Here is a 245,736-nt window from a genome sequence, read left to right as displayed (position 1 = left end):
TATCTGCGACATCGCAGCCCTGCAATGCCAGTTATGTTTCCCAAAGGTCCACAGAAGTAAGTGCAAAACCATAGAAAACAAAACGTTTTTCTGTGCACCGCCTGAAATGGTCTGTGATGCCCCCAGATCTGTGACTCACACCATGGGAGATGCCCTTCCCCATGCTGAGCTCTGTCCAGCTCCCCAACTGGGCTGTTGGTGTTCCGACGGGTCACAGAGAGAGGTCACCATCTGTGTGGCCAGCATCCTCTCACCCTTCCCAGGCCTGCACTGCAGAGCAAGCCTGAGAGCCTCCCAAAGGCAGAGCCAGCGGCAGAAGCTGGTCACCCTGCCTGGCAGCAGCCCTGAGCTCTGGGCCTGTCCTCTCTGTCCCCATGGTCACCACCCGACTCAGGCTCCACTGTCCCTTAGCAGCCTGGGATACCGACTGCCTACCACCTGCGTGACCTTGGCCAAGACACTTTTCCCCACTGGACCTTGGGTTCATCTTGTTCACCATTGGGGCCCTGATGCCCTATTGCATAGAGCGGGCTGTGAGTGACACTTGGACATGGAAGCGCTCGCTCAACGGCAGCTGCTGAAGAATTTTGAAATCACCGAATGAGGTTTGTGTAACGTGGTTGAATGGGAAGATACCACCACGTTTGCTGTGTCTGCGCACTGACCAGCAGCCGGTCAGTATGACTATTTCTTGCAAGAGGGGTTTGCTGAGCGCAAACATCCATTCTGCTGTCATTGAGCCCTGGTGACCTTGACCCTCCTCAGAGACCAGAAACATGAGGGGCAGTGGGCAAGAGAGGCCCGGAAAGGGGCGGGTTAACAAGCCTCGCTCGATCCTATTTGACCATCGCACAGTTGGAAGGGAGGGGACGGGGTCCCGCTTTCATGTGGTTCTATATTTACCACCCACTGGCCGGCGCGTGGGGCCGGGTGTGCGCTGATCCCTGCCCAGCGCCGCCCTGGCTCCCAGGGGCGCCGCTATCACTGGACACAGACACCTTATCTCCTGAGAGGCTCAGGCGGCAATTTCGCTTTCAGGGTGAAACCTCCACAAATCAATGTTCAAATGCTATGTGACAGGCGGTGGCTGCAGCCACTTCCCTGGTCCACTCCTGGACCTTGGTCTCTGTCCCTTCACCATGGTTCACAGGCAGCTTTCTGAAACCTTTTTTCCCTCACTATTCATTCATTCATGCACGCACACACGCACGTACCACGTACGTACGCACGTACGCACCTACGCACGTACGCACACACGCATACACTCAGCCAATGTTTGAGACGTTTGCTGGAGGCTGGGGATGTGAGCCTACCTCCCTTGGAGCTTATAATGGATGAAGTCATGACACGTGGAAGCGGGAGCTACCGAATGAAGAGACAGAAGAACAATAAGAGGGAGGAGCCCTTTTAGCTGGGGCAGTAAATTCACGGTGCAGTTGAAGTACCAGGGGCGGCGGGGCTGGGGGGAGAAAAGTGGGTGTAACCTGGAGCGAATCTCCCCCAGCCGTGGCTCTCACCCTCCTCCTGCTGGCTCAGAGGTCTGGAGCATCCTGGGAGCAGGTCCTTATCTCAGGGGTGGACTTCTGTGGTCCACCTTGTCATGGGTTTAATGGATTGCTTTGTGTCCCCCACAAAGATACGTGAAGTCCCAATCCCCAGGACCGCAGAATGTGACCTTCTTTGAAAATAGGGTCATTGCTGATGTAACTAGTTAAGATGAGGTCAGTAAGGTGAGCCCTCATCCAATGTGACCGGTGTCCTTACAAAAATGGTCAACTTGGACACGGACACAGGCATGCACCGAGGAAACACTGTGAAGACGCAGAGGGAGAGGACGGCCACGTGATTGTGCAATCAAAGACTGGAGTGACGCAGCTACAAGCCGAGAATGGCCATGGATTGCCTGCAGCCCCCAGAAGCTAGAAGAAGCAGGGAAGGACCTCCCCGAGAGCCATCAGCGGAACCTTGACTATAGCATTCTAGCCTCCAGAACTGTGCAACAATGTCCTGTTGTTTCAAACCACCTACTCATGCACCAAAATACTAACTGAGCAACTACTATGTGCAGACCCTGTGCTGGGCCCTGGGGACACATCTGAAAGCCTGAAGGCCAGAAGTGGCAGGACCAGGGCACCACCATTGTGGGGGACCTAGAGGCAAGGAGGGGAGGACCCATTGCGCCCCGATGGATGGAGCTGGAGGCCCCATGAGGCCTCTGGGGTATCCCTTCCCCATCCTCCTGCCAGACAGCGATCACCAGGTTGCTTCTCTAGATGAGGACCACACAGTGGATGTTGTCCCCCCCAAGATTGCCCCAGATGATGTTGGATGAAGTTTGGGGTGTCCCTAAACCAGGGGTCCCCAAACTTTTTACACAGGGGGCCAGTTCACTGTCCCTCAGACCGTTGGAGGGCCACACTATAAAAGAAACTATGAACAAATCCCTATGCACACTGCACATATCTTATTTTAAAGTAAAAAAACAAAACGGGAACAAATATAATATTTAAAATAAAGAACAAGTAAATTTAAATCAACAAACTGACCAGTATTTCAATGGGAACTATGCTCCTCTCACTGACCACCAATGAAACAGGTGCCCCTTTCGGAAGTGCGGCGGGGGCTGGATAAATGGCCTCAGGGGGCTGCGTGCGGCCCGTGGGCCGTAGTTTGGGGACCCCTGCCCTAAACTTCTTCATTCACATAAACACCAAAGGCTCACCCCAGGGCCATCGTGTGGGCATTCCATTCGCAAGGCCCAGTGGGTTTGCCGAGGCCCCCCCACCAGGGGCCCCTCCAGGCTCACTCTCACACTTTTACTGCACGTTTTCTCTCGTGAAAGCAGCTTAGTCAAGACCTCCAGCTTACTCAGATCATTGAAAATGTTCTGCTACCTACTGCCGTGTTACAGAGCACCCCAAATTGAATGGCATAAAGCAAACATTTAACACTTCTGTGGGTCAGGAATTCAGAGAAGGCATGGTGTGGGTGATATGTCTCAACTCCATGATGCCTGGGCCCCAGCGGGGAGACTGGAGTGGCTGGGGACTGGAGTCCTCTGGGGCTTTCTCCACTCACTTCTCAGGTGTGGGCTGGGATGACTCAAAGAGCAGCCTCAGCTGGAACTGACAGCCCAGAATTGACAACGCAAGGATCCACATTGGCTTCTCTGTGTGGCTTGGGCTTCCTCACAGCATGGTGGCCTCAGAGTAGTTGACCTTCTTACATAGTGGCTCTGGTCTCTATGTAAGGGCAGGGGCTGCAGAATCCCTATGGTCTCCTATCGGCTAACCTTTGAAGTCATACAGAATCTCCTCCCCTGCATGTGCTCGGTCAAAGCAGTGCCATGCCCTCTGACTTCCAGGAGGAAGGACGGACATGGAGCCTCTAGATGTAGATACGTATAGACTCCTCCTCCGGGGGACAAGTAAATGTCAAAGATTCTGTGGCCATGTTTCCATACCAGCACAGCCAGTTACATCCACTAGGTAGGTTTGGGGGCGCACCTCACCTGACCGACAATGCCTGGCCCTCCCCTAAAGCACAAGGTAAGGTCCAAACCCATCGTCATGAACATCAAAGTCTTTCCCAGCCTGTCCCCGCCTGAATTCCTGCTTTCTCTGGCCACCTGAGCTTTCCCTGACTGGAAAAATACTCTCACATAGGGTGCCACCCACGGGCTAGCTGTGGGCCTGAGGACCCAGGACAACCAGAGCGCCACTCTTTTCTACCTCCTGAAAGGTACCATCGAGGTGGGTGGCCTCCCAGAATCATTCTTCCAAAGGCTCGGAGCTCCCCAGGGACACGCAGAAGCCCACCTGGCACTACGGACTCTCGCCGGAGGATGCTGTCCCCTAGTCCTCTGCTAACGACTCAGCCATCTGTCTCTGCCCCCCACCCCGGAGCGCTGCTCACTGGAGGCTGCACAGACACCCCAGCTGGGCCAGCTTCAAAGCCGGGTGGATTGAGTGGCCCTAAGCACGGCAATCAGAGCAGCTTGCATTTTTCTCGAGTTCCCGCCCAAATCTATAACTGTTCTCGGGCACAGACAGCTGAGCCCCGTCTGCTCCCGTGAAAGGGCCGCCTTTGAAGCCAGCAGTGAGGCACTGAGCAGGGGGGAGACAGGGCCACACCTGGAGGGGCCGCTCTGTCGAAAGGACCCATGAACACTGCCAGGAGGGCGAGAGGAGAGACAGGAAGGATGCACTTCCGCCGTCAGTGACCTCTGGTCCCCCCGACGGAATGGATGACCAAGGGACCAGAGGGGACTCAGAATCCGGAAACAAAGCTACTTGTCATTTTGGTTGATGAGCTGCAGCCAGACCTTTTCCTGGTAGACAGCAATGACAAGAAGGAAAAAGACCCTCACACTTTGGAAGGCGGGAGCTCTTTCCTTCCTCCCTCCCTCCTTCATTCATTCCCTGCTGGGCTCAGCACTGGAGGTTACCAGGTGACCAGGACACCTCCCCACCCCCCCACCCCAAGATCATCAGACCAGCCGGAGTTCGTGTTCCAAGCTGTATAAGGCAATTTCACCCAAATGGCGATGTTTCCGTAAACAGAGGGCTTTTAGGCATGTCCCCATGGGGCTTCGTGAGAAAATCCACCACCCCTCCGTGTTATATGCCTCTGATGAAAAACTAGATAAATAAATCACAGAGAGTAAGAAACGTATCTAACGAGAAATTTAAATGAAATCTTTTCAGAAGTCTGAACGAAAGTTTGTTTCCATGACTGTAACCTTGGTGACAGGTTTTAGGCTCATGGTCACCTGTGATCCTTGTTTTAATGATGAAGGCTTTGAATTCTTAACAGTCATTGTTGCCGGGAAATTTTGCTTTCATGGCACAAGTAAGTGGTTAAAAACAAAGATTTTAAAAATTTTGCTCTGCCACCTCAAAAAATCTACAATGGTTAAAATTACATTTTAAGAATCTCTTCTCTATTTTTTTTTATTTTTTTATTTTTGGCAATTATAATGTAGGAACTTAGGATTTTGAATTTGGTCATGTTTCTTCCTATCAAGTATTTCAAAATGAAGATCAAGCTGTAATTCAGAGAACACTCACACATGGCTGGGGGGGGGCGGCACCTGCAGATGACAGAGTTGTCACACCAGGGACAAATCGGCCACACCAGCAGCCGTGTCTGTATGAAGACAGAGACTCAAGCCAGCAGCCCGGAGTAGAACCAGCAGTGGCACCGGTCCCTGTCCCTCCCTTCCCCTGCACTTCTGAGCACCCGGGACACAAGCCCCTGCAGCCCCAGGGCCTTTGCTCAGCTTAGGTGGTGGGGCACTCTGTGGCCGGCTGCTGTCACTGACGTCCAGGTGGCAGGGCATGCCACTGAGGCTCCCAGTGCTCCTGAGGCCTTTGGGCTTCCCTAAAGTTGGCTCACAGCCCAGGTGCTCCAGTTGTCCAGGTGGGCCAGGCTTCCTGAGGTTGGGGGGTGTCAGTGTCTCAGGCACACCTGAGTGTGGAGAGAAGCACACCTGTAGTCTAGGGACAGCGTGGGGACTCTGGCACACAGAACAGCGCAGGGCACCTCTGAGCACCCACCACCGAGCTTAGGAAGCAAACTATAGCAAAGCCCACTGAAGCCCCCATGATAGTGACTATAATATGAAGAATGTATTTGGCCTCTGGCCCCCAGATTGCACTCTTGTGACATACGCATCAGTAAGCCAATCACGCTGGTCCTGACAGTCTAGGTCACATCTCCAACCCTGGCATTGGGGGGTGGGTCAGCTGCACCCTAAACCATGTGTGGACTGAGTGGGGAAGGGTGGCTCCCCAAAGGAAAACCGGGGGACTTTTCCCAGATGAAGGAGAATGGATATGAGGCAGGCAGACACAGCAGATGTCTATCCCCAGACATTCGCCTCTCAACCCTGACGCCCGGGGACGAGAGACATTGCTTCCCTGCTCAGTGGAGGGGAGTGCAGGTCCCAGACCGTCCGGAACACAGCCTAATAACCTCGCCTGTCCTAGCTAGACCCGTTTCTCCCATCCCTAAAGAAAGGAGGGAAGGACTTCTGGTTAGGCAGGGAGGTACCCTTAAACTCTGTGCACCCTGTTTCTATCAGTCACTTCCCTGCTAAAACACTAGAGAGAGAAAGAAAGCATTCTGGGGTGTGTTGAAATGCACAAGGAAAACTATTCGCTTAGTGAGTGGAGTCTTTCAAGCCAGAAATAACTGGATGTATTTTGGTTGGGTGATGGGGGGGTGTGTGTGTGTGTGATAAACTTCCACAGTGCGAATGCTATATACTGCACCAGAATAGTTCTGCTAGCCACTTTCCAGGGTTTTGGTTTAGAAAATGGTTAATAATTTGGTCAGTGGCTGCCGCATTCCTTGAAGGCCCCGGGATTACACACCCACATTTGCTCCTGACGGGGGGCTGGCGGCAAGGCCTAGGCTTCTGGACAGACGCGTTTGAAGTCAGGGTGACGCTCAGTAACATGAGCAGCGCCACTGAAAGACGGGGGTAAATATCACCCCTGGAGGCGCACCTCCCGTGTCAATCCCCACTCCAGAAGGGAGACACCTGTGAGCTCCTTTCTGACGGGCTGGGTCCCCGCTATGAACGTGCGTGTACAAACATCCAGCTGAGTCCCCGCTATGAACATTGTGTACAAACACCTGGCTGAGTCCCCGCTATGAACATCATGTACAAACATCCGGCTGAGTCCCCGCTATGAACGTCATGTACAAACATCCGGCTGAGTCCCCGCCATGAACATGCGCGTACAAACATCCGGCTGGGTCCCCGCTATGAACGTGCGTGTACAAACATCCGGCTGGGTCCCCGCTATGAACGTCGTGTACAAACATCCGGCTGGGTCCCCGCTATGAACGTCGTGTACAAACATCCAGCTGGGTCCCCGCTATGAACGTGCGTGTACATACATCTGGCTGGGTCCCCGCTATGAACGTCGTGTACAAACATCCAGCTGGGTCCCCGCTATGAACGTGCGTGTACAAACATCCGGCTGGGTCCCCGCTATGAACGTCGTGTACAAACATCCGGCTGGGTCCCCGCTATGAACGTGCGTGTACATACATCTGGCTGGGTCCCCGCTATGAACGTCGTGTACAAACATCCAGCTGGGTCCCCGCTATGAACGCGTACATACATCCGGCTGGGTCCCCACTATGAACGTGTACAAACATCCGGCTGGGTCCCCGCTATGAACGTGCGCGTACAAACATCCGGCTGGGTCCCCGCTATGAACGTCGTGTACAAACATCCGGCTGGGTCCCCGCTATGAACGTGTACAAACATCCGGCTGGGTCCCCGCTATGAACGTGCGCGTACAAACATCCGGCTGGGTCCCCGCTATGAACGTCGTGTACAAACATCCAGCTGGGTCCCCACTATGAACGTGTACAAACATCCGGCTGGGTCCCCGCTATGAACGTGCGCGTACAAACATCCGGCTGGGTCCCCGCTATGAACGTCGTGTACAAACATCCGGCTGGGTCCCCGCTATGAACGTGTACAAACATCCGGCTGGGTCCCCGCTATGAACGTGCGCGTACAAACATCCGGCTGGGTCCCCGCTATGAACGTCGTGTACAAACATCCGGCTGGGTCCCCGCTATGAACGTGTACATACATCCAGCTGGGTCCCCGCTATGAACGCGTACATACATCCGGCTGGGTCCCCACTATGAACGTGTACAAACATCCGGCTGGGTCCCCGCTATGAACGTGCGCGTACAAACATCCGGCTGGGTCCCCGCTATGAACGTGCGCGTACAAACATCCGGCTGGGTCCCCGCTATGAACGTGCGCGTACAAACATCCGGCTGGGTCCCCGCTATGAACGTCGTGTACAAACATCCGGCTGGGTCCCCGCTATGAACGTGTACAAACATCCGGCTGGGTCCCCGCTATGAACGTGCGCGTACAAACATCCGGCTGGGTCCCCGCTATGAACGTCGTGTACAAACATCCGGCTGGGTCCCCGCTATGAACGTCGTGTACAAACATCCGGCTGGGTCCCCACTATGAACGTGTACAAACATCCGGCTGGGTCCCCGCTATGAACGTGCGCGTACAAACATCCGGCTGGGTCCCCGCTATGAACGTCGTGTACAAACATCCAGCTGGGTCCCCGCTATGAACGTCGTGTACAAACATCCGGCTGGGTCCCCGCTATGAACGTGCGCGTACAAACATCCGGCTGGCTCCCCGCTATGAACGTGCGCGTACAAACATCCGGCTGGGTCCCCGCTATGAACGTGCGCGTACAAACATCCGGCTGGCTCCCCGCTATGAACGTGCGTGTACAAACATCCGGCTGGCTCCCCGCTATGAACGTCGTGTACATCCAGCTGAGTCCCCGCTTTCAGCCGCTGTGGGTGAAATTGCTGGGTCATACGTCATTCTATGTTTAATTTTTTGAGGAACTACCATGCTGTCTTCCCCAGTAAATCACTTTAAAAATTTTTTTTTTACTTGATATTTAGCAAGAGAGGAAGGGGGAGAGAAAGAGAGAGAGAGAGAGAGAGAGAGAGAGAAACATGAATCTGTTCCTGTATGTACCCCGACTGGGGATTGAACTGGCAACCTCTGTGCGTTTGGATGATGCTGTAACCAACTGAGCCATCCGGCCAGGGCAGTCAATCCTGTCTAACTGCTTTGCAGATTTTAAGTCTCCTTTCTTGGCAGCGGCCTTTCTAACAGTCTCCCTCCTGCCTGTCTCGGCCAAACCTCTGGACGGAATGGTCCACATTCATTGCCTGCCCTTGCAAGCTGCCGCCGGCTGTCCTGCACCCTGGAGCCACTCTGAGTGGGTCAACGGGGCGCCCCGAGTCTCTCCGTAGGCACTGGCCTCCTGGGCCTCCCTGGCACTGGGTCCCTTCCCACCCTCTCCCCGCTTGCCTCCAGGGCCCCCTGGCTCCCAGCCTCCTCACCAGTGCCCCTCTCCCCAGCCCCACAGTCCCTTTCTCCTGGTTCCTTCCCACCCACTGCCTGCTGGCATTGCCGCTGCCAGAGTCAACACGGAGCTGGCTCCTCCCACACTCTCTGCAAGAGACCTCGTCTACCCAGGGGGCTCGTACGGACAGCGTGCCCGTGCCGTCTCCCAGGTCTGTCCTTTCCGACCCCCACCCCCATGCCACCTGATTCTGAGCTTGTGCCACCCACGGTGGCCTTCCACGTGGACCTGGCGTAAGTGGCCAGCACAGACTAAGGGCCTCCCGCTGCCGGGAGCGGAGCCGGGAGCACACACAGCCTCTCCATCTGCCCCATACCCTGTCCATTTCAGTTTGTGTTAAAATGGTTGCTTATTAATGAATTAATTTAACGGAACATGAACATGTTTCCACTGTAAAATGTCGAATAACGCAGAGGTATATTGAGTCATAAAGAAGGTCCCCGTGTCCCACTCCCTACCAGCCTCTGTCTCCTTAGAAATAGCTCCACCAGGCCCTGGCTGGTTAGCTCAGTCGGTTAGAGTGTCATCCAGAAACACCAAGGTCGTGGGTTTGATCCCCAGTCAGGGGATCCCCCGACAGGAAGCGACCAATGAATGCACAACCAAGGGGAACAACAAGTGAATGCTTCCCTCTCTTCTCTCTAAAACCAATCAATAAGAAAAGAAAAAGAAACAGCTCCACCAATATCAAGTGTCTTGTACAAGCCTCTAGTCCAGGGGTCCCCAAACTACGGCCCGCGGGCCACATGCGGCCCCCTGAGGCCATTTATCCGGCCCCCACCGCACTTCCAGAAGGGGCACCTGTTTCATTGGTGGTCAGTGAGAGGAGCATAGTTCCCATTGAAATACTGGTCAGTTTGTTGATTTAAATTTACTTGTTCTTTATTTTAAATGTTATATTTGTTCCCGTTTTGTTTTTTTACTTTAAAATAAGATATGTGCAAGTGTGCATAGGGATTTGTTCATAGTTTTTTTTATAGTCCGGCCCTCCAATGGTCTGAGGGACAGTGAACTGGCCCCCTGTGTAAAAAGTTTGGGGACCCCTGCAGTCCGTTCTTACACCTTCACACACATGCGTGTGTGCACACGCGTGCACACGCAGCCACCCAGATAAAAACACACGGCTTTGTTTTAAATGTGGATAACTTTGCATAAAGGCCTCCCCTCTGAGTTTGGTCCTGCAGTGTTCTCGTTCACCTAACACGTGTCCAGGAGGGCTGCCTCCACCATACAGACCCCTCCCCCCACTTCCTCGCTCTGCCCCACATCCCACAGTGTGGGTGTCGCCAAAGGTACCGAAGGACCCTCAGTGTCCCCGTGATGGACATGTGCAGATATTCCTTTGGACTGGCCCCTAGAAGGGACTTCCTGGGTGAAAAGAAGGCACGTTTAAGTAGCTCAAGGTACCGCAAACTGCTGTTCTCGGAAGCTAGATCAGCCGCCCCCCCCCCCCCCCCGCCTGGAAGAGAATGGGGTGGCCGCTGTCGCTCTCTCCCTGCTGATGCGCTGTGGTGGCTTGTAAGATGTTCACCCCAAGTTCACGAGTTGAACCTGGCAAATTGGCTCGGATGAGCCCGCGGGCGCACCAAGGGCATCCAGCTGGGCAGAGGCCTCGGGAAGAGGGGGCAGAGCAGGCACAGCCCTGCCTCAGCTCTTCGGGGTCACCGTGGCCCTTCCCTGGCGTTTAAACCTGCCGGTCATTAGCACAGCAAACACCTGTCAGAGTGCCAATGTCTTCTTCAAAAGTATAGCAGCTGGGATTTAAAACAAAAAAAGTGGAACAGCTTCTGAAGGAAAGTATATCTCCTATAAGGAAAATGTCCTCTGTGGTTAATGCTGTACGACATTATTCTGTGTTGGAGGCAGACGTACTCACTTTCTGTCCGTTTACTTGCTTATTGTTTCAATGCTTGATATCACGCAGGAACGCGTGCAGGGTGCTGTACCCAGTGTGTACGACGGCACATCTGTGGAGCCACCTGGGGTGTGGGGTGGGATTCCTGGAGGACGGGAAGTAAATGGCATCTTTCCCAGTTGAGTCACAGGTCACAGAGCGCACCGTTCTCTGGAATTCGCGACCCAGCCCATTTCAGGACCAGGATGGTGGGTTCCTGTGCCCATTCACCTGCGCCTTCACCAACACTGAGTGGAGAGGCATCTTCCTCATCGTGGCTGCATCACGGGCGAGACACGGCCTCCTGTTCTAGCTTTGTATTGTGGGTTTTGAGTTGAGGTGAAGTCATTTTATCCTTTATTGGTTCTTGGCATTTCCTGAACTCCCAAACTCTGCCCTGGCACCTCTGGGGCTTCTCAGTCCACAGACCACCCCGCCTGGTTCAGGGAAACTCATCCCTGGTCCATGCCCCCCGATCCCAGCAATGCACTGCCCACCAGGCTAACCTTCCAGGGGTTCCCAGGGACCCCGGCAGGCTCTCCAACAAGCAGTTTCCAGAACTGGCCCACAGGGCAGAGGCTTCCGTTCTGAGAAGCGGGGCTGTCTGAGCCTCCTGGTGACGAAGCCTGGCCCGGCACCCAGAGCCCCTTCTCTGGGCCTCCACTGCCCCCTCCCAGCAGCCAAGCCCGTTCCCTGGCGGGCCTGTTCGAGGAAGTGCCCTGTGAAACCCCAGCTGGCACGACCACACTGAGGGGGCGCAGCACGGCTGTGGGCACATGCCGCTCACCGGGGCCTTTGGAAGGGCTTTTCACAGTATGGATGCCACTTGTCACTTGGAAACCCTGGAAGGAGATGAGAGCCAATCTCAGCTAGCACGGACTGACTGTTTCAGATGCCATAAGACCGCGACTTTCACAGTCCACGGCACCGCCAACTGGCAGTCATAGCCAGGATTTGTCAACTCAGGGGCCCCAGGAGGTTGGCTCTCTGAGCAGCGGGCAGGGAGGGGAACCTTGAGTTCCGAGCGGTGCTGGTTTTCTGCTTTGCTATTTGTCTTTACGAGGAACAGGTCAGCAAAGGTAATGACACCTCAGTGTCTCCTGCTTGAGTTTTTGGGATGATAGCAACTCACCTAAATCACAGGACCAAAATCACATACACTGGTCCTGGCCGGTTGGCTCAGTGGTAGAGCATCGGCCTGGCATGCGGGAGTCCCAGGTTCCATTCCCGGCCAGGGCACACAGAAGAAGTGCCCATCTGCTTCTCCACCCCTCCCCCTTTCCTTCCTCTCTGCCTCTCTCTTCCCCTCCCGCAGCCAAGGCTCCATTGGAGCAAAGATGGCCCAGGCGCTGAGGATGGCCCCATGGCCTCTGCCTCAGGCACTAGAGTGGCTCTGGTCGCAACAGAGCGACACCCCGGATGGGCAGAGCATCGCCCCTGGTGGGTGTGCCGGGTGGATCCCGGTTGGGCGCATGCGGGAGTCTGTCTGACTGCCTCCCCGTTTCCAGCTTCAGAAAAATACAAGAAACAAACAAACAAAAACCAAAATCACATACACTTATGATTGAGCAAAAATTAAGAAAAAATAAAAAGAATAAAAAACAATTTGCCCTTAGATTTACAAAACCACTTCTAATTTGCAAAGTGCCCTCATATTCATTTTTTCATTTCATCCTCCCCAAACCCTGAGTTTTAGTCTCTTTTCATGGATGAGAGGACCTGGGGCTCAGAGAAGTTCAGAAACTTGTTCAGTAGCATACGGCTCAGCAACGGCAAAGCCCAGGAAGGCAAAAGGGTGCAGCCATTATGGAAAACAGTCTGGCTGTCGCCCAAAGCATTAAGTCTAGAGTTACCATGTGACCAGCAATTCCGCTCCTTGGCGTATAGCCAAGAAAAGTAAAAACGTGTGTCTTCACAAAAACTTCTACACAAGTGTTTGTAACACATTCCTAACAGCCAAATGGTAGAAACGACCCAAAATGTCCATCAATAGACAAAAGGATCAACAAAATGTGTTCTAACCATACTTCAGACTATTTATTCAGCCATAGAAAGGAATGATGTTCTGATATTTGCTACCTGGATGAACCTTGAAAATATTACACCAAGTGAAAGAAGCCAGATGCAAGAGACCACAGACCATAATCCTATGAAAGTCTAGAACAGGGAAAAGTAGAGAGACAGAGAATAGATTAGTGGGTGATTAGGGCTGGCTCTCAGGCTCCGGGGACCTCAGCTGCGTCAGCTGTAAGAACACTACTGATTGGTAGAATTCCTGAAGCGAGTGAACCAATGCGCAGCGCTCGGTATAATGAGCACCCAGGAAGCTCATTAACGTCATCATCACCTATTAGGCCCTTTCTAGGACACCTGCCACCCTCTGGGGTAACCATTGGGCTCCAGGTCTGTCTCTGATGCACAAGGCAGGTGGACTCGTCCCCTTCTGTCCCTGGAGCCCAGCACAGAGTGTAGACAGAGCACACCCTGGTAACACGCTGGAATGCGCTGAGAGCTGGTGGCGGAGGGGTTGGGGGAGCTATCGAGGTCTTTGGGCCAGGCAGTCATGAACTGCAGAGTCCAGCACTGAACGTCCCCTTGGTCCCCTAATCCATTGGTCCTCACACCTGTTCAGGTGGCAAAGGGGAACGCCACAGAAGAGCCAGCTGTTCAAACCAGGGACACCTTTCTTAGAAACTGACAGTTTGTCAGACACTCACCTGTCCAACGCTCGGGCTAAGACGGACTGGCCGTTTCCTCATTTTCATCCACGTTCACTGACCCCTTCCGGGAGTCCTTTGATACAGGGGCACTCACAACGCTCTGGGGGAGGAGGAGAGCCAAGGTGGAGGAATAATAATAGAAAACATTCTATGTCGGCTGTTTTCAGTGGATTGGGGGAGATAGCCAGTTTGCTCAGCCTGCTCGGGGCCTCCCTCAGCCCTCTGCCTGAGGAACTTGACTCCATCTTTGGGTCTGATTCCTTGCCAACTAGGCACCCTCCTCTTTGCCTACACACCCACCGTTTCCCCAAAATAAAGGCCCACAGAGAAAGGGGAATGTGGCACTGCGCTTCTGTTTGGGAATGAATGCAGGGGGAGGGGGTCATGGTGGCAGAGGCCCCGTGCGTGGTGGGAGCTCCTGGTGCGAATTCTGACCTTTGATCCTCCGAGCACCCCTAAGAGGTCAATGCCATTGGCTGTCCCTGTTTCAGATGAGGAAACAACAGAGGCATATGGCCAGGAAGGGTATAATTCAAACCCAGGTCTCTCTGCTACCAAAGGCCACATTTTGACCACTGGGCACTGAGGCCCATACCAGTTCCCCGGGGCTTGGCTGCTGGGGACTGAGGGAGGGGGCTGATAACACCCTCTCCCCTCACCCAGCCCTTCATTCCTGACATCGTGGCTGAGACTCCTAGTTGGTATCTCTTAGATTAGCCCCCAGCTATTTTTATTCTGCCCTTGCTCAGGGAAGACACAGCTTGGGCAAAGCCGCAGGCAGGCCCAAGGAGAGGAGGGCCCCAGGGAGACCATCATTAGCCTAGGATGAAAACAGAACTTACTTTACCATCTTTTTTCCTTAGAAGTGTCCCGAAATGGAATTACCTGCCAACTTGCCCTGAGCAGGGCCCTGCTGGCTCCCTGTTCACCAGCACAGAGTGGGGACACCTCCTTCCCTGAACAGTGTTGACCAGTATCTGCTGAAGTCTCAGCTTCCGGGACAGTGGGAGGAGGTGTCAAGAAGAGGGGCTTCGTGAAGGGAAAGGGACTCAGGAAAGAAAGATGGGAGGCACGTGGGGACAAGAGGGAAGCCCGGAGAAGAGCCCAGCTGTGTGTGGCTGGGGGGCCCAGGGATATGTGAGGTAGGAGAGCCCCAGAGACACCCGAACAGAGAGGAAGGGGGCCTGGGGCCCACCTGAGACATCTGAATGGAGAGGAGGGGCCTGAGCCCACCTGAGACGTCTGAACGGAGAGGAGGGCCCGGAGCCCACCTGAGACGTCTGAACGGAGAGGAGGGGTCCGGAGCCCACCTGAGACGTCTGAACCGAAAGGAGGGGCCCGGAGCCCACCTGAGACGTCTGAACGGAGAGGAGGGGCCTGAGCCCACCTGAGACGTCTGAATGGAGAGGGGGGGCCCGGAGCCCACCTGAGACGTCTGAACGGAGAGGAGGGCCAGGAAGCCCACCTGAGACGTCTGAACGGAGAGGAGGGGCCCGGAGCCCACCTGAGACGTCTGAACGGAGAGGAGGGCCCGGAGCCCACCTGAGACGTCTGAACGGAGAGGAGGGCCCGGAGCCCACCTGAGACGTCTGAACGGAGAGGAGGGGTCCGGAGCCCACCTGAGACGTCTGAACCGAAAGGAGGGGCCCGGAGCCCACCTGAGACGTCTGAACGGAGAGGAGGGGCCTGAGCCCACCTGAGACGTCTGAACGGAGAGGGGGGGCCCGGAGCCCACCTGAGACGTCTGAACGGAGAGGAGGGCCAGGAAGCCCACCTGAGACGTCTGAACGGAGAGGAGGGGCCCGGAGCCCACCTGAGACGTCTGAACGGAGAGGAGGGCCCGGAGCCCACCTGAGACGTCTGAACGGAGAGGAGGGCCCGGAGCCCACCTGAGACGTCTGAACGGAGAGGAGGGGCCGGAGCCCACCTGAGACGTCTGAACGGAGAGGAGGGCCCGGAGCCCACCTGAGACGTCTGAACGGAGAGGAGGGCCCGGAGCCCACCTGAGACGTCTGAACGGAGAGGAGGGGCCGGAGCCCACCTGAGACGTCTGAACGGAGAGGAGGGGTCCGGAGCCCCCTGAGACTTCTGAACGGAGAGGAGGGCCCGGAGCCCACCTGAGACGTCTGAACGGAGAGGAGGGGCCCGGAGCCCCCTGAGACTTCTGAACGGAGAGGAGGGCCCGGAGCCCACCTGAGACGTCTGAACGGAGAGGAGGGGCCGGAGCCCACCTGAGACGTCTGAACGGAGAGGAGGGGCCCGGAGCCCCCTGAGACTTCTGAACCGAGAGGAGGGGCCTGAGCCCACCTGAGACGTCTGAACCGAGAGGAGGGGCCTGAGCAGTGGAGATATAACTTCGAAACTATTGCAGATAATCCCCTAGATGTTAACGCTGTGGGGACATGGATGACCTCGCCTTTGAGAGAATATATCGGGGAGAAGAGGGAAGATCCATGCCAACATTTAGGGTTGAAGAGAAGGTGAGGAGAGTGAGCAGGACCTGTCAGAGGAGCAGGAGGCAAACAGGGGTGTTGTCCCAGAGCAGAGGTCTCTGGGAAGAACACGTGACCACCATGCTCAACAGCTGCTGAGAGACGAGGAAGGTGGGGCATCCTCCAGATGGGCAGGCTGGAGGACTGCAGAAATCAGATAAGAACTGATGACCTCAACAAGGCTTGTCTTGGGGACAGTGATGGTAACAGAAGGCAGGCTGAGGGGGACGGACGGGGAGTGGGATGTGAGGGAATGGAGCCCTACAGGAGACTACAGTGGCTCAAGGGAAGCGAACCGCACCTCGTCCTGCCCCAGAGGGACCTCTCTCCCTCCAGGTCCTCCATGGCACCACTGTCATCTGGATTGTCCTTAAGGGCAGGGGCCTCAAATTTATGTGTTGTCCCCAGGTGTCTAACACACAGTGGGCACTCAACAAATATTAGATGCTTCTTGTCATGAGCAAGGGAGCGTCCCCGAAAGGAGTCACTCACACACACGTTTGTGTCTCTGCACGATGCCAGGTTTTTTTGTTTTGTTTTGTTTTGTTTTTACGATGCCAGATTTATGAGGGGTGACCTCCCCAGTCAGCTGATCAAATCACACACAGGTTACGCACAGAGGGAGGGAGCTCACGTGATAGAAGTGAGCAGCACGAACGGCTGGAGGGGAGTCGGGGTCACTGGCGGCGTCTGCAGGTGGAGAGGCAGGCGGCACGTGTCTGGCGGAGTGGAAGTCCGTGGGCTCTGAGTGTGACCCATGGTACAGCCAAGCTTGAGTGCTGGGAGGTCAGAGCTCTGAGTTCTTACACCCACAGTGGGCAGAGAGGTCCCTCTCAGATAGAGTCCTTCTCCAAGTGTTTAGACTTGAAGTTTGGGGCATGCAGGGCCCCTCCTAAGGGTGTGTCCCTTACACCCATTAGCTCAGTCTTGACATAGCACTTGACAATACTATCATGGCGGACAGGGACTCCATATTGGCTTGTCAAAGGTGTCCAAAAAGTCCTCTCTGCTCATGCTCTGTACACTTTTGATGATAGCAGGGATGATGACAACGAAGACAATAAAAAATATTGTTGAAGATAAGAGAGCCTCTTGTTTTAGGATTAGAAGAACAGTTAAGACTCCCCAAGAAGTTTAATAAGGACGCCGCCTCTGTCTCTGCTCACTCCCTCTCAGTCTTGTTTGGTGGTTCCTCTTTTCTTTCTTCTTATTTCTTCTATTATAGCTATACTCAAGTCTCTGGTGATCCCATCCAACCTCAGGGCTTTATATTCTACATGGCGGAGAGACGGACAGCTCTCACCCTGGCTGGTCACCCAGACTCCAGGCTCACATAGCCACCTGCCTACCTCAAAGTCATCTCGAAGTGGGTGTCCAATAGAAATCTCAAACCCAACGTGTACAAAACCTAAGGCCGGCTTCTCTTTCTCTTTTGGTTACTTAGGCCAAAAATCTTGTTTTTTGCTCTCATTCCTTTGGGAAATCCCATCCAGTTGGTTTTATCTTCAAAATATATCCAGAATATGACCACTTCTCTCCGTATCTACAGCTATCAGTCAGGTACAAGTCACTATCATTGGCCACCTAGACAGCTGCAACTGTCTGTCCTAACTGGCTTCTCTGCTCTGCCCAGTCCTTTCTGCTTTATTAACCCCTAAGTCATATCAATCACTCCTCTGCTCAAAGTCTCTAGTGGCTCCCCGTGTCTCTGAGTACAAGGCCAGTCCTTACAATCATGATTTTGTCCCCTACTCTGTCTCTGACCTCCGGTGCCACTGCTCTCCTCCTCACGCTATGATCTGCACACACTGGCTTCCTGCTGTTCCCCCAGTAAACCAGTCACACCTAGGTTCTGCACCCAGTTGTAATGTGTGGGTGTTTCCCACATCACTGAGCAAGTCTCCGACACCAGCTGGGGGCCCCACAACTCGACTCCATTCTGACACTAGCTACCTGGAGGCAGCATCAGACCCCACGGGTCAGGTTCAGTCTCTCCAGAGAGCCCCTGCCTTCCGCTGCAGATGCCACCTGGAAGTCCAGGTTGTTACCGGGTGCGTCTGACCTAAATAGGCTACAGATTGGAGGCTCCCACAACCCCTCCCTGAATTCATTTGCTAGAGTGGTTTGCAGAAATCAGAGATATTACCTGATAGCTTACTGGTTTATTAGAAAACAATAGAACTCAGGAAGAGCCAGATGGAAGAGACCCTTAGTGCAAGGTACGTGGGAAGGGGTGTGGGGGTGTGAGGCTTCCATGCCCTCTCTGAGCCCACTCTTTTGACACTCTCCCAAAGGTGCAGGTGGTCCCCAACCCAGAAGCAATCTGAACATGTCCTTTAGGGGTTCAGTGGAGGCCTCCTGACAAAGGCATGATTGCTTAAATCACTAGCCATTGGTGACTGAGCTCCGTCTTCTATTCCCCCTGCCCCCCCCCCCCCCAGGTCAGACATGGGACTGGAAGGTCCAACCCTCTAACCACAGGTTTGCTTTTCCGGCAAAACCCCCCCCCCCATCCCCTCGGCCAGTCCAAAAGTCTCCTCGTTAACAAAGCAGAAGACATTTATCACTCTCCTCGCAGGAAATTCCAAGGGTTTGATTTTTTAGGAGCTTTGTGCCGGGAACAGGACTAAGGCCAAACACATATTTCTCCTCCCTATAAACCACCCTGTCATAGACACTCCCACCGTAGGCCTTTGCGCCAGCCACTCCCTGTGGAGGCTTCTTCCCTCGGCCGCCCGTTTGACTGGGTGTGTGGTGTGTGTGTGTCTGCGTGTGTGTCCCAAGTCTTTGCTCAAATCTGACCTCCTCCGTGAGGCCAACTCTGACCACCCTACTTCATGGCCATGCTACCTCCCAGATCCTGATTAGCCTGCTCCACTTCTCGTCAAAACACTTTCTAATACAATGAATGGCTTACCTGGTATGCTGTTTATTCTCTGCCCAGTCTTCCCCACACACTCTGAGTTTCAGGCCGGCAGGGGCCCTTCGCCTTGTTCACTGGGCATGCCTAGCCCAGAGCCCCGCACCAGGTAGGTGCCAGCCAGTGAACACCTGGATGAGAGGTCTCTTGATGACTCTACTTTTAATTCCTCGACGGTCAGCTGATTAAAATGTAGGCGACAAGCTTGCCTTGCAGTTGAACAGTGAAAATGAAAGTGATTTATGAAATGACTTCCAAAAACAAGATATATAAGTTCTATACATTTATTTAGAAACCTGGTACCTGTTAAAAAAAAAAAGTCCATTAAGAGCATTTCATCTGGACTGGCGGGGTGAGTCTCACACACACACACACACACACACACACACACACACACGTGCCAAGCCCAGAGCGAAAGTGAACAGTGCCCCCTCATGGCTGAATGTGGAGACGGCCACTTCCTGCACAGCCAGATGGCTAGCCTGGACCTTTAACCTCTGGAGGCTGGTTGGGGTTGTAAGATAAATGTTATTGATGACGTTTCAAAATGGGTCAAATCCAACACTATTTCCAGCAGGCAAGCAGAAGAGGAATGGAGTGTCAAAGGGAGAGTTTTTAGGAGCACAGAGCCCACACATTTCCATGTTGTGCGGAGGATGTTGACAATTAGCGTGAAGCAGGAAAGAAATGTTAAGAAAATCCGAACTTGATAACATCCATCTGCTGCTCTTACAGCTGGAATCTGAGCGGGAATCTCCCATCTGTGCCTTATTCTCAGCTTTAATTTGACTATAAATAAGACATGCGTGCTTAATTTGCACCCGGTATCACCTGGGGCCAGAAGCGGTTTAAGGATGACACATAGACAGTGTAAGCACGCACACACTTTAATCAGACCCTAGCCATCAGTCTGCAGCGCGAAGCCCATCTCGTAACTGGGTCCCACGACGGTCTGGCACTGCAGAACCGAGCCCTTAACTGTGGTCCCCGCTGATCGAACAGATCTAAACAGAACTTTGGATGCCCGGGCCAGCTTACCCAGAAGCCCTGGCTGTTTGCCGCAGGGACTTTGGGGCCCAGAGTCCGGCATTTGGGGATGCCATTGCGGTCACATGGGAGCTGTGCTTGCCACTTTACACCCTCGTTTGATTCTCAACTTGACTGCGAGTGTCTATATGGGGGGCCCCACAGTACAGGTGGGATGTTGAGGCTCAGTGACATCAGGTCACTTGAACGTGGCCACGTGGTCCGTGAGTAGTAGAGCCAAGTCTTTGAGCCAAGCTCCCAAGCCCACGCTCTTCCCCTCCTCTTGTCCCCCTCCCCATCTGCCTCCACCCCGCCCCTTCCCAGGGCCTCTGGGCTATAAATAGTGGGCGAGGCTGGGATTCCTGCGCGAGGTTAGCCAGGCCCATGGCAGACACGCTAACGTCTCCAGGCTGGCCAAGCCAGCGCCCTGTCCCTTTGGCCTCAGCAGGACTCAGGCCCAGGCCGGCCTCAGCTTATCACTAGCTTCACTCTCCTTGGTTATATTTAGCTCTGGACCTCAAAGAGAAAGGTGTGGGCCAGACTCTGCGACAGTGCACCCAAGCCGGGCCGGGCCGTGGTGCGCAGGAAGAGAAGGTTGTCTGCGTTGGCCTCATCTGATGCTGGCTGCACTGCCTCCGGGGGGGGGGGCTGCTGCCCGCCCACCGTGCCAGCGGGGTCTCACTCCTCCAGGGAGAGGCCATGAGTGCTGTATCAGTGTTTGTAACGGTCGGCAGTGTCTGTGATACACCACGTGTGGCTGTCGCTTCATACCGCTTTGCTGCATGAACAAATAAATGATCAGAGTTCATATCCTAGAAATCTGGACATCAACAACAGAGGCACACAAACTCCTGGAGGGATACCTTGTAAAACCAAATGCACTTCAGTCTAGTGAATACAGTCAAGTTTATTTAAGGGAAAGATGCGCGCTTTCAGCACCCTTTCCCCGGTTCTCTCTTCCCTCCACCGGATCCGCATGGAGGCCACAGCGGGAGGGGGGGGCAACATCAAGTCCCTGAGGGTGGTGTCTGAGTGCCCCAGGTCGCAGCCTCCGCAGTGTGCAATGGCTCCCGGAGCCCGTCCCTGCTGGTTCCCTGACGACAGGCTTCCCCTTGCTCTGCCCGCCCTCGGCAAGGTGGCCGCCTGCAAGCACCTGGGGGCGGGGAGGTTGTCACCTCCGACCTGCCGGGCAGTCGGAACCAATGGGGCAGCTGGATCGGTTGGCAGCCTGGAACAGAGCTCAGGAGCGTGGCTGGGTCCTGACACCGGAGCTTAAAGGGCAAACGCTGGCAGCCCTCAGGTGTTACAGAAATGGAAACAGCCGCTTTTTTATAATGTAGAGAACTGTAGCAAGAAAAAGGGCCAGGGCCAGGAAGATCAGAAGCTTATCCGTCAGCTCCCGGCGGTTGTACTTCGTGATGAGCTTCCGTCCCAGCTGGATGGTCCCCGACATGGACTTGAATTCCTCATTGGCGTCCAGGATGGTCCGGGAAGAGGTGACTGAAACATAAGAGGGCGGGCCTGACTCAGGGACTGCGGGAAGGAGACGGTGACACTGGCACTGCCGGCGGGGCTCCCAGTCAGCCTGCTCTCTGAGCCTGGTCCCCCAGCAGAAGCAGAGCCGGTGAACAGAGGCGACCAGAGGGGTGGGGAACAAGGGCCAAACAAGGACGAAACCAGGAAGGCAGCTCCCTGTGGCCCGTCGGCTTGGAGAGCGACAAGGTTACAGAACAGACCCCAGGCCCTCCCCTAGCTGCGGGCACCCACACCGTGGACCCCTCACTTCTCACGTGAGGCCCTGGGAGTGCTTCTACTGGGAACCTTTCAGTGGGGATTACAGCTAGAAAAACCAAGAGAAACACGGGCAGCCCATCTCACTGTGAGTGAAAGCACACCATCGTGGAAATGAGAAGCCACACAAGCGGGGAGGGGAGGGGGCTCGGGTGGGAGGGGGAGGTGGCGGTGGAGGAGCCTGAGGCGGGGCCAGGCCGGGCTCCAGGCCCAGGATGTGTCCGGGGGGAGCCTCCTCCCTCAGGCCCGGCTCTACCTAGCGTCTGCATGGCTTCCTCGCTCTGCTGCACCTGCTGGGACATCATCCTGCTGATCCCCATGAGGCTCTCTGTGATGGTGCTGGACGTCTGGGCCAGGCTCTCTTTGGTGCTTTTCCTAGAAGTCCAGAGGAGGAGGAATGTCAACAGAAGCCTGGCTGCAAGAAAGCCCCAAGTGCAGATGAGACCCCATGTTCCAATTTATCAAATTCATACACATCTTCTAAACATTCACGGTCCATGGCGACAGGGTGTGTGCTGAGCCTGCCCTCGGGGACGGCAGGTGGGGACGTACCTGGAGCTGCCTTCACGAACAGAGAGAGAGATACCTGTGCCGTAAAAGGTCTCCTCCCTGGAGAAGTTCTGCTTTCTCCAGGTTGTCGATTGCGATTTTGCAGGTGAGATTTGCTTTCCTCCATGACGTCTGATTGCTGGAATCAGAGGAAAGCACGCGTGAGTCTCTGTGGGCTCCATCAGGCTGACAATCCATGTCACAGCAGTTCTTCCTTCTGGCGTGGAGTGATGGCCACGGCACCTTGGGTGGTCCACGAAGTCCAACCCCACCTCCCGCTGCTTCACCCTGGTTGCCCTGGCAACTGCTGCAGCTCAGGACCCAGCACCTCTCATCTCAACCCTGGCTGCCTCGGGGATGCTCTCCTACTGCCCGCAACTGGCCCTCTCTCCCGGGCAGCCCGAGGGGGCTGTCTGGTCACGGCATGGCACGGGGTGGGGGGATGCCCTGGAGAGCCGGCCTTGCCCGTGTTTGCATCAGCAGGACCTGCAACAGCAGTTTCTGGCCCATTAACTGCTCAGCCAGTACATGTTGGAAGAAGTAGAAAAATCACAAAAAGGCTATTTCCCCCAACATTTCTTCAAAGTCTGCTGTGCTTCACGTACCACAGACAGATCGCAGATGACACAGGCACCCCGAACAGGCAGGGCCTGGTGCGACATGACGTTTCCCGTGCGCTGCCCACCCTTCCTGGGAGGGACAGCACCGATCTGGGGAGCACGGCCTGCAGGCAGCAGGCAGCCCTTGTCAAGGGACCAGGGAGAGTGACGCAGGTCCCTCAGAGGCCCAAGTCCATGCTCTAGAACTGGGATGCCGCGGGCTTGCACCAACCGTGCTGGCCCTGAAATACGTATTTCAGTCCAGCAGAGAACGAGAATGAATGGGGTTTCCGCCAGCAGCCCTGGGCTGGGCCTCCAGGTGAGCCTCCAATGCCTCAGCAGTGGCGGCTCTGCCGTGTCACACCTAATGTTTAAAAAGAACCAGTGGCCCTGGCCGGTTGGCTTAGTGGTGGAGCGTCGGCCTGGCGTGCGGAGGTCTCGGGTTCGATTCCCGGCCAGGGCACACAGGAGAAGCACCCATCTGCTTCTCCACCCCTCCCCCTCTCCTTCCTCTGTCTCTCTCTTCCCCTCCCACAGCCAAGGCTCCATTGGAGCAAAGATGGCCCGGGCGCTGGGGATGGCTCCTTGGCCTCTGCCCCAGGCGCTAGAGTGGCTCTGGTCGTGGCAGAGCGACGCCCCGGAGGGGCAGAGCATCGCCCCCTGGTGGGCAGAGCGTCGCCCCCTAGTGGGCGTGCCAGGTGGATCCCGGTCGGGCACATGCGGGAGTCTGTCTAACTGCCTCCCTGTTTCCAGTGTCAGAAAAATACAAAAAAAGAACCAGTGGCATTTTCACACGGTCAGCAAGGCTGCTCTGCTGGGCCCTGCGACGCAGAGATGGACGAGCCACAGTGCCGGCCCTCGGGGGCTCACACTGACTGGGGAAGACCAGCAAGCGCATATTGACTGTTCGGTGTGACACGCACGGCGACCCAGAGAGGCGTGGCCACGGTCTCCGCACACATGGCCGAAGCCCTGGTCTCCTGCTGCTCTCCCCTGCCCTCTACCTCCACAGCACACTGGCCGTTCTCACGCGGTTCTGTCCGGCATAACATGCTACACTTTCTATGACGGGTCCTCTCTACTCAGTGTTTACAGTCTGAGTGCCCTCGGAGGCCCTAGGAAAAACCAAGTCACTAAGACACCCCTGAGCCAAGCACTTCAACACTAGTCACCACACCCCCCCTACCGAGATAGCCTCTGGCACGGCCGGTATGTCAGCCGTCCCCTCCTGAGTGCCGGGCGTCACACAGCTCCTGCCGGCTGGGAAGATGCCCAGCCTGCGCTCGTCAGAAGTGAAGCTGCAGAGACACAAAGGTGGCACAGTCCGACCAACAAACAAAGATGAAAGGCCGCCCAGGAGGAGGGTGGCCTGCAGGGGCTGTGAGAAAGTGGTCTGGCGACCAGAGGACCGGGGACGATGATGGAGCCCACAAATATTTTTGCACTAAAAACCCTCTTATGAGGCCCTGGCCGGTTGGCTCAGCGGTTGAGCGTCAGCCTAGCGTGCGGAGGACCCGGGTTCGATTCCCGGCCAGGGCACACAGGAGAAGCGCACATTTGCTTCTCCACCCCTCCGCCGCGCCTTCCTCTCTGTCTCTCTCTTCCCCTCCCGCAGCCAAGGCTCCATTGGAGCAAAGATGGCCCGGGCGCTGGGGATGGCTCAGTGGCCTCTGCCCCAGGCGCTAGAGTGGCTCTGGTTGCAACATGGCGACGCCCAGGATGGGCAGAGCATCGCCCCCTGGTGGGCGTGCCGGGTGAATCCCGGTCGGGCGCATGCGGGAGTCTGTCTGACTGTCTCTCCCTGTTTCCAGCTTCAGAAAAATGAAAAAAAAAAACAAACAAAAAAAAACACCCTCTTATGATTATGGTGCAAAAGTGAAATGTGAAGGGACGGGTACTGTTTCATGCCGTCAGTCAGTGTTGTTGGAAAAGTCCCCCAATTCAATACCAAAAAATAATCAAGTATTAGTGCACAGCCGCAATAACCTCAATTTTATATAACGTAAACTTGTTTACATTTTCTTGTTTCACTTTTTTTTTTTTTTTTTTTTGGTATTTTTCTGAAGCTGGAAACGGGGAGAGACAGACTCCCGCATGCGCCCGACCGGGATCCATCCCGCACACCCACCAGGAGGCGATGCTCTGCCCACCAGGGGGTGATGCTCTACCCACCAGGGGGCGATGCTCTGCCCCTCTGGGGCGTCGCTCTGCTGCGACCAGAGCCACTCTAGCACCTGGGGCAGAGGCCAAGGAGCCATCCCCAGCGCCCGGGCCATCTTTGCTCCAATGGAGCCTTGGCTGCGGGAGGGGAAGAGAGAGACAGAGAGGAAGGAGGGGGGGTGTGGAGAAGCAAATGGGCGCTTCTCCTGTGTGCCCTGGCCGGGAATCGAACCCAGGTCCCCCGCACGCCAGACCGACGCTCTACCGCTGAGCCAACCAGCCAGGCCTCTTGTTTCACTTTTTAAGATAAAGTCCTATTCAAAATTTTCTAAATTTGGTCCATCGTAAATAGGTTCACTTTCAGTGAACTTTTTCTAGAACCACTTCTCTATACGTACTTGATAAAAAGGACCTGTATTACAATAGCGACCCTTCCTGTGGTTTTGTTCTAAGAAGATAAAGTACAGCATAACATTAAATACGCTTTTATAAACTATGCCCAGTTCTCCCCAGCGGCCCCTGTGTGCCCTCCTCTTTGAGAATTACTGATCCAGAGAGAACACTTGGTCCGTGCATAGACGACAGTGAGGTCAGTAAACCCGGGTTTCTTAGGCAAACCCGGCGCGCGTCTCCTGGGGGGCCCGGGGCTGGCAGAGGCCGTGGCGGGAGGCCAGGCCGCCTACCTGAGTGTCTGCTTCTTGTGGTTCTCCACCTCCTGGAGCAGAGCCTGCTTCTCCGACTCTCTGTCTTGCTCTCTAGCCGCCTGCTCAAGCTCCTACGGGGGAAAGAGCTCTGTATGAGAATGACCCTGCGGCCAATACTTCCGTTTCTAGCTAGATCATAAACTGCACTTGAAACCCCTCCTGGAGCAGGGCACCTAGGAATGCCAGGTAACACCTATGTAGCTGAGTTGGCAAGAGAGTAAGGGGAATGCCACAGCCCGAGGACAGGAGGACACTCGGAGCCAGTGCGGTTGGCTGCGAGCGGCGCATGGCTGCCCCGGGCGGAGGACGCGCCCCTGGAACACAGCGCACGCCAGAAATGAAAAGGAACACAAACACTAAACAGGAGACTGGCCCCCTCTTAGCATGGGGATATCAAAAACTGCGTGTTTTCGGGAGCGGCAAGATGGCAATGGAGTAGGCGGACGCACCAACTTCCACCTCCCAGAACCAATGTGGATTACAACTTAATTTTAAGAATCATCATCTGGAAAAACCAACTCTTTGGAAGGCAACACACAGGACACAGATATACTGTTCCTGATGGTCCAAATGGCCAGTTTCTCGACCAGCTTTGGACCAGACTGTCTTCTTCGGCTAAGCAACAACACTGTTGGCTGGCATCTGGGCCACGCGACACGAAAAGCACAAGTCTTTACAGCCCAGCACCACATGCGGGGAGACTGGGGGCCCAACACCCACCCAGAGGTGGGCAGGCCCTGTGCCCACGGTCCTCTCCCTGGAGGCCCGGCAGCAGAAACACCTGCGCTATCCAAACGGGTACTTCGGTTCCGCTGCTTTTGAGATGGCACATATAACAATGGTCCCCAACCTGTTTTGGGCCACGGACCGGTTTAATGTCAGAAAATATTTTCATGGACCGGCCTTTAGGGTGGGACGGATAAGTGTATCACATGACCGAGACAAGCGTCAAGAGTGAGTCTTAGATGGATGTAACAGAGGGAATCTGGTCGTTTTTTAAAAATAAAACATCGTTCAGACTTAAATATAAATAAAACAAAAATAATGTAAGTTACTTATTCTTTCTCTGCGGACCGGTACCAAATGGCCCATGGACCAGTATCGGTCCGTGGCCCAGGGGTTGGGGACCACTGCCATATAACACCGTCAAACTCGGGAGCGTTATTATGTGCACAAGATGTGACTGGTGACCACGAAACAGAGAGGAAGAGGCTGGACAAAGCGACAGCCTGAAGAGAAAGCCCCAGGAGACACTGGTGATGGACTGCAGCAAGTGGGCTGGAGCGAGTGGCAGAGAGAAGAAAGTAGTTCAAGTGACCTCAGAAGTTGAAGTTGACAAATTCCAAGGACCCCGGTGTCCCTGCCATCCACTTAACACAGCTGGCAGAGCTCTGCATGCCAGAGTCCCTCGTTTCAACCTGGGTAGCGGGTCAGTACATTTGCCCTCACTGTTTACACATTCACTGGGGACACTGGACAGCTTGCAGGCAGCAGTCAGTGCTGGGCCTGAGCCCCCTTCGTGCCCATTCTTGGTCTCTCGGTTCTATTTTTTAAATTTTTTACTTATGTTTTCTTCATTTCCAAGTGAGAGGAGGGGAGATAGAGAGACAGACTACCGCATGTGCCCCAACAGAGATCCACCCAGCAACCCCTGTCTGGGGCCGACGCTCTGCGCATCTGGGGCCATGGTCACAACCCAGCTATTTTTAGCACCCGAGCTAGAGGCTCCAGGGAGCCATCTTCAGTGCCCAGGGCCAATGAGTTTGAACCAACTGCGCTATGGCTGCAGAAGAGGAAGCGAGAGGGGGGGGGGAGCAGATGGGCACTTCTGTGTGCCCTAACCAGGAATCAAACCCAGGACATCCACAAGCCAGGCCAACACTCTACCACTGAGCCAACCGGCCAGGGCCTAGCCTCTCAGCTCTAAAGCCGCTCACCTGTATCCTGTGCCGCAACTCTTGAAACTTCTCTTTCACTTTTGTATTCAGTTCAGTAAGTGCACTTAATGGTCCGGAACAATCTCGAATATCCTAGAAGATATTGAAGAGGTGAGGGGGCCTTTCTCAGGGCAATGAAATAACACCGTCTGTACACTGAGAGCTGGCTTAGACACAAGTAAGGTCGGGCCACTGACTGTAATCCATCCTGATTTCTGTTGTTTACCTCTGCAACACAAACAAACACATTATTATGGACACTTTTCTCATTCTTCTTTAAGTTAATTTTGAGTAGGTAATATAAAAACATAGAGAGAAGCACAACTCTCTCTTGCCTTATTTGTTCCTAAAGTTTCACAAACGCCACCTTGGCAAGTATGATGGCCGTAAAGAAGTTTGTGTGTTCAACTAAAATGAAAATCCAAAAGTGACAGTAATTAACTTCAGATCTTTGAAAACCGAGGTGCAAAATTCCTGGCATCGTATGGCAAGATAAACTTCAATTTGATTTTACAAACCATCTATCATAAATCACAGCGTTTATAGACATATTCAAGGACAGGTTTAGAATTTGTTTCCGGATAGCCACAATTAGAACCAGGTTTTAGAGCAAGATGTAGAGCCAGACTACGGGGATTCAGATTCTCGCTGTATACTTATTAGCTGTGCAACCTTGAAGAAAAGCACTTGAGTTCTCTGTGCCTCATCTTCCTCATCACATTACCTACCTCACAGACCATGTCTGTACATAAGGCATTTAGCTGAGGAGCTGGAACACAGTAATTTAGCTATAGTCAATCTTTTTCATTAGAGTTTAGAACTGGCCTGACATTTTGTAGCTTACACATGGGAGAAGGGAAGTTTGAGGAGGTTTAAATGTTCGCATCAAGTCCAGTCACTTGTTCTCTGCCTACTCATTAAATCACGCTTCCTGCCACCATATGATAGACCACAAATTTGATTTAGTCTGCATCTGCTTCCGTGGGGGGCCCTACTTTCCTTCACTTTTTGCCCCAACTACAGTAATTGCAAACTCTGAATCTACATCTAATGTTTAAGTACCATTCGTTGAAAATAGAAACGCTTTGCCTAAAGCCAAGGTTTAAAACTCTTGGTTTCTTTTTGCTAAACGTTAAGGAACCATTTCTAAATTCCTACCTCTTGCCTATCGCAAATAAGCCAAAGCACCTCAAGGACCTAAGTCCCTTCTCCAAGCTGTCTTTCCCCGTCCGGGTCCCAGTTCCGCCACTATTCTGCCTTTAGATTCAGGCCTTGCCATTTTACTCGATTTCCTCAGTGACAAAAATCACAACTACGGTCCCAGGTGACGTTCGTTTCACCCGGTTCCTCCCGTGCCAGGTGGCCTTGGGTGGCACGGGGCGCCACCCCCAGAGGAGCTGGCCAGCAGCGGGCGGGACTCACGCCTCCAGAACGCTGCCCCACGGCGGGGAGGGCGGCATCAGAAGGCGGGGCTACACAGGGTGACAGGTACTTTGGGAGGTGGTCCAGAGCAGGGCGACAGCCAGGGGTCCGTATGGGAGGGGTCCGCGGGGCCACAAAGGGAAAACCTGGTCAGGGGCGAGGGACATGTGGGTGTCCCGGAAAAGGGCGAGCCAACGGCACCAGGTTGGAAGGTCAAGGCCAATGGTCAAGGGGAAGGGGCCGGAGGGGGCCAGAGAGGAGGTAGCGGGCCACAGAGCGGAGCCAGCGATCTGGGACGATCAGGGAGACCTGACCGAGTAGGGAAAGCTCGGGAGTGGGACCGCGGAGCTCACAGGAGGCCGGCGGAGCGCGGGTCTCGGGCAGCTGGAGCCCAGCAGGGCCCCCAGAATCAGTACCTGGATCAGGGCCTTCACCTCCAGGTCGAATTTGACAATTTCTTGGTTACAGATCCGGACGTGGACATCCTGGGTAGCAGCCATGTTGAAGATGCCGGGTACGGGCAGCGGCGGTGGCCAAGTTCAAACGCGTTTTCGTTCCGCCCGGCCTTGCGACAGCGCCCCCTAGAGACCGGCCTGAGGCCAGCGAGGGTGGCGGCCCCAAGTCCTGGGGAATTTTCCCCGCTGGTGTGGGGAAATCGGCCTCGCCTCTTGGTGTGGTCCTAAAAAAACGGAGAGAAAGAGAAGCGGGATAATGAATGCTTTCCCCGTCTCGATGGCTCAGTGGATAGAGCGTCGTGTTGCGTGCCTAGATCGCAGGTTCGATCCCAGATCAGGGCACGTAGAATGCGTGCACAACTAAATGGAACTAAGTGGAACAATGAGTTGATGCTTCTCTCTCTCCCTCTCCTGTCTTCTTCCCCCCACCCCAAGTCAATGGAGAAAATAAAATGCTTTCATGGTGGTGTTTCCCCATCTTCTGCCCATCAGCCATTCTAATGATTACAGGTTTTTGCATAGAAGGGGGGAAAAGAGACTAGAAGGAAAGTATCAATTGGGATGTCTCTGGAAGGTGGCACTGACAATTTTTTATATCTCTTTAAGCTTTCTTGTATGTTTCATATTTTACAGTGAACCCACATCATGTCTGTGTGCCTCAGTCCCTTCAGAGGCCACCTGGTGGTAAGCGCGGGGCTGGCTGGAGGACTCAGTGACGTAAGACGGAAAAGCAGCCTCTGGGAAGAACGCGGTGCGCACTGGCAGCTCTTAACTCTATTGCTGACATTTTGGGAGCCCTTCCCCTGTGCCAGGCACTTTGTACTTAAGTCGGCATGTCTATCATCTAACAACTGTCACCACAGCCCCACTGGATGGAACTATCCCCGTTTATACACACAATAAACTGTCACAGAGAATGATGGCTTGCCAGGCCCAAAAATACGTGCCTTTAAAAAATCCTGATCCATGCTACCAAACTGCTCTTCACAGAGGTTCTGTGGCCACTTACCCTCCCTACCAGCAGGTGGTACAAATGCCTGCCTCCCACCGCCTCTGCAACATGGTGTTCATCACTGGATTTCTGCCAAGCTGATTAAGTGAAAAATGCCGTTTTTGAAATTTGCATTATCTCTTATCATGAATAAGGTGGAGAGTTATTTGTATTTATTGTCTGCTCATTTCTCTGTTGAATTGTTGGTCTTCTTCCTGTCAATTCCCAGGAGCTCTTTATATATTAGGAAAGTTAGCCCTTAGTCATGAGCATTTTTTTTTTCTTAGTCTACAGAATTTTGAGCTGGCTATAGTGTTTTTTGGCCTGAAAGTTTTTTAAAAATATTTTTTGCTTAATTTTTGTTTCACATAGAATTTATCAGTTTTCATTTACGACTCCTGGACTTGGGATCCAAGTTAGGAAGGCCTTTCCCCACCGAATTAGTTTCTATGGTTTCCTTTTCTTTTAACATTTAGATTTGACCCATTTTGAAAGGTATGATAGCTTCTGGAGTGAGGTATAGAGCCAACTTTCCTTTCTCCAGAGTTAGCCCGTTGTTCCAACACTATTTCCTAAAGAACCCATATTTTTCCTACTGGTTCACAATGTTGCATTTACCCTACTAAATTCTTATGTTCAAATGCATTTCCGACCTGTTGCCCTGTGTAGTCATTCATGCACCAAAATGACACTTTTCAGTTAGTTTTATGTGTCTTAATACCTGTTGAGGATCAAGCACTCTCCTTCCCCCCCCCCTTCAGCATCTCCCAACTATTATTTCTCCCCATGGGAACTAATTTTTGTAAACCCTACTGGTCTGTCCTTATTAGGATGGCATTAAATTTTTATTTAACATCGGAGGACTGACAGCTTCATGTTATTGACTGTTCCTGTTCAAGAACTTGGTCTAGCTTTGCATTTGTTCGTTTTCTGTGTCCTTTACAGTATTTTCAAGATTTCTTCATACCTTGTACATTTCCCGTTCATTCCTGGCAACATTATTTTAGAATTAAAACTTTTTATAGAAACTTATTAAAGAAAAAGAAAACTTAATTTTTTATTCTAAACCCTTTATTTCCCTTCTACAGAGACACCCATCCCACTGTTGCCTATGACTTGGCCTGGTCCCTTAGAGATGGGTATGAACTGTCTCTGAGCACAGCAAACTGACTTATTTGAATTGGAGCTCCAGACCCTATCAGCCTGGTCTGGGTAAGTCCCCTCATCCAGGTCTAGTCTGATGGCTACCTACCTCACTGTGCCATTGAGTAGCTGAGTGTCCTGATGAGACAGAACCTAGCAAAGGCTTAAGGAGTGCCACCCAAGCCTCCTGGGACGTTCCAACTCCTTCTTGCTGTTCCGAACCTTCCAGCGGGACAGTCAAGTATTTCCCAACTAGTGTTTTCCTAAAGAGCTTTCCCAGTTCCAACTCAATGTCGGTGAGCAGCCCGTCTAACTGCATGCCACTCACAGAAGGCTTTGTTTCCTAAGAACTAGACTGACCTGGCTCCCCCGACTGCCTCGAGTTCCTGGACCACGGCACTGGCTCCTGTGAGGGGTGGTCTTGAAAGGTCAAGTCCTGAAGCAGAATGAGTCCATGCGAGGCCACGTCCACGTGCTTCCTGACAGCCTCAGTGTCTGTCACTCAAATAAAGCAAAAGGGACTTCTTCAATGTCCCAGGGATATCAGGAACACAACCTGTCAATTCTCTAACATGCCCCTGGATGTGGCACCTGTGTTCTTGCAAATACTTTAGTGTTAACATGCCAAGAGACCTTTGCATGTGTAACAACTCGTGTTGTTTTGCAAACCTAGCCACAGGCTGCCTCCCTCAGCGGACTGCCCGTTCCTGGAGGTCTCTAATCTCCTCAGAGCCCAGTATCTAGCACAAGTCTTGGCAGGAGGAACAAGTCTGTTTGTTAGCTGAAGGAACACACTGACAGGCTGGTGTTCACTCGGGTCGCCTGACTTAGGCTCTGTGTATCCTTACTTAGAATTATTAAACATATAAATGCTTGAGTGAGAAGAGACTCAGAATATTTTATTTCCCTCAGAGAAATTGCTTGCTCAAAAGAATCAAAGAAGAGAAATAAGTATAACCTAAACTATGCTCTAAGCCAGGGGTCCCCAAACTACGGCCCACGGGCCACATGCGGCCCCCTGAGGCCATTTATCCGGCCCCCGCCGCACTTCCAGAAGGAGCACCTCTTTCATTGGTGGTCAGTGAGAGGAGCACTGAAATACTGGTCAGTTGGTTGATTTAAATTTACTTGTTCTTTATTTTAAATATTGTATTTGTTCCCGTTTTGTTTTTTTTTTTTACTTTAAAATAAGATCTGTGCAGTGTGCATAGGGATTTGTTCATAGTTTTTTTTATAGTCTGGCCCTCCAATGGTCTGAGGGACAGTGAACTGGCCCCCTGTGTAAAAAGTTTGGGGACCCCTGCTCTAAGCTATGAAGAACGCAAAGTGTTCATCAATTAATAATTGTACAAAATAGCTAAATCTCCCTGACGCTCCCTGTCTTCGGTTTGGAATTTCTTTGCAGTGGGTCACCCCGGAAAGTAGGTGGTTACCTTGGTAAGCAACAGAAAAGGCACAGACAGGAAGGGCGAAAACACGAGGCAAAACAATTCAAAACCTTTTCTTTTCATCTTTTTTTTATTTTAAATTACAAAGGATGTTGCATACATGGATGAATCTGTATCTGACTAGAAGTGCTGAGGGACTGAAAGGTGACAGAAAACCTAGGCAATATTTGAATTGCCCTTTCTTCTGAAAAGAAAAACGGCACAACTAATTAACCAACATTGAAGAGAATAATTTTTAAACAGCTCATGCGTCAACAAGATAAAATTCTTTCTAGACAAAAGACAAGACTGAATCCAATAAAACGTTTCATAGCTCCAGTGGTGGTGGTGATGGTGGTGGGGAGATGACAAAACTACAGAGTATGATGGCATTACAAACAGGATCCTACGCAGCTATGCAAGAGAGGTTGCCACATTGTATGAACAAAATGCTTTGAATTCTTGCCCTTCCGCTCTTCCCATGTGACTTCTTATGAACGGTCAGCCCTAGCATCGCTGTTAACCACAAATGCTAAGTTACAGGACAAATCCTAAGGAAAGAGGGTAAAAAAAGGCAGGCAGTGGAATACAATGTCATAAAAATGTGGTGGAAAAGCAGATACAGTACACACATACACATTTCTGTTACTTGGTTCTGAGAAGAAACAAAGGGCGAAGGGCAAGACACAGTAATCAGTCCCGCTCCCGTCCACCCAGAATTTAATTAACTACACCATTGTGTTTACATTGTTATGAAAGAGGCAAACCTAGTTCACCCAAACTTGGCACACTGAAATACCCAACTGATGTTCTGCACTAGTCACCAAGTTCAAGTCTCCAAAATACTACTTGGAAGTAGTTTTAAGGTTTTGGTCCCTCACTACTACCCCCAAAGCTCTCTTTTCTAAACAAAAAATGGCAATTTGGCAGAATTCAATTCCTAGGTGTAATTTCTACAACTTCAGTCAGTTTACTAAGCATGAGGACTATGCTTCAACACATAACCCCACTTGCCTACGGAAGTGTAAAACTTTCAGTAGTACATGTTGTCTTTTCCCAGCGTGCTTATTCCTTAAAACGAAACAACCATCCCTACAGTTGACATTCATTGTGACATCCCAATGTGTTTGAAATATTAAAAAAACATGAAGTCATCTTCTCATAATGCCCTTAGTAAGATTACAAAGATTACAAAAGAATCCACAAATATTACGGCACTGTGTGAGACTGATTTGTCACGATCCCAGGGAAGAACAAGACTGGAGTTCTGTGCAAAGCTGTGGAAGTGGCCTCAGTTCCATGGGAAACGGTATTCCACAACAGACTTCACTAGAAGGAGAGTTGAAACCTTTACTTTAACACTGAAAGCGTAATTCAACGCATTCTCAAAATTCAAGTTTCAAGATTTAGAGAGATGCTAACATTCTGTTATATAGTTAACTAGAAAATACTTAAATAGAATTTCAGGAAGACGATATAAAGAAAGGGAACGTAAGTTTTTGTTAACTCCTGCTGAAGGCAACTTGAATTCGTCTCTTAGAAAGTTCACTAAATCTTAGCAGCTAAAACATTTTTAAATGTATGGAATAAAGAAAAAGCACATCCATTCTTGACATTTTGGTGAATAAACTACCAGCTTTATTAATGAAGGCAAACATCAGGTAATTGTATGAATATTATATATAAAAAAAGAAATCCAAACTAACAGCATTGTATTCCAAAAGTACTGTACTTCTGTTTCTTTTAAGGAGACTTGTCGTCATCTGTTTTATAAAACAAACAAAACAGGTACTTTTCTCCTAAAAAATTCTGGAAAGTTGAGAGAGTCCATTTCAAGCCAATGAACGAAACACACCTTTCTTTAAATGCAGACTATTGCAAAGGAGCAAATCAAGTCAAGCATCAGAAAGAAGATGTACGACAAATTCAGGAGAGTCAGAGAAAAGGGATGTAGTGAAATTACCGCTAATCTTACCCCCTCATGTTCAAAGACCATTCAAAACTGGTCTTTCATACAAATATAAAATAACTATAAAGAGAGGGAATTGGAAACCATACCCATCTGATATCCTTCATGATGTTTTTATAATAGCTGATTCTCTTACCAAAAAGGTCAAAGTGAAAGATTTAGGAAGTGAAAGGGAATGAAGACATTTTGTTTTAATGTACAAGTAAGGCACAATATAAAGCCACATCATAATCTGTCATGAAGAATATAGGAAGGGACAAGAATCATACATGGTACAGTAGAACAAGCAATCATATTGACTGGAAAAGTGTGGCACCCAATTCAAAATTCAGACAAGATCTTAACAAGAACAACTGGACAGGCATGCTTTCATACGGAGACAAAGAATCCAGTGTATCTGAAACGAGGAAGAACGGTTTTCATTTTTTTGTTTGTTTTGTTTTTAAATCATAGTAGTACTAGAGTCAAAGTTTCTATAATTGCTTTTGGAAAATGGGTTCATTTGAGGTGAATTCACAATGCCTTCACTTAACGTAAGATTCTGGACTTCATTATGAACTAGCTGTATACCATGTATGAACACAGAAAACCTTTAGAGAGCTCATCTCTAAGGATCTTCACCCAAAAATACATGCCACAATTTCAAAAACAGAACATGTACAATTGTTGGGGTTTTTACATTACCCTTATAAGATTTGTTTGTGTGATACACTAAACGTATATATTTAATGACAATAGAGGAAGCAGATTATTACTGGCATTAAAGTACAACCATTTCTAGACGGTTTAAATGCCACAGAGTCCCCTGGTTAAAATGTAAAGCTGCACAGCTTGCCTATGTCATCTTTACGACAAAGTTAAACAGCAAGAGGATTTAACTTTCACTCTACATTTTACCGCCAGGTTTCTATGGATCAAGTATCGCTGCAGCATTCTGACCAGCCCAGATTTAGCAGCAAATGGCAGGAATCATATAAAATGCAAATTTTTTTTTAACAAAGTGCTTTTCTAAGATATACATACATATATAAATAGGTACAAAATAAAGTGTCAACATTAAAAAGCTCAACTATTTAAAAGCTTTTAACTATTGTATTTAACTTAAGTAGTACATATAAAACACTGAAATGCAAGGGTGTGGAATCTACTAAACAGATTCAGAGTCTTTTTTGAAATGCAAGACCAAACAATCAAATTCTGGTTTGCAGAGAGGAAAAAAGTATCAAAAACCAGAATTTCTAACAGAGCAGCTAGAAAGGGGCAATTTTATAAACCTTATCAGCTGAATCTCGACCATGAAGTGCTTTTCACCTGAATGCAAAACTGCCATCTTTTGGAATACATTTTAATCTGCCAGACACTCTCCATCTGAACTTCATACACTGCCAAGTTACAAAGCTGTGCTTTACCTTCTCCCACCTAAAACGGAAGAACTTTGAACAATGACTCCCATTCTATTCAACCACCAGATCTGAGCTTATCGTCTGGCAAGCGTGAACGCACTAACCAGGTACATTCCCACCAAGCACGCCGGAGAACCCCGGCCTCATTGCTCACATGTCAAAGAGCATGTCAGGCGCTGCTCGGTTGCTACAGTGTTTAAGAACCAAACCTTTGCAAGCTACAGCTTTCTGGGCCATCCCTTCATACAGGCGAGGTGGGGGTGGGGGGAATTCACTAGACGGACAAAATATAATTACAGGATCAAGTCTCCAACGGGTAATGGAGAAACAGACACTTTCCCAGCAGCTAGGTCTGAAATTTTTGGTATTATTTTTTTCTGGCTAGGTAAGAACTTTTTTATTTTTAAGTATAGTTTTTAACCTACCAGTTTTCAGGGTTCAAACCACAAGATTTAAGAATAAAACGGAGAGACAGGATGGAAAGATCCAGATATAGGTTTATAATGCTGCCTTGACACAGAGATTTCTCATCAAGAGGTAAAGCTTTAACGTAGTTAAAACACTAATGAAGCTGTTTTATGTGAGCAAAACAGAGCACCTAAAAACTAAATGGGCTAATACCTCTCGGTTCTAGAAACTAGAGAAGTCACGTGTAAGTCTGAAGAAGCCAGTTCGAAAATACCTGTACAAAAATATAAAAATCTATAAACTTTTTTTGTTTTCGTTTTAAGCTTGTGTTGATCTCTGAAAATATTACATGCACAATAATACATCAATTGGAAAAGTGGCAACTAAAGAATTAGATATTTTTAGCTTTTCTCTTTCTTTACATATATATATATACATAATACAATAAAAATAATCTGTATTTTGGTTGTTTGGTGGAAGTATATACTACAGTCAGCTAAATAAACTTTAAATTCTCAAAGTCAAAAACTATTTTATCAATAGCTTACTAAACTGAAATATATTAAAATTTTCTACAGTAAGTGCAGAAATAAAAAGACAGACACCTACATGGCCACCAACGTATCTACCATGGAAGCGGACTAGAGGAACAGCAAAATAATATCTGTATGTGTGGGTGCTCCTTCTGTAGGCAATTGGACCCAGACAGAAATAAGATTCACAGTTCAGTAAGATCCCTAACCCTGACCTTTTCATTTTCTTTTTTCTCCTTTTATTCATACATTCATACAGTATCATGTAAGCTGTGCAAAACTTTACTTAGACTGGCAGTTTGCCATATCAGTTGCATTTGTCTTTGGTACAAAAAATAAAACAATCGCAGTAATGTGCAAGTATTTGTCTTCTTCCGGTCAAGTACCGAAATATGAGTTTTCTAGAGCCATCTTTTTTTTGTTTGTTTTTTGTTTTGTTTTTTTATACAATACACAGACTCTGTGGCATATATCTACATTTCAACATAGTCCTATATACATTCAAAAAATTTGAAAAAGAGTTGGAACAAAAAAACATTTAAACCCCATAATTTTTCCATCTATGTATCTTGTGTTTTCCTCATTAGGGTTTTCATCATACAAAATATTACCAGTTTTAATAGTTTTCCCAAAATACAAGGCACAAAGAATATGCTTTTTTTCTTACTTGCACAGACATTATATATATATTTATATGTATTTATATATACCACATCGGGCTCGAAAAATGAACATTTAATATGGCACACAGGCGCGAGAGCTGGGTTGTGCCACAGACAGTGAGACTGATGGTTGTGGAAAATTAGAACAAAAAGCAATAATTCTAAAAATAATCTAAACTGTTTTAAAAAAATGCTTCCTCGATTTTTTTTGTGTGTGTGGTTCAGAGCATAAACCTGCCATAGTATTTGGCATTTACTAAAATATCTTCACCCCTCCAAAATGCTTTGCTTTCACAGAGATTTTACAATCTGGATCTAAACATTCAGTTAAATGGATGACTCTCAATTCTGAAGCCAGTAGCAGTTGTAACCAGGGTTTATGCTCTGAAAATGCAATAATCAAGTATTTTGGATCATGCTTCACTTATGCTACTTAGTTCTTAAAACAATGTAACCTAATTGCAAATGTTTACATAATGCTAAACTGACATGCAAAACAGAATGAAAATTTACAGTGAACAACATGACAAACTCAGACATTTCTGACCAGTGGTCCAATGAGGCTGATTACACTTTAGACGTCGGTATCCTCAGGCCCACCAGGCCTCCGGTGGGATTGCCTTCTGCTGTCTTCTCTAACACCTGGTTAACGAATTCTGAGGTTTGCCCAGCGACTGGGAGACCTGGGGAAAGGAATAAAAGGCACGCTTAGACCCAGAAAGGCAGGCGGCATGACTGGGAGCAGGGTGGCCCTCTGCTTGATGCTGGTCCCAGGCGAGTGCTCTGCCCTGGCTACTGCAGCCCAGAAAATAATTCTACCCACCAGATTAGAGCCTACAATTTTAAGATTAGAAGGGTCAAGTCAAGAACCACCATGAAGAATGGCTAATCAACATTTTACTATTTTTTTCTGAAGTTAGAAGCCAAGAGGCAGAAAGACTCCAGCATGTGCCCAACCGGGATCCACCCAGCATGCCCACCAGGGGGCGATGCTCTGCCTATCTGGGGCGTTGCTCTGTTGTGGCTGGAGCCATTCTAGCGCCTGAGGCGGAGGCCATGGAGCCGTTCTCAGAACCTGGGCCAACTTTGCTCTGATGAAGCCTTGGCTACAGGAGGGGAAGAGAGAGACAGAGAGAAAGGAGAGGGGGAAGGGTGGAGAAGCAGATGGGCGCTTCTCCTGTGTGCCCGGACCAGGAATTGAAGCTGGGACTTCCACAAGCCAGGTCGATGTTCTACAACTGAGCCAACTGGCCAGGACTCAACACTTTAAAGTGAAGTAAATGACAAGTAGTTGCATTGCAAATTGTTACATGACACATACAAAAATAAAATGATAAAAATGGATCATACAGTGAATGACATGAAAAGACAAAAAAAAAGGAACAAATCCTAATAGATCTTTTGAGGACAGACCTAAAACCAAACATATATCAAGAATAAAAATGACCTCAGCTCATTTATTGAAGACAAACTACCAGACTAACAGAAAATTCAACTAAAAATCTATAAGTCAATTTTATAGTATATGGATCACAAATTAAATTAAAAACGCTTTTGTAAAGAGACGTATCTAACAAGTAATTCAGAAGACTGCAAATAAAAGGGCGGGCAAAGGGACGCCAAGCACACGCAGACAGTAAGGAGCTGCGTCATGGGTGGAGCGCAGACAAGACTGAACACATGACGATCGAGACCTGACTCCACTAAGAACCGGGAGTCACGAACCCTATTCACACATCCCAGCATTCAAATGCAAAAACACAGAAAATATGAGAACACACTAAAACACATTAGAGGGGCCTTTCTTGGTGCCACATAAGGCAAATAGACACCCTACAAAAAGAAAAAGAATAAGCCTGACCAGGCAGTGGCGCAGTGGATAGAGCGTTGGACTGGGATGCGGAGGACCCAGGTTCAAGACCCCGAGGTCATCAGCTTGAGCACGGGCTCATCTGGTTTGAGCAAAACTCACCAGCTTGAGCCCAAGGTTGCTGGCTCGAGCAAGGGGTCACTCGGTCTGCTGATGGCCTGCGGTCAAGGCACATATGAGAAAGCAATCAATGAACAACTAAGGTGTCGCAACGAAAAACTGATGATCAATGCTTCTCATCTCTCTCTGTTCCTGTCTGCCTGTCCCTCTCTCTCTCTGTCTCTCTAAAAAAATAAATAAAAAATAAAAAGGAAAAGACAAGACCTAATTAAGAACAACTAACTGACATATATTAAAGTCTTAATATAAAACAGAAAATGGCCCTGGCCGGTTGGCTCAGCGGTAGAGCGTCGGCCTAGCGTGCGGAGGACCCAGGTTCGATTCCCGGCCAGGGCACACAGGAGAAGCGCCCATTTGCTTCTCCACCCCTCCGCCGCACTTTCCTCTCTGTCTCTCTCTTCCCCTCCCGCAGCCAAGGCTCCATTGGAGCAAAGATGGCCCGGGCGCTGGGGATGGCTCTGTGGCCTCTGCCTCAGGCGCTAGAGTGGCTCTGGTCGCCAACATGGCGACGCCCAGGATGGACAGAGCATCGCTCCCTGGTGGGCAGAGCGTCGCCCCATGGTGGGCGTGCCGGGTGGATCCCGGTCGGGCGCATGCGGGAGTCTGTCTGACTGTCTCTCCCTGTTTCCAGCTTCAGAAAAATGAAAAAAAAAAAACAAAAAAAACCAGAAAATGTATCTTTTCAAAAGCCCACAAAACATTTAAAATTATAATCATATATTAGTTTTAAAAAATTCAATAGATCACAAAAAAATAGAAGTTAATAATAAAACTAGAAAATAATAATCCCTACCTTCTGAAAATGTTTAAATCTCTCTCAAGCCATTCTTAGCTCAAAGAGTAAATCAAGCCTAAAATTTCAAAGTATTAAGAAAACAAAATATCACATATCTGAATTTATGAAATGCAACTAAAGTAGAGCTTGGAAGAAATTTCAAAGGCTTTTAATTGTAATTAATGAGTAAGAAAATAAAAAATAAATTCAGCATTTAACTGAAGAAATGAGAAGATCAGGAGCCAGTCCCTCAGGGGGTTAAATAAGATAAACTATAAAGAAATAACTGACTAAAGAAATAAAGAACACAATAGATATAAAATAAAAAATGGAAATGCAACACTAGCCACTAGTACAGAGGATATTCAAAACCAAAGACAACTTTCATAAATTTGAAAGCCTTGGTGGACAGGGATAATTTTCTAGGAATATATAAATAAGCAAAACTGAGTCCAGAAGATGGAATCTAACAGACAAGTTACTGTATTTCCCCATGTATAAGACGATCCTATGTCTAAGACGCATCTTAATTTGGGGGCCCAAAATTTGAAAAAAAAAATTATATATAAAGTTATTGAACTCGAGTTGTATTCATCATAAAATTCAATGAGCTCAAAAGCAAGCGTGAAAAAGCTGGAAATGCAAGCAAAAAAAGAAAAAAATCTATATCCACTGTATAAGACACACCCAGTATTTAGAACCCAAATTTTTTGAAAAAGAGTGTCTTATACATGGGGAAATACAGTATTATAGAGAACACAGAGGACATCTTCAAAGAGTTAATCACAAACAACACACCGGGCCAGCCAGTAAGTTCAAAGAGTATTCTACCAACATTTAAGAAAAAGACACTCCAATATATATATTTTTTAAACTGCTTCAGAGGGTAATTCTGGGAGGATGGTTATATGACAGCATTGATCTTTAATCATCTCAACTCCCCAGAGCATTTAAATAGTAAAACGATAAACCCATTGAAAACCTGAACAAGTGACAAGATATCTCCACGAATCTAAAATCCAAAAGGGCAGGAAGAAATTATGAAAAGCGGTAAAACCTGGATGGTATTAACAATACCAATATGTGTGCAGGATGATCAAAAGGAAGTATGGGCCTGAGAAGCAAAGATGCCTGAAACAGCCGGCAGGTCGGTCACTGGAAGGCACAGGAGGCGGACATGAGAACAGCCAACGCTGTGAGAGACCGTCCCGCTGACAGCATGTCTAGGGTGAGGGCAAGGAGCGCACAGGAAGTGTGAACTCAGAAAGCTGGCCTTACAGGACAGGACCAGGATTTATAAGAGTCAAAATTGAGCAAGACAAGAACAATGGACAGCAAAGAAAGAAACGTCCAGGTAAAATGGGGGAAGGGTGCAGACCAGAAAGCTCCAAGGTGCACTAGTGACAAGGCTGGCCCTGCCTTAACCTCTTCTTCTTGCCCTCACCTGACTGTGGCCTAGTGACATTCAAATGCACCAAGGAAATCCCCTCACACCTTTTGCTTCTGAATGCCACCTTAACACCCAAAGGCATTTGCCTGGTTTGTTTCTCTCTCTCTGTCTCCTCCCTGCCTGTTTGGTCGGCCTGCACCCTTAGACTCCCTCCATGTGGCCTCATTTGGCAAGCAGTGACTTTGTCTCTCCCTAGGATAAACCTTCTTATACTGCTCTGCTCCTGTCCTCTCTTGTGATTGAATATGACCGACCATCTCACAAACAAATACAAAACACTTTTTTTACATTAACTAAAAATGGGATTCTGCAAAGTCTGAAGTTAGAAAGCTATCATGAACCAAACTGTCTTTTTTTTTTGTATTTTTCTGAAGCTGGAAATGGGGAGGCAGTCAGACAGACTCCCGCATGTGCCCGACTGGGATCCACCTGGCACGCCCACCAGGGGGTGATGCTCTGCCCATCTGGGGCGTTGCTCTGTCGCGACCAGAGCCACTCTAGCGCCTGGGGCAGAGGCCAAGGAGCCATCCCTAGCGCCCGGGCCATCTTTTGCTCCAATGGAGCCTCGGCTGCGTGGGAGGGGAAGAAAGAGACAGAGAGGAAGGAGAGGGGGAGGGGTGGAGAAGCAGATGGGTGCCTCTCCTGTGTGCCCTGGCTGGGAATCGAACCCAGCACTTCCGCACGCCAGGCCAATGCTCTACCACTGAGCCAACCGGCCAGGGCCTCCAAGCTTTCTTTTGAAAGTTCAAAAACACTAATTTCACTTACAAATAATAAAAGTATCAAGGTCAAAATCCTACAAAAAGTTTTTTTTTTGTTTTTTTTTCCTAAGTTAGAAGTGGGGAAGCAGTCAGATAGATTCCCACATGCACCCAACCAGGATCCACCTGGCAAGCCCACTATGGGGCGATGCTCTGCCCATCTGGGGTGTTGCTCCTTTGCAGCCAGAACCATTCTAGCACCTGAGGTGAAGGCCATGAAGCCATCCTCAGCGCCCAGGCCAACTTTGCTCCAATGGAGCCTTGGCTGTGGGAGGGAAATAGAGAAATAGAGAGAAAGGAGAGGGGGAAGAGTGGAGAAGCAGATGGGTGCTTCTCCTGTGTGTCCTGACTGCGAATAGAACCTGGGACTTCCACACGCCAGGCCAACGCTCCACCGCTGAGCCAAATGGCCAGGGCCCAAAAAAGTTATTTTAAGAGAAAAGAAAATAAGAAGATTCCTACAAACAATCAAAGTGTGCCTAGAAGACATGAATAACCACAAGATGGATGAAAACTATTATCCATTGTTATTTCAAAATAAACTAGAAGACATTAAAGAAAACAATATAAGGTAGAAAAGAACAATACGGTGAGAAATACAAAAACTCAGAAATAAGGTGACAGAAGTCTGGACACAGTGTAGTAAAATTACTAGGATTTAAAGAAAAAAAAATCCTGTTTACATCTAGGCAAAAACAGCAAATGACTTACAAGGAAAAAATTAGGCAATTATTAGCTTTTCAACAGTAACACTTAGTGCAAGAGAAAAAAGGAGAAACATATATAAAATAGTCAGGGAAAGAAAATAGGAGCCAAGGGTTTTGTAGCTGGTGAAACTAACTTCTAAATGTAAAGGGAATACACAAACTTGTCAACACAGAAGGCTTTTACATTAAAAAGAAGGCAAAAAGGCTTTTTTTCTTATACTATTCAATTCTCCCCTCTACCTAACAAAGAAAAAGTATTTTACAGAACACGAAGCCAGTGCTGTTTAACAGAGAACATGTAATACAGCTGAAGCAGCTGCACTCTGTGTGAGGCCTCAGGGAGGCCCTGACCTGTCGGGGATGCGCTCCTGCGGCAGGGCAGCAAGACTCCCAGCAGCTGGGTTCCCAGGCCCATCCTCTGTGAGCTACCCCTGCTCTCCCCGCCAGGCAGTGCTGGGCCTGCCGTCACTATGCCTGCCTCTCTGTTCTTCCCACGCTGTATAATCTGTCCCGGAATGGAAAACCACACGGTCAGGTCTGTTAGAATCCCGTGAAGTAGATTAGGGGTAAGATGAATAGGTAAGCACCTCAAGTAAAGCGTAAACTGCAGGCTTGACAGCTCAGGGACCTTTATTTTCCTTTTCCCCAGAGAAAGTTAAAGTTGCTAGAAGTTTATCTTTCCTGAGAGTTAAAATAATTTAGTGATGACTAACTACAACATGTCATAACCTGCAGTGTATGTTTATGAATGCTAACTCTCAAAAGACAAAACTACTTGTAATAAGAGAAACGAGTTTTTCTTTATCCTCTTGAACCACATATATTACACTACATGTTATTATTTATTATTAATTCTCCGACAGTCTTCTTACCAAGGGTATCTTTAATGAGGATTTCAAGCTTCTGCCCCATGCTGGGTTCTCTCTCCTCTCTGGGACTCTGTACTCGGTTTACAATCTCTTGCTTGATGGAGTTGATTACAAACAATAAATTATCTGTAAGACAGAATGAGACACTTGGAGTGCGTCACTAACACGGAAGAGTTCACTTTTAATTATGTAATAACAGGTACTCAGTTAAAAATGGAGAATGTGGAAGAAAATATTAAGCGGGGACAGTTATAAACTTTCTTATCCAAACAGTAATTTTAAATGAAGTGCCACTTCTGGTAACACTGCAGACATGTGTCAGTATCCACTCTCCCGTAAGCAACTTGCCCTATCTGTCCCTGATAGTTTTAAGACCTATGACAATGACTAGTATATTGATTCATAAGATCAATAAACATTATTTAAATAAATCAAATAAAGTCCTTCAAAGACAAAAGCTTTAAGAATAAATTTCTCGACCTTAAGCTTAAAATGAAAGAGCAGAGTTAACCGAAAGTAAAATAGGAGAAAAATAAAGAGAACAGCAGAAATCAATGGAACTGAACAAAAATACACAATAGAGAAAGCTGACAAAGTCAGAAGCTGGTTCCATGAAAACATCAACAAAATTGATACCCCTCCTACCCCCATCCCCATCCCCAGCTGGACTGAGCAGTCATCTATATCTAGAATTAAAAGGAGCAATTAAAAGGGTAATAAGAAAATGCTATGCTAACAAATTCAACAACTTGGATAAAATAGACAAACTTCTTGAAAATGCAACTTAAAATCAACACAAGAAGAAATGAAAAACCTGAACACCCTATTTTTGAAAGGAATTGAATTTCAAAAATATTTCCTGATGGTTTAATGGCAAATTCTATCAAATATACAACAAAGAAGTAAAATCAATTGTTTTTAAAAAGATAAAGATTATAGCTGAATTCATTCCATAAAGGCAAGTACAGCCCAAATACCAAAATCTGACAAAGACACTATAAAAAAGAAAAATTACAGACTACCGTCCCTCTTGAATATAGACACATAAATCTATTAATATTTGCAATAGATTCTAATATAAAAAGAAAAACACATCATAACCAAGTAGAGTTTAAGAGTGCAAGATTGGTTTAACATTCAAAACTCAGTTGATACAATTCACCATATTAACAGATGAATATATTGTGAGGTGAATATGTAATATATACCAGATATAAAAGAAAAATAACATAATTATTCCCATAAAATGCAAAAAAAAAACACCCTATATGAGTATACTAAATACCCATTCATGATAAACGAAACTAGGAAAAGAAGAAAACTTACTCAAAATGATAGAGGGCATCCCATCTACAAAGAAAGCCCACAGCCAACATCGAAAGGAAAGGTGAAAGGTTCCCCACCACCCGCCAACCCCCAAGACTGCAAACAAGGCAATCACCACTTGTATTCAAAGACCTAGACACTTCAGTAAGGCAATAAAGAAATAAAAGGCATAAAGATCAGAAAAGAAGAAATAAAACCTTATTTGAAGATAATAATTGCTTAAATAGAAGATCCCAGGGCATCTACATACTACTAGAACTGATAAATTTAGCAAGATATAAAAGTAAAACAAAAAAATCCACTTTATGTGCATTTCTAAAAAGCAAAGAGTTTGAAAGTAAAATTTCAAAAACAATTCCATTTACAGAAGTACTAAAAAAATATAAAATACCCACGAATAAATCTTACAAAAGATGTTCAAGCACTCTATTCTAAAAACTACAAAACAAGGTAGAGAGAAATTAAGACTTAATTAGAAGGAATGAGGTACCAAGTTCACAGACTGGAAGACTCCATGTTACTAGGATAGCAATTCTCTCCAATTGATCTACAAATTCAGAGCAATCCCAATCAAACTTCAGTAAGCTCTTTTTATTATTTTTATTTATTTATTTATATTTTTCTGAAGTTGGAAACAGGGAGGCAGACAGACTCCAGCATGTGCCCAGCCGGGATCCACCCGGCATGCCCACTAGGGGGCGATGCTCTGCCCATCTGGGGCATCGCTCTGTTGCAACCAGAGCCATTCTAGCACCTGAGGCAGAGGCCACAGAGCCATCCTCAGCACCCAGGCCAACTTTGCTCCAATGGAGCCTTGGCTGCGGGAGGGGAAGAGAGACAGAGAGGAAGGAGAGGGTAGGGGTAGAGAAGCAGATGGGCGCTTCTCCTGTGTGCCCTGGCCGGGAATCGAACCTGGGACTCCTGCATGCCAGGCTGATGCTCTACCACTGAGCCAACCGGCCAGGGCAATAAACTCTTTTTAAAAGGTGATAAACTAATTCTAAAATTTATATGATTATGCAAAGGACCTTAATGATCAAAACAACTTTGAAAAGCAAGAACATAATTGGAGGACTAGCAAAGACTAACACTACCTGACCTTAAGGTTTTCTATAGAATATAGTAATCAAGACAGTTTATATAAAAGTAGACAAATAGATCAATGGAACAGAATCAAGTCCAGAAGTAGTTCCATACACATGTAGTCAACCAATTTAACCAAAGGTATATATATACAAATACAAAAATATACAGCTACAAAGATGTACATAATTATGGATAAATACAATAACTGAACAACACAGAAATAGATTTCAACATATGTCCAAAGAAATAGACCCAAAAGGCTCCCAGTGGCCCAATACATCCCCCTGCAATATGAGTTAGCTGGGTTCTAAAAGAAATACAAATGCCCGTGACATTGCAATTATTATATCTATATACAGTCACAGAGCTCAAGATCAAAATGCTGCAACAGCAAGAAATAATAACAGGAAAATGGGGTAATTTCCATTCCAAGAAGCCAACCATTATTTTACCTAATTCATTTACCTGGATTAGAGTTCCTGAGTGGCCATTCATAAATAAAAACATCATTTCATTTGACAAGTTGTAAACTTCACAGTGAGAAACCCTGTCTATGCTCTCACAAATGGAAACAGGACAATCAAGACCAAGGAGTAAGAAAAATGACATAAGCTTATGAGCACATATGTGCCAGACAGCACACTGGATTTAAGAAGATCTCTAGAAATGTAAAACAGTTGATCATTTTGCCACTGTTTCACTTTCTGATATAACTTATCCCAAGGACTACAAGTGAGGTGGACAATTCTAGAGCAAAGGAACATGCAAGCTGGTACATACCAAGCTTGAGGAACAGTACAGAGCAAGGCAGAGAGGAGGGACACAGCTCAAAGCAGAGCCTTCCAGCCCCCTTGTGGGATGGAAAGGGTTCCAGGTATATGAGAATGGTCCAGAATGATCCTCTCAGCCCACAGGGGTCTCCTCCCGTGAGCAGCCTATTCTGTTATATCCCTGGATGCCTTAGATATAATTTTCTACACATGCCATGATGTGAAATATTGAGAAGTACTGATCTAAACCAACATCTCAAAATATGTTGCTTTAGGTAACCGAGGTGGTATGAAATAGGTAAGTTTCTGGGTTCTACTTGCACAGATTCTAATTCAGAGGATCTAGGGAGAAGCCTGGGAATCTGTGTTCAGCATGTACACAGGTGATCCCAATGAACAATCAAATTTGTAAACCAGAGCCTAAACTATCGGCTCAAAGGTTAAAATAAACATTAGTTCATAAATCTGGCTAACCCAGTGACACCACTGAAGTAAGAAGGAAGGAATGACGAGGCTCACAGCAGAAGCGCTCCTGAGGGCAGAGACAAGAGCTGGCAGGGGAGCCACAGATAGAGGCACGTACACACGAGGACAGGAATGAGCAAGAACGTGCAGCTTTGAATGGGTTAACAAAAGAGGCTGGCTTAACGTGGGCAGAATACACAAATAACAAAACCAAAGGAAAACAGAGGGGTCAGCAGAGTAACAGGAAGTTAATCGAAACCTTAAAAGCTTAGCTTTACCATATTCTGTGTTGAGGCCCCACAATTTCACTTTATTAGCTTCATACTGGGCTTTTTTCTTTAACCGACAAGCCCTGTGAAAGGAAAGCACAATTAGCGTCCTTTTTAAAGTGAACACTCAGAATATACTTCTCTTTGCTGCATCAGACATCTTCTAAGAGCAACCAAAAACCACTGCTGACTGACGTTTGCATGAAGTAACTCAGACACAAAAAAATCCCACAATATAATAATTTATCCAAACTGATTTTTAAAAATGTTAAGCATATTCTGAAGTAAAGAAAAGCTATGATCACTACACTGAAATAAACAAGCACTGGCAATGCCTAGCTGATGAGTAAGTGGACACTTGTGTTACTGGTGGGGTAGACAGTACATGCGGCTACTTCGTAAAACAGTTTTTACAAATTTGCTTTATTACTTTGGAAACAGCTACTTTGGCAGTTTCTTATAAATTTAAACATATACTCCTGGGTATTTACCCTAGGGAAATGAAAACGTATGTTCACACAAACACCTTTAAGTGAATGTTTATGGTGGTTTTACTCATAATTGCCAAAAAAAGAAACAATCTAAATGTCCTTCGCCTGACCAGTGGTGGCGCAGTGGACAGAGCATTGGCCCGGGATGCCGATGTCCCAGGTTCTAAACCCTGAAGTCGCTACTTGAATGCAGGCTCACCAGCTTGAATGTGGGGTCACCAGCTGGAATGTGGGGTCACTGACATGATCCCAAGGTTGCTAGCTTGAGCCCAAGATCGTCAGCTTGAGCAAGGGGTCACTGGCTCAGCTGGAGTCCCCCTGACCCCTGGTTAAGGCACATATGAGAAGCAACCAGTGAACAATTAAAGTGCCACAACTAGGAGCTGATTCTTCTCATCCCTCTCTTCCTCCCTCTCAATAAATGAATGAATGAATGACCTTTAACTGATGAATGGATAAACTGCAGTATATCCCCACCACAAAGGAATACTACTCAACAATAAAAAGGAACAAACTATTACTCCTTACAACTTGGAAGAATCTCAAATACATCATGTTAAATCAAAGCTCTCAGTCCAAAGGCTATATACAGCACAACTCCATCTACATGACATTCTAGAAAATGCAAACCCTTAGGACAGAAAACAGATCAGTGGTGGCGAGGGTTAGGAATGGGAGAAGGGGTTTACTTTGACAAAGGGGCATGAGGAAATTTTTTAAGGTGATGAAAACATTCAGTATCTTGATTGTGGGGGGTTATATATCAGATATATTTGTCAAAACTCACAGAAGTATGCAATTAAAAGAGATGAATTTTAAATACTACAAATTACAAGAAACATAGCTATGATAAAAAATTTCACTATTATACCGAGACCTCTCTCCTTAAAAACTTTTTCCATCAAGCATACAAACCATCTTTTACTTCTTTTTTTTTTTTTTTTTCATTTTTCTGAAGCTGGAAACAGGGAGAGACAGTCAGACAGACTCCCGCATGCGCCCGACCGGGATCCACCCGGCACACCCACCAGGGGCGACGCTCTGCCCACCAGGGGGCGATGCTCTGCCCATCCTGGGCGTCGCCATATTGCGACCAGAGCCACTCTAGCGCCTGGGGCAGAGGCCACAGAGCCATCCCCAGCGCCCGGGCCATCTTTGCTCCAATGGAGCCTTGGCTGCGGGAGGGGAAGAGAGAGACAGAGAGGGAAAGCGCGGCGGAGGGGTGGAGAAGCAAATGGGCGCTTCTCCTGTGTGCCCTGGCCGGGAATCGAACCCGGGTCCTCCGCACGCTAGGCCGACGCTCTACCGCTGAGCCAATCGGCCAGGGCCCCATCTTTTACTTCTAAAGGAAAAAAGTATAATACTCTCATTATAGTATTCATAAAAGTATACTTCTGAATAAATGGGTAAGGGTCAGAAGAGCTTCTATAAAAGCCTACTGCAAGTCTAACCTTCACCTACTAGACTTGATTCACATGAGCAAACATGATTAGCATTTACCTGGAAGCCAGTTTATTCTTTTCCTTCCTTGACCTTGGCCGGGCAGTTAATGGCAGCTCGCTGACTGGAGTCAGGTCACTGATCACCTTATTCAGCTTCCGCAGCTCATTGCCTATCTGCAGTAGTTTTTTAGGATTTGGAGTCAGATCTTCTACGTCAGTTCTCCGTGACTTCTTTACTGCATATTTTCCTATAGATGATTTAAAAGAAGTTTAAATTACAACATTTTATTTAACAAGAGATATGTTTTCTACAGCCACATTTTAAAATGACACTTCTCCCCCCACCCCCTTTCTGGTTCAGAAGTCTTCGCATGTTTCAAAAGTCTCAGAACTTTAACAACCTATGTGAGCCTTCTCTCCTTCCCACCTTGTAATGGCAAGAAACGGGGTGATGTGGTGCGAGTTCCAGCCGTTCAAGTCCTTCTCACCTTAGGGTTCCTAGTCCCGGTACAAGGCTCTTACTATCTGCATGACAGGAATCAGGACCTCAAAGTTTAGGACTGGAGTGCAAGTTCATCTGCACACGAAGATTGGGGCTAGTGTACAATACACACTCAGAAAAAGACTTGGAGATTTTATCCAAATCAAGATGTTTTGATACTCTGACTGAAAATCTGTCGTGTGTGTGTGTGTGTGTGTGTGTGTGTGTATATATATATATATATATTTTTTTTTCCTTCTTGTGTTGGACTCAAAAGTCCACCAAGTAAAGGTTGCCTTTATTGAAAGCTCTTCTTCGGTTAGTCTGATACATAACATCATAGAAGACTCCAGGGGTCTTGCCCTGTCACCGCAGGCAGGAGGATGGCTCCATCCTCAGGGCTACAACACACAGCTCAATTTCTCTGGTACTCTCCAACACGCTATCTGGACCTATTTGTTGGTCCTGTCTTTTCACTCTGGGTAGAAAAAATGATCTGAAGGCAAAAACTAGGTTTTTATACTCACTGAGTGACAGGAAAGTATAGACCGCGGCACCAGCGGAAAGGGAAAATGCATCACAAACACATTTCTGGTACAATTCCAGTGTCAAAAATGCTCAGCAACTTAAACGCATACCACGAGTGATTGTTAAAACTGTGCAGTGAGCACCGAATTTACTAGTTCCCTCCACTTTGGATTAATGTCAAAATAATATTTAAGCAGAAGGCATTCTGCTTAATTAACATTGGCCTGGGTTCACAATTCAAAATTTGACCTACCTAAGATTTTTAGCTTCTCTCGACCCCTACTTTCCACTATTCTCTCTTCATTCCTTTTCTTATAACCCCTCCTCCTTGCCTCCCACCACCGTTTAATCCCAATCTCCTATTTATATTAGCCCTGGAGATGAGATAAGAATGGAGTGGAATGCCTGACCGGGAAGTGGCGCAGTGGATAGAGTATTGGACTGGGATGCGGAGAACCCAGGTTCAAGACCCCAAGGTCGCCAGCTTGAGCGCCGGCTCATCTGGCTTGAGCAAAAAAGCTCACCAGCTTGGACCCAAGGTCGTTGGCTGGAGCAAGGCGTTACTCGGTCTGCTGAAGGCCCATAGTCAAGGCACATATGAGAAAGCAATCAATGAACTAAGGTGTCGCAACGAAAAACTGACGATTGATGCTTCTCATATCTCTCTGTTCCTGTCTGTCTGTCCCTATCTATCCCTCTCTCTGACTCTCTCTCTCTGTCCCTGTAAAACATAAAAAAAAAAAAAAAAAAAGATTAAAAATTTTAAAAAAAGAATGGAGGGGGGGCTGGAGCCCATCTTTCTCCCCAACCCTCTGGTCTACAGCAGCTGTGATGGGTCAGGAATCAACTGCCCCCTGATGGTTTCCCGGAAGCAAGAGAAATGGAACCATTTTCACACAGGCCTTCTCTCCATTTCGGTAGTGGATCTCTTCCCTGCTAAAGGCTGTTTGGAGTGAGCAGCGGCCACAGCGAACCTGGCAGCTCGACTGTTCCCCTCTCCAGTTTGCTAGGAAGGGCTGAATGTCTATACACAGTGATTAAATATTATGATTTAGTATCTCTTTCTAAAGTGACACAGAATATTTGACTGCAAGCCCCTTACCGTGATGTAAGCCATTTTTCTGATACATGTTACTTGGCAAGGTATCTCGGTTCCACTCAGATGGCCTTAGCATCCTCTCTTGCTGTGATGGTGTGAGTTGTTCACTGTACTCCCAGAAGTACCTTCTTTTACCTCTCTTCCGAGAGGATACTGAAGTCATCTCCTTCAAGTCTTCCACGGAATCATTTTCATAGCCTTAAAAAGAAGAAAGCCCCCACCCCAATTTTTAAGTTTCATATATTTCAACAAACCAATCAGGACAAACAAAAAGATCCTTCTATTTGTCAATTGATAGATTTCCTTTCATCTGAAACCATCACTGTTTATCACTGGCATGTCAAAGATAATAAACCAGGTCCATAAAGTAACTTCTAATATAGAATATAGAAATCTCTGACTCATAATATTCAGATATCAAAACCACAGGCTACCACACTATCTTCCTGGGGCTTCTCTTTGGTTGTTATAAGTTAGTAAATGACACTGGGTTTGTACCTTCACATAGGATTGAGAGAGTAATGAAATACAGTGAGAGGAGTGTCAAAAGCACCATTAGATAACGGCACTCAGGCACTATCCTGTGATCTTACAAGCCTTCTTTTTCATACTTATGCCTCTGAAAGCTCCCCAGACAGAGAGCCGAGTGCATTTCGGGGACGGGACCCTACCAGGCACAGTTTCGTCAGGCAGCAGTGGGTTCCTTCCAGCCTCCCACCCTATCCCTTCTGTACAAGTGCAAACATGACAGTTCTCACCCAGGCCACTACAGAAATACTTAAATGCCTGTTTTAATATTTTGCTGGAAACAATTTTCATCTACTCCACTTTAAAAGTTATTATTAGGTTATTTTCCTTCCTAATGTGAAGTTTCAGAAAATACTTAATTCTGAGCTGCTAGAACGATTGGTCAGTCCCAATACAGGATGAGCTACCAATCTCAGACCCCCTCAGAGAATGCCCACCTTGCACGCACTCCAAGTATTCAGGGCTAGGTGGGGCTGGGCCACGCACAGGATGTACACAGACTGAACCCTAAGGAGGCTAGGAGAAACTGGACAGCACTGGCCGAACAAGATGACCACTTTCCTCCTAAAATGGTGACTCCTCTAGAACTGACACTAAGAAAGTGATGACACCTGAGCATTAGGGGGAAAGGACAGAATTTTACCAGGTATTTTTCAGATTAAGAATTAGGAACAATCCATTTATATGACATTCTAGAAAAGGTAAAATTATAGGAACAAAGTGGTTGCCAGGAGTTGCAGGTGGAGGGAGGGGCTGACTATAAAGAAACACGAGAGAAATTGGGGGAGGGGGTCAAATTCTTCTATATCTTGATTGGGGTGGTTACATGACTACATACACTTGTCAAAACTCACAAGTATGCACTTAGAGTGTATTTTACTGTGTGAAAATTATACCTCAATCAACATGACCTTTAAAAAGAGAATCAATTCAGAGAGCAGAATGATTTCAAGGCAAGTTAGAACAAGCTAACACCATTAGAGAACACGTGTGGGTCTTTAAAACAATACGGCAAGCAGTGACGGTGTAGGTTCCACCATAAGAAAGGATGCAGAAGTTTAGTGACACAATAATTTCTAAAAGTCTGATTTTAAAAAAAATCATATTAGATAGCTTTGCCCTATTTACTTGTGTGAATGCTTTACTTCAAATTGAAGGATTTTGTCTTGTTCCAGTCTTCCACCTAACTTTGGAAAAGGTGCAAGGACACAATGTGCCACCCAAAGTGGCCTTTTAAAAAAGGCCCTTGTGGCCCTGGCCGGTTGGCTCAGCGGTAGAGCGTCGGCCTGGCATGCGGGGGACCCGGGTTCGATTCCCGGCCAGGGCACATAGGAGAAGTGCCCATTTGCTTCTCCACCCCCCCCTCCTTCCTCTCTGTCTTTCTCTTCCCCTCCCGCAGCCAAGGCTCCATTGGAGCAAAGATGGCCCGGGCGCTGGGGATGGCTCCTTGGCCTCTGCCCCAGGCGGCAGAGCAACGCCTTGGAGGGGCAGAGCATCGCCCCCTGGTGGGCAGAGCGTCGCCCCTGGTGGGCGTGCCGGGTGGATCCCGGTCAGGCGCATGCGGGAGTCTGTCTGACTGTCTCTCCCCATTTCCAGCTTCAGAAAAATAAAAAAACAAAACAAAACAAAAAAACCTTAAAAAAGGCCCTTGCTGCCTGACCAGGTGGTGGCATAGTGGATACAGCGTCGGACTGGGATGCAGAGGACCCAGGTTTGAGACCCCGAGGTCGCTAGCTTGAGCGCGGGCTCATCTGGTTTGAGCAAGGCTCACCAGCTTGGACCCAAAGTTTCTGGCTCGAGCAAGGGGTCACTCGGTCTGCTGTAGGCCCTGTGGTCACTTGGTCTGCTGAAGGCCCGCAGTCAAGGCACATATGAGAAAGCAATCAATGAACTAAGGATGAACCGCAATGAAGAATTGATGTTTCTCATCTCCCTCCCTTCCTGTCTATCTGTCCCTATCTGTCCCTCTCTCTGACACACACACACAAAAAATAAAAAAACAAAAAACAACAACACAGTGATAAAAAAAATAAAAATAAAAAAGGTCCTTGCTCCACCCACCTGAGCAAAAATTACTGGCTTGCAGAAATTACTGATTCACAGCAATTATCCCTATCAACACAGGGACATCTCAACACAGGCAGGCAGATGGACCAATCCAAACACTCCCATCTTCCTACCAATGTCAAGAACTGGTATTTCACATTTAAGTCTATTCCAGCACAAAGCATAATGGAGACTTTTTATATACAACCTCCCCAGGAGGTGGTGGTTACATGACTACATGAACTTGTCAGAACTCACAGAACCGTAGACTTAAAGGGGTGAACCCATACCCCTGACACTGTGATATACTCCCTCAGCTAGCAACTTGTATTGACATATTTCACTGACAGATACTTCATTTCAGACTTATAAGAACCTGGTAGGAAGAAATTATTAACCCCCTTTTCACAAAGAAATATACTCATGGAGAGGTTAAGTGACTGGGCAGAGCCTGGGACTACTTAGGTCCCATGACTCCAGGAGTTTAGCTACAACTGGGACCCCCACTTTTCCTATCCTATCCAGTTAAACGGTCTAAATGGATTTTTTTTCACATACTGGTACATTCCACATTAAATTCAAAGAGTCAAGAAGATTTTGAGTCTTCTGTCTCACCCAAAGTAGTTACCAGTTTCAGTATTGATTATACATGTTGTCTTTTTAAAAAAATTATTTAAATGGCCATCAGTTTTCTTTGACCTAATATTTTACCGTTTTCTAATAGCACACACCATAAATTCACCATCTCTCTCTCTCACACACACACATACAACTTGTTAGCTAAAGTCATCCACCCATGATACAGTAAAATGGAGAAAAATTGTATTCCAGATCAGTGGTCTAGCATTTAAGATCATTAAATGTTTCTCAAATGATGTTCTGAGAAACACTATTGTATAAGATCTGCCTTCATCCCCAAGTGAATTCTATGGTCAAGTAAGTTTTAAGAAACTCATACTGCATTTCTCTCTCACCAAGTCCCAGTGCACATAAGCATATCAGAAGACAGAAATCACATGAGTAAACAAACCCATTTCACTCTAAGTTCCACGAAGACAAGGACCGGATTGTGTCTATTCTGCTCATCTCTGTATAGCCAATACCTGATAGACACTGTGTCGGACACAAGAGGCACTCCAAAAAATTTTTTTAACAAATCAACGATTTGTTTAATGCAGCTTTTCCACTGAGCCTTTCCCTTTATTTTTTTCATTTGATGGATGGCCATACTGATCTAACTCATTCCTTCCTGACGTGATTATCAAAAGGAAGAAAAGAAACGCTTCTTTATGGATTAAAATTCCAATGACAAATCTTTCATCAGTGAGGACTACTGCCATTAAGCTGATAAAGTCAATCGTAAAAATGTTCAGTAGGGATTATGAAATAAACTCTCATTCTGGGGGCCCAATTCTTAGTCTTACAACCATGTAATTCCATGACCCTAAACAGTTGCAGCCTGTCCACAGAATAGTCTCTATTAAAACCTGGGAGCCAGCCCAGAAGAAGGACTGAAACTCCATTTTACACCTTTCCTGGAGCTTTGTAGGCTCGGGCACTGTTGTAGCAAACTGCCAAGAACCAGCATCAAGGGAGCAAGCCATCACAAAAGGGCCTTTGTACACTGTCTGCTGCAAACGAAACCAATCAACCCACTCCACAACTAGCACTCTGAAGAAGCAGTAACTATTCCTCCCGTTTCTGAGCTTCAAAGACTTTCCTCTTGCTTCTAACCAATAATTCACTTTCGCATTCCTAAATAGGCCTGTTTAGCTCTTTCTTTTAAGAAAAAGAAAAATTTTCATTAGCAAATGTGAATAAAACCGAAATCACAGCCACAAAATTGTTCTGATTTTGTGGTTAAAGAATGTTATTCATTAACATTTATGAGAATTGTCCAAGTGATACTAACCAAGGAGGTTTTACTTGAAGTCAGCTGGAAGTGAGTTAAATGCCATCCAAACATTTAGCATTGTTAAACAGAACCAGGAGAGCGCTACCCTGCAGAGTGCCAACTAGCCCATCTCATTCTCAAGCAGTGTTGGTTGCTAACCACAACCAAGGGAATGTAGCATAACAGGGCAATGACAATACCAACTCCAACACTGGCTCCCCCTCCTATCAGAGTCAAGGGTTAAAGAATGGAAGTGAGGGTCAACCTACCAAGTCATGAACCCACTCATCTCTCAACAAGAAATCAAGACAAAAGATCAAAAATGAATTTAAAGTGGAGTTAAAAGTCAAAGAAAGGCCAAACTAAAACCAGAAGTGGAGCAGACTGCATAGTCCTTCCCTGGTTGGTAGTGTTGAGATTTATTTACTGATTTATCTATTCCTTTAAGTGCCAGCAGGCAAGGGCACTGACTTCCCCACACCTTCCACTTCCCTCAGTAATTACCTGTATCCTCTCTGTCTCACTCTTCCCTTATCCTCGTGTCCTAATTCTAAATATGGACTCGAAGTGCCGTAGCCAGATAGCTCCATAGGTTAGAGCATCATCCCAAAGCACAGATTGCCAGTTTGATCCCCAGTCAGGGCACATACAGGAACAAACTGATGTTCCTGTCTCTCTCCCTCTAAAATCAATAAAATAAACAAATAAATAAATAAGGACTCAGAGCAATAGGGCTGACCTGCCAGACTTTAACTACTCTGGTCTTTCTACAAGAGGGAGCTAAGTAACTTACCCACCAGCTAGCTACAAAGATAACATCCCTTGAAATATCTCAAAGCAGATTTCATTAGTTTGTTGAAAAATTTTCCTGCTTAGGAGGAAAGACAATTGTTCTAGCTAGACTATACAGAGTTCTAAAGTAAACCAAAGAAAAGGCACAACCCCTTTCCTCCACATTAAACTTAAAGTACCTTTTCCTTACTTGCAACCTTACCCAAGTCAAACAACATGGGTGTATCAAACACATCAACCCAAGCACCTGTGTAACAAGGAGATAGCACTAAGAGGAGTCTTTCAGCAATGACAGTGCTTCAGTGCCTACAATACAGCTACTACGCCTTAAAAACCTTCCAAAGATTAAATACCCGTGTTGTTACTGCCGGAAATTCCAGCAATCCTCATAACAAATGGGGACGGTGTTTTCTTTGACAATTTATAAGGTTTTTAAAATAACTTAGTTTTTTTATGTAGGCGTTATGGTATCAACATGATCTCTGAAGAAAAGAATTTTTGCTTAAACTTGAAGTCTTCACTGTTTTGTGAACAAACCATGTTCCACTTGGCGATACCATTTTCATAAGTAAACTGCACGAGCTGACAGCGGCAACAGCCCAAGCACGTAAGAGCTGGGGTGGACCAGCGCTCACAGGTTTCACCTTCCTTTTCCCTTTTATTTGTAAGCACTGTCTTGAATAAAACAGCGTCTCCTTCATGCCCACTAAATTATAGCATGTATTTTTCTTAAATGGAAAAACACTGAGCAAATGAAAGATGCAGCAGGCACAAAGAAAAAGTTCTCATTTACATTATTCATTAAGTCAGCTTTGTTGGTCATGGGCATGAGTAACATAACCCATCAGCCCTTGGTTCACCGTTCTAGGGATCCCTGACTTATCTCAACTATGACAGAGGGCTTGTGCATAAATAAGAATAATTTTTAAGCCAATTGATTCTTGGCATCTTTGCAAAGCTGCTCAAGAGAGTGATAAATCAGGTCACTTAGCATAAAATAAATTAAAAAGTAGCCCTCGAGGAATCAGCTTATGAACCACTGTTTAAGCAAAAGTGATTATTTTAGAGCTGTCTGAATAGAAAAAAGCAATTACATATCCACGCCAAGATATTAGGTCACTTGATCCCTCAAACTAAGACAAAGAAAGCATCCATAGCAAGACTCTATTTCTAGACTGTAGGAGGAAGGTCAGTCTGGAAAGGCTCTAAGTCTTATAATACCTGGTTCAGACAAAGTGTCACTAATATCATCATCCCTGTCATCTTCATAATCCTCTTCTTCTTCCTCCTCCTCCTCGTTTTCAGAGAGTTCATGTTCGCTGCCAAATCCCTCGTCATGGTCCTCATCATCGACATCCTCCTCGTCCTCCTCCTCGTCGTCAGGGCTGCATTTGGTTGGCTGCTCACCCACGTTGTCGGAGACAAAAAGGGAGTAATTGTGCTCTTCTTTTTTCTGGGATGAGTCTGAGACTGATGTGCTGGCAGAAAGGCTGCTACTCTCCCCCGTGGCAACTGCCCCAGACCCCTGGGGCAGGGCACCGAGTAGTAGTTCCTGGGTTTCTTTGAAAGGCAAAGTTGGAGTGGCATGACCCTGAAGAGGCTCCAACCCTTTCTTCTCTGGTCTCTTTGCTACCGCCCCACAGTAGCAGGTGTTCTCCTTCGCGTCTGCGTGGACCTGGTTCAATGAGGGCCGGCCCTGCTGCGCCGGGTTGATCTTTACTTTTGCCTTTTTGACATAGTCTTTACATTCCACGTGAAAGTTCACCTTTTCAGTATGATACATGTTGGTCTTCACCATGATTTGTGTGCTTGAAGTGGGTTTGCTTGCTTTTTGGACACAGTCTGACAAAGGGACCTCAGCCTGAAGAGTCTTAGAAGAACACACAGGGGCCGCGGCTCTGCTTGCGATCTTTTTACCAGGGAATGAAGAGGGCAAAGGGTTTTGTTTGACACTGAAAAGAGAATCCGGGTAATACAGGGAATCGGAAACAGACTGGGAGTCTTCACTATTAAGCTGGGCCAACGTTGGAGTTTTACTTATGACTTCTTCATCTTGGTAAGGGCTAGAAAAGTCATCAAGACCCAAGTAATCCACTTCTTTTGTTCCCCAGATGTCACAGCTGGTGAGTTTGGTGTACTTCGTTAGGTCTTCACAGTACGTGTCCCATTGTTCCCAGTTTGAGGTTAAAGCGCCCTCATTGTCCAGGACATCTGTGAAAGACTCCAGATTTTCAATGTCTTTGCAGTCCTCCAGAGAGAGGAAGTTGTCTCTAGGATTCTGTTGGTAGTTCATCTCTCTATCCTGAGAAATAATTACACACCACATTTTAGGAAAGAAAAACTCATCTCCCTCCACTTCCATATATAAAATTGATAAATCAGTACTTGACCTCTGGTCTGTTTTATTTTAAGATAAAGGCTACTTACATGTAACTTTACCATTCCATATAACATCATTTCCTTGGGCAAGAAAAAAAAGAGAAAATATGTCCCTTGAGAGGTTTAAGTGTGGTCCAAATATCAAGGCCTCTTGAACTTTACTATAAACACTCTCCCTGAAAAAAAAATTTACATTTCCTGATCTTTGACCTAGAAGGATTTTGGCATCTCCTTAGAAACAAGCATTAATTACAAAGCAAATAGTGAAGACCTTACCTTCATCACAGAAGACTCTGTCCTCTTAAAATGAGAACTTAAGAGGCAATGAACAACTCAAAGAAAGTTGGAATTCAGCCACAAAAGAATAAGCTCTTTGGTAAGACCTTGTGATAACTCTTGGGCATGGCCAATAAAATCCTCCTTACGAGTCGAGATGTGAGTAGGACTATGCAGCCTTTACAAAGAATGCAGCTTAATAGACTAACACGAGAGGCTGCTCACCAAATATGCTCATGTTAAAAAGGTTATAGGATACTTATAAATATGCCATTCAATTGAAAATATTGATATAATTAGATAGGAATGGATATAATTAGATAGGACTGCTACCTCTGTCAGTAGCGGTCATCCCTGGGAAGAAGGTTTGGAGAGTAAAAGCTCGGCAAGGAAATGAGGAAGTTTTCAGTTTCCCAGTTTTCTGTTCTGTTTTGACTTTTGCATTTGTTTGGGATTTTAGTTTCATTTTTACTTGTGCTTGTGCGTGTCTGCCTGCCTCTGTGTCTTAACATCTTTATTGAAGTATAATTTATATACCATAAAATTCACCTCTATTAAGTATACAATTCAGTGATTTTTAGTAAATTAACCATTTTGTGTCCTTAGTTACCCAGTTTTTATATACTTTCTCTATGTTGCTTACATTGTATGTAATTATAATTTTTAAATGTTTCTCTTAGGAATCTTAAGTGTCTACTTTAAAAATAAATGATAAGTGCCTGACCTGTGGAGGCACAGTGGATAAAGCGTCGACCTGGAAATGCTGAGGTCACTGGTTCGAAACCCTGGGCTTGCCCGGTCAAGGCACATATGGGAGTTGATGCTTTTAGCTCCTCCCCCCTTCTTTCTCTCTGTCTCTCCTCTCTCTCTGACTCTCCCTCTCCTCTCTAAAATGAATAAATAAAAAATAAAGAAAAATAAATGATAAGTATATGCAGCTATTGCTTGGGATTGCTATTTTTGTCTCACTTTCTGTGTCCTATGCCTTGTTCCACGTTAGCATTTCTAAATTTGCCAGTTAAAAAGTCCTTTAGCATTTAAGCATATTAAAAAGACAGCTTCCCGTCCTCCTCATCAAAAACCAGATTCAAGATATTTAGAAAACCTTTCCTCTTATTATTTTCAGGGCTTCACACATCCTTCTAAAATGACTAGACTGATGTGACATGAATCAAATTTGGCCTAATCACATTTTTTTTCTTTTGAGCATTTATAAATAAAAAACTCTACCACAACAGCTTTACTGTAAATCAAAGAATCCAAAAAGAGTTACTTACCAGTTCATACATGAAATCTGGATCTGAACTGTTTGCTAAGAGATCTGTGCTCATCAGAGTCTGTTCTGAAAAGGTGTGGCTTCGAAAGGCATCCCCGAAAGGCGGATCCATTCCGCTTACACTAGGCTACAACAGCAAGGGTCTAATTTCAGAGTGTGAAGGACTACTTCAAGACCACTTTATTATATATACGCCCCACCCCTACTCCTACTAAGTATTTTCAGAAAACAATTCTGTATTTTTCTGTTTAGTACATTTAGGAGATATAAACTAGCATGAAACTGTGGGCTGATATTAGAGAAGTAACTAAGATGCATGAACCAGAAAAAGAAATGGAGTGGCAATTGTTCACAGTACCTAACCTCTAAAGACTAAAGCTTACTTAGTCACTGGAGTCAGCATACGGTACCTAACGAGTACTTTTATTAGGCTATAAATATTCTTCAACTATATCTCTAATTATACTCTGTACTAACTCCCCGAAGAAGAGAACCCCTGCCTTCGATCCTGTCAGAGCACATACAGAAACAGATCGATGTTCCTGTATCTCCATGTCCCCCTCTCCCCCTTTCCTAAGGTCTATGGAGGTAGCAGGCCAGTCCAACTCTGTATTCCCAAGTGAGCTTAATGTCTTATTTCCCAAAACAGGCTGGAAGAGATTTGGGCATCTCTAGTCAGCAAATGCCTCAGGAATGTGATGGAGATATGATTAACTAAATATCCAAAAATCTCCTGGGCAAGACCAGTAACTTGACGAGCTCAATAGCTTTGATTCTGATTCCTGAAAAGGGTATAATTCATCCTATAATAAATAAGAAAATGAAAAAAGAGTAGGTACTCAGAGTTAATCTCTCCCCCTTCTTCATTTCAGTATTTCTACAGATCACTCCAGAATGAAGGCAGGGCTCATACTTCTAAAGTGGCCCAAACGAGTGAAAGACCTCCCTTTGAAATTGAACTTGCATGAAGGAAGAAGATGGGTAAAAATACAAATTCCTTCTATGTCTTTTTTTTCTTCTTCTGCAAGTTTCTGCTGAAACTTTAAAAAATTGTTATTCTACTTGCTTACATATTTGTACTCACACATCCTCTGCCTACCACAGACTCACACGCACTCTCTCGTGTTTTCCTTCATGGCACGGCCCATCCCACTCTTTTCTTTCTGATTTTCCCCAACCCTATCAGACTACAAGCTCAAAATAAGTATTTTTTAATATATTTTTTTTATTTTAGAGAGAAAGGAAGGGAGAGGGAGAAAGGGAGAAAGAAGGAGAAGGGGAAAAAGAGGGAAAGAGAGGGAGGAAGGAGGAGGGAAAGGGGAGAAGAAGAGAGGGGGAGAGGGGGACATGGAGATACAGGAACATCGATCTGTTTCTGTATGTGCTCTGACAGGATCGAACCAGCAACCTCTGTGCTTCAGGATGATGCTCTAAACAACTGATCTACCTGGTCAGGGCTCCAAATAAGTATTTTATAGTCCTAAATTCAATTATTCAATAAATAGTAAATTAAGCCTTGAGTGGGAAAGAAATCTATATGAGTTTGTGCAGTCCACTTGGCAGGAGGTTGGGGTGGAGGTGGGCCACTAGTTTTTGTAACATCAGCAAGCAAATCCACTTTCTTTGCCTCTGCTGCTTGCCTCTGAGTCACTGCACAGTTCTAGCAAGTTTCTGATTTCCCGAGCTCAGGGCATAGTTCTTCCTGGCCTCACAGAAAGCCACCTAAGAATCCCTGTCCTCTCACTGTTTCTAGATGTCTCTGCAACACTGAACACAAAGAGGGGAGAGGGGAAAGCTGATGACCAAGGGGAAAGGAAGAAGTGTGGATGTGCTGAGTGGGGACTAACAGGGCTTCATGTACCGTTTCAGTGACTACCTGAAACCAGAACTGATCAAGCCAAAGGAGATCATGATATAAATGGCTATATTCAAGCTCAGACATGTCGGTGGGAGGTGTGTGTGTGAGGGGTACATGTGGATGTGTATGAAAAACATACACCATTTCCTCTTAATTGCTTTTCAATTCAACAGGCGTGAATGGAAAGGTACAGCTGGGAAACTGGAAGAAGACAGAGAAGACGAAAATAGGCCTCTGTGGCAGATAAATTTTCAGGGGAGTTGGTTAAGCCTCCATAAAGCCAGATCTGTCCACCTTCTAACTTTTCATTCAACATGGCCCCTGTGTCAAGCTCACTGAACATCAAAGCTGTATTGCAAAGCAGGAAATAGGCCCTGGCCGGATAGCTGGGTTGGTTAGAGCATTGTCCCGAAGCACAGAGGTTGCCGGTTCGATCCCCGGGCACATTGCAGGACAGACTAATGTTCCTGTCTCTCCCTCTCTCCCTTGCTCTTTCTAATATCAATAAAATAAACATTAAAAAAAAAGGAAGGAAATAGAAGCAATGAAAGGAAGAGCATATATTCAAAACCAGCTGCGATCAGGAGGAAAATGTCTTTCAAAAGTAGTGTATCACGTTGTGTTGAGAACCGGAGCACTCACCTGACTTTCTGAACCAATGACCCTGACTTTCTGCCACGGGAAGACAGAAACCCTGTACCTGTTCCGTATGATTTACCTGAGGCATTTCCAAGCCCAGATCCTGCGAGTCTGATCCCAAACTTCTTTTTTTTCTTGTTTGTAAATTCCTTTCCAGCTTTACTTTTAGTTTCAGGATAAAGGTGATTTTCACAACAAACGGCCGGGTCCCCGGAGCGCCTTCACTTCAACTGCTCGGGTCAGTGCTTTCCTTTCCTGTGCGGATCTGTCAAACAACACCACACAGCAACCTCTGAGCACCACTAAAGACAAGCTGACCTTTCAAAATGACCTTAACAAAGAACACTTTAAAGGAGTCAGTCTTGTGGTTGCATTATCAAGAATTTGGTCTTTCTTAATACCAACTATTCTGAAATTCACCGTTCCTTTCTTTATTTGTTTCTAATTGGCCAATCAGCAACTAGCCACATTAAAAAAATTAACACAGGACAAATTTCCCCATGATCTGAAAGATGTCTTATACTTAATGTTAAAGTAAAGCTCCCATTCACTTTATGTTCCGTATGAAAAAGTGTCACAACATTTCATTCTATCTATTGCATCATCATTACCACTAAATTCATCTATATTTTATATTGCTCATAAAGCCACAAGAAGAGCAATAAATAAATAATGAACAGTGTCATTTAACATATCCTCTACATTAAATAAAATTACATATGTAATGTTATGTGCAACATTATTCTTTCAGTTACAAGTGAAAGCTGTCCTTGAAGTAAGAATTATTCAAGTTTTTATGGCCCTGGCCAGTTGGCTCAGTGGTAGAGCATCGGCCTGGCGTGCAAGAGTCTCGGGTTCGATTCCCAGCCAGGGCACACAGGAGAAGCGCCGCCCATCTGCTTCTCCACCTCTCCCCCTTTCCTTCCTCTCTGTCTCTCTCTTCCCCTCCCACAGCCAAGGCTCCACTGGAGCAAAAAGTTGGCCCGGGCGCTGAGGATGGCTCCATGGCCTCTGCCTCAGGTGCTAAATGGCTCTGGTCTTAACAGAGCAATGCCCCAGATGGGCAGAGCATCGCCCCCTAGTGGGCATGCCGGGTGGATCCCGGTCAGGCGCATGCAGGAGTCTGTCTGACTGCCTCCCCGTTTCCAACTTCAGAAAAATACAAAAAAAAAAAAAAAAAAGAATTATTCAAGTTTTTAAACATGTGTATGCTGAGGGGGAAAACAGGGATATGGACTACTTTGCAGAGCAGTTTTCAGGGTTAAACAATGATTGCAAATCACTTGGCACTGGCAGAGACTTAGTGTTAGTTCCCCTTCCCCCCTTCTGTGAAGGCCTTAATCAATAGGAACTGAACAACTATTCCCATTTTGGCATCCTTTCCTAGATTAGTGGTCCTCAAGTGTGACCTATTCCCATTTTGGCATCCTTTCCTAGATTAGTGGTCCTCAAGTGTGACCTCAGGACCAGTACCATCAACATCAGTCTGGAAATCTGTTACAAGTGCTAAAGCCTGGGCCCCAGCCCAGAACTACTAGAGCAGAAACTGGAAGTGGGGCCCAGGGATATGTTTTAACAAGCCCTCTAGGTGACTCTCACCTTCCCTAAAAGCTGAGAACCACTGTCTACACCAAACTCCTTGCTTTCATTCAGTCTAGATGTAGCATCATTTCTCAGATTGATGTAAGAGCCAATTTAAGCTGAGTTGCCCTCTATAGTTAACACATTGTCTGGGCTAAAAGGTTAGAGTGGTACATTATTTCAGAGATCTCTTGCTGAACAAATAAGAGATAGGCAACAAGGGACTCAATCATGGTTCCACTTAATTAGATGAATAAATTGGCTACAATTTGCATTTCCTGGCTCTCCACTGGGCTCTCCCCTCTGGTGGGCTGTCATTCTGAGCTCTTTGGTCTAGCCTAGGAGACACCATCAAGTACCCAGCCTGGGCCTAGAAATAGAATTAGTAGTTATGCCTCTCAGTCCAGTGTTACAGTCTACGTGGATTGCTCTCTGCTCCTGCCAAAGGCCAGTTCTGGCCCAGCTTCTCCCTGAGTGGCTTCATGGTTGGTTCTACTGCTGATATGTAGCTTTAGTCCTAATTCTTCCCCTGATTCCTGTGAAAAACAGGTCAGCTGCATTTTCTAAAACTATTATTCAGACCCCAAAAAGGCATATGATTCAAGTAATGCATTCAACAAAGTGTACCAGCGTAAGCCTGGTTTGGAACCTGGATCTAGGAGAAAGGTTTGATATTCTGTAAAACCTGAAACCTCCCCTTCCTAGCAAGAGTGGAAAACTCAAGAAGAGACTGAGTTGTATTCAATACTTACTTACTGGCACACACTAAAGACACCATCTACTAACAGCTTTGTTCATCAGGGAAACACGGGATCAAAAAAAGGCTAAATTCTAGTTGCAGCTTTCACTTGCAAACCACACAACACTGAGGGGTCAATCTTTCTAAGTTTAATTTTCCTCATCTCTCTAGCTACCAAATTTTCTGTGCCATAATACTTCCATAAAAATGCAAGTATTTATTTAAAATTGTATTTAAACACTTGGCCCCAAAGCCAACTTCCATCAATGCAGTTAACAAAAAGACCACTTGTTTGGGAGACCAGAGACCTGGATGGCAGTTTTGATCCCATTATCAAAACTAAACAGATATGGGAATTAGAGCTTAAATTTTTGCCTTAGCTCCCAGACTGAGCAGTTACAATTATTCTCCTTGAACTATGTAATAGGGATGTTATGAAAATTAAGTGAAATATTAAATTAGGATATAGTAATAAATCTAAAAGGGAATTTTTATCAGTAGGTATATTTTGCCAATGCTTTCTTTTGTCCCACACCTAGTCCAGCTCAGAAACTCAACATCTGTGACAGCTATTGTAAGCAAGGCTGAATGTTTTAAAGACACACATTCCCAACAGAGGGTATCCGTTATCTAAAGGGTTGAGCTTGTTCACCTGGGATAGTTCAAGGTCCTTAGTTGCCTCTCCTAGTTTCTCAAGTAGCAGGGAACAGGAGGGGGGAAAGGGTCAAACCTACCCCAAGAAGTAGGACTTCGTTTCAGCGATCAACTCTTCTAGTTTCTAAAACTAGTAACCCGCCTGACTAGGCGGTGGTACAGTGGATAGAGCGTCGGACTGGGATGCGGAAGGACCCAGGTTCGACACCCCGAGGTCGCCAGCTTGAGTGCAGGCTCATCTGGTTTGAGCAAGGCTCACCAGCTTGGACCCAAGGTTGCTGGCTCCAGCAAGGGGTTGCTCGGTCTGCTGAAGGCTCGCGGTCAAGGCACATGTGAGAAAGCAATCAATGAACAACTAAGGTGTTGCAACGCGCAATGAAAAACTGATGATTGATGCTTCTCATCTCTCTCCGTTCCTGTCTGTCTGTCCCTGTCTATCCCTCTCTCTGACTCACTCTCTGTCTCTGTAAAAAATAAATAAAATTTAAAACTAATGACCCAAGTTCACAACAAACCATCCTCATTCCCAACATTTTGCACCCATTTCCCAGAACTGGTTGATACTGTTCTCAACATATACTGAGAAACAACCATGAAGAACAACATTCCCCACTCAAAAGTGTAAGAAAAAGAAAGCTTCTACAGCAATTGCCATTGCACAGAATCTTCCATAATGACACACTGCTCCAAACTATCTCCTATATGTGGGAGCCATATAGGAAAGGATATATTAATGCTTAGATGGCCAGGTAACACTGAGGAGAAAGGTGTAACATCTGGCTTTTCAGGGTGCCCTCTTAGTTCTTTGGGCTCAAGAAAATCCTTACTTTACTCAACATTTTAATACAAAATCCATCAAAAGCAACAGTTTGATTTCTTCATGTGTGACCTGAGGAATATTTGTTCTGAGGAATGTTACGTGGCTACTCAACAGAAAGGCTGTGAGGTTAAAATAAACTGTTATACTGCCTTTACACAGGACTTCTTGGAAACTTTACGCACGTTACAAACCACCAACAGGTGAATAAAAACAGATAATATTTCAGATAATATTTTCCAAACTTACTTGATCACAAAATCCTGTTCTATCCTCAAACTGAACTCAACACTAATGTTTCTTAAAAAAGGGAGGGATGTAAATTAATTCCCTTTACTTCCTTTTATTCACAGCTCCAGATCACCGTTTTCCAGTACAGTTATGTTTCTCAAGGGAGAAGACTGTGGACCATCAAAAAGAATATTTACCGCCTGACCAGGTGGTGGCGCAGTGGATAGAGCATTGGACTGGGATACGGAAGGACCCAGGTTCGAGACCCCAAGGTCGCCAGCTTGAGTGCGGGTTCATCTGGTTTGAGCAAAAGCTCACCAGCTTGGACCCAAGGTTGCTGGCTCGAGCAAGGGGTTACTGGGTCTGCTGAAGGCCCACGGTCAAGGCACATATGAGAAGGCAATCAATGAACAACTAAGATGTTGCATCAAAAAACTAATGATTGATGCTTCTCATCTCTCTCTGTTCCTGTCTGTCTGTCTGTCCCTGTCTATCCTTCTCTCTGATACTCTGTCTCTGTAAAATAAATTTAAAAAATATATATTTACCAACAGATTTTCTATACCAGGGTTTACTCAAAGCTCTTCTCCAGCTCCTTGGTGCAGGAAGATACCCTGGTAACCAAGACCCAGCTCTCTGAAGCAATGAGAGGGGGCAAATGATTGATTTATGAGCAGCAGTGGGACCTCTTTGCACCAGGCGCTACCCTAGGATCTTCCGGCTCTCCATTTGAGAACATGTTGAGGCCAACTATGCATATTAGGCAAGGCAAATGGTAAAGTAAAATTAAAAGTAAGGTCAAGGCCCTGGCCGGTTGGCTCAGCGGTAGAGCGTCGGCCTGGCGTGGGGGGGACCCGGGTTCAATTCCCGGCCAGGGCACATAAGAGAAGCACCCATTTGCTTCTCCACCTCTCCCCCTCTCCTTCCTCTCTGTCTCTCTCTTCCCCTCCTGCAGCGAGGCTCCATTGGAGCAAAGATGGCCCGGGCACTGGGGATGGCTCCTTGACCTCTGCCCCAGGCGCTAGAGTGGCTCAGGTCGTGGCAGAGCAACCCCCTGGAGGGGCAGAGCATCGCCCCCTGGTGGGCAGAGCATCGCCCCTGGTGGGCGTGCTGGGTGGATCCCGGTCGGGCGCATGCGGGAGTCTGTCTGACTGTCTCTCCCCGTTTCCAGCTTCAGAAAAATACAAAAAAAAAAAAAAAAAAGTAAGGTCAAAGGTCTTACAAAAGCTCCTCCCTCAGACTGTTCAAACCACTAATCCAATCTTTGAAAGCCAAACCCAAGGGTTGACTGTTTGCCTCAGGCAGGTCCCACATATCCAAGCGCTCCTAGATTATGCCCCTCTGAATCTGAGGGTTTCGGCTGATCCCTGAGAGTCTACAGAGAGGGAAAAGGTTGACATCAAGAAAAACATAAACCTCTTTGTAAATGAAAATGTCACCGTCTATCATGGCCAGCATCCCTGAAGCTCCCCTCTCCCAGAGCACTGGCTTCAGCCACTGCTCCCTTTCAGTAACTGGAGAGAACTGGTTCCTCACAATGGTAAGCAGCACTTCTGAGTCATCCAACAGTTATCAAAGTAGATGGTCAAAAATTTTTGACACACCCATTAGGATGGCTATTATTCAAACAAAACAAAACAAAACAAAACAAAAATGGAAAATAACAAGTGTTGGCAAGGATATGGAAAAACCAGTACCTTTGTGCATTTCTGGTTGGATAATATAAAATGGTGCAGCTGTGACGAAACAGTTCAATGGTTCCTCATAGTTATGCACAGAATTACCATATGATCCAGCAACTCCACATCTGGATATGCACCCAAAAGAATCAGGGACTCAAACAGATACAGATGCACCCATGTCCACAGCAGCACTATTGACAAGAGTCAAAAGGTAGAAACAACCCTTGTGGCTATCAACAGATGAACGGATAAACAAAATGTGGTCCATGCATACAACAAAACATTATTCAGCCATAAAAAGGAATGAAATGCTGATGATACATACTACATCATGGATGAACCTTGAAAACATTATGTCAGGTAAAATAACCAGACACAAGGATACAAATATCATATAATTCCATTTATATGAGGTACCAGAATAGGCAAATTCAGAGACAGAAAGAACAGAGGTTACCAGAAGCTGGGAGAGTTAGTGTTTAATGGGTACAGTTTCCACTTGGGATGATAAAATGTTCTGGATATTCACAGTGGTGAGTTATATAAGATTGCCAATGTACATAATGCCACTGAATTATATACTTAAAAATAGTTTAAATGGTAAAATTTATGTTTACCAAAATGAAAAATATTTAAAATTTTTTTGAGGTAGAAAAAACTAACACATTTACACTGTTATATAATTCGTATACCATTGTTTATTTTGATCTTTCCTAATCTTTGCTGGTTCGTGATTATCATTTGTTTCATGTGGGCAGAGTTCTTTGGTTCTCTCTCTGTCTTTACACTGTGCAAGATTCACAATTCTAAGAGGTAACTATCCTGACTCCCAATTTAAATAAATCATTTGAGGCCTAACTCCCAAGTAAAGTTTAAAGAAGGGGAAGACAGGGGGAAGAGGGTTGTGATAGGGAGAGAAAGCAAGGACCACTGACTTGGTAACTTAAAGGTTTATACTTGTTTGGCAAGAAAGTTTATTTGTTTATCCAAGCTCTTTAGCACACCAGGACCCATCCACCACACACATGCTGTCCATTCTGCTACCCTCCACATGTCCCATTCAGTAGTTCCTCTCCTTTTGAAAACGACTAGGCAAAAGTCATTTCTGTTGCTTATTAAATCAAGTCACTACCTGTTTTATGGTGCAGCAGCAATCAGAGGTCCCCAAATCTCCAAACCATCAAGGAAACAGAGGCTGCCTATGCAAGAAACACACTGGAGTAAAGGTGGGGCCACGTTCTCCCTTGGTTATGTAATACAAATCATGTGACTACAACTACAGGTGAAGAGCAACTCTCTACCCCCCTAACAGCAGCTCTCTGAACTCCAAAATTTAGAATACAGGCAAGTACTTCAAGCTAGATGGCTATAGTTTATGTCAGGAACTATCAGCAAAAGACTCACATTATTTATTTTCTAAATCCTGCTGCTGCTGGTCTTTGAAGAGGGAAACTAGTGGAAAGAGGGCAGTAAGGAGAGAGAAGACATCTCTTTACCCACAGACTGGGTGAGAAAAGGGCATTTTCCTAGCCATGAAGTACCTTGGACCTTTTAAGCAAATGTGATTCTTCCGCCACGCCACCTAGTGGACTCTGTCCCTGGGTCAATTCAATAGTTTCCTTTTATTCTCATACTCTATGAATTTAAAACTATGGGGCTTGAATTAGTTTTGCCACAAAAACAGAATAATTTTACTAAGAATCCTAAGGTGCAAAGACACTAAATCTCAAGAATGATCTCTCTTTGGAATGCTGTCTTGGAGGAATACACAAGACCTCTTCAAATTTTATTCGATTCCTTTACAAAGGCTTTGCCTAACTTTTATCTTTGGGTTACAGAAACAACATATGGAAGCTTGGTTAAAACACTTTGGGAATCAATAAGAAAAACCATTCAACGTGCATTGAACTGGAAAAGCTACTTTTTATTCCTGAAAACTATCAACTATAAGATATTAGGGGCTTTCAGAAGCTTTGATACCTGAAAGTAAAGTTGTTCAGAGCACAAGAGCATGGGACAATTGGACAATTTTAGTCAGAACCAGGTAATGCATTTCTAGCCCCACCCACACTTGGTTACCACTGGCAACAAAATATTCACAAATTTGTATTTGTGTAGCTGTTCACAGATCACCAAAGCACACTGCTATACCCTGTCATGTCATGAAACAAATTGGCAAAGTAGTTAGGGTATTCACATCATTACCATCCCCACTCTCTGTCCAACCATTTTTATATTAACAAAAAAAGTTCAACAAGGATGGATTTGTCCAAGGTCTCATCAGTAAATGGATGCCTCTGTACAAACCTATCATCACAGACACCATCTCTACTCTCAAAGATCATAGAGGATGCCCAAATCTACATCTTCACCTTAAACACCCAGGTGCACAAACCATACCACCCTAGACCCAGGTATTTCCATGTTTATTGACATCTTGTAACCTCAGACACAACATGCCACCCCCCATCCAAACAGCCTAGTCTGTCAATAGTACCATCAATCTCAACTGTCCAGGCATGGAACACTACTGATCTCAGCCTTGACTTTTTCTTCCTCCTCCCCACTGGCTTTTAAATCATGCCAGTTCTCGTCAACAAAGATATACTGACAACTTCCCTTGTAGCAAGCACATATGTATGTTTGACTTGGACCTTTCCACTTTCTCAACCCTTACTTATGTTATATCTACCAATCCAATATCTGACATACAGATCTCCCTGCCTCCAGCCTCTCCCTCTCCAGTTATGTCCCATTATAAAATGATTCTCCATAAACTAACATAACATATTAGCACTGTGCTCATGACTTCAGCAACTCCCAAACATCTCTTGGATAATGTTCAAGTACTCAGACCAATGAAACTCTTTCCAACCCCATCTTCCACTACTATTCTATAAATATAACTATTATTTGCTTGACCTTACAATTTTCCCCAAATCCTTGAGGGACTTAACAATGCCTCTTCATTCCACTAAGAACCTCCAACAGTGAGACGATGCTTTTTCATGCTTTGCTCATGTTTTTCCCCTTCTCCTCCCCAACCCCTTTCCTCCACAGCCAGATTGTAAAATCTTTGATAACCATTATATTTCATGTCTATTTCACTACAATGCCAAAAGCAATGCCTTGTCCTTGTCCAGTACAGACATCCAGACAAAAGCTGACTGACAATGAATAGGAAATCTCTTAAGACCATAGGTCCTTCTGGATGAGGAGGTTCGATGTTCTTCATATATAGAGAATACAAATAAGTCAATCATTCGATATATATTTATTGAGCATCTTTTATGTGCTCTGAAGTGTCTTATAGTAGGCTTGTTAATTTTAGGGTGGAACCCTTTTAGTATCATATAATAAAAATATTTAAAATTGTACACCTTAATTTTATTTTAAATTTCCAGGAAGACTGATGTTTGAATTTCAGTCTATTTTAAAGACCTGAGATAATTCTTGTCTAGGGAGGAGAGCTTTGTAAAGGAAGAGAACTAAAACTCATTTAAACCAATGTAATCCACGTTACACTGCTCGCACTTGCTCTCTCTCTCTCTCACACACACAACTTTTAATTAAAACAAAATATTCAATGCAGGTTAAGATCGGAGCTTTAAAGAATCATTTTGTTTTATGAATTGTCTTCAGAAATATATAAAATGTAAAAAGGGAACAGTACAATGAAAGCTGGCAGCATAAAAGGCCAGTGGTACAGGTGAGAACACAGCTGAGCCACACTGCAGGATTCCATGGGAATACCCACCACAGGGCACTCTGGACACACCTAACGACCTCAGTTCTGCCATCAAAGGTATGCACTCTTCTCAAGATGTATTGTCTCCTTTCTCAGATCTGAACTTTTCAAAAGTACCATAAATATAGACTAGAGATAACTCTGAAATTCCTTTCAAATTCCTCTGTACTCTGTGAAATGGGCTATACCACTGGCCAACACTATATAGCACAGCTGGTAGAGGTTACAGGCACAGGGCTACAAAGAAATTGCTAATATAGTTTTAAAGTCATTTCTTTCAATGCTGAGAAAGACTGGCTGCCTCGTTGACTCTAATACGCCTAAAAAGGCTTACTCCATAAGAAGCAAACTAAAAGATAAAAAAAGGTTCTCCTTTAGCCTGACCAGGCAGTGGCGCAGTAGATAGAGCATCAGACTGGGATGCAGAGGACCTAGGTTCGAGACCCCGAGGTCTCCAGCTTGAGTGCGGGCTCGTCTGGTTTGAGCAAAGCTCACTAGCTTGAACCCAAGGTCACTGGCTTGAGCAGGGGGTTAGTTGGCCTGCTGAAGGCCCACAAGCAAGGCACATATGAGAAAGTAATCAAAGAACAACTAAGGCGTTGCAACGAAAAACTGATGATTGATGCTTCTCATCTCTCTCCATTCCTGTCTGCCTGTCCCTATCTATCCCTCTCTCTGTTAAAAAAAAAAAAAAAAAAAAAAAAAAAGGTTCTCCTTTGTAGCTGAATATTTGCAACTTCATTCCAGATTCTCACTTGCCTTCTTTTATTTGTAAATACAAAAATTCCCCCTCCTCCTTTGCAGGGATATTGTGATTCACAATATCATGTCAAGTACCTAGCACTGGCACAATATATGGTGGTTGTTTTTATTCTCAGATTCCTTTCTTGGTATAAGATGTTCCTGGGATGTTGCTGCTACTGAAGGTATAAACCCAAACTCAATTCAAAATCCTACATTATCTAAATTCCACCCTTAATTATCACAAAAACCCAACTATCTGGAACAAGGGTGAATAAGAGACACACAGCAACACAGGTCATTCAATACCCCTGCTTCAGCTTTATGAGGGCGAATGTCAATTATGCTGGTTTAATCAGCAAAAAGATCTTTGGGTTCACAGATTAATTCATAAAGCTGCAAACTAGTCATCTCTATACATAATAAAGAATTGGCAGATATATTACAAGGTGAAAGGGCTTCTTAAAAGAGACTGTCGCTCTTACTGTTCAAACAATGACATACAATTTATCTTTCTTTAACAGTTAGTTATATTGACTTCACCACAGATTCCGGGTAACTCTTGGGGAATGGACTTATACAAAATTTATCTTTATATCCATAACACCTTACATGTATCTTTACATCCATAACACCTTATGTTTCTAATAAACACACAGAGTTTAATCTATGCCATACTTGTCTCAATGGGGTTTGGAATAAGTCAAAGGAGGCTGACTATCCCAACTGCTGGGAAAACATAACTTTGAATAGAATCAGCAGCTATCACAGAAGGACAGTGTAACAAGAACCTGGTCCCACCCTCCCATCAGACACTCAGAATTCTTATATCCCTCTAATCTAAGGAAAGAATAAAATTCATTTATAGTAATTCATTAGTTTTTAACTTGGAAGTTCGGACAACTAGCAAATTATTATGCTATAATAAACGTAACACAATCCTAACAAGTTCAAGTTCACTCTATTAGAAGTACGTACATTTTAAAACAAAAGACAAAATTAGCTGAAGATTCAAAGCAAACATCTCAAATTGTTCTGCAACCACAAGTTAATGCCTACATATGGGTTTTGTTCAAGCCACACATTAATGCTTCTAAAAATTTAAATTTTAACTGCCAGCACTTAAGTTGGAAATATCATATAAAATTTCTAAATCCTATTATCAAATGCCACTGTTCACAGGGGGAAAAATTAGGCCTGGTAACACTGGGTACATATTCCTAGCGAGACCGTGTGAACTGAATCACTTGCACTGAAGGTAGAGTTATCCCTTTAACTGGTCTGTGCTCTCCACCTGCTCTACTCTTGACCCAGCCCCATTTTATAGATGGGGAACTGAAGCTCAGAGAGCTTGCAAAACATCCCTTTGTGAATACAGCTGACTCCAGGACTTGCACTCTTAACCTTTCTGCAACTTGACCTCCAAATAAAAAGTAGCTCATGTTAAAAGAGGTATTTAAAAGACTGTACATAAATATTTACCACAACTTTATTCATAATAGCCTAAAATCTGAAAGCAACTCAAATACCCACAGATGGGTCAACGGATGGACCAGTTGCAGCACATCCATACAATAACGAGTACTCGAGGCACACTCAAAACAATATTAAAGTCTCAAAAACATAACATTAAGTAAAAGCAGTCAAACTCAAAAGACAACACATCCCATCACTACATGTATAAATTCCAGAAAAGACAAAACTATAGGGATAGATAGTAAATCAGTACGTGGGGTCAGGGTGAAGGGGGCGAGAGGGAGCTTTCTGTGGTGATGGAAATGTTCCATCTCATGACTACAGAGGTGGTTAGATGACTGCATATATCTGTCAAACTAAAAAGTGGGCAAACTTTATTTTATGTAAATTATACTTCTATAAAGCTGATTTTTTTTAAATATGTTTAGAAAATACTATAACACTACAGAGAAGAGTACCACCATCTTTATCTGGGAAAGTATGGGAAAGCATCAGGTAAAAGGTGAGATTCGAATTGGACCTCAACATAGAACAGTTTTAAGGTTCAACAGAAGTAGAAAACACACCATGTAAGTAGTCATATTCTGCACAGCAGCCTATGAGAAGGGGCAGTTCTGAATACAAAAAAGAAATGCTTCATAATAGGAAATTCATAGAGATGGATAATTAATACTTGGGTAAGTATCAAAGACAAGTCGATTTTATAAGACTTCCCAAGAGGGAATCAACTCATATATTGCTGTTCATATGCAAAATAAGCAGGCAGTATGAAATAATTTTTGTTTTGTTTTTAAATAAAGCAAGATGAAAAGTCAAAGAAAGGGAAAAGAGACCCAAAGGGAATAAAGGTAGGATGGAGGCAAGGAGGTGAAATAAAGAAAAGGGACACACACTGGTCAAAATCAAAGGTACCGCCTGACCAGGCGGTGGCACAGTGGATAAAGCGTCAGACTGGGATGCAGAGGACCCAGGTTCGAGACCCCGAGGTCGCCAGCTTGAGCGCGGGCTCATCTGGTTTGAGCAAAAGCTCACCAGCTCCAGCAAGGAGTTACTCGGTCTGCTGAAGGCCCACAGTCAAGGCACATATGAGAAAGCAATCAATGAACAACTAAGGTGTTGCAACGCACAACAAAAAACTAATGATTGATGCTTCTCATCTCTCTCCGTTCCTGTCTGTCCCTGTCTATCCCTCTCTCTGACTCACTCTCTGTCTCTGTAAAAAAAAAAAAAAAAAAAAAAAAAAAAAAATCAAAGGTACCTTGACTCTGACAGATTAGAAGACAGAAGGGAGGTGTGTCAGACCTTGATGAGAGACTAAAAGTAAAACTAGAAACTAGAGAAGAAGAGACCAACCAACCAAAGAGCTACAGAAAAGAAACCAAAGATTTGACAGCAGTCCTAGGAGATGAGAGGACAAGTGGAAAGCGAGGAAGCGGTCTTCTCCTAAAGCTCACCAGTGGTCCCCTCCCCTTCCATCTCCTCCCCTTCCATCTCCGCCCCTGCACCCGCTGCCTTGGCTGCAGCCTGCTCACACCCGGCCCCACCCACACATCTTGTACTCTGTTCATACCTCCTTGACCGGACTCGAGTGCTTCCTTCACTGCTCTGCAAAACCCAGTCCAAGTGCCGCCTCTCTTGTGAAGCTTCTCCAGCTTTCCGTGCAGTTAACTGCCCCTCTTCCTTATTTTCAGAACATGTTGTTCTAAATATTATCATAATATTGAATCGCAGTGTCTACCTCCTCTACTAGTCTACAGACAACTCCAATAGAGGATTCAACAGAAAGAACAAAAACCCTTACTAAAAAGCAGTTCAAAAACCTGTGAAGTCCTTCATCTCATCTCATACAACACAAGCAGGATGCTAGAAGCCTTGCTGTTTGAAGGCATTCTATGAATCATTTGAACAAAAGCACATCCGCCCTACCTTTCTTAAAGTTTGATTTTTGTAATGCTTTAAACTTCTTGGTGAATGGCAAACAGAGAAGAAAGCAAACTGCATCAAAAATGGCATGCAGTAGCCAAAGAAGGAAATCCCTCTATAAAATAAAGGCACTCTGTAAACTCTTACAGACGAGCTTACTGAGGAAAGGGAGTGTACAACCAGGACCTGAGGAGAACTGGGCAAGACAAGTCAGCAAGCTCATAAAGCCTTCCTGGGAAACTTTGAGTCAACGATACCCACAGATAAATAAGTTACATGACTTTGTAACAAAAGACCTAAAAGCGGTTTTGGTGTTAAAAAGGACAGAATGCTGAGATGATCTGAGCTGCTGTGAATTAGCAGGGAGATGACTAGCTTAGAAAGCTGTTTAGGAAGGACAGTTCCAACACAGAGTTTGGAAGAAAGGTCATGAACTGGGGAAAAGGCAAACAAGGCTTGGATGGAGATGGAATGGGCACTTGAGTCACAAAGTACCCTTGAAGTCACCTGCATCAAACTCTAAGTCTAGCCCTCCCCACCAGGGGAAACCGGAATTATTAGCAAGAATGGTTTTACAATGCTTTCCCCACAAAAGGGTCCCTGATCTATAGATGAACCATTATCCCAAACCTCTCAGAAACGAGACTCCACTAACATGTGCCACGCACCAGAGCCCTAGTGGGCCGAAGCTGAAGACAAATGCAGAGGGCTCGGGCATTTTGTGCCTGAAGGAGTATTCAACAAGTCTAATGGAATCAATCTGGAAAACAAGTTAACAAAAGAATTCAAGGAAGATTTTAGACATTATCAAAATAACTTCTAAATATATTTTCTTAAAAGAAAGGGCCAATTTTAAAATGAAGGCTTTTATTTGAGTAGATGGTGATTAATTCCTCCCAAACAAGAAAAGCCCAACATCTCTACTAACAGCAGACAGACTTTATTACCTCTCAGATAAATAGTTTTTAGCATCATTTACTTAAACAGTTCAGAAGCACTAAAAAGTGTCAGACACTTGGGTTATAGAAATAAGAGGCCAACTGGGACCTTAAGCTCACTGTGAAATGAGTAAAGAAATACTGGAGTAGTGTCGAGTGGGGCAAGTGCTAAAAAGATTAGTACTGAGAGGCAGTAACTAAGAGAAAATCAAATCCAGACTTGAGAGGTGGTTCCAATCAGCCTGAAGTATAAGCAGCCCCAAGTATTAGCGTATTCAAAGTACAAGAGCTGGAGGACACAATAACAATTGCCCAATATCTGTGAGAGAAAGAGTATCATTAATCTCGACCATCACAATTAACTGAGTTACTCATAGTCACTCAGCCAAACAGTAGGTTAACTAGAACTAGAAAAAGGTTACAGGCCACACGATCATGATGAAACAGTTTTAGGACGTCAATATTTTCTCCTTTCTAAACTTTCTGGCTTGCACTTGAAATCCAGTTCACGTCAACAAAACTGGCAAAATAATGCATTAAAACAAAGCGGAAAGCTACCCGGGAAAACAAGTATTGCCTCCGTAATATTTTAAGGTTATGGCATCACAGCTTCATTTTCCAAGGTAGGGGAGGGGCAGCAACCTGTATCTTTCTGGTCTTGCTTGAAAAAGTATCCTAACCCTATTTCGGTAATTCTACAAACATCTCAGGCGCTGGCATAATCAACGTGACTTCCAAATTAACTGTATGACACATATATATATATATATATATATATATATATATATGGACTAAGTGTGTTGACTAGTTACTTGACTAACTTCTTTTAAAACAGCTATACATGATTTTGTATAGAATGATAGGCTAAATGCACTTTTAAATCTCACAGGAGCATACCTCTGAATGTATTAAGGTTCTATGGTATCATATCTTATAGCAAAAGTTTTTTTCAGTCAGAATGTATTTCTTAAACAGAACTTGATATTCCAACATTTGCTTTAAATGTTGTTTCAGGAAAACATCTATGTGCAAATGAAATAAAAATGTAAAACACCATGTTCCCATGTATGCTAATTCTAAAAAATCTTCAGGCAGGAGATATGTATATTCTGCAAGCACTCAAATATCAGCACAATACATGTTTATATATTCTGCAATATCTTAACATCTAGGTTCTCAGAGCCCAGTGACTGATGTGTCTTGGAACAGGGGTTGACAAATTACAGCCTTCAGACAGAGGCTGTTCTTTATAAATAAAGTTTTATTGGAATATAGCCCCAAGCATATTGCCCATGGCTCTTTCTATGCTAGTTTGTAGAGTTAAGTCCTTGTAGGGAAACTACATGGCCCATAAAGCCTAAATATTTACTACTTGTGCAGAAAAAGTCTGTTGCCACCTTATTACAATAGAATCATCAGAATCAATGATCTGACAAATGTATGCCTAGCTAGCCTAAAGAGTTTATCTACCCTGGAAGATGAACTACTAAATACAGTGAAAAAGATTTCTTCTCCAAAATATCCAAGTAGAAACCCACATGGAACAACCCCTGCTGATACATTCAAAGTCATACAACTGTCGATCTTAACTAAAAACTAAACTTTAAAAGCAAACAGTGAATTTAGTTCTCTTAATCTTTTACAACTGTGCTGCATTAACAGAATCAACATACAAGTTCAATGTACTTTTATCGTTAGGTGTCTTTAGTTAAGCACCACCAAGAATCCTAAAAGTTATTCCTTTACTCCTTATGCTGGCATCCAAGAACCCACACACCACGAACTAGGTAAACCAAGTAGGACATAGTCTGTAAAAGTTTGTTTTCACTTGCTACAACAGAGACTGGGATGGAAAGTGAAGCATCCAAAATCTCTTCTAGATGTAGTCAGTCTCTTTCATGCTTACTATACTAGCCTAAGAATCCCAAAGCTGCTATATCAGTCATATAAGAGAATTACATCCAAATAAGTCCTGTTGGATATACTTGCCATTCTTAGAATAAGAGAAAAAAAGCAAGCTAATATATTTATTTGCTATTAGTTATACTTAAGAAATATATTAAATAATCAGATCATATTTTTACATGTCAGTCTTAACAGAACTGTGAGTCAATCATGTCAAATTAATACAGAAATCACAGTCATTTATTTACCTATTATTTTTCTCCAGTCTGGAAAAAATAGGAGATAATGCAAATGCCTAAATAAATACAGTCGACTCCTGAATAAGCCCTGTATGATATACCTAAGGCGTGTTCCTAAGTGCTTAACCAAGGACGTATCAACAGCCTGGTCCCTTTGGTAATACCAATGCAGTCACAGGTTGTAAGCTAATAAACATAAAACTAAATTAAGCATTTCATAAGGCCGATATGATGCCAAAACAATCACGAAACGGTGTAAAATCAGTGATTTTTCAATTACACATACCACATCCCCTTCATCTTTGGTGTTTCTCCTAGCTACTTTGGATTAAAAGACAACGGGAAAATATTTACAAGTACAATCAAGTGACAACCAGTTTACCCCAGAGCACAAGATTTACACAGAGGTCTTAATTTCTGCTTAAAAAAAAAAAAAAAAAAGTCAGATCTTGATCCTATTTCTCACCTGCAGGGTATTCGCAAGACAAAATCCTAAAGGACCTTCAAATCTAAATGCTTTTCTCAAGGCTCAGTTTACTCATGAAGTTCATTTAACCGTGAGCTATACCAGTGTGAGGAGCCATTAAGGGAGGGACTGATCTTTACAAGAGTATCCTGATGAAAAAAATGGAAACCCCACTGGGTTAACTTTCTTTGCTTTTTTAGTCCTGGTCTTCTCTGTGCAAAATCCAGAAAAGCAGAACTTCCTTCTCCCTGCCTGCCTCTACCTGAGGCCTGGTGCAGAAATTCTGACCACTAGTTCTCCAAGTATCTCCTGAAGGTAATCTTAAGTCTCAAGCTCGCTCAGAAACAGCGCAAGGTTTGCTTTCTTGGGCTAGAGGAGGGGCAACTGCAAGGTTTGGCTGCCGGGTTTGTCAGGGAGCGTAGGGCCGAGAAAGAGGGAGAATCCAGAGGCTGAGCTCCATGTAGTCCCAGGAACCACCCCGGGGACGTCTGGACTGCCCTCGGTACTTCCCTGCCTCCTCTGCTCGGGTGGGGAGAGCGGCGGGTCGGGGTCACGCTCCCCTGAGCTACTTCCCGGTCCGACCGGACTCGCCGCCAGACACCCGAAACGCCCCCAGCCCGGCTCCCTCGCCCTTTGCCCTGTCTCCTCCCCTTTCAGTGACCCACCACCACCCGTCCCCTCCCATCTAACATGGCCGCACCGCCCGGCCCACCCCCCGGCACAGCCTAACCAATTGGGGGGTCCGCGGCAACGCCTCCCCCACGCCCATTGGCGAGGCTGCCTCCGTCCGCCTGCTCCATTGGACGGCCCGGCCTGCCACTCCGCGCCGAGTGCTCCGCCTCCGAGTTGCTTCAAGCTGCTTTGAGAAGACATATAAACAAATCCCCGGAGGGAGGCCCCTCTTGCCTGTCGCCCGGGCGGGAACGGCAAGGGGGAGCGGCTACCGCCGAGACACCCCCGGCCCGAACCCCCCACCGCTAGCCCGAGCCTCCTCGTCTCCTGCCAGCCCGATTACAACCTCCCCGGCCCTCCCTCACACGCCCCTCTCTCCCCTCCTCCCCCGCCAGCCTCGCCTCCCCACCCTTCCCGGCCCCTCCCACCCGCTCGCTTCTCTGACAGGCCGGTTGCCGGCAGCCACGGCCCCGGGCTCGGAGGCAGCGCTGAAGGGCCGGGCGGCCCGGCAGGGCGGACGCCCGGCGCTGCCCACCCCTGGCCTAGCCTGCCTCCCGCCCGTGGGTCCCTCCTGCTGCCGCCCCGCGCTTTTATATAACCGTCCCGGGCCGGGGGTGGGGGAGGGGGCCGGAGCTCCCGCGACCGGCAGGAGGCAGCCTGCGGCCCGCGCGGCCCCAGACTCGGTCCTGGCCCCGGCCCCCGCCCCGCGCCGGCCCGGCCCAGAGCCCCGGCGCTGCTGCCCCCTAGGCCAGCGGCCCTCCTCCGCCCCCCTCCCGGCTCGTCCTCCGGCCCCGACCCCTGCGGGTTCCGGGCGGCGGGCAGCGGCACTCACCTGTGGGTGTGCGTTGGCTCAGGGGCTGGGTCCCGTTCCGCTGGAGGGGCCGCGGCCCCTCTCCATGCTGCCTCGGGTTTGTTTTGTTTATGTCCTTCCTGACGGGTTCCCGGAAATCGCGTGACTCGCCCCCCTCACGTGGGCCGCGGCGAGGAGGAGGAGGGAGGCGGGGGCCCGCCGGCCTGTGGCCAATCACGAGGCATGCTGCAGCCCCGCCAATCAGAAGCTTGGCCTGCAGGGCACCCCTGTCACATGACGCCGGAGGGGCGGGTTCCCGGGAAAAAACCAGGAAGAGGGGGCGGAGCGGGGGCTCGGCGCCCGCCGCTGCGATGTGGGCGGAGGCCGTCTCTGACACCCGGCCAAATTCACGTTGTGAAGGATGTTCGTTTACCGAGGCTTTCTCGTCCAGTGTTTTCTCTAATCTCACAACTACGCAGCTGGGCCTGAAGAATGCCCGCTTTACAAGTTACGACTACTAGAACTTGAAGCATCTGGGGAACAGAGAGCGTTAATTTAAAAGGGGTATTGAATCGGCTGGCTTATGAATGTCTTATCCATTTGAACTTCATTCACTGAGCGACTGACTTTGCCTTCAGTCGTTCATTCATTCAACTAATATTTGTGGCATACGTACGCCCCAGACGCAGGGATCAATCAGATGGTGTGCACCTTTGAGAAAAGAACTAAACACAACTTCAAACCTTCATCCATACCACGGGCTTGAGGTTTTCTTGTGCTCCCTAATCCTATTAATACAACAGCGGTCCTTTATTATTGAACGCGTACAATGGGGTGGGCTTACCACCTCATTCAGTTCTCCCTAACGAGCACATGCAATGGTAATGCACCAACTTGCAGATCTGGGGATTAAAGCTCAGAGGGGTTGTAACTTGCTTAAGATCAGGGAGCTATTAAATGACCCAGCTATCACTCACTGCCTTTGCTTCCAGACTGTTCTTCATACTTTTTAAGGTCTCAGAATTTATCTTTGGAGCCCAGCACATAAATCTGATTTTAGTTAAGTATAGCGGATGTAGGATTAGGGAGCGGAAATGCTTGGCCAGATGCCTTCAGGATGCCAGTTTTCTCATTGGAGCAATTGTCTTTGAAAATGTGGCTCTGCTTTGCACAGATCTAGGGAAGTAGTATGTTATCAATGTCAAAACCATGGACTATGGAATGAGAAAGACTTCTATAGAGCGCAAGCCTCAGGAAGTCAGGGACTAGCCGCCTTGTTTATCCTCTACCTTTCACGCCTGACTGGTAAGCGTGAAATTAATACTGGTTGAGTAAGAACCTGGAAATGAATCCTTGCCCTACCATGTGAACCACGTGATCTCTGTGAGGCTCCTATGCGTTTCTCATGAGGTTGATGTGAAAATTGAGTGAAAAAATTCATATAAGGCACTTACCATAGTGCTTTGCATATAGTAAGCAATTCATGAATGGTAGTATTAGATTGTTTTAAGGACATCATTTAGATCTACTGTGGCAAGTAAGGATAACTCTTGACTTTAGCAGTTTAACAGCCACTAAAATAATACTTTTGTACACAAAATTAATAAGGAGGTATATGTAGCACACTAAGAGGAAAATTAATCTCACCTCTCTATCCTTCAAAATACCATGGGGTCTCAAACCCAATGAAGGAAAAGTACTTCCCCCACTGCACAGGAAGTAGACTTATTTTAAGTCTTATATATATATATATTTTCTAACTTTCTTTGTCAATTAGTGTTTCAGTTGAAACCCCAATTGAAAAACTAGCTTGGGAAGTATGAGCCACATTCTCTCACTCATTCAATGAGATTCATGCATTAAATCCCCTTGAAATACATGCACACTGTCCTCTCTCGTAATACTAGTTTTTGAGGAAACTCCAGCAGACAGTTAGCTCTTCCATTGTTACACTGCCCTCTGGACACAGGCATTGTCACCTCCACTGGACAACAGTTCCTCGGGGTCAAGAAGCAGCTCAATTTCTTCTAGCACAAGGCTCTGCCCATTGAAGGTGCTTACTAGTGAGTTACATTGGATTCCAGCCTTTGCATCCTCTGTTGTCTTGAAAAGGACAGAGCTTTGGCTAATGGAAACCTTTCCATCAAGGTTTATTAATGACTATATACTGCCCTGAAGTGAATGAACTCACTGCTAATTGATTTGTATTTCTCTGGGTTTTATCCTGCCAGATTGTGCCACAAAGTTGGCAGGAAGTTAGGGCTCTGGAATAGCATTGGCTTGAGGTTCAGGAGGCTCTTCTTATTCTAGCCACAAAGTAGTAAATAACCACCATCGCCACTTCCGGAGTGCTTAACCTTGCTCCTGCAGAATCATTTACATACCGGGATGGTTTGAGTCAGGAAAATGATTTGCATAAACACGAGCCAACCCGGGAAACCAGTAATACTTAGGACTCCATTAGATTCTTAAAAAAAATTTTTCTTTCATTAGGTAACATATACATGCCGCAAAATTCAAAAGGTACAAAAAGGTATTCAGTGAATATTAAATCTCCCTCCCACCCATATTCCCCTTCTCAGAGACAGACAACCTTTGTATATGCAGACATTTCACCCACTTTAAACCTCAATGAATTTGGAACACTGTTCTTGGACCTAAGAGCCCAACTTGAGCTTGACCAATTATGAGATTCAGGGTGAGGGGCTGGCCCTCTCTGCGTTCCAGTTTCTTCACCAGCAGGAATCTGGATTAGAACAGCATGTTCTCTACGATCCTCCTATCTTGAATGGGGAGCTCCCCTGAAAAAAAAATTACAGCAGTTGCCAAGGGTCCTAACTTTTTTATGACCTCAAGTTTGCACTGAACGTGGGTCATTCTTCATTAGAGCACAGACTGAGCCCTGCCTGCTGTTCACGTACACGGCTTCTAAACAGGCGTAGTTATCTCTTTGAATCTAAGTGTTTTCTTTCCAGACCCTACTGGACCTGTGTGATATGTTAAGATTTCACAGCTTCAGCCTGACCAGGTGGCGGTGCAGTGGATGGAGCGTCGGACTGGGATGCAGAAGGACCCAGGTTCAAGACCCCGAGGTCGTCAGCTTGAGCGCAGACTCATCTGGTTTGAGCAAAAAGCTCTCCGCTTGGACCCAAGGTCGCTGGCATGAGCAAGGGGTCACTCGGTCTGCTGAAGGCCCACGGTCAAGGCACATATGAGAAAGCCATCAATGAACGACTAAGGTGTTGCAATGAAAAACTGATGATTGATGCTTCTCATCTCTCTCTGTTCCTGTCTGTCTGTCCTTATCTATCCCTCTCTCTGACTCTGTCTCTATGAAAAAAAAAAAATTACGGAAAAAAAAAAAAAAAAAGATTTCACAGCTTCAAAACTGAGATTAATTAACTCAAAACTGGAAGATCTCCAGGAAAAGCTGTGTCCTCTGACACAGGAGACTGGCGCTTTGCTGAGAGTGCATCTAAAAGACACACTAATTGTTGGCACGCATCCCTCACTCATCTCTCGGAGAAGACATTTGTTAGAGAAGGAGAAAGGTCACTTCTCAATGACATAACATCTCATGAGAATATAGCGTTCTTTCTGTGACAGCTTTGAGCTTTTGTTTCTTACTTTTCCCAGAAAGCGCCAAGTTCAGGCCCATATACCCTTCTGTAGTCTACCATGTACTTATTTAACTTGATTCCTCATTCTCCAGACCCAGAACCAGGCCCGCCATGGGGACAGGAGCTTAATAACCGCTTGTGGTCTAAATGTACAGATTAACATCTAAATCCCATTCACGCTCCATGAGTTGGGATCCCACATCCTTTACGGAATCTATTGCTGCCACATCCATTTCTGCTCCCATTAATCAATCTCCTTTTCTCTACCACCCAACTGAGCCCTTACTGTACTCACCACTTTGTATTAATCACATCATGTGTGTTGATATCATTTCCTCAATTAAATCAAGTTACCTAAGCACTAATACAACTTTGAAATACAGAGACTGCAAACTACATCATTAGACCGTATATCCAAGCCTGTGTTTAGTGATGAGCAGGGGAAGGGAAGAGAGAGAAATAAAGAGACCGACATTTCTCGAGAGTCTCATGTACACATGAAGACAGACACGTGCATACGTGCCCTGGAGTAACCTGGAACCTGGTGAAGCAGGCTGACATGACGTGGAAAGCCGACAACCCCAGAGAGCTTTTGTAAGGGGGGTGGCCCCGGGGTTTGTCAAGAACACAATAGGTGCATTTCTGGGCCACTTTCTTCCCAACTTCCTCGGGTAAGTTACTAAGCTGGCCTTTCATTGATTTCTGTCATAACCTGCCTCACAGGTTGATGTTGAAGATTAAATGCAGGAGCTGATTTACAACAGGCGCTCAGCAGCGTGGCTCCCCCTGACTCCTCCATCTCCAGGAGGGGAGGGTGACGGGAAGCTTCTGAGAAGAGCCCCCGCAGAAAAGGGAGAGCCCGATGGCAAGAGAAGGCAGAGAGCCACTCAGGCCGTTTTAACAATTCCATTATCTTCTAGCTGCGTTCCTGTCAAAACTGTTTTGTCTGTTTCACTAAGACTGAAAACTTCTAGGACAACTAATGGTTCCTGTGGGTTTTTGTTTTTTGGTTTGCATTGCTACTTTGTCAGCCGCTGAGCGAATGTACACTGTTAGTATCAGCAACTCTAACTGATAGCAAACCAGGAAGCCAAGGGAGTGAGAACAATCTAGCGCTTGTTGTCGGAGACTCCCAAAGAACAGGTACAATAGGACATTCTTGTTGGTATGGCCAGAAGTAGAAGGATAAAAACAGAAAGTGGAGGAACAGACTGATAAGAAGCAGGAACCGAGACCTGTAGCCATGATAATAGTTTGTTGAACTACAAATGGACACACACTCCAAAGGTCCCGATCAGGAGGGAAACTGTGAAGTTAGCTTTCCAAATCCAGAGAGTAAACAGTTTAGAAAGATTGGTAAAGTATAATAATAATAATAATAATAATAATAATAATAATAAAAAATTTCAGAGAACTGAAGGGAAGTTGGAGGGTCCATTGTATCTAAGGTCCCTCCCCCATCCACCAGAAATTCACTAGGTCATCAATTTCCCTCCTGCTACAGCAAAACCAGGGATGGTGCCCACCAGTTTTGAGGTGTACTCCTGTTGTCACAAGGTCCAGCCCAAGAGTAAGATGTGTAAATGGGAGTGATATTCTGCACCTGCATTCACACTCCAGTCACAGTGAGACATAAAGCACATTAACAAACCTGAATGCCGCCTGACCAGGTGGTGGCGCAGTGGATAGAGCGTTGGACTGGGATGCAGAGGACCCAGGTTTGAGGACCCAGGTTTGAGACCCCGAGGTTGCCAGCTTGAGCACGGGCTCATCTGGTTTGAGCAAAAAGCCCACCAGCTTGAACCCAAGGTCACTGGCTCCAGCAAAGGGTTACTCAGTCTGCTGAAGGCCCGCAGTCAAGGCACATATGAGAAAGCAATCAATGAACAACTAAGGTGTTGCAACACGCAACGAAAAACTAATGATTGATGCTTCTCATCTCTCCCCGTTCCTGTCTGTCTGTCCCTGTCTATCCCTCTCTCTGACTCACTGTCTCTGTAAAAACAAAACAAAACAAAACAAAAAAAAAACCTGAATGCCAACTGTGGATTTCATCCCGCTAGGAGGGGCAGTACCAGGGGGGAGGCCCTGGACAGTCTTCAGCCCCTATCACTAGGGCGCCTCTACACACACACACACACACACACACACACACCCAGGGCACCTGCTCCCTGCGGGAGGGTGGGCAGTGTCTGTCAGGCTCCAGCCAGTAGGGTTCTGGCTGTAGGAGCCCCGTGAGCAGGCTCCTTCCTGCTGCCCCTACAGCCAGCTCAGAGTGAAGGCTGGCCTCCCCCAGGATCCTCCACAAATTAACACATACTGAGCACCTACTCTGTGCAAGGCTGCCGGAACCCAACGTTTGAATAAACTAGAGATTGTGCCCAGCGAAGGTGTTTACAGCCTCAGGCAAGATCCCCTGTAAATTATACAGCAGCCATGACAGAAATAAACAAAGGGTGCTTTGGGAATGCTGAGGGGTCACAACTTGCCAAGGGAGGTGGGGAAGGAGGGAGGGAAGGAGGGAGAGAAGGAGGGAGTTGGTGGGCCAGCGCCTTCAGGGCCTGACTCTGGGGTCAGCCAGCTGAGTTGAAAAGGGTTTGGGGTGTTGCAGGTAGAGACAGTGTTAGTGGTGGAGCATCCTCAGACACTAACATACTCCTGTTCTGAGTCAGCCTGGGGTGCAGGGAGTAGGAGTTGGGGGAAAAAAGGTCACAAAGAGGGGGTTTTAACTGAAGCAGCGACACAGCCCGAATGAAAGACTTGTTTGGAGAAGTGGGGAGTGGAAAAACAGTGGGGCTCTTTCTAAGCCATGCGGCACCCCAGAACATGAACACCCCAGGCTTCCACTTTTCAAGGTGGGTAGAATCCAAATCAATGCTCCCTTTTCACTGAACGGAGGCGCTGTCGCTGTGAGCACCTATACAAAAGGAGGCTAGTTTTATAGAGCGCTCTGCCCTGCACAATGGAAACAGTTCATCCGAACTGCTGTGTGAACACGCTGCGTTCTTGTCCATTGATTCAGAATAGCTTCAGTGTTCTAATAAATCTGGCTGACTTCACTTCCCCTGACCCTGAATTACTCTTTTAAAAAAGGGTGTGTATATGTTACACAGTGTTTGAAGAAAGTACAAACTTTTCTGACAATGGTCCCTACCCCCACCTCCACTCCCCAAAAAACACTTTTTCTTTTCCTCTTGATTTTAAGAGTAGTACAAACTCTTCGTGGAAAGTTTGGAAAACACACATAAACTTGGAAAAGAAATAATCATTATCAACATTTTGGTCTATTTCCTACCGGAATTTCTACTATGTACATAAGTTTAAAATCCCACCCCACCTCTTTAACCTAATATTCTATTACCTTTCATTAGTAAAGTAACTTTTATTGTTTCTTTTTACGGAAGTGTTATATTTTTACTGGAGAAAATGCTAAAAATAATATATTAAAATCATTCTTAATTATCGTCCAGAGGCAATGTTAATAGTTTTGACTTTTCAATCCTTTTTCTAGAAATATATTTAGGGGGAAAAAATTATTAACTGCACCCTGATACTTCATCTGCACGCAGCATGGCTTAGTTCAACATCTCCTCACGTTGGGCATTAGTTTCTTTCCATCAGCTGCGCTATGATAAATGTCCTTTACAGTGGTATTTTCACTGTGCTTTTCTCCATTTCAAAATTATGGATTCAGCCCTGGCTGGTTGGCTCAGCGGTAGAGCGTCGGCCTGGTGTGCGGGGGACCCGGGTTCGATTCCCAGCCAGGGCACACAGGAGAAGCGCCCATTTGCTTCTCCACCCCCCCCTCTTTCCTCTCTCTCTCTCTCTCTCTTCCCCTCCTGCAGCCAAGGCTCCATTGGAGCAAAGATGGCCCGGGCGCTGGGGATGGCTCCTTGGCCTCTGCCCCAGGCGCTAGAGTGGCTCTGGTCACGGCAGAGCAACGCCCGGGAGGGGCAGAGCATCGTCCCCTGGTGGGCAGAGCGTCGCCCCTGGTGGGCGTGCCGGGTGGATCCCGGTCGGGTGCATGTGGGAGTCTGACTGTCTCTCCCCGTTTCCAGCTTCAGAAAAATACAAAAAAAAAAAAAAAAAATTATGGATTCTTCTACAATTAATTGTGTCCACTCAACTCTTGAGAGAAAGCTGAAATAAAGGAGCAGGGGCAAAAGTAACATAACTTTTAAGCATCTGTCTCCATCTGAAATACATCTGTTCTTCAAACAGAGGAAAGCTCTTGCACAGATGGGGTGATGAAACCGTTCTAAAATGGCTCGAAAGGTATTTATAAATATAATTTAAATGAAGTAAGTAAAGGAGCAATTGACTTTTCCAATTTTTGGAAGATGAAATTCAGAGCCACATCTGAGCCACAATTTAGAATTCCTCAATTCTAAATCTGCCTCAGCAGGGCAGGATATTTCCCACGGCTAGAAAAAAAAAAAAGATGGCTAGAAGAAATGAAGAAAAAAGGTGCTCCTTCCGAAACAACACCAAAGAAAAATGGAATGATAGGTTAGTGATAAGGGTATCGACATCACTAGACAGCAGTGTGGGAAAACAATGAGCCTACAAACTACACCTTCAGAAGCACCCCGGAAATCCTCCCATTAGAGCACACGAGCTGGTGGAGCCTGGAGGGACGTGGTCCAGACACTTAACCTGTGATTGTTCTGAGCTCAGGCCTGGGAGCTGGTACAGGCCTTTACTTTTTCTGTAACCCAAGTACAAACGGCTAATCAAAAGGGAAATCAGATGTGGAGGAAAAAAAAAAAACAGTTGGCTGTCTGTCTGAGGCATATCTTTATAGAAAAGTACAGACAAAAATAAATTTTTTTATAAAAGAGAAAAGTACTGCCAGTGGGTCCCAGGGATGTGGAAAATACCCTTTATGTCTGATAGTTTACAGATCATCTTCACCATCATCAATATTACCTCATTTGGTAACAGCCTCGTATAGCAGGAAGGGCAGAGGTACTATCCCCATTTTATAGACGAAAAAACTAAGGCTCAACAGTGAAATGATTTGCCCCAAATTACTTAGCTAGCAAGGGATGGAATAAGATTGCAAAGCTTGGGCTTCTAGTCTCACGGTCATCCCACAGGGCCACACCATGTGCGCCTGGGCAGGCTCTGAAGAGGGACCCTTTGGAAGCCTTTCAAAGCGAAGGCCTGGATGAAGCTCCTTCCAAACTGAGCCCTGGCCTGAAGCAAAACTGTCCGAGGAACTGATTCACAAGCATCCATCTCAGATGCTGGGTCACATGGTCACAGAATGGTTCAATTACTAGGGATGAGGTAAAGGGAACCACCATTTTCTGAGTTTACCTATTAATTGCTTTGAATATTCTTAAGAATTTCCTAAATGAGGAAAACAGGCTCAAGGGTTAAGTGACCCTGGACGAGGGGACCTTACTCAAAAGTTCTGACAAAATCTGAGTCGATTTCATCATTCCCTCATATCAATGATAGTAATGGAGCTTGGGTGGTGACAGTCACAGTATCTGGCCTTGAGGAGCTCGCAACCGAACTTTCTGGAAGGTCTTTGATCTCTAATTTGACTCGAAAATGAACTCTTCTTCATAGGCTTTCTGCTAGGGCCATGAGGGCATCCTCAGGATGAGTCTCAGGAGGGTTCAGGCCAGAGCGGCTGCCTACTTTATTCGGACCTTTTCCCTCCTAGAGGGCTTACTGAGCCAGATGTGCCCTTCTGGGGAACGACGGAACCTCTCGGGCTCAGCACCAGGCCCAGTGCTGCCATCCCAGTGTTCCCACTGTGATCCATGCAGTCAACACACTCACAGGAACCAGATCGGGCCAGGCGGCAAGCAGGCTTGAGTGTTTCAAAAAGCACACTAATCCGCCTGACCAGGCGGTGGCGCAGTGGATAGAGCATCAGACTGGGATGCAGAGGACCCAGGTTCGAGACCCTGAGGTCGCCAGCTTGAACGCGGGCTCATCTGGTTTGAGCAAAAGCTCACCAGCTTGGACCCAAGGTCGCTGGCTCGAGCAAGGGGTTACTTGGTCTGCTGAAGACCCGCGGTCAAGGCACATATGAGAAAGCAATCAATGAACAACTAAGGTGTTGCAACGCGCAATGAAAAACTGATTGATGCTTCTCATCTCTGTCTGTCCCTGTCTATCCCTCTCTCTGACTCACTCTCCGTCTCTATAAAAAATAAATAAATTAAAAAAAAAACAAACAACCAAAAAACAGCCTGATCAGACTGTGGCACAGTGGATAGAGCATCAGACTGGGATGCGGGACTGGGATGAGGAAGGACCCAGGTTCGAGACCCCAATATTGCCAGCTTGAGCGCGGGCTCATCTGGCTTGAGCAAAAAGCTCACCAGCCTAGACCCAAGGTCACTGGCTTGAGCAAGGAGTTACTCAGTCTGCTGAAGGCCCACGGTCACAGCACATATGAGAAAGCAATCAAAAAACAACTAAGGTGTCACAACGAAAAATTGATGATTGATGCTTCTCATCTCTCTCCGTTCCTGTCTGTCCCTATCTATCCCTCTCTGTCCTGTAAAAAATAAATTAAAAAAAGCACCCTAGCCCTGGCCAGTTGGCTCAGCGGTAGAGCGTCGGCCTGGCGTGCGGGGGACCCGGGTTCGATTCCCGGCCAGGGCACATAGGAGAAGCGCCCATTTGCTTCTCCAATCCCCCCCCCCCCTCCTTCCTCTCTGTCTCTCTCTTCCCCTACCGCAGCCAAGGCTCCATTGGAGCAAAGATGGCCCGGGCGCTGGGGATGACTCCTTGGCCTCTGCCCCAGGCGCTAGAGTGGCTCTGGTCGTGAAAGAGCGACGCCCCGGAGGGGCAGAGCATCGCCCCCTGGTGGGCCAAACGTCCCCTCTGGTGGGTGTGCTGGGTAGATCCCGGCCGGGCGCATGCGGGAGTCTGTCTGACTGTCTCTCCCTGTTTCCAGCTTCAGAAAAAAAAAAAAAAATTAAAAAAAAAAAAAAAAAAGGGCACCCTAATCCCACTTACTCCCCGGTGTCTAATGCAGAGCACATGAGAGGGAGAAAAATGGACCAGTCCAAAGGGACAGAATGAGGCAGGACTTGAGTTCAGATCAGCCATCAACTATAATGCCATTAAACTGTGAATGTGCCTAATCGTGATCACGAAGGAGAAGAGCCCCTAGGCAGTCCCCCAAGCTGCTGAAAGCCGGCCACACCCATGGTGTGCCCAGCCAAACCTGGGGGTTCCTAGCAGCTACCGCCACAGGCTGAACTCCAGACAGACAACAGCAACACTCCCGGGAAGTGCCACACCAGGAGGCTCAGCTCCAAACCACGACTAGAAAGGTGTCAGACTGATCCCCAGCCACAGTGGACCGCAGGGCCGGGCTTGAGAATCCAGGTACCTGGTGATTCTGCAGTCACACTGCCCCCCGCCGTCAGGGCTCAAACACTCCGGCATCCTATGGAACCACAGTGTCCACCAGCCCTGCTTTCTTAGATGACAGATACTGATGGGAGACAGCTTGGTCATCCACGAGGCAGAATTCTCCCCTCCTACCCAAGAACCAGAGTTGGCTCCTGCCAACGCAATCCTGAGCAAAGCAGGGTGGCAAGTGAAAAGTGCTTCATGGGAGAAGAGGGTTAGAAATGGGCCTGCTCCCCATCTGCGGCCAACCCGCTGCCCTAAACTGGGCGAGTGCGTCTCCCCGGCTGGGCTCAGACCCGTCTGCGGCCGACCCGCTGCCCTTAACTGGGCGACTGAGTCTCCCCGACTGGGCTCGGACAAGTCTGCGGCCAAGCCAACCCGCTGCCCTAAACTGGGCGAGTGCGTCTCCCCGGCTGGGCTCAGACCCGTCTGCGGCCGACCTGCTGCCCTTAACTGGGTGACTGAGTCTCCCCGACTGGGCTCGGACCCTCATCTCTAAAACAACAGGGTTAGCATGACTCCCTCTGCCCCTCGAGCGTCAAATCTCACTGGTTTATGGATGCCATGAAATGAGCTAAAATAAAAGGGCTCCTTGGTTGGGAATGTCAAGTATGGGATTGCCTAATGCTCATGAAAACCTCATGTTCAAAATGAAAGTAAAGAATGGAAAGAAAGAAATGAAAGCAGGAGAGTCACTTCAACCTGAAACTCTTGGTCACAATAGCAAAGCCATGAGTTCAGACAGCTGGGGAGGAACAGCAAAGTACGAACTGCAAAACAGGAAATCCGTTCTTGGCTGGCTGTCAGAAAGCCATGAGCTGGTGAAAATTTAGATCCATTTCAACTCTTAATTTCTTTAAACGAATAAAGCCTCCCAAATGTGAATTACTAAGATGCTGCTCTCAAGAATTAACCGCCACTGCCCCAGACTTTTTAATCAGTCTGGTACAATGAACCACTGCCTCCAACCTGTTCACCACCGGAACCACTTTTTATGGACAAAAGTCAAACATGGCCTTATGTTACAGTTCTATGTAGACTGTCCTTCCTCTCCAAATAGCGTAAGAGCTCTTGAACTTGCAAAGACCCCAATTTCCACATCTTCGATTCCTCTAGCACCTTGGCTGGAGTAGGCACTTAAATGTTTACTGAATGATTAAGAAGAAGAAAAGTACTTACCAGTTTCTTCAGGAACCTCAAACTCCATGGCCAGTTTTATACATCCAACCTGAGTTTGAATTGCAACGAGAGATAGGAAAGCTTATAAAAATGAGCTGAACAAACACAAACACCAGATTTCCATAGAAAGCAGGAAATTAATTTATTCCAAAAGATGGCAGAAGAAAGAAATTCATCCTGAATAGACTTTGGTGTCATTCCACTGGGTCGGATCTCTCCTCGAACATGCTGTCCTACGGCTGCTGCACTGGAGTCTTATTGTCTTGTGACAGCTTTTAATCACTTCACTGATTCCATGTCACGGCAGGCAGGAGCCCTCTTCACATCCACAGGTCCCAGGAGAGAGAGCCGCGTGTCTCAGAACAGCTCCTCCGTCTCAGAAGAGTGCGGCAGCATTCTAGGGCACCAGCCGAGTTTACATTAAGGAGGCACATAATTCAAAGTGTAAAAAAGGCAACAAGAAAAAATACTGCATTGTAGAATAAGACATTCAAATGTGGTGTGAATGTTTAAGGCAGCTGATGGTCAAAACAGGCGAGTCAGGGAAGGCGGTCTGGATTTGGAGACGATTTTGCATCTAGAGGAATTGTCTTCATGACCTGCAAAACAAAGCCAGCGGTTCCAGTAACTGGTCCTCACACCATCCTCAGGGGGCCAAAGGATTAATTAACAGCAAGGTGGTCAACCAGGCCAATCACTTAAAATATGTAGGTGTTCAATAAACTCTAGTGAAAAAGGGGCTCAATGAACGTGCAAACTTGGGTAGGTTTTGCAGGGCCGTGACAGAGGTCCTGTTACCAAGGGCATTGCTAACCTGAGGCTCACAAGCAGTCTGTGTCAGAGAAAGAGGAAGAGCGAAGTGACCGAGATCGATCGTACTGGAGTCTAGTGAGTTTGCTTCAGTTTCAGGAACCTGTGTTTGCCGGCCCCTCTCACGAGGCAGCAGCATCCCCACGGGCCCCGCAAGCTTTCCTGTCACGTTCCCAAAAGGCACGTTCCTTGTCCTCGGTACTCGAAGTTGTTCCTAGTTTGCTCCCCATTCTTGCCACCGTAAGTGTAGATGACAAATGTGAGTTTTCCTTTTCTAGAAATTTCAAGCCACACCACTTCTGCAAAGCTAGTAAACATTTACAACAGGCATCCTCACACATCAGACTGCTAAAAGTGGTCGCATAAACTCCTTTATGTAAAACTCGTTCTGTAACATCTGTGTAAATAAAGCCACAGATGCTGCTCCTTAAATAAAAAACAATACAGAGAAAATGTCTTTCAGAGGCAATTTCCGGACAAGGCTTGAGTTGGCGGGTAAGAGAACATGTTATTAGGACACACAGTGTGCCAGAATGTTGAGGGTTAATGCAGGTGGAAGGGGCTTGTTAAATTCAGCTGAGACATGGTTTGTGGCAGGCAGGTCTGATGAGACCGAAAGTCAAACATCACTGAGGGAGATCTGATGGGCCTTAGTGGTTTTCCAAGTCAGTGGGCAGAACCAGGGAAATCCGCAGTGTGGTAAAAGCTTCCCCAGGCCTGGGCTCCAGGGGCCCTGAAGTGGCCCAGAGACTGGTGCCAGCTGGGGCAGTCCAGCCGCCCCAGTGGTGGAAGCACCACTCTGCCAGGGGCCCTCTAAGGCAGCACCATGCAAACAAGGTCCATTCACCTCCAGCTCTAATCAGAGGACCACGCTTCCAATGCACTGGGACACACCACAGCAGGCGCAGAGGGCAGTCAGGCACCAGGGCCAGTGGTTTCCTGCAGCCCCTGCTCCACAGACCCCTTCCTCTAATCTACTGATCGCGTCTCTCTTCCTCCTTTGGCCAGAGGACAGCTCCTCGCACAGACCTCAGTTCCAGGCCGACTAGGAATTTTTCTTGAATAATGAATAGTGAATACAGATGTTTGTGTGGTAATTTCCTATAAAGAACATAGTTGTTAGTCTTCCTGATCATTTAGGCCTTTCTGGACAAGTAAATAATCATGAAATAAAAAAAGCAGGTCTTCATTTTTGAAAGACCACATAGAAACCAGGGATCATTTTCACTCCAGCTCAGGGATACCGGTTTAAGATAAACATGAGCGAGCGTTATGTTAAATGGCAGAGACTTGCAGTTTGATTTTGGAGTGAATTAAAGCAGTACATATTCTAATCATCCTTCTATTTAGATGGGGTGGGGGAGGGGAACTCAGCAATGAATCCATGTTCTCTGTTTGTAAAATTAGGGCTCACAAAGGCTATTTTCAGATAAAACTGAGAACAAAGACAACATAAAAACAGGAAGGCCAGAACCAGGAAACCTGTTCAGGGAGGGATGCATAAATATATTTTTTGTTCAAAAATAGATGCCATTTTTATCTTGATTTTTTTCATTTCAAATAAACTCACGAAACAATTCCTTGTCTATTGTTATGTGTAAGGCATGTACTTTAGGATATGAACTATAAGAGATATTTTTAAGCAAACCAAGGGTGTATGTATCTAACAAGTAAAGGCCAGACACTAAATGAGTGGCTGGAACTGAGGGGCTCAGTGCGCTGAGGGAGGGAAGAAATCACTGGGACACCAAGTGGCCTGGCAGCGCAGGGCCCTGCAGGTGGGCACCCCAGAGGACCGGCAGGAGGATCAGGCAGGGGAGACGGGAGAGGCTCAGTGGGCTGCGGGAGGGAAGAAATCACTGGGACACCAAGCGGCCTGGCAGCGCAGGGCCCTGCAGGTGGGCACCCCAGAGGACCGGCAGGAGGATCAGGCAGGGAGACTGGGGAGGCTCAGAGTGAAATAAGAGCAGAGAATGTTTGCAAAATAGTGTTTACGACTCGCTTTCTAAATTCATGAATGTGGTAGGCAGTGAGAGGCAGGAGAAGCTAAGGAAAGCTAATTAGGCCAAGAACATGGAAACAGTGGGGCTGGAACCAATGGCCACGAGGCAAGCAGGAAAAGGCCACAAGGAGGTTGGAGGGCGGTCCGGGAAGACCTCGGCTGCCAAGTTAACATCACCCACAGATTAGTCATTCTTATCTTTTGTGGCTTAGGGACCTTTAGTGACCCTGATAAGAAGCTGTGCTTACAAAAGGTTGCATAGCATTTCAAGGGGGCTGGACCGGCTGAACTCAGAGACCTTAGGTAAAAAACGTCTGCTGTCGCCCTGGAGACCGACGCAGGATTCTGGGGCAAGCAGTGGGCTGTTTTGGAAAGTGGTCCATCCAGCAGGTAGCAGGGTGCTGTTTCATAGCTGCACTGACTGTAGAGACGGGGAGGCCTGGAGAGGAGCCACCGCAGGAACTCTGAGCTCTGGTCACTGTGGTCAGAAATTAGGGTGTCAGAAGGAGGAACAGAGACACTACCGAGATCAACTGGAGATGAGGAAGAGGAGAAAGAAGTGACTGACAGGTTCTGACCCGAAGTGACAGGGAGAACTATGACATCGGGAACTGGAATGGAGACACGACTCGGTCTGAAGCGGCAGCAGACTCTCCAGGCAGAGATCAGGGTAAGAGCCACGCACTGAAACCACAGCTTACACTATTGAGCTTGTCACTAGTGGGCTCCACTCCCACCTCCACCAGGTCAGAACCCCTTCTGAGCCTCACGTGAAATCCGCACTCAGTGCTATGCACCTCATAAACACGCAGTTAGTTTTAGAATGAATAGAAAAACAGCTCCCCTAGGGCGGAGGCCTAATTCCCCGTACCCTCTATCCCTCTCCTGTCCAGACTTTGTAACACAACAGAATGTCTGCCCTTTAGGGCTGTGGCAACCAGGTAAGCTCATCTAACGTTACAATGACAAGGCAAAGCAACCAACTTACAGGACACTGGGTCTAAAGCCAAATCCACTCCAAGGAATCTAAATACTGGTGTGACACGCCCAAGGCTATAGAAAAATGGGACAAAAACAGCAACCTTGATGTGACACTTCCATAGCAAGAGGAACTCGCCTGGCAGAGCAAAGTCGGAGTGAGCACTGTTCTGAGAAGCACCGGGCTAGTCTTCCAGCCGATGAACACAGAGTGCTAGTACTCAGCCTACCATCAGTACAGGGAAGAAAATCATGGCAAGGAAAGTGACTAAAGTGGCCAAAGACTGACTTAGGTGTTTACGCTGTTCAGATCAAGTCAATTTCATATGTGCACAATTTTTCTAAAGCTTTCAAGACCATTCCTCATTTTCCTCTTGCTGAGTGCCATGTCCAGGTTACGTCTCCTCTTTTTCAAACCTAGGCTCTTAAATCACATACAAGAGGCCTGACCTGTGATGGCGCAGTGGATAGAGCGTCAACCTGGAACACTGAGGTTGCCGGTTCAAATCCCTGGGCTTGCCTAGGTCAAGGCACAAAGGGGAGTTGATGTTTCCTGCTCCTCCCCCCTTCTCTCTCTCTCTCCTCTCTTTCTAGAAATGAATAAATAAAATATAAAAAAAAAAAAATCACATACAAGATCAAACACTTTTCTCTACCAGATGAAAACAGGCCTAAATCTGGGTTTTGCACTCCTTTGTCATTCCACAACTGTATAAAAATTCAAAGTTCAAAAGGGAATTTAGCCTGACCAGGTGGTGGTACAGTGGATAGAGTGTTGACCTGGGACTCCGAGGACTCAGGTTCAAAACCCTGAGGTTACTGGAGGAGAGTGGGCTCATCCAGCTTGATCAAAGACATGACTCCATGATCGCTGACTTGAGCCCAAATATCGCTGGCTTGAGCAAAGGGTCACTGGCTCAGCTGGAGCCCCCCAGTCAAGGCACATATGAGAAAGCAATCAATGAACAACTAAGGTGTCACAACTATGAGTTGATGCTTCTCATCTCTCTCCCTTCCTGTCTGTCTGTCTGTCTCTCTCTATCGCTTAAAAAAAGGGGGGGGGGGAGAATTTAGCCTAATCTTTTGAGTTTACCAGCAAGCAAAGTGAAGTTCTGTCTTAAAGAGCTCTGCTTGCTCCAACGCTGCGCAGGCGTTAGCTCTCCTGATGTGGTAACTCCAAAGGCCTAGAGTGGTACTGCCGTAACCACTACCTCAAATGCAGCATAAACGTGACATGGGGTTCATAATTAGGGTTCGCCCGGCTGTGCCCTCCTACTTCCTGGAAGTTTGCTTTTATTAAAGGAGCAATCTTTAAGACAAGGGTTTCGAGCAGCAGCCCAGGTGGTGCTGTGGACGCGAGTGCACATGTTAGGAATTCGCCAGTGAGGTTAGATAAATAGCTATGAGGCAACGGGCATCCTGCTGTACTGGTGGTGGGAATGCAAAAACAAACCCTGCAGAGGGGAAGGTGGCAACAGCGAGAAAAAGTGCTTTACCTTTAACCCAGAGACTTCATTTTCAGGGAATCTAACCCAAAGAGCACTAGCAAAAACATAAACTATTACATGCACAGGATGGCATGGTGGCTTTATTAGTAATAGCAAAGGACTAGAAACAATCTGAAAGGACACCCAGCGGTGCTCTTTGGGTGTAATCTCGACTTCAGATAGCTATACACTGACGAGAAGCGCTGGGCAGTGTCCAGTGCAAACACAAGGTATAGGACAGTACATATAATATATCTTTTCTATGACAGCTGTGTGTGCGCGGGGAGGATACAGACACACACACACACGTTATCCTAGGCAAAATCGAACACCAGGAGGATAGACTTCTCTGAATATATCTTGTTTATAATTTTGACTTTGGAAATATGTTTTACATTTTAAAAATAGGCCCTGGCCGTTGGCTCAGTGGTAGAGCGTTGGCCTGGCATGCAGGAGTCCCAGGTTCAATCACCGGCCAGGGCACACAGGAGAAGTGCCCATCTGCTTCTCCACCCCTCCCCCTCTCCTTCTTCTCTGTCTCTCTCTTCCCCTCCCGCAGCCAAGGCTCCACTGGAGCAAAGTTGGCCCAGGCGCTGGGGATGGCTCTGTGGCCTCTGCCTCAGGTGCTAGAATGGCTCTGGTTGCAACAGAGCACCCAGATGGGCAGAGCATCGCCCCCTGGTGGGCGTGCCAGGTGGATCCAGGTCTGGCACATGCAGGAGTCTGATTGCCTCCCCATTTCCAACTTCAGAAAAATACTAAAAAAAAAAAAAAAAAAAAAGCAGCAAATAAAAAGATTACTATGAATTAAACAAAAATAAAACTTAAGTTATATGTGCCATGGGATAACAAAAGTAAATAAATAAGTTACCATCTTTAGGAACCAAGATTTTCAGCATATGTGAATGATATTCAAGTATATAACCAAAGAAGAAAAACACCTATGATTTTAAATTTGAATTAGAAATACTAGTATGAACTCATGATTCTTTTTCATCTTAAAAGCACACACTTCCTGGCCCAGTCCGCTGTAAACACTTAGAAGTTACAACACCAAGCAGAAATGGCGTGCCTAGCAATCAGACGGTGGTTTTAAATTAAATACCCTATTCCCACTGAAAGGACAGGGCCAGCGGGGCCTGAGGACTGACGAGTGAACCAGGATCCCTTCAGTGGGAAATTCAGAGAGCCATTGGAGGACCAGCTGATTCCAAGCCTGGGCCAGGAAACTGAAGGGTCAGGGACATCTTGATATTGCCAGAAAGTAAAGAAACTATCAAAGACTGATACCAAAAGGACATAGAAGCCAGTCTATACAGGCTCCTATTAGCCAAAGAAAGAACAATTAAACATAAAAAGGATAATAGATGTAATTGATTATAATTAAAAAGAAAAGAAAGCCTCATTAGATACTGCAGAAGAAACCTGAGCACCAACAACTTACTCTGAAAATTAAATAAAAAAAAAAAGATTTAAATATGTATTCTGCTTTTCCTATATAATCTATATTTCAAGGTTATTAAACAACCCTAGTCGATGAGGGAAAGGTCATATTCATAGAAAGAGTTCAAATGAAGTGGTCATGCTAGAACTCAGAAAAATCACTATTTTGCAACTTCTACAGAAACACTTAATTCAGGCGAATATCATCAATGGACAAAACCACTGGATAAAAGGCTGATGGAGAGCTTTGCAACTGGAGGACCAGGCATCGTTACCTGAGCCCACTGATCACCGCATCACTGAAGGCAGGCGAGCCAGGCGCCGTGGGTCTCCTGCCGGGCAACAGAGGTTCACAGAGAGGCGCCCCGCCCTGAGGCTGCACCAGAATTCAGCCCAGCATTTAGCACTGTCTTCCTTTTGTCAAAATGATGGGGACAGAGGAACAGACTAAACCACTGGTTGTCTGACTCTCTGCCAACGACTAAATCTTTCCACTCTGATCCTCAGAACCAAATAAAAGCTGCAATTTTAAGACCGGTTTTCAGAAAGCACCTGTCTCTATCTAGAGCATTCAGACATGCTCTTAATTTCTAATCTGCCAGCCACTTCTTGAAGCTGCTGAGTCTTGTAATACAACCATCACCGTCACTTTCCTGAGCTATGTCCAAAAGACTGAATGCAGAATTAACCCCGTACATCAAACTGGATTTGAAATGGCAAGGTAATAGAATTTACAAGACTCTTATGGATAAATCCTTCGCTTAAAGCAAATGATCTAAGTCCCATATTTACTCCTGCTCTTCAGATCATGCTGCGCGCAGCAGCCTGCCCTTGCCAAGTGTTAAAGTGGTCACCAAATTCTCAGAAAAAGTCACGGCAAACTCTAGCTGAGTGGCGGACAACACCGATGGGAAAGGTCAAGGGCACAGTCACCTTGATGGCTGAGCTCTGAACAGCGGGTCTTCTTCCTCAAGGCCAGTGATGCTTGAGATACCAGATGGTTTCATTTTTCAGCTGGGGTCCAAAGAGAGGGTTGAGCTGGGCCAGAATTGCAATCAGCCAACTGAAAGAACGGGGAGGGATGACAACAAAAGTGGTGAAATCATGTGGGAACAGGACCATTTTCAATTAAGATTAAAAAAAGAGCTTCAGTAAAAAAAACTTAAGCCTATTCTGTCCAGAACAACCTTCAACACAAGTTCGTAACACACTGTGCTAACAGGAGCCCGGCTTATAGCTTATCACAAACGACTCACAGGACACACCTTGCCTTCGGTTCGACACATACTACAAAGCAGTGAAGCTTCACAATACACTCTCCTCATCTTTCTTCATTTTCTTAATTATAATATCTCAGATTTTCTGAATTCATATCTCTTTACCTCTGAGTGTTTTTACCTAATCTCAATGCATCATCATCACAGCTCCCAAGCTTAGGAATATGAGTGTTACTCCATCCACTCTCCAAATGCTAACACCCACAACCCATGACACACCCACTCTTACTGGGATAGCGAGGTTACATTTCAGCCCACCACCTCCCAACCAGACTCTAATACCTGAGCACCCCTTCCCTAACCACCATCACCACTAAAATAGGGGCCTTGGGAAAGCGAACCACACGGGCATTAAACTCCCCCTGTGCACCCCCAAATCCAAGTGACAAGATAGTCCTCTGTATTATGGACTAATTATGCAGGAAGTACAATAGTGTTACATATAACCTTTGGGTGAGAAATGAAAAATAGCACTGAAATTGTCTTTAACATTTTCTTATACTGCTCACAAATGGTTTTATATCTGACATAGCAATTAATATACCCAAGGAAGTCTGAGAACCACTGAACTAGAACCAAAGCTAGAACAATTTTAGGGCTCTGAATTCCCTTATAAGAGGGGAAGTAGCCAGACTCAACCAGGCCATTATCTGGTTGGATCTCTATTCTTTCGTTTGCTGTCATTTTTAGAACTCTTCCAATCAAAGAAATAAAAAAGCAGATTGCGATCACCGATGAGCAGCACCGCACCAGAAGCCTGCACCTGCAGACGCAGTGCCCCCCCACACACAAAAGGTGGTTTTGTGGCAGGTAACATGACACCTGAGGGAATCAGGCCAAAAAAGATACCTCACGCTGACTCACTTGATAAACCAAAAGTTAATTCAGACGAGATTCTCTGATCTGTCCTTAGAACTAGAGTATTAAACACAAACAAAATACCAAGACATGTAGTTGGCTTGAACATCCATCTGACAGTGTCATAAAAGAAAGGGAGGACGCACAAGCAGGCACTGGAAAGATCTGTGGCTGCAGCGCACACTCACGGTGCAGAGCTGAGAGTCATGGAAAATTCCACACAGACCCAGGACTTCCCCAATCCCAGCAGGCAAGAGAAGCTGACTTCGAAAACAGGCGTCAGAGCTTTCGTAAGAGACTGAAGCAACCAGCTATACTCAGACATCTAAATAAAACCTAGGTTAGAACTTCGACTAGACCGTCTCCTTTCTTCACCAAAAACATAGTACAGAGTGAAACACCAGCTCCCAGCACTTTGTATGGGGCTGCAGGGCAGTGGTTCTCAATGCTGGCACACACTAGGATGACCCAGGGAGCTTTTTAAAAACCCTGATGCTCTACTTCACATGTAATCTTTCTTTTAATTCTTTGGTAATAAAGCTATGGAAACTGAGGCAGGGAGAGGCTAAAGGATCTGCCTGTGGTCACAACAATAATTAAGAGCAGCAGCTCCTGAAGCAGAAACCCAGCCAAGGCATCAGGACAGCGAAATCTAACTCGATCTGGGGGTTAAAGAAATAAAGAATCCATCTGTTGATTATTGATTAAATCCATGACAAGTCTTTGGTACCTGAGGTAAAGAATATTAGAGGCAAGAACAAAGTCCACTTTGTTTGCTCAGATTAGTACTGAGAAACTCTTTTGAATGTAATATTCTATTTTTAATGCTTCGATTCAAGCAAAACATCTACTTAAAAGCACTAAGTAACCACAGTTCAAGAAAGTTCCTTGGGAAACAGCCCAGGCTGTTCATCTGAAATTTCATGGAGGAACTATCCCCCTCTGACCAGCTAAGCTCTGTGCCTGTCCTTCCGACTCCCGCCTGACTTGCAGTTTCCCTTTAAAGCAGAGATACACGGTGGAGAACTGGGAGGGGGAAAATTCCAGCCTGAATTGATGGAAGTGGGTGGATGAAGAGGTCATGTTCCAATGAATCTATTACTTCATGTGTTTAAGGAGAGAGAACAAAACGTACCCTCAAATCTGCCCAAACTGTTCCACATGTCCCTGTACATGAAGTCCAGGCTAATAACCAACCATCTGAGATTACTGAAACGGCTGGGTGGCTATGGGGCAGCGACGTCTATCTGCAGAGCTGAAATCCACGTTCCTCATTCTAAAGACAAAGAAACCAAGTCCAGGGGACACAATACCTCCGAGGGAATCAGTGCCAGGCCCGCTAGATCAGGCTGAAACAAATCTCCTGATACACCCCACAGTTATCACCAACGCCCTGCCCCACGTCAGACTCCGGGGATGTAAAAAGGAATGAGAAGAGCCTGGCCCATGGTGGCGCAGTGGATAAAGCGTCGACCTGGAACACTGAGGTCGCCGGTTCAAAACCCTGGGCTTGCCTCATCAAGGCACGTATGCTTCCTGCTCCTCCCCCCTTCTCTCTCTCTCTCTCTCTCTCTCTCTCTGTCTCGTTTTCCTGTCTCTAAAATGAATAAATAAAATCTTAAAAAAAAAAAGGCAAAAAGGAATCCAAAGAGGAGCCAACCCTCACGAAGCCCCCGAGGTGTAACAGGCAGCCCAGGGCGGCAGGGGACTGAGCCTCGGCAGACACAGAGCTTTCACTCCACACTCACTCCCCAGCCACGTGTCATGAGCTCAGCGTTGGTTATTAGAACCCTCAGCATAAGGTCGGTCCTCCCCCCCAGAAAACACTACACGCAGCTCTCTCACATCGCACTTTGTTCTTTTGTTTCACATTCAGATAGGAGAGCCGGGAATGGGGCGGTTACTGCCCGCTGACGCACGTATCAAGCAGATAAGTGCCCAGCTTCCCTGCTGGAGCAGAGAAGCCTGGCAAGGACTCCTCTTCCGATCCACTGTCCCTCCAGCGAGGGCCATGACCGGAGTGACCTCAATCAGTGGATGCCTTAAGAGACAGCAGAGATGCAGAAGAGCGACTTGCCCTATCTCCACTAAGGTGACCTCTGTCATCGGCCCTCATCCCAACCCAATGACTCCAATTCTTCCAAGGGCAGCATATTATTAGATGCTATTTGAAAATATGGGGTTTAGCACAACTCTAAGCCTCAGTTTCTCTTTTTTTTGTAAAATGAAGATAATAATTTATGCCCCAAAATGTTAATAAAGAGAGAATATAGGAAAGTGCTCTGTGGAGGACATCTAATAAATACTGGTTATTCCTTCTCTTTCTCGTGAGCCAGCTAAAATGTATCCAAGCACAGAATGAAACATCACCTGTGCACTTGACAAAGGAGTCTCTCATGTAGCACTGAGGCATCCTGGTCTCCCCCTCTCTCCTGCCCCCACCCCTACCTGGCAGGTAGAATCTAGGATGTCCCCCAAGATCCCCAACCCCTGGCATACACACTCTGTCTGAACCCAAGACAGTGAATACAATGATGGTCACCCTGTGATCAGTTTACAGCATACAGCTGGCTTTAGGAGGAAGTCCTCCTGAGTGGACCTGACCTAACTCGGTGAGCTCCTAAAAGGGACTGGCTCTCCCTGACAAAAGGCATTTGGAGTGTGTGTGTCACTTATGAGTTTACTGCTGACTAGCTCGAAGCAGGCCCTTTAGTGTGTGCTCTGTGATAAACAAACGAATCCCTTTTTCTGTCCTTAAAGAGCACGGTGCTGCGCTGTCTCAGTAGAGGGAGCTGAAGGGACTCTGCGGGCAGGCCGGGGGTCTGCGGGTAGGGACTCTGCGGGCAGGCCGGGGGGTCTGCGGGTAGGGACTCTGCAGGCAGGCTGGGGGTCTGCGGGTAGGGACTCTGCGGGCAGGCCGGGGGTCTGCGGGTAGGGACTCTGCGGGCAGGCTGGGGGTCTGCGGGTAGGGACTCTGCGGGCAGGCCGGGGGGTCTGCGGGTAGGGACTCTGCGGGCAGGCCGGGGGTCTGCGGGTAGGGACTCTGCGGGCAGGCCGGGGGTCTGTGGGGTAGGGACTCTGCGGGCAGGCTGGGGGTCTGCGGGTAGGGACTCTGCGGGCAGGCCGGGGGGTCTGCGGGTAGGGACTCTGCGGGCAGGCCGGGGGTCTGCGGGTAGGGACTCTGCGGGCAGGCCGGGGGTCTGTGGGGTAGGGACTCTGCGGGCAGGCCGGGGGGTCTGCGGGTAGGGACTCTGCGGGCAGGCCGGGGGGTCTGCGGGTAGGGACTCTGCGGGCAGGCCGGGGGGTCTGCGGGTAGGGACTCTGCGGGCAGGCCGGGGGTCTGCGGGTAGGGACTCTGCGGGCAGGCCGGGGGTCTGCGGGTAGGGACTCTGCGGGCAGGCCGGGGGGTCTGCGGGTAGGGACTCTGCGGGCAGGCCGGGGGTCTGCGGGTAGGGACTCTGCGGGCAGGCCGGGGGTCTGCGGGTAGGGACTCTGCGGGCAGGCCGGGGGGTCTGCGGGTAGGGACTCTGCGGGCAGGCCGGGGGGTCTGCGGGTAGGGACTCTGCGGGCAGGCCGGGGGTCTGCGGGTAGGGACTCTGCGGGCAGGCCGGGGGTCTGTGGGGTAGGGACTCTGCGGGCAGGCCGGGGGGTCTGCGGGTAGGGACTCTGCGGGCAGGCCGGGGGGTCTGCGGGTAGGGACTCTGCGGGCAGGCCGGGGGTCTGCGGGTAGGGACTCTGCGGGCAGGCCGGGGGTCTGTGGGGTAGGGACTCTGCGGGCAGGCCGGGGGGTCTGCGGGTAGGGACTCTGCGGGCAGGCCGGGGGGTCTGCGGGTAGGGACTCTGCGGGCAGGCCGGGGGTCTGCGGGTAGGGACTCTGCGGGCAGGCCGGGGGTCTGCGGGTAGGGACTCTGCGGGCAGGCCGGGGGGTCTGCGGGTAGGGACTCTGCGGGCAGGCCGGGGGGTCTGCGGGTAGGGACTCTGCGGGCAGGCCGGGGGGTCTGCGGGTAGGGACTCTGCGGGCAGGCCGGGGGGTCTGCGGGTAGGGACTCTGCGGGCAGGCCGGGGGGTCTGCGGGTAAGGACTCTGCGGGCAGGCCGGGGGGTCTGCGGGTAGGGACTCTGCGGGCAGGCCGGGGGGTCTGCGGGGTAGGGACTCTGCGGGCAGGCCGGGGGGTCTGCGGGTAGGGACTCTGAGGGCAGGCCGGGGGGTCTGCGGGTAGGGACTCTGCGGGCAGGCCGGGGGGTCTGCGGGTAGGGACTCTGCGGGCAGGCCGGGGGGTCTGCGGGTAGGGACTCTGCGGGCAGGCCGGGGGTCTGCGGGTAGGGACTCTGCAGGCAGGCCAGGGGTCTGCAGGGTGGGTGTGAGGACATTCAGCAAAGGCTGCGCAGGCTCGGGCCCTGAACATGGCTGCCCTTTGATCTCATAGCCTCTGCCTGGAACTAACCTTCCTGCAGCCCTTTCGACACCAAGACTCGAGTCGCTGCGTGGCCCACGTGCTCTGAAGTCTCCTGCACTGGCACAGGGACTCCGCCACACCGCCATGCCACTGGCTACCGGATCTCCTGCCTGTGCCCAGAGGTGGTCTACTGCTTGCCCAGCAACACCCAACCCACAGGCTTCTGTTCTCAGGGGCTGAACCACAGCTTCTCCAGTGGGCTCTGAATCCTTTTCAAGTGTCTTTGCTTGGGCCTCCCTCAACCCCAGAGTATCATACACAGTTACCTTATATCTTACTTTCTTTGACTAAATAAATGATAATAATTGTTATACTCCCCCTGTCTAACCTATTGTGTGGTTTTTATCTCCTTATTAGACTGGGACTGCTATAGGATGAGAAGGACTTTACATAAAGGAAACTCTCTGTTGCTGGCTTTGAAGGTGGCACGGCTGCACAGCAAGAAATGTAGGTGGCATCTAGGAACTGAGAAGGGGCCCCAACCAACAGCAGCAAGGTTATAGGACCTCAGTCCTACAACCACAAGAAACTCAATTCTACCATAGCCATGGAAGCTTGGAAGAGAAAGTCATATATATAAAATTACAGGGAAAATGAACAGCTGGCAGCCAACTGTATCTAAATACACATGGAAACAAGGCACAGCATGAGTGAGAGGCAGCAAAGAGCAGACACAGACATGTAAGGGCTTCAGATACTGGAATTATCGGACCCGGATTATAAATAAACTATATCTTAAGAAAAGAGATTTAGGCCTGGCCTGTGGTGGCGTAGTGGATAAAGCGTCGACCTAGAACGCCTGGTCAAGGCACATGTGGGAGTTGATGCTTCCTGCTCCTCCCCCCCTCTTTCTCTCTCTCTCGTTCTCTCTCTCTCCTCTCTAAAATGAATAAATAGTATCTTTTAAAAAAAGAAAAGATTTTAAAAAAGAAAGATAAGCTTAAAATATGTTTAGGGAGAAGAAATAAGGAAGGAAGACGGGGGGGGGGGGTGAGAGGGAAACAAAGCTGTGAAAGAAGCAAAGGAACTTCTGTAGAAATGAAAAATAAAATACCTGAAAATAGAAACATCAATAGGGAAAGTTCTGGTTCCGATAATAGCAGAGCAGCTTGTATCAGACTCATCTTGTTTTTATTTTTATTTTAAAATTTTTTTAATTTATTTATTCATTTTTAGAGAGGAGAGGGAGAGACAGAGAGAGAGAGAGAGAGAGAGAGAGAGAGAGGAGAGACAGAGAGAGAAGAGGGGGAGGAGCTGGAAGCATCAACTCCCATATGTGCCTTGACCAGGCAAGCCCAGGGTTTCGAACCGGCGACCTCAGCATTTCCAGGTCGACGCTTTATACACTGCGCCACCACAGGTCAGGCCTCATCTTGTTTTTAGACTCATGTTATAGACAGTAGTAATAAACTCTGAACAAAACACGGAAACCAACTTTTTTTTTTTTTTTTTTTTTACAGAGGCAGAGATAGACAGGGACAGATAGACAGGAACGGAGAGAGATGAGAAGAATCAATCATCAGTTTCTCATTGCGCGTTGCGACTTCTTAGTTGTTCATTGATTGCTTTCTCATATGTGCCTTGACCGCGGGCCTTCAGCAGACCAAGTAATCCCCTGTTGGAGCCAGCGACCTTGGGTCCAAGCTGGTGAGCTCTCTGCTCAAGCCAGATGAGCCCACCACGCTCAAGCTGGTGACCTCGGGGTCTCGAACCTGGGTCCTTCCGCATCCCAGTCCAACGCTCTATCCACTGCGCCACCACCTGGTCAGGCTGGAAACCAACTATTTGATGGTAGTAGAGATTGGGAATCTCAGGAAATAAATTAAAACTATAAAAAAAAGAACCCAATGAAAATTTTAGTACTAAAAAGTATAACATACAAAGTGAAAAAAAAATCTTTGGATGGGCTTACTACCATATTGGTGATGACAGAAGAAAGATCAACAGAACCTGAAGAAAGATCAACAGAAACTATCCAATCTGAAGAAATAAGAAAAACAAAAGTCTAACATACATATAATTGGAGTCTCAGGAGAAAAAGAATGTAACAGAAAAAAAAATAGAAGAAATAGAAGCTGTAACCTTCTCAAATTTTGTGGAAAATATTAACTTAAAGATCCAAATAGTTCAGTAAACCCTAACCAGAATAAATTCAAAGAAAACCACATATACATCATAATCAAACTGCTGAAAACCAAAGATAAAAAGAAAATCTTGTAACATCTAGAGAAAAAAGAATGCAAAAAGAAAAAGAATTACTCAAGGAAATTAATAAGAGAAAATAAAATAAATAGAGATATACCATGTTCATGAGCAGAAGACTCAGTATTGTTAAAATGCCAGTTTTCTCCATATGGATGTATATTCAACACCATCCCAGTTGAAACCTCAACAGGATTGCCCTGGCAGGTTGGCTCAGTGGTAGAGCATCGGCCTGGTGTGTGGAAGTCCGGTTCGATTCCCAACCAGGGCACACATGAGAAGCACCCATCTGCTTCTCCACCCTTCCCCCTCTCCTTCCTCTCTATCTCTCTCTTCCCTTCCCGCAGCCCTGCAGCCAAGGCTCCATTGGAGCAAAGTTGGCCCGGGAACTAAGGATGGCTCCATGGCCTTTGCCTCAGGCACTAGACTAGCTCCAATTGCAGTGGAGCATTGCCCCAGATGGGTCAAGCACCACCCCCTGGTGGGCATGCTGGGTGGCTCCTGATCAAGGGCATGTGGGAGTCTGTCTGCCTCCTCCACCTCCCACTTCTTACTGGGGGGGGGGGCCTCAACAGGATCTTTTCATAGAAACTGCTACATTGATTCTAAAATTTATATAGCTATTTTAGAAGTAAAATAACCCTGAAGAAAAAACACAGTGAACTGAGACTTCCTGATTTCAATACAAAGCTACAACCAAGAGAGTATTATCATAAGACAGAACAAATAGATCAACGAACAGAAGAGATACTCAGTCTGGAAACAGACTCATACATATATGATCAAGTCATTTTGAACAATGATGCCAAAACAATGTAACGGAGAAAAGGAAGTCTTTAATCGACGGTGCAGGAATCAATGGTGCAGCAATCAATAGTACAGTGGTACTGGGAAACCAAACAAACAGAGCCTGACCCCACCAGTCTAGTGCCAATGGCCCTGGGAAGCGGCATGCCTAACTGACAAAGCCCCCTATTACCTTGCTGCTATGAAAAGCCTCAGGTCCAAGTTCTGGCCTAATACAGGAACTTTAAGAACTAAGCTTAACAGAGCTCATATTTTCGTTTACCTCAGAAAATAATTTTTCCCAGACTTCCCAGGACCATCTACTATGATCCAGTCCCCCCACACACACATTGCTCTGCTCATCTCACCACTGGACCCAACATCCCGCCCTCTCCTTTCCCCCAACCCTTCCCACTGAGTTCTCTGTAACTGGCTCAAACAGCCACCACTCACTCACACACCTCCTCCATTCTCCCCCTCCTAGTGCCTCCAGCTCCCCTGAACTCTGGCTCCCTGGAAGCTCTCTCAAGCAGAAAGGGCTTACACCAGATAACACACACTTTGGCGATGGGAGTACTAACTTCGCTGCGCCCTGTGCTGCCTCCAGACAGTTCTGTCGCACTCCTCTGGGGGACTGACTTTCCCTTTGGGGTGCTTGCCTGCTGATTTTACTACCCTCTGATTCCTTCATGCGTTCTGGTCACTCTCTTAATTCAAGAGAAGTTTCAAGGGTGGCCTTTCTGGCCCTTCCTCCTTGGCACAGCTATCTGCTGGCATTGCTCAGCTCTGGCCCTGTCCTCTCCTCTTCCGTCCCGCAGCAGGACTGACATCTGGGGCTGAACAGTTTTCTGCTGAGAGGAGAGGGCTGTCCTGTCCTCTGTGGGACCTACCGGATACCAGTAACAGCCCCAGTAGACAACCACTGCCTTAGGAAACTGGAGACGGTCTCATGGCCTCAAACATCTCTCCTTATATTTAGTTTCCCATCTGACACCTTAGAAGTTTCACCGGCAGGTCAGTCTTAGCCTGTCCCTATCTGAATTTTTGTTTTGACATTGACTTTCCCCTGCTGAACTATTAACACAAACTGGTCATACTGGCAGAGATCCTGGCTTATTCAGAGCTCAAACACGTCATGCCCCACAGCATCTAACCTTCAACTAGAACAAACTGGTAAGGGGAAAAACTGCGACAAACAGAAGGCCATTTAATAGTCCGTGAATGTATTTCAAAACAAGACTTCATTTAGGAGATCCAGTTTCTTTGGGTGTGTCTGCCTTCGAAAGAGGTATTTTCAAGAAAATATACTTACTAGCCTCAGACAGTGAAGTTTTCTTTGACTTTCTAATTTATTACAGAATCCCACCCCTTTGTGGAATGAGGCAAGGAAAATACTGAGGATTTGAATTCCACCATACATTTCTAGCAGATAACTTACTAAGTAAAATACATAATCAAGTTTAAAGGAAAAGAAAAATCAATTTCAAAAAGTCTATGCCATCCCGTTCATTCCCCCATAAAATAACCTCCAGAGCATTTCATGTCAGAACTCTGCGCTAATTTCTGAACACACTAATGAGAGCACCAATCCACTGTCAACAGCTGCTGTGGCCACACTGGAACAAGGGAAGAAAGAGAGGTAAGGCTTGCAGAGAGTTCTCAGTCAAGTCAAAGTCTAAAAGTGGTATCATTTCCAACCAAGTCCAGTTATTCATTTTACACCTGAAAATGAAAATAAGAGGTATGAGACTGACTGGAAAATTTTTGGTGGTGTTCTAAGGAGAGTATAATGAAAATTAAATTTCAAAGATGGAGAATGAGAAAGTCAGGAAATGTTTTTGTCCCATCTTGGTTTAACCTGAAGTTATTCCTCTGTGCAATCATTTTTTTTTTTCTTTCTTTTTTAAGACCCTACCACCAACCTTCCTGCTCAAGGGGCAGAGATCTTCAGAGAAATACAAAGGCCTTCTCCACGGCAGAGCCACTCCTTGGCTCCTGGTCTGGTCAAGAGCTCCCTTGTTGGGAGTCCTGTAGGACAGTGGTCCCCAACCTTTTTTGGGCCACGGACTGGTTTAATGTCAGAAAATGTTTTCACGGACTGGCCTTTAGGGTGGGACAAATAAATGTATCACGTGACCAAGACAAGCGTCAAGAGTGAGTTTTAGATGGATGTAACAGGGAATCTCGTCATTTTTTAAAAATAAAACATCATTCAGACTTAAATATAAATAAAATGGAAATAATGTAAGTTATTTATTCTTTTTCTGCGGACCGGTACCAGTCCGCGGCCCGGGGGTTGGGGACCACTGCTGTAGGAGACACAGCAGGACTATGAATCGGTCCACAATCACCCCTACTAAAGTGACGAATTCCCAGTGACGCCCCGACTTCCTCTCCTTTATTCATCCGAGCTGAACGCAGCTGGTATAAGAAGGAACACTCACTCGTTCCCACTTGCTAGCAGGCACACTTCCATTCTGGAGGCTCAGCTATCATCCCCAAAAGCCTCTTTACCTCTCTCACCAAAAAAAAAGGCTAAACCAGCCAACTGTAGAATCTCATCTTCTAAGCTCTGGTGCGGAGGCAGGCAAACACCACCACTGGTTAGCAACACCAGCAGAGCGTGCTGATTCACTTTAAACACTTAAAAGTTGCTCTTGAACAAGTGACTAAACGACTTGTCACAGAATCAAAATCCAAACTAATAACTGTGGGGGGTCGATTCCAATCTATACCAGGAGCTGAAATTGGCTCATCCCCGTGTTTTTTAAAAAAAATCTTGGTGAAGCCCTGGCCAGACACAGCTCGGCTGGTTGGAGCATCATCCTGAAGCGCAGAAGTTGCCTGTTCAATCCCGGTTCAGGGCACATGCAGGAACAGATTGCATTTCCTGTCTGTCTGTCTCTCCCACCCCCGGTTCCTCTCTTGCTAAAATCAATAAATTTAAAAAAATGTTTTTAAATCTTAGTGAAAAGCCTGAAGATAGGAGAAATTCAGATTCCGAGTCACAGACAGCATGACTTTGCACCACCGAGTTAGATCAGCTGCTTCCCGTTCACGTGTGCACTGAACAATGGTTTGGCCAACACCAATCCTCTCTTTATAAGGAAGTTCCGGGAAGCTTGAAAGCTCTCTTAAGAAAAGACAATCTCTGGCTCAAAAGCCTGAACAGAAATCCCTAGAAGGATGCATGTTATGGTATATGAAATAGGTCTTAGTTTAAAAAATAAAAAAAGAAGAATCCAACGGCCTTTGCATACTCTGAAGTGGCTATTTCCTCCACGAGCTGACTAAAGCTGGGTTTTCCCAGGGTGTGACTGGTCCACTACTGTCCATGAAAAGGGAGGAAGCAGACGAGAACTGGAAACATCGTTCAAACACTTCAGCTGCAGCCCCCCCACTTCTGACACTCATGAGGATAAAGAACAGGACTCCAAAAATTCATGTTGAGAACTACCACATAGATCCTAAAATAGCTTGCATTCAACGGTTTATAGAAGCAATATCATCTATTCAAATGGACGCTAATTATTACACTTTTAAACTTTAAAAAAAGTTTAATTTGAAAAATTGTTCTTACTCTACTTGATTACAATTCTAGCTCAACTTCCATTTTCCAGATGAACAGAAGTCATAATAAAGAATGGCTTCATTGGCTTCATAGTGAGACACTTAAGTGAAATAAGGAGGCTTAAATACTTCACAACACTGAAATACAAAGCACCGCAATGACAATTTCTGGCTAATTATAAGCTTTACACTTGGGCCAAATAAACTGTGCTTGTGTTGACAGAGGGAGAGAGCATTTGTACAGTTCTTATGCAAATATACTTATATTTAATTATGTAATTAATTACATAATTGTAAAAATTATGTAAATACTGCACATAGGAAAAGTGTGCTATTTTCACTGTTCAGACTAGACGTTCCACGAGGGACAAGCTTTGATGAAACAAAGCTGTCAAGTTTCACAACAATCACATTCCACTCATTTCATTTTCCACCACACACATTATAAACGCCGAGATTGGTTTAGGACAAAACTACTAACAAGAGAAACGTACTTACAAGAGATAGCAGCAAACTGAACAGGTCACCAACATGGTGATGATAACTCTAAAATAAATAAATAAATAAACATTAGATAACTTGCAAACTATGCTGACGATGCAGGAAGGTTCAAGTCCCCTCCCCAAGTCCTAAACCACCAGGGACCATGTGCCCAGAAAGCATATCGGAACGTGTTCCAGCACCCAGACTGCTGGGCACGTCGGGGTGCGTTTGGCAGAGGTTTAAGTAAATAATTACACACTTATTTGTACTTAAAGGGACAAGTATTTATGCCACAGCTTAGATGTCTAACACAAACCCCATCAGAAACCGAACACACAGGCTGCAGTGACAATTCGTTTTGACATCCAAGTCACTACCCCATTTGGTAGTATTCTCTACCAAAGAAATGACACAGTTTTTCTGGATCCAGGTCCCAGCAAATGTCAACATTTCTAAAACCAGATTTCCGCTCACCTCTTCCCACTTCTCATCCCAAAGGATCCGCCCCCAGTCTCCTGCTCCCCAGGGCAGCTTGGCCACCCCACCTACCATCCCACCCGTGCTCAAATCTCTCATAGGTCGGCTCATGCCACCCCTGCATCCTCAGAGTCACCAAATGCTGTGGGTTAGTCCTTCGAGCATCTCTCCCTGGGTGGATTACTTCCTTTCCGTCTTCACCTTTAGCACCAGAATGTATCAGGTTTGCCTGGCTAACGGCTAGCAGAGTCAAAATGTTCTCTCCCTCTCATTCTATCCACAGTGATCGCCCTGGGTTCATCTTTCTAAAACGTTCCTTTCATCACATCATTGTGCAGCTTAACAAACCTTTCAATGCCCCCACCATGCACAGGAGTAGTGTCCAAAGAGCAGTCTCCAGCCTGACCTGTGGTGGCGCAGTGGATAAAGCGTCGACCTGGAAATGCTGAGGTCGCCGGTTCGAAACCCTGGGCTTGCCTGGTCAAGGCACATATGGGAGTTGATGCTTCCTGCTCCTCCCCCCATCTCTCTCTCTCTCTCTTTCTCTCTCTCCTTTCTAAAATGAATAAATAAAATAAAAGTAAAATAAAAAACAAAGAGCGGTCTCCACACCCCACACAGGAAGTAAGACTGTCTTCTAGGTGGAAAGCAAACATCGGAACTCCTACTTATCTGTTTAACTCATCCTTTAGAAGTTCTGTGCATGTGTGTGTTCTATGGTTAACATACTGGAACATGCATTCATTCATTCAACAGATTTTCATTTAGTGTCTAGTATATATCAGGCTCTGGGGAGACAGGAGTGAAGGAAACAGATGAAAACTCCTGCCCTGATAGTGGGGGACAGACAACAAACAAGAGGAACAATAAACAAACACGATCTATGTATGTATGAATGTATGTATGTATGTACGAACCTACCTACCTACCTACCTACCTACCTATCTACCTATCTGTATGCCAGACAGACAGAAGTGCAGATGGAGAAAAATAAAGCAGGAAAGAAGGATAAGGGTGTGCCAGGGTTACCTGAGATGAAAGTGCTACAAGATGTGTACAGCCACACACATGCACTTCGGCATTCAGAGATAAAGCAAATATAAATATGTAACAAGTACTGGGTCTATGTGATGGCTGGTAGATCGTACTACTTAGTCTTCCTACTTTTTTGTGTCTGAAAATGTTTTGCATGTTTTAAAAAAATGAGATGACAATTCATGGCACTCCAATCCCTGTGATCTCTTCCCAACCCCTCCCCCAACCGACTGCCAAGGGAGCCACTGTGAAAACCCAGAAGTTTTTAGGGACGTGTGGATTCCTAAAGAGCAGGGAGGGGAATCACACAAAACAGGACGGCAGGAAAGCCGACCCCTGCACACAATTGACTTCATCCTACCCCTGATCAGTCCTAGAAAAGAGTGAGAAGCAGCTTTAGGCTATGCATAGGTTCGGAAGTTTTTCCTTTCGCCTTTTTTTCCCTCCCTGTCCCCCCAGGTCCTGAAAACCTCCTCACCCAACTTTCTGCCTTCTGATGTGCAGGGGGTCTCCCAGGGAAAAGGATGTAACATCAAAGCCTTCCTTCCACCTTTAGGAAGGTGCTTTACGATCTCTTTAATGAAGATGTTTTAATCCTTCAAATGAAAAAGGCTCTCCTGCCTTAAAATTCACCACAGTCCTTAAAGCTATTCAGATTCTTTGAGTATTAAAAAAAAAAAATTATTTTGCCATCTATTCAGGAAGTAAAGGGAAACTAGTACTCATTGAGAATTAACATTTCCATTTTACAATGAGGAGAGGGGAATGTGGAAAAGTTAACTCAATTGTTCAAGGTCATAGGGATCATCCAGCTAGGGGCAGTGTTTCTCAAAGTGTAATCCAGTAACTCCTAGGAGGCACTGTGCTTCAGGTCCTGCTCAATCCTGCCAAGAGCAGGAAATACAAGCACTGTGTGGAGGCTGTGACCTAGACCTGGATAACATATCCCTAGCTGGTCCAACCTGAATCATAACAATAGGGCAGGAGACTAAGCAGCCCGGGCAGTACAGGAGACATGTCATTGTCCTGAGGACAGCAGGGGCATCGAGTCCCGGGGCCAGGCAGAGACTAAGCAGCCCGGGCAGTACAGGAGACATGTCATTGTCCTGAGGACAGCAGGGGCATCAAGTCCCGGGGCCAGGCAGAGACTAAGCAGCCCGGGCAGTACAGGAGACATGTCATTGTCCTGAGGACAGCAGGGGCATCGAGTCCCGGGGCCAGGCAGAGACTAAGCAGCCCGGGCAGTACAGGAGACATGTCATTGTCCTGAGGACAGCAGGGGCATCGAGTCCCGGGGCCAGGCAGAGACTAAGCAGCCCGGGCTCTACAGTAGACATGTCATTGTCCTGAGGATAGCAGGGGCATCAAGTCCCGGGGCCAAGCAGCGTGGGCCTGGAATGGGGGACTTTAAGAAAGGAATGGTCAGGTCTGACCTGTGGTGGCGCAGTGGATAAAGCATTGACCTGGAAATGCTGAGGTCGCCGGATCGAAACCCTGTGCTTGCCTGGTCAAGGCACCTATGGGAGTTGATGCTTTCAGCTCCTCCCCCTTCTCTCTCTCCTATCTATCCCTCTCTGTCTCTCTCTCCTCTCTAAAAATGAATAAATAAAAAAAAAAAAAAAAAAAGAAAGGAATGGTCAGTGCCACCGGCACATTGATAAATGCTTTTGAGTATGAGGGTTGGAAAGGCAGATGGTAGTGTAATGGAGTTGAGGACAGAAACACAACAAAGAAGTACTTTGTTGTTCTTGAACTCCAGCAGGAGAAACAAGTCTAAGAAATTACATTTGGTTAATAAGACTTGTTTTAACAACCCTTGAATTCTGCCATTCTATTTTATCTATTACAGTCTGGAAAGATGACCCCATATAACAGGTGTTTTATGGGAGGTAAGGGGGACCTAATATTACCAAATGATAGCACTTCACGTACCATTTTTCCTTCTTAAACAAACTATATTTTACTTTTAAACTAGTTGAAAGTGATAGGTCTAATGAAAGCTGATTTCAGATGGGAAACGGGGTTCAGGTCACAAAATATTAAGTAACAGTATTTTCTTTAATAAAAGCCAACAATTAGCCACTCAACAGATTTTTACTGAACGCCTATTCTGCATGCAAGGCCCATGAAGCCACTAATTAATTTCAGAGAATTAAAAAAAAAAAAATGGTGCATCTGACAAACTGTGACTTCAGTCTGAGATATACCCCACATGATCTTGCATTCCGGTCACTGAGAAAAAATGACTAAATGACAAAAGAGGAACTAGAAGGCAAAAAGAAAGAAAAGAAGGAAAGGAAAGGTGTGCTAAAGCTCCTTCGCAGACAAGGCCGCATTTCATACAACACAAGTTTACTTACAAAACGGATTAAGCGTTATTTAACCGGGGGGGGGGGGGGTGCCTTTTTTAACCAATCATTCTAGGAACTTGTTACATTCACACACCGCGGCGGGAGTGCCCTCCTTTTAAAGCTATGACGCAGGGGTTTCTAAACAACATCCCCTGCTCTTCGGTAATGATCTCGCTTTAGATCGGGCCGCAACTACACACTTCCTGGCGCCCACTAGATGCCAGGCCTGGGCTGGTCGCTGCACAGGCTTGCCCTGTGCAACTGCGACAACCGTGAGCCGCAGAGGGCAGTGCCTTTTCTTTATGTGATCCCTTCCCTACTTTAGGCAAAAGGGCCTGATTTGGGTGGAGAGCAGGGGTAAAGCCGGCTAAAGCCGAACCCCAACTTCTCGTCCGGTGGGTAGGAGCCCGTTTCCGACTTACACCCTCCCCACACACGACGATGAAGGGAGAAATTCCCCTAAAACTCCTTTCTAAGAAGGGTCCTCACGCTCCGGCCAGGAGTCACCGAAGCTGCCGCGACAATGAGATAGATCTGGGGCCGCACGGGGGTCGAGGCCACGCCGGCCAGGTTCCGGCGGTGCGGGGTCGTCCCCTCCCTTCCTCCTCCTCTCCCCTCCCCCTCCCCCTCCCGGCCCGGCCCGCCAGGCGCCGCGCGTCCCTCCCCAGGCGGGCCTGGCGCACTTACCCCCGGTTGGGACCCTTAGGGATGAACCAGGGCACCAGGAAGCCGACGATGCTCCAGAACACGCTCATCACAATCAGAGGCACCGTAAGGCCGTTGTACGCCATGGTGGCCCCGGGAGCTGCCCGCCCCTGGCCCCTCCGCCGCACTTTACTCCCACCCGGAAGTGTCAACACTGGGCCGCGTGACCGGCGCGCGCAGAGACCCGCCTCCCGCGCCCACGTGACCCGCGCGCCGACTCCGCCCCCCTGGGAGCTGAGAGACAGAGTTCCGCCGTCACCTGGCCGGTCTTGGGATTACTGCTCCTTTAAGGGACGTCACTCATCCTAGAGCCCCAGAGCTAAGGGGCCTAGTCATTAGAGGCTCAGCCAAGTTTGGTAGTAAGAACGTGGCCCTTTTTAAGAAGAGTGTAGTTATTTACAGCTTTATTTTCTTTTTATGCAACAACCATGAACGAGAGTAAGTCACCGTTATAACTGTATGTATATATATACTGTATGTATACTATATGGGCTTTAAGTTTGGAAACCTCACCGAGCTCGTTTTGAATATTTCCCTGCAGCCTATGAGTTAGTTTTAACAGTTGTCCCCACTTTGCAGATGAAGAAACTAAAGCCCAAGGAGGAGGTTCAGGACCTTGCCCAAAGCCACAAAGCTAGTAAGTGGCAGAGCCAGGATCCAACCTCTAACGGTGTGCTATTCCAAGCCAGCGCTTTTAACTACTGCACTGTGGTATGTCTTGTGTGCGGTGCCAGGCTCTGGGGTTACAGAAATCAATCAGACCCCCTCCGGGATCCTGCTGGCTGGTGAGGAGATAGACTTGCAGAGGGCCCCTCAATGCCATGTCAAAGGATGGTGGGCCATAGTGCTGGCCTTCCCCCACGCCCCTAAGCCGGTCTGAGCTAAGCCTTGAAAGAGGAGGAGGAATTTGCCAGAACAATGAGAAGAACCTGCAGTTTCTAATGCTTGCCAAGGATTCTCACATTTATTCATTTACAACATGTGACAACCGTGGAACAGAGGAGTAAACCAGTTCTCAGAAAGGTTAAGGAGATTGAAGAAGCAAGATAGGGAACAGATCTATAAAGCAAATGCAGTGTTCCCTGAAATAGTCACACTGTCTCCCCTCACATTACCTCCTGATTTCTTTCTTCAGCAAGTAGAAGGGATTCTTGAGTTAAATGGGAAGTTGGACTGACAACCTCTGCAAACATGATTCCAAGCGTTTACCTGACCAGCAAGGTAAGAAACTAGTGGGTCACCTTTGTGCTCACGCTGCTCCCCAAACACTCGGCCTCGGCGGAATTTCAATTGTCCTCAAGTTCCAGCCCCAGCACCTCCTTCTCCAAGATCACCTCATTCTGTCCCTGCATCTTCTGTGGCATTGTACTTGTTCACATGTGTATCTTAACCAACCGTCTAACAGAGGGCAGACTCCTAACAGGCACTGTTCACTGATCTATGCCCCTTACGGGCACTTATACGTAGACAGGCTCAATAAACACTTGTACAACTGAACGGAATAGTGAAGGGGTGAGATCAGCCAGAACTACTTCACTCCTACTTTCTTCCTTTTTTTTTTTTTTTTTACAGAGACAGATAGTGAGTCAGAGAGAGGGATAGACAGGGACAGACAGACAGGAACGGAGAGAGATAAGAAGCATCAATCATTAGTTTTTCATTGCGCGTTGCAACACCTTAGTTGTTCATTGATTGCTTTCTCATACGTGCCTTGACCGCGGGCCTTCAGCAGACTGAGTAACCCCTTGCTGGAACCAGTGACCTTGGGTTCAAGTTGGTGAGCTTTTGCTCAAACCAGATGAGCCCGCGCTCAAGCTGGCAACCTTGGGGTCTCGAACCTGGGTCCTCTGCATCCCAGTCTGACGCTCTATCCACTGCGCCACCGCCTGGTCAGGCCCCCCCCCCCTTTTTTTACATTTAAATTGTGGTAAAATATACATAACACCAAATTGACCATCTTAACCATTTTTTTTTTTTTAGATTTTATTTATTGATTTTTGGATAGAGGAGGGAAAGAGAGAGAGAAAGAGCGGAGAGTGAGAAAGATGGGGCAGAACCAGGAAGCATCTACAAGTAGTAGTTGCTTCCTGTATGTGCCTTGACCAGGCAAGCCCAGGGATTTGAACCAGCAACCTCAGCATTCCAGGTTGATGCTTTATCCACTGAGCCACCACAGGTCAGCCATCTTAACCATTTTTAAGTGTACAGTTCAGTAGTGTTAAGTATATCTACATGTTGTGCACACAACCTCCAGAACTTTTCATACCCATTAAACAAGTCCCCATTCCCCCACCCCAGCCCTGCCAAACACCATTCTACCTTCTGCTTCTGTAAGCTGGACTATCTGGAAACCTGATGTAAGTTGAATCAGACAAGATTTGTCTTTGTGTCTGGCTTAAGACCCTTAGCATAATGTCCTGAAGTTTCATCCATGTTGTGGCACATGTTATGAGGCTGAATTACAGTCCACCGTATGTATAGACCATTATTTTATTTTTGCCTTCATCTGCAAATATCAATGGGTATTTGTGCTGCTTTCACTTCTTAATTACTGTTTTTCTCTGTTTAAATCAATGCAAATACTTTCTTTTCAGTTGATCTCGTTAAGTCTAATTTTTGTCTTACCTTCTTGGCAGCAGCCTTTTTGAGAAGCAGATGTTGGGGAGCACAGGGAAGTGGCTGTTCAGACCCCCATTCCATCCATTTTACCCTCTGTGAAATGAGCACAATCCTTCATCTTGGTTGTTATCTTTGTGATCTAATATTGGCCAATAGCTCCCTCTATCAGTGAATCTGTCAAAAAACATTTTATTACACTGTCAAAAGGAAAAGGGAAAGCTAGGAACTAGCTAGGATTCAGTGATCCACAGAAGGAAGAAATACCATCTACCTTCAAGGCACTTCAGTCAGCTTCAGGAAATAAATCAGACTCCAGGCAGTGTGGACCAAGGACCGCTGGAGAGTCCCTAAATTATACACTCCTTAACAAGATAGTGACATCTACTGTGTAAGGTGACACCTCTGAAAACGCGTTCTAGAATTAGGACGTGGTTGATTCAGTTATTTCTAATGGACAAAGAATACCTTACTTAATAGTTGTGCATGTTCATATTGTAGTTAGGGTGTTCGGGCAATAAATCAACCTCACATCATTGTCTCAGGCTGGACGACCCACCTTTCTCATGAAGACTTTTTCGTGGATCAGACTTTTCATAAACACCCCATCATATATGCAGACTGTTTCTGGAAGGATAGGAAAGAAACTGGAACCGTGACTGCTTCTGGGAAGAACTGAGCAACTGAGAGTCAGTGTGGTAAGGAAGCTAACCTGTCACTGGATACCTTTGTATCTTTTTATGTTGTACCAGGTATAAGTATTACTTCTTTAAAAAATACTAAAAACAACGAAGATATAAGTATTACTTCTTTAAAAAGTACTAAAAAGGATTCCCGGCCAGGGCACACAGGAGAAGCGCCCATTTGCTTCTCCACCCCTCCGCCGCGCTTTCCTCTCTGTCTCTCTCTTCCCCTCCCGCAGCCAAGGCTCCATTGGAGCAAAGATGACCCGGGCACTGGGGATGGCTCTGTGGCCTCTGCCTCAGGCGCTAGAGTGGCTCTGGTCGCAACATGGCGACGCCTAGGATGGGCAGAGCATCGCCCCCTGGTGGGCAGAGCGTCGCCCCTGGTGGGCGTGCCGGGTGGATCCCGGTCGGGCGCATGCGGGAGTCTGTCTGACTGTCTCTCCCTGTTTCCAGCTTCAAAAAAAAAAAAAAAAAAAGTACTAAAAAGAACAATGAAGATATAAGTATTACTTCTTTAAAAAGTTCTAAAAGAACAAGGAACAAAGACCCAAGCCACCACCAGATGAGAACGGCTTAACAGACGCAGCATCAGCAGAGCGGACTCTGGCGCAGCATCAGCAGAGCGGACTCTGGTTAGTCGAGTTCCGTCTGGTTGTCAGTCTCCTCAGGTCTAAGTGCAGTGTGAAAGCAGACATTCAAAGCAGCTGCCTGAAGTTTCAAGGTTTGGAATCTTCCCAAAATAGCACAAGGGGACTCACTCAAATGAATGGACATCAGTAAATTTGATGAAAAGATCAGTAGGAAACTGCTTACTTCAATCATTCCAGGAAACACACTACTGCCCCAGGGCCTGAGCCCTGAGAGGCAGGCCCACCCAGCTGGCATTCTCCGGGCCATGGCCTGCACTTCCGAAGTCCTTCGGCAGTCCCCTTCAATAGAATACCAGCATTTGTCTGAACTCCCTTGAGAAAAGCGACTCCCTCCAGGCCTGCAAACAAAGCCACTTCCATTCTTCTCTAAAAGACTAGTATAAAATTGGCTCAATGCTCTGTGCTTTACCTGCAGGATCTCAACAAGCTCCCAAAGCTCTTACCTTAGAGTCTATGTCACTTGTACTAAACAAGTTGCTGAAGACAAGCCAAGTCTGACTACTAGGAAATATCATTTTAACAGTAGTGGCTGGAGCCTAGGGCTTAGACCAGACATCAGAACACATCATCCTTGCCTGGCCTCTGGTGGCGCAGTGGATAAAAGTATCGACCTGGAATACTGAGGTCGCCAGTTCAAAACCTTGGCCTTGCCTGGTAGAGGCACATATGGGAGTTGATGCTTCCTGCTCCTCCCCCTTGCCTCTTTCTCTCACCTAAAATGAATAAAATCTTAAAAAAAAAAAAAAAAGACTATGTCGTCCTTAACATAAATATCATCCAGTAGGAAATCTGGCTTTTATGCAACTTTTGGGGTGCTGTTGTTTGAGAACAAAGACAAATCTCAAAGGAGAGCTACAGATCCTCCTGGCTGACTATACTGACTAGACAGAGAGGTGAGCACACTCATGTATCGTATTGGGTGTGCAGGGCATCTACCCTACTACTTCATGTGCGGCATAAAATTTTGTATATGTCCTGACCCATTTTTTCCCAGATTTACCTGATGCATTTTAATCAACAGATTATTGATCACATGGGAAAGGCAGGATTTCAGGAGTGGCCCTGTAGTTAAATCTTGAAGAGTAACTGTAAATTAGATGTGGGCTCTAACACTCAGATGCCAGGGGGTGAGGGCAGGCACACAGCCCGTGGAGTGAGCCGCGAAGGGAGCGGCCGGCCCCTGGCTCCGCACGACTGGTGCTGTACGGGATCAGGGCCCTGTGCAGCCAGGGGAAGCGCAAGATCTGGACTTCTCTGTGCTTCTCCTAAGTACTAAATGTTATGAAATTCATTTTTTAAATGATGAAAAGCAACAGGACAAACGAAACCCGTCTGTGAGCTGATCCTTGCCAATAGACCATCGGTTCTCTGAGTCAGCCCCAGGAGAGAGGAGGGCCATTTCACTCACAAGGAAACAGCACTTGCCAAGTCAAGATCTTGGGCAAGACAGCCCGGTCAGGGAGCTGCACACCACGTGGTTTGGCTGGAGCAGGACAGGAAGCTAGCCAGAGGGCAGCCCATCAGGCCTGAGACGTGGGCGTGCCACGTCTTGCCCAGCCCATCAGCACGAGGGTCCAGGCAGGGACAGGGCCCTCCCACAATCACTGTTCTCTTGCTCCGAAGATTAAACATACAAAAACAATGGCAACTGGGAATTGACAGTAAGATCGATTTTATCTCTAAAGCAATGCAAAGCCCACTTGGCATTAAGAAACATTTCCAGGCCCTGGCTGGTTGGCTCTGCGGTAGAGTGTCGGCCTGGCGTGTGGGGGACCCGGGTTTGATTCCCGGTCAGGGCACATAGGAGAGGCGCCCATTTGCTTCTCCATCCCCCCCCCCCCTTCCTCTCTGTCTCTCTCTTCCCCTCCCGCAGCCAAGGCTCTATTGGAGCAAAGATGGCCCGGGCGCTGGGGATGGCTCCTTGGCCTCTGCCCCAGGCGCTAGTGGCTCTGGTTGAGGCAGAGCGACCCCCTGGAGGGGCAGAGCATCGCCCCTGGTGGGCGTGCCAGGTGGATCCCGGTTGGGCGCATGCGGGAGTCTGTCTGACTGTCTCTCCCCGTTTCCAGCTTCAGAAAAATACACAAAAAAAGAAACATTTCCAATATTTATTCACAAAATTAATCAAAAACAGTACAACAGATTTTCAGAGCCACATACCACTATGAAAGGAGGAAGGAAACAAAATATCCCAGAGACATCTTGAAAAGTTTCAAAGGAATACACAGTGGGCTAAAAATCTACAGCTAAACCATTGTCGCCCAACAGGTTACAGGTATTGATCAACTTACGACCTATGCAACTTACAACCATTCAACTTTACGACCACAATCACTAGCCACAACTGCTCCGCATCTGGCAGCGCAAGCATTGCCCAGCTGGGCTTACACAGTGCACACCAGCTTCCGGCAGCACTACCATCTCTGGGTGCACCGTTTCAACTGTTATCCCAGACTCGGTACAGCAATTTGTGTTTTGTGTCTTGAATATTTTTCATCAAATCCCTCCCAAGATGTCTACCAAGAGGAAATTGTCTTTGACTTAAAGATTTTTATAACATCATTTCACAGAACTGTACATATAGCCTACTCAACTTACGACCAAATCGTGTTACGACCAATCGTGGTCGTAAGTCGAGCACTAGCTGTATACTCATTCCTGCATTTTCTCAATAAGTTCTTCCTTGTATTTGCCTTTCTCTTTTCCAACTTGTTCAGATTTAACTTTGTGTTCGAGAATTTCTTCCTGATCTTTCTCCAGTTTTAGCCTGGTGATAACCACCTATTAGGGTGAGAAAACAAACAGATGTTTATCTTCTTTAAGTGGAAAGAGTTTATAACCAAGATTAGTTTGTACAGCAGAGGTTCCTTCTGCTACCCAACCTCATACCCACCCCAATTCCTGAGAACCTGGGAGACCATTTTGACAGTTTAGTGCAGGGGTCCCCAAACTATGGCTGTGGGCCGCATGCGGCCCCCCTGAGGCCATTTATCCGGCCCCTGTGCACTTCTGGAAGGGGCACCTCTTTCATTGGTGGTCAGTGCGATGCAAAGGCTTGACTGATTCCCTGTCTTAGCAATATCACCAAGGATCCAGATTCTTCTGTCTGTTTTGACATTACCTAGTGGGGAAGTGAGGTCTGGAATACCTGGAACCCCTTTGCTAACCTGCTTCAAGACAGAGCCTTCACCCAGGATAACAAAACAGACAAAAGAATCTGGATCCTTGGTGATATTGCTAAGACGGTGAATCAGTCAAGCCTTCCTGGACTCCCTCAGGAAATCCTGGCCAGGGACGCCTGTATACATAGGACCAGCAGGTCAACAACTCAAACAGCAGCATTACACTGTGCAGCTGCCACCACCGCCCAGCCCCGGGCCACGTACCTTGCTTGGGTGAATGCCCACGTGGAGAGCCGTGCCATAAGCCTTCTCACGCTGCACTCGCTTGATGTAGATGACGTATTTCTTTCTGTACACCGGTACTACCTTGCCGATCTGCTGACCTTTGTAGTGTCCTCGAACCTCCTGAGAGAAAATACAAAAGAGTCCCCCCATTTCTAATGTAGGAACGTCACAGGGAGGACACTATTAGGAACACACAAGCTAACATACAACATTTTGTTCGAAAACCAATTAATCCTGGCAGTCAAAGTCAGCTATTTGTAAATAAAAATCTTCTTACAAGTCAGGTGGAATTTCTCTACTTGAATCCTTTTCTTTTCATATCTAAAGAACAAAAACTCCTTGAACTAGGATGGCCATCATAGAATTAATCCTGAGAGTAATAAGAATAATCACTGTACACCTACAACTAATATGTCGACTCTATTTTTTGGGTTTTTAACAAAAAACACAATTACTCTAAAGTCCTGCATGACTTTAGAGGCAGGAAGCAGGATTGATTACAGATGACTATTTAAAAAATTTAAATTCTTCCATTTTTAAAAGTTCTACAATTAATACAAATACTTTATAGTAAAAAAATTAATGTTAAATTAAAATTTCATGGGCTATTTTCACATATTAAAATCTACTCATGCTCCAACTCTATTCAAAAGTCAACAAGATTAGCCTGACCAGGTGGTGGCGCAGTAGACAGAGGGTTGACCAGGACCAGGTTCAAAACCCTTGAGTTTGTCAGCTCAAGTGTGGGCTCACCAGCTTGAGTGTGGGGGTCACTGACATGATCCCATGGTCTCTGGCCTGAGGCCAAGGTTACTGGTTTGAGCTAAGGAGTCACTGGCCCCGCTGTCAAGGCAGGTATGACAAGCAATTAACAAACAACTAAAGTGCCCCAACAATGAGTTAAAGCTTCTCATCTCTCTCCCTTCCTGTCTCTGTCTCTCTCTGAAAAAAAAAAAAAAAAAATCAACTAAGTTATGGTTTTCCTGAAGGCAAGGACATATTAAACAGCAGCCACAGCCTGGTGTGCAGTGGCACAATGGGTAGAGCATCAACCTGGCACGCTGAGGTCGCCAGTTCAGTACCCTGGGTTTGCCCAGCCTGGGCACATACGACAAGTAATGAATGAACAACTAAAGTGAAGCAACTATGAGTTGATACCTCTTGTTCCTCCCCTGCCTCTCTTCTCTCTGTAAAAATCAATAAATAAAATCTTAAAAAACAAACAAACAAAAAACCCAGCAGCCACAACAGGTGATGTAGGAAATACCTTACATAAAGAACTGAAGAGGCCCTGGCCGGTTTGCTCAGTGGTAGAGCGTCAGCCTGGCGTGCAGAAGTCCCGGGTTCGATTCCTGGCCAGGGCACACAGGAGAAGCGCCCATCTGCTTCTCCACCCCTCCCCCTCTCCTTCCTCTCTGTCTCTCTCTTCCCCTCCCGCAGCTACGGCTCCACTGGAGCAAAGATGGCCCGGGGACTTGGGATGGCTCTGTGGCCTCTGCCTCTGGCGCTAGAGTGGCTCTGGTAGCAACATAGCGACGCCCAGGATGGGCGGAGCGTCGCCCCCTGGTGGGCGTGCCGGGTGGATCCCGGTCTGGCACATGCGGGAGTCTGTCTGACTGTCTCTCCCTGTTTCCAGCTTCAGAAAAAAAAAGAAAAAAAAAGAAGAAAAAAAAAAAAGAACTAAAGAATCTCCATATTCCTAAAATGGCTACTCAAGTTGCTCAGCTGGTTTACCAAGGCAATGTTCCGGCTGGAAAGAGACCAACTAAGCTTCCCTTGAAGTCCACCATATGACCAGACACTCTCAAATGGAAGTCTGTGAAAAAGCTCCTATTAACTATCATCCAGACTGAAGAAAGATGTTAATAAAACGAGCCCAAAGGAACCGCTGATAAAAAGAAATGGACAACGCTCGACCCAGTGAGACGGACAAGACTAAATCGAATGGACCGAGAACATGACGAAGACTTAAGGACGCGATCCCAAGTCTGGTTGGGCACTGGATGGATGGATACGACTTTCCCAGAGTCATGGGACATAGAGGAAGGAACATTTCAGGAGAAAACATGTTGAATGTGAGGTATCTAGAGACATTCTAAGTGAAGAATTCCATAAACAGATACAAGACCAACTGGGTCTGCAACAAAGACCGGGGCGTCGTCTCCTGCAGAGTCGAGTGCAAAGAGCCACCCTGAGCAATGCCTGGCGAAGGAACAGCCCACTGGGCTAAATAACAAAGTAGAATTTTGCTTGGCTGGCATACTATTTTTTTAAAAAAGAAGTTATTATTAGAAAAGTGAATCTGAATGCTCTTATTTAGGCTAGGCAGGTGCTCTCTGGTGTCTCCGGGTCCCATCTCCGGTCTAACAGATCTGCAGGGTCACACTGCTTGCCAGGGGCACGTGATGTGTGACGCCCCCGCCGCCAAGCATAAGCGACGTTGGCAGGCTTAGGTGGAGCCCGCACTTCAGCAGCTGGGTAACCAGAGCCGGGAGGGGGACGTACCTGGACGTCGTCATCCTTGCGGATGGGCACGGAGCGGACGTACTTCAGCCGCAGCTCCTTGGACAGCGGGGAAAACATGATCTTCTGGCGCACATGCGCGGGAGCACTGCAGTGGCGTATGCGGTTTTTGCTGCGGTCCCAGGTCACAAAGAGGTTGAACTTCATGGTGACCGTCTGCAAAGAGCAGCAGGGGGGTGGGGGTGGGGGTCGAAGAGCGTTGGGGGGGGGTACCAGGGCCTGCTCTCCATCAGACCCTCCGCCCCATCGCCACGCACCTGCTCTACTAAAGGCGGCCTCGGAAGAAGGCGACAGATAGGGGGTGAGGGGATGTTGGGTCTAGGTGTTAAATTAAAGGTAAGGGGGAGGGGGCTGTGCACGCCTGACCAGAGGGGTCGGGAGGAGGGCGGCACTGGGGCCTAGAGGCTAAAGCGGGAAGTTTCAAGCTAGAGGACAATGCATGGTTGGGGTCAAGCAGAGACACTTCTGCGGGGACGGTTACCCTGCGGCAGGTGAGGAAGGGTCCTACGCGGCGGAGGGCTGCGCAGTCGAAGGAAACACCAACGTCCGCCCACCAACCTGGCGCCGGAAGTGCTCTGACGATGCGCGCTCAGAGCAGGAAGGGAGGGTTCCTGGCGGCGCAGACACAGAAAGAAAGCGGTTCCCCATTCCCTCCAAACAAAGTGGAATGGCGTCCCCTGCGGCTTGGGGTGGGATCGCAGCACCTCGTTTCCAGGGGACCACTGGGTGGGTAAAACAGCCCTGGATGGTCATGCAGGGAGCCGCGAAGAGATGGCACCTCTGGGAAAAGGGGCCTACTTTCGCAGGACCTGCAATAGAGGCTTATTGATGTTATTTTAATAGGTACACCGTCGATCGTCTCCCACCCTAAACTCTTTCTTTGCCCCTGTTACTCTCTGCAGAAGTCATTTAGGCATAGCATCGGGACGCTTTCAAATGCAGTCTACTGACTTGCTTCTTAAAATCATCGAGAAACTATTCAGTATGCAGATTTGTGTGCTCCACCGAAGTCCTGCAAAACCGGAAAGTGGTAGGTTGGGGTTAGGGAGTCTGAATTTAAAGCAAGCACTCCACCCACCAAAGATTCTGAGACGCCTCAATGTTTGAAGATCATGGCTAACCAACCACCTGGCTTTGCAAAACCTCCCCGCAGTGTGTTAGCCCTGTTCAGAAGAGCCGGGGTTGTAGAGTCATGTTGCTGGCCCTTGTGGAGCCGCCTCCATATTTCTGAGCCTCAGTTTTCTCATCTGTGAAATGAGGGTGAATTTAGTAAGTGCCCCGTGGAGTCGTTATGAGGACTGGGTTACTCTGTGTAGAGAGTTTAGAACAGTGTTTGGCGCACAGCGCTCAATTGCAGGCATCCATTATTCCTAATCTCCCGGAAAGCCCCGAGGCGCGGTCTCACATTCACCTAGTCCTCGCATTCAGACTTTTCCCATTCGTTCCGATGACGCAAACTGGGAGCTTTCCGAGTTTGATGTAAAGACGTGCGATGCATCACGCTGGCTGGACCTCGGTGGTGGTCTCCCTTTGGTTTTTGTTTTGTTTTGTTTTTTAACCTGCGCAATCGCCTTCGTGAAATGCCAGCTTGCGCAACTGAGACACTGGGTCCAGAGCGCACCTGCGGATCTGTGACTGCCGCCCCACCCGGCTCATCTCCGCCCAGCCCACCCTGCCGGGGCCTGCCTCGCCCACCTCTGTCCCCGAAAGACAGCCCAGAGAGCCGGGCGCCACCCAACCGCTCGTTAGGCTTAAAAACCTGTGCGGCCCCTGGAAATGAAAGGTCTTTTGACCTAGGCGCCGCTGTGCGCCAGACTCCGTAGATTGATTTCTTCATTAAATGAATTGACTCATTCTTTCATTCAATTCACATCTATTGAAAGCCTCTTTTAGGCCAGATGACAAACGGAGGAGTTTGTGGTGCTCAGTTAACAGATTGGCACCCTGAAATTCAGAGAGAGAGAGCTGTCTTGCTGGGCATGTCTTGTGCTCTTTCCCTGTTTATGTCCCTGACACGTGGTGGAGAAATTGTTAAACACTAGTATTTACTAATACTCATGGTCAGCCAGGGCATCTGACTTATCCCTGCACTTGTTGGGTCCCATCTTAGGTCTCATTTGAGACCCTCTGCAATGTTGGGAGATCTCTGGCTCTCAGACTCAGGAGGAAAGCCGCACCTGGGCAGTTTGCAGAAGCCCAGACAGCAGAGTAAGCGGAGGGGAAGTTTTTGAGGCAGCCGTGTTGTGTGTCCATTGGGTGCCTAGGCTCTAAGAGTAAGGAAGTAAGGACGTGGGGAAGAGACATAAGGAAGATCTTAAATATTCTCACGGGAAAAAACATTTTTTGCGAGGTGCTGTAGGTGTTAGTTAACAAACACTACTGTGTTCATCATTCCCATATATTTCCCAATATGTAAGTATCAGATCAACACATTGTACACCTTCAACTTACACAATGTCAAATATATCTCAATAAAACTGAGAACAAACAAACAAACAAAAAAGGAAGTCACTTCCCTTGGGCAAGGCAGGGGCAGACTGTCATGGCTGAGTCCACATGGGAGGTCAGAGGGTTCTCAGAGTAGCTGTTACAGTGTTCATCAGACCCCCACCCACCCACCCTTAGTCTGCTCATTCATGTTCATCCACTGACTCACTCATGCCCTGGCTCCTTCTCTGTTCATTCATTTACTCCTCTGTCACACTCATTCATGAACTCACTCACCTAATCATTTACTCGCACACTCATTTCCTTACTCATTTAGTCACCATGTATCTGGTACCTACATGGAACCACAGGTACAGGGCTAGATGAAAGACATCCAGGGAGCAGTGAGGTCAGGTCACTTCTCCCAAAGCGCACAGAGCCTCAACCTGTAGAAAGGCCACCTAGCGCAGATCATGACAACCCAAGACAATCAAGGTGTATTCATGATCAAACAGGGGGGGGGGAGGTATTTCTTTTTATCCCCCCCAGCCACCCCACGGCTCAGTTAAATTACTATGTACAGCAGTGACGTCACCAGATAAGATGCTGAGAGTCTGCATCACTCTAACGAGAACTTGGGAGGGGTTGGCTACTATGTCACCTCATGCCCACCCCTGGGAACATGCACAGGGACTGGTATAGACACGCCAGGGCTGATCACAGTGCCTGGCACAGAGGGAGTTGCCCAGGGGATATTTTTATGTCTCAGAGGCATAGAGTAACGTGGTGGCGAAGTGTGTGAGCCCTGGGTTCTGATTGCCTGGGTTTGGATCTCCACCACTTCCTGGCTCTGTAGCTTTGGTTAAGATACTTAGTCTCTTTCTTGGTCACTCACTTGTCTCCTCTGAGAAATAGGACTAATGATAGTATTTTTACCTTATCGGTTTGATGTCAGGATCAAATGAACCCTTAGCACAATACTTGGCACAAAGCAAGCACTTAATAAAACTGGTAGAAATGACTATTTATTAAATGAATAGTAATGTCTGATTTTATTGGGCTGAGAATTTACTCTCAGACATTGTGCTAACAGCTTTGCACACATGACCTTACTTAATCTGGCAAACAGCTCTCCGATTGGCTCTTTCACAGGTGAGAAAACAGGTGTGAATGAGATGGGAGTTGACGCAGCATTACATACTCATATGGTTATGATCTTGCAGCCAATCAAGATGATGATGAGATCCATGGTTATTAACATAGAAAGGTCCCGTTGAGTGAGAAAAAAAAGTAAACTACAAAATAATAACAACATGATCCCATTTTGTATACATATCATTAAAATGTTAACCATGATGATCTCTGCCTAGTGAGATTAGGGGTGACTTCAGTTTTCCCTTAACTTTTTTGCTCTTTTCTCATTTTCCTCCAATGGGACTATGAAAATATATTACTTGTGCCATTAAACTCATGTTTGTTTGTTTTTTTAATTTTTATTTATTTATTTATTTTTAGAGAGAACAGAGAGAGGGAGAGAGAGAGAGAGACAAGGGGGGATGAGCTGGAAGCATCAACTCCCATATGTGCCTTGACCAGGCAAGCCTAGGGTTTCGAACCGGCGACCTCAGCATTTCCAGGTTGACGTTTTATCCACTGCGCCACCACAGGTCAGGTCTAAACTCATGTTTTAATGGTCTTAAATTTTTGTTTAAGAAAATCCCCAATGTGCACTGGCCTGATAGCTGGGTTGATTAGTGTCATCTCAATATGCAGGTTCAATCCCCAGTCGGCACACACAGTTCCTGCGGTGCCAGCGAAGACCCTGAAGGACGGGGACAGCAGGATGGTGCGCAGCCATGAAGTCCCTTTGTCACAGCTGCCGATGGTCTCCTGTCGCTGAGCTTAAGGGTGAACAAGGAATGCCAGGCCCTTGGAGATCAAGAACGTATGAAACGCCTTCATTTACACAGCCCTTGGCTCAAAGCTGGGGGGGAAATGTCAGCCACCTTCTCAAGGAGATTCTAGTCTCTTTGGGATTACCAATATGGAAAATGAGGGTAAAAGTTTGAAAGGTACCAGGTACCACCTTCCTGCATACATGAGCTCATTCTGATCCAGGACCATTTACTTGCACATACTATAGACTGAATTGCTGCAACAGTCCTGCAAGGTTGTGTTACCACTAGACCCATTTCCACCGGGGCAAAACGAGGCACTGACAGGTGAAGGAGGAGGCACCGCTGGAAAAGGGAAGATGCTGGAACACCCTGTAGGGAGGGATTCCATAAAGCAGTGGTCCCCAACCTTTTTGGGGCCACAGACCGGTTTAATGTCAGAAAATATTTTCACGGACCGGCCTTTAGGGTGGGACGGATAAATGTATCACGTGACTGAGACAAGCGTCAAGAGTGAGTCTTAGACGGATGTAACAGAGGGAATCTGGTCATTTTTAAAAAATAAAACATCGTCAGACTTAAATATAAATAAAACGGAAATAATGTAAGTTATTTATTCTTTCTCTGCGGACCAGTGCTAAATGAACCGGTACCGGTCTGCGGCCCGGGGGTTGGGGACCACTGCCATAAAGGACGCACAGAGTCCAGAGGATGACTTTCTGATTCTCCCCACAGATCTTCGCAGTTCCGGATTGCTCTCCCACAAAATCGAGTTCCCTTCTGGTATCGGGTCCCCGAGCAGCCCAGCCACAACCAAGGAGAAAGAAACGCACAGCAATTATTTCTGAAAATCAGCCGTTTAATCTATTTGAACCCAATGAGTAGAGAAAGAAAGAAAACATTTGTTTCCCTTGAGATTTTGTTTGTAAGAATAGCGGGTCAGACGTGTCTCTTCCATAGGAAACTGACATCCCCTGTGTCCTCAAGAGGTTGTTTTTCTTATGCATAAAAGTGGATCTTCAACTCCAGTGCACCCCACACATGTCCCTGCCCTACCTCGCCCACCCTCTAAAGGGACTCCTTCTGTAACTGGGGAACAGAATGTTAAAAAGAAAAAAAAATCCATCTAAGTGGCCACGGATACCAGAAATAACCAAATGCAGTTACACGCACATCAGTCAACTCGTATGCAAGCAGGGAAGCTCTTCTACTTGGAATCCAGAGGCAAACATTACAAATGGCAGAGACTTAAGCTATCTATATAGATAAGTTAAAATGCCTTCCCCTGGACACTCCCCTCAATTACAAAAGTATGCAAACAATCTTGATATAAATGGAAAATCGGGGGAGGAGGGGAGGCTCTCTCCCTGGGATACCAGGGCATACCTGAAATTCCCTGGGTGGGAGTATGCCTGGACTATCGCCCTCCTTTTCAGGGCTGAAGGGGAAGGAACAGGGGAAGCAGAGGGGTAGGGGCCCACCTCAGGAGCAAGGCTGGGGGGCGGGCAATGGAGCCACCCAGAGACAAGAAACATGCTGGTATGTGGCCAGCCCATGGGGGCGCTCAGTGGCAAGGGGCCAGAACCGGGCTGCAGAGAGGACCGTGTGCTGTGCACCCCTCAGCGGCCTGGAAGGTGGACATCGGATGGGGAAGGGTGGGTCTGCTTCGCTACCCCCACCTAAGGCCTTGGGACTGAGGGCAGCCGGCTGAGAGGCCGAGACGTGATTGCTTTAGGTTTGCAGGGAGAGATGCTCCCTGTCTGGACGTAAGTGCACAGACCCTGTACGGTTCTCAAAGGATGACTTCCCAGTCACAGCCAGCCCCACCACCAAGAGACTGCTGTCACACAGCACGGGGGCTGAGGCACATTGGTAGAGGGGTGGATCAGAGGAACGATGTGAACTGAGTAAGGGGAACCCGCCACCCACCCAGTGACCAACAACTGGGCAGCTGCTTCTTGGGAGGCAAAGGAAAGCGTGGAGAGAGGGGGACTTGAAGCCTGGGCGGCAGGCCGGGCAGGAAAGGATGGAGCGGAAGTGAGGGTTCCACCTAGAGCGCCCCGCCCCATCGCAGGGGCTTGCCTGGGAAGTACCATCCTTGGTTGAAGGCGCCAGGTGGGGGGAGTACCTTCGAGAAGCCAGCGCTAGAGCTGAGAGTCCAGGTCTGCAGGTCGGCTGCCCCGGGGGGGGGGGGGGGTGTTGGGGGGAGGGGGAGGAGGCAAGTGATTAGTTCATCCAGAGGGTAGGGCTGCAAGATTGTCAAAGCCTGGTTGAGAGCTGGTCAACATGGATCCCGGGCTGGTCCCGCAAAAGAGAAGAGACTATCGCCCTCCCAGGAGTGGTCCCCAACATCCCCGAGCACCCCTTGCCTGACTCCGGTCCTGGGGTCCCCCAGGGGAAGGGGTACCACACTGTCAGGCAGTGTAATTCATCTAAAATTCAACCCGGGGAATAGAGGTAGCTGCGAAAGGGCGAGCCACCCGTTTCCTCCCCCTCCCCCCACTTTGGGATGCAGCCAGGTCCTGGGCCGGAGAGAGGGCAGGAGGAGACAGGGCACCGGAGGCAGGGCTGGCGGTCTCCCCGGGGCCTTGGCCCCGGGGGGGGGCCGGGCAGGTGGTCAGTGCATCTTGCCCAGCTGGATCTTCTTCCAGGCCTCCGAGGCTGTGAAGATGCACGAGTCCAGAATGCCGGCAACGGTGAAGGTCCCACCAATGATGGCACAGATCTGAAAGTGGGGGAGGTCAGAGGTCAGAGGTCAGGGGTCAGCACTGGAGAGATGATGAGCTCAGCAAGCACGGATGCTCTGCCCTATTACACCCACCACTGCGTGATACCCAGCAGGGTCTGGCACATACTCAGGGCTCAAAAAAACCACTTGTTGGATGATGAAGTTAATAATAATAAAAGTAGGCCCTGGCCAGTTGGCTCAGTGGTAGAGCATCGGCCTGGCGTGCAGGAGTCCAGGGTTCGATTCCCGGCCAGGGCACACAGGAGAAGCGCCCATCTGCTTCTCCACCCCTCCCCCTCTCCTTCCTCTCTGTCTCTCTCTTCTCCTCCCACAGCCAAGGCTCCATTGGACAAAGTTGGCCCGGGGGCTGAGGATGGCTCCACGGCCTCTGCCTCAGGCACTAGAATGGATCTGGTCGCAACAGAGTGATGCCCCAGATGGGCAGAGTATTGCCCCCTGGTGGGCATGCCGAGTGGATTCCGGTCAGGCGCATGTGGGAGTCTGACTGCTTCCCCGTTTCCAACTTCAGAAAAATACAAAAAATAAAAAATAAAAGTAATCAGCAGCAGCTCTTTAAATTCCCATATTAACCTTCTGAATGAGGAAGGAGGTCATTCGATCCATTTCTATAGGTGAGGAAATGGAGGCCTAGTTAGGTAACTAAATTCACAAAGTAAGTAGCAGTACTGTGACTTGAGCTCAGGTATGTCTGGACCCTGCAGCCTGTGGTCTTAACTCCCATAATTTATCAGATATGTATATTTACAATGCCATTTGCAGATGAAGAAAGGGAGGTTCAGAAAAGTGGTACCCTGGCCTGATCTGTGGTGGCGCAGCGGATAAAGCGTCAACCTGGAAACGCTGAGGTTGCCAGTTCAAAACCCTGGGCTTGCCTGGTCAAGGCACATATGGGAGTTGATGCTTCCTGCTCCTCCCCCCTTCTCTCTCTCTCTCTTTCTCTCTCCTCTCTCTATAATGAATAAATAAAAAAATCTTAAAAAAAAAAAAGAAAAGAAAAATGGTACCATTGGCTCAAGGTCATATACAGCCAGCAAGGTGCAATGCTGGCACTTGAACCTGGGTCGGACATGTCCAGGCTTGGTGCTGCCTGTGACTGAGACCTGGGGCAGGGTGACAAGGCAGCAGTTGCCCCGGCTGGAATGGAGCAAGAAACACAGCTTGCGCTCTACCGGTTGGATGGGCAGTCATCAAATAATCACACCGATAAATGCAAAATCACACCAAGGCGGAGCGGGGCCCATGGTGCCACCAGAAAGCCGTTAGGGCCGAGTGTCTTCAGGCACTATTTATTGATACTTTTGGCCCCAGGCAGGTCAGTGTGGGCGCTGTCCTGGGCACTCAAGCTGTTTAGCAGCATCTCGGGCCCTCGCCCCTAAGATGCCAGTTGTATCCTCTTCTCCCTGTTTTGAAAACCAAAATGTCTCCAAACATTGTAAAATGTCCCCTAGAGCAGTAGTCTCCAAACCCTGGGCCACGGACCGGTAGTGGTCCATGGGCCATTTGGTACCGGTCCGTAGAGAAAGAATAAATAACTTACATTATTTCTGTTTTATTTATATTCAAGTCTGAACGATGTTTTATTTTTTAAAAAATGACCAGACTCCCTCTGTTACATCCGTCTAAGACTCACTCTTGACGCTTGTCTCGAGCACGTGATACATTTATCCGTCCCACCCTAAAGGCCGGTCCGTGAAAATATTTTCTGACATTAAACCGGTCCGTGGCCCAAAAAAGCTTGGGGACCACTGCCCTAGAGGTCAAAACTGCTCCCAATTAAGAACTGCTGTGGTAGGGAAATGAAAATGAATGTCACCTCTATGCCTGTACTTCATGGAACCCCCAGGTCAACCCAGCCAGGGAAGTAGTATTCTTATACCTATTTTACTGCCAAGGAAACTGAGGCCCAGCAACACCAAATCATTTGTCTTAAAGCCACAGTCATTAATGGCCACCTGGGGGTACAGAACTTCGTCGAGTCCACTCTCTGAACATGACACTACTTCCTCTTAGGCATGAAACGCTCACCCAGCTGAACCCCTCACTTTGCGACGGAAGTTGCTGGAACTCGACTTGTGATGTATCGAACTCACGGTATGTGTTACTCAAAATTTTCTGACCTGCCTGGGGCACCTTCTGGTGCTACAAAGAATGAAAGTATGAATGATGGAAAATAAAACGAAGTTCATAGTTTTGCAAGGGAACTTTAAATGTATGCTCCCCTTGAACGCATATTTTATGCTGTTGATGAGAACACCACCTACCACCTGGTATACCTGGGAGGGAGGCATCTCCTCATTCCTGTACCCATGTGGCCCAGAGAGGGAGATAACTTGTCCAAGGTCACACAGCAGGTGTAGGCAGAGTCAAGCCTGTGTGCCTCCAGAGTTCTCACTCACCCCCATGTGCTACATTTAAGCGGCACTTACATGACCACGGAATTCAGAAGAAGCTGTGTTGGGCAGCCCCAGAGGGCCCCGGAGACTGCCTGGAAGGCACCCCTGGGTGGCTGGCCCGTCACAACACTCAACCCCTGGAGGACCCCGGGAGAGAGGGTAGCACCTCAGTGGAACCTCTGGTGCTGAGCGGAGGAGGCCGGGAGACACGGCGGAGGCGAGAGCGAAGTGCGAATCGAACCAGCATTTATTTTTAAAATGGTATTTCTATGAGATGAGCTAAGCCCCTCGCGGGCCCCGGCTGGACCGAGCAGGTCTGTAGGATGGGCTGTAAGTGGAGCAGCTGGCATTCCAATAATAACAGCCCAGGAAACCGGAGCAGCCCCCCAGGGAGTGAAGAGGCTGGGGGCGCTGGGGGGATTATTCTGAAGTGCTGGCGGTGGGCAAGGCCTCTTCCAGCCTCGGAGCATGACGAAGGGGCTCTTTTCAAGGCAGATGACGGCAGGGCGCTGGTTTATTTCGGTACGGTGGATCAGATGATGGGGAGATTTTATACCGCAAAATGCTTTCAGAGCTTGGATCACAGGATAGGAAAATGTGACTTACGTGCAACAGAGCAAATAATAAAAAAAATAAAAACCACACACACACACACAAATCTATATTCATCGACACTCTCTGGAGCCGGAGTGTTCCTATGATTCACATACACCTGGCACCCAGTCTGAAGGCGCCTTTCACCGGGCCGGCCCGGAGCAGGAGACAACGCGTGCCTTGAGGCAGTGCATGAGAAAACAGGTCGCTGTGGGGGAAACTGAGTCCCAGGGAGTTTGAGGGCCACCAAGTCACTGAGGAGGCCCTGCACTGAGTTCCACTGGACCCACTGATACTGTCTCAGAATGTCCCTCACTATTCTGTATCTGTCAAAGGTGCTGGTCACAGGTCAACTGAGAGGAGAAATTCTAACACATTTGGGGGGGGGGGGAGAGCGCTTCAAAGCAGAAAGAAATCTAACAGCTGCCCGATGCCACCATAGCCCCTGCTGCCCTCACTATGTCCGCAGCCTGCTCAGGCCTCCCTGTCCTGCTCATCTCCGTATGTGGTGACTGTGTGAACAGGGCTGGGAGGAGGGGTCCTGGGGTGCTCTCAGGCCCCGGCGGCCCCGGATACTGACGTAGGGGTTGGGTGGTCACAGAAACCGCCAGCGCCAGGAGGTTACCGCATCTGGACTCCTCCAGGGAGGTGGTCAGGTCATGGTCAGTCCTGGGCCAGAGAAGGTCACGGGGAAATTCATGTAACCAGGAGGCCGTCCCGGATGGTATGTTTGCCTTTGGACTCAGGCCCCACATGGGTGTTGGCAAGACAACAGGCTTCCTTTGTGATTCCTTGGCTGATGGGGGGGAAGTGGCCAACCAGGGACGTCAGGAGGCAGACGCGGGTCTCAGGGAGAGACGGAGGCGAGGGTCGGCGAGAGGGAGCGCGGTGACTCAGCAGCTACCCTGGCCTGCGGGGCCGGGCCGGGCCGGACGTGGACCCAAATGAAGATAAAGCGCATCACGCCACGCCACGCCACGTAGCTCCCGCACCCTGTGCACGCAGAAGAGTGAGGCGAGCCAGGCGCCCATGGGGCACTGAGGCTAGGAAGCGAACCCCCCTCTCCGGACATGGCGCAGATGGACTCGGGCCGGGTGGGGGTGAGGTGAGGCCTTCCCTGTGGAGCGCTGACTGTCACTTCCTCTGGCCACGGGAGAGCCTTTCTGGGCCTAAGGCCTTTCATCCAACCAATGGGAAGACCAGCCCTCCCCAGCCAATTGCTGCCCTGCAGGGACCCCCTGGGGACCCCCTGGCACTAGGCAGGGGCTCAGTCAGGATCCTCAATCTCACCTTGCAGTTGATGCTAGGGCCGAGGTTTTCTACACCCCCCCCCCCCCCAGACCAACTCTAAGAAGAACAAAGGATAAAATGTCACTTATTCCCCAGATCAGGCCTTTGGGTCTCAATTTCCATTCTCGGCCTGTCTCTTTACATGGAGAACAAGTCAACTGATGGGGAGACAGGAGAGCCTAGGCAGACAAACAGGCAAGCTCTTTGCAGTTGCCCGGGTCCCCAGCCCCCCACGGGCCCAGCAGGTCCGCAGATAGGGGAGCTGAGGCAGAGACGCGGCGTTCCCTTGGGGACGTCCCAGGAAAAGCAGCAAGGCCACAGGGCGCGTCCATTCTCTGGCCCACCTCAGCCCTATCGCTTACCCTCTCCTTTACCTAAAAGCCCGAGGGACAGCAGAAGCACCTGACATGCAGTAGTAGTAGTGGTACACGTTCATGGAGCAAAGGAGTGACTGAGTGTGAGAGTCAATGGACGACTGAACGAATGAATGACTCAGAGAAGGAGCAGGATTCCCTGGGGACTCTCAGGGTGCCGGCCAGGAGCAGGCAGTGTGGAGGAGGCTCGGGATGGCTGGGGCCGCTGGGTGCCCTTGACGTCGCCCTCGGTCCCTGTGCCTCCGTTTCATCACTTTTACAAATGGGAAGGTTAACGTCACCGTCAGGACTGCTATGAGATGACATGAGGTGTCCGTGCCACCCCGGAAAGCCTGTCCCCTTGGTCCCTATTCGCTGCCATGTTTTGTACCTTCCGACCAGGCCCAAAGACAGTAGGACAACCTATGTGTGGAGGGGCGTGAGGGCAGGCAGGGAAGGGGCAGGCTGGGTCAGGAGAAGCCGCCACGGCCAGCCCACACCATCCTCCTCTGGTCAGCAGCCCCCGGCTCCAGCCACGAGAACAAGCACAATCCGATAGGCAGGCCCCAGTGAGTCTGAGACAAGCACTGCACTCTGCTCTCTGCAGAAGTCATCAATAATGCCCCTTTGTTCTTCCGCAGGGACCGCCTCCTCCCTGCGGTCTGCCAGCTTCCCGGCCTCCGACGAGGGCTAGAATGAAGTCAGCTTGTCTACCTTGAAAAGAAGGGGTGTGTGCGTGTGTGTTTCCCTTACGTTTTAATTACGGCTCCTAATTCCTTATACTATGGCAAGGGTGTGTTCCAACCGCACGGGCTGGAGAGCTGAATCCCTCCGTTGTCTCTCCAGCACCGCTTCCTCTTTGCCTCTCCGTGGTGAGCCCTGAACAAGTACGCCATGTAGCCGAGGGGTGGGGGAGATGCTGGCTCCGGAGCACACATCCCTAGGGGCGGACCCCAGCTCTGCGACTCTGGCGGAGAGAGGTCATCGACCTCCCTGGGACTCAGTTTCTCTCATCTGTAGAATGCCCCCAGCCCCCCGTGAGGACCAAGACCACCTCTGTCTAGCTGCCCGCTGCACATTAAGTGGCCGCGAGCCCTTTATTCACTTCCCGCACCCAGTCAGCGTCTCGTGGCTCGAAAGGCTTACGGAAAAGCACAGCATGAGGAAATAAATAATGAATCCCTGTCCCATCAGAGCCGCCGGCGGCAGACAGGCTGGAGCCGAGGATGAGAACACGGAGCCCTGGCGAGGCGGAGGGGGGGTGCTCGTCTCAGAAGGGGAGCCGATGTCTGGGCCCCGGGAAGGTGGGGGTGCAGCGTGGGAGGAGCGGGTCTGGTGGCCCCCACCCAGGGGTGTCGCACCTGCCAGACCGCCCATGCCCACCCTCTCGTGCAGGCCTCTCCCTGCCATTTTTACCAGGGCTGCAGCCACAAAATATCTGCCTCTCCCTCAGAAAACAAAAAGCCACCTTGGCCGAGCACCTACTATGCGCCAGGCCTGAAATGGAACTTTCCTCCACCTTCGCATTCAAGTGGGGGTGGGGGGTGGGGGCCCCTCGTTCTACAGAGGGGAAAACAGAGGCTCCGAGATGGAAGGACTGACTTGTCCAAGCTCACACTGCCATCGTGGAGGGTGAGAAGAATCCAGGTCCAGGAGGCTGGCTGCCGAGGGCCTGCTTTCTCCAGCCCGACCACCTGCTTCACCTCAGCCCAAAGGCTGGGTCCCCACCTCGGTCCCTCGGTCCCCGCCTTCATGCAGAGATGGTGTCTTTATATTCTGTTTGCTCAATCCTATTATTTTTTTATTTTTTGGCAGAGACAGAGTCAGAGAGAAGGACAGATAGGGACGGACTGACAGAAAGGGAGAGAGATGAGAAACATCAATTCTTCATTGCGGTTCCTTAGTTGTTCATTGATTGATTTCTCATATGTGCCTTGACCAGGGGCTACAGCAGATTGAGTGACCCCTTGCTCAAGCCAGCAACCTTGGGCTCAAGCTGCTGAGCTTTTGCTCAAATCCCATGAGCCCACGCTCAAGCTGGCAACCTCGGGGTCTCAAACCTGGGTCCGACGCTCTATCCACTGGGCCACCTGTTATTAAATGTCCTGAAGTAAGGAGTCCCCCCCACAGCAGAGTTTGTGAAGTAAGAAGCTGCGTGCTCTATAAAAGTGAATGCAGGGGCCTGACCTGTGGTGGTGCATTGGATAAAGCATCGACCTGGAAATGCTGAGGTCACCGGTTCAAAACCCTGGGCTTGCCTGGTCAAGGCACATAGGGGAGTTGATGCTTCCAGCTCCTCCCCCCTGTCTCTCTCTCTCCTCTCTCTCTTCTCTCTAAAAATTAATAAACTAAAAAACAATTAAATTAAAAGTGAATGCAGGATGCAAAAGGGAGCCCACCGTCCTCCTACTAGTCCTTCTGCGTCTCGGAATCTGCCTTAGGAACGCTTCCGTTCCAACAGAGGCATCTGTGCTCAGACCCAGGGGAGCAAGCTGTCCCTGGTATGCAGACTTCTGGAAGATTTAGCTCCGCTCAGATGGCCGGAAGGATCTGAGCGGAAGTTTTTGCACATTTCCAGACTAATGGAATCACGCCGTTGCTAATTTGGGTTTGTTCTGTTCCTCCGTGGTGGGTGGGTGGGTGGACCAAGGTGGCACCCCCGTTTGCTAATCGTCTGACGCCTTTATCACCTGCCTGTGCTGTCGCAGATCTAGAGACCAGAGGTGACAAGACCCGGTCCCATCCTCCTGGAGTTCCCGGCCCCAGGAAGAGACCCACGGTGAGCGGGGTCCGAGCAGGGAGCGACCCGAGGCCCTGTAAGAGGCGGCAGTGCCAGTCCAGCCCGGCGACAAGGCTGGTGTTGCCCCAACTCACAGTCTCAGCCGGCAAAACCTTTTCGGGTCTGTCTCCACTCGACTCGTTTACCGCCTGCCCCCATGCCAGGGCCCTGCTGCCTTCTGTCTGTGGTGGATTCCCTCAGGTGCCCAACAGGGGGCGGAAGGTAATCATCAGGTAAGGGCCAGAACACCGGCAAACCGCAAGTGTGGACAGTCTGCTTTTCTTACGGTTTGCGTGTGCGTGATGTGATTTTATCATGCGTGCTCACGATGTCACCTTGCTTCCTGCTATATTTATCCCCCCACCAAGTCCCAGGACAGAAGTCACTGTATCAAATGATCCCAGTGTCCTACCAAGGGCGCCATGGCTTCTGGGGGCTCTGTGGCTGGAACATCCCTGAGAGCCACTGTTTTGGAAGAGGGAGGTGGCCTTTGGGGTCAAGTTCCAGCCTTGCCATTGACTGGCTGTGTGATCTTGGATGGTTTCTTGACCTCTCTGAACCTTACCACATCTATAAAATAAGAATGACATTATCTTTGTTGGAGGGGCCCTGGGAAGGGTTAAAAGAGATAAATATAGCCCTGGCCGGTTGGCTCAGTGGTAGAGCGTTGGCCTGGAGTGTGGAAGTCCCGGGTTCAATTCCCGGCCAGGGCACACAGGAGAGGCACCCATCTGCTTCTCCACTCCTCCCCCTCTCCTTCCTCTCTGTCTCTCTCTTCCCCTCCCGCAGCCAAGGCTCCATTGGAGCAAAAGATGGCCCGGGCGCTGGGGATGGCTCCTTGGCCTCTGTCCCAGGCGCTAGAGTGGCTCTGGTCGTGACAGAGCGAAGCCCCGGAGGGGCAGAGCATCACCCCCTGGTGGGCATTCCGGGTGGATCCCGGTTGGGCGGGAGTCTGTCTGACTGCCTCCCCATTTCCAGCTTCAGAAAAATACAAAAAAAAAAAAAAAGATAAATATAAAATCACCAGGCACACAGTTGATGTGTAATTCATATAGCTATATGATCACTTCTTCAAGCAGCTGTCCCTTGTATATTTCTGAGCACCTCTGTGCTAGCCAGGCCCCGTGCAACATGCCAGGGACACGGAGATGAATCAGGCCTGGCGACTACGAGGCGCAGTCTCAACTTTGGGGGATCACTTCACTGGCAAGAGGCACCTGAGGGCAGGGATGGTATCTAGTTCAGTTACTCCTACTGCCCACCGGGAGGGTGTCAGTCAGTACCAGCCGGTACTTCCTGGCGGGCAGAAACGGTCACGGCCATACTGGCCCAGTATGGTACTTTGTGACTTCTGCCGGTTCCCCTCAAATAGAATAAAACATACAAGGAAAGCAATGTGACACCTGAAGCCATCCAATCTGTCACCGCAAACCACTTGAAGACAATCTCAGAAAGGGGCTTCAGCAGGTGGCAGGGGACAAATGTGCGTGTGTGGGAGGGGGTACTCGGAAGGGGATCGCTTGCGTGTTGTTAAACACCAACTGTTTATTCCCTTGGTGGTGGAATTTTCTGGAATAGCACAAAGCAGAGATATGAGCAAGGTACCCTGGGTGGTCAGAGCGAGGAAGAACTGTCCTCGGTTCAGGCTCAGGATGAATGGGTCCTCTCAGGACCGTGAGACCCTACGGGGGCAAATCTGAACGAGCCAGGTACTTGATAGTTAGACTTGTTTGGGGGAGGCCCTGCCCCACCTCTCCCCTCCACACCCATAGCATCCCCCCCCCCCCCCCCCGTCGGCTGTCTCCACCCCTCATTCCAGCCCGCCCACAGCTGCCTCTGCAGCCACCAAATGACGACATCCTGGCCTAAGCCCCCTCTTCAGCAGCCTCTCTGAGGGGCTATTTGCAGAGGCCCCCATTTGGGGTTCGGAGGCTTTGCACACAAGTGTTTGGTTTTAAAAAGAGAGAAAGAGAAACCACAGCAGGTGCCTGCACTTCCCTACCGGCCCCTCCCTACCCTTCGAGGGCTGCTGGGGGGTCTTTGTGCTGTGTGTCTATATGCAAACGTCATCCCCACATCTGCTGTCCCGTGACAGGGCCAATTGATGCTGCACAATGATGCCATCTGCCAGGGACAGCCAGCTGGCTCGAGGCGGACCCTAGTTGCCACAGCAACCAAGATGGCGTCCTGGGGCCTTCAGAAAAACTGCCAGGCTAAGGATGTCAGGAGGTATCCTGCAGCAGGGCTCACACTCAGGTGGAGGTGGGCCGGGTGGAGGTGGGCCGGGCGGAGGTGGAGGGGGCTGGTGGCCAGAGTCGTGGAGGTGGTCGGTCGGCCTCTGGATGAAGAGGGACAGGCCCCTCCCCTGGGCCTCCTTGGGACGCCCTGCTCTCAGAAGTGCATCCCCATGGGAGGAGGCTACCTGGCCTTCATGAGACAGGCTACTACGTTGAGCATCTCCGCACACCCTGCTCCCTTTGCTTAGACCCCTCACCTTCGTTCAGTCTAGAAAACTCTCTTCACCCTTCCAGACCCATCTCAGGGTTTCCTTTCTAGAACTTTCCAAACAGAAGGGACTGTGCCCACCCCTTCGCCCCCACCGTGCCTGATGCCCATCTCCCTTGGCACCCCCACTGGAGGGGAGGGCAGTTCTCTGTGTGCTCGCCGGAGCCCCCACCAGCCAGGAAGCAGCCCGAGGGCCGCGCTCAGGTCTAATTCACCTGTCCTGTTGCCCAGCAAGGGCCCGGCCTGTGGACAAGTCTAGCAAACATTAAGTGAGTAAATGAAGTCGCTTTGTTTCAACCCTCAGCGCCTCAGCTGACTGGCGTTTCAGGAGCAAACAGGAAGGGGGAGTGAAGATCCTTCTCAGCCTCCCAGTGGGGTGTGGCCCCAGGCGGTTCCCTCCCGCTGTCCCCACCGCAGACCACGCCCGCACAGAGGCACCCACATGTGCCTTCATTTCTGTTTTATTCTGGGATGCGGTAGGAGTGCCGAGCTAAGAGTCAGCGCCAAGACCCGCGGGAGGTCATCACTCAGGTAACATCACTCGCTCACACTTGCCCTGACTTTTGGGTCAAACGGTCTGTGGGTCTGTGCGTCTCCCTCCAAAGTGGCCGACCCACTGCAGCTGTGCACCAGATAGTCCCCGCCCTCTTCTCCATCCTCCCGATCTTTATTTTATATGGGCAGGTCTTTAGGCAGACAGGATCGAATGGGACTTGCTGTTTGGAATCTCATTCCTCCCGTTTCTAGTGAACTTGATTGACCCTCTCTTCTGCCTTTGTGGTCTCTTCTGTGAACGGCTAGCTCTCACCCATTTTTCTTTGTGACCATTTAATTTTTTTCTTACTGGTTTGTAAGAATTCTTTATACTTACGTTCTCTCTTTTTTAATATGTAAATTATTAAGCATATTCTTTCCTTGGAGGTGTGGCAAATGTCTTTTCCCTATCTGTGTCTGGTGTTTTAACTTCCTTCGTGGAATAGAAGTTCAATTTTTTAAATGGAGTCAGAGAACAGAAAAGGCTGTACTGAGGCTCGTCTAAACCCAGACTTCTGACAACCCTTGTATCCACATGGCTTTCTAGAACTTCAAAGAGCTTCCCTTTCCGGGCCTCCCTTGAGCCCCACGTGGCCCTGGGGTACAGCATGGATTGTTATTTCCATTTTGTAGATTAGGAGATGAAGGCCCTGTTGTGAACATCTGACCAATTGTTGCCTCCTAGCGCCCGCTCCTCCCTCTCCCGGTAACTGGCTCCTGATTTTCCTCCTGCAGTCTTTGTCCTTGTGGTCTGAGTGGGGCCGGCCAACCGGAGCACTCAATTCATCCTCGAGGCCACAGGATGGCATGGGGCCTGAGCTGGCCAGGACAATGACAGCACTATCCTGTCCAGGACCCGGGTGGAATTACTGAGAAAGAGGCATTTCCTATTGGCTAATTCGATCTGAAAAATGAAGCCACTGCAGAGGAATGCAGGTTGAAGAAAGATATACTATAAATAATATTTACGCCTAGATCCAGCCATGCCTGAGGCCTACCTACCTCTCGAATCAGCTCAAGGCAGGATTCTGTCCCTTCTGTAACAGAGTCCTGACTAAATACAAATCTAGTCAGACCCAGAAATGAAAGTGCCAAGACTGGACCCCAGATCCCGAATCATTATTAAGAGTACGAAGAGGTGTAGAGGCGTAAGGGCCTTCAGGCCTCAGTTTCCCTGCCTGTGAGAGAGCAATCATCTCCTATCTCTTCACCTCCGCTGACTCTGGTACCAAACATCTCCAGGCCTCTTGTCTGAAGCAGGGCACCGTGACCCTGCTGTTCTGGGCCCAAGGACATTTTGAACGGGAGGCCAGGAAAACAGTGTACTCGACAGAAATAATGAGCACCAAAGAAAAATGCTTCTTGTGCGGAAGCTAGCCCGCACAAGATTGGACTTGGTGGAGACGATGGCAAAGAACAAAAAACAAAAATAAAAGAGAGAGAGAGAGAGAAAAAGAGAAGGAGAGAGAACACGTAGGAAAAAAAAGAAAGAAAAAAACCTGAAGATATCAGATGGCTGGAAAATAGATGTGGGGAAAAAAAATACGAGTTAAGTCTTCACTGTAAAATTTACACAGAAGAGGACAAACCCTGCTAGGAATAACGCCCGTAAAAATGAAAAACTGCTTGATGCCCATAAAAATGAAAAACTGCAGAAAACCATGGACATCTAACTGAGCCACGTAAAGATCTGCTGCAGAAATGAACTCAGTAGCACGACCCTCTGGAAAACACTTTCTTGATGAAACGCCGTGGATGTCGATGTGACCCCGGTGACATTTCTGAGCACCTCAGGATCAAAGCCTCCCGTGTACAATCGGAGCCCCCGGCCCCGAGGGCTGCGTCCTGTTTCTCTGAGAACCCTCGGGGTGCCCCGATGGCCGTGCCCACACGGCAGGCGCGCCCCCACTCACCGTGGTGATGAACCTGTACAGAGGCTGCCGTCTCTCTGTGTACTTGACCGTGATGGGACTCAGGTCGTACCGGAACCAGATGGCCGGGATGATGCGGCCCGTGTGGCTGTAGGCGACGTACTCCTGGGGTGGAGGAAGAGACAGGCGTGGGATGGGAATATGAGATTCAGGCACACAAACCGCATCTCACTGTGCGTGGGGGTGAGATTACAGAGGGTCCCCTGGCAAACCACCAGAACGGGCTTTCCTCCCTCTCTCCCCACCGGGGAGCCAGGCCCCACCCGCTCCTCCTCTCTACTCCCTCCCCAAAGGCTTTGCCCTCAGCCTCTGGACCAGCAACACCGCTGGGGGCATTTGACCCATTCGGCTGCCTGGGAACTGACCACATTTTGATAACGGAAGCAGTACCAGAACCAAAACCGAATCTGAGAGCAGAGATGGAAGAGGACAAATGTGATGGGGGCTCAGTCTGAACAAAGCCCTGTCTCCCCTTCAACTCCTGGGCCATGCGAACTCCACCCATTGCTTCATCAGTAGCTTCCTGAGCCCCGCTCCTGCGTGCTGGGGGCCCTGAGCGGAGCAAGCCCCACCCCGTCCCCAGAGGGGGACACCTTCCGGAGAAGGCAGATACCACAATGTGTATAATACTATGTCATTGCACATGCCGTGACAGAGGGACAGGGAGTGCTGAGAGGGTCATGAACAAATGACCAAGTCTCCCCAGGGGCATCCAAGAGGCTTGGAGAGGAGGGGACATTCTACGCCACACACACCATCCTGAGGCGTGCGTCCAGGTGTGAAAGACAGATGAGTCTGCAGGCCACATGGGGAGGGAGTGTCTTTGAAAATGCTGAGCCTGATCCAAGGTTTCTCCCGGGGATAAGCCCAACTCACCATCCCTGGCTGGGGCCAAGGCCACAGAGAGCTGGGCAAGCTGTTGCCCGCTGGGCCCTTAAAAAGCCTTGAGGGAAGGACCCCGGGGCAAGACCGGCTCAGCTTCCTCCAGGGAGTGCTGATGGGGCAGGGTGACTGTCTGGGTTACGGCCCGGAGCCGAGAGACAGGAGATAAATAACGGAAAATAGCAGCATTTCTTTAAATCCTTGCCCAAGGCCTGCTGTTAAAGGCATTCCCGCCTCAGACAGCAATCTCTCGAGGTGAACATCGCTGTACAAATAAGTGAACGGAGGCACAGCGTGGTTATGGGACTTAGGGTCTGAGCCGGCAGTCCCCTCCGCAGCACGGGGTCTCTCTGCTCAGACTGCATCCCATCCACGTTCTCCCATCCCTCAGATGCTGTTAGCACCTGAAGGTGACAATGACACGCCCTCCAAGAAGGATAAAAGGAAACAAGATTTCCTTTTGGAGAGCTATACCAGAATATCAGCATGGGGGTGGGGGGTGGGGTCACAGCAGAGGGGCCTCAAGTCACCCGAGAGGGAGGAACTCCCAGGCCGACAGTCTCCTGCCCCTTGTTCGGACTGAATGGTGATGTGACCAGGAGGCCAGAGCCGGAGCCTGAGGAGAACCTGGTTCTAATCCCCACCTGGCCATTGTTTAGCGCGACGACTACCTTTCCATGCCTCAGTGGCCAGATCTGCAAAACGGGGACAATAATAGTCCCCATGTCAGAGCTGCCACAATAACTGGAGAAGATGATGGAGGTAGAGATCTTAGCGTAACGTCCAACCCATTATAGGTACTCCACGATCGCTACTACTCCATTATTATTAATTGAGCTAAACACTATGTCAGTTATCAGGGTTTGGGACAGATGAAGAAGGAGAGTCCTGGTGGTAAAGGGGTCTATTGTGTGGGGGGGTGCTCAACCAATGCTTCAGGCAGTCATGTCCACTGGTGGGGTCATCTCCAAGGAAAGGCTGAGGCCCTCGGCTTGAAACCACTAACTATTAGTCACCCCATCCCGCTGGCTTTGACCATGCCTTGACAGCTTTTCTATGACTTTGAGGGTTGAGGTCCTGGGACATGCTTGTTAATCACCGGCCATCAGTGTGCACGAGCCTCAGGATTTTGAATAGAATGCTTGTGCCCTGAAAGCCACAGCGTCTGTCATGTGCTGACCCATCAGGGTCCACAGTCCGAAGGATCAGGGCCAGATGCAGGGCTGTGGAGATGTTTGCCATCCCTGGACCAGCAGGGAATGTGCCTGCTCTTACTTAAATTGTGGCCAGACACTTGTCGCCACCGCTCTCGACCAGCAGAGGGCGCTATTGCACGCAGCTGGGCCCAGCAGCTGCACGCGTACCTTGTTGGCCACCGTGTACTGGTACGAGTACCGCTGCTTGCCACTCTTGTCTTCGTAAACCGTGGGCACGATCTTCAAGATGTAGTCGTGGGAGGCGAGGGCTGCGGGAAGGACACAGCAGAATGAGGCTGGGGTCAAGCCGGTCATTTCAAAATTAAGGCAGCTGGGCATTGCTGGTGATTGGTGGGTGGGGGAGGGAGGCTTAGTCTTCACATTTTCAATGACTCCTCTTCATTTTCCCCCTTTGATACCAGGAATTGAAAGACTCCACCTGTCCACGTAAAGACACGGCTTTATCTAATACTAACACTCTGCCAACAACGTAATGTCCATCAATAGGGCAACCATTGAAGGGCGGGTGCTGAGAGAGGCCAGTTTCCAAAAGGAGCTGTTATGTGAAAAGAAATCAAGTTACATAACGGGGTGACGCATTTCTGTGCGTTGGGGGCAGGGAAGGCTCTCTCTCTACTTGCAAAAAAAGAAAAAAGAAAAAAAATACATAGAAGAATTTTCTGGAAAGATACCCAAAGAACTATTAGCAGTTTTAACCTCTGGGGAGGAAGGCAGGATGTGATAAAGATCACTTTTCATTGTGTACCTTCTGGTCCTGTTTGAATAGTGTTACTTTTGAAACAAACTGGGTTTAGGTTTTAAAAAAAAAAAGAAAAGAGCCCATAAACCAGAAAAATTCTGCATCGATGAAGAATTGATTAATATCTTTCCCTATTTTCAATTAATGGGAGATTCATTCTTTCTCCACCTGTCCCTGTCATAGATTCCACTGTAACTTTCACCCCCACCCCCGCTGGATGGAGAGGTCACAAAGGGCAGGGACCGAGCCTTACTCAGCTCTGTGTCCCCAGAACCCAGCACGGGGCCTGGTACAGAGCGGACAGCGGCAAATGCTTATTGAATGAACAAACGGATGGAGGGATGATGACTGGTCAGAACCATGAATGGGAGAGCTGATGAATCAGCTTCTGATAAGCATGAGGTAACCGGAATGAAACACGAGGCCAGCAGAACGCTGGCCCAGAGCTGCCCCGTATCACCCAGGAAAGGTCTGAATTGCCTTGGGCCTCCTGGGACGTAGGGGGAAGCTCCAGCGCCCCTCTGTGTTACTGCCTTCTAAAGTCTCGGGCCAGGCAGGGACCACGGAGCTAAAAAAATAACACAGAAATGTGGGCCTGTGGCCCCTACTCCTGGTCTCATGGCTGAGTCGGTCCCGAGCCCCTCCACTCATCTTTCGGACGAGTTGGGGGGTGCAGACGGTCTTCGCAGCCTGTTCCTGCTAACACCAAGTCTCAGGAAGGAGGAGACAGGGCTTCCTGCACTGTCTTCAGACCTGATCCGTCTGAAAATCCGGAGAGAGCCCTGTAGCCTCAGAACTAAAGCCTACAAGACCCTGGGCATCACCCCCGAAGATTCCCACTAAGGCTCAGAATCTATCTGCATTATAAACCAGGAGCCCAAGACCATACTTAAAATACAGAGTTCCAAGTTGTCCCAGGTTAAAAACTTGAAGACAGGAAAAATCATACCTACCATAGTTCTATTAAACAGAAAGGAGGTTACCAGAGAAGAAGGGGGGGCAGGGGGAGGATGAAGAGGGCAAAGAGGGTCCGGTATACGGTGACAGAAGGGGACCAGACTCTGGGTGGTAAGCCCCCAATGGAGTATACAAATGCTGCATCATCAAGTTGTAGACCTAAAATTTTATATATAACGCTACCAACCACTGTTACCCCCATACATTACAAGTGTAAAATAGTTTCTTTTAAAATTTGTACAAGGAAAACAATATAACCATAAAGAAATAAAAATCACTCACAAGACCACCATCCATAGGAAACCATGGATTTGTACTCACGTGTATGACAAACTGCAAACATGGTTTATACAGATATTTATGTTTCCCTGCGATCGGATCATACTGCACCCTTGTTCTAAGAACCGAACGTCACAGCCACTGGAGCATCGGCTCCACGGTTGTCGGTTACACGCACGGCCGTTTCCCCTGGCATAGAGCCTGGCGCAGAGCAGGTGCACAGTAATGTTTGCTGCCTGCACGCCCGTGCAGTTCTGACACATACAGTGCACTTCACCAAGCCCCCAAGGCTAGACACGGATGCTTCTCCTCATTTTCCCTCTCGTAAACAATGACCTAAGGAACATCGGTTTCCTAAATCACTGGACACGCTCTCGTTTCCTTAGCTTGACTCTCTCATGAGTAGAACTGATGACTCAAACGCAATGACCATCTTAGGGCCTTTGATACAATTTGCCAAATGTCCAGTAGAGACCTTGGCGCCGAACACACCCGCGTGGATCCCTTGTCAGATAACCCCTCCTCGGGGCTGGTGTTTCCAGCCCGATCCAGGCAGGCCCACATCCCCTCCCCACTCCCTAATGGCCCTTCACACACCTTATTACGGAAAAGCTCAAATATAAAAAAAACAGGGGATCGCGTAATGAACTCCCACGCACCCATGCCTGAGTCAACAATTAACGGGGGCCAATTTTGCTTCGTGTCTACCCCATTGCTCCTCCCCCCATTTTATTTTGAAGCTCATCCCAGATATCACAGCTCACCCCTAGATATTTTAGTTACATCTCCCTAAAAGGTAAGAATGCCTTTCAAAAAAAAGAAAAAGAAAGAAAAGCACCACCACAATGCCATCGTCACAGAGCAAACGTCACCCAACAGTCGTCGGCATCTTCAAAGACAGTGGTCTGAGCCAAGGAAAAAAACAGAGGTTTGTTCCTCAGGAGGAGGGGGGTTTAGGTTGGATAAAGGTGGTCAGGGAGGTCCTCTCTGCGGTGGTGGTATTTGTGCTGAAACTGGAGTGACAAGAAGGAGCCCCCCCGTGGGAAGACCTGAGCATAGAGGGACCCTCAAAGGCAAAGACACAGCAGGAGGACCGTGTTTGAGAGCTGGCTGGGTGATGTCCCACCAACCTACTGCATTTTTCTTGCCACAAAGCCAGCCTGAGATGGCTTTCGTCTTAGCCTCAGAACGGGTAAGGTTTTCCGCCCATGGTACCTGGAAGCAGCACGCGTGGACGGCCACTTTGGGACCACACGCTGCCCTTACACAGACCTACGACGCTGCCCTTACACAGACCTACGACGCTGCCCGCCACTCGTGATATTCACATGAACACAAGGAGGGACTGTCGCTACTTGGACCCTGCCGGAGGCAGCGTGAGTGGGCGTGGCCCGCTGGGAAGCCACTGGGTAACTCAAGCAAATACCGTAAATCAGCGGCGTTACTGTCACAGTGCATCACTAGAAATGGACATTTTCCACGAAAAGACAATGCCTGAACTTGGCCTTGCTGGAGCGGCTCGGTGGGTAGGGCGCCTCCATCACCCCTGGAGAAACTATAAAACTGTGGTACGAACTGAGGCTGAGGACAAAGATCGGAAGGTAAACTGTCATCTCAGTTTCGCACAAATGACTTCTGTCCGTGGACAAGAACTCACAGGGACACAAGGAATGACAAGTACGATTTCCTGGGGGGGACGGGTCATGGGGACACGTGGCCTTGCATTTAGAGTTCTGAGGATCAGAGAGCAGAATGTATATTTTAGGAAACAGTAAGAAAAGCCTCGTGAAAAAAAGAAAGAAAGAAAGAAAAAGAAAAGCCTCATGGGTGAGCGAGGCAAGCTCAGGAGAGGAAATGGGAACCGGTCGTGCGGGATCCAATGGACAGACGGACGGGCCTGCAGGCCGTTCGGCGCACAGGTCCCCGGCCCCATGTGTGCGTGCGCTTCTGCCGGTGTGTGCCGACAGGTACTGTCTCTAATCCGGACTGAGGTGCCGGGAAGCTGAGGGGGGACTTTGTGGGTGGGGGGCATTTAAGCAGGAAGAGAAGGTGGGGTGTGTGGCAGAGGCGGCCCAGGTGGCCAGACCGGACTGAGCCACCCACAGACACGCTCTCACGGTGCCACGTGATCTAGGAGGCATTCTGGCTGTGCCGTCATTCCCTGTGGGACCTCAGGCGATCAGCCTGACTGAGGACAATTAGGTAGCAGTCCCAAGAGCAGGGATCAGGACAGTGGCCAGCATTCACTGAGCATGTATGCTGTGCCGGGGCCCGCTGCAGACTGTCCCCAGGGACAAGTCACTTTTCTTCCCCTCTCTGTCAGACAGGGATAATTCCACCTTCCTCACAGCCTGGCTCACAGGGAGCGCCTGATAACAGTGGCCTCCCCTCCCCCACGCCCTCTCCGCTGCCCCGGGAATCGGGAATCGTAGGGCAGAAGGCTGTTCCCAGTTGCCGCACATATACATACGGTTGGAGGTGAGTCTGTCGGCCCCGCCGAGAGCATTGAAGGCTCCGTGGACATTCTGGACCTGTGAAGAAGGACACGGAGGGGGCAGTCCTCAGGATGCTGCCCCCTCCACACCGGGCCGTGGCTATCTGGGTACAGCCTGGTACAGTCTGGCGTAAGCACCCCATCCACACGTAAAATGGGGATTCCCTCAGCGTCTGTCTCATAAAGAAGTTGTGAGGAGCCAGACACGGACGCGGCACAGGCCTGGCACTCAGCCGGCACCGGCTCGCTTGCCATCACGGGCAACTACCATGTGCCACTCTGTCCTGGGTACTCTGGGGCCTGACACGGAGCCTGGTGCAGAGCAGAAGTTTCTGGAGTCTGATGAACCCATGACTGTCTGAGGCACAGCAATGGAAGACCCAGAGCCAGACACACTTGGTTCTGGTTTCGTACAAGCCGTGTGACCTCGGGCCAGGTACTGAGCTCCAGGGGCCACCTGCCGTGCCGTGCTGTTCTCTCAGTGACAAAGGGCAGGTGACAAAGGGCAGGCTTTGGCACAGCCTGGAGGGGTCACGGGTGAGGAAGGGGGAGGGTGCGGTGCGAAGACTGTGTCTGAATTCTGGCTGCACGGGCGCGTAAGTGACGTAACAGTGGGTGCGTATGCGCGCACACGTGGGCCGAGCCGGAGGGGCCCCCACCCTCAAGCGACCTCAACCAGGAAACAGAATTCTCACCAAGCAAAGCCTGGGGTCAGGACCAGGGCCCCCACCCCAGCGCTAAGGCTGGGCAGGCCCTTCTCTAGGCCTCAGTGTATAAGAGAATCTACCTTCAGGACTGCAGTGCGGGGTGGGAGGGGGAGCATGTCACTGCTCCCCGGCCTGCAGCTAGCGGAGGGAGGCTGGTCAGTGTCTGGTCCTCGGTGTTTGCTGCCGTGAATAAGAAACTATTGGGGCCCTGGCCGGTTGGCTCAGCGGTAGAGCGTCGGCCTAGCGTGCGGAGGACCCGGGTTCGATTCCCGGCCAGGGCACATAGGAGAAGCGCCCATTTGCTTCTCCACCCCTCCGCCGCGCCTTCCTCTCTGTCTCTCTCTTCCCCTCCCGCAGCCGAGGCTCCATTGGAGCAAGGATGGCCCGGGCGCTGGGGATGGCTCTGTGGCCTCTGCCTCAGGCGCTAGAGTGGCTCTGGTCGCAACATGGCAACACCCAGGATGGGCAGAGCATCGCCCCCTGGTGGGCAGAGCGTCGCCCCCTGGTGGGCGTGCCGGGTGGATCCCGGTCGGGCGCATGTGGGAGTCTGTCTGACTGTCTCTCCCTGTTTCCAGCTTCAGAAAAATGCAAAAAAAAAAAAAAAAGAAAAGAAACTATTGGGCCGAGCCTGTTGGAGGTGGCTGTCTCGATAAAACAGGGATTCTCAGAATACTTCATTCACCGCACTAACCCCACCTAATGGTGTGGGCTCAGATAGTAAGGCCACGGGGGCCGTGGAAGGGAGCGGGCTGGACCATGGAGTCAGACAGATCTCCTGGGGGGCCCTGGACAAGTAGCTTCTTTTTTTTTTTTCTTTTTCTTTTTTAGAAAGGAGAGAGAAAGGGAGAGAGAGAGACAGAGAGAGAAGGTGGGGAGGAGCTGGAAGCATCAACTCCCATATGTGCCTTGACCAGGCAAGCCCGGGGTTTTGAACCCGCGACCTCAGCATTTCCAGGTCGATGCTTTATCCACTGCGCCACCACAGGTCAGGCGACAAGTAGTTTCTTGATCCCAGTTCCAAGTCTATAAAATGCAGTGTCCCCTCCCACCTCGTAAGGTTGCACAGACAGAGAGAAAGCCTTAGCACTTAGTACTTGCTCATTAAAGCAAGTCCCTCTCCTCCCCCAGCCCAGGACTCAACCCAGGGTTCCGAGGCCAGCACACTGCTGTTGAAACGGCAGCCGTAAAAAAAAAAAAAAAAAAAAAAAAGAAACGGCAGCCGTGCGCTCGGAAGGAACAGATCAGAGGGGTTGTGGGAGAGAGCAGGGGCTCAAAGGGGGTGGCACCTCTGGAGGGCACCGCTCTGTGCCCAGGAAAGGCAGAGGGCTCCAGTGACCCAGCCCCTATGAGCCCATCCCTGGACACCCCACCTGTAGTATGACTGCTCACCTGCAGCGTGTCCCCGAAGGAGAGCTTGTGGATGACATGGGTCATGTCCGGGTTCTGTGGCTGGGCTGTGGCACTGTGTGTGGACACATGGAAGTTGCCCGGGACCTGGGGAGAAAGGCAAGTTTCAGCAGGTTAGTGGGCTGCCCCAGGATCGGGGGTGGGAGGGGCACAGGGCTCCAACCTGGAGTCAGACCCCAGCTTGGTCAATCCAGGAGAGATTGGGAGGAGCCACTGCCCCTCCCTGAGCTCGTATCCTCATCTGTAGAATGTGGCACTGGCGGTGCCTGCCGCAGGGGCTGTTGGGGCTTTGGGGGCACCTGGCCCAAGGCTGTGGCTCCAGACAGCAGCTTTCCCCCCATCAAATCCCTGGCTGTTGGCTCCACAGTGGGTTGGGGGACGACCTTTAGGCCTGCAGACCAACAGAGCTTCCTTGAACTCCAAATCCACCCTGTCCCCCTTAAGAGGAGAAAGTGTGGCCTGTGGCTTAGCAGTTTATTTTGTAAGCAAGCCTGTTTTAAACACTGCGGACCTCTCTCAGGAATATTCCTGTCTTGATGAGGGAGGAACCCGGCCAACAGCGACAAGGCACGACCTGGCCTCAGCGAGCTCACGTCAGGTTGGGTCGCTAACGTGGTGCCTGGGCCCCAGGCCCCGGGAGCTGGGTGGAGGAGGCACATGCCAGGTCTGGGATGAGCGGCCACGACAGCTTAGCAGGGTCGCCCAGGAGGGGCAGCATTGCCCGCTCCAGGGGCCCAGCACCTGCAACTGCAGCAGCTGAGTTCCACCCATGGGCTCCAGCCCAGCCCCCTTCCCAGCTGGGGGTGGGGGTGGGGGTGGGGGACGGCTTGGGCACAGCCAGTTAACTACTCTGTGTGTCAGGTGCCCCCTAGGCAAAATGGGGCTGACGGCCACAGAGGGTTCGGGGAGGATGAGACGAAGTGATAGGCGCAAAGCCAACGGTAATTGTTACCGGGTTGGGTGCGGGGGACGGACGTGCCTGTCGTCAGAGCCGAGGGAGAAGGAGCCCTCCCTGCCCCCCGCAGAGGGACCAGCACGTACCCAGGCAGGGCCTTGGAGAAGAGCCACTGACTGCCTTTAAAAAATATCCTAAAGTTCACCTTTACTTGTGTTCGTAATACCTGGATACATCCGTATGATAAAAGATTCACAAGAGCACGTCAGGAGTGACGTCCCTGCCGCCTACCACCCCAGGGGAGGAAGAAACCGACAGCGTCTGGCCTATGTCCTTCCCAGCGTCTGTGCGGCGACACGAGGCCCCTCGCAGGCAGACGTGGGCAGAGTTCAGAATCGTGTTTGGGGCCCGGGGCCTCAGGCTCCCAGAGCTGAGTGAGTCAAGGAGGCTGGCTGTCTCCTGTGCATCTGCCACCCGCTGCCACCCCTCGGGCTGTGACTCAGTGACCTGCTCCCCCCCGCCCCCCCCGTGGAATCCATCGCAGGTGGCTGACTCATCACACACTGCGCCGAAGAAAGAAAGGACGAGGCTTTTAGAGCCTGTGACTTCAGAACCTACGTCATTGCCTCTGATGGATTGTAAAAATACCCAGACGGAGCCAGGCCCCCAAACCCTGGCCCATCCTGCCCCCCTCCTGGGGCGCTGCGTGACTGAGCGAGGAGTCCAGGGTGCTGGGGGCCGCCGGGGCCGCTCGTAGCTCATGAACCCTGACTTCTGGCTGCCGGCTGGCTTCCGGGCGGACGGATAAGGAGGCCGCGGGGCTGGTGGGCGCCTGATGCTGCGAGATGGGGGGAGGGGGGACCAGCTGCCGGCCTCGCCTATCCCCACGCCGGCTCTCTCATCCGAGTGAGCGTCCCTTGTCTGAGAGCTTCTCAAAGACACGAAACCCTTAGCCCGCCCAGGGGTGGAGGGCGCAGGGGCTGGCCTGAGCTGTACTCTGGAGTGACACACTGGTTGTGTCACACGTGACTGAGGTGTCGGCAAGCAGCCACAGGGGGGACCGGCAGGAGAGGGCGGGAGCCTGGGTTCTGATGCTTTCTCTGTTGGTGTGGATCGGACCCCTGGCACAGAGGGTCCGCTGGTACTGGGTTCTGCCCACCCGGTCCAGCAGCGCCCCGGAGCTAGTGGCCCACCCTGGGACTTGGAAGGTGCTTGATAAACAATGTTTGGAATGAATGAATGTATACTCTAGCTCATTCATTCCTCATATAAACTTGGTGAAGGGCGGGGGGGGGGTCATTATATGATTATCATCGTCCCATCTGCCACCTAAAGATGTGAAAACCGAGGCTAAGATGGGTCAAGTGACTTGGAGGGCGTTGCTCAGCCAAGAGGAGACAGAACTGGGAGGCGAATGCAGGGCTCAGGGCTGCCAATGCTGGGGTCTTCTCACCCCACCCCACCCCCACTGCCTTCCAGGCTGGAGAGAAGAACAGCCTCATCCTGATCCGGCCAGCAGGGGCTCCAAACCCTGCGGAGCCTGCACCCCCCGCCCAGACTCTCGGCAGGAACCGCAGGGACTACCAGACCCCTGGGCGCTGACCTCAGCTCGCTGGAGGCTGTCTGGGGAAACCAAGCAGGTGCTCGACTGTCAGTTTCTGGGGACCAAGGGGACCAAGGGGACAGGGGCGGAGGCCGCTGTACCTTGTTGATGCTGAACTGGCCCTCGAAGCGGCAGCCCGCCCCGTTGTTCAGCGGGATCTTCATGGAGTTGTCGATGTGACCCACTTCATGCCTGCCCATCTCATCCTGGATGTCGAGCCCAACCACTGCGAAGGCCAGAGAGAAAGGAGTCGCAAACACCCAGAGAACGAACGGGGGGGTGCAGGGAGGACCGGCCCCCTCCTCCATCCGCGCCACAGAGAGGGCGGCCGGGCCCTCCAGGACCTCCGAGGCCCAGAGACACAGAGAGGACGTCAGGCAGCCGAGGAGGGGGAGAAGGTGACCCCAGACTAAGAGGGAGCCGGCCTCGCCTGCAGCGGGACCAGTGACGGAGGACTGCGGGGCGCAGGGGTGACGGCCTCGCGAGGTGTGAGGCTGCCGGCGGGCAGCAGGGGTCAGGGTGAGAGGGAGGGTGGTGGTCCGAGTCCTGGCCTCGCCTGCCTTTTTTTTTTTTTTTTTTTTTTTTTGTATTTTTATGAAGCTGGAAACGGGGAGAGAAAGTCAGACAGACTCCCGCATGCGCCCGACCGGGATCCACCTGGCACGCCCACCAGGGGGCGACACTCTGCCCACCAGGGGGCGATGCTCTGCCCCTCTGGGGCGTCACTCTGCCGCAACCAGAGCCACTCTAGCACCTGGGGCAGAGGCCAAGGAGCCATCCCCAGCGCCCGGGCCATCCTTGCTCCAATGGAGCCTTGGCTGCGGGAGGGGAAGAGAGAGACAGAGAGGAAAGGGGGGGGGGGGGTGGAGAAGCAAATGGGCGCTTCTCCTATGTGCCCTGGCCGGGAATCGAACCCGGGTCCCCCACACGCCAGGCCGACGCTCTACCGCTGAGCCAACCAGCCAGGGCCACCTGCCTTTTTTCACCAGCTGCGCAACCCTGGCGGCGGCACTGGACCTTTCTCGGCCTCAGCGTCTTTCTTTGGAAATGGGGTGTTAACAATGACACCTTCCTTGGAGCATGATGAGGATCAGTTAATATGTGTGGAAGACGCTTAGAACGGCCTAATGCACAAGAAGTAGCAAGTGCTCCATCAACTTCAGCACTTAACGCATCTCAGACAGCCTCCGGGTTCACTGGTTGAACAGGCTCATTCATTCATTGATTCACTCACCCACTCGCACCTTCCTTGACCCCAGTGCTGTTCCTCCAAGCCCCACCTTCCAGGAGCTCAGGCACTTTTCGGGGTTGCTCAGTCCACGACATGGGAGACTAGGGGAGTCCTGGTCTTTGACTCCAGTGACTCTATCCCCTGTGACTCAGCTTCCCAACCTGGAAAACGGGCCGGGGCATGCCAACGGCTTTCCCTGAGATGGTGCAAGTGGCAAGGTGGCGGTGCTAGGTCCCCGTCGACTACAGAAACGCAGGAATTTCCCTGAAAGGAACGCTGCGAAGGAGGCTGCAATCTAAAGAAAGAGCAGCCAGCAGTAACTTTTTAGGTGAGCCAATCCTAACGGGGGAAAAACAGAGGGCTCCCTTCTGCTGGTGCAGCCGTTAAAAAGGACGCTCCCGGGTCCGCAGAATGCGGGGAAGGCTGGCGCCCTGACGTTCAACTTAAAAGAACACAAGCGGATCCCCGTTTGAGTCAGGGGTTCTGTCCCCAGCAGCTTGTCCTCCAGATGCACACGTGACCAGACGTGTGTGCAAGGCTGCTTGCTCCGGGCAACCTCATTTTTGAAATTGTGACAGCTGGAACCAACCAACCGCTTGTCAACGGGGGCCTGGTCAATGGAACAGCCCCCCCACCCCGAATGCTAGGCAGTGGGTACAGGCCGCTCAGGGCGGGGCAGTGGCTCTGAGCCCAGGGCGGCACCTCCAGCGAGATGTCTAAGCTCTCTGCGCCTCCATCTCCTCCTCCATCCTCAGTTTCTGAGGATTTAAAAACAAAACAAAACAAAACACAACTAAAACAGCACTTGCTACGTGCGCTAGACACTCTTCCATGCCCTGAGCCTTTTATGTAAGAAGGCAGCATCTGGACATCTCTGTGGGGAAGAGAATATGATCAGACCCATTCCTTCTGGAGAAACAGAGAGGCAGAGAGGTTCAGTAACTTGCCCGTGACCTCACAACTAAGAAACGATGAAGCTTGGACTGGGACCCGGGGAGCCTGGACCCAGGGCCCACGCCCTTCAGCCACGCTGCTAGAACGCCTCTCATCTTCACGCACCAATACCGCCCAAGCCTCCAGGACGGGGCCTGGCTGGCCTGGGTTCGGGCTGAATGCACGCCAGCTGGTGGTTACTGTTTTACTAATCTGATGAGTAATACAAGAACAGCTCCAAGATATTAGCTGGAAAAAAGAAATCTTCAGAAAGGTCCCATAGAGTTGGGTCCCAATTATGAAAAAAAAAAAAAAAGAAAAAAAAATGTTGCCAGACATGGGTGGGGAGAGGGGTCCCCAATGCTAGTTAGAGGCTTCCTCTGGGGTGGGCGGCACACGGGGGAACCCAGTTTTACTTATTTCTTTATCTATTTCTGTATTTTGAACATGTATCTTTTTTAAAAATAAAAAATATATATTTTCTTGTATTATTAGTTGTGTAACGACAACAACAAAAAAAAACCCATAATTTTTAAAAGCAGGATACAAGAATGTCCAGGCAGTGTGATCTCAGCCGGGCTGAGAAACGTAGAGCCAGGACAGCCACCGGGACAGAATGGCCCGGAATATCAATCGATGTTGTCATGGGGGTGAATGATGGATGACTTTTCTTCCTGGACTTTCCAAAGGTACAATGATGAGTATGCATTTTTTGTTTTTGCTTTTTTTTTTTTTTTCCCCTGTAATATAAACTTGAAGTTCTTTTTTGAAAAAGCCAGGGTGTGGGGCTCTAGTGGGAGCCGCCCAGGGTCGGCCAGCGGCCCCGCAGAGCGGCAGGGCCCCGTGGGCCAGCACCGTCGCAGCCTGAGGTCACCCGGCCCCTCTTGGGCCGCTGCCTGGAGCTGGGACGGAGCCTAGAACCACATCCCTTCCCTCCCTTGCCCCACTGGTCCCAGTCCTCTGGCCTGTTTCCTTGTTCCAGAGACATGACCAACTCCTGAATGAGAAGCTGCCAGAGGAATTATTTTTCTAAGAGAAAGAGAATCAAAATAAAAATAAAACCGACCAACCTATTTCAACAGGTTCCCTGGCTCGGGGCCCACTGTGGATTCAAAATTGTGATGCAATTCTCACAAACCAACAGCAATCGCAGGACTGACTCCCTCACTCTGCCTATAGACGCACCCAATGTCCTGCCCTCAACAGGAAGGAAGGGGTTTGTGCCAAGCTGGGGCAGGGGGACAGCCAGAACCCCAGTCCTGGAGGGGGAGGCCTGGTCCACTTGCCAACAAGTCTAGGAAGCAGCTTATCATATCCTTTCAACAACTTCAGGCAACAGACAGCCTTAAACCCATTTTACGGATGTGGAAACTGAGGCTCGGAGAAGTTACCTTAGCCGGGTCACACAGCTTTAGTGACCGAAGGAGCCAGAACATGATGCCATACAGCAGACTGCCCATGAGTTCTGTTTATACAAAGAATTCATTCTCTTGGTTCAAACAGAGAAAACAAACAAACAAAACAGAGTGTGCAGTGAAAAAGGACGTTTTTCCAATGCTGCCAACAGCTCAGAGCCGCATCCTTTTCCCGGAGACCACTCTGGGCCGGTGAGAGGTCTGCTTGCCTTGTGACGCGTGGGAGGCTCTGTGACCCCTACCCATCACTCACACACCACCTCGCGGTCACTTGTCAAGGATGTCACGGCCCTTTGCTACCGGGTGGGACAAACCGTGGTGTCATTCACACGTCACACACCTCTACTTGTCCTCTCGCCTCCCTCACGCCTGTACCGGTTCCTCCTGAAAGCCCTCCCTCAAAAAACCATGTGCAGGGAACCTGACTTAGGAAACACCAGCTACCCCAACATGGGTACTCTCCAGAGGTACGTAACCTCCGTCAGCAGTTTCTTGTTTCGTTTTTTAACATATTTTTCATCCATTGATTTCAGAGAGGAAGGGGGGGGGGAGGGAGAGAGAGAGAGAGAGAGAGAGAGCGCAACAGAAACATCAGTCTGTTCCTGTATGTGCCCTGACCAGGGATTGAACCGGCACCTTGACGTGTTGGGGCAATGCTCTAACCAAGGACGCTATCTGGCCAGGGCAGCAGTCTCTTGTTTTTTATTCCAGAAAACCACCAAGTACAACCACATTTGATCACACTCTCCCTGCAAAGGAGTGAGGAGAGTATCGCGTTACCTATTGTTGGCGGCTTGCCCTGTGTGCCTAGCCGGTCCTGCTACCTCGCCATTTCCGCCCTCGCAGCTCTGCCGAAAGGAGGGCTCTTGCTGGAGCGGAGGGCTCTTGCTGGGGCGGAGGGCCGCTGGGGATACTCACGTTCACAGTGCAGGTTGGGTAAACTGATGTTCAGGCTGACGTCGATCTTGCCCCCGCTGTCCTTGTCCGGGTCATCGACGTACAACTCATTCACACTGAGGGAGACAAGCACAGAAGCCTTTGTTGAGTTGGGGGGCACCCACCCCCCGCTGCAGAGGACAGCCAGGGACCACTTGAGGTAGCTCCTGCTCCAATAACTTGCACTCCCCTCTGCGGGGAGCCTGTGCCTGCTCGGGCATGGGGCACAGGGCAGCGGGGCTCCCATCCCCTTGGCGCCCTCTAAACGCGGGCCTTCCCACTCGGAGGGGGTGGGGTGACGTTATGGCAAGAACACAGTAGTCAGATTCAAGTGCTGATCCCGCTGTCTCTGCCTCTCTCTATGGGGGACTTGGCTGATGTCACCTCTGTGCAGGCATCTGTTCTATGGAGTGCAGATGGCGTGGTCTGAAACCTTAAACGAGAACGGCAGGCCTCGCTAGGGGTCCGTGCCTGGCACCAGCAGGCACACGGAGCCTTCCTCCCTCCCCTCCTGAGTGCCGCTCCTGCCCGGCCCACCGGGAAGCCGGGACTCCCTGGGTGTCTGCCACCCAGCCTCCCATCCTGGTCCTGGGCAGGTCCCAGGTCTGAGAACCACAAGACCGATGTATCAGTTTCTTGTGGCTGCTGTAACAAACTGTCAGAAAGTTACTGAGGGAAAGCCCGGGTGCCCTGATGGGGACAGACCGGGCAGCTGCCCTCTGGGAGAGCGGCTGGAAGGGCCCCCCAGGACAGCGTGGCACAGGCCTGGCAGGGGGAAGGGCACAGCACATTTGGGGGCTTGGTGAAGGTCGCCATGGCGGCAGTTTGGGAGCAGAGGCGGGAGGGGAGCACGAGCAGTCGGAGAATGGGTGGGAGCCCGGTGAGGCGGGCCCCAAGAGGCCACGCCAAGGCCTTTGCCCCTGAACCTGAGCCCGGCGCCCTGGTCAGGCTGCACTTGACTAGATCCTTCTGTCTGCTGCGTGAAAGGCTGATGGCCAGATGGGAGGCTGCTGCAGCAGCGCAGGTAACAGATGGTGGGCCGGGTGTGGGGACAGGGAGGAGGAAAGGGGGTGCTCGGGCAGGCAGGACCCGCTGATGAAAGGGGCAGGGCGGGGGGGGGGTGTCGAGAGAGGCACTTGGGCAGACTGCCGCGCTTCTTTCTGGAACCATTCATTGGAAGAGAAGCCGGACTGGTGGCGGGAAAGGCACCGGGCTCCATGCGGCGGTGCTGAGCTCACGGTGTCTTAGAGACGTCCCTGCAGAACCGCTGAGAGGACGTCGGGTGGCGGTGTCAGAAACCTGGCTCCCAGGTTAACTCCCCTGGGGGAGAGGGAGCCAAACCTGAAGGCCAGCTGAGTGGGCAGCTATGGGCAGTGCTTGAGGCAGCCCCTCGGGTCCTGTGCGTAGTAGGCTATAAATTAAAGGACCACGGCTCCAATCAATCAGACTCCGTAGGTGCCTTGTCAATGGCCGCTTCTCTGGGAAAGAATGAGTCAGGCCAGGGCAAGGGCATCTTGGTTCTACTGGGATCCTGTCTTTGTGCCCCAGCTCCTAGAGTGGTGCAGCTGGTGCTCAATTAATAAGACACAGTGGGCTCAGAAACACACCGGGGGGCTTCCTCCCTTGTGGGTCACGAAAAATGTTCCCAGAAACCAGAGAGGCCTGCGCAGCTTCGCTTCCAGGTTGCTGGGCCTTCAGCCCATGGAGCCACAAACGGCTCGATCTGAGTGCGTTCACGTTACTCCATCTCTCCCTGTGACGTGTCCCGATCCCCATTCTAAAGGCAGGAAACTGAGGCTCAGGGAGGGCGAGTCCCATCCCCAAGGTCACACAACAGGAAATGGCTAGGCTGCAATCCCAGCCCAGGTCGGCCTTCTGCCTCCTTCTTGTCCTCAGCATTCAAGGTCAAGGGAGAAGCCAAGGGTGGCCCTGGCCATTGGGGGCCACAGGGGGTGGAGAGGGGGGACAAGGCCCTGTGCTTGGCAGGCTGGTTGGCCCACATCAAAGAACAGGCGAGGAGAGAACAGGATCACAGGAGGTTATACGGGAGAAGTGACTTCGCCACAGCCAAACCCCTTCGCCTTCCCCTTGAGCACCCGATCTCTACCTCAGCCTTCCCTCGCAACTCAGGAGCGCTGCTGAGTCAGAGACCGCGGGGTGATTGACAGAGAGGTCACCAAGGGAGAGCCCCCAGCTTCCTTTCCCGGCGGGCTGGTGAGATTCTCTTCCTTGAAGAGACCCACCTTTCCCACCGCGGAGGCGGGGCCTTGAGGACCACTGAGGGACTGTGGGATGATGTCATCCCCTGGCAACCCTCCGGAGGTGACCTCAGCGAGCTGAGTCCAGGTGTAGCGCCAAGGTGAGCTCACCCTTGAGGCCCCGGGAAGCCTCTCCCAGCCCAGGGGCCCCTGCTCCCCAGACAAAGGGGCCGAGGTGCTGGGGAGGGTGGAAAACACACTGACCTGCAGAGCCGAGGGCCAATCCTGTTCTGCAAGGCGAGTGCTGCTGCTCCCAGGGGCCCTCCTGAGGGACCTCGGGCCGTGGGGTACACGGTTCAATCACCTGCGCCACCTGCCTGACGAGGTCAGCGCGGCCACCTTCCGAGTCCAAGGCCAATGTTCCAGGCTGCTGGCTCCCTGCCGTTCACATCCACAGCCCTCACTCCCAGGTGCCTGCCAAGCCTAGCCAACCTCAGTGCCTGGGGCTGAACTGAGTGTAAAAGGTGATTTTTAAAAGCCCATTTGGAGCTAAAGAAATGCTTTTTATGGATTCACTGTTGTTTGGGGACTTCCATGGGCCCAATTCCTCCTGTCACTCACTAGCGAGGGTGATGAGGTACCCACGGGGCAGTGAGAGACACATGTGGGCCCCCCACCTGGCTCAGCCACCAAGAAGCCGGGGGGCCTGAGACAAGTGGCTTCGTCTCTGTGAGCCCCGGTTTCCTCAACTGTAACACTGGCAAAGTTTTCTATGAAGTGTAAAGGTAGGCAAAATCAATCCACAGGACCAGAAGTCAGAACAGTGGTGGTGGGGGCGGTCACTGACTGGGAGGGGGCACAAGGGGACCTTCCAGCTGGTGGCAATGCGTTGTCTTGATGGGGTGACGGTGACGTGGGTGTAATGTAGTTACAGGCAAACATTTATTAAGCCTCATCTTTATGATCTGTGCACTTTGCCGTCCCTAGGATACACACCTCACTAGAAAAAGGAGGGGGGGAATAGAGGGGAGGGAGAAAAGGAGGAAAGGAGGGAGAAAGAAAAAAAATGGGCCAAGGATTCTGGTTACTTCCCAGGGCCGTGGGCACTGGCAAAGAAGCGGCAGGCTGCCCGGGCGGGGGTGTGTGTGTGTGTGTGTCATGCACTCAGCTCTCCCTGGAATAGCACACACACACCCCCGTGATGGAAGGTATCGGGGTGGAAGTCTGGGCTCTCAGGGTTCAAACCCTGGCTCTGACACCTGCTGGCTGATTGACCTTGGCCAAGGGGCTTTGCCACCATCAGCCTTCGTTTCCCCAGATGTAAGGCGGTGACAGTCATAGACATGGCATATCCTTAGTAAACAGTAAGTGCTCAACAAATGTCCACTACTTTTTTTTTTTTTTGTATTTTTCTGAAGCTGGAAACGGGGAGGCAGTCAGACAGACTCCCGCATGCGCCCGACTGGGATCCACCTGGCATGCCCACTAGGGGGCGACGCTCTGCCCACCAGGGGGCGATGCTCTGCCCCTCCGGGGCGTCACTCTGTCACGACAAGAGCCACTCTAGCGCCTGGGGCAGAGGCCACAGAGCCATCCCCAGCACCCGGGCCATCTTTTGCTCCAATGGAGCCTTGGCTGCGGGAGGGGAAGAGAGAGAGAGGAAGGAGAGGGGGAGGGGTTAAGAAGCAGATGGGCGCCTCTCCTGTGTGCCCTGGCCGGGAATCGAACCCGGGACTTCCGCACACCAGGCCGACGCTCTACCACTGAGCCAACTGGCCAGGGCCCACTACTTTTATTGATATTAATATCAGTGTCTACCGAGCTAACTCTAACGGGTATACCAACAGAGTCCAGTGGATAACATTCTGGTGAGGATTAAATGGGGTGATGTGTGCAGGGCGCCTGGCACAGCCTGGTGAATTCTAAGGCCCACATAACAGCTAGCCTTGCTTGTTACGAACCAGAGGCGATGCCCCCCCATCTGAGCCCCCAGCGGGTGCCAGGCGCCCTGCTGCGGCTTTCACACATGGCGTCTCATTTAATACGCAGAACAAGCCAGTGTTTAATAGGGGTTACTTTTCTCTTTTCACAAGGATGACACCAGGCTCGGAGGTTCTTCCCGCCACGGCCACACAGCAGGATCACACTACCAGGAAGAGGAAGAGGCGGGATCTGAACCGAGAGACCTGGTGGCCCCAGAACCCAAAGCCATGTTCTTTCCATTGAACGGCACTGGATGGGACAGGAACCAATGAAAAACTGAGGGGCGAGTGGTCCCCAGGTAGACCTGTGATGCAGATGCCACCATCTTTCTGATCATCTTCAAGATGCCCAACGCCAACCCACGGCCCACACATCCTAGGGTGTGGGAGGGCTCAAGCGTCCACTCCTTTTGCGCCCCACAAGCCTCCCTCTGTCCCGGCCTGCCACGCCCCACGGGGGCAGCAGCACTGGATGCCCCCACCAGACAAGATGTGGGCTCTGAGCCGCCGGCACCGAGCGCGGACTCACAGCTCTGCAGCTGGAACGAAAGGGGGAGGTAACCAACTGCGCTGGTGGAGGAATGGGGGGCGCATTCCAGGTCCGGGGGGGGACATCAGACAGCGTCAGGGAGTCTGGAGGATGGCAGGGTGGGGGTAAGCCGTGGCTATGTAGGGAGAGGGAGAGAGGGACTGGGGAGGGACGGACGGGTGGGGGGAGTGTAGGTGGAATGTCACGGAGGGCCCTGAAATTCTCGGCCGAGGCGTGAGTCGGATGACATCTATGGAAAGCAATTTTATTTGCTTTTAGGAGAGCACTTGAATAGTTCAGATTCCTACCCAAAGTCTCTGACCTCCACGCTTAGTGACTGGATTGAATGGAAACTTACACAGCACTGAGGCCCAGGGCAAGGGCCCGGGAGGGGGTGTGTGTGGGGTGGGGGGTGGGGGGATACGCAGGTTATGTGAGCAAACTCTCCGAGTTTAACATGCCAACCATGCCACGTGTAAGAAAGTGCGTTATCACCTTCAGGTAATAACGTCCCCCCAAAATCAGCCCTTGGCAGACACGCAGTCCTGCCCCCACGCCTTCTCCACAGCCATCGCCCTGGGACCCTCTGCCCCTCTGCCTTGGGCCATCGCCCCATCTCCTCGCCTGGGCTCTGGCCTCCAGGGTCACCTCTTGATTAGAGGTGAGCTTTCCGAAACACAAACCTGATCCGTCACTCTGAGCTCAGAAGCCTTCAGGCTGACATGGTAACCATGGCTCTCTACCCGGCGGCCCTGACCCCAAGGGCACAGTGGGCACCTGAGCTTGGAGGGGGCATGTCAGCTCCTCCTCCTGGTTAAGCTACGGGCCTCCTCTCTCTGGGCGTGCTAGGGGCGCCTGTGAGGACATGGGTCAGGGCAGCCTCACCTTAGCACTAGGCGGGCAAGGGTCTCCAGAAGTTCCAACCGCCTGTTCGGCCACCTGGGCCTGGGAGGCTGCAGCCACGTCTGCCAAGCAACTGTTCTGACCGACAAACAGTGGCTTCCAGGTGCCCGGGGAGCCACAGCGCTTTACGTGCACAGAAAAGGGTGGGATGGAAGGCTGGGTGACGCTCTGGCGTCGAATGGACCTGGGCTTGCCTCTGGCTCCACCGCTTACTAACCTGACTCTGGTTTTTTTTTGTTGTTGTTGTTGTTGTTGTTTTCCTGAAGCTGGAAACAGGGAGAAACAGTCAGACAGACTCCTGCATGCGCCCAACCGGGATCCACCCGGCACGCCCACCATGGGGCGATGCTCTGCCCACCAGGGGGCAATGTTTTGCCCATCCTGGGCGTCGCCATGTTGCGACCAGAGCCACTCTAGCGCCTGAGGCAGAGGCCAAGGAGCCATCCCCAGCGCCCGGGCCATCTTTGCTCCAATGGAGCCTTGGCTGCGGGAGGGGAAGAGAGAGACAGAGAGGAAAGCGCGGCGGAGGGGTGGAGAAGCAAATGGGTGCTTCTCCTGTGTGCCCTGGCCGGGAATCAAACCCGGGTCCTCCGCACGCTAGGCCAACGCTCTACCGCTGAGCCAACCAGCCAGAGCCCTGACTCTGGTTTTAGCCTCCTGGTCCCTCAGTTTCCCCGGCTCTAATGTGGGGCTGACACGAACAGAGCAGTACCTGCTTCAAGGGCTTTAGTGAGGGCTAATGAGAAGATCGCTGTAAATTGCTCACCTGGGTGGGTGGCACGTGGGCACCATCTATAAAATCAGAACTGGAGATTATGAGCTGCATTACGCTAAAAATTATCAACGGAGAGTTCCAGCTGCTACAGTTCCTCATTATAAATCCTCATCATGTTAATAATTGGGAGCAGCCAGAGCCTAGACAGTCAAAGACTGGAATGTTCCGTGGCCATGTTCTCCAACAGTGGGGCACTTTGTGCCCCCTGGAAAGTAAGGCCTCCCAGCACCCTGTGGGGCCACTTTCCCAAGCATAATTAATGGCCTGTCCAAGGCCCAGGTTGGAGTCCAACCACCCAAACAAACGGGCCTCTCTCCCACCGGGCCAGGCCAGAATAGCATCTTATGTCACCAAGAACCACAGGCCAGGGTTGGAGCAATGTTGATCCAACCAGTGGTGACCTCATTTCCTTGGGTTACAATCACAGGCGGGGTGGGGGGCTGACACACTGTGTGGTCACACAACTGTCAAGGAGGAACAGCCTCTCCAAAAGTGAAGAGAACTGTGACCTTCCATTCTTCCCAAATCAGCAGGGCTTCCCCAGGGGTCAGACAAGCTTCCGAGAGAGCAGAGACCACAAAGGAGCAATCCTGTTTCCTTCTGGATGTTGCCGGCGTCCTCAGTCCTCACCCTTGCAGACTCCATTTGGGCAACTTCGGCACTACGGTTACATGGCCAGGGTCGCTGCATGGTCCTAAACGGAGCTTCTGGCCGGGACAGGTCTCTCTTCTTGTCCCCACTTCCCTCCCTCTCTCCTGCCACTCACAATGCAAATGGAAAGTGCTTGTTAGCCTAGGGCCAGACACAGGCGAACACTCAATGAATAGCCTCTTGTTCCGATTCCTTCCCTCATCTTCATCTCTCTTCCTCTCCAGGGACTGGTGGGACCAGTATCCAGGATGCCCTCAGGAGCCAGGAAGAGGAAGTCCTGGAGAGAGGGAGGGGGCAGGGCGGCGAGAACACTATGCTCTTGGGGAAGGAGAGCCCTGCCCTGGGTACACAGACGGAACTGTCTGTCCAGGCTTGTCCAGTGGCCCTTCCCCCAGCAGGTGGGGCCCCACCTGTTCCAGGTGCAAGCTCTGACGTCAGAACTCACCTGCCTGGGCCCCCTGGCCCAGCAACCTACCTCACCAGTGGGCTGAGCTGACAAACGGGCTTTGTAAGTAAGCAAGCAAGGGCTTTGTAAGTAAGTAAGCAAGCCGCCCTCAGTGTCAGCAGGAGGCCAGGGAGGCCCATTCTTAAGTCAAGGGAGGGGCCCAAGGAATGGAACATTCACAGGGCACTTTCCATGTGCCTGGTGCTGGCTGCCCTGATAACTTCTTTAGTGTTCGCTAGGAGTAAATAGGAAAGGAGTAAATAAATAAACAAGGAGATACGTCTCTATCGACACCAAGCCCCACAGCAAGCTCCTTTCAGGGCAACACGGGCGGACCTCACTTTATGGCGCGCCACGGGGGTCGCATCTTCGCAAAGTCAAACCCCTCTAGCAGCAAAAGAGGCGTCGCCTCGCTGTCTAGCGCAGTCTGGACCCGGGCCCTGAGGATCTGGGAGGCGGCCCGGAATCTCGCGCAAGCCTCACAAAGTATCACACGCCTGTATTCTACCTGCTGCCCTGCTCTGTTTCCTCCTTCAGAGCCCTTGTCACGGAGTGACAGATATTCTAGTGCCGCTGGCTTGTGGGGCCTGCGTCACCACCACGGCGGTGGTGTCTGCGTCCACCGTCCACCGCCGGCGTCTTCTGCTCCATCGGGCACGGACGCACACAGTCGCGAATAAGGTGGAGCTGCCACCTGGCTCCCAGGGGCTCGGGACCGAGGACGATTCCCATCAGTACAGGGCGGTGCGCGGGGCTGGGCCTGACGGGGTTTCAGCCCCATGTTCCACCCTCCCTGAGTGCTCCTGCCGCACCAGCTCTCGTCTCTGTGCTTCCCACGCGCCAGGGGAGTCCTGCTCGGGGCCTCTGCACTTGCTAGTGTTCTTGCCTGGAGCATGTAATGCCTCCCACTGGGTACCTAGACATGGTCAGGGCTCCGTCCTTGATGCCGTCACACGGGGACCCCTCTCATCTTGCTCAGAAGAACATGAGGGGCCTGCACAGCAATCCTCCTCCCAGGGGAGAGGGAGTAGCCGAGAGGGACCAGCAGGAGCCCGGCAGAGCAGGTCCTTTAAAATGCCGGCGGGTCTGTCTCTTACTGACCCTCCTGCTCCCGCGTCCAGCTCATGGCGGGGTGAGCCCTAGACACCTGTGGCCCAAATGTGCACAGATGGAAAGACACTTGACTCGAATAGGTCATCACCCCCCATTAGGGCCTGGGTGTGAAGGGGGCCACAAGTCCTTTCTCTGACACCTGCCTGCTCAAGGGGAGGGGGGGGTCATATCTCAGAAAGCAAATCTGCCTCGCCAGACCTGGAAGGGAGTGTGACTCTGATCCACTGTTCCTATTTTGCCAGCGATGTTGAGACTCAGAGAGGTTCGGTAACTTGTCCAAGATCACACAGCAAAGCGGTAACTAAGCAGAGACCCGGGCCTGGGTCTCCCGGTGCCTTGTCCAATGCATTTTCCACCACTCTGTGAGGACCCCTGGGCCTCGGTGCCATCAGGTTTAAAAAGAAACAACAAAGCCATCAGCGGGACAGGGAACGCAAACCCTCTCTCACCAGCGAAGGGCCGGAAACTACACCCAGAAACAAGTTCAGGGGCCTCAGGAGCCGGCCGGCCTCAGGAGCCGCCATCTAACTTCAGGACTATGGGCTAGTTCCCTGCCTCTGTGAGCCTCAGTTTCCTCACCTGTAAAAGGTGACAACTACCTCCCAGGGATGCTGCTAGGTTTCCAGTCTCCTATTGTCTTGTGGCCGAAAGGGAAACAAGGGAAACCATGAAATTCCATGAGTAAAAAAGAAAATTCCAGTGTTGAACAGGGGAGTGAGTGGCCAGGGCTTTCCTGGCCCCGTGACGCCTTTCTAGGTTGTAAACATGGAAACAGAGAGGCCTGGCAGCCCAAAGCCCACAGCCCAGGGCAGGAAGCGCCCGGGTCTAACTCCGTCTCAGAGGGGCACCCGCTGAGGCTGTGACTAAGTCATTCCAATGGCATCTGTGTTACACGCCGCCCAGGACCCTTGCTAGGAATCGGAGATGGATTCACAATGCGTCAGCTGCTGCCAGGAAGCCCACACCAGTTCCTCACCGAGTGTGGGCCTGAGAACAGGGCAGGGGGCTTAGATGAGGGGGCCGGGCTCTGATGTCAGCGGCCTCGCCCCCTCGGGTAGGAAGCGGAGCTGTTTCTCTGAACATTTCCAGCTTCCACATCAAATGACCCTGGGATGAGTCAGAGCGAAAAAAAAGCCCCCTGGCCAAACAAAGGGACAAAAAGAGAGCAAGCGAGTTCTGTCCATCTGGGGAGCCCCCCCCCACACACACACAGAATGGAACCCAAATATCCTCCTTGCTTTTGCTCTCACTTTAAAATCCTTTTAAGAATCTGAGGAGCGGCGATGCCACAGGTTTGGAAAGGGAGCTGGAAGGTTCTGAGGCTTCTCTCCCTTTTAAGGCCCCTCCCCCCTCTTCTCATCTGGGAAAGCTCTGGAATGCCCCGTGGGGAGGGAGGGGGGTCACTTACACTTCTGTTGTTATGAATCCAGTGAGCTCCGAGAGGAAGAGGAAGAGGATGAAGAGGCAGCAGCAAATAGAGACTGGAAGAAACAACAGAGTCGCACAGTGAGGTGGAGGGCAGGGCAGGGCAGTGCCAGGGGAGGCTGGTCCCTCTCCCCCCCCCAGGAAGAAGCCCCCTGTACAGCCTCCAAAGCCCCTTCCTACTCTTGGTCTCAACATGAAGCAGCCCGGCTCTCAGAAACATAGACAGATACTGGTCTGACCCTCCGGTGTGGACCAACCCCCCCTCAACAGGCAGACCCTTCCGAAGGGCCAGCCCAGCTTTCTTCCACAAAAGCTCTTTAACACAGAGGTCAGTCAAAAATAGAAGTAGCCAAGTGGTGACCCACAAATGTGTTCTGTTTGGCTCGGGTGGTACATAGGTTAAAATACGGAGTCGGCACTGACCAACCTGGATTTCCTGTACACGTCCAGATTTCAGACTCAATCCCTTGTACCCATATGGGGTCTCAGGTCACTGGTTTGCCACAAGCCCCACCACTCCCTCCTGCCTCCCTGATGCCGAGGCGTGTGTCTGTGGCCGTGTATCACCATCCACTGTGGTACCATCAACACTGGCCCATATCCCCATCAAAAGTAAAAAAATGAGGACAGTGAGCTCTGTGCTTCAAGAGAAGGGACTGTTCTTTATGGAGTGAGCAATGGTCCTAGTCTGAAACTCAGAGAGTGGAACAGAGCCCCAGGGTCAGCCCATTTCACTCAGATGGACCTTGTCTGCCAGGTCTCTGGCAATGTTGGCATTTGTGGCCCCATTGGAGTCACTCCCTGGGGCAGGACATAACAAGTACCCCGAGCTCTGGCCCTCAACTCATCTGCAGGCCCATCCCCTGACACGCCCCCAATATCCAGCCACCCAGCCACATGGGGCCACACGAGCCACATGCTGTTCCCTAACCAGGTGTCTCACTTCTGCTCTTCTGCCTGGAGCGACCATCCCATCTTCCCTCCTCCTCCACAGTCACCTGCTCTGTGTAGTGACCTCTCACTCACTCATCCTTCCCGGCCGAGGCCCAGCCCAAGGGTCCCTTCTGCTGGGACGCTCACCTCATCCCCAGAAGTGGAGTCGGTTACTGTCCCCTCTCTGTTTCCAGCCTCTCTGTGAACACCTCCCGCCTCTTAATGGTTATCCCCGGCGGTTTCTCTTACCAGACTGATATCCCAGAGGGAAAAAGCTCCACAGCTCCAGTGCTCAGCCTGGGGCTAGGCCCAGGGGAAATAGTAGCTGCTGTGTAAGGCAGGGAGTCAGCCTCCAGAGCACTGAACAGAGGCTGCACCCGCCTCAGCTGGGCTCATCACAGAGCCACGTAGCGGGCAAGGGCTCACATGCGGTGTCCCTGGACATAGAGGTTAGGTTACTTAACCTCCCCCTGCCTCAGTTTCCCCATCTGTAAACGGCCACAGTAGTAGCACGTGCCTTGTGGGGCAGCTCTGAGGATGTCCACGCCACAGGGACTGGGATAGAAATCGTGCCTGGCAGGTAATAATGGCTCGACAACTGGCTCATAACTGGCTCATTTATTAGGACTTTCATCACGGAGATGACGTGATACGACAATGGGGTTCACCCTGCATTTCCTGCAGAGAGAGAAGAAGCTCCCGGCCCCACTTGCTGATTCCACTGCATTCTTGACAGCGGGCACCCGGACCGGCTGAGCCATCAAGATGGACACTGGACCCAGCGACCCCACCCTCTTCATCAGCAGTAGTGTTGTTAGCATCACTACCTACCTACCTTTTTTTTTTTCTTTAATTTGTCCACTGATTTGAGAGAGAGGGAGAGAGGGAGAGAGGAAGGGAAAGAAGTATCAACTCCTTGTTCCACTTAGTTGCTCCACTTAGTTGTGCACTGGTTGGTGGCTTCTCGTACATGCCCTAACCGGGGATCAAACCCATGACCTCGACAGAGGACCCTATCTCTCTATCTTAAAATGAATAGTGACAGATGCATTCTGGGTGAGAAAGAATTGGGGAGTAACTCCAGTATCCCCCATGTCTTGGTGTGGTTTGGAAGCTGTGGGGAAGAGAAACGTGCGTTTGTTGGGCACCTGCTCTGTGCCCGGCCATGGGAGCACTAACGGACACCTGGTCACTGCAGACCACCACTGGATGGGGCAGGAGCCCATGCTAAGGAGGCAGGCAGGAGTGGAAGCTCAGAGAAAGGAAGAGACAGGCCCCGGGGTCACACTGGGAAGGGACGCGACTGGAACCTGTGCGTTCCAGAGCCAATCCCTGAAGAAAAGGAACCCCCAGAGCTCAGGCTCCGAGCGAAGGGCCCAGGGACATTCCCAGAGTCCCCCCCCCAAAGCTTCCAAAACCATACCAAGACGTGGGGGACACCAGAATTGCTCCCCAATTCTTCCAAACCGAAAAAGCATGAAAGGGCTTTATTTGGGGGGGGGGGTCAGAGGTCATTCAGGCGTGCAATGAGAAAGGACTCAGGCTGCATCAAAAGGTACCTACTGGGCGAGTCTCTTTCCCACTCCTGCCCTGAGGTGCCACCGTGTCGGCCCAGTGTCCTGCAGGGTCATGTGAGTGCAGACGGATAAATCCTCTTCTCCTCTCAGCACACAGCAGCGGAAGGTACCGCCCCTCCGGCCATGCTCTGCTTGCTCAGCCATCTGCGGCTAAGCAGGTGCCACAGCCCTGTACGCAGAGTACCCAGGTTTGTTTGTTTCTATGGCCTAGAAGTGAATTGCAAATGCCTCCTCCAGCTGCTAAGCAAATTCCTTCGCAGGAACAGCCCAGCTTTCCTGGCTCATGTCCCTCCCTCCCCTTCTCACCTGCAGACTGCGGTGATGTGACGTGATGAACGAGCCCAAAACAATCAGGCACTTTTGAAGGTTAGTGCTGACCAAGGTCTACCCAGGTCTCCTAGCACCTTCCTTGCCTCAAGCCTGCAAAACGGGCCCCTGGGTTCTCCCTCTGTCCAAAGCCGAGGCGCAGAGATGGGCCGGCAAGGCCTTTCTTCAACCTGTCTGCTTCGTTCAAGGCTCTGAGGGAGCCTGGTCAGTGTGGCAGGTGGATGCCACGAGCACGGAGTCTGCTCGGCTGAAACCCAAGTGTCCAACAGCCCCAATCACTCGAACTCGGTGCCTGCTCCTGCCCCGTCCCCAGACTGGGAGGATGGAGACGGTGTCTCAGCATCGCTGCGGCCTCAGGGTCTGGCATGGTGCCTGGCCCAGAGGGGATATGAAATACACCTTTGAATGAATTAATGTAAATCGCGAAGGCCTGGTGGGAGGTAGGTCGGCCAGAAAGGCCGTCAGATACTGAAGGCTCCACGGGGGTCTTTCAATCCACCTTTGGGCAAGACGCTAAGTCTCCGACTCCAGACTTCTTCTGAGACCGACTCAGGCACTGGGCAGTGGGGCGCGACCCCAGGAGAATGCTGGCGAGTGGGCACCCTGGTGCAGCCAGCAAAGGGGGCACTGGACCCAAGACCTGAGACGCTGGGAAGTCACTGACTTTGTCCAAGGCCATGTGACCACTCAAGTGGAGGGGGCAAAATTCAATCCCGACCCGCGAGTCTGCCGCACCCGTGCTGGCGTCTTTACGTACTAACAGCACGTATCACGATGTAAGGAGGTGGTGTGTGTCTGTGCCCGCTCGGCCGTGCCCTTCCAGGACAGAGACCCCAGCCCATTCGTCAGTGTGGTCCCTGCCTGGGCACAGTGCCTGGCCCCAGGGCCTGGCTAATAATATTCGCTCATTAAGTGGCAGCTAAGGGTGGCTCCCCAGGCCTCACGCCTTTCCTCTCGTGCTCGGGAATCGCGGCTGGGCACCCTGTGGCTGGGACCGCAGGATGGAGGTCCGTGTGGCAGTTCCCTCTAACGTTCCAACACACAGGCCCCTGGACCCAGTAATTCCTCTGGTAGGAAAGTTACCTTACAGGAGTCACCGTGCAAGGACACAAAGGGCTATGGACAAGGTGTCTGCAGAGGCAGCACATTGGAATCAGCACTGTGTCCACCCTCGGCAGGCTGGTTACCTAAACAGTGGGTCACCCAGGTATGACGCAGCTGGAAAGAGGAGCATGGTGGCCAATCAGGTGCTGGCATGGAGGCGTCCAGGACAAGTCAGCTGGAAGAAAGGCCAGGAGGTGGCTGGGCACAGATGCGCCCGTCTGGGCCGAGGACAATGATACACGCAGATCAAGGCCCAACTGTCCTTTTAAAAAATTCTAGAAGAGGCCCTGGCCGGTTGGCTCAGCGGTAGAGCATCGGCCTAGCGTGCGGAGGACCCGGGTTCGATTCCCGGCCAGGGCACACAGGAGAAGCACCCATTTGCTTCTCCACCCCCCCCTCCTTCCTCTCTGTCTCTCTCTTCCCCTCCCGCAGCCGAGGCTCCATTGGAGCAAAGATGGCCCGGGCGCTGGGGATGGCTCTGTGGCCTCTGCCCCAGGCGCTAGAGTGGCTCTGGTCGCAATATGGCGACGCCCAGGATGGGCAGAGCGTCGCCCCCTGGTGGGCAGAGCGTCGCCCCTGGTGGGCGTGCCGGGTGGATCCCGGTCGGGCGCATGCGGGAGTCTGTCTGACTGTCTCTCCCTGTTTCCAGCTTCAGAAAAATGAAAAAAAAAAAAAAAAAAATTCTAGAAGAGGCCTGACCTGTGGTGGCGCAGTGGATAAAAGCGTCGACCTGGAAATGCTGAGGTCACCGGTTCAAAACCCTGGGCTTGCCTGGTCAAGGCACATATGGGAGTTGATGCTTCCAGCTCCTCCCCCCTTCTCTCTCTCTTTCTCTCTCTCTCTCTCTCTCTCTCTCTCTGTCTCTCCCTCTCCTCTCTAAAATGAATAAATAAAAAAAATTAAAAAAAAATTCTAGAAGAATACACACCCGATATTTAAACATCCTGACACGGGAGAGACCACAGGAGCTGAGAAGAGGTTTGAGGTGTCAGCTGCTGGTAGGAAGGGGACAGGCCTGATTGAAGTTTTGGGCCCAGATTCATAAAATAATTGATCGGGTAGATGGATAAGCCCCTTTCCTCTCATGTCCCCTGGGTAGCCTTTCCTGGGGACCAAGGCAGAAAGTGTCACAGCTTCTGTGGCCACAGACCCTCACAGGCCTCGGGCTCCAGGAGGATGGTGATAAGGAGAGGGTCCTCCATGCCCTGAGGACTTAGCACGTTCCCAACACTTGACAGGCCGTGAAGTCCTTTAAGCCCCAGCTCAGGAAACAGAGACTCAGAGAGGGGACGTGGCTAGCCCAAGGTCACCCAGCTGCTAAGAGGGAGAATGGGCCCAGCTCTGCCGAACCCCAGAGCCCGCGACGCAGACATCCTGCTGCCTGGCCCGGCAGTGGGGGGACCCCTGAGGTCATTCCCTTAGCTTAGTGGTCCCCAACCTCTGAACCACGGACCGGTACCAGTCCAGTCCGCAGAGAAAGAATAAATAACTTACATTATTTCCATTTTATTTATATTTAAGTCTAAACGATATTATTTTAAAAAAATGACCAGATTCCCTCTGTTACATCCGTCTAAGAGACTCACTCTTGACGCTTGTCTCGGTCACGTGATACATTTATCCGTCCCACCCTAAAGGCCAGTCCGTGAAAATATTTTCTGACATTAAACTGGTCCGTGACCCAGAAAAGGTTGGGGACCACTGCCTTAGCTGACAATAGCCTGCCCTGGGAGGCCACAGCGGACCCCAACCTGAGCACCGGACCCCAGGGCACAGTCCACGGGGAAACTCCCTCCCATACACCAAGCACTGGGGAGGCCAGCGGTGCAGGGAGGCCCACTGAGTCCCAGTCCCCCTCTATCTTTTATGAGCTGTGAGACGCCAGGCGAGTCGCTCTGCCTCTCTGAGCCCATTTCCTCCTCCGGAAAATGAGGTGAAATCATTCCTGCTTCTTGCATGGTTCTTTTGCTCTGTTCTTATTTTTCCTACATAAACTTTGTATTGCGGGGCGATGATAGATAGAAAGATGGTACAGAAAGTTCCCAACACACGCTTGTCCCAGCTTCCCTTGATGTTAAATCTGGTAGATTTGTCAAAGGGAGAGGTTAGCACTGTATAATCCTATTACTGAGTCAGCTACGGACGTGTTCAGATCACCAGCTCCCCCACGAAGGCCCCCCTTCTGTCCCAGGAACTGACCCAGGGCCCCACCCCACTTGGTCACCAGGTGTCCTCAGCCTCGAATCTGTGACACTTCCTCAGCCTTTCCTTGGTTTTTGAGACCTTGCCACGTTTGAAGAGTGCTTGGCAGGTGTCCTGCAGAACGTTCCCCCGGTCCGGAGCTGTCTGCTGCTTTCTCCTGATGAGACCGGGTCGTGTGTTTCTGGGGAAGACCCCGGGAAGTCGGGTGCCCTTCCCATCGCTTCCTACCAGGGGTGCGTGATGTCCACAGGACGTCTCACTGGCTGATGCTGACCTTCGTCCCTCAGTGAGGGTGCTTGCTGGTCCAGGTGTGCCGAGTCTAGTGACTATTTCCTTTCCATCCTCACCTCTTTAAAAGTGAGTCACGCCTGACCGGTGGTGGTGGTGCACTGGACAGAGCATCAGCCTGGGACGCTGAGGACCCAGGTGTGAAACCCTGAGGTCGCCAGCTTGAGCTCAGGATCATCAACATGATATCAAGGTTGCTGGCTTGAGCCCCCCATCAAGGCACATATGAGAAGCAATCAATAAACAACTAAAGTGACACAACAGAGTTGCTGCTTCTTATCTCTCTCTTATCCTGCCTCTCTCTCTCAAAAAAATAAAAACATAAAATTAAATTAAATTAAATAAAAGCGAGTCACTAAGTCCAACTCACACTCTAAAAGAAGAGAATTAAGCTCTCACTCCCGGATGGGGACATATTCATAGATATTATTAGGAATTCTTCTGTAAGGAAGAGTCGCCCCTTCTCCCCCATTGATTTAGATCAGCATGAACTCCTGGGCCTTTTCTTAACTGTTTGGGTGCTAAGCCGATAATGCCCTCGTGTATGTGCAATCAGACGGCCCCAGCTGTGGGCCAGGGTGGCTCCCGTGTCCCGCTGACGCGCCCCACCCTCTGTTCTCTCGGGGCTCCGCTCTGCTCTGCGTTCGGGGCACACAAGGCATCCCGGGCTTAGCTGGGACCCTTCCTGCCCAGCCCTGAAAGCAGCCATTTCTCTAAGGTGCCCCGGGTTCTCTTATTGAAGAATGGCATTTAGAACCCATAATCTGGGGGAGATTTCTAATTTTTTTTTAAATGGTTGAAAAGCATGCTTATGTCAAAAATGCAAAGGGTTTGAAAGGTCTGAAGAGGAAAGTCTCCTGCTGACCCCTGAGCCCCCGTGTCATCTCCAAGGGCAGCTGCTATTCACGGTCTCCGGTGTCTCCTTCCAGCGATAGATGCCGCCTGCACCTCACAGGTCAGGGTGAGGACGGAGGAGAAACCAGGGAGAACAGGAAGGGTCTGCCGAGACGCCTGTCGCTCCTTCCCTCCTCCCGTCTCTCCGGCCCTCCCTGGCCCAGCAGTTCTGCCCGGGGAGTGGGCACCGGGGCGGCGTCAGGGAGGGGGTCAAGGGGCTACTTACTAATGGCCCCGGTGTACGTCGGCTGCGTAAGGTCCTTGGGCACCTTCCTGTAGATGTCAAACCTGCAGAGAGCAACGGGGACAGGGGTGAGGTGGGCACAGAGGGCTGGTCTCGGGCAGCAGGGGACGTGGCTTGGCTGGCATGCCACATGGCTCAGCAAGCCGTGGCTCTTTCCAGAACCAGTTCCGTCAAGCGGCCCGCTCCCCACACTGCCTCGACCCTCATCACTCTTCCTCGTCACACTTATTAGCACCCGAGGGGGCCCTGGCCGACAGTTGGTGATGTTTCTTGGTTGGTCTTTTCCCATCGGAGTGTCACCCCCATGAGGGCAGGAACCTGGTGAGGTTTCATCCCCGCCCCCTGCCACGTCCCCAGACCCTAGCATGGGCCTGGCACATAGTAGGCACTCCACAGCCATTTGTGGAATGAACTGAGCCCACGTCAGGCTTCTCTGACGCTGAAGGACACAGGGAAACGCAGTCTTTCCTGAGTGCTACGGCGTCAGTTCTCCTCCTTGCCCTCCGGTTCCCGCTCCCTGCTTCCTAGAGATTCTTCTCAACGCCAAGGCACGAGGTGACCACCCTGCCCGGGACCCGCTGTCTCAGCACCCGCTCCCGATGGCTTCCACCCCAGGCACAGAGCGATGCCTTTCTTTCATAGGGATCCCATCACAGTAGACAGGGGTTGTGGGGTGTGGTGGAAGGATTTGGGGTTTGGAACTCGGACAGACTCCATGGGTTTAAATCTGGCCATCTGTTTAAAACGTTAAGGCCCCGAATCAGATCGCCTTGGGTGCCAATCTTGGCTGGTCTTCTTCCTGTCTGTGTGACTTTAGGCAGATAACTTCACCTCTCTGAGTCTCCGTTCCCTCATCTGTAAAAATGGGGCTATTATTACCAGACCCGCCAGGCTACGGAGTTAAGTAAGGGACATAAGCGTCTGGCAGATTTGACCCTGAGTGTTTACAGCGGAGGCTCCTCACGCACTTAGCTTCCTCCCCTGCACCTGACCCCGAGCAGACAGCTCCCACACAGGGTTCTACCAATGGAGCTGTAAGTCCACGCGCAATGTTCCCAGGCTCTCTGGTTAGAGCCCGGCTTGGTACAGAGCCACTACTCTGGCCCTGTGGGTGACGGGCTGGCGTGTGGCTCCCCTTCAGTGATTGGGAAACAGCTGGCACAGTGCTGCCCCGATGCAATGATTTAGAAGTCTTGTGTAAGATCTGACACTTGACTCCTATGTGCTCACTCTAATGACACGTGACCTGTGCTGGTTTCCTAAGACCTCAGGGGAGAAACAGCTCCTGCAGCCCGCCAAGTTAACAGGTAGCACTTTCTCTCCTGCCTGCTCAGCCAGGTGCTTGGGCCCCTAAGGGCACTAGAAACTGGGGCTGGGAGTGAGTGTGGGGGGACCATGTGACTCAACCACCCGTAACTACTCACCTCCCTTATTCTGAAAGTGCTAACCCCTTTATGCGGGAGGCACATAAGAGGTAAGAGCGGTGACTGCAGCGTCAGCCTGCGCGGGCTCAAATGTGACTCAGTCCCTCACTGTATGACCTGGGGCACGTCACTTACTTACCCTACCTAGGCCTCAGTTCCACCGTCTGTAAAATGGGGCACCGATGGTAATATCTCACAGACAAGGGTTAGGACCAGATGCATTTGAGCACATAAAGCACTTAGAACTGGCCTGGCGCCCGGGAAGCGCTATTTGAGTACTGCTGTTACCATTACTGACACTGCTATTTGAGTAACATTTATGAGCACTTACTATGTGCTGGGCCCTGTTTTAGGCACTTGGGACATGGAGATAAAAATCAGGCCCTGCATGCCTGTGGTTTAGCAGCAGAGACAAAGGAAATGGAAGAAGAATGCAGGAATGCTCCATCATGGGGCCAGCTGGAGGCGCTAGAGAGCCCAGACAGGGCACCTGGGGAAATCCAGGAGGCTTCCTACGGGAGGTGATCTCTGTGTTTCTTTGTTTGTTTAGGTGAGAGGAGGGGAGATCGTGAGGCAGACTCCCACATGCACCCTGACCGGGATATACCTGGCAACCCTGTCTGGGGCCGATGCTCATGTACTGAGCTATCTTTAGCACCTAAGGATGGCGCACTTGGACCAACCAAGCTATTCTCAGCGCCTGGGGCCATGATTGAACCAATTGAGCCACTGGCTGCAGGAGGGGAAGAGGGAAAGAAGCGGAGCTGGGTGGGGAGAGAAGCAGATCTTTGCTTCTCCTGTGTGCCCTGACCAGGAATCAAACCCAAGACGTCCATACGCCGGCTGATGCTCTATCAACCAAGCCACCAGCCAGGGCCATGGAGGTGATCTCTGAGCAGAGCAGGAGGATGGGAGGAAGGTGGGCGCAAAGAACAGCCCACATAGTGAGAGCAGCAAAAGCAGAGACCAAAAGAAGGGTTCATCCCGGTAGGCCAGAAGTTTGGTTCACTTGCACAGGGTACTAGGCTTCGGAACAGAGGGAAAGGTCCCTGGGGAGGTGGGAGGGGCTTACGATCCAGCTTCCTGGTCCACTGAATACCATTCACCATCATCCAGGGCCCATAGGCAGAAATTGGGCCTCACAGTTTAAAAAAACACATGAACCATCATTTCAAAACTGGGAGTTTTATGGGAAGTCAGAGGCTGTTTAGGGTGATGAGGTGGGAGGGGCCCAGGGCAGAGTATCAGAGCCGGGTAAGGGTGAGGAGGGAGAGACGGGAGGTTGTTATACAGGGGAACTGATTAAATAAGTGAATACAGTGATGATGGTGGGGGCCAGGGCTGTCAGGGGAAGAGCACACGGAGGAAAACGCAGAATAAACCCTGTAGTGTTAGCATGGAGACGGAGGAATCGCTGTGAAGAACTCATGATTCTCAACAAACATGATACAGAAATGTCCACGTGGATGTATACACATCACATATACATACAGTAGTTCCCAGCTCGTTCCTTAGAGAGTGACACAGGAACTGTGACAGCCAGATAGTAATGGGTGCATCTGGGACTGAAACCTTGGATTTTACATATTATTATTTGAAAACAACAACAACAAAAAAAAAAAAACACAGCCTGACCAGGTGGTAGCGCAGTGGATAAAAGTGCCGGCCTGGGACACAGAAGACCCAGGTTCAAAACCCCGAGGTCACCGGCGGGGCGCGGGCTCACCAGCTTAAGCCAAGGTCACTGGCTTGAGCACGGGATCATAGACACAACCCCATGATCGCTGGCTTGAGCCCAAGGTCGCTGGCTTGAGCAAGGGGTCATTTGCTCTGCTATAGCCCCCCGTGTCAAGGCACAGATGAGAAAGCAATCAATGAACAGCTAAGGTGCCGCCACGAAGAATCGATGCTTCTCATCTCTCTCCCTTCCTGTCTGTCTGCCCCCTCTCTGTCTCCGTCTTCCCCCCCACATACACACACAAAAATCAGCTTCTTAGAGAAATGGCTAATTCTGGGGTTGGGCAGGGAAAATACAAGAAGCATTTGAAGCCTCAGCTTATGTCAGAAAGCAAGAAGTGTTCAGAGAATGATGCGGACACACTGAAAAGACAAGCAGCCAAGAGGGGCTCCCACTGGCCGAAGAAAGGGCAGTGTAAACACTAAAGTCAATAATCATAATAAGAGATTATAACCCACTGGATAAAATAGGAAGCCCAGAATCTATTTAGATATAAAGAAATCGAATAAATCAGAAATCTGACGAGGAACAGGACATTTACATACCTTCAAAGGACCTCCCCATAAAATCCTTGTTAACTGCAAAAGGAAAAAGTATAACTTTACAGTGGGAGGGGCGTGGCAGACATCATCATCACCAAGTGACCAGGGTCACTGGTAAGCAGACGTGTCATGTGCCTCCTGATATGACGTTCTGGGGAGGGCACACAGTCACACCTGTGGAGATCCTGCCCCAGACGCACAACCTCAAACAAACCACAAGAAAACAACGGACAAATCCACACGGAGGGTCATGTTACAAAATGACTGGCCAGCGCTGGTCAAAAGTAGCAAGGTCATGACAGCAAGTAAAAACTAAGGAGCCATCAGAAATTGGAAGAGACGGAGACATGACAACCAAATCATGCAGAATTTGAGGAAGATCTGTAGATTAGCTAATGGTACTGGATGGTGCTGTCTTCCTGGTTTTGATAATGGTATTGAGTTATATAAGATGTGACCATTTGAAGAGACCGGGGTAAAGGACACATAGGAAGTTTTTGTATTGTGTGTCAATTTTTATTTTTATTTTTTGCAAATCTGAAATTATTTTAAAATAAAAAGTTAAAAATATTTTTTAAATTCAATGGGGCGGGGGATTTCATATAAAAATCCCACACAGCCTGTGCTCTCTTCAAACTTGCCTGGTCCCTGCAGGCATCTGAATTTGAAGGGCTGGCTTAACAAATGTTTGCCGAGTGTATGTACTTGGTGTTAGGTGTTAGGTACAGTATGTCTTTGTCGGGGGCAGAAGGTCAGGTGAACAAAGGTCTAAGAGAAGAGGTTAGAGTTGGACTAAACTACGGGAGCCAAGGCAATCAAAGGAGGCAGGTGCTCCAGAAAGAATGAATGACGTGAAACCAAGATCACTGCCAGGCTGTGCTGGGCTCTTTCACGCGCATGTGTGAATTTAATTTTCACAAGAGCCCTGGGAGACACTGATATCTCATTTTCCCAGGGAGAAGCAGAGGTTTGGCCAAGAACAACTTGCTCGAAGTCACCAAGCCTATGGTCAGCAAAGCTGGGATTTAAAACCAAGACTCGGTCCACAGGCCACGGTCCTCCCACTGTCCTGTACTTGCGGGAATCCGTTTAGAGCTCAGTTATTGAGAAGTGAAAGTCTCAAGGTTTTGTTAGGTGCTGCCTCAGAGCGAGTAGGAGCCTGCTGGAAGACAGGGACCAGTTCAAAATACATCAGTTCATCCACAGATATTTACTGAGCACCGACTAGCAGTGTTCCGGATGGTATTGGTCCAGGTAGACGCAGGCCCTGCCCTCACGAAGCTGCCAGTCTATCTACGCCTTTGGCTCCCTGTCTAGGGCCACCTAAGCAGAAGGTCCTCTCATAACGATCCCATTCCCACGCCACAAAATCCAGCTGCGCAGGGGTGGTAGGGTAAAGGGAAAGCTGAAAAAGACCCTGGGTTCAGGGCTGACCACAAGACAAGTGAGTCAGCAGTGAATGTCACTAAGAAAATGGGCCACAGGGAAGACGGTGAGAACCCAGGCATGTGACAGACTAGGAAGTGAGCCGTCCTCTTTGGCTCACATTAGTCAGCCCCTCACTGCAGTGATGTGGTGATGAGATTAGACGTGGCCACTCGCTGTCAAAAGAATGTGGAAGAAAGGGCAAGGGGCATGGGGGGAGGGGAAAGGGATGCTTTGTGCACATCAACAGAGTACGCCAGGCTCACACTAGGCCCTTGACCAGCACGGTTCTCATCTAGTGATCTCGGCTTGTATCTCGGCTAACCTAAGAGATAGGAATTGTTAGCCCATTCTACAGATGAGGCTCAGAGAGGCTGGTCACTTGGCGAAGCTCGCACGCCTATGCGCCCCACAAGGCTCTGAATCCAGGCCTACTGTATGTCCTTGCTGCCCTCAACAATGTGGGGACAAACCAGCACCATTCGGGTGGAAAACACGTCTTAGGTAGAACGATTAAGGAACTGGGATGGCTGGGCCTCGAACAGAGAGAGCCAAAGCACGGTTTCTTTAGGGCTGTCGTCCTCCGACCTCCCACTAGACTGAGTTTCTCAAAGGGCAGGACCCGGCCTCCTTGCTGCCCAGGCCTGCCCGATCCAGGCCCTTGGGGAACTGACCTGAGTGTGTCCAGGAGTGAATCTGCACAGATCCGGCCCCTTTGGCTGGACTTAGGGACAACATTAGGATGACATGGATGGTGGGGAAGCTGGGTGACAGGTCCTCAGGGTTTCTTCTGGTTTTGTGGCTATTTGGAAAATTTCACTTTAAAAAAAAAAAAAAAGGCAAAATGGGCTTAAATTAAAGCAAGAGAACCATCAACTGGACCTTGGAAAGCCTGGCCTGGCTGCTAGGAGAACGGGACCAGGGACTGGAGCAAAGTGGGCCCGAGTGTTATCACCCGCTGGGACAGGTCCGAACTCGAAGACTCCCCACTCCCGCCGCCCCAGGGCCTCCTGCTCTCAACGCTCTCCACTGCCAGGTGGGGAAGGCCAACCCATTCATTTTGCAGATGAGAAAGCGGAAGCCCCAAGAAGAGGCCTGGCTGGCCCAGTTCAAGGTCTAATTCAACTCAAGAGTATTTAAAACCAAAACAAGCCAGTAAAAAAAAAAAAAGCTGGTGAAATCCCTGCTGTCGCTTGTGATCTTGAAAAGTCATATACACCAGGCCCTGGCCAGATCGCGCAGTTGGCCCGAGTGTCGTCCTGAAGCGCAGAGGGTGCCAGTTCGATCCTCGGTCAGGGCACATGCAGGAACAGGTCGATGTTCCTCTCTCTCTACCTCTATCTCGCCCCTCCATAGAGATCAAGAATCTGGATGAAACAGTCTCTCCCTCTCCCTTTTTGCACTGTGCCCAAGAAGGCAGAGCTTACTTGGAAAGAACTGGGCCAAGGACCCAACAGGGGAAAAAAAAAATGTCAACCTGGACTTGTGACTTACTCCAGAGGTACAGTAAGTACAGGTGTCCCTAGATTCATCAAAAAGGTGCTAAGCCAGGGGTCTCAAACTCAACTCAGCATGTGGGCCGCAGAGCAAGATCACAGCCCTTCGGCGGGCCGTACTATGTCTACAAAAGGCAACTGTTACGCAACACTTTTCAGTGTCACAAAACGACCAGAAACTGTAGTTCGCATCACAACTGCTGTTAACTAAGCTAATATCTAGCTAGGATGTTAGAGAAATGAAAAATGCAAGTAGGCCCCTAGGCTTACTTAATTTTATCCAAAATATTTTGAACTTCGTGGATTAGTCTGCGGGCCGCACAAAATTGTTCGGCGGGCCGCGAGTTTGAGACCCCCTGTGCTAAGCTCTGGTGGGATAGCTGGGGGGGGGGTGTTAAAGAAGCATCATCCTGACACGCAAAAGGTGCCGGTTCCGTCCCCGGTCAGGGCCTGTACAGGATCAGGTCGACGTTCCTGTCTCTCTCGCTCAAACCGATCAATCAACTATTTTTTTTTAAGGGTGCTGAATCCGTGCCTCTAACTTCATTATTCTTTAGGCTACAACAAGTTCCTTTAGGAGAAAACATACATGGGCACCAGAAGTCAATGAGCACATAGTACTGACCTAACAGAACTCGCCTTACAGATCCCATCGAGCCTACAGGGTGAGGGAGGCCGCACAACCTCACCTAAAATAAACAGGCATAAGTCTTCTCCTGTTCCCGAGCTAGGAACTGCCACTGGAAATGTCTGACTAATGGGTTTCTTCTGTCATTTCTTTTCATAGCAGAATGCCTCAGCTTTGCTATTTTAACTTCTGCTGCTTGGGACCTCGCTTCGCCCCAGCTCTCGAAGGTGAATCTCAGATCACTCTGTGGTTCGCCATGTGTGGGCGGCTACCAGGCAAGCGCTCGTGATGTCACTGTTTCCAAGGCTTCATGAAATTAGACGCCATTTAGGAGCAAGTCATTGGAAGTGGTGGGTCATTCGTCCCAAAAATAGCCAGGAAGGGTTTTCAGTTGGCGCTTCAGCCCGGTGAGCCCCGCCCGCCAGCCCATCAGAGCCCTCAGAGCCAAGTGCCAGGGCACGAGGTGAAAAATGTGCTTGTTTGTTCACTTGCTCATTTCCTCCACCTTCCTGAGAACCACGTGTGTGTGGGTGTGCACGCACACGCGTGTGTATCCACGTGTGCAGGTATGCGCCCCCTCGAGAGCCCCCGGAGGTAAATGAACGCACCAGAATGGAGCCCTACGGGCACCGGTTCTAATGAGCCTTAGAATCACTCTCACTGCTGCCCCCCCCTTCTGTCCTTGACATTCAAACAGCTAACATGAGCTCACACCACTCCTTCTGTTACACGGAAGGGAAGAAAATGTCTGTCTCCCTCTCCAGCCCGGCTAGAGGAGCATTAACAACAGCAGCAATCACACCAGGCGGCGGCTGCCCCCACGGCGAGGGCTTGCGTGTGGCACATGCCACCACCCTCGCCATGTCCCTTGCCCGAGGTGAAGCGTGTGGATTCCCTCTCGTAGTCTGGCTCCAGGGCACTCACTTCTAACCACTGTGCCACGGGACTACCTGGGGCAGGGGGACGACCTCCTGCATTGGCAGGTTTGGGCGATGACACCCTGGGAGCACACACCAACAGATGCACAGTTTCCTCCCTCCAGCCCGTCACCTACGGCTCTCTCCCCAAACCTCGGTGCCCACGTAGAGGGCTCGCTCTACAGCAGGGGTCTCAAACTTGCAGCCCGCCCACCAATTTTGTGCGGCCGCAGACTGGCCCGCAGACTAATCCACGAAGTTTGATTAGTCTGCGGGCCGCACAAAATTAGTGGGCGGCCGCAAGTTTGAGACCCCTGCTCTACAGGGAAGCCTCCCAGCTCCGACCGCCTCCGCCTGTCACCCCTCCCTCCCATGTCAGAATACCCTCTCTGCCCACAGAGTCCCACCCTCTCCCCTCCTCGCCTTCCCTCAAAAGCCGCCAAATCTTCCAAAGAGGGGGAGGAATAAATCTGACCACTGAACTTCTAGAAGGCCTCCCACCTGAGGCAGCCTCCCCAACCAACCTCCCTGGGCTCTAAGAATATATATTCCTGGCCCAGCCCCAAGCTGGCTGCCAGGGTCTTCCACTCCGGCTGGGCTGGGACGGGTCAGGTTTGTACTTGAATCTTTTCCTGTGGGGCTGTGCAGGGCTGGGCCCGTTAGGGGCATTCGATAAATTCCAGGTGAGAATATGCAGTGACATGTGCACGGGGCTACTGACCACAGCACCAGCTGTAACAGCAAACGACTGGAGGCCGTCCAAACGTCCACCCAGGGGGACTGGTTCATGAACCACAGCCCATCCGCAAAGCAGCGGGGGGCCACGGTTGTAAAGGGGAACGAGGAAGTCTCTATACAGAAAGGGAAAAAAGCAAACTGCGGAACAGCACGTTCTGTTCAATTTTATGTATGTGCGTGCATGGATGCGTGGGGGTGGGAATGGGGGTGGGGGTGGGTAAAATAAATTTACATCCTCGGCTTGCTTCTTCCGAAAGAAACAATAGGAGGTGTAACCAGGAGCTAACATAAATGGTTACTTCGACTATTCTTAGGAGATGCATAAAAACGATGAAATATTTAGGGATACATTTGACAGAAAAAAAGGACAAGACCCATATATGGAAAACTATAAAATACGGATGACGGAGATTTTAAAAAGACCTAAATAAATGGAGAAATATGCTGCGTTGATGGGCCAGAAGACTCGGTGTGGCATCCCTCCCCGAGACTGATCTGCAGTCAGCTCAACCTCAGACCAAGTCCGGGCCAGCACTTCCGTAGAAACTGACGAGTCGATTCTGAGCTTCAGATTCCGAACGACTCTTAAAAACAAAGTTGGACTTGATTTCTAAGACTCGCTATATATCTTCTAGAGAAAAATGAGAAAACCTTTGTGATCTTAGATTAGGCAAAAAAAAAAAATCTTTTAAAATTTTTTATCAATAAGACACTAAAAGCAGGATCCATTAAAAAATTGATAAGTAAAGCTTCATCAAGATGAAAACCTTCTGCTCTTTCAAAGGTACTATTAAAAAGAATGAAAACGGTAGAGCGTCGGCCTAGCGTGCGGAGGACCCGGGTTCGATTCCCGGCCAGGGCACACAGGAGAAGGGCCCATTTGCTTCTCCACCCCTCCGCCGCACTTTCCTCTCTGTCTCTCTCTTCCCCTCCCGCAGCCAAGGCTCTATTGGAGCAAAGATGGCCCGGGCGCTGGGGATGGCTCTGTGGCCTCTGCCTCAGGCGCTAGAGTGGCTCTGGTCGCAACATGGCGACGCCCAGGATGGGCAGAGCATCGCCCCCTGGTGGGCAGAGCGTCGCCCCATGGTGGGCGTGCCGGGTGGATCCCGGTCGGGCGCATGCGGGAGTCTGTCTGACTGTCTCTCCCTGTTTCCAGCTTCAGAAAAATGAAAAAAAAAAAAAAAATGAATGAAAAGACAAGCAACAGACTGGGGGAAATATATGAGAGCTATGCATCTGATAAGAGATTTATATGCGGAATCAAGAACTCTCAAAACTCAGCAGTAAGAAAACAAATGAGCCTGACCAGGCAGTGGTGCAGTGGATAGATCATCGGACTGGGATGCGGAGGATCCAGGTTCGAGACCCCAAGGTCGCCAGCTTGAGTGTGGGCTCATCTGGTTTGAGCAAAGCTCACCAGCTTGGATCCAAGGTCGCTGGCTCGAGCAAGGGGTTACTCTGTCTGCTGTAGCCCCACAGTCAAGGCACATATGAGAAAATCAATGAACAACCAAGGTGTCGCAACGAAAAACTAATGATTAATGCTTCTCATCTCTCTCCGTTCTTGTCTGTCTGTCCCTATCTATCCCTCTCTCTGACTCTCTCTCTGTCTCTGTAAAAAAAAAAAAAAGAAAACAAAACGACCCATCGAAAAACTGGGCAGGCCTGACCAGGCGGTGGTGCAGTGGATAGAGCGTCGAACTGGGATGCCGAGGACCCAGGTTCAAGACCCCGAGGTCACCAGCTTGAGCACGGGCTCATTTGGTTTGAGCAAAAGCTCACCAGCTTGAACCCAAGGTCACTGGCTTGAGCAAGGGGTTACTCGGTCTGCTGAGAGCCCGCAGTCAAGGCACATATGAGAGAGCAGTCAGTGAACAACTAAGGTGTCGCAACGAAAAACTGATGATTGATGCTTCTCATCTCTCTCTGTTCCTGTCTGTCTGTTCCCATCTATCCCTCTCTCTGACTGTCTCTCTGTCTCTGTAAAAAAAAAAAAAAAAAAAAAAAGAAAAGAAAAACTGGGCAGAAGACTAAATAGATAGTTCACCAAAGATTTACTGATGGCCGATGACCCCACGAAATGACGCAACCATCAAAGTCATTGCAGAAATGCAAATTAAAACCACAGAGAGATACTACTCCATACCAGCGGTTTTCAGCCAGTGTGCCGTGGCACACGGGTGTGCCGCAAGAACTTTGAAAGCATGTAATCCTCAACCATTTAGTCAGGGGCACTGACCTCTTTTCCCTTAGACTGTCAAATACAAAAAAAAAATAAAAAGACAACAGCCAACACAATAGTCATCCAGTATGAATGAATCAAAATTATACCTATTCTTTGGTCAGATCGGCAAAACAGCTGTATTTTTTGGTACGCCACGGAATTTCAGCAATTAGCTTATGTGGGCTAAGAGATGAAAAAGGCTGACCTATACCTATTAGAAAGGCTAAAGTGATAAAGGCTGATCACACCGAGTGCTGGTGAGCAGGTAGAGCAAATGGGACTCTCAGACAGCGCTGGTGGGAAAGAAAAGTTGTACAACTACAATGAAAGGGAGTTAGGCAGATTCTTCACAAGTTAAACATATACCTATCTCATGACCCAGCCTTTCTGCTCCTCAGCATGTCCCCGAGAGAAATGAGAGCATACTCCCATATAAACACATGTCTATGAATATTCACGGAGGCTTACTCTGTGATGGCCACAAACTGGAAAAACCCCGAATGCCCGTCAACAGGCAAACGGACAGATGATGTATGGCGTGGCCCTGCCATGGACTACTGCTCGGCAATGAAAAGCAAAGGGGGCCCTGGCCGGTTGGCTCAGCGGTAGAGCGTCGGCCTGGCGTGCGGGGGACCCGGGTTCGATTCCCGGCCAGGGCACATAGGAGAAGCGCCCATTTGCTTCTCCATCCCCCCCTCCTTCCTCTCTGTCTCTCTCTTCCCCTCCCACAGCCAAGGCTCCATTGGAGCAAAGATGGCCCGGGCGCTGGGGATGGCTCCTTGGCCTCTGCCCCAGGCGCTAGAGTGGCTCTGGTCTCGGCAGAGCGACGCCCCGGAGGGGCAGAGCGTCGCCCCCTGGTGGGCAGAGCATCGCCCCTGGTGGGCGTGCCGGGTAGATCCCGGTCGGGCGCATGCGGGAGTCTGTCTGACTGTCTCTCCCCGTTTCCAGCTTCAGAAAAATACAAAAAAAAAAAAAAAAAAAAAAAAAAAAGCAAAGGGGTATTGCTATGAGCCATAATACGGATGGTTTGCAAAATAATTAGTCTGAATGAGAGACAAACCGGGTTCCCTACAGTATAACTCCATCTATATAAAATTCCGGAAAGTACAAACTAGTCGAGAGGGACAGCAGACCATCAGCTGCCTGGAGACAGTGGAGGGGAGGGCACGAGGAAAGCCTGGGAGGTGATGGCTCTGTTCACTCTCTCGGCTGTGATGATGGTTTCGGGGGTATACACATGTCAAGTTTCTCAAAGTGTATACTTTATGTCAAGCTTATTTTATGTCCACTATACCCCAATAAAGCTGTTGGAAAAAAATCAGAAACAATAGCCATCAATAAAACACACCCTATTAACACGTGGACTTCCAGCTCTGTATTCTAGTGCGATCTGTTCCTTGCTCCCAGCTCAGGCCCTTTGCCCTCGCTGTTCTATCTGGAACGTTCTTCCCCGAGACACCGGCATGGCTTGCTCCTTCCCTTCACTCAGGCCTATATTCAGGTGTCACCTACTCAGAGAGGCCTGTCCTGGCCACCAGATAAAACACCACTGCCCTCAGCCTCCTTTCTCTGCCTTTTCTTCATGGCATCCGAGACCACTGCCCGACACCGCACTGCGCTGTGCACCCACTCCCTGCCGAGTCCCCCACTGGAGGAGAAGGGGCAGGAGGGCAGGGACCCCTCCTGCCTCTGCGTTCCTCCATTATCTCGCAGGCCCAGAACGGCACCAGGCTCCTAGCCGGCCCGCAGAAATACTTGTGGAATGGGTGAAGGGGGCAGCTTTCCTGGAAGTGTGGCCCGTGGGCCTCGGAGCCTGCTGAAGAGCTGGTTCAGCGGGCAGAGCCCAGGGCGTGCGAGGTGTGCAAGCACAGGGGAGCAGGTGTGGCTGCTGGGGCTGCTCGGAGCCCGCTGAGGAGCTGGTTCAGTGGGCAGAGCCCGGGGCGTGCGAGGTGTGCACGCACAGGGGAGCAGGTGTGGCTGCTGGGGCTGCTCGGGTGTAAGTCGCAGGTTGTTTCCAGCTTCACAGTGACTTCCCCAGACCTTCATCCTGTGCCCGCCAGAGTTAACAGAGGGACAGGAAAGGACTGGAATCTCCTGGGCTCCGACCCCAGGCACCAAGCACTGCTTCCACCCTTGACCTAACCCACTGAGTCACCCCAGCTGCCCACGAGGGACCGGCAACAAAGGCAGAAACTCAGACTCGGGGGCTCGCCGGCCTGAGCTTGCACAGCCAGCAAGAGGCAGAATCGGGATTCGAACCCTGGTCACCCCCCACATTCGCCCTCTGCAGCCTTCCCAAATCTCCACGCTGGGCCAGGGGGTCTGGACTGTCTGTGCTCACAGCTGTTCTCCTGTGCTCATGTACAGCCTGGTGTGACAGCAGGCCAGGGGCGCTTGGTGAGCAAGCAAAGGAGGAAGGGTCCCCCAGTGTGGTGTGGCCGCCCTGAGGCCCCGGCAGAGCACAGGGGGACAGGGGCCCCCATCCCCCACCCGCCACGGCACCATGAGCTCATGCTGCCCCAGAGGGCAGAAGGTCATGCTGTCAGAGCCTGCGCGTGGCTGGGAGGCAGGCTGCCCACTGTCAAGGCCACAGGGAGCACAGGATGGGGGACAGCAAGGGCCCCAAAGCGTTTCCAAATCACTGGCAAGGGGCCACAGCCGTCTGCCCCACACTGGGACACAACATCCCAACTACAGATGCTATAAATGGAAATGTATTCTTAGAGGAGCAGGAGATGGCGGGGGGGTGGGTCTCAGGAGTGACCCATCATCGGATAAAAATACAGACGGCATTTAAATGCTGAGCGGCAGGAGCTATTCCGGGGATTGGATTCGCATGCCCGTGGCTCCCAGCCAGGGCACGGCCTTCCACTGATTTGAAAGGAAGGAACTACTGGTGCCAGCGTTTTTAAGTATAACAGGAGAGCACGGGGGTGGGGGGGGTGGGGGGGTGGGGAGGCAACCATGCCAGATGCCTGGGGACGGTGCCGCCTTCCAGGGCACACAGACAGACGTCCCTTGACCTCGACCTCCACCCGCATCTGCCCGTCGGGTTCCAGTTTATTCTGGGCCATGAGACCACCTTTTGGACAACATCCTCAGCTGCCCTGAAAAGTCAAGGCCGAGTTCTAGCTAGGCCTGGGGGTGCAAGCCGAGGACAGGGTCAGGTTTAAAGAGGTCTGCAGGGGAGGGAAAGTATAATCGCGGACAAGCTGGAGAGGGTCCTGGTGTTGTGAGGAGGGCAGGGAGAGTCACCGCGAGGGCCCCAGTGTCGTGCAGAGGGCAAGGAGAGTCACCACGCCAGCCTGGAGAGGGCCCCGGTGTCGTGCGGAGGGCAGGGAGAGTCACCGCGAGGGCCCTGGTGTCGTGCAGAGGGCAGGGAGAGTCACCGCGAGCGCCCCGGTGTCGTGCGGAGGGCAGGGAGAGTCACCGCGAGGGCCCCGGTGTCGTGCGGAGGGCGGGGAGAGTCACCGCGCCAGCCTGGAGAGGGCCCGGTGTCGTGCGGAGGGCGGGGAGATTCACAGAGCCAGCCTCTTATCTTAACTCACGTGGTCTCACCGTCCCCTCACACGAGGTTCATCCTCATTTTTACAGAAAAAGAAATCGAGGCTTAGAACAGACTGCGTAGAGGTGGTGACTCCGAGTCTGGAAAGACAAGAAGGAAGCAGGCCAGGGAAAAGGGGTGGACGGGTGTCGGGGCAGAGTGACAGCTCCTGCTAAGGGTCACGGCTCCCGAAGCTCAAGGTCACCCGATCAGCACGTGGCAGAGCGGCCATCGGAGCCCTCGGGGTCTGAGCAGGAAGTTTACTACCCAGCGCGCAGCGCCGGGTCCAGCTGTGGGCTTTAGAAAGCAAGGTCTGGCCCACCAATGAAAAGGCGAGATTTTTCATACAAGCCTCTGAAGAAAAGGCGTCGAGAATGGGGTCAAAGTGTTCTCCTCACTAGGCTGGGTGGGAGGTGAGTCGGTGACCATTTTCACTTGGGCACATCTCAGAACTTTTCAGGTGTTCTATAGTAAAAAAGGTTATACAGAAGAAACCAAGACAGCTAGGGTCTTCAGGAGACCTGTCTTGGGCTGGCCAGCCCCTGTCTGTGCATTCCCGGCCCCACCCATCCCACGGCCCCACCAACACTCTGTTCCATAAAGCCCCCTTCCATCCCAGCCCAGGGCCTTTGCATGCACTGTGCCCCCTGCCTCTCCTCCGCCAGCTCCTCCGTTCCGAGGGCCTACTGCGGACCAAGCCCGGTCCTAGGGGCTAGGAATACAACGGTGGTCAGACACGAAACTCCCTGCCTTCGCCCAGCCTACATCCCAGTGGGGGAGACAAGCAGTAAGTAAACAAGCATATGCCATTGCTGGTAGGCAGTAGGAAGAAAAATAAAGCAGGTTAAGGAGATAGACCGCCATGTGGGTGCCATTTTAGATGGGATGTGAGGGGAGTCAGAGAGGGCTTATCTGGCAAGGTGACAAGTTACCTGGATATCTGGGGAAGAGCGTTCTAGACAGAAAGGATAGTAAGTGCAAAGGCCCTGAGGCAGGGAGCATATCTGGCAGGTTCCTGGAACAGCAAGGAGACAATACAGCTGGAGTGGGAAGTTAGAGAAGCCCCAGGCAATTCTTTAAAACTCATCTATCTTGCACATCCTTTTCTCTGAGGAGCCACCACCATCAGTTCCAAGATGGCTGCCACGGCCCCTGACGTTGCTCTGTCATCCTCTAGCACGTGATGTGTATCATTAACATGTGAGGACCACAGTCACGGAATAAACAGCACAGCCCACTCCGCCTCTTTAATAGCCTCGGTGTCTTCCCCTCGAAGCTGTGAACTCCTCAAGGGCAGGAATGGGCATCAGGCATCTCGGGGACCCCAGTGCCTGGCTCTGCAGTCTTGAGTGGGGAGCATCATCTCTAAGCAACCAGAGGCCCACTGAGCCACAGAAGACTGGGGGGTCTTTTCCAGGCCAAGAGGTCACCTGAGCTGTGCAGGAGAGTCCCTCAGGGAGCCACCTGGCTTCTTACCCGCCTACCAGCTGTGAGACATCACAGACAAGACCTAAGGGAGGCAGGGAGAGAGGGAGGGAGGAAGAGAGGGAGAGAGGGAGAGAGGGAGAGAGGGAGGGGCAGCGACCTCCTCCTCACCCCTGATTTCCAACATCTGCCTCAACCTGTGCTTTTAAGGAAAAGAAATCTGAGCCCTTGCTGTAAGGAAAGCCCACACAGGAAAATGAAAATATATAACTCATCACCAGGGAGTAATTCTTCATACATACACAGGAAACTCCTTTCCCTCTAAAAAAGATTCCAGGAAACCTCGAGCGTCGCAAGTAAATGAGTGAACCTGGGCACTGACCACCACCTGCTCTCACCCAATGTGAGATAACCAGGCATCACCTGTCCCTGAAAGAACATGACCCCCAGCTGAAAATGTGCCTACCGCGGCTAGGCTGGTACCAGAAATGAGAGCAGTGGGCCAGGTGAGGCCTGCGGCAATTTGGAAGGTCCAGAGCCCATCTAACAGGGGTAGAAAGCCCCCAGCATAGCCCATGGCCCAGGGAGCCCCAGGGTAGCCAGATCACTGAAAACCAGAAATCTGAGGTCATATTTTAAGCCACCAATTTAAAAATGATAGCAACTAGTTTCTTGTTTGTTTGTTTGAGTAAAACAATATGCAAATCAAAGAAAACACTTCTGTGGCCCAGATTTGGCCTGTAAGGCTGGGAATGGACTCGGGTCGTGAGTGCTGAGATGGATTAGCGATGTCTGTCACCGATGCGGGCACGGGGACACTAGCGACGTGCTTCCCTGAGTATGTATTCTCAAGGCTGAGTTAGTCCAGGCCCATTTTTAAGGCAGAAAAATTGAGGTCCAGGACAGCACACCGAATCTCCTAATATCAGAAGTGAAAACTATCTGTGAGTCCCATCCGGGGCTCTCAACATGGCATCCAGGTGGCCCTAAATGTTGGGGCTTGTGGAGCTGTTATCTACCAAAGACTCACCTTGGAGAAAGGGCATCTCTACACCAGGGGTCCCCAAACTTTTTACACAGGGGGCCAGTTCACTGTCCCTCAGACCATTGGAGGGCCAGACTATAAAAAAAACTATGAACAAATCCCTATGCACACTGCACATATCTTATTTTAAAGTAAAAAAACAAAACAGGAACAAATACAATATTTAAAATAAAGAACAAGTAAATTTAAATCAACAAACTGACCAGTATTTCAATGGGAACTATGATCCTCTCACTGACTACCAATGAAAGAGGTGCCCCTTCCGGACGTGTGGTGGGGACCGGATAAATGGCCTCAGGGGGCCGTACGCGGCCCGCGGGCCGTAGTTTGGGGACCCCTACTCTACACCAATCAGGCTAGTCAATTAGACAGCCTGATTTTTACAGTGATTCAACATATCCACGGCTTCCTAGGAACAGAACCTTTTCTAAACAGTGCGAGGGGTGGGTCTGAGCCCTGAGGGAGCCATCTGAGGGCGCTGCCCACGGCACACACACACTGCCCCAGTGCAGGGCCTTGAGTTGGCCCACGGGCCTGGCGCCGGAGGGAGCCTGGGCCCACGAGAGGGCCGTGGCCTGCCCTGAGCCCGGCCCTCCTCCCTCCCACTCGGTGAGTCACGCCTGGCCCTCGACTTCGGCGTGCTGGCTGCAGAGTCTTCAGTTTTTCTTGGCTCCAGAGCAAAATGTACTTTTCCAAAGGACATCGATTCGACTGAGCCTGGGTTTTGCAACGCCCTGGCAGCGGCGAGGCTGGCCCGAGCACACGCTGTCCCGGGGAGTGGGGACCAAAGAATGTGGTTATCGCCTCCTTCACCTCCTCCTTCCTTCACCCCGAGCGGGAGCGCCCCCCTCCCCCCATGTGCCTGCCACCCTCTCCGCCTCCTTTGGTTTGGTCGCCTAACTGCAGCCACGGCCTCCCTCTGGCTCCCCACACAGAACACACCCCGGGATTGGATTTCACACCACACCTGAGAGCGGGCCTGGAAGGACTCCTGGTAAAGAGGAGATCACAGATAATCCAGCCAGGGAGGCCCCCATAACCTGCCCAGCCACGCCCCCTTGTCACCATCGCCGGGGTTGTGGGAAGAGCACACAGGCTTGGGGGCCAAGGACACTGTGTACCTGTCTGCTATTTTTAAGAAATAGGCTATTGTTTGGGGGCAGCTTCAGGTCCGCAGCAAAATTCAGCAGTAGGTACAGAGCTTTTTCCACACGTGCCCACCCCACCCCATCATCAGCACCCCCCACCGGGGCGGCACATCGGTCACAGTGGACGAACCACACCAACAGCCCTCCTACCCGGAGTCCATAGTTTACATTAGGGGTCCCTCTCCGTGTAGCCCGTTCTATGGGTTTGGATGGACGTACACTGACACGTACCCGTTGTCACAGAACGACACCGTCCTATGTATCCCTGCCCCCAATTCCCTCTGTGCTCCGCTTCCTCCCAACCTTCAGCCGGGGCCACCGCCTTCACCGTCTCCCCCAGCTCTGCCTTTTTGAGAGATCACACAGTACACAGCCTTTTGAGACTGGCTCCTTTCACTCAGCAACATGCGTGTACGTTTCCTCCGCGTTTGCTGCGGGCTTCGTAGCCAATTTCTTTTCAGCAATGAATGATTCTCTCGCGTCTGGAGGGACCACAGTGTACCCGGTTTTTCAATCCCCGGGGTGTGGACTTGCCGGGCCCCACCTCCTCGTGCACGAGCTGCATGCCCGTTGGACAGATTTTTCTCCGAACCTCCAGGGTTCTGTCATTTGTGAAATGGGGAGAAACAGACTGACTACTGCAGGGGGATGAGAACTGTGTGTGGAAGCGCATGCAAGGCGTCGATTACACTTCACAGCATGGAGCAAGCACGCGACAGACGTTGGCTGCAATTACTATCTGTCGATAGTCCTGGGGCTGTCGTTATGTTTATGGGTTGTTTTGGGGGGATTTTTTTTTTGCCTTCTCTCTACAAAGCAGCATGGAGTAAATAAAGTGGAGGCACCCCAGAGTCTGGGCTCACCCGGGCTGGGGTTGAAATCCTGACCACTCCTAAGCAACTGGCTAGACCTCTCTGAGCCTTAGTTTACTCACCTATAACCTGGGAGGGAATGACATCTCCCTCCTCGCATGATTTTGAGACACAAATGCAATCACTGACTGGAAGCCAGGGAGAGCCCCTGGGACCCAGAAGGTGAGTCTCAAGGCTGAGGGGAGGTCCTGTGCCCAGCCCTGCTGAGTGCTGAGGGCAGAGCGCAGGGAACAGGGGATGTCTGTGTGGGTGGGGTGAGTGCCCACTGGCTATCGGGGACCTTAAAGCGGAGTGCGGGGACAGGCAAGTGTCATCTTGCCCAGCCAGGACGTGGTAGAGGTCAGCCAAGCCTGACTGACTGGGGGCTGTGACTCTCTACGTCCGGCCAAGGCCTGGCGAGCTGTCTTCTCGGTGTCAAATAACAGCAGAGTGACGGAGGCGAAGGGCCAAGGCCAGTCAGCAGTGTTCCTATAGCCGCCAAGGTGAGAAGCAGGGACACAGGGAAACATCTATCAGCTCACATTAGCCCACCAGCAAGTCCCATGGAAATGCCGGGCCTGACAGTGACCCTTGCATGCTAGAGAAGAATGACCTTGGTCTGTGGGACCCACCCACCAGGGAGGCCCACCTGTCCCCAGAAAGGTCTGTGAGGTGTCATATCCTAACCATGTATGTGCCAGTGACCCTGGGGAATATGAGGGTCCACAGCTTTCCAGAGGAAGGTTAAACGGCACCCGAGCTGTCACTGCCAGGGAGCACCGAAGCTGGGACTCACATCCTTGGCTTTCAGATTCCCCAGTCCCCGAGTTAAGCCTCGGGTTCGCAGAGACGCCACTCAGGTGCCCCTCACAGATGGCTCCCACCGCCCCGCACCTGCGTCATTCTCCATTCACTCGTTCAGCTTCCATTCTGCAGGTACCACGAGCATCTGCTCCGCTCTGGACGCTGGGCTGGGCCTTCCAGATACAATACGAAAGCTGTTACAGACGTAATTAAAAAGGAGAGGGGTGGCAGGAAGCAAAGGTAGGAGCCTCCTCTGCCCTCGGTTACAACTGGGGCGGGAGAGCGGGTGGGTCGCAGAGGAACTGGCCTCTCCAGGTGTGGGTCCCAGCTCCGCCAACTGCTAGCTGTGGCCCTGGAGAATTTACTTCACTGCCCCGTGCCTCAGTGGCCCAGTCTGTCAAACAGTGCCCAGGTCACTGGGTTGCTCTGAGAGGCTCCAGGTATTAACACACAGAACGTGTTTATTGAGCACAGGGCCTGGCCTGTGAGTGAGCGTGTACCCTGGCGCGCAGGGTGTGAGGCACAGGGGGCCACAAGTATGCTCTCCCCCACAAGTCCCTCTGAGGCCGGCTCAGCAGCAGTGGCCTACGTGGACGTGGGAAATCAGGCCGGAACGTGGGGCACGCTGAGCTCCCCATAAGTCACGGTAGGAAGGCAGGGGCTTCGGAGAGCCCGAGTCACAGCTGCTCCACACAGTCTGGCTGTGCCTCCTCCAGAAAGCTCCTCCCCCGCCCCGACCGACCCTGCTTTCTTCCTGCCTCTCCCCGGCTGGCCTTTCCTTCTGGACTCCGTTCCAACTCTCCTGACCTCAATAGCACAGAGCTGAGGCTCTGAATTCCAGAAAGTCTTGGAACATAAAAAAGAAATTTTTTTTTAAATCTGGGCTCAGCAATGCACACATAAAGAAAGTACGTGCATGCATGCATGTATACACACACACGCTCACTTCAATTAAGGCTCTATTAAGAATTCAGGCCCTGGTCGGTTGGCTCAGTGGTAGAGCGTCGGTCTGGCCTGCAGAAGTCCCGGGTTCGATTCCCGGCCAGGGCACACAGGAGATGCGCCCATCTGCTTCTCCACCCTTCCCCCTCTCTTTCCTCTCTGTCTCTCTCTTCCCCTCCCGCAGCCAAGGCTCCATTGGAGCTAAGATGGCCCGGGCGCTGGGGATGGCTCCACAGCCTCTGCCTCAGACGCTAGACTGGCTCTGGTCGCAACAGAACGACGCCCCAGATGGGCAGAGCATCGCCCCCTGGTGGGCATGCCGGGTGGATCCCAGTCAGGCACATGCGGGAGTCTGTCTGACTGCCTCCCCGTTTCCAGCTTCAGAAAAATACAAAAAAGAAAAAAAAAAAAAGAATTCAGGCCCTGGCTGGTTGGCTCAGTGGTAGAGCGTCGGCCTGGTGTGCAGAAGTCCCGGGTTCAATTCCCGGCCAGGGCATACAGGAGAAGCGCCCATCTGCTTCTCCACCCCTCCCCCTCTCCTTCCTCTTTGTCTCTCTCTTCCCCTCCTGCAGCCAAGGCTCCACTGGAGCAAAAAGTTGGCCCGGGCGCTGAGGATGGCTCCATGGCCTCTGCCTCAGGCGCTAGAATGGCTCTGGTTGCAACAGAGCTATGCCCCAGATGGGCAGAGCATTGCCCCCTGGTGGGCATGCTGGGTGGATCCCGGTCGGGTGCATGTGGGAGTCTGTCTGACTGCCTCCCGTTTCCAGCTTCAGAAAAAAAAAAAAAAAAGAATTCATACATTGGCCCTGCCCAGTGGCTCACTGGATAGAGTATCAACCCAGCAGGTGGACATCCTGGGTTTGATTCTCAGTCAGGGCACACAGGAGAAGCGACCATCTGCTTCTCCCCCCTCCCCCTCTTCCCCTCCCACAGGCAGTGGCTGGATTGGTTTGGGGGCAGAGGATAGCTCCCTTGGAGCACATCAGCCTAAGGCACTAAAAATAGCTTGGTACTTGAGCCACGGCCCCTGATGGGGTTGCCAGGTGGATCCTGGTTGGGGCACATGTGGGAGTCTGCCTCACTATCTCCCTTCCTCTCACCTTAAAAAAAAAAAAAAAAAAAAAAAAAAAGAATCCATGCAGAGGTCGTAAAAATTTACTGACAAGCACAGGAGGGATCAACACCACATTCCAGAGCACAGTTACCCTGCACTGGGGGCAGGGGACACGACAAAGACAGAAACGTGAAAGCAGAAGAGGAGGATGGGGCCTACAGTTTGCTTCTTAAAATGGTGGCTGGGCAAAGATTGTTCTCTATGCCATTTGTGGTGTCGACAATATATGAAAAAATTCATAAAATGCTTTAAAAATACCCCAAAGAAAGCAGGCGCTACAAAACGAAAGAATGAATTACTGATAACGCAGCAACATGGGTGAACCGCAAAGCTGTTACAGGGTATGGAAGAATTCCGACACGCACCTCCTGTCGGGCTCCATTCACGTGACCTGGAAAGTCAGGCAAAGGTAATGAGCTGTGCCTGCGGGAAGTCAGGAGAGCTGCTCCCTCGTGGCGGGGGCACTGCCTGGGATGGGGGGCCCGCGGAGCTTTCCAGGGTGCTGGAAATGCACGGCTTGATTTGGGGACGGCCATGGGGGCGTGCATGTATGTAAAGTCATCCAGCTGCGTACGTCACCGTCAGCTCTACTTCAATTTAAAAGTTAATTTAAAATTGTGAAGAAGAAGAAAACAAGAATCAAATCATCAGCTAAGTTTGGGAACCCCTTGCACAGGCTCTGGGTAATATTAAGGAGACCGTTTTTGGAATGTCTTTCTATGCCACCTCGATGTTTGATTCTGTCATTCATGTATCTATCAGTCCCTTCTCTGGGAACAACCTTGAGGAAGGTGCAGTAGCAGATACACTAGGGCAATGTCCCAAGGACACGGGCAGCCAGGTGGGCATCCTGGTTTTGCCCTTACGGCTACCTGAGCTAGGCTGAGATGCCCTTCTCTGAGTAAGACTCTGCAGTCTCATGTACCAACGTGGTCAGGATGAAACAAGATACAGTGTTCAGCACTGTGCCTGGCGCCTATGAGGTGCTCAAAAAAAAAATAGACCCTGATCCTGATATTATGGTTCATGTTTTTACCCCTTAAAGCAACATTTTACCAACTGCAGATTATGACCATTCGTGGGATTAAGAAGTCAATTTAGTGGGTTGCAAACTAGCAGTAAAACAATTAAGACTACACTAGAATAGGAGATATGTGTTTGCATCGACTGTAATGAAGGTACCTTATGTTGAGTTTTTACACACTGTATGCTGGGTTGTGATATATAATGTATTTCTTACAAAGGGTAGATGTCAAAAGCGATTATAAATCCTGTTCCGTTGAACCTGACACAGCTCTGTGACATCGCAGCTCAATGTGACAAAGCCCAGTTCTTGGAATCAAGTAGGAAAAGAATAATGCACTATGAGAATAACTATATCTCCAAGAATGTCAGATGTTTAACTTTTTTTTTAAACGGTCATAATGCTCTGAAGTTGTCCCTCCATTATGAGGGACAGCTGTCTATAGAGGAAGTGGCTTCAGACCTGGGGCCACACAACACTCAGATCTGAATTCCTGGGGCTGGAAGAAAGAGGTGGGCCAGGCCACAGGGGGTATCGGGGCCAACAGGGCTGACAGTGTGGTCAGGCTCCATATCTCCTGTCCCGAAGGAAGGGCCAGGTGGCCCGGGGGTGTCCTGCAGTGGTCCCGCACACGAAGGTGCAGGCGGAACCCAGACAGGACGGCAAATAGCAGGATCACCCAGGGAGAGGGTTATACCCGTTCCATTTCTGCAGTTCTGAGTGAGCCTAGGAAAAGCCTCATTTGGTACCAGGAGGTCTTTGTCACCTAATAATCTCACTTTTTAATAAAGAGAAGAGCAGGCTCCTGGCGCAGAACCTTCTACTGGCAAGAGCCCTGAACTAGCTTCTCACTGCCCTGAATTTCACGGATACTTGAATTCATGGCGGGTGACACTGGTTTTCCATTTCTAGGGATGAGGTAACGTGTTTACCATTTTTAAACCCGTCTATTCAAGTTTTTCAAAGTGGGCCCACTTGAATAAAATATAAAGTGTATAACAACACAGGCAGAGGTGAATGGGGCCCAAAGTGTGAAAAGTGGCCCAGGAAAGAGTTGACATTTGGCAAACATGCTAAGGACTCCTGGGCCAGGGAATCCTGCCATGGTTTTGCCCAGCCTGACAACCATGGGTGTCACAAAAGGACACACTCCCAGGTGGCACAGCTAAGGAAGGGGAAGGAGCCAACCCGCCCCACACCCTAAGGAAGAGCAAAGTCAAGGCCAACCAGCCAACCAGCTGCTAAAAATTCTTCACAGAGACAGGATTTTACAAAGAAAGGTGTCCCCTCCTGCCACCACTACAGGACTCTCTGCCAACAGGGCACGTGCTCCTCTGCGTGATCCTGATGCCCGAATGAAGTCTCCAGTCACAAATTTCTCTTCTGTCTTTCTTTGTCCCCTTAATCCCACGTCATCCTTCTGAACTTTTTTTTTTTTTTTTTTTTTTGTATTTTTCTGAAGCTGGAAATGGGGAGAGAGTCAGATAGACTCCCGCATGTGCCCGACCGGGATCCACCCGGCACGCCCACCAGGGGGCAACGCTCTGCCCACCAGGGGGCGATGCTCTGCCCCTCCGGGGCGTCGCTCTGCCGTGACCAGAGCCACTCTAGCGCCTGGGGCAGAGGCCAAGGAACCATCCCCAGCACCCGGGCCATCTCTGCTCCAATGGAGCCTTGGCTGCGGGAGGGGAAGAGAGAAACAGAGAGGAAGGAGGGGGGGTGGAGAAGCAAATGGGCGCTTCTCCTGTGTGCCCTGGCTGGAAATCGAACCCGGGTCCCCCGCACGCCAGGCCGACGCTCTACCGCTGAGCCAACCGGCCAGGGCCATCCTTCTCAACTTTTTATTTCGAGATCGCTTGAGTCTTTACAGGAGAGAACAACAGAAGAAAAAAAAAAAAAGTACAGACAGAAAGTCCCATACACCCTTCACCCAGCTTCCTCCACAAGTTCGCCTCTTAACAGAATCACAGAAAACCACAGAAAGGTTCTTAGAACTCAGAAATTAACCCGGACACAACACGACAACTTCATTAGGATTTCACCAGCTGTTCCACTGACATCGTCCTCTGATCTAGAATCCAATCCAGGGTCCCGCACCGACTCTAACTGTTGTCCCCTCCAGTATGTGACATGTACTACGTCCTTCCTTGTCTGTCACGACTGGGACTCTTTCCAAGCCTGTTTGTTGGTTATTTTGTGGAATCTCTCTCAGACAGGGCTTGTCTGGTATTTCCTGGTGATTTAAGTCAGGTTGTGCCTTTCTGGGGAGAACCCCCCCCCCCAGTGATGTGTCCTTGTCAGAGAGCCACGTGACAAGGACACGAAAATCAAGGGACACGATGGTCGTTTATCCTATTACACTGGTGATGTCAGCCTTGACCACTGGGCCGAGACGGTATCTGCCAGGGTTCTCTGCTGTTGGTTACTCTTTTCCCTTTTGTAATGACTAAATATTTTGGGGGGAGGGAATACCCTGAGCCTACAAATACCTTGTTTCAGCTTAAACTTTTCGCTCACTCATTTTAGCACGCGTGAGTCGATTTGAACTGAAGCGATCATTACTGTCATGTTCTAACAGTCATTTCCAAACTCCATCATTTTCTCTACATTTAGTAATTGGAATAGACTACCTGCACCCTCCCCTGCCTCTTTTTTTTTTGTGTCTTAAAAACAAAAGTCCTCAGCAGGCATTTACAAACCTTCCAGTGGGCAACGCTGACCTGGAGATAAACCACCGCTTCTTACATTTCCGCTGAAACATAGTCCGCTGGGTCCCAGGACTTTCCTCTCTTCTCTCCTTCTCTCCCCTCCCCTCACCCCCATCCTGCCCCAGCCAGCGCCTTGATTTTTAGGGCCGGTGAGCACCAGGCTGGCCTGGCACTGTGGAGGGACACGGCTCTGCAGTGCACACCGAGCCCAAAGCGGGCTGGTCAACTCCCGCACCTGCTATTTTACCAGTCCTGAATACCTACTATGTGCCGGGCATTGTAACCCCAATGCACACGTTTACTCTTTACACCAGGCGTCCCCAAACTTTTTACACAGGGGGCCAGTTCACTGTCCCTCAGACCGTTGGGAGGGCCGCCACATACAGTGCTCCTCTCACTGACCACCAATGAAAGAGGTGCCCCTTCCGGAAGTGCGGCGGGGGGCCGGATAAATGGCCTCAGGGGCCTGCAGGCCGTAGTTTGGGGACGCCTGCTTTACACCAACTTAGTAGGTCAGCAAAACGCTTTCCGTGTCATGGATACGGGGACTGAGGCTCATTCATCCATCCAGCCAGCAAATATTTAGTGCCCACCCGGGCCAGGCACCAAGCATGGTGTTGGGGGGGGAGACAGGCGGGGCCCAAGAAGTGGGGGACTTCCGTTCTCAAGGAAGGAACAGGTGATAAATGTTTCAACCAATAAAAAAGGAGACGTGATTGCTCTAAAGCAGGGGTCCCCAAACTACGGCCCGTGGGCCGCATGCGGCCCCCTGAGGCCATTTATCCGGCCCCCGCCGCACTTCCGGAAGGGGCACCTCTTTCATTGGTGGTCAGTGAGAGGAGCATAGTTCCCATTGAAATACTGGTCAGTTTGTTGATTTAAATTTACTTGTTCTTTATTTTAAATATTGTATTTGTTCCCGTTTTTTTACTTTAAAATAAGATATGAGCAATGTGCATAGGGATTTGTTCATAGTTTTTTTTTTGTTTGTTTTTGTTTTTTGGTTTTTTATTTATTTATTTATTTTTTACAGAGACAGAGAGAGTCAGAGGAATAGACAGGGACAGACAGACAGGAATGGAGACAGATGAGAAGCATCAATCATTAGTTTTTCATTGCGCGTTGCGACTTCTTAGTTGTTCATTGATTGCTTTCTCATATGTGCCTTGACCACGGGCCTTCAGCAGACTGAGTAACCCCTTGCTGGAGCCAGCGACCCTGGGTCCAAGCTGGTGAGCTTTTTGCTCAAGCCAGATGAGCCTGCGCTCAAGCTGGCGACCTCCGGGTCTTGAACCTGGGTCCTTCCACATCCCAGTCCAACGCTCTATCCACTGCGCCACTGCCTGGTCAGGCCATAGTTTTTTTTATAGTCTGGCCCTCCAACGGTCTGAGGGACAGTGAACTGGCCCCCTGTGTAAAAAGTTTGGGGATCCCTGCTCTAAAGTGTGCTAAGAGTTTCAAAAGGACCACACAGGGTGCCGTGACAGAGCGTGACAGGGGACCCTTCAGGCGAGCAGAGACCTGAAGCAGGGGAAGGAGCAGGGCCAGGGAAAGGCATTCCGAGCAGAGGGAACAGCCAGTGCTCAGCGGAGGCTCAGAGGTGGGAGTGAGGTTAACCTCCCGAGGAGCAGCAATGGCCACGCGGCTGGGGCACAGGGAGGGGCGGGGGCAGAGGATGAGAACAGCCAGGACAGGAGAGGGCAGACCCCACAGGGCCCTGCAGGCGGGGGCGGGGGGGGGCACTCAGCACTGTTGTCTGCACTAGGTCGGAAGCGGAGCACTGAGCATCCAGGAAGGTGGACCAACTTTCACCCAGAGTGACCCCAGTGGCCAGTGACAGGGCCGGACGCAGACCGAGGCTGGCCTGGCAATACCTCCGCTCTAGTCAGGCCCTTCCCCCCCCCACCCAGCACTAGCCCAGGCCCTCAGGCAGAACTCCAAGCCCGTGGAACTCAGGGTCTGGCTCTGAAAGATGTTTTTGTGCTCACAAGAAACACGGGTGCGGCTAACGCCCTGGACTGCTTCCTCACAAGGGTAGATCATTCACAAGCCCCACTGTGGCTCTCAGGATCCAGGGGGACCTGCACCCCGGTCCCTCTCCCTGCCCTGACCCCAGGACCGGCGCTCGGCACCAGCCCAAGGCTGACCTCAATCCTGCCACACACGCCTCGGAGCGGTCCACCTCTCAGTTCTGAGATGTACACGCGCCATCCCCATTTCTTCACGCAGCAAGTTCACGGTCACGCAGTACCGTGCTGGGATGAAGAGTGCAGACCTGAGAACCAGGATGCTTCGGTTCAAACCCCAGCTCTGCCACTAGCAGGGTGACCCTGGGCAAGTAGTTAATCTGTGCCTCAGCTTCCCAATTCTACCTCGTGAGGACTACATGAGTTACCAGATGGCAGAATGCAGAGCCCGGGCACCCCGAGAATGCCACTTCAGGGCTGGTCGCTCCCACCAGGTCTCACGCTTCCCCCGCCCCCCCACTGCCTCACCTACCTGAGGACAGGACACACACGTCTAGTTCACCTGTCCCTCCCATCACCGGCAGGGGCCTGGCACCCAATAAATGCTGTTTGTTGAGAGAATAAATAAGGAATAAACACGCCGGAGGATGGGCTGGCTAGAGGCATCGAAGGTGAGATCTAAAACTTGGAATTACTCAGGACAATTCTTTCAATCAAAGTGCCTCCGGCAGAGCAGCGCTGGGTGAGGGAGACACGGTCTGTAGGCACGGCACAGCTGAAGGCCAGGCACACGGCAGAGCCAAGGCTCAGCGGAGACAGCGGCCCCCAGGGCCCCAAGAGCTCCAGGGAACTGACTTCGGAGCTTGGCGCTGCAGACACCTGGCTTCTAGATCCCGGAGCCGCCACCTATGGGCCATGCTGTGGTCTCGGGGAGGTCACTGTGTCCAGCTGAGCAGGCTGTCCCCTGCCCAAGGACACCTGACCAGGGCAGAGAGCAAGGGCTGGAACGTCGCCCATGCTCAGCTCAGCTGAGGAGGTGTGAGGACTGCATAGCGCTCCAGGGGCCCAATAAAGGGGGGCTTTTCAAGTGACCCCTACAGTGGTGGCAGAGAGGTGGCCAGCAGCTTCAGTTCTAACTAGCGAAGCGGAGCTAGTGACAGCAGCTACACCGCGCGGGGGGGGGGGGGGGGGGCGGATGGCGCTGTCACCTCAGCGACATTTAACTTCCAGTCTTTATGCCCTGTGCCTAGAACAACGCCTGGCACATAGTAGGTGGTCAGTGCATCTGCTGAACGAATGAATGAATAAATGAGTGAATGAACGAATGAACGGCCTAATGCACTTACCAGGCACTGCCCCTGCCCCTGCCCCTGCCCTACACGCAGCCTATAACCCAGGTGGCTGTGGTGGGCTCAAGACACAGGCAGGCATGACCCTGAACTTGAGCAAACTTCACACACCCAGCATGGAGGAAAACAGAAAGGGGGGGGAGTCTAATTTGGAGCTGGAATGCAGGCGTTTTCAGTCAGCTGGGAAGAGCGATAAGGAGATGGACTTGGGAACCCTGGGAATTGGGCGGGGGGTGGGGAGAAGAGCCCCATTCAAGCAGAGCAGGAAGGTTATGGCCCCAGCGGAATGGAATTCAGGCGGGGTGCGGGGCTGGGCCTGGGAGCAAAGTTCCTGAATGACCGGCTGGCTGGGCCAGGGCCTTGGGCCCCTCTGGGAACCCGCACGGCCAAGAGCAGTGTTTCATCAAAACAGGAAAAAATCATAGAGGAAAAATGCATATGTCAGGGAGCTGGTATTTACAGGACCAGCCCCGCCTCGACCCAAGGAAGGCCGGAGGAGGCGCGGGGAGGCAGGGGCACCGGGGGGGACATGGCGGGAGCAGAGCGGGCTCCATAGCCACAGGCCCCCTGGGCTTCGGGCAGAACCTGACCTGAGGTCACCCGTCCAGAGTGCTTCAGAAACACGGAGGGACGTGCTCCTGTGTGGGTGTCACCTACAGGACAGGGAGGCAAGGGCCTGGGCCCCGGACGCCTGGCAGACGGCAGACTCACAAGCACCCAACACTGTCCTTTCTCCAGACAACAGGGCATGCCCACCCCGTCCCAGCACCCTGCAGGGACTGTGAACTTGGACCTGCCGGGCATACAGTAGGGTCTAAAGAACAGCCTTTCCCTGGGTTCATGAACCCAGGAAACACGGCCACAGGAGAGCGGGGATCCAACGAAGGCTTCTGTGCCCTGCTCTGCCCCCAAGCTCCCGGGCACACGATCCTGATGCCTGCCTGCAACTTTCTTCTGTACAAACACGACGACCTGGTCCTGCTGAGGGGAAGCTCTCATCTCAGTCTCTCCTCTCGTCGCTAATTCCAGAAGGATGTGGTGTGAGCGGTACACAGACCCCCAGGCAGAGACACCCCCCTCGCGCGGACCCTGCAGGAGGCTCCCGACTGCTCTACCTCTCCCCTCCTTCTGTACAGAGTGAGCTTTTCACAAAGATCGAGCGAGGAAACTGCTGGGTAGGTGCCAGAAAGTTCCACTGGGGAAGATGGCTCTGGGCAGCCCAACCAGCCCGTCCACTTCCACTCTGGGAGCCCTGGGGCCGGTAGAGGGACCTCTGGGGCCGGCGAACACCGCCAGGGGCTGTAGTCACGACTCTTCTAGCTGCTTCCACCCGAGGCAGAGCCAGGAGCAGAGCCAGGGCAACTCCCACGTCACCGGGCAGAGGGCACATTCCTATGGATCGGATCTTCTGTGCCACAACAGGACGTAGCAAACCGGTTCAGCCTGGTGGGACAGGGCGAACACCGCATCCACTTCCCAAGTCCCCACTCTCGGGGCCCCCGCACTATGATGCTGGCCTTCAGCAAAGACACGAACACGGTTCCACATGTGTGCACACCCACACTCACACACACATAAGTGCACACAGGTGTGTCACTGACGGGGCGGCTCCCCCCAGAGGTCCTCGCCCTCAGCCACACCTGCACGCCCTCGCTCCCCTAGGCTGTTGCCACCAGCCTGCTTAGATTCCAAAAATGACAGCTGTGACACTGTCACCTGCAGGGCTCGAGTCCCATGTGGGAGCCTGCGTCCAGGTTTCGAACACAGCAATACCTGTGTACACTAAATAAGTCACAGCCGCGTGTGGTGGGCACGGACCACGGCGGGCGCCACACTGAGCGATTTACCTGCATTATCTCATTGAAGCTCTGCTGTCCCCCAGGAGGAAGTCATCTTGCCGTCCTCACTGATGACACAGGTAAGGCGCCCACCAATCAGAAAGTTCGTGGGTAGGAGAGCTGTGACTCAAACCCTGGGAGGTTCTGCTATTCGCTATTTGACTTATTTTCTAGCATGCCTGGCACTGTCCTAGGCCTGGGGGACCCAGCAGTGCCCAAGATAGAGTAAGGCATTGAGAGCCTAGCCTCACTGTCTCCCAAAGGCCACTGTCTCCTTCCAAAGGGAGACCTCCCAGCTTGGGTTCCTGGGGTCCACAGTTGGCTGGAGGCCCACAGGAAGACCCTGTGAGGAGGTGGTCTGGGGGAGACATCAGCCGGCAGAAACCAGGTCCCGTAGGCTCACCCGCCGACACGGGGCACCTGGTAGGAGGCCTGAAACCCGAGCCGACCCACTTCTCTGTCTAGGCTCTGGGCTCTGCCCAGTTCAACTTCTGCTGGTGGCCCGTTTCCCCTCATCCTTCCCTGTCCCCATAAGCTGACCCATTAAGAACTAGGGTGCTGGTCTCATAAATGAGGGGAGCAGCTGGGTATGTGAGCAAGCAGAAGTGGAGGGAAGCTGGCGAGCGTGTGCTCTGTCCACAGGGGTGGCCGCTCCTTGGCCACAGCTGTGGGCTGTCACATGGCCAGGGAGCCCCATTTTTCTAGAGGCACTGGAACCCTACATTTCCACGGAAAATCTTCTCATTTGAAAATGCTGCATTTCATTCAAAATGTATTTAAATGTGAGGACAAAATCATCACACCTGTGATCGGGCAGAACTGAATCCTCCATGCTACCAGTTTACAATCTCTGCTTTAGAAGGTCCTGAAGTTTTATGAATGGGGTCAGGAACGTGGAGGGGCTGTGACACTGAATTAGGACCTAGTATGATCCAGGAGCCGTGGGAGGGTCTCTCCTAAACCCGCTGGAGTCAGGGTTCACATTCCCACTTGTAGACCAGAGAGCAGGCTCAGAGAGGTGAAGTGAGCTGCCCAAGCACACACAGCGAGCGGGCGGATACACCAGGCTCCAAAGCCCGTCTGTCCCAGGTCTGCCCGGCAGCACACAAAGGCCACCCTAGAAAAAGCCGAGTCTGAGGTGGCTGACTTGTCACACTCCGGTGAGTGTGAGACAGGCGGAGGTGACGTGCCTGTGTGGCCCCACTTCGAGGGGCCTGACCCGGGGCAGGGCGGGGAGGAGGCAGGTGGGTGAGCCTTCTCAGACTTCCTTTGACTCAGGGTTCACTCAGCTCTGACAAGCCACCCAGCCTGGAGTGTGACCCAGTTGCACAGCTCGGCCGACTAGAGCAAGTCGGGGAAAGTCGGGCACGTTCGAGGGCAGAACCAGCTCCTGCCTCCTGGCTTGCTGGGCACTGTGGGCGGGGCCCTCAGCTCTTGGAGCCTCGGGTCCGCCCGCTCCAAAAGGAAGGGGCTGGCTTCGTCACCTGGAGGCCCACCTGGCTCCCACATTCACGGATTCTAATCAGCCCAGAACCTTAACACCCACCAGCACTGAGGCAAATCCCTCCGCCTTGCCCTGCCCACCCGTAAACCCGCCGCAAGCGCCCATTTCATGGCTTCGTTGTAAGAGCTGAATGAGACGACCTATTCATACGGTGTAGCGCTGTGCCTGGTACCCAGGAGATGCTCAGTGAATGGTCTCTCCTCCAATCACCGCCACCCCCACTGTCTGGCACCTGTGGCTTCTCACTTCCCTCCTCCCGGAAACGTCTGAGTGCAGCGTATGGGTCAGGTCCAGTTCTCTGCACCAGGGACCCAGGGGTCCAAACCCACAACCTTCTCACCCGAGAGGGCTCTGAGGACCTAACACGCAGCACGATGCCAGCGCCCTCTGCGGTAAACTAGGAACAAGTCTGGGGTTCAAGTTCAGAAGCTGCCTCCCTGCAGCTCTTGCCCAGCTGAGTGGCCGCCCCCCAGAAGCTCAGCTTCCCCATCTGCACAGAAAACAATCGCCTCCGAACCATACACAACCTCTAAGGGCGTTCTAAACTCCTAAATCCCATTTGTCACTGTCATGCGATTGTTAATGAAGATCTGTGGTACGGAGTTCCAGAATTACATGTGAGTCATAATGGGGGCCCCTTCCTCAAGGCTTCCCCAGCTCACCTGACCCTAAATCGCTGAGGACACTTTCCTCAACGATTCCCAGGCCCATGTCAGGCCAACTGGACGGGACTGTGAGGCCGGGTGGGGTGAGGGAGGGGCGGCCCAGGGCCCAGGTGGTAAGGGACACAAGCCTGCCAGTTTCAGAGAACACACCTGCTTAACTGAATCTGGCAAACAGGCGACCTTGGAATGCCCGGGACAGGTGATCCAACAGAAAACATCCCTTCCTGGGGGTGAGAAAATCTTGAGTTTAAGGCTCGCTCTGTTCCTTCGCCAGCTGTGTGACTCTGGGCCAGGCCTTCAACCTTTCTGAGCCTCTGTTTCCTCAAAATGGAAACAATCAGCCTGACCAGGCGGTGGCGCAGTGGATAGAGCATCGGACTGGGATGCGGAGGACCCAGGTTCAAGACCCCGAGGTCGCCAGCTTGAGCGCGGGCTCATCTGGTTTGAGCAAAGCTCACCAGCTTGGACCCAAGGTTGCTGGCTCGAGCAAGGGGTTACTCAGTCTGCTAAAGGCCCGCGGTCAAGGCACATATATGAGAAAGCAATCAATGAACAACTAAGGTGTCACAATGAAAAACTGATGATTGATGCTTCTCATCTCTCTCCGCTCCTGTCTGTCCCTGTCTATCCCTCTCTAACTCTCTCTCTGTCTCTGTAAAAAAAAAGAAAAAAAGAAAAAAAAAAAGGAGACAATCAGGCCTAACCCCCAGGCTGGGGTGGGAGTGAAATAGCAGGTGTCCTCTGATTCTGGAGTGAACCTGCCGTTTCAAGCAAGTGGAGATAGCGGGGGGGGGGCGACTCAGTCACTTTCCATCAGGACAGGCAGCCGGCCACTCACTCCCGCTTTGGTCACGACCCGAGGAATGTCTGATTTCCCAGTTCCCTGGGATACAGTCCATAGGAAACATTTTCCATTTCCACTGCTAGCAAAACGATTCCTTTCTGATGTACTTATACCCACAGGAGAAAATCTAGAGGCATTTTCCAAACAGAGAGGTATGGCAACAAAGTACCCAGTCTGGGTGGAGCTGGACCCCTCTGCCAGGTCATGGCGGGGGTCATCTCATTGGGGATTCCAAGCTTTGTGGGAGGTGGGAGGTGGGGGAAGCAGGAGCCCCATATTCACAGACTTCAGATCTGATTCCAACTCGACTGGGCCCTCCCTCCCTGCCTCTCTCCTCCCTTGTTTAATTCCCTGAAAACCTTCCCAATAAATCTGTGAGTGAGCCTCACCTGTGGTGGCACAGTGGATAAAGCGTCGACCTGGAAATGCTGAGGTCGCCAGTTTGAAACCCTGGGCTTGCCTGGTCAAGGCACATATGGGAGTTGATGCTTCCAGCTCCTCCCCCCGTCTCTCTCTCCTCTCTCTCTGTCTTTCTCTCCCCCTCTCTCTCTCTTCTCTAAAAATGAATAAATAAAATTTAAAAAAATCACTGAACTTCATGGCATTTCAGGGTTTGAATTTAAATGGTTCACATGGGTGGAAACATCCACTCCTCTTCCCCAACCCCATTTTCTTTAAAAAAAAAATTAAAAAAAAATCTGTGAGTGAGTGAATGGGTGAAAGAATGAATGAATAAATGAGTGAATGAATGAGTGAACACACAGACTCTGCTTCCCTGCGCCTCAACCTCCCTGTCCCCACAACAGAAATGACAAAACCTTTCAGCCATGTCTCCAGAGATCCGGGGCATACCACCTTGTTTTCAATGGGTGGGGCTCGGTGCTGTTGTAACTTGGGGTGGGTGTGGGACATCGGGGGAGGGGAACTAGGGGCAGGAGAGGAAGCCGGACTCCTCTGTCCTGTGAACCAATCGCTGGTGGACTCCACCCAAGTCAAGAGCACAAAACAATGTCAGGAAGACCAGTCTGACACCTGGGGTGCCCTCCCTTCAACAGCACGCAGCTACCCAGTTCCCACGGATGCTGTCACCGGACAATCTCACGTCACCCACGGGGCCAGCAAATAGGGGACAAATTCCCAAGCATGCCCAGGGCCGCCTTCTGATTTCCTGGCTCCTCGAAGCCGACCAGGGAGGCCCGACAGGAACATACATGACGGTCCGTGTCCGGTGTGGCTGCGCCTCTGGCGGGAAGCCTTCCCTGACCCGAGACGGCAGCCAGGGACGACGGGAAAAACACTCCAGTCTGCGGTGCCGGGGGAGGAGACGCGTCAGGCTCTATTCTGGGCCTCAGTTTCCCCATTGGTAGAGTGGCGCCATTCGTCCCTCCCTCGTAGGTTAAGGTGCAAACTGTAAAGTGATGAGTGAGTGGCACGAGGTGAAAGGTTGATTTTCACCCACCTTTCCTGCCGCACTGGATTTCGGGTCCGTCTGTGCACAGATTATGTGTGCTGGTTGCCCTTAAGCCAGCATTTCCCAGAGCACAGCACCCACGCCCCTGGTGGGACATGGGGCGACTTCAGGGCAGCAAGGGAACCTGGCGGTTAAACGACGTTAGACTTCACAGCGTTCCTGTTGAGTGCCCATCTGAGTACTCCGAGGACATCAGAGAGGAAGTCTCGGGGCAGTAACATGCCATCGTCAGCCTCTCATCCCCCTAGCTCAGGGGTCCCCAAACTACAGCCCGCGGGCCGCATGCGGCCCCCTGAGGCCATTTATCCGGCCCCGCCGCACTTCCGGAAGGGGCACCTCTTTCATTGGTGGTCAGTGAGAGGAGCATAGTTCCCATTGAAATACTGGTCAGTTTGTTGATTTAAATTTATTTGTTCTTTATTTTAAATACTGTATTTGTTCCCGTTTTGTTTTTTTTTACTTTAAAATAAGATATGTGCAGTGTGCATAGGGATTTGTTCATAGTTTTTTTTTATAGTCCGGCCCTCCAACGGTCTGAGGGACAGTGAACTGGCCCCCTGTGTAAAAAGTTTGGGGATCCCTGCCCTAGCTAGTATACCTTTATTAACAGACCTAGCAGTCCCAGCAGGCACCGGCTAGCTACAGCTGAGCAACCTCCCAATTATTTGTATCTATTTACCGCAGGAGATACTTCTTTTCCATGTTCCAAGAGGTTATCAAGTTATCTTCTATGGATAAATATGTTAACACCACACAATCGACAGTTCAAATGCTTTAGAAGTGTTTACCTGAAACCTATGTAACTCTTATTGATCAATGTCACCCCATTAAATTTAATTTCTAAAATTAAAAAAAATCAATCAACAAATAAAAAATTTACATTAAAAATGCTAACCTCAAAAAACTGAGCAACTTACAAGAAAAGTTACTAAGTAAATAATGTACATTGTCTGGGAATACGCCCCAATATTATGAAGATGGTACCAGAGGTGGATAAATGGACTCAAGTTACAACAGTAGAGACGGTGACATACATATCAAGCCCACCTTTTTTTCTCTGCTTCCTAGGCACATAGCTAAAGCACATCTCCTGGAACAGGGGGAGGCCAGTTCCCCGTTCAAGGACGGAAGTGATGGCGTCACACCCAGGCCCCCAACCCAGCCCTCTGTCCTGCTTTCTCTCCCCCCTCTTCCAGGCCATGAGCACACCCTGGAAGAGGACAGAGCCACGAGATGGTCGGAACTTGGGCCCCCGGGAACCGGCAACGGACAGAGTACCCCCACCCACCTCAAGACCGTACGGGAGGGAGAAATGAACTTCTGTTGCATTAAATCACTGAGATTTTCACCTTGGTGGGAATTAGCTGATTTAGGCTAATATAAAGGAGTCATCTCAAGCCCAATTTCCTGCCAATCCGGAAATCTTCCCTGACGCTCTGGAAACCCTGATACTTTATTCTGTAATGAATAATTACTGAGCACGTACCAGATGCCAGGCACAGTCCTAAGGGCTTTGCAGAGATGACCTCAATTCATCCTCATGACAGTCTTGGGCGCCAGGTACTATTTACTGTTAGGCTTGACTCTCAATAAGGCAGCCAAGGCCCAGAGGGGTAAAGCGTCTTATCCAAAATCACACAATTAGGAAGTAGTGAAACTGAGACTTGAACCCAAGGCTATTGAACACGCTCAAAGCCGTTGCTTAGCCACAATGCCACGCAGCCTCTGCTGAGCACATCACCCAGGACTGCCATGCTCTGACTGTGTGCCAGTCCTTGGCTGGAGCTGCAAAGATAGCCGAGTGTGACCTTACCATATCCGGGAGCACAGCGAGCGGGACAGGAAGGGAGCAAGGGAGGCGCACGCGGCAGAGCCAGATGGACCCAGGGCGGGCAGCCCAGCGGGAGGGCTGTTGGGAGAGCACGGTGCAGCGCGGGGCACCTCTCCCCGCAGGAACAGGGAGGGCTTCTCAAAGGAGGTGATAGGTAAGGCTGGCCACAGAGGGCAGGAGACATTTCAGCTTGTGGAGAAAATGGGGAGATGCTGGCTCATCTGGAGCCAACAGCTGCCTCCTGGGTCCACAGGAATTAGCACGGACAGCCCCAGCACCCTTCTACCTAAGGCAGTGGTCCCCAACCTTTTTTGGGCCACGAACCGGTTTAATGTCAGAAAATATTTTCACGGACCGGCCTTTAGGGTGGTACGAATAAATGTATCACGTAATAAATGTATCAGGAGACAAGGGTCAAGAGCAGGGGTCCCCAAAGTTTTTACACAGGGGGCCAGTTCACTGTCCCTCAGACCGTTGGAAGGCCGGACTATAAAAAAACTATGAACAAGTCCCTATGCACACTGTACATATCTTATTTTAAAGTAAAAAAAAAAAACAGGAACAAATACAATATTTAAAATAAAGAACAAGTAAACTTAAATCAACAAACTGACCAGTATTTCAATGGGAACTATGGACCTGCTTTTGGCTAATGAGATGGTCAATGTGCTCCTCTCACTGACCACCAATGAAAGAGGTGCCCCTTCCGGAAGTGCGGTGGGGGCCGGATAAATGGCCTCAGGGGGCCACATGTGGCCCGCGGGCCGTAGTTTGGGGACCCCTGGTCAAGAGTGAGTCTTAGACGGATGTAACAGAGGGAATCTGGTCATTTTTTAAAAATAAAACATCGTTCAGACTTAAATATAAATAAAACAGAAATAACGTAAGTTATTTAGTCTTTCTCTGTGGACCAGTACCAAATGGCCCACGGACCAGTATCGGTCCATGGCCCGGGGGTTGGGGACCACTGACCTAAGGGACCCAAAAGACTCTGGTCTCAACACACATTCCTTAAAACACGTCCCCGAGCTGGGAGAAATACTGCTAGTCCTTTCGAGGTTTTTCTCACGAGAGGCTCCTATGGCCTTGCTAGTGACTCTTCTGTCACAGGGCACGGGGTGTAACGGAAAAGCTGGGTGGGGGTGTGAGACCACCCAGAGCCGTGAAGCTCCCTCCCCCTCAGAACTGACACGCGGTGCCCAGTGCAGCGGGCCCTGTACCCACGGAGCAGAAAGAGCCAGTTAAGTCACGTGAAACCACACAGACTGCAGAAGCTGGTGGTCCACTTTCCCGGAGGAAGGCAGTTCACGGGTGAGGAAAAGGCCCATCGACTCAGGGCCACCCCAGCAAGCCAGACGCTGCCACTACATGTCACCACCACCAGTGTGGCCACGTGGGTGTCAGGGTGCGCTGCGAAGGACACGCCACCCATAACCCAATCTAATTATGAGAAAACAGGACAGACCCCAATGGGGGGCCACTCCACAGGATACCTAGACAGGGCTCCCCAAGATTGCTAAGGTCGTGAAGAACAAGAACTCTCCCCAACCAGGGGAGACGGGACCAATGGCTGCAATGTGGGCTGTTGGACTGGATCCAGTTTGTGGAAAACTGAAATCTAAGTCAACTCTGGAGTTTCGTTAATAATAATAATGCATGAGCCTGACCAGGCAGTGGTGCAGTGGATAGAGCGTCGGACTGGGATGTGGAGGACCTAGGTTCAAGACCCCGAGGTCGCCAGCTTGAGTGCGAGCTCATCTGGTTTGAGCAAGGCTCACCAGCTTTAGCCCAAGGTTGCTGGCTTGAGCAAGGGGTCACTCGTTCTGCTATAGCCCCCAGTCAAGGCACATATGAGAAAGCAATCAATGAACAACTAAGGAACCGCAACGAGAATTGATGTTTCTCATCTCTCTCCCTTCCTGTCTGTCTGTCCCTCTCTCTGACTCTCTCTGTCTCTGCCACCAAAAAATAATAATAAAATAATGCACAAATGTCAGTTTTTTAGGCAAGTGTGCTAATGCATGCTGTGAACCATGGGAAAGACTGGGTGGGGGTCACTGCATCATCTTTACAACTTTTCTGTAAATCGACATCTTTCCAAAATTACACCTATTTAAAGAGAGAGAAGCAAAATACCAGAACTAAAATAAAAGTCCCATGAGGTGAGGGGGGACAAGAGTTGTCTGTTTGGCTCAGTGTTACATCCCCAGCTTCTAGAACAGTGCCTGGCACATAGTAGGCCCTCAACAAATAGGTTCAGGGAATAAGGACTCCACCACCACTGCCAGCTCCTGGCCTATTGACGGGGATCCAGAGATGGGCCAGAGAACAGGCAGGAAGAGAGCCCTACCCGCTCCCCACAGGGAGGGCTGCCCCCCTCTGCCCGCTCCCCAGCAGGGGCTCAGCAGTAAGCTCCACCCACAGAGAAGCACCCGACACAGGAAATGGGTCACAGGCCAGCCTCCTCTCCACTGCCCCACAGGTGCCCCCATTCAAGGTTTCCATGGCAACAAACCATAAACACAACTAAGTAGATGGCAGCTGACATGGGTTGGGTGGAATGGCCCCAAGAACATCAAGGCGATGCAGCTCCCTCCCCTCTGGGGGGGCACGAGCCGTGGTTAAGAAAGCCAGCCCTGGCATCACAGACGTGCACGCGGAGCTCGGCTGCGTCATCGCGGTTTGTGTGACCTTGGCCAAGCCCTGTCCTCCTCTCTGTGCCCTGCATCCTCATCACGTAAATGGGAACGACACCTGGTTCCTACCTGAGGCGAGGAGGAACTGAGGGAATCTAAGAGAGGCCTTGGGAAATGGGGCTGTTATGGGCACTGTTGTAATTCCGGCAGAGCCCAGGGAAGTCACTTGAAAGAGACACCCTGGGGGCTGAAGGTGTCTAAGGATCTGGAGCGAGGGAGTGTCACTCAAATTGGGTTTTGGCCAGCTCAGGGCCTGCTGGAGGGGAATGGCAGTTCTAGTAGCAAAGTTGGCAGTGCCATCCCGGCACCATCAGGAAGAGGGGAGCCCCGAGGCTGCCTCTGCCCAAACCTGTGGGTCCCTCACTGCTCCGCCTCCGGCTCCAAGTCCATGCTCCCAGGACAGACCACCGCCCAAGAGTCCACGGGCTCTGCCCCAAGTCCCGTCCCCCTGGCCAGCCAGTCTGACACCCAGGCTGCACGCTGCCAGCCACTGGCCATCACCACTGGCCATCATCAGTGCTCAGCACGTTTTGGCTTGGCCCAGCACGATGTTCAACAAAAATGAAACCGGAAGCGGTTGCCAATCATAGTCACATTTTCTGCAAAGTCGGGGACTGTGGAGAGAAACCAGCCCCTTGTCTGGACCGGAGTGGCCCCTTCCCGACCCCGAGGAACCTGCCTGGGCCCTGGGGCATCTGGGTATGCGACCATTTGACCATGTTCTCTCCCACCAGATTACTGATTTGTCTGGAGTCACCATGTGTGACACTTAGGGAGCCCGCTCCAGTTCTAACCTCTCCAGGGGTCCTCACTTGAGCAGGCACTCGCCCTGCAAACTCCAGAGGCCCTGGTTTTACCCTGTCCGCCCACCAGAGGACGCTCTGCTGAGGTCTCCCAGGGCCAGGTGAGGGGCACAGGGCCATGCCACCGGGCAAGGCCAGGAGGCGGCAAACCTATTCCCATTTTCTAAACACATCTGCTGGGCGTCCACTAGCCCGTCTCACATGGGCTCACAAAAGCCCAGCGGGGAAAGTATGAGCACCCCAATTTGCAGATGAGGAAAACCGAGGCTCACAGAGGCAGTGTCCTGTCCGGGATCCCACGGCTGGTAAACATGGGGAAGAGATTTGAATCCAGATAGACTGACCGCATATGCATAACGTGAGGGTCCGTTCCAAGGGCGCCTGATTACGTTCTCCGGGGAGCCCAATGGGCAGCCGTCGGAGGGAGGGGCCCAGCGCAGAACACTCTGCAGGTGGCCAGGGCCAGCCCACCAGGTGGCACTTCTCCCTGAAGATCTGGAGACACTTCCTCCACACCAGAAATGTACTCTTGGTCCCAGCAAAACATCACAACAGCCCAAATATCACCAGTGGCCCACAGAGTTCTCAACAAGGGATATTTTGGTGAAATTCTGCATGTCTGTGGCCAGTGGCGGGAAGAGAAGGCCTAGTGGGGACCGTGAATATCAGTAATGGCCGGGTATCAGCGAGGCCGGACAGCAACATGGTGAGCGCCCTGGCTCGGGAATCACCAAGTCCAAGCCCAGGTCCTGCACTTCCCCAGCTCTGTGCCCTGGGACTGTCACTTCCCAGGTAGCCCGGCTCTCTGCTTTAAAACTGAATAAAGAAAACAATTAGCCTGACCAGGCGGTGGCGCAGTGGATATAGCGTTGGATTGGGATGAGGAAGGACCCAGGTTTGAGACCCCGAGGTCACCAGCTTGAGCGTGGGCTCATCTGGTTTGAGCAAAAAGCTCACCAGCTTGGACCCAAGGTCGCTGGCTCGAGCAAGGGGTTACTTGGTCTGCTGAAGGCCCACGGTCAAGGCACATATGAGAAAGCAATCAATGAACAACTAAGGTGTGGCAACGAAAAACTGATGACTGATGCTTCTCATCTCTCTCCATCCCTGTCTGTCCCTATCTATCCCTCTCTCTGACTCTCTCTCTCTCTCGCTGTAAAAAAAAAAAAGAAAAGAAAGAAAAGAAAACAACAGTGAGAAGGGAGAAAATATTTGTAACCCATATATCAGAAAAGGGGTTTAATATCCAAAATATATAAGGAATTCCCTCAACACCATAGTGAAGAAAACAAAAAACACCTAAAAACAATCAGAAACTAGGCAAAGGTCTTGAATAGGCATTTCTCCAATGAATACATACAGATGGCCAACATAGGTATGCAAAGGTGCTCAACATCACTAGTCGGCAAGGAAACACAAATCAAAACAATGAGGTGTCGCCTCACCCCTGTCAGGTTGACTGCTATCAAAATAAAAGATGACCAGCACTGGCGAGGGTGTGGAGAGAAGGGAACCCTCCGCGCTGCTGGTCGGAATGTAAACTGATACAGCCACCGTGGAAAGCAGTAAGAGGTTCCTCAAAAGTTAAAAATAGAACGGCCACGTGATCCAGGAATCCCATCGCTCTGGGTATTTATCCAAAAGAACTGAAATCAGGATCCTGAAGACATACGTGCACTGCCTGTCCCCCGCGGCGTTATTCACGCTAATGAAGAAACACCCTTGCTGTCTGTGCCTGGGTGAACGGGTAGAGAAAACGTGACAGACACACACAATGGGGTACTCGTGAGCCTTAAAAAAAGAAGAAACTCGGCCCTGGCCGGTTGGCTCAGCGGTAGAACGTCGGCCTGGCGTGCGGGGGACCCGGGTTCGATTCCCGGCCAGGGCACATAGGAGAAGCGCCCATTTGCTTCTGCACCCCTCCCCCCTCCTTCCTCTCTGTCTCTCTCTTCCCCTCCCGCAGCCAAGGCTCCACTGGAGCAAAGATGGCCCGGGCGCTGGGGATGGCTCCTTGGCCTCTGCCCCAGGCGCTAGAGTGGCTCTGGTCGCGGCAGAGCGATGCTCCGGAGGGGCAGAGCATCGCCCCCTGGTGGGCGGAGCATCGCCCCTGGTGGGCGTGCCGGGTGGATCCCGGTCGGGCGCATGCGGGAGTCTGTCTGACTGTCTCTCCCCGTTTCCAGCTTCAGAAAAATACAAAAAAAAAGAAGAAACTCCATGCGCAACATCATGGATAGACCCGGAGGACATCCTGCTAAGAGAAAATGAGGCTGGTGGGGAAGGACAAATATTCCGTGGTATCATTTACAGAACATCTCTAAATAGTCCAACCTGCAGAAACAGAAAGCAGAGCGGTGGATGTCGGGGGCTGGGAAGCTGCTATGAATGGCTGAGGTTTCAGTTCCACAGGATGAGTTAGTTCTTAGAGACCTGGGGGCCAACGCAGTGCCTAGAGCTACCTACTACTGTCCCGTGCACCTGAACAGGTGCGCTGCGAACAGGCTCACGCTTGTCCCGTAAACACCTGTTGAGAGGGCAGATCTCAAGTGTTCTTCATATAATTTTTTTTAAAGACTTTATTTATTCATTTTAGACAGGAGAGAGAGAGAAAGAGAAAGAGAGAGAATGAGAGAGAGAGAGAGAAGGGAGGAGCAGGAAGCATCAACTCCCATATGTGCCTTGACCAGGCAAGCCCAGGGTTTCAAACCGGCAACCTCAGCATTCCAGGTCGACACTTTATCCACTACGCCACCACAGGTCAGGCTATTTTTTTTTATTATTATTATTCATTTTTAGAGAGGGGAGAGAGAGACAGAGAGAGGGAGAGGAGAGAGAGACAGAGAGAGAGAAGGGGGAGGAGCTGGAAGCATCAACTCCTTCCTATACGTGCCTTGACCAGGCAAGCCCAGGGTTTCGAACCAGCGACCTCAGCATTTCCAGGTCGACACTTTATCCACTGCGCCACCACAGGTCAGGCTCTTCGTATAATTTTTAAAACACTGAACTACTGGTGGGACTATAACGTGCCAGCACGAGCTTTTTGGGCCGACGAAACTGCTCTGTATCCAGATTATGGGGTTGGTTCCATGATATGTTTTAAATTTCATCGACGGGTACGCTGCAGAAAAGGTCAATTTTACTGTATGTTAATTTTTTTAAAAAAAATTATAAAAATTCCAATAGTCATATCTATCTCGAGGGGCCAGGGCGAGTTTGATGTCCAACGACATGCCCAGCACCCAGCACAGTGCTCGCTCAGTACACCGAAAGCTGGGGAAGGGTCAGGCATTACTAATACCATCAGTTCGCCCCCTGTCCTTTCCTCCTCCAGAGATTCAAGCCCCAGGCCAAAATGCGAGAGAGGAGAGGAAAGTTAACTTCCTGGAGAGGGGGCTGTCACAACACCAGTCCCCAATGTTTCAGGGACCTGTGACTAGACTTAAGATTAATAGCAGCCAAGCTTCTCGTCTCCAGGAATAGGGTTTAACAGAACCTTCAGTCCATTATTTCAAACGGAACTTGCTGCCTGTCCAGCTGTGTGGCCGGGCAGGTTCAAGGCGGTGGATTACACTGCTAGGTGTGTGCTGGTCCCCGGGGCCCCCTGATATACCTGAGGTGTGACCCAGCATCTCTGAGGGGCTACTTCTCTGCACTTAAAGCAGCGATGAGATGCCCACTCAGCCTGGTGAGGGGATTTATAAAGCACTCTGCGTATTCCCTAAGCTCTCGGCAGTCCAGAGCGCCAACCCCGAGTTCTTCCCACCTCTCCCAAGGGTTGGGACTTTTAAAAAGCGAATACATAGTAGTGTTGGAGGTTCCGTCCTGTCCTGTACTTTTCCTGCACCTACAACCAATGTAATTAAATCAATAGACCTAAATGTTAAAGTTGACAACAGACAATTAGGCTAATTACCACTTCCTTAAAGGACCAATTAAGGCCGCTTCCCAAACCACCACATTCTGAGAAATGGTACCCAGCGCTTTACGAGCAACTGGGTGACTTAGGAAGTTTGGCAAAAGCTGGGCTGAACCAACGGACTCAGGCTGCGTTCGTGCAGGACTTCTCAGAGCCTTCAGTGAGTCAGCCGGTGCTGTGGATCTCTAAGCGGGCTCTCTAAGACACACAGGGTCCAAGCAACGCTTTATAAATCCCCTCACCAGTCTGAGTGGGCATCTCATTGCTGCTTTAAGTGCACAGAAATAGCTCCTCAGAGATGCTGGGTCACACCTCAGGTACATCAGGGGGCTCTGGGGACCAGCACACACCTAGTTGTGTGCGCCGAGATGTGTGACCTGAGCAGACACACAAGGTCCCATGCCCCATGTGGATCTCTAAGCGGGGGACACTCTAAGCAGGGGACACTATATATGGAAGAGCACAGACGGGGAGCCGCTAAGGCCAGTCAGTCCCGCAGAGCAGGGCTGCGTCCTTACGGAGCATCCAAGTCACCTGAAAAGACTGTTACCCTAGGTTGCCACGGGGGATGGGCACTGAGACTGCGTGTCTAACAAGCTCCGGTGATGCTGCAGCTGCTGGTCTAAGGGTGCTACGCCTTTGCTGCCCACTTGACTGGTGAGAAAAGTCTCAGAATAGGGAACTGGCTTGCCAAAAGCCACGCAAGAGTGACAGGTGGGGCCAGACAGCAACCCCCGGCCTCCCCTCCAAGGACCTACTCCCACATCCAGCCACCCCTGTGTTCCGGGCCCCGCCTGCTCTCAGCTCTCCGGAGCTAGGGCCATCTGCTCAGTCTGCAGGGTGCACTGAAATCAAACGAGAGCTTCGAAAATGTGGATGCCTGCCCCCCAACCCTCGGATCCTGACTACTGGGTCCAGGGTGCAGCCTGGCTTTGGTGACTTGGAAAGCTCCTCCAGTACAGCCAGAGTTGAGGTTCAGTGATGCAGAGGGTCAGCCTCACCCTGAATGCCTGAGGGACATCGCCTATAGCAACTCCCGAATCAAGTATGAAGGGTTTACCAGATGGGGAAGGGAATGGAGCTGGACGAGGCCACAGGGGGCTGGAGCCCCATCCTCAAGACAGGGTGGCACGGCCAGGGGTTCAGACTGCCTCCGGAGAAGGTTTCCATCCCAGCCTGGGTCCAGATGAGCCCGTCAACTCACGCTCTGGATCGTCCTGAGTGAGACGCTCTAAATCAGTATGAGAACGCCACGGGGGTCTTTTTTTTTTTTAAGACTTTATTTATTCATTTTAGAAAGGAGAGAGAGAAAAAAAGAGAGAGAGAGAGAGAGAGAAGGGAGGAGCAGGAAGCATCAACTCCCATATGTGCCTTGACCAGGCAAGCCCAGGGTTTTGAACCGGCGACCTCAGTGTTCCAAGTCGATGCTTTATCCACTGCGCCACCACAGGTCAGGCACAACGGGGGTCTTTAAAGACAATTTCGGAATTGGGTGGCAGACCACACATGGCTAGTGTAGGGAAAAAAAGAAAAAGAAAAGGTTGATGACTTGAAGCTTCTTCATGAACACTGTTAAGAAAGGATTAGTGCCTGCCCAGGCGGTGGCGCAGTGGATGGAGCGTCGGACTGGGATGCGGAAGGACCCAGGTTCGAGACCCCGAGGTCGCCGGCTTGAGCGCGGGCTCATCTGGCTTGAGCAAAGAGCTCACCAGCTTGGACCCAAGGTCGCTGGCTCCAGCAGGGGGTTACTCGGTCTGCTGAGGGCCCACGGTCAAGGCACATGTGAGAAAGCAATCAATGAACAACTAAGAAGTCGCAACGCGCAACGAGAAACTGATGATTGATGCTTCTCATCTCTCTCCGTTCCTGTCTGTCTGTCCCTGTCTATCTCTGCCTCTGTAAAAAAATAAAAAATAAAAAAATAAAAAAAAATAAAATAAAAAAAAAGAAAGGATTAGTGACAAGAAAGTCAATGAATCCAATTAGAGGAGGTTTCAGTGTCTCTGAACTTGGGGGAAAGCTTTAGAGATGAGCCCACAGGTCACCAGTGGGCTCTGGGGGCAGACAGCAGCATTGCAACCCCAGTGTCTGCGGCCCACCCACGTGTTGCTTTACTCTGCACCTCAATGGGCTCATCTATGAAGTGGGGGGATGGCAGTGTCTGCCCAATGGGGTTTTCGGGAGGGATTAAATGAGGTGATATATGCAAGACCCTTACAACAGGGCCAGGCCCTAGTAAGTGTTCAATAAATTCGCATAACTTTTCCTATGGTCTAATCGTTACTAGATTCAATCTTTAAAGTCTATTAAAAAAATTTTTTTTTCAACTTGTCATCAAGTTTGTGTTCTGGTCAGCTTCCCCGAGTTCTTTCTGGAATGGGCGGACATGCAGGCACTCCATTCAGCTACAACCCTCTGAGAGTAACTGCGCTCAGGTCCCCACGCGGTGGTGGGCGGGGCTTGGCTTGCTGCAGGGTCTGCAGGGGGACGCCCCAGGCAAGGCCCCCCCCACAGGAAACTAAGGAATTCACACGTGACCCCAAAGCAATGGACCCCCGCTTGAAGGCAAGCCGTAACCAGGAAATGAAGAAATCAGGCCAGTTTTGGAAATCTCATTCGAGATTCCTTGAGAGCCAGAGGGCTGGGGTCCCCTGGAGGGGAAGCCACTCAGAAGGCCCGAGCAGGCATCCCTGCAGGGGCGCTGGTGTTACAGGTGTGTGACCTGAGCGGACACACAGGGTCCCATGCCCCAAAGAGTCCCTGCTTAGCTTCACGGTCTGCTGTCTCCATTCTCAAATTCTTAATACTTTCCCACAAGGGGCTCTTCATTTTGTTTTGCCCTTGGTCCCACAAATGACGTAGGAGTCATCCCATTTGACCCTATATTTACCCTTTCTGGTCAGTCAGTGAAGGTTATGAGCCACTTTGGCTCCCAGAAGGTAAATCAACTGTCACAGGACACAGCTGGTCAGTGCAGGGAAGCAGCACACCCTAGATCAGGCGTCCCGAAACTACGGCCCGCGGGCTGCAATGCGGCCCCCTGAGGCCATTTATCCAGCCCCCACTGCACTTCTGGAAGGGGCACCTCTTTCACTGGTGGTCAGTGAGAGGACCACTGTATTTGGCAGCCCTCCAATGGTCTGAGGGACAGTGAACTGGCCCCGTGTGTAAAAAGTTTGGAGACCCCTGCTGGGGTTTTAACTTGGGGGGGGCCCACTATGGGGGAGCTGGCCACCTCTGCCCCCCTGAAAGCATGCTCAGGCTCCCTTGGGCCTGGGCTGCAGGAACTGCCCCCTTGACCCAGCCCAGGCTGAGCAGGAGGCAGCAGGTGGTATTCGTTCCCCGAGGAGCAGGAACTGGGCACCTGTGGATCTGGGTCCGGGACAGCACTCCCGGATCTGGGTCACAAGCCAGGTCCCACAAGAACAGCCTTCAGTCGAAAATTAAACAATGCAGCAGAGGCAAAGCAAACACAGGTAATCTTTGCAGGCCCAGGATCCCTCCCTCTGCACTCTCTCTCCTTCCCTACCCCCAACAATTGACAGCAAACTCCAGGAAAGAAAGGGGGAAATCACCAAGAGCTGAAAACCTGCCGGGTGGAGGGAGACCTGGCCCAGGCACTGGTCTAGGAGTTACCAATGAATAAAACAGACACAAATCTTTGCCCTGAGGAGCTCAGGTTTAATGGGAGAAAGAAAGACAATGAGCGTAATAATTAAGTGGATTATATAGTGTGAGGAAATATAATGAAAACAGGGCCAAAATGTTTCTACAGGCTGTATACACATTATCTCGTTCAGTTGTCTCCACAAATCGTCTCAAGGGCTCTCATCCCCTTTTCACAGACAGGACACACGGAGGACGCTGCCCAGGTCCCACAGACAGCAAGGAGACAAGGAGCAGAGAAGGGCAAAATCCTCCTCATCTGGTTTTAAAGGAGCAAACGGAGCAGGACGCCTGGGTCGCTCCCAGGCCTTGAAGTAGGGGAGAGGGCCCAATCCAAGTACGCCCCTCTCTAGTCCTCATGGTTCTTGAGAGATGTGACAGGGTTGTAGGACCCTCCAAATACTCCCTTTTGTTCCACAGACAAGGCTTCGAAACTAACAGTCCCGAGTTCAAGTCCCACCTCCACCTGCTCACCAGGGCCCTGGGCAGTCTCCCCTTTCTCTGATTTAAAATGAGATGACAACTCCCTTTCACAAGGGACGAGGGGAACAGATGTCAAGACTGCACTCCACAGTGCCTGTACAGTGGTGAGTGCCCCCCACACACCCCCACTGCAGGGTGAATGCCCTATGCCCACCCCTCTTCTCCCCTCCACGCTGAGAGGACAGGGCCACATGACTCCCAGGTCAGACCGTGGGGCACGTGGCAGAGGGCGGAGCACAGTAAACATTTGATAAGTCAACACTGAAGAGGAGCAGGGTGTCTGGGATGATGGGAGTTAATACATCTGAAGACGTGCAGGGTACTGGGCACAAATGGCACGCCCTCCAAGGTGGGAACGTAAAGTGCTGAACCCACTGTCCCCGGTAGGGGGTGAGCTGACTAAAATGCTGCATCACACACACACACACACACACACCCCGGGCACTGAACACTCCTCCAACTCAAGTGGCACCAGGTCAGGATCTCTGCGTGACCTGGGACCCTGGCCCACCCTTCAATCTAGCAGCCGTGAGGTCCAGGGCAAGACCCTCAGCCCTGGGACCTCAACTTTCTCCTCTTAAAATGGGGGGATTAGGCACCAAGTGAAGGGAGTACATGACCAAAAGCAGTGATTTCCCCCAAGGTAAAAAAAAATCATTGAATCGCATGAGGATGGCAGAAGGGGCAGGCATTCCCAGCCTGAGTAAGGGGACGCTTTGTGGAGCCAGGAATCCATGCGCCAACCCCAGCTGAACAGCCCGGATGTTAACGTCAGGATAAGAACCACCCCTGAATTCCACCAGAGGGGCTTTCCTTGTTCGAAACTGCCCTGCGTCTGCAAGCATCTGAGACCCTGGTGTCAGCCTCAGGGCTGCGTGGAAGGGGCAGGAAGCTGGCAGATGTTTGCAAGATGGCATCAGTGCTCAAGACACGCTGGAGTACCACGTCAGCCAGTGCTAAGAGACCCAAGGCCAACGGCCTCTCCAAGCCTATACACCCCACCGTGCCCACCTGCCATGGGGGTCACTTCACTCACACCCGGAAGGAGGGGCGGTGCAGTCAGGTGAGGAGTGAGGTGCACACCAGAATCCCTGGTTTGTGGATGTGGAGATGACACGGAGAAGCTTCTCATCCACTGACTCCCACTTCTGAGCGCTAAACTAGGCAGGCTGTGAGTTAGGAGTTTCGTGTGTGCTCAGTCCTCACAGGTAGGGCTCTGTTTAGCCCCTCATCCGCAGGTGGTGATGTGGAGATTCTGAGAGGGCTTGGACACACGCCCAGGCCACCCAGCCGAGCAGCCAAGGGGAGGCCTGCACCCAGAGCCCTTCTCCCTGACTTTCAGAATGTAGTCAGCTGCTCAGCGGAGGGGGCTGAGCTAGGATTCTAATTCAGCTCCTGCCTACACTAAAGCTGTTTTCCTGGCCAAACACCTACCCTGCGGCTGCCCCAGGCCAGGGCATCCCCTGGGGCTCCATGTCCCAAGAGGAAGGCTGGTGGAGACCCCCTCCCAGGCAGGTTTCCAGAAGGCCTTGCCCAGTACAACCTGGACCATAAGGCGGCTGGACCCACAAAGGACCCATTGTGGTGACTGGAGAAAGCCAAGGCCAGACCCAGTGGGCCCTCCGCACAGCACTGCCCCAGGCTCCGTGGCCTCATCCCCTCCCCATGGCGCCCCCACACTCACAGCACAGGTCCAGGACTGGCTGGGGTGGGGGGTGGGGGGGCAGGCCTCCTGTTCTACCCGGCCAGGGCAGCCTGAGCCTATCTATGGTAACCTAAAACCCTTCAGCTGCCCGGCTATCCGGATGGGCTGCAGACCCTGCCCATCCCTGGGGGCTCATTCGAGGTACCCAGGACACACCTGTCAACTGGGGTGGGGTCCAGGAAAGGAGGTCTGTAGAGGGGAGGAAGGGGATAGTCTGGGTGCTCCCGTATGGACGAGGTAGCAAACTGTGACCAAGAATAGGGGGAGGGGATACCGGTTTGTGAAGTGTGAGGACCCGCGGGGGAGCTGGCAGGCTGGGGAGGGGCCACACGGAAGGAAGGGGTGGGGCGGCCCGGGATGGCCCGAGGTGGGTGGCCTTGCCAAGGGAGGTGCGGAGCTGCACCAGGGGGGTCCCCGGCAGCTCCCGCTGGCTTTGTGTGCGGCAGGCGGCCTGCCAAGGTCCCCGAGGGCCTGCCGAGGCATGCACGGGGCGGGGGGCCGCTTTTGCGTACCAGGCAGCAGGGATCCGCGGCGTGCCCGGGCACCCCCTTTGCCGCAGCCGGGGCTTCCCAGTGGCTGGGGGTCGCTACACTCACCTCCTGAAGTCAAAGGGCATCGTGCCGTCGCCGCCAAGGGGTGGGAGCGCTGCAGGCCGGGCGGGCCGCGGAGCCGCGTGGGTCCCTGCCGGCTGCCAACGCCTCCTCCGGCCGCCCCGCCCCCGCCGCCGCCGCCGCCCCCCGCCCAGACACTCGCCGCTCGCCTCCCGCCGCCGGGAAGTGACGCTCCGCGCAGCCCATTGGTCCCCGCCGGCCGGACGCCCCTTCCGCCGCCCGGTTAAAGGGGCCCACGGGCTGGAGGGGAAGGGGCGGGCCTTTGGGGGAGGGGGCTGAGGTTCTCGGAGGGGAAGGGAGCCCTCAAAGACGCACTCGACCTTTCCAAGCTCCCCCCGTGTTTCCGTGTTTTCTCTCTCTCCCTCTCTCTCTCTCTCCTCCCTCCCTCCCCCCCCTCTCTCGCTTTGGGTAAATCCGTGTGCCTCTCTGAGCCTCTTGCTTGTTGCATTTGTAAAAGCAGTCTCTTGAGTTGTGACTATTAAATAGAATGGTCCAGATGTGGGCTGTGCACAGCGTCTAGCTCTGTGTGTGAAGGGAGATCAGGCAGTCCTAGGTTTGTAAGATGCACATTTTTACCAAAAGGCACTTTCCTGCTGTGCCTCTTTGGGAAAGAAACTTGGCTTCTCTGAGCCCCAACCCTTTCCACAGTCTGCGCAAAGAGGATGTTGACACTGGTGGGCTTTTTCCCGGGGATTAAATGAGAAAGTTGGAGACTGGCTTCGTGCAGTGTCTGGCGCCTAGTAAGGGCTGTCTCCCAACGCTGTGTGGTTGGCCTGGTAGCCCTCTGCTTTCATTTTACAAAGGTATTCAGTTGTCTCAGAGGCAGATTGCAACCTCGCTTGTGACTTGGCCCAGGACAGACCTCTCTGAGCCTCAGTCTCCTTCTGCGAAGTCAGCATATTCCTGGACTAGAGGAGATGATAGTTCAAGTAATGCAAGAACCATGTGGAGGAAACTCTGAACTTTCCCAGTTCTGTCGTCCGCCCTACCACCAAGGTCATGGTGACACAGGGCTTGAAAAATCCCAGGGGAGGAAGGTGGAGGCTTAAGCTCTAAAAGCAGGGCCTGCAGGTGGTTTCTTTGTCTATAAATAGAGGGAAATAGTGGTATCTGTTCCTCTGGGAGGATTCAGAATGCACAGTTTCAGCAAGGGGCCTGGTACAGGGTGGGACCATGAACTAAATTCTTCCCCCTGGAGAATATACTTAGCCTGATCAGTTGTCTTTCCTTCCCTCTGACCTCTGGCATTCTCTTTTCATTCATTCATTCGTTCGTTCATTCATTCATTCAAAAAGGGCCCAGTCCTCTTAGGAAAGAGAAAGAAATCTTAGCCAAAACTAGAAATCTGAGGGCAGCAGGAAGTGTGAAGGGGCCTTGAGCCACTACTGGGCCCAAAGGAGCGTTTATTGGCTGTGCGCAGGAGGGAGTCATGCAGGGGTGGGCATTTCACCACAAGTCTCCCTCCTCAGAATGTGGTCCACAGTTAGCTGGTGGTGTGCAGGACAGCTGTTGGGGCATCAGGGGGCAGATTCTCAGTCCCAGCCAGACCTACGGAATCAAGTGTGCAAGTCACATAATCTCCAAGAGATTCATTGGCACATTTAAGCTTGAGAGGCACTGTGAGAAGGGGGTTAAGCTTTTGCATTTCCTGTTCCTTCTGCCTAGATCCCATTCCCCTCTCTGTCTTCCACCTGCTGTATGGGAGAGAAGGCACATGTCTCCCAATAACCACTCTTCCTTTCTTCATAACCGTGAACTGTGAACAGAGCCCAGACTGGAGCCAAACTCTGCATGGGCTCACGGTCCAGCTTGTCCACTAACTAACTTATTTTACCTCTGCCAACTTATTTTACTCAGTCTTTTCATCTGGGAAATGGGGGCAATACTAGTACCTTCATCATAGATCTGGTGTGAGGATGTGTGTTGACGCATGTCAAAAGTTTAGGTGCGTGCCTGGCACAGTGATAATGAAAGATAGGGTTGACTATAGCTGTTATTTTTGTATGTGATGGAACTCCCCATTTTTGGCGGGGTAATTCACAGCTTCTCTTACAGCTAGGTGTGGCTGTGTGACTAAGTTCTGGCCACTGATAGGTAAGGGGAAGTGGCTTGTGGCAGCTCCTAGGATAGTTAATGTATATTACCCCTTGTGTCCCTTTCTCCATCGGGATGCCCAGAACATGGATGCCACCATCCTGGACCGTGCCGTGAAGGCCATGCAGTGCAGAGCAACAAGATAGAGGAGACTTAAGTCCCTGTCACTGAGTGGCACAGTACCTGTCCTCAAACACCTACCCAGACATCTAAGCAAGAGAGAAATAAACACCTTGTTTAAGCTACTGTTATTTTGGATTTTCAGACACTTGGACCTGAACCAGGTGCTAGAACACCTGCCCAGCCTCAACTCAAATACTGTATGCTGCATAGGCCAGCTGCACCATTAGATACTCCCGGGGCACCCTGTAGCTGTCCTTGGGAGAACTTGTCGCAGTTTGTGATTAGATTATTGTAATTAGCTGATGTCTGCCTCCCCGTCTTGACTGGCAGCTGTCCAGGGAGGATGGATGTCTGTTCGCTCACTGCCATATTTCAGCATCCAAGCAGAGCCTGTATGTGGAGGGGGTGTAGTAACAATGTGTGGAGGGCTGAAGGGAGGCCTCCCGGTGAGGCAGGTCTTCCACAGAACGGAGGCTGGGGAGTGGGGCACATCAGTGAGGGTCTCTGTGGGGACTGTTGAGGTCTGTACATAACCAGACCAGCAGTCCTGATGGCCCATCCGCCCAAACGACAGGGGGAGATGGAGCTAAGGAATGAGTGGGAAAGCTCTGGATCTCTTTGACCAGGGAGTGACTTCACAGCAGCTGAGTTTTAGGATGTTTAATCTTGTGGCACCCTGTGACAGCCAGCCTCCTGATATTCCCATTCTCGTGTAGTCACCTCCCACAATGAGTAGGGCTGACCTGGGTAACCCAGAGGACATGGCAGAAATGACAGTGTAGGACTCCTGAGGTCAAGTCATAAAGGATATTGAGGCTTCCTGCTTAAACTCTCCTGGCTCACCTGTTCTGGAGGGAGCCAGCGTCTGTGTCACAAAGATACTCAGGCCCCGTTAGAGAGGGGTCCACATGGCCAAGAACTGCCCCAGCTAAGCTGCCCCTGAATTCCTGCCCCTTAGCAGTGATATAAGATAATAAGTATTGATTGTAAGCCACTAAACGGTGGGTGACCAGTTGTTACACAGCAGTAGGTAATTTACACAGCCTCCAGCCCATAGCTGGTCTAGTGAAACGGAAAACCATTTCAGGGAGAACGCCCCAGCTGGGTAACCCAGACACATGGCTTAACTAGCTGTCTGTCTCAGTATGAAACAAAGGGTAATAATACCTCACCTATGGCAGGTAGTCTCGAAAGTCACCACCCCAATTAGTCCACTTCTGGGTATTCAGACCCTTGTAGAGTCCCCTTTCTTAGAGCATAGGCTGGACTTACCGTCTCACTTGTAATGACAGAAGATGACGTTCTGAAAAGATCATGACTTCTGTCTTGGATGCTCTCGCTGTCAGGCCGATCGCCCTGGCCAAGCCAGCTGCCATGTTGTCCGGCAGCCCTCTGGAGAGGTCCATGGGAGTGAGCTTGCAGGTGAACCTTCCCAGGCCTGACAACAACCATTTGAATTAACTTAGAGATGGATCTGTCAGCCTGACCTGTGGTGGCGCAGTGGATAACGCATCGACCTGGAAATGCTGAGGTCGCCGGTTCAAAACCCTGGGCTTGCCTGGTCAAGGCACATATGGGAGTTGATGCTTCCAGCTCCTCCCCCCTTCCTTCTCTTTGTCTCTCTCTCTCTCCCTCTCTCTCTCCTCTCTAAAAATGAATAAAGAAAAAAAAAAAAGAAATGGATCTGTCAGACCCAGTTCAGCCTTGAGAGGACTGCAGCCCTGCCACCTCGTGAGGGCCCTTGACCCAGAGGCGTCCTGCTGAGCTACATCTGGATCCTGTGAAATGACAAACGTTTGAAGCCCTTAAGTTCCTGGTAATTTGTTACACAGCAACAGAACCAAATACCTGGTCCTTGAAAGCTTGCTGTCAAGATGAAATAATACGTGTGGTGCCCCGCACATAGTAGGTGCTCATGAAATGCTTGCTGAATGACTCAATCAATAAACAATGAAACGTTCTAGAGCAGTGGTCCCTAACCCCTGGGCCGCGGACCGATACCAGTCCGTGGGCCATTTGGTACCGGTCCGCGGGGAAAGAATAAATAACTTACATTATTTCTGTTTTATTTATATTTAAGTCTTAACGATGTTTTATTTTTTAAAAATGACCAGATTCCCTTTGTTACATCCATCTAAGACTCACACTTGACGCTTGTCTCGGTCACGTGATACATTTATCCGTCCCACCCTAAATGCTGATTCGTGAAAATATTTTCTGACATTAAACCGGTCCGTGGCCCAAAAAAGGTTGGGGACCATTGTTCTAGAGCAGTGGTAGTCAACCTGGTCCCTAGTGCCCACTAGTGGGTGTTCCAGCTTTCATGGTGGGCGGCAGTGGAGCAACCAAAGTATAAATAAAAAGATAGATTTAACTATAGTAAGTTGTTTTATAAAGATTTATTCTGCCAAACTTAGCGAAAATCCGACATAAGTACTTGGTAAGTAATTATTTTTATACGCTTTAACTTGCTGTAACTCTGCTTTATAAATTTTATAAAGTAAAGTTACTTTTCTACTTTATAAATCACCATGACTGTGGAACTGGTGGGCGGTTAGAAAAAAAATTTTTTGTGTGTGTTTTTCTGAAGCTGGAAACAGGGAGACAGTCAGACAGACTCCCGCATGCGCCCGACCGGGATCCACCCAGCATGCCCACCAGGGGCGACGCTCTGCCCACCAGGGGGCGATGCTCTGCCCCTCCCGGGCGTTGCTCTGCCGTGACCAGAGCCACTCTAGCGCCTGGGGCAGAGGCCAAGGAGCCATCCCCAGCGCCAGGGCCATCTTTGCTCCAATGGAGCCTTGGCTGCGGGAGGGGAAGAGAGAGACAGAGAGGAAGGAGGGGGGGTGGAGAAGCAAATGGGCGCTTCTCCTGTGTGCCCTGGCCGGGAATTGAACCCGGGACTTCTGCACGCCAGGCCGACGCTCTACCGCTGAGCTAACCGGCCAGGGCCTAGAAAATTTTACTACTAACAGAGATACAGAAGTGGGCGGTAGGTATAAAAAGGTTGACTACCCGTGTTCTAGAGTGTAGAATGTTCCTAGGATCCAAATGCTCACTCCCCTTCCCCCACTCCTACAAACACGTCACCGAAAGTTGTTTTAAGAAGGGAATGGCTGGGTCAGATTTGCTTTTCTGTAATAGGAGACTGGTTTGTGCTCCATGGGCGTGGCTGGTTCCGCTCTGGTCTGGATGAAGAGAGATTAAGAAATAATAATTCTTTGTCAGCTCGGAGCGGTCAAGAGTAACTTGAGCCTCACAAGGCAGGCCTCTGACCAAACAAGTCTCCTTTCTTGTTCTACTAAAAGTCTCATGACCAACCAGAAGACATTCATCTATGCATTCATTCAAGTTACTCACCAAACACCTCCTTATGACAGGTCCTCTGGTTGGAGAGATGGACGCGACATGTCCCTGTTCGCAAGAAGCAGGAAGGGGGTCAGCAAACAGTGCGGTGCCAGGGTCAGGGCACCAGCTCCTGTGCCTGTGCAGTTCCGTGTGGGACGCGCAGTGGTGGGAGCAGCACCAGAGATTTCTGGGAGGTCAGAAAGGGGTCCTTAATTCTACCCATGGGATAAATAGGTCTGAACTCTTTTAGTTGAAGGGGATAGAAATTACCTCAAATTAACACAGGCAAAAAAAAAAGAAAGAAAGAAAGGCTTCAGGCACTTGGCAGCTGCGTTGGAGTCTCTCTCCTGTTCCTAGGCTGGTCTTCTTCTGGCCCCATCTCCGGGCAGGCTCTCCCTCTGTGCGGGCAATATGCCTGCCTGTAGCCCCAGGCTGATGCTTTCTTGCTCAGCAATCCCAGCAGATCAAGATGACCTATCTCCTAATATCTCCAGCAAAGGTTTCTGGCTGACCCTCAGGGGGCTGGCCTAGGTCACGGCCCTGAAAGTAGCCTCCAGGAGAATGGAACCTGCTGATTGGCCAGGCCTCCACTGACCGCCAGTCCCTGAGCCTGGAGGGGAATAGCCTCATTCTACACACACCGCAGGATTTAGATGGAAGAGGGTGGTTTCCTAAAAAAAAAAAGAGAGAGAGATAAAGTAACATTACCAAAGACGGAGAGGATGTTGGGAGGCTAAATCATCAGATATCTTCTACAGGGAGTCAGTAAATGCTTCCTGGAGGAAGAAGAGTATGATCTGAGACCTGAAGAACAAGTAGGTATTAGTCGGGGGGAGAGAGGCAGGCTGGGTGCCTCAGTTATCAATTGCTGCATAAGAAATTATCCTAAACTTACAAGCCATAGAAACTCAAAAGGACAGGGTTTGGAGAGCTTCTGGGTCAATGAATATGTGAAGATAGGTTTGTTTTTTTTTAATTATTTATTTATTTTATTTTTTACAGAGACAGAGAGTGAGTCAGAGAGAGGGATAGACAGGAACAGACAAACAGGAACAGAGAGATGAGAAGCATCAATCATTAGTTTTTCATTGCGCATTGCAATACCTTAGTGTTCATTGATTCCTTTCTCATATGTGCCTTGACCATGGGCCTTCAGCAGACTGAGTAACCCCTTGCTGGAGCCAGCGACCTTGGGTTCAAGCTGGTGAGATTTTGCTCAAACCAGATGAGCCTGCACTCAAGCTGGCGACCTCGGGATCTCGAACCTGGGTCCTCTGCATCCCTGTCCGACGCTCTATCCACTCTGCCACTGCCTGGTCAGGCTGAAGATAGGTTTTAATCCTGACTCCTCCATTCTCCTGGCTGTGTGACCCCGGGCAAGTCACTGAACCACTCTGTGCCTTGATTTGCTCATTGTTAGACTGGGATTAGTAATGCTTATATCATATTAAATGACATAATGTAGGTCCAGAGCTTAGCATGGACATATAGTATATGCTCAATAAAATGGTGATTTGTCCACACCCTCCTACTCTGGGGAGAACACCAGGGAAGATTAATGCAAAGGTAGCAGCATTTGGTCTATACAGGAAGGGGGTCTTTGTCTGAGTGGGGACATCTGCTCTGCTTAGGGTGTGGCATTTTATCTGTACTTTCTAAGAGCGGTGAAGCTCACCAGACAGCACTAATTCTTGCCCCCCAGCAGTCAGCTGCGCTGTTTCATCTCTTTCCAGGCTGTAGCCCACCAGGACCCCTGTGTCCCTCGGTCCGTTGTCTGTGGTGTGGCTCCAGCTTGGGTAGGGCCTGCACTGGTTCTGCCTGAGCTGGCTCTGCACTAGCCCCTTCCGCACAGGCTCCGCCCTCCATTCCTGCTCCTTGGCTGGACCTAGGGAGGAGCTTGGGCAGGTGTCCCTGTGGCTTCAGGGTGAGTGTGTGTCATGGTGCATGGGTGTAGCCGCGTGTGTTGGCAGCACTAAGATCCAGGGACAGGTGGGTCTGTCCTCCTGGCTGATGACAGAATGGGCCGTGACTGGCTGGGTGTCCAACCCACCTTGACTCTGAGGAGGAAACAGACAAGGGAGACCTGGGCGAGTCTGGGTGGGGTCCCCATGTCACTCTTCCTCTGCAAATTGGTCACCTGCAGGGGTTAGAGGTCATTCAGCCACTTACTCATTTATTCATTCATTCATCTGCACGTTGATGATATACCAGTGAACGGGACAGCAACTCCCTTCACACACAAGTGCTTAGCACCCCATAGATAATGACAAATACAGATAAACCCAGTAACAATGTTCCAGGCATCCCTGACTTGATCCACATGTCCCTAGGTGCCTGCGAATGGAGCGAGGCCAAGTGAAAACCCGATCACGGTAACCCCAAGGACTGCGCGAGAGGTGAGCCCAAGGGTATAAGAGAAAACTCTGGGGTCCGAGATCAGGATCCTAAACCAAGCTCAGTGGAGCCCTGTCTGCATCACCCTGGGGGGTCTCAGTCCCCACTGTACCCTCAGGTTCCTCCTCTGCAAAATGAAGACCTTGTCCCCTCCACGGGTCAGCTGATGGGGTAAGTGTTGATTCTGCGGTCCTGTTGGATCCCTCCGCCACAGCTTTGGATCCGGTTCTAGCTGGATCTGGATCTCACATCCCATGCCCTCTGGTCTACGAGCGGTGTTGGTGAAGTGGGGTCTGTCAGAACAGCCTGTCCTCGCTGTGTGAGTTCATTCCGCTCCATTTTCAACACCCCCACACACACACTTGTTTACAAAACAACTACATTTTTAGCAGAGCCCACACAGGGCTTCCTACCAGACTGAAGCTCAGCAGACGCTCACGGAGGCCCGGGAAGTGTTCAGGTGTCACGGACACAGACATCAGCTGGACCCTCTGTTCCGGGAGAGGCACCCCACTTGTCCTTCGTGTTTAGTCACCACAAGACCAAAGCCTTTCTGCCCTGCCCCCACCCCCAAACCAGCTTTTTAGCAAGGGCTCTAATCAAGTAAGTCAGAGTTATTAAAACAGGATTAGCTTTTGTGAAACTTTGTTTTCATGACCTAATTATTTAATGAAAGTAACAGCAATTGCTCAGTTTAAAATGTAATATTAAAAAACATATTTTGCCTGACCAGGCGGTGGCGCAGTGGATAGAGCGTCGGACTGGAATGTGGAAGGACCCAGGTTCAAGACCCCAAGGTCACCAGCTTGAGGGAGGGCTCATCTGGTTTGACCAAAAAGCTCACCAGCTTGGACCCAAGGTCACTGGCTCTAGCAAGAGGTTACTCGGTCTGCTGTAGCCCCATGGTCAAGGCACATATGAGAAAGCAATCAATGAACTAAGGTGTGGCAACGAAAAACTGATGACTGATGCTTCTCATCTCTGTTCCTGTCTGTCCCTGTCTATCCCTCTCTCTGACTCTCTCTGTCTGTGTAAAAAAAACAACAAAAACATTTAAACTGTGAGAAGAGTCCACAGCGGAGAGTGAAGTCTCTCTTGTCCCCCCACCTCCAGCAAAGGCGACCCCCCTGGGGTGGGCTGAAGGAGGGTGTGTGTGTGGGGGGGGACACGACGCCAGCCTCTCTTCGGGAAGGCAGCGGAGGCAGGCTGTCTCTGCATGTCCAACCAGGGGCCCTGAGGCCAGAAGAGAGGAGGGAGAGTGGGCACTACCCAGTTGTTGAGGGTCTGCCAGAAAGCTAGAGGGGAGACCTTGGGGTCAGGGGTCCCACAGAGACCTTTCACCCACATCTGAGAATGGGCTGGAAATAATTCTGGCCTTGGAATGGGGGTGGATGATAAAATGGGCCCGGAGAGCCCTCAAATCTCACTGTGTTAGCAAGCGAAAGGGTGAGAGCCCTGAACACCAGCTCTCTGTCAAGGGCTTTTGTTAGGTTACTTTAAAAGTAATTTTTAGCCTGACCTGTGGAGGCGCAGTGGATAAAGCGTCGACCTGGAATGCTGAAGTCGCTGGTTCAAAACCCTGGGCTTGCCTGGTCAAGGCACATATGGGAGTTGATGTTTCCTAGCAGGAAACATCCCCCCTTCTCTCCCCCCTTCTCTCTCTCTCTCTCTCTCTCTCTCTCTCCTTTCTCTCTAAAAATGAATTTAAAAAAATTAAAAAAAAAACAAACTAGTTTAAAATAAATAAATAAAATAAATAAAAGTGATTTTTAGGTCCTGGCTGATTGGCTCAGTGGTAGAGCATCGGCCTGGCATGTGAAAGTCCTGGGTTCGATTCCAGGTCAGGGCACACAGGAGAAGCAACCACCCCTCCCCCTTCCCTTTCTCTCTCTCTCTCTCTCTCTCTCTCTCTCTCTCTCCCCCTCCCACAGCCATTGATTGATTGAAGCACGTCAGCCCCAGGCGCTGAGGATGGCTCCATGAAGCCTCTGTCTCAGGCACTAAAAATAGCTTGTTGCAGGCATGACCCCAGATGGGCAGAGCATTAGCCCCAGACAGAGGTTACCTGGTGGATCCTGGTCAGGGTGCATATGGGAGTCTGTCTTTCTCTCTCCCCTCCTCTCACTTGGAAAAAGAAAAAAAAAGTAATTTTTAAATACACAGGTAGTCTAGGAATATATTTTCTGTGTAAAACATGAGAACTTCATGGATTAGCCTAAGCCTCCTCTGAGCTCCAGCGCCAGTCTCAGTATGCCTCCTCTTCTGCAGGCGTCACCCCCATTTTCACATGGGTGTGCACCCTTCCAACTGGTTTTTGTGTGTGTGTGTGTGTGCAGAGACAGAGAGTCAGAGAGAGGGACAGATAGAGACAGACAGACAGTAAGGGAGAAATGAGAAACATCAATTCTTCATTGTGGTTCCTTAGTTGTCCATTGATTGCTTTCTCATATGTGCCTTGACAGGGGGGCTACAGCAGACCGAGTAACCCCTTGCTCAAGCCAGCAACCTTGGATGCAAGCTGGTGAGCCTTGCTCAAACCAGATAAGCCCTCTCTCAAGCTGGCGACCTCGGGGTCTCAAACCCAGGTCCTCCGCATCCTAGTCCGACGCTCTATCCACTGAGCCTGGTCAGGCTTTCCAACTTTTTCTCTCCACATTTTTCACACATATGTGTTCTGTTTTTATTTGTCTTTTAAGGTGAATAGTATCATATATATTATTCTGCCACTTAGTTTTGGATGAATAATATATCTGGGAGATCTTTAGGCGAGTTCAGACCTGCACAAGGGTTAGGAACGGTGTTCCGTTGGTCGGACACACCCCGCGGCCCCACTGCAGATGAGCAAACGGAGGCCCAGAGCACATAAGGGACGTCAGTGCCTTGCTACAGCTGGTAAGTAGCAGAGCAGGACTCTGGATTTCTCTCTCCAAGCTGGAACTGTACCTGCCCTTTACCTAATCTGCCTGTGGCTTGTGCCCTAAATTTCCTTTGGCTCATGATATCATCAACTGTGCTATTTAAATGGCAGATTGATCATAACGCAAAGAACAAGTTGGCCACCTCCCTTCCTTGTTAAAATACCTCCTCGGCTCCCAATACCTAAGGGACCGGGTCTAAGTCCCTCTACCCAGTAACAAAAGATCTTCTAATCAGGGTTCCTTGTAACTTAATCCAGTTTCCCTTGGCCAGACCCTGCCTCAGGGTCAAAGCCCCATTCAGTATGTGTTTTCCAACACTTCCCAGCAATTAACTCAATTCTGACACTCTCTCCCGGGACAGAGTCAGCTCCCACAGGTTAGGGCTCAGGAGCTACCACACTAACCCCTGGCCTCCGTGTCCGACACCATTCTCCAGTCCATGTTGTCACCTGTGCTCCTGAGTGACCAGCTCTAAATGGGAAATTCCCAGGATCCTCTCCTCGGGTTCAGTTCATTTGCTAGAGTGGCTCACAGGACTGGGAGACACATTGCCTTGTGTTTATCAGTTTGTTATAAAAGAGATTATAAAGGAAGAAGAACCAGGTGAAGAAGGACATTGGACAGGTACGGGGAAAGGGTGTGGGGCTTCCGTGTCCTCTCTGGGCAGCTGCTGTCCCGCATCGTCATGCGTTCACCAACCCGGAAGCTCTCCAAACCCTGTCCTTTTGGGTTTTTTATGAGGCTTCATCACATAGGCCTGATTGATTAAATCATTGGCCATTGGTGATCTATTGAAGGCAATCTCCAGCCTCATTTTCACTCCTTAAAGGTAGGGGTGGGGCCAAGTTCCAACCCTCTCACCTCCTAATTGGTTCCCCTGGCAACTGGCTCCCCTCCCTAGGGGCTTTCTAAAAGTCATCTCATTAACAGAAACGCAGGTGTTGTTAAAGATAGTGCCCTCATCACTTAGGAAATTCCAAGGGTTTTAGACGCTCTGTGCTAGAAATGGGAGGAAGACCAAATACTGTATTTCTCTTGATAAATCACATCACACTCCAGAAAAATAAACAGACTACGATGGGGGCCTTCCTGCCCCAGTTTTTCC

General features: G+C 50.2%; 5 protein-coding genes, 2 long non-coding RNA genes and 1 other non-coding gene across 10 annotated transcripts; 1 reads left to right on the top strand and 7 right to left on the bottom strand.

Annotated features, from left to right (window-relative positions):
- Nucleotides 1–19,842: 19,842 nt before the first annotated feature.
- BNIP1 (BCL2 interacting protein 1) lies at nucleotides 19,843–29,671 on the bottom strand. Its single transcript, XM_066273299.1, has 6 exons — nucleotides 29,576–29,671; nucleotides 27,738–27,830; nucleotides 25,780–25,871; nucleotides 22,375–22,476; nucleotides 22,045–22,163; nucleotides 19,843–21,497 (listed from the first exon to the last, which is right to left on the bottom strand). The coding sequence occupies exons 1-6, from the start codon at nucleotides 29,657–29,659 to the stop codon at nucleotides 21,301–21,303; spliced, it is 687 nt and encodes a 228-aa protein (XP_066129396.1). The 5' UTR covers nucleotides 29,660–29,671; the 3' UTR covers nucleotides 19,843–21,300.
- On the top strand, nucleotides 29,113–30,680 carry LOC136333729 (uncharacterized). The gene is made up of 3 exons (XR_010731081.1): nucleotides 29,113–29,225; nucleotides 29,628–29,673; nucleotides 30,248–30,680. It is a non-coding gene; the product is annotated as an uncharacterized lncRNA (long non-coding RNA).
- A 4,101-nt stretch (nucleotides 30,681–34,781) lies between these two features.
- On the bottom strand, nucleotides 34,782–95,255 carry CREBRF (CREB3 regulatory factor). Of its 3 annotated transcripts, none has more exons than XM_066273295.1 (9): nucleotides 95,138–95,255; nucleotides 64,427–64,612; nucleotides 61,852–61,977; nucleotides 59,141–60,221; nucleotides 52,663–52,857; nucleotides 50,610–50,799; nucleotides 48,628–48,701; nucleotides 44,706–44,828; nucleotides 34,782–38,833 (listed from the first exon to the last, which is right to left on the bottom strand). In XM_066273295.1, exons 2-9 carry the CDS (start codon nucleotides 64,433–64,435, stop codon nucleotides 38,718–38,720), a joined length of 1,914 nt encoding a protein of 637 aa, XP_066129392.1. In that variant the 5' UTR covers nucleotides 64,436–64,612; nucleotides 95,138–95,255; the 3' UTR covers nucleotides 34,782–38,717. The 3 variants fall into 3 exon arrangements, with proteins under 3 accessions (XP_066129392.1, XP_066129393.1, XP_066129394.1); XM_066273296.1 differs by lacking the exon at nucleotides 95,138–95,255 and adding an exon at nucleotides 82,992–83,124; XM_066273297.1 differs by lacking the exons at nucleotides 64,427–64,612; nucleotides 95,138–95,255 and adding an exon at nucleotides 60,347–60,474 and having other exon boundaries at nucleotides 61,852–61,979.
- On the bottom strand, nucleotides 95,255–120,235 carry ATP6V0E1 (ATPase H+ transporting V0 subunit e1). The gene is made up of 4 exons (XM_066273298.1): nucleotides 120,040–120,235; nucleotides 115,505–115,552; nucleotides 102,791–102,920; nucleotides 95,255–95,736 (listed from the first exon to the last, which is right to left on the bottom strand). Exons 1-3 carry the CDS (start codon nucleotides 120,141–120,143, stop codon nucleotides 102,827–102,829), a joined length of 246 nt encoding a protein of 81 aa, XP_066129395.1. The 5' UTR covers nucleotides 120,144–120,235; the 3' UTR covers nucleotides 95,255–95,736; nucleotides 102,791–102,826.
- Nucleotides 120,236–126,096: 5,861 nt separating this feature from the next.
- RPL26L1 (ribosomal protein L26 like 1) lies at nucleotides 126,097–130,571 on the bottom strand. The gene is made up of 4 exons (XM_066273294.1): nucleotides 130,418–130,571; nucleotides 129,919–130,092; nucleotides 127,393–127,533; nucleotides 126,097–126,787 (listed from the first exon to the last, which is right to left on the bottom strand). The coding sequence occupies exons 2-4, from the start codon at nucleotides 130,081–130,083 to the stop codon at nucleotides 126,659–126,661; spliced, it is 435 nt and encodes a 144-aa protein (XP_066129391.1). The 5' UTR covers nucleotides 130,084–130,092; nucleotides 130,418–130,571; the 3' UTR covers nucleotides 126,097–126,658.
- Nucleotides 130,572–136,736: 6,165 nt separating this feature from the next.
- Nucleotides 136,737–233,898, bottom strand: ERGIC1 (endoplasmic reticulum-golgi intermediate compartment 1). The gene is made up of 10 exons (XM_066273293.1): nucleotides 233,740–233,898; nucleotides 182,654–182,715; nucleotides 175,086–175,158; nucleotides 165,064–165,158; nucleotides 160,668–160,792; nucleotides 158,051–158,155; nucleotides 155,931–155,991; nucleotides 151,633–151,733; nucleotides 149,369–149,491; nucleotides 136,737–136,983 (listed from the first exon to the last, which is right to left on the bottom strand). Exons 1-10 carry the CDS (start codon nucleotides 233,757–233,759, stop codon nucleotides 136,876–136,878), a joined length of 873 nt encoding a protein of 290 aa, XP_066129390.1. The 5' UTR covers nucleotides 233,760–233,898; the 3' UTR covers nucleotides 136,737–136,875.
- TRNAT-GGU (transfer RNA threonine (anticodon GGU)) lies at nucleotides 168,987–169,062 on the bottom strand. Its single transcript has one exon. It is a non-coding gene; the product is annotated as a tRNA-Thr (tRNA).
- A 1,230-nt stretch (nucleotides 233,899–235,128) lies between the features above and the next one.
- On the bottom strand, nucleotides 235,129–239,951 carry LOC136336147 (uncharacterized). Its single transcript, XR_010731385.1, has 4 exons — nucleotides 239,590–239,951; nucleotides 239,332–239,506; nucleotides 237,244–237,409; nucleotides 235,129–235,302 (listed from the first exon to the last, which is right to left on the bottom strand). It is a non-coding gene; the product is annotated as an uncharacterized lncRNA (long non-coding RNA).
- Between the last annotated feature and the right edge of the window lie 5,785 nt (nucleotides 239,952–245,736).

Source organism: Saccopteryx bilineata, chromosome 4, assembly GCF_036850765.1.
Source record: "Saccopteryx bilineata isolate mSacBil1 chromosome 4, mSacBil1_pri_phased_curated, whole genome shotgun sequence".
Taxonomy (NCBI): Eukaryota; Metazoa; Chordata; class Mammalia; order Chiroptera; family Emballonuridae; genus Saccopteryx; species Saccopteryx bilineata.
This window is presented reverse-complemented; position numbering and strand designations above follow the sequence as displayed.

Excerpts from the sequence above, each read along its gene's own strand:
- BNIP1 (XM_066273299.1), bottom strand. The coding sequence starts at position 29,659 with ATGGCTGCTACCCAGGATGTCCACGTCCGGATCTGTAACCAAGAAATT. Across the intron at positions 22,477-25,779 it reads CACAAGAAGCAGACACTCAG|CAATCAGACGTCATGGAGGA; the intron begins GTAGGCGGCCTG and ends CTCTGATTCCAG. Across the intron at positions 21,498-22,044 it reads GGAAGCCATGCAGACGCTAG|TCACCTCTTCCCGGACCATC; the intron begins GTAGAGCCGGGC and ends CTTATGTTTCAG.
- CREBRF (XM_066273295.1), bottom strand. Across the intron at positions 60,222-61,851 it reads CAGATTTCATGTATGAACTG|GATAGAGAGATGAACTACCA; the intron begins GTAAGTAACTCT and ends ATTATTTCTCAG. Across the intron at positions 52,858-59,140 it reads TGACACTTTGTCTGAACCAG|GCTATGAAAATGATTCCGTG; the intron begins GTATTATAAGAC and ends CTTCTTTTTAAG.
- ATP6V0E1 (XM_066273298.1), bottom strand. The coding sequence starts at position 120,143 with ATGGCGTACAACGGCCTTACGGTGCCTCTGATTGTGATGAGCGTGTTC. Across the intron at positions 115,553-120,039 it reads CCTAAGGGTCCCAACCGGGG|AGTTATCATCACCATGTTGG; the intron begins GTAAGTGCGCCA and ends TATTTATTTTAG. Across the intron at positions 102,921-115,504 it reads TCAGTTTGCTGCTATCTCTT|TTGGCTGATTGCAATTCTGG; the intron begins GTAAGTACGTTT and ends CCGTTCTTTCAG.
- RPL26L1 (XM_066273294.1), bottom strand. The coding sequence starts at position 130,083 with ATGAAGTTCAACCTCTTTGTGACCTGGGACCGCAGCAAAAACCGCATA. Across the intron at positions 127,534-129,918 it reads GCAAGGATGACGACGTCCAG|GAGGTTCGAGGACACTACAA; the intron begins GTACGTCCCCCT and ends ATTTTCTCTCAG. Across the intron at positions 126,788-127,392 it reads TGGGCATTCACCCAAGCAAG|GTGGTTATCACCAGGCTAAA; the intron begins GTACGTGGCCCG and ends TCACCCTAATAG.
- ERGIC1 (XM_066273293.1), bottom strand. The coding sequence starts at position 233,759 with ATGCCCTTTGACTTCAGGAG. Across the intron at positions 165,159-175,085 it reads GGATTCATAACAACAGAAGT|TGTGAATGAGTTGTACGTCG; the intron begins GTAAGTGACCCC and ends TGTCTCCCTCAG. Across the intron at positions 160,793-165,063 it reads ACCCAACCTGCACTGTGAAC|TGGTTGGGCTCGACATCCAG; the intron begins GTGAGTATCCCC and ends TGGCCTTCGCAG.